General features: G+C 45.3%; 63 protein-coding genes across 63 annotated transcripts; 31 read left to right on the forward strand and 32 right to left on the reverse strand.

The window, feature by feature from the left end:
- Nucleotides 1–51,013: 51,013 nt before the first annotated feature.
- Nucleotides 51,014–52,216, forward strand: N7496_010375 (uncharacterized protein; the record flags this gene model as incomplete). Its single annotated transcript, XM_056703288.1, has 1 exon — nucleotides 51,014–52,216. The coding sequence occupies one exon, from the start codon at nucleotides 51,014–51,016 to the stop codon at nucleotides 52,214–52,216; it is 1,203 nt and encodes a 400-aa protein (XP_056552288.1).
- Nucleotides 52,217–53,636: 1,420 nt separating this feature from the next.
- Nucleotides 53,637–55,878, reverse strand: N7496_010376 (uncharacterized protein; the record flags this gene model as incomplete). Its single annotated transcript, XM_056703289.1, has 3 exons — nucleotides 53,637–55,213; nucleotides 55,268–55,673; nucleotides 55,729–55,878. The coding sequence occupies 3 exons, from the start codon at nucleotides 55,876–55,878 to the stop codon at nucleotides 53,637–53,639; spliced, it is 2,133 nt and encodes a 710-aa protein (XP_056552289.1).
- Nucleotides 55,879–97,752: 41,874 nt separating this feature from the next.
- N7496_010377 (uncharacterized protein) lies at nucleotides 97,753–98,078 on the reverse strand (the record flags this gene model as incomplete). The annotated part of the gene is made up of 3 exons (XM_056703290.1): nucleotides 97,753–97,770; nucleotides 97,821–98,009; nucleotides 98,067–98,078. 3 exons carry the CDS (start codon nucleotides 98,076–98,078, stop codon nucleotides 97,753–97,755), a joined length of 219 nt encoding a protein of 72 aa, XP_056552290.1.
- Nucleotides 98,079–101,447: 3,369 nt separating this feature from the next.
- On the reverse strand, nucleotides 101,448–102,603 carry rps1 (40S ribosomal protein eS1; the record flags this gene model as incomplete). Its single annotated transcript, XM_056703291.1, has 5 exons — nucleotides 101,448–101,591; nucleotides 101,683–102,184; nucleotides 102,275–102,300; nucleotides 102,368–102,452; nucleotides 102,590–102,603. The coding sequence occupies 5 exons, from the start codon at nucleotides 102,601–102,603 to the stop codon at nucleotides 101,448–101,450; spliced, it is 771 nt and encodes a 256-aa protein (XP_056552291.1).
- Nucleotides 102,604–103,601: 998 nt separating this feature from the next.
- On the forward strand, nucleotides 103,602–104,119 carry N7496_010379 (transcription elongation factor 1 family protein; the record flags this gene model as incomplete). The annotated part of the gene is made up of 3 exons (XM_056703292.1): nucleotides 103,602–103,667; nucleotides 103,746–103,884; nucleotides 103,947–104,119. The coding sequence occupies 3 exons, from the start codon at nucleotides 103,602–103,604 to the stop codon at nucleotides 104,117–104,119; spliced, it is 378 nt and encodes a 125-aa protein (XP_056552292.1).
- A 372-nt stretch (nucleotides 104,120–104,491) lies between these two features.
- On the reverse strand, nucleotides 104,492–105,397 carry N7496_010380 (uracil phosphoribosyltransferase; the record flags this gene model as incomplete). Its single annotated transcript, XM_056703293.1, has 4 exons — nucleotides 104,492–104,543; nucleotides 104,602–104,773; nucleotides 104,822–105,180; nucleotides 105,243–105,397. The coding sequence occupies 4 exons, from the start codon at nucleotides 105,395–105,397 to the stop codon at nucleotides 104,492–104,494; spliced, it is 738 nt and encodes a 245-aa protein (XP_056552293.1).
- A 681-nt stretch (nucleotides 105,398–106,078) lies between these two features.
- Nucleotides 106,079–108,679, forward strand: N7496_010381 (WAPL family protein; the record flags this gene model as incomplete). The annotated part of the gene is made up of 2 exons (XM_056703294.1): nucleotides 106,079–108,340; nucleotides 108,401–108,679. The coding sequence occupies 2 exons, from the start codon at nucleotides 106,079–106,081 to the stop codon at nucleotides 108,677–108,679; spliced, it is 2,541 nt and encodes an 846-aa protein (XP_056552294.1).
- Nucleotides 108,680–109,217: 538 nt separating this feature from the next.
- Nucleotides 109,218–110,006, forward strand: rhbA (Rheb family small GTPase rhbA; the record flags this gene model as incomplete). The annotated part of the gene is made up of 4 exons (XM_056703295.1): nucleotides 109,218–109,272; nucleotides 109,356–109,495; nucleotides 109,565–109,693; nucleotides 109,767–110,006. The coding sequence occupies 4 exons, from the start codon at nucleotides 109,218–109,220 to the stop codon at nucleotides 110,004–110,006; spliced, it is 564 nt and encodes a 187-aa protein (XP_056552295.1).
- Nucleotides 110,007–110,736: 730 nt separating this feature from the next.
- On the forward strand, nucleotides 110,737–112,602 carry N7496_010383 (serine--tRNA ligase SES1; the record flags this gene model as incomplete). Its single annotated transcript, XM_056703296.1, has 7 exons — nucleotides 110,737–110,869; nucleotides 110,930–111,000; nucleotides 111,099–111,260; nucleotides 111,330–111,751; nucleotides 111,819–111,909; nucleotides 111,966–112,334; nucleotides 112,426–112,602. The coding sequence occupies 7 exons, from the start codon at nucleotides 110,737–110,739 to the stop codon at nucleotides 112,600–112,602; spliced, it is 1,425 nt and encodes a 474-aa protein (XP_056552296.1).
- Nucleotides 112,603–113,598: 996 nt separating this feature from the next.
- N7496_010384 (D-3-phosphoglycerate dehydrogenase) lies at nucleotides 113,599–115,454 on the forward strand (the record flags this gene model as incomplete). Its single annotated transcript, XM_056703297.1, has 7 exons — nucleotides 113,599–113,894; nucleotides 113,963–114,270; nucleotides 114,378–114,967; nucleotides 115,054–115,096; nucleotides 115,157–115,215; nucleotides 115,285–115,366; nucleotides 115,426–115,454. 7 exons carry the CDS (start codon nucleotides 113,599–113,601, stop codon nucleotides 115,452–115,454), a joined length of 1,407 nt encoding a protein of 468 aa, XP_056552297.1.
- Nucleotides 115,455–116,203: 749 nt separating this feature from the next.
- N7496_010385 (Serine/threonine-protein kinase bur1) lies at nucleotides 116,204–118,198 on the reverse strand (the record flags this gene model as incomplete). The annotated part of the gene is made up of 7 exons (XM_056703298.1): nucleotides 116,204–116,912; nucleotides 116,982–117,176; nucleotides 117,230–117,456; nucleotides 117,589–117,767; nucleotides 117,800–117,896; nucleotides 117,953–118,034; nucleotides 118,089–118,198. 7 exons carry the CDS (start codon nucleotides 118,196–118,198, stop codon nucleotides 116,204–116,206), a joined length of 1,599 nt encoding a protein of 532 aa, XP_056552298.1.
- Nucleotides 118,199–118,912: 714 nt separating this feature from the next.
- N7496_010386 (uncharacterized protein) lies at nucleotides 118,913–119,141 on the forward strand (the record flags this gene model as incomplete). The annotated part of the gene is made up of 2 exons (XM_056703299.1): nucleotides 118,913–119,008; nucleotides 119,076–119,141. 2 exons carry the CDS (start codon nucleotides 118,913–118,915, stop codon nucleotides 119,139–119,141), a joined length of 162 nt encoding a protein of 53 aa, XP_056552299.1.
- Nucleotides 119,142–119,428: 287 nt separating this feature from the next.
- N7496_010387 (uncharacterized protein) lies at nucleotides 119,429–124,555 on the reverse strand (the record flags this gene model as incomplete). The annotated part of the gene is made up of 21 exons (XM_056703300.1): nucleotides 119,429–119,715; nucleotides 119,776–119,924; nucleotides 119,984–120,134; nucleotides 120,194–120,239; nucleotides 120,312–120,435; nucleotides 120,490–120,722; nucleotides 120,789–120,923; nucleotides 120,974–121,056; nucleotides 121,112–121,444; nucleotides 121,505–121,658; nucleotides 121,724–122,036; nucleotides 122,089–122,196; nucleotides 122,259–122,404; nucleotides 122,461–122,810; nucleotides 122,866–122,997; nucleotides 123,063–123,129; nucleotides 123,185–123,319; nucleotides 123,381–123,722; nucleotides 123,781–124,311; nucleotides 124,370–124,409; nucleotides 124,461–124,555. 21 exons carry the CDS (start codon nucleotides 124,553–124,555, stop codon nucleotides 119,429–119,431), a joined length of 3,954 nt encoding a protein of 1,317 aa, XP_056552300.1.
- A 1,366-nt stretch (nucleotides 124,556–125,921) lies between these two features.
- Nucleotides 125,922–127,512, forward strand: nap1 (histone chaperone NAP1; the record flags this gene model as incomplete). The annotated part of the gene is made up of 5 exons (XM_056703301.1): nucleotides 125,922–125,968; nucleotides 126,060–126,139; nucleotides 126,223–126,936; nucleotides 127,051–127,394; nucleotides 127,462–127,512. 5 exons carry the CDS (start codon nucleotides 125,922–125,924, stop codon nucleotides 127,510–127,512), a joined length of 1,236 nt encoding a protein of 411 aa, XP_056552301.1.
- A 1,156-nt stretch (nucleotides 127,513–128,668) lies between these two features.
- N7496_010389 (type V myosin) lies at nucleotides 128,669–133,807 on the forward strand (the record flags this gene model as incomplete). Its single annotated transcript, XM_056703302.1, has 7 exons — nucleotides 128,669–128,803; nucleotides 128,902–129,034; nucleotides 129,096–129,285; nucleotides 129,364–133,219; nucleotides 133,272–133,345; nucleotides 133,407–133,621; nucleotides 133,704–133,807. 7 exons carry the CDS (start codon nucleotides 128,669–128,671, stop codon nucleotides 133,805–133,807), a joined length of 4,707 nt encoding a protein of 1,568 aa, XP_056552302.1.
- Nucleotides 133,808–134,161: 354 nt separating this feature from the next.
- Nucleotides 134,162–135,133, forward strand: N7496_010390 (non-canonical purine NTP pyrophosphatase; the record flags this gene model as incomplete). The annotated part of the gene is made up of 6 exons (XM_056703303.1): nucleotides 134,162–134,332; nucleotides 134,422–134,495; nucleotides 134,569–134,713; nucleotides 134,773–134,809; nucleotides 134,891–134,952; nucleotides 135,065–135,133. The coding sequence occupies 6 exons, from the start codon at nucleotides 134,162–134,164 to the stop codon at nucleotides 135,131–135,133; spliced, it is 558 nt and encodes a 185-aa protein (XP_056552303.1).
- Nucleotides 135,134–135,272: 139 nt separating this feature from the next.
- N7496_010391 (nucleoside triphosphates FAP7) lies at nucleotides 135,273–136,042 on the reverse strand (the record flags this gene model as incomplete). Its single annotated transcript, XM_056703304.1, has 3 exons — nucleotides 135,273–135,474; nucleotides 135,540–135,688; nucleotides 135,860–136,042. 3 exons carry the CDS (start codon nucleotides 136,040–136,042, stop codon nucleotides 135,273–135,275), a joined length of 534 nt encoding a protein of 177 aa, XP_056552304.1.
- A 294-nt stretch (nucleotides 136,043–136,336) lies between these two features.
- N7496_010392 (C78 family peptidase) lies at nucleotides 136,337–138,018 on the reverse strand (the record flags this gene model as incomplete). Its single annotated transcript, XM_056703305.1, has 6 exons — nucleotides 136,337–136,370; nucleotides 136,425–136,629; nucleotides 136,686–136,843; nucleotides 136,894–136,925; nucleotides 136,982–137,449; nucleotides 137,506–138,018. 6 exons carry the CDS (start codon nucleotides 138,016–138,018, stop codon nucleotides 136,337–136,339), a joined length of 1,410 nt encoding a protein of 469 aa, XP_056552305.1.
- A 1,886-nt stretch (nucleotides 138,019–139,904) lies between these two features.
- Nucleotides 139,905–141,809, forward strand: N7496_010393 (aspartate kinase; the record flags this gene model as incomplete). The annotated part of the gene is made up of 4 exons (XM_056703306.1): nucleotides 139,905–140,026; nucleotides 140,120–140,200; nucleotides 140,310–141,559; nucleotides 141,687–141,809. The coding sequence occupies 4 exons, from the start codon at nucleotides 139,905–139,907 to the stop codon at nucleotides 141,782–141,784; spliced, it is 1,551 nt and encodes a 516-aa protein (XP_056552306.1). The 3' UTR covers nucleotides 141,785–141,809.
- A 2,085-nt stretch (nucleotides 141,810–143,894) lies between these two features.
- On the forward strand, nucleotides 143,895–146,027 carry N7496_010394 (forkhead box transcription factor; the record flags this gene model as incomplete). The annotated part of the gene is made up of 1 exon (XM_056703307.1): nucleotides 143,895–146,027. One exon carries the CDS (start codon nucleotides 143,895–143,897, stop codon nucleotides 146,025–146,027), a length of 2,133 nt encoding a protein of 710 aa, XP_056552307.1.
- A 999-nt stretch (nucleotides 146,028–147,026) lies between these two features.
- N7496_010395 (BUD31 family protein) lies at nucleotides 147,027–147,688 on the reverse strand (the record flags this gene model as incomplete). Its single annotated transcript, XM_056703308.1, has 3 exons — nucleotides 147,027–147,170; nucleotides 147,270–147,400; nucleotides 147,517–147,688. The coding sequence occupies 3 exons, from the start codon at nucleotides 147,686–147,688 to the stop codon at nucleotides 147,027–147,029; spliced, it is 447 nt and encodes a 148-aa protein (XP_056552308.1).
- A 350-nt stretch (nucleotides 147,689–148,038) lies between these two features.
- On the forward strand, nucleotides 148,039–148,431 carry N7496_010396 (Tim10/DDP family zinc finger protein; the record flags this gene model as incomplete). Its single annotated transcript, XM_056703309.1, has 2 exons — nucleotides 148,039–148,138; nucleotides 148,262–148,431. 2 exons carry the CDS (start codon nucleotides 148,039–148,041, stop codon nucleotides 148,429–148,431), a joined length of 270 nt encoding a protein of 89 aa, XP_056552309.1.
- A 784-nt stretch (nucleotides 148,432–149,215) lies between these two features.
- On the reverse strand, nucleotides 149,216–150,227 carry N7496_010397 (60S ribosomal protein uL23; the record flags this gene model as incomplete). The annotated part of the gene is made up of 4 exons (XM_056703310.1): nucleotides 149,216–149,303; nucleotides 149,399–149,685; nucleotides 149,816–149,868; nucleotides 150,206–150,227. The coding sequence occupies 4 exons, from the start codon at nucleotides 150,225–150,227 to the stop codon at nucleotides 149,216–149,218; spliced, it is 450 nt and encodes a 149-aa protein (XP_056552310.1).
- A 357-nt stretch (nucleotides 150,228–150,584) lies between these two features.
- Nucleotides 150,585–151,430, forward strand: N7496_010398 (25S rRNA (adenine2142-N1)-methyltransferase; the record flags this gene model as incomplete). The annotated part of the gene is made up of 1 exon (XM_056703311.1): nucleotides 150,585–151,430. One exon carries the CDS (start codon nucleotides 150,585–150,587, stop codon nucleotides 151,428–151,430), a length of 846 nt encoding a protein of 281 aa, XP_056552311.1.
- A 104-nt stretch (nucleotides 151,431–151,534) lies between these two features.
- On the reverse strand, nucleotides 151,535–153,699 carry N7496_010399 (putative transporter; the record flags this gene model as incomplete). Its single annotated transcript, XM_056703312.1, has 6 exons — nucleotides 151,535–151,907; nucleotides 151,962–152,128; nucleotides 152,189–152,286; nucleotides 152,341–152,469; nucleotides 152,536–153,479; nucleotides 153,548–153,699. The coding sequence occupies 6 exons, from the start codon at nucleotides 153,697–153,699 to the stop codon at nucleotides 151,535–151,537; spliced, it is 1,863 nt and encodes a 620-aa protein (XP_056552312.1).
- Nucleotides 153,700–154,919: 1,220 nt separating this feature from the next.
- N7496_010400 (translation termination factor eRF1) lies at nucleotides 154,920–156,524 on the forward strand (the record flags this gene model as incomplete). Its single annotated transcript, XM_056703313.1, has 4 exons — nucleotides 154,920–155,049; nucleotides 155,130–155,179; nucleotides 155,270–155,641; nucleotides 155,763–156,524. The coding sequence occupies 4 exons, from the start codon at nucleotides 154,920–154,922 to the stop codon at nucleotides 156,522–156,524; spliced, it is 1,314 nt and encodes a 437-aa protein (XP_056552313.1).
- Nucleotides 156,525–157,412: 888 nt separating this feature from the next.
- N7496_010401 (prephenate dehydratase PHA2) lies at nucleotides 157,413–158,441 on the reverse strand (the record flags this gene model as incomplete). Its single annotated transcript, XM_056703314.1, has 1 exon — nucleotides 157,413–158,441. The coding sequence occupies one exon, from the start codon at nucleotides 158,439–158,441 to the stop codon at nucleotides 157,413–157,415; it is 1,029 nt and encodes a 342-aa protein (XP_056552314.1).
- A 263-nt stretch (nucleotides 158,442–158,704) lies between these two features.
- On the forward strand, nucleotides 158,705–159,854 carry N7496_010402 (uncharacterized protein; the record flags this gene model as incomplete). Its single annotated transcript, XM_056703315.1, has 2 exons — nucleotides 158,705–159,407; nucleotides 159,478–159,854. 2 exons carry the CDS (start codon nucleotides 158,705–158,707, stop codon nucleotides 159,852–159,854), a joined length of 1,080 nt encoding a protein of 359 aa, XP_056552315.1.
- A 761-nt stretch (nucleotides 159,855–160,615) lies between these two features.
- On the forward strand, nucleotides 160,616–161,953 carry N7496_010403 (uncharacterized protein; the record flags this gene model as incomplete). The annotated part of the gene is made up of 4 exons (XM_056703316.1): nucleotides 160,616–160,650; nucleotides 160,715–160,994; nucleotides 161,418–161,460; nucleotides 161,538–161,953. 4 exons carry the CDS (start codon nucleotides 160,616–160,618, stop codon nucleotides 161,951–161,953), a joined length of 774 nt encoding a protein of 257 aa, XP_056552316.1.
- Nucleotides 161,954–162,368: 415 nt separating this feature from the next.
- On the forward strand, nucleotides 162,369–164,017 carry cbf5 (pseudouridine synthase CBF5; the record flags this gene model as incomplete). The annotated part of the gene is made up of 4 exons (XM_056703317.1): nucleotides 162,369–162,477; nucleotides 162,555–162,711; nucleotides 162,792–163,423; nucleotides 163,479–164,017. 4 exons carry the CDS (start codon nucleotides 162,369–162,371, stop codon nucleotides 164,015–164,017), a joined length of 1,437 nt encoding a protein of 478 aa, XP_056552317.1.
- Nucleotides 164,018–164,904: 887 nt separating this feature from the next.
- On the reverse strand, nucleotides 164,905–165,264 carry N7496_010405 (ankyrin; the record flags this gene model as incomplete). The annotated part of the gene is made up of 1 exon (XM_056703318.1): nucleotides 164,905–165,264. One exon carries the CDS (start codon nucleotides 165,262–165,264, stop codon nucleotides 164,905–164,907), a length of 360 nt encoding a protein of 119 aa, XP_056552318.1.
- On the reverse strand, nucleotides 165,265–167,810 carry N7496_010406 (ankyrin; the record flags this gene model as incomplete). Its single annotated transcript, XM_056703319.1, has 4 exons — nucleotides 165,265–167,195; nucleotides 167,254–167,382; nucleotides 167,434–167,568; nucleotides 167,693–167,810. The coding sequence occupies 4 exons, from the start codon at nucleotides 167,808–167,810 to the stop codon at nucleotides 165,265–165,267; spliced, it is 2,313 nt and encodes a 770-aa protein (XP_056552319.1).
- A 723-nt stretch (nucleotides 167,811–168,533) lies between these two features.
- On the forward strand, nucleotides 168,534–169,049 carry N7496_010407 (uncharacterized protein; the record flags this gene model as incomplete). The annotated part of the gene is made up of 1 exon (XM_056703320.1): nucleotides 168,534–169,049. The coding sequence occupies one exon, from the start codon at nucleotides 168,534–168,536 to the stop codon at nucleotides 169,047–169,049; it is 516 nt and encodes a 171-aa protein (XP_056552320.1).
- A 1,354-nt stretch (nucleotides 169,050–170,403) lies between these two features.
- On the reverse strand, nucleotides 170,404–170,983 carry N7496_010408 (uncharacterized protein; the record flags this gene model as incomplete). Its single annotated transcript, XM_056703321.1, has 2 exons — nucleotides 170,404–170,679; nucleotides 170,729–170,983. Coding segments are annotated over 2 exons (531 nt in total), but the record flags the coding sequence as incomplete, so codon positions are not given.
- A 1,094-nt stretch (nucleotides 170,984–172,077) lies between these two features.
- Nucleotides 172,078–173,484, forward strand: N7496_010409 (uncharacterized protein; the record flags this gene model as incomplete). Its single annotated transcript, XM_056703322.1, has 1 exon — nucleotides 172,078–173,484. One exon carries the CDS (start codon nucleotides 172,078–172,080, stop codon nucleotides 173,482–173,484), a length of 1,407 nt encoding a protein of 468 aa, XP_056552322.1.
- Nucleotides 173,485–175,090: 1,606 nt separating this feature from the next.
- On the reverse strand, nucleotides 175,091–176,414 carry N7496_010410 (FAD-dependent oxidoreductase; the record flags this gene model as incomplete). The annotated part of the gene is made up of 3 exons (XM_056703323.1): nucleotides 175,091–175,328; nucleotides 175,414–175,832; nucleotides 175,908–176,414. 3 exons carry the CDS (start codon nucleotides 176,412–176,414, stop codon nucleotides 175,091–175,093), a joined length of 1,164 nt encoding a protein of 387 aa, XP_056552323.1.
- Nucleotides 176,415–176,693: 279 nt separating this feature from the next.
- Nucleotides 176,694–178,744, forward strand: N7496_010411 (Zn(II)2Cys6 transcription factor; the record flags this gene model as incomplete). Its single annotated transcript, XM_056703324.1, has 4 exons — nucleotides 176,694–176,765; nucleotides 176,832–177,249; nucleotides 177,312–178,009; nucleotides 178,073–178,744. The coding sequence occupies 4 exons, from the start codon at nucleotides 176,694–176,696 to the stop codon at nucleotides 178,742–178,744; spliced, it is 1,860 nt and encodes a 619-aa protein (XP_056552324.1).
- Nucleotides 178,745–179,564: 820 nt separating this feature from the next.
- Nucleotides 179,565–180,719, forward strand: N7496_010412 (PAF acetylhydrolase family protein; the record flags this gene model as incomplete). Its single annotated transcript, XM_056703325.1, has 1 exon — nucleotides 179,565–180,719. The coding sequence occupies one exon, from the start codon at nucleotides 179,565–179,567 to the stop codon at nucleotides 180,717–180,719; it is 1,155 nt and encodes a 384-aa protein (XP_056552325.1).
- A 467-nt stretch (nucleotides 180,720–181,186) lies between these two features.
- On the reverse strand, nucleotides 181,187–181,771 carry N7496_010413 (uncharacterized protein; the record flags this gene model as incomplete). Its single annotated transcript, XM_056703326.1, has 1 exon — nucleotides 181,187–181,771. One exon carries the CDS (start codon nucleotides 181,769–181,771, stop codon nucleotides 181,187–181,189), a length of 585 nt encoding a protein of 194 aa, XP_056552326.1.
- Nucleotides 181,772–183,312: 1,541 nt separating this feature from the next.
- On the forward strand, nucleotides 183,313–184,705 carry N7496_010414 (FYV10 family protein; the record flags this gene model as incomplete). Its single annotated transcript, XM_056703327.1, has 4 exons — nucleotides 183,313–183,366; nucleotides 183,425–183,964; nucleotides 184,028–184,222; nucleotides 184,274–184,705. 4 exons carry the CDS (start codon nucleotides 183,313–183,315, stop codon nucleotides 184,703–184,705), a joined length of 1,221 nt encoding a protein of 406 aa, XP_056552327.1.
- A 135-nt stretch (nucleotides 184,706–184,840) lies between these two features.
- N7496_010415 (25S rRNA (uracil2634-N3)-methyltransferase) lies at nucleotides 184,841–186,299 on the reverse strand (the record flags this gene model as incomplete). The annotated part of the gene is made up of 2 exons (XM_056703328.1): nucleotides 184,841–185,802; nucleotides 186,068–186,299. 2 exons carry the CDS (start codon nucleotides 186,297–186,299, stop codon nucleotides 184,841–184,843), a joined length of 1,194 nt encoding a protein of 397 aa, XP_056552328.1.
- Nucleotides 186,300–187,084: 785 nt separating this feature from the next.
- On the reverse strand, nucleotides 187,085–188,450 carry gmtA (GDP-mannose transporter; the record flags this gene model as incomplete). The annotated part of the gene is made up of 5 exons (XM_056703329.1): nucleotides 187,085–187,527; nucleotides 187,589–187,960; nucleotides 188,047–188,134; nucleotides 188,200–188,382; nucleotides 188,418–188,450. The coding sequence occupies 5 exons, from the start codon at nucleotides 188,448–188,450 to the stop codon at nucleotides 187,085–187,087; spliced, it is 1,119 nt and encodes a 372-aa protein (XP_056552329.1).
- Nucleotides 188,451–189,685: 1,235 nt separating this feature from the next.
- On the reverse strand, nucleotides 189,686–190,739 carry N7496_010417 (ankyrin repeat domain-containing protein; the record flags this gene model as incomplete). Its single annotated transcript, XM_056703330.1, has 3 exons — nucleotides 189,686–189,835; nucleotides 189,984–190,682; nucleotides 190,731–190,739. 3 exons carry the CDS (start codon nucleotides 190,737–190,739, stop codon nucleotides 189,686–189,688), a joined length of 858 nt encoding a protein of 285 aa, XP_056552330.1.
- A 409-nt stretch (nucleotides 190,740–191,148) lies between these two features.
- N7496_010418 (uncharacterized protein) lies at nucleotides 191,149–192,054 on the reverse strand (the record flags this gene model as incomplete). Its single annotated transcript, XM_056703331.1, has 1 exon — nucleotides 191,149–192,054. The coding sequence occupies one exon, from the start codon at nucleotides 192,052–192,054 to the stop codon at nucleotides 191,149–191,151; it is 906 nt and encodes a 301-aa protein (XP_056552331.1).
- A 956-nt stretch (nucleotides 192,055–193,010) lies between these two features.
- N7496_010419 (thioredoxin domain-containing protein) lies at nucleotides 193,011–193,700 on the forward strand (the record flags this gene model as incomplete). Its single annotated transcript, XM_056703332.1, has 1 exon — nucleotides 193,011–193,700. The coding sequence occupies one exon, from the start codon at nucleotides 193,011–193,013 to the stop codon at nucleotides 193,698–193,700; it is 690 nt and encodes a 229-aa protein (XP_056552332.1).
- Nucleotides 193,701–194,501: 801 nt separating this feature from the next.
- On the reverse strand, nucleotides 194,502–196,227 carry N7496_010420 (SMI1/KNR4 family protein; the record flags this gene model as incomplete). Its single annotated transcript, XM_056703333.1, has 2 exons — nucleotides 194,502–196,086; nucleotides 196,217–196,227. The coding sequence occupies 2 exons, from the start codon at nucleotides 196,225–196,227 to the stop codon at nucleotides 194,502–194,504; spliced, it is 1,596 nt and encodes a 531-aa protein (XP_056552333.1).
- Nucleotides 196,228–199,572: 3,345 nt separating this feature from the next.
- On the reverse strand, nucleotides 199,573–201,117 carry N7496_010421 (uncharacterized protein; the record flags this gene model as incomplete). The annotated part of the gene is made up of 1 exon (XM_056703334.1): nucleotides 199,573–201,117. One exon carries the CDS (start codon nucleotides 201,115–201,117, stop codon nucleotides 199,573–199,575), a length of 1,545 nt encoding a protein of 514 aa, XP_056552334.1.
- Nucleotides 201,118–201,878: 761 nt separating this feature from the next.
- N7496_010422 (SCF ubiquitin ligase complex subunit HRT1) lies at nucleotides 201,879–202,471 on the forward strand (the record flags this gene model as incomplete). Its single annotated transcript, XM_056703335.1, has 4 exons — nucleotides 201,879–201,986; nucleotides 202,065–202,143; nucleotides 202,215–202,285; nucleotides 202,373–202,471. The coding sequence occupies 4 exons, from the start codon at nucleotides 201,879–201,881 to the stop codon at nucleotides 202,469–202,471; spliced, it is 357 nt and encodes a 118-aa protein (XP_056552335.1).
- A 367-nt stretch (nucleotides 202,472–202,838) lies between these two features.
- N7496_010423 (signal peptidase complex subunit 1) lies at nucleotides 202,839–203,364 on the reverse strand (the record flags this gene model as incomplete). The annotated part of the gene is made up of 3 exons (XM_056703336.1): nucleotides 202,839–203,039; nucleotides 203,143–203,202; nucleotides 203,317–203,364. The coding sequence occupies 3 exons, from the start codon at nucleotides 203,362–203,364 to the stop codon at nucleotides 202,839–202,841; spliced, it is 309 nt and encodes a 102-aa protein (XP_056552336.1).
- An 836-nt stretch (nucleotides 203,365–204,200) lies between these two features.
- N7496_010424 (homoserine kinase) lies at nucleotides 204,201–205,562 on the reverse strand (the record flags this gene model as incomplete). Its single annotated transcript, XM_056703337.1, has 3 exons — nucleotides 204,201–204,545; nucleotides 204,654–204,952; nucleotides 205,139–205,562. The coding sequence occupies 3 exons, from the start codon at nucleotides 205,560–205,562 to the stop codon at nucleotides 204,201–204,203; spliced, it is 1,068 nt and encodes a 355-aa protein (XP_056552337.1).
- Nucleotides 205,563–207,641: 2,079 nt separating this feature from the next.
- N7496_010425 (magnesium transporter CorA family protein) lies at nucleotides 207,642–209,660 on the forward strand (the record flags this gene model as incomplete). The annotated part of the gene is made up of 1 exon (XM_056703338.1): nucleotides 207,642–209,660. The coding sequence occupies one exon, from the start codon at nucleotides 207,642–207,644 to the stop codon at nucleotides 209,658–209,660; it is 2,019 nt and encodes a 672-aa protein (XP_056552338.1).
- Nucleotides 209,661–210,243: 583 nt separating this feature from the next.
- Nucleotides 210,244–212,196, forward strand: N7496_010426 (MID1 family protein; the record flags this gene model as incomplete). Its single annotated transcript, XM_056703339.1, has 2 exons — nucleotides 210,244–211,465; nucleotides 211,529–212,196. The coding sequence occupies 2 exons, from the start codon at nucleotides 210,244–210,246 to the stop codon at nucleotides 212,194–212,196; spliced, it is 1,890 nt and encodes a 629-aa protein (XP_056552339.1).
- Nucleotides 212,197–212,442: 246 nt separating this feature from the next.
- N7496_010427 (CAZyme family GH35) lies at nucleotides 212,443–213,657 on the reverse strand (the record flags this gene model as incomplete). Its single annotated transcript, XM_056703340.1, has 4 exons — nucleotides 212,443–212,517; nucleotides 212,579–212,920; nucleotides 213,004–213,534; nucleotides 213,616–213,657. 4 exons carry the CDS (start codon nucleotides 213,655–213,657, stop codon nucleotides 212,443–212,445), a joined length of 990 nt encoding a protein of 329 aa, XP_056552340.1.
- An 889-nt stretch (nucleotides 213,658–214,546) lies between these two features.
- Nucleotides 214,547–215,191, forward strand: N7496_010428 (peroxiredoxin-like family protein; the record flags this gene model as incomplete). Its single annotated transcript, XM_056703341.1, has 1 exon — nucleotides 214,547–215,191. One exon carries the CDS (start codon nucleotides 214,547–214,549, stop codon nucleotides 215,189–215,191), a length of 645 nt encoding a protein of 214 aa, XP_056552341.1.
- Nucleotides 215,192–215,628: 437 nt separating this feature from the next.
- On the forward strand, nucleotides 215,629–217,311 carry N7496_010429 (uncharacterized protein; the record flags this gene model as incomplete). Its single annotated transcript, XM_056703342.1, has 4 exons — nucleotides 215,629–216,052; nucleotides 216,119–216,378; nucleotides 216,428–216,543; nucleotides 216,612–217,311. The coding sequence occupies 4 exons, from the start codon at nucleotides 215,629–215,631 to the stop codon at nucleotides 217,309–217,311; spliced, it is 1,500 nt and encodes a 499-aa protein (XP_056552342.1).
- A 3,964-nt stretch (nucleotides 217,312–221,275) lies between these two features.
- On the reverse strand, nucleotides 221,276–223,411 carry N7496_010430 (putative Melibiase subfamily; the record flags this gene model as incomplete). The annotated part of the gene is made up of 1 exon (XM_056703343.1): nucleotides 221,276–223,411. One exon carries the CDS (start codon nucleotides 223,409–223,411, stop codon nucleotides 221,276–221,278), a length of 2,136 nt encoding a protein of 711 aa, XP_056552343.1.
- A 964-nt stretch (nucleotides 223,412–224,375) lies between these two features.
- On the reverse strand, nucleotides 224,376–225,414 carry N7496_010431 (uncharacterized protein; the record flags this gene model as incomplete). The annotated part of the gene is made up of 3 exons (XM_056703344.1): nucleotides 224,376–224,506; nucleotides 224,778–224,939; nucleotides 225,219–225,414. The coding sequence occupies 3 exons, from the start codon at nucleotides 225,412–225,414 to the stop codon at nucleotides 224,376–224,378; spliced, it is 489 nt and encodes a 162-aa protein (XP_056552344.1).
- N7496_010432 (uncharacterized protein) lies at nucleotides 225,413–226,543 on the forward strand (the record flags this gene model as incomplete). The annotated part of the gene is made up of 1 exon (XM_056703345.1): nucleotides 225,413–226,543. The coding sequence occupies one exon, from the start codon at nucleotides 225,413–225,415 to the stop codon at nucleotides 226,541–226,543; it is 1,131 nt and encodes a 376-aa protein (XP_056552345.1).
- Nucleotides 226,544–227,724: 1,181 nt separating this feature from the next.
- Nucleotides 227,725–228,822, forward strand: N7496_010433 (lytic polysaccharide monooxygenase auxiliary activity family 9 protein; the record flags this gene model as incomplete). The annotated part of the gene is made up of 1 exon (XM_056703346.1): nucleotides 227,725–228,822. The coding sequence occupies one exon, from the start codon at nucleotides 227,725–227,727 to the stop codon at nucleotides 228,820–228,822; it is 1,098 nt and encodes a 365-aa protein (XP_056552346.1).
- A 563-nt stretch (nucleotides 228,823–229,385) lies between these two features.
- Nucleotides 229,386–230,147, reverse strand: N7496_010434 (uncharacterized protein; the record flags this gene model as incomplete). The annotated part of the gene is made up of 1 exon (XM_056703347.1): nucleotides 229,386–230,147. The coding sequence occupies one exon, from the start codon at nucleotides 230,145–230,147 to the stop codon at nucleotides 229,386–229,388; it is 762 nt and encodes a 253-aa protein (XP_056552347.1).
- Nucleotides 230,148–231,002: 855 nt separating this feature from the next.
- N7496_010435 (splicing factor ESS-2 family protein) lies at nucleotides 231,003–232,461 on the reverse strand (the record flags this gene model as incomplete). Its single annotated transcript, XM_056703348.1, has 2 exons — nucleotides 231,003–232,022; nucleotides 232,072–232,461. 2 exons carry the CDS (start codon nucleotides 232,459–232,461, stop codon nucleotides 231,003–231,005), a joined length of 1,410 nt encoding a protein of 469 aa, XP_056552348.1.
- Nucleotides 232,462–234,165: 1,704 nt separating this feature from the next.
- Nucleotides 234,166–236,568, reverse strand: N7496_010436 (uncharacterized protein; the record flags this gene model as incomplete). Its single annotated transcript, XM_056703349.1, has 2 exons — nucleotides 234,166–236,030; nucleotides 236,124–236,568. 2 exons carry the CDS (start codon nucleotides 236,566–236,568, stop codon nucleotides 234,166–234,168), a joined length of 2,310 nt encoding a protein of 769 aa, XP_056552349.1.
- Nucleotides 236,569–243,200: 6,632 nt separating this feature from the next.
- On the reverse strand, nucleotides 243,201–243,573 carry N7496_010437 (uncharacterized protein; the record flags this gene model as incomplete). The annotated part of the gene is made up of 2 exons (XM_056703350.1): nucleotides 243,201–243,295; nucleotides 243,354–243,573. 2 exons carry the CDS (start codon nucleotides 243,571–243,573, stop codon nucleotides 243,201–243,203), a joined length of 315 nt encoding a protein of 104 aa, XP_056552350.1.
- Nucleotides 243,574–243,793: the final 220 nt, after the last annotated feature.

A 243,793-nucleotide genomic window follows, 5' to 3' on the forward strand; every position in this document is an offset into this window, starting at 1 on the left:
ATTAATGTTTAACGATCTTATATTAAATTGTATACTCGTACTAAATTGCCTACCTAGGTAGGAGACTATCTAATACTCTAATACTCTATCCTTTCTTATATAATCTTTTACTATATTCCTAAGATATAAATACTACTATGTTTCCTAGCTAAATTCAATCAAGTTTGATATCCCTTTTAATCTTCTCTTCTAATCGGTGTCTCTCTTCCGTAATCGTGGTTCTTCTACTAGAGCGCACGACCTTTAGACTCATAGTTCTTGAGTAACGCGACCGTGGTGCTTTCGCTAGTACGCACTATTAAGAACCACGACTTTATGGCCACCGCCTAAAGTCCGATAGTATCCTTATAGGGATATACCTAACGCTAGTAACCATAATTTCGAGATATATTACTATATAAATCCTAAAGTAAGACCTAGGGGATAGTAACCTAACCCAGAGGTCTAAGAGCGATTTAAAAAGCGATACGATAAATCTAGAGGATTTAAGATAGCCTATTAGTATATATTAGACTAAGCTTCCTATTATCTTACTCCCTAATCCCTTTAATATTACTAGGGAGAAGATAGAGCGCTTCTCTAAGTAACTCCTTTATCTATCTCCTAGTGATAAGGGATATATTACTTAGATAATTAGAAAATAGGCCTTTTTCGATAGTATTTCGGAGATAATTCGTAAGGCCTAGGATAATCTTAATTTAGATATAAATAATAATATCTTTATTAATAGAGATAAGTTAGAGGAGTAGATAATAATTAATTTCTCTCTATTCCTAGAGTTAATCTAGAGTTATCTTTTATTCTTCCTTTACTTAGTAAGGCTAAGTAGTTTTATTATAGTTTCGCTAGTAGTTTATTACGTTCCCTAGTAATAGCTTTATTACTATAAATACTGATGGTATCATCGACACCAGCGCAAGGAAGCAGGAAAAGGAGATCTAAATGGATTCTATCTAGACATAATGATAAAGATGGATCTAGAGAAGAAGAAGGAAAGGAAAAAGAGAAAGACCTAAATAGGTCTATAAGATAAAGAAGCGCTAGTCCTAGAAAGAACCATTAAACCTATAGAGCAATCTATATAGGTATAAACGGGAGGACGTATAACCAAACGACCGAGTAGTCGAGGCTAATAGGGTCGAGTTATTATATCCCCCGCAGGACTAAGCTAAATAAAAATGTTAAAATCAATCTCGTATAAGCTAATTATAAATGTAATCTTGCTAATAATAATATAAAGTAAAATAGGGCAAGAAACCACACCTTTTGATATATAATAATAGTAGGAAATAAGACAGCAAGGTTGTCAAAAACATTAATTTAGTTAGATATATTAACTTTAAAATCGTAATTTAACTAGATTATAAAATCTATAAATATACTTAAAAAAAATTAGTCTTTAGTAATAATTAAATAACAATAATATAAGTATAAAGAGTATATAAAAATATATCTTTCTATATATATTAATAGTGCAACGTATTTAAATAAGGTTATAAAATTCATTAATCTTGTTAGAAGGAAATATACCATAATTTTAATTTAATATAAAATACACTTCTAGTAGAAATTAACTCGGAGGTCTTCTTATTATTAATAATCTTTCTCGGTTAGCTTAGAAAACCTCTCGCGGCTTATATTTCGTTAAAATATCTATAGGATTATCTTTACTAGTAATATTAATTAATATAATTTAGTTTCGTTTAACTAGGTCGCGCTTAGTTCTCTAAATTATTAATTAATAGCGTTCGCGAGGTTTATAGATCTCTTCTATAATTAGTAATTTAATAAGTTTTAGTAAATAGCGTATTAGTAAACGTTAGTAACCTTTATTAGATTTATAAGGTTCGAAGTATATAATTATATCGCCGTTAATATAGATAGAACGGGATACACTAGAATTAACTATCTATTTACTAGTAGACCTCGTAACGGTAGAAAGAGAAGTAGGAATAGGTAATCTTTAGTTAATACTATAGGTATATAGGATAGAAGGTTCTACTCTATCACTATTAAAATCGTGGTTATCCCCTATAGGGGGTAGATTAGTAAACTACTCGTTAGTTTTAACTATTACGGTCGTAAAGTAATCTTTTGCTGAATCAAAATCAGAATTAAGAGGTTTGATTAACAAAGTTGTATAACTAGTAGGGTAGTAATAAGAAGTATCTTAGATTATAATAGATAATACTCCTTCTTATAGTTTCGGTATATAAGTAATTACTAGTTATAGTCCTCGTCCTATAATAGTTATATAGGACTTAATTATAGTTAAAGAACTAATAGGAATCTAATTTAAAGATAAGGAAGGAGTAGAAGATAGTATACTTTATAAATTATAATTTAGAATAGGTAATACTTCCGGTAGTTATAAAGAACTATCTTTACGAATACGATTATCGTAATTCTAATCTACTAGCTTAGGACGTTTAAGGTTATCCCTATTTCTCTAAGGGAAAGTATATTAAAGACCTTTGACGGGTTTCTAATTAGGAGGACGTATTTCGTAGCTTAGGTAGTTATAATCCTTTACACTATAACTAGGTTTTCCACAAAAAGTATAGTAATCCTAAGGGGTAGTTTAATTTAGACCGTTTCTCTAATTAGTAATCTACTTATCGATAATACCTAGAGGACCTCTTAGTAGTCTATTCTTTAATAGCTAGAAATCTAAGTTATTATTATTACTACTAGTATTATTTCTACTATTATTAGTACCCTTAGGGTCTTTTAAAATTAACGTAGTAGTATAAAGTATTTAGGCCGTCTCTAATTCGGTAGTAAGATTGTTATAAAGTTTATAGAACTTACTAATATCGAAGTCTTTATTAGTAGCGTACTTCTTATCGAATAAAGAGTATCTAGAAGTAACTATTATAGGATTATCCTCTCAAATCTTATATAAGAGGACCTAGCGAAGGAGAAGGGGATTAATTTCGATCCTTTTAGATATTTTAGTAATTATATCCCTAAACGTATTAACGAATTCTATACCCGAAGTATATTACGAATAATAAAGGGTCTACTAAGTAATATAATCTTTATTTATTATATTATAACTAGTAACGTTAAGGACGTACTTAAGATTTTTAATATACTTATTAGTAAATTTAACCTAGTAGTTACGAGAGTTTATTATATAGTTAACCTCTTTAGAAACTAATTAGTATAACTAAATTTAAATATCACGAGAGGTCTTTACTTATTAGTCTACCTCTATTAAATTAATTAGGGGGCGAGGGATATTTTAGTTAATGAACCGCTATAAATCCTTCTAGCGAAGAACCCGGTATATATCGTCTAACTAGGAATCGAAATCGGTGGTATCCTTAAGGGGATTAAGTAGATTAAGTTAGTACTCTTTAGGTATATCGGTCGTTTAGTAGATTATACCCTAAGTAGAAGAACTAGAAACATAGTTACTATAGTCGACCTAAGCAGTAATCGACTTAGCGAAAACAGGATCTTAGCGTCGCGCTATCTTCCTAGTAAAAGGATACTAGTGGAAGATCTCTAAAAGTAGGTAAGATACTAATAGAAAATCTCTAAAGGTAGGAAGGAAGGTAGGCCTAGAAGGACCGCTACCAAAGTACTAAAGGTAGAATACCCTGGTCAAAAAGAAGAAGAAATCGAACGGGCTCGATAACTTGATGGTATCATCGACACCAGCGCAAGGAAGCAGGAAAAGGAGATCTAAATAGATTCTATCTAGACATAATGATGAAGATAGATCTAGAGAAGAAGAAGGAAAGGGAAAAGAGAAAGACCTAAATAGGTCTACAAGACAAAGAAGCGCTAGTCCTGGAAAGAACCATCAAACCTACAGAGCAATCTATACAGGTATAAACGGGAGGACGCATGACCAAACGACCGAGTAGTCGAGGTCAATAGGGTCGAGTCATCAAATACTAATATTTAATACTTATATCTTATTTCTAGTAGAACCTAGCTTTATAGCTATCTTTATAATTTCTTATTATAAGGAGATCTTCTTATTTTAGTCTATAGTTTAAGGGATTTTCGTTAGTCTCTTCTAGTATTAAATTTAGAGCGTTTCCCCTTTTATCGCTTCCTATAAGATTATATTACTTCTATAGCGTTCTCTATATCTTTATAAGGTACCTATTAGTTATATTTAGAGGGCTATCCTTTTTATTTTATAAGGAAGTAGGTTTTATTAGAGATCTTCTATTTATCGCGGACTTCCTTTATCTTATATTCCTTACTATCCTTAAGCTATAGTAATAGTATTAATTTAATAGTAGTAATATAGGTCTTCTACTATAGTTTAAGAAGGGATATATAGAAGATATTATAGATTTAGCTATATTATTTAGGTAAACTTAGGTAGTAAGCTTACTAATTAATCGTCTTAATAACCTAGAGGGGCCTAATAAAGCGCGGGGTTAACTTCTTACTTCCTTTTAATCTTAAGTTCTTTATTAAGAGGCTTATGAGTAATCCTCTCTTTAGTATTAAGGATTTATAGCTCTTATTATAGTATTTCGCTATAGTTTCGATTATATTTCGCTAGTAGGTTTTTAGCTTTATATAGAGTTTCTTAAGTTTCTCTACTTATATAGATATTATAGGTATCTCTCTTTCTAAAGGATTATCCTTAAGCTATTAACGGAAGTCTAGGGAGTATCCTAATAGTACTTAAAAAGGTAATATATCTATTATAGCGTTAACTACGTTATTATATATAAATTCGGCTAATTTAAGTAGTTTTAGCTAGGTAATCTATTCTTCGCTAATAAAGTACTATAAGTAATACTTAAGTATTTATTTAGTTAATACGCTCTATTTAGCTATTAGTTTATAGATAAAACGCTATTAAAAGCCTTAAGCGTATTTAGATAATATAATATAGCTTTAACTAGGATTTACTTATAAATATAGATCCCTAATCGGAGATAATCCTCTTAGGTAGTCTAAAACGTAGTTCTATCTCGCTATATATTATTTTAGTAAGTTCTACTATAGTAACTATAGTAGAAACGGGAAGGAATAGCGACTACTTTATAAACCTATTAATAATAATAAGTATTATATCTATAGGGTTATCGTTAAATATAGTCTCTAGGAGACTAGTAATAAAATCTATTAATATTTCTATAAAGGGCCTAGAAGGGATAGGAAGGGATTAGAGTTTTTTATAGGGCTTATATCTATATATTACGGCTCCTTAATATATCTAGTAGTCTATTACGTATTTAGCGATATCTTAGTTAAGATTTAGCTAATAGTACTTCCTTTTTAGTAGTTCTAATATATAAGTATAGCTAAAGTAGCCTATAAGAGGATTATTATAATAAACACTTAAAAGCTTAAGACGTAAGCTACTCCCTATAGGAATATATACCCTAGTCTTAAAGCGGACTAATCTATTAGATCCTATACTTTAGTCCTTATAGCTAAGACTAGATTACTAAATAGCGATCTTTCGGCGCTAAGTCTCTAGGTCTTTATCCTAAAGTTACTTAAGGAGTTTCTTTAGGTCTTTACTTATCTTAGTAATATAAGCTATCTCGGAAGCGTAAGTAGATTTAATTTACGCGTAAAGGACTAGTTATATACGATCTAGCTTCTTCTAATTAGCTATACTAACTAATTTATCTAGACCTTTATTCTTAACGAAGTAGGTAATACCTAAGATAAGGTCTCTTATAGTTAGCGACTAGACTATAGTAGTATATTAATTAATTACCTACGATTCGTCTACTATTTATTAGTATAATAGTATAATTAGGTTAATCTTAGAGGCTTTAGATAGCTAGCGCCTAGAGGATCTATTCGCTAGATTAGTCTTACTAGAGTAATATTTAATAATCAAGTTAAAGGATATAAGGACTAAGTATTACTATACCTGATGACTCGACCCTATTGACCTCGACTACTCGGTCGTTTGGTCATGCGTCCTCCCGTTTACACCTGCATAGATTGCTCTGCAGGTTTGATGGTTCTTTCCAGGACCAGCGCTTCTTTGTCTTGTAGACCTATTTAGGTCTTTCTCTTTTCCCTTTCCTTCTTCTTCTCTAGATCCATCTTTATTATTATGTCTAGATAGAGACAATCGATTCAGATCTCCTTTTCCTGCTTCCTTACGCTGGTATCGATGACACCATCAGGTTATCGAGCCCGTTCGATTTCTTCTTCTTTTTGACCAGGGTATTCTACCTTTGGTACTTTGGTAGCGGTCCTTCCAGGCCTACCTTCCTTCCTACCTTTAGAGATTTTCCATTAGTATCTTGCCTACTTTTAGAGATCTTCCACTAGTATCCTTTTACCAGGAAGATGGCGCGACGCTAAGATCCTATTTTCGCTAAGTCGATTGCTGCTTAGGTCGACTACAGCAACTATGTTTCTAGTTCTTCTACTTAGGGTATAATCTACCAAACGACCGATGCACCTAAAGAGTACCAACTCAATCCACTTGATCCCCTTGAGGATACCACCGATTTCGATTCCTGGTTAGACGATGTGTACCGGGTTCTTCGCCAGAAGGGTTTGTGGCGGTTTATTAACTAAAACATCCCTCGCCCCCTAATCGATTTAATAGAGGCAGACCAATAGGTAAAGACCTCTCGTGATATTCAAATTTGGTTATACTAATCAGTTTCTAAAGAGGTTAACCGTATAATAAACTCTCGTAACTACTAGGTTAAATTTGCTGATAAGTACATTGAAAATCTTAAGCACGTCCTTAACGTTACTAGTTACAATATAATAAACAAAGATTGTATCACTTAGTGGACCCTTCGTTGTTCGTAATACGCTTCGGGTATAGAATTCGTTAATATGTTTAGGGATATAATCACTAAAGTGTCTAAAAGGGTCGAAATCAATCCCCTTCTCCTTCGCTAGGTCCTCTTGTATACGATTCGAGAGGATAATCCTATAATAGTTACTTCTAGACACTCTTTATTCGATGAGAAGTACGCCACTAGTAAAGACTTCGATATTAGTGAGTTCTATAAGCTTTATAACGATCTTACTACCGAATTAGAAACGGTTTAAACACTTTATACTACTATAACAATCTTAAACGACTATAATAGCAGAAACAACACTAGTAGTAATAATAACAACTCGGATCTCTAGCCATTAAAGAATAGACCACCAAGAGGTCCTCTAGGCACTATTAATAAGTGGATTACTAATTAGAGAAACGGTCTAAATCAAACTACCCCTCAGGGTTGCTATACTTTTTGTAGAAAACCTAGTTATAGTACAAAGGATTATAACTACCTAAGCTACGAAACACGTCCTCCTAATTAGAAACCCGTTAAAGGTCTTTAGTACACTTTCCCTTAGAGAAACAGGGATAATCTTAAAGGTCCTAAGCCAGCAGATTAGAATTACGACAATCGTATTTATAAAGATAGTTCTTCACAACCACCGGAAGTACCACCCATTCCAAATCATAATTTACAAAGTGCACCACCTTCTACTCCTTCCTCATCTTTAAATTAGATTCCCATTAGTTCTTTAACTACAATTAAGTCCTATACAACTATTACAGGACGAGGACCATAACCAGTAATTACTTATACACCGAAACCACAAGAAGGAGTATCATCCACTATAATCCACGATACTTCTTATTACTACCCTACTAGTTATACAACTTTGTTAATCAAACCTCTTAATTCTGATTTTGATTCAGCAAAAGATTACTTTACGACCGTAATAGTTAAAACTAACGAGTGGTTTACTAATCTACCCCCTACGGGGGATAACCACGATTTTGACAGTGATAGAGTAGAACCTTCTGTCCTATACACCTATAGTATTAACTAAAGATTACCTGTTCCTACTTCTCTTTCTACCGTTACGAGGTCTACTAGTGAATAGATAGTTAATTCTAGTGTATCCCGTTCTATCTATATTAACGGCGATGTAATTATGCACTTCGAACCTTATAAATCTAATAAAGGTTACTAACGTTTACTAATACGCTATTTACCAAAACTTATTAAACCACTAATTGCAGAAGAGATCTATAAACCTCGCGAACGCCGTCAATTAACAATTCAGAGAACGAAGCGCGACCTAGTTAAACGAAACTAAATTGTATTGATCAACATTGCCAGCAAAGATAATCCTGCAGACATTTTGACGAAATCTAAGCCACGAGAGGTTTTCTAAACCGACCGAGAGAGATTGTTAATGATAAGAAGACCTCCGAGTTGATTACTACCAGAAGTGTATTTCATGTCAAATTGAGATTGTGGTGCATTTCCTTCCAACAAGATTGATGATTTTCATGACCTTATTTGAATGCGTTCCACCATTGATACACATGGAAAGATGTGTTTTTCTACGCTCTTTACACTCATATTGTTGTCATTTGATTGTTACCAAAGACTGATTTTTCATGAGCATATTTATGGATTTTACAATCTCGCTGAATTGCGATTTTGAAGTTGACATGTCTAACTAAATTGATGTTTTTGACAACCTTCCTGTATTGTTTCCTACTATTGTTACATGTCAAACGATGTGGTTTCTTGCCCTGTTTTACTTCATATTGTTGTTACCAAGATTGCATTTAGAATTAGCTTGTACGAGATTGATTTTGACATTTTTCATTGGCTTGGTCCTGCGGGGGATGTGATGACTCGACCCTAATGACCTCGACTACTCGGTCGTTTAGTCATGCGTCCTCCCGTTTACACCTGCATGGATTGCTCTGTAGGTTTGATGGTTCTTTCTAGGACCAGCGCTTCTTTGTTTTGTAGACCTATTTAGGTCTTTCTCTTTTCCCTTTCCTTCTCCTTCTCTAGATCCATCTTCATCATTATGTCTAGATAGAGATAATCGATTCAGATCTCCCTTTCCTGCTTCCTTGCGCTGGTGTCGATGACACTATCAGGTTATCGAGCCCGTTCGCTTTTTAGGGTAGTTTACCCTTGATAGGTTTTCACTAGGGTAGTAGCTAATTACTGGCCTACCCTTGGTACTTTGGTAGTATTGCCCTTCTAGGCCTACCTTCGGTTTTACTAATCGGGAAGATGGCGAAACGCCAAGATCCCATTTTTGCCAAATCTGTTGCTGCACAGGTTGATTATAGTAACTATGTTTCTACTTCTTCTGCTTAGGGTACTATCTACCAAACGACCGATGCACCCAAAGAGTACCAACTCAATCCACTTGATCCCCTTGAGGATACCACCGATTTCGATTCCTGGTTAGACGATGTGTACCGGGTTCTTCGCCAGAAGGGTTTGTGGCGGTTCATTGACCAAAACATCCCTCGCCCTCCGATCGATTCAACAGAGGCAGACCAATGGGTAAAGACCTCTCGTGACATTCAAATTTGGTTGTACCAATCAGTTTCCAAAGAGGTCAACCGCATGATAAACTCTCGCAACTACCAGGTTGAATTTGCTGATGAGTACATTGAAAATCTCAAGCACGTCCTCAACGTTACTGGTTACAATACAATGAACAAAGATTGTATCACTTGGTGGACCCTTCGTCGTTCACAATACACTTCGGGTGTAGAATTCGTCAATGCGTTTAGGGACACAATCACCAAAGTGTCCAAAAGGGTCGAAATCAATCCCCTTCTCCTTCGCCAGATCCTCTTGTATGAGATTCGAGAGGATAATCCTACAATGGTTGCTTCCAGACACTCTTCATTCGATGAGAAGTACGCCACCAACAAAGACTTTGATATCAGCGAGTTCTACAAGCTTTGTAACGACCTTGCTACCGAATTGGAAACGGTTCAAACCCTTCATGCTACTGCGACAATCTCAAACGACCACAAAGGGACCAATAACAGTAGTAATAACAATGGCGATTTCTGGCCCTTGAAGAACAGACCACCAAATGGTCCTCCAGGAACAGCCACTAAGTGGATAGCTGATTGGCGAGAAGGTCCAAACCAAACCACCCCCTAGGGCTGTTGCACGTTTTGTGGTAAACCCGGTCATGGTGCAAAAGATTGTTACTACTTGTGTTGCGAGAAACGTCCTCCTACTTGGAGACCTATTAGGGGTCTTTGGTGTGCTTTGCTTCCCTATGGAGAAATAGAGATAACCTAAAAGGACCGAAACCAGCGAATTGGAACTTTGACAATCGCATTCGCAAAGATGGTTCTGTATAACCACAGGAAGTACTACCTATTCTAAATCACAACTTGCGAAGTGCTCCCCCTTCTACTCCTTCTTCATCTTCAAATCAGATTCCCATTAGTTCTTCAACTATAATTGAGTCCTATGTAACTGTTACAGGACGAGGACCTCAACCGGTGATTAGCCGAGCACTAATTCAACAGGATTTGTCTTCTACTGCTGTTCAAGAAGTCGCTGATTACTACCCTGCTGGTTATGTAACTTTGTCAATCGAACCTCTTGATTCTGATTTTGATTTAGCAAAAGATTACTTTGCGACCCTAATGGTTGAAACTGACGAGTGGTTTACCAATCCACCCCCTACGGGGGATGATCACGATTTTGACAGTGATAGAGTAGAACCTTCTGTCCTGTACACCCATGGTGTTGACCAAAGATTGCCTGTTCCTACTTCTCTTTCCACCGTTACGAGGTCTACTGGTGGATGGATAGTTGATTCTGGTGTATCCCGTTCCATCTGTGTTGACGGCGATGTAATTGTCCATTTTGAACCTTACAAATCCAATGAAGGTTACCAATGTCAAACCTCCGAGGGAAGAACTTTGACTGCTAAAGGCAGAGCAATTGCAAGGATTATATTGGTTTTTCCTGACCACACAGAAGAATTGGACGTTCGATGCGAATACGTTCCAGAAGGCCCTTTTAATTTGTTGTCAACCACAAGAACCTACTACGACAATGCGATGGGCTGGAAGGATTGGCTGAATTTGATTATTGACCTCGACTACTCGGTCGTTTGGTCATGCGTCCTCCCGTTTACACCTGCATGGATTGCTCTGCAGGTTTGATGGTTCTTTCCAGGACCAGCGCTTCTTTGTTTTGTAGACCTATTTAGGTCTTTCTCTTTTCCCTTTCCTTCTCCTTCTCTAGATCCATCTTCATCATCATGTCTAGATAGAGACAATCGATTCAGATCTCCCTTTCCTGCTTCCTTGCGCTGGTGTCGATGACACCATCAGATATTAATTACCAACTAGTAGTATATTAGGTAGTTTTCTACCTAGGAGATTAAATTTAGTAACGATCTTTTTAATATAGGCTAATTAGTTTAGCTAGGTCTTTTACTATTATCGGTTTTTAATAATTCGAATACCGATAAATTATATAAGTTTACTATAGTCCTTTATCTTAAAGCGTTATAAGAGAAGTTACTTTATCTAGTAAGCGTATAAGCTCTTACTTCGGTAGTAGATAGCTAAGAAGTTATTAATAAATACTATAATAACTATACGATTATCGGTATAAACCGTAGGATCTTTAGAATAAGATTTAAAGCCTAGTAAGAGAAGTATCTCTTTTACGTCGTCTTCCTATCGTTTACTAGCGATTCGAAGACTATATACTATCTTATATAGGTAAAGGATCTTAGTCTTTTATCCTAAACCTAGTAAGTACTAATAGTATACTTCTTCTTTAAGGTCGCTATTCAGGAAAGTATTAATAGTATCTATCTAAAAGGTCTCTAGATTAAAGTACGTAATAATAGCTATAAGCGTATAAAAGATCCTAGTAGTAAATATATTAGTATATAAGTCTTCTAATTCGTCTAGTATCTATATATCTCTGTATATATATAGATACGCTTTAAAGTATATAAGATATCCTAATTCGTTAGATTTATAGGTCAAGACCTATTTTATTAGTATAAGCTAGTAGCGTAGGTAATCTAATTAGTTAGGATCTTTATAATTCGATTAGTATATATATTTAACGAGATCTTTATTAATAGGTTCGAATATATATATATATCTAGAAGCTTATTAAATTCGATTCGTATAGCTTATCGGAATTAGTTTTTAAAAGGATAACTAGCTAATTAGTAGTAGCTAGGTAGTACTAGTAGAATCATTAATATTAAGATCTTTAGTTACTAGATCTAATTAGATAAGAAAGCTTAAAGATAGGTTATAAGGGATAAGTAAGGGCGTTTTCTCTTACTTTTATTATTACTAGAGTCGGAATCTAACTATAGTCGTTTAGTTAGTATATTAAGAGGTTTATAACTAGAAGGATCGAAGTTTATATTATTAATTAAGATAAAAGGGACTATATCCTCTAGTTCTAATTAGCTAGAACTTATTAATTCGTCTAATTTCGGTTTAAGTCGTAATATAATTAGTTAATCTCCGAGGATTTCGTCTATTAGTATACGTATAGTATAGTCGATATTAGTAGTATTACTACTACTTCTATCCCTAAGATCTTACTATATCGGTTAGTTAAGGTTAAATAGGATATCTATATCTTCGAGGATTTAATTAATCTCTTCGTTATTAAGAGTATTAATCTACTAAGATAGATTAGTTTCCTAATAGATTTAGATATATTAATTAGGTAGTGAAGGATTATAGGATTCTTCCTTATTAAATTAGATATCTTATATATAAATTATATACTATTTAATAGGTATTTAGATATACTAGATATTATAGGCTTTATAATCTACTAGATAGCTAATAGTAGTATATAGTACTAACTTAGCTAATCTAGGTAGCTTAGTAATACGTATATAAGCTTTATATCTAAAGATTCGAATATATAAGAGATCTAGCTTCGCCTATAGCTAATATAGTACGTTTTCGCTAAGCTAGATAGTAAGTACTTCGTGTAGAGATTACTAGTTTAGTATATAGTAAGGTAGGTAGTTTTATATATAGATAATAGTTCTAGCTACTTTATACTAGAGATAGCTTAGTAGGTTTAAATCGATAATTATCTATCTAGCTATCTTTAAAATTAATATACTATATCGCTTAGTATAGCCGTTTTAGTTAGTCGATTAGTAACCGAATTATCCTATCGAATTAGGTAGATACCTAACTTTATATTAAGCTTATAGATAGATATTCTATCCTTCTCTTCTAATAGGTAATCCTTACTATTTAGATAGATATCTACCCTAGTAGCTTTTTCTATAGAGATTAGGTTAATATAGAATCTAAGATAATAGGTAACTTATTTTAAAGGGAAAGTAGTTCTATTAAGAGATTCTAATAGTTTAATAGATAGTTCGCTATAACTAAGGATAGTAATCTCGGTATTACCTACTATAATAGAGGATATAATAGGTCTATAGTTAAATAGTAGATCCCTATTATTCGTGATATAAATTAATACTCTGGTATTATAGTACTAGGTATCGTTCTTAGTAGGAATCCTAATTATACTTATCGTAATACTATCTTCCTCTCGAAATAGAGTCTCGATCTATTATTTTAGTATATAGATAGAGAAAGCGTCTCTAGTAGTTAAATTAGCTAAATTAGTCGAATTAGGTAAATTAGTTAGTTAGTAGTATCGAATTATATACTAATAGGCCGTCTTAAATCCTCTAGATTTATTATATCGCTTTTTAAATCGCTCTTAGACCTCTAGGTTAGGTTACTACTCCCTAGGTCTTACCTTAGGATTTATATAGTAATATATCTCGAAATCGTGGTTATTAGCGTTAGGTATATCCCTATAAGGATACTTCCTTCTTCTAGTTAATTATATAGGTCCTTCTTTGTCTAATTCGTTAGGTTAACGTCCTTAGTAGATCGTGTAGGCGATAAGTCGTCTTCTACTACTACTAGTTATAGTAGACGATTAGTATTAATCGATAAATTAATTAATTAGTTCGGTTAGGGTAAGTCTCTTTAGACCCTATAGGATTATATTATACTAGAAGGTATAGAATCCTTAGTTCCTAGGTTAAATTATCTCTAGGAAATTATATACTAGAGATAGATAGTCTTAGAAGTAGGTAATTACTACTTTCTCGCTTTCCGATTAACTAATTAGCTACTTTTAACCCTATATAGGTAGTTAAGATAATTTAGTTAGTGGAGCTTATCGTTTTAGCTTATCTTAATCGCGTAGGATTTAATAATTCTTCGATTAGTCGGATAGGATAAAGATAGTACGTAGTTTTACTATAGCTTCGTATACTAATAGGCTATTAACGATTTAACGTCTTTCTAGTGTGAGAGAAGATCGAATATCTTACTTAAGAGATTTAATAGATCGAAGATAGCGAAGGTAGTCCGATCTTAACGATTCGTATTTACTTAGTAGTATCTTATAGATAGCTAATTAGTTAGATATAAGATCGATTAGCCTAATTAGCTATATAGGATTAGGAAGATTAGATATATAGGTATTAGTAGGTCTTCTAATTATATCTAAGATCTATAGTTTAATTAGTTCCTAGGGTAGGTAGGGTAGACAGAGTAGCTTAGTCAGGATCGGCGTATTTCTATAGATCGTGTACGATTATATAGTCTTTAACTATAGTAATCTAGGGAACCTAGTATATATAAGATTTTAATAGGTAGTTAAGCTAGGTAGCTTATAGAGTAGTTAAATCTATCGCTTCTATATAAGAAGTAAAGCGAAAGTAAGAGTAAAGTAAGAGAAGATTAAATTAAATTAGTTAAATAGTTAGAGTAGAGGTATTAGGCTTATAATTATCGGACTTTAGGTACTAACTATAAAGTTATAGCTATATATATAAGATAATAGTATATATAAGGGTAAATACTTAACGTAGTGTCTAAATATATAGTTATAAGTCTATCGGTTATACGTACTAGTAGAAGTACCACGATTATAGAAGAGTACTACTAATCTAGAAGAGAGATTATAAGGGATAATAAACTTAATTTAATTTAGTTAGGAAATATAGTAGTATTTATATCTTAGAAATATAGTAAAAGATTATATAAGAAAGTAAAGAGTATTAGAGTATTAGATAGTCTCCTACCTAGGTAGGTAATTTAATACGAGTATATAATTTAATATAAGATCGTTAAAGATTAATCTAATAGGTTTCACGTAGGAAAATAATAATATGGTTTAGTCATCGGAAGGAAAAGGGCTTAGTAAGTAGTTATATAACTAGTTAACGTAATTCCCGGTTATACCGTATATCCGGTTATGCCGTACACTTTCCTCTAGTAGAACACTTTAAATCGATTATCTCAACCAGCACCGATTAATTTAACTAGATATAGCGATTTTTATATATATTAATCTCATAGCTAATCTCCCTATACCTACTACACCTAGATAGTGCCCTCTTTACTAGTATAATTAGCTAACTAGGTAATTCGACCTCTATATACGAATCTACCCTATTATCTTCCTCTAGCTAGTCTAGCTACTTAGCTAGCTATATAGCCTCTTTAATAGTTAAACCCTCTATATAGGGTATCCTCTTAGTTAACCGATTACGCTTTTTAATTATCCTCTTATTCGCTATACATAGATTCGTATTATCCTCTACTAGTAAAGTACCGCTATATAGCGCTAGCTAGAACCCCTTAATTATCTAGTCTAGGATCTCTTTTAATAGGCTCGGAGGGCTATTTAACCGCCGTTTTAGTAGATCTTTTAATATAGAAGCTTACTTAATATCTAAGTAGCGGTTCTAGGCGTTTATAGTGTGAATTAGCTAGATCTACTACTTAGACGGCTACTTAGTGGTGTTAGTGTTCGTAGAGAGATATTAAGCTTATTAAGTACTCTCTCGGTATCTAATAGTACTAGACTACTAGCTACGAAGCTATTCTTGATAGTAGGATTAGCTAATTAGAAGGCTTCTTACCGTGCGTATTAGTAATCTACTAAGAAATCGTGCTTATCGATATAGTTATATCCTCTACGCGTAAGATCGCTAACGAAGCGACCGTACGCGCGCTTAACCACTACAAAACACCTAATATCTAGTGATTATAGTAGATACGATAAATACGTAGGCATATAAAGAGGTATAATATCGTTTTCTATATAGATTTAGTCGAATTAGGGTATAAGATAGCTACTATAGCTATCAAGAATTAATAGTCGAAATCGCCTATATATACGCGAATTCGTATATAGGATAAAGTACTTTTATAACTAGCGTAGACTAATCTTATCAGTGGTCTAGCTATTCTTTAAGACCTCGATTCGCTAGTCTTTCGGTAGGTTTTCGTTAAACTATCCTATAATAGCCACTTTACCTTTAAAGACTATATATAGCGGTAGTAAATAGCTATCTACGCAGATTACTTCGATCGTAGTAACCTATTCGCGATTTCCTAGTTATAGAAGAGATCTCCGACCGTAGTATTCGGCCCTTATAACTACTTTCTACGAAGATATAAGGCCTATTATAAAGCCTATCTTATTAAAATTATCGATATCCTCTAGTTATATACCGTTCTCGTTAATCACGCTTTGTACGGTCGCGAACTACTACCGAATTAATTTCGGGTCTTCGTTTAGGGCTCTTTAGTAATCGTATCTTCGCGAGAAGCGTATACGAAGCTTAGGGCGGCGGTTAATAAAGGTAGATAGCTAATTCTTACTAACGGTAGTTAGTAGCTAGTTACTACGCGTAGCTAGTAGGATATTAGCTATTTCTCCTATAGTTACTAGTCTAGGCGCTGCTCCACGTGAATCTATAGAGATTATCTATTTAATAAGCGAATCCTCTTCTAATTAGGTTAGTTTATAGCCTAATAGACGAGAATCAACGCGAGATAATTAGCCGTGTACGCGGTTATGTAGGGTAGTAAGCGGAATTTCGTATAGCTTCGCTACTACGCGTAGAGATTTGATTCGGCCATTTTGAAGATCACTAAGGGCTAATAAGATCTTGCCCTCTTGATTAGCTAATTTCTGCCTAGATTTAGGGCGTATTAGTGTTATGGTAGGTAGTTGAATTAGGTAGATAGGTAGGGGGACGCGATTTTGAAAAGGGTATTCGGAACGGGCGGGTGTTCGGGATAGGCGGGAATTACGTTAATTAGGTAACTTAGATCTATAATATTACTTATTATTAGCTAATTAAAATTTATATAGATAGTAACTAGGGTTTTCTACGCTTTATTAAGTAGATTAAGGTAAAGAATACTTTTATTATAATTTTATCACCTATAATATATAAATAAAATAGTATAGCTAAATCCTTAGGGTTATATTATAATTTAGGGTGTAAGGACTTTAATAATTTTAGTATCTAAAGTACCTATCTTTCTCTAGCTAGAAGCTATAATAGTAATAGTTTACGTTTTAAATTAAATTCGATAATCTAGATAAACTAAATTACTAATAGAAAAGTAGAATAATATACTAGATCTTTATAAGGCTAGTCTAATTAACTTAGATTTCCTATAAGTATAGTACTCTAAAGCCTATATATATATACTTAAAGAATAAAGGGTGTAAGATAAAAAGATAGTATCTTATATATAGATTAGTTATCTTATAGGATATAAGAATAATAATAGCTATATTTATAGAATCTATAATCCTTTAAAGAAATAGATTGTTCTCCGCTATAATATTATATTTTAGGAGGAACTATTACTAATATACTATATACTAAAACTTATTAAATTACTAATTATAGAAAAGATCTATAAACCTCGTAAATATTATTAATAAATAATTTAGAGAACTAAGAAAGACTAATTATATTTAAATATACCTAATAAAGTTATTCTAGAAATAATAATACTAGAGATTATAGTATATAAGGAAGTTTTACTAAATATACTAATTATTACTAAAGAACTAAATCTAATTTAATAAAATTAGTTAATAGTAATACTAAACCTAGCTAAATTACTATAACTAATAGTACTAAAATAAGTAAAATTAAAAGCTTTATTACTTTAGAAAACTATACATCTAATTATATTACTAAGGGTAAGGTTATAACCTAATTCTCTATTTTAAGATTTATAATCTTCTTAATCTTCTTTCTCTAAAAATTAAAATATATTAGATATCTCTTTTATACCCGAATATCTACCTTTATAAAGGATTCTACTAGTTTAGCGACCTTAATTAGTACTAATTTAACTATATACGCTTTAAGGATTATTACTAAATACGCTAGCGAAAAGATTATTTAGAAGTATAGTAGATTTACTAGACCTAGATATACTAATTCCTAGTATTAAGGATTTTTCCCGATCGTTATTAGTTATACTAAGTAAACTACCTAAAATACTAATTTAAATACTATATATACTAGATACTTTTCTAAGAAGTTCTTCTATACTAATCTATTATTCTTTTATTTAAGAAGAATCTTTAATAGATCTAATTATAATTATATAATCTTCTTCTTAATAAGTAGTATAACGTTTAATTTCTTCTACGAATCTAGTTAAGTAGACTATATCTCTAAACCTTATTTAATCTATCTAATCCTTAGAACTAACTTAATTTACTTAGTAATAATCTTAACTAAGATAGTTTAGTAAGAGAAAGAAAACTAGTTAATTTAGGTCTTAGTATAGTAAGATATCCTATAAAAGGTCTAATAGTCCTAGATCCTTTAATAATTATAATTAAGAATAGTATTATTAGTAAAGGGATAATATATAGTATAACTAAGAGTATTTATATAGATATAGTTAAGATCCCTAATATTTATATAGAAGTAATAAGATCCGATTTTATAGACTACTAGTTATAAGCTAAAAAGGTCTAATTAGAAAAGATTACTACTTCTAAAATAATAGTTCTTATTCCTTATCTTCTAAAAGATATATCTATCCTACTTAGGTAAATAAGTATATAATATAAAATCTAATAATAATAGTTATATTTTAGAATTTCGTATAAGATAGGTAGTATATAGTAATCGCTAAGTACCTAGAATTCATTTTTAACTAGATAAGAGATTTATACTTATTATTTCTAATATAGTAGCTAAATTATTTCTTATATTAGCTACTATTTAACGTTAGATTATTAAGTAATAGGATATAATAGGTATATATCTTAATATAGTACTTAATAATAAGATTATCTTTATAAAATAATCTACTAGTTATAAATACTATAGTCTTAATAGTATTAAGAGAGTTATATTATTATAATAAGCTTTATATAGACTTCGCTAGTATCGGACTTTAGGCGGTGACCATAAAGTCGTGGTTATACACACAAGACGATAGTGTGCATAAGGATTAGTAAATACTTAATATAGTGTCTGAATACACGGTTATGAGTCTATCGGTCGTGCGTACTTCTAAGGAAGAAGAAGAAGAAGTACCACGATTATGGAAGAGTACCACCGATCAAGAAGAGAGATCATAAAGGATGATAAACTTAATTCAATTTAGTTAGGAAATATAGTAGTATTTATATCTTAGAAATATGGTAAAAGATCATATAAGAAAGGATAGAGAATTAGAGTGTTAGATAGTCTTCTGCCTAGATAGGTAATTTAATACGAGATCGTTAAGGATTAATCTAATAGATCTTATAAAGAAGATCTAGATATAGAGAGGGGTTATATAAGTAGGTCCTTCGTTATATGACCCTATAATATCTATATGTTAATATACCGCCTTAGTTCTCGATGTGAGAGCGGAATAAGAGCAAAGTAAGGACTAAATAAGAGAAAAGAGAAATAGAATAACTAGATAGGAGGTAGTATCTCTATACCTAGTTATCTAATAAAATCGTTATACTTCTGCCTAGGTAGGCGCTTAGTAAGACCGTCTGTAGGTATATCGGTAGTTTTTACCTATTAGATAGATAGGCGTTTTGCCTATACTTCTTGACGAATCTATAGGCGGTTAATATCTACGTGACGAAGTTTAGTCTGAAAGACTGATTTCTCGCGATTTAATAGGTCGATAGTCTATTTATTATCGTAATTTAATACTTCTAGTTAGTTAGTATCGAATTCGATAAATAAGAAGAGACGTTTAATCTAGTATAGCTACTTAGCTACGTATAAGATAGCTAGTAATTTAGCTTCTATAGTTAACGTAGTAATCGTCTTCTACTTACGAGATTTCTACTCGATTAGACTACTAAATAATAAGAAGATAAAACCTTCTAATAACTTCCTATTAAGATTATCGGTAAAGCTTATATCGGACGAAGTAGTGAAGATCTAGTAATCTAATTAGCTATTACTAAAATAGATAGCTAGGTCTTTTATCCTATATAGGTAGGAAATTAGGTAGTTAATAGTAGCTAGGTACTTCTTATTATAGCGTATAAGAGATTTAGCTAGTAGCTAATTAGCGAAAGTAGTATCTAGTCTAGTCTATATAGTAGGGAAAAGGGTTAAACTATATTTCTATTAGTATAGTTTAACGGTTAATTAGTCGATTTAACTAGAAACGATAGGGTTAAGACGTTAATTACTAACTAGTAGTATATTAGGCGGTTTCCTACCTAGGAGATTAAATTTAGTAGCGATCTTTTTAATATAGGCTAATTAGTTTAGCTAGGTCTTTCGTCGCTATCGGTTACGTATAATTCGAATACCGATAAATTATATAAGTTCGCTATAGTCCTTTATCTTAAAGCGCTATAAGAGAAGTTACTTTATCTAGTGAGCGTATAATCTCTTACTTCGATAGTAGGCGACTAGGAAATCGTTAATAAACACTATAATAACTATACGATTATTAGTATAAAGCGTAGGATCTTTAGGATAAGATTTAAAGCCTAGTAAGAGAAGTATCTCTTTTACGTCGTCTTCCTATCTTTTACTAGCGATTCTAAGACTATATACTACCTTATATAGGTATAGGACTATTAACTTTCGTACTAGCCCTAGTAAGTATCGGTAGTATACTTCCTCTTTAAGATTACTATTTAGGAAAGCGTTAACGGTATCTATCTAAAAGGTCTCGAGGTTAAAATACGTGATAATTACTATAAGCGTACGAAAAGTCCTAGTAGCGAGCGTACTAGTGCGTAGATCTTCTAATTCGTCTAGTATCTATATATCTCTATATACGTATAGATACGCTTTAAAGTGTGTGAGGTATCCTAATTCGTTAGATTTATAGGTAAAGACCTATCTTATTAGTATAAGCTAGTAGCGTAAGTAATCTAATTAGTTAAGATCTTTATAATTCGATTAGTGTGTGTATTTAACGAGATCTTTATTAATAGGTTCGAATATATATATATCTAGAAGCTTATTAAATTCGATTCGTATAGCTTATCGGAATTAGCTTTTAAAAGGATAACTAGCTAATTAGTGATAGCTAGGTAGCAGCGGAGGAATTAATAAGATCGTAATCTTTAGTTATTAGTGTTAATTAGATAAGAAAGCTTAGAGATAGGTTATAAGGAATAAGTAAGGGCGTTTTCTCTCACTTTCGTCGTCGGTTAAATCGGAATCTAATCGTGGGCGTTTAGTTAGTATATTAAGAGGTTTATATCTAGAAGGGTCGAAGTTTGTATTATTAATTAAGACGAAAGGGACTATATCCTCTAGTTCTGATTCGCTAGATCTTATCGATTCGTCCGATTTCGGTTTAAGCGGCGGTGTGATTAGTTGATCTCCGAGGATTTCGTCTAGATTAATAGGTTATATAGGTATAGTATAATCGATATTAATAGTAGGACTACTACTACTTCTATCCCCGAGATCTTGCTATACCGGTTAGTTAAGGTTAAATAGGATATCTATATCCTTAAGGATTTAATTAATCTCTTTATCGTTAAGAGTATTAATCTGTTAAGATAGATTAGTTTCCTTATAGATTTAGATACGTTAATTAGGTAGCGAAGGATTATAGGATTCTTCCTCGTTAAATTAGACGTCTCGTGCGCGAATTATACGTCGTTTAGTAGGTATCTAGATACGCTAGATATTATAGGTTTTATAACCTACTAGATAGCTAATAGTAGTACGTGGTGCTAGCTTAGCTAGTCTAGGTAGCTTAGTAATATATATATAAGTTTTATATCTAAAGATTCGAATATATAAGAGATCTAGCTTTACTAGTAGCTAATATGGTACGTTTTTACCGAGATAGGTAGTAAGCGCTTCGTGTAGAGATTACTAGTTTAGTATACGGTAAGGTAGGCGGTTTTGAATATAGACGGTAGTTCTAGCTGCTTTATACTAGAGATAGCTTAGTAGGTTTGAATCGATAATTATCTGCCTAGCTATCTTTAAAATTAATACGCTATAACGCTTAGCGTAGCCGTTTTAGTTAGGTTAGTAGGGCGGTATAGTTTCTAGGTTAATACTACGTGATTATACTTCTTAATCGAAGAATTTAGATAGAGATCTCTCGTTATCTAAATAGATAGTAAGCACGCGTAGGTTAAATTAGTTATTAATAAAATCGATCTATTCGTAGAGAGATTATATTAAATCTGCCTTAGTAGATAGATCTTCCGCTAGTTAGTATTTAGTGATAGGATCTATAGAGTAAGATAGGTAGATTATTCTGCCTAAGGATAGTTCGAAGTATATAAGATCCTAATATAGAGATTCGAAAGGGCGAGTATACTATATAGGTCGTCGAGAGATTTATCGATACGAATTAGCTAGTTTATATATCTCGTAGTGGTTAATAGGTAAAGATATATCTTTAATAGTGATACCTAATAAGTACTCTAGTAGATAAGATAGGATGTGAAGGGGCTGAAGTAAGACTTGATTCAATCTGACTAGGCCAACATGCTGTTTACAAAAAGCTTAAGGAGAAGAAGTTTATCCCGTGCGTTCCCCACGTCAACATGCCAAGGTCTCGTGATACACGTGACCTATATCGGGCACTGGCCCGTGACAATACCCCCCTCCTAGTCTTAGTCTCGTTAGGGGCACGACGATATGGGCTTCGGTGCCGATTTGCTGACGAATCACGTCCGAAACAGTGCCGTGCTGCTCCTCAAAGGTATCTAGGGCGCTGCAATCCCGCACTGAATCTAGTGTTTCCCACGTCTGCTCTGCCCATCCTCTCCACTTCACTAGTACTTCGTCACGATATCCTCGCCTAATCTTCCTCCGTCGGACAGCTAAGATCTGCTCAACCTCGTATTCCTCCTCTCCAGCAACCAGTAATGGCGGTGGCTGTAGATCGTCCACTAGCTGAGATGGGAATGGATCCGTCGCTGCCGGACGAACTAACTCAATATGGAACACTGGGTGTATACCAGTGGGCACATCTAGTCGGACTGTGAACGGTGACGGAACGTCTACTACTCGGTATCGAGCGTGCAGCCAATCTAACTTCTTTGACGGTCGTTGAGTGCGTACATTCCGAAGGTTTAACCAGACCCAGTCATCCTTCTTATAGACAGGCGCGGCCTGTCGGCGCCGGTTCGCTTGTTCTTCTTGAAGGGCCTGTGCAGAAGCCATGGCGGCCTGGGCCCAATCGGTGGCTTCCCGAAGGCGATTCACGAACGTTTCGCCTGCCTTTCGTGGTGGTGTTAGGGCGTCTTCTAGTTGCCCTGCTTCATCGATACCAATCGGGTCGACGTGATAGCCGTGGGTGAAGAAGAATGGCGAGATTCCGGTTGAAGCAGCGTCACGATTATTAATTGCCACAGCAACTATTGGCAGTAGATCCTTCCAGTTATCCTGTGCGTACGTCGTGAACACACGTAGAATTCGTTCGATCTCCTGATTAGCACGCTCTGTTGCGCCGTCGGTCTGGGGGTGAAAAGCGGTGGATAATCGGCGTTGAATCGATAGCCTTTCGCATACCCTTTCCCAGAAAGAACTCACAAATTGGGGGCCACGGTCGCTCACAATCGTTAGTGGCACCCCATGATGCATATAGAAGTGTGTGAGGAACACCTCCGCTACATCTTCTGCCGTCGTATTCTTCATTCCGATCAGAACCACGCTCTTCGTCAACCGGTCAGTTATAACCATACAATTCGTCGCTCCTGTAGGGCCGGAGGGTGGCAGCCCGGTGATAAAGTCCACTGATATCTCGGCCCAGATTCGCTGTGGAATCGGTAGTGGCTTTAATAGTCCATGCTTCGTGTCTCGCCATACTGAGCTCCGTCCGCAGATTGTGCAATTACGCAGAAAGCGTCGTACATCCTTTGCTGCTCCTGGCCAGAAGAACCGTCGAGACAGTATCGAATAGGTAGCGTCTCGCCCAGGATGCGCCGTGACGTGTGAATCGTGGACCTTCTGTATAATCCCCGTGCGTAAGACCTCATTATCGGGAATCCAGATCCGTTGTCTAAAATGGAGCACCCCCCGATCGTCTAAATGGCACTCCGATAGGCTTGTCTTGATGTTTGTCTCGGTAGCGATTCGGCGCTCCCCTGTTAGCAAAGCGTGGGAGATTCGTTGGTAGATCGAGTCGGACGCCCTCGCCCTTTTCCATTCTGCCTGAAGCTCTTCTTCTTCGAAGAGGGGTATATCCTTCTCGAAATCGACCTCCTCGCTAGGTCGATCTTCGGCTGGTTGAGGGTCTAGTCGTCCCGTTTTGATCTTGACCCTTTTGAGTAGGACTCGGAAGCGGTTCGATAGCCTTTCGTCAGTGATACTCTTAGGCATATCTTGACTCCGTCGTGATAGTGCATCCGGCCTCACCGCAAGCTTGCCAGGGCGATAACGGAGGTCAAAGTTAAACTCTGTTAAGAGATCTGCCCATCGCATCTGCCGTTCGTTAAGATGTTGTGCTTTTCCGAAGTATCGAAGGTTCTTATGGTCCGTCACGATAGTGAATCGAGGCACCATTTTCAGCTCGGGTCTCCATTCGCGTAGAGCACGTATAATCGCTAAAAGCTCCTTATCGTGGATCTCGTAGTTTGATTCTGCTGGAGATAGCTTCTGAGATAGATAGGCGCATGGCCATAGCTGCCCGTCCGGTCCATATTGCGATAGAACCGCGCCAGTTGCCCAGCCGGAGGCATCAGTTTCCACGACTGTTTGGCGATCCTCTTCGAAATGTGCCAAGATTGGTGCGTTTATGAATAGCTCTTTTAGTTCCGCGAAGGCCTGTTGGCAATCGTCGTTCCATTTGAATATAGCGTCTTTCTTCATTAGCCGTGTTAACGGTGCCGAAAGGTCGGCGAATCCTGGTATAAATGGCCGGTAGAAGTTCGCAAACCCAATAAAGCTTCGCACATCCCGTATAGACTTCGGTCTCTCCCATGCTCTGATAGCTTCCACCTTCTTTGGGTCAACGTGAATCCCCTTTCCAGCTTCGACGACGAAGCCAAGGTATTTCACTGAGTCCTGTTCGAACTCCGACTTCGCAATGTCACATTGTAGCCCAGCATCCATTAGCTTCTGTAGCACATCGCCGACTTTTCGGCGGTGATCCGCTAGCGTTCCGTTGGTGTAAATTATTATGTCGTCGACGTATGCTGACACAAAGTCGTCAAGGTACTCTCGTAGCGTCTGATTGATATACCTCTGGAACGTTGCTGGTGCGCCGGTTAACCCAAAGGGCGTCACGTTCCACTCGTAGAGCCCGTATCGCGTCCGAAATGCCGTCTTCCATTCTTCTCCAGGGTGAATACGAATCTTATGGAAGGCCGCGATAATGTCAAGCTTCGTGAACCAGCGGGCTTGGCCTATATTCCGCAATGTCTCTCGAATTAGTGGTAGAGGGTAGCGATCTTTCACTGTTCGCTCATTCAACCCTCGGTAATCAACACAGAAGCGTACGCCTCCACCTGGCTTTCTGACTAGCAAGATCGGTGCCGCCGCGGGCGATTGGCTCACACGTATAAAGTTCTTCCCGAGTAGGTCTGTTAACGTTTTCCGTAGGTAAAGGAGTTCTTCCTTGTTCATGCCATAAAGAGGACCATAAGGTGGTGGCTCTTCGACGCCGTTTCGGTCGCGTTTCAAAGGGATCTTGTGATCGACCCCAGGCCGGTGTGGTGGTAGCTGATCAGCAAGTTGTTGGCTAAAAACCGCTATCCACCGCCAGTAGTGTTTTGGTAGCTTGTCCTTTGGGTCGATATGCTTCTTAGGACGAAGTGCTCTCTCGATGTCGTCTAGCGAAACCCTACCGATTCGCAGGCGATTCATATCCGATACGCTCTGTATGAGTTGCCGGATAGATAGTGCCTCGGCTTGGGCAACACGTAGTGCCCTCACCCCAATAGGCCCAATAGTGCGATCTGTGCGATTCCAGCACCTCGTCCGCTCCCCAGACCTTGTGAAAATATCTAGGTATCCTCTTCTTGCTGAATATCGCCCGTTCACGTCGTGTAACCATGGGTCTCCTAGTATCATACTATCACTTTGTGGTCCGATAATATAGGCGAACACACGGCCTTGTTGATGGCCGTGGATATCAAGGTCGAAGTGGGTGGCGTGGGTGATTCGGTACTGATTCGGTATAACTCCGTCGAGGATTCGTGGCTGTATCTTGATGCGCGGGAGGTCGAATAACTGGACTAAGGACTCATTTACTGTTGCATAACAGCGGCAACCGCTATCGACGAGAGCTTGTGTAAATTGGATTCCATTCACTCTAGCATCGACTATGAACGGTAATGTCTCACGTTCCAGTAGCTTTTCGACCCCCTTTTGCTCCTGCTCGCGGCTCAGAACAGGAGCTATTCTTTTCCCGATCCATCCTCAGTAGTCACATCTTCGTCGTCAGAGGCTGTTGTGACTGAATCTTGGTCGCTCACAGGCTTCGATTTCTTCACTTTGACCGTACGCTCCTTTCCCTTCTTGCTCGAAGCGGACGCAATCCGTGCACTACTAGGCCGTTGTGCTGGTAGTAGTGTGCACGTCCCGATAAAGTGGCCGACCTTTCCACATCGTAGGCACTTCCTATCGGCCCGCCGCTGCTCTAGTACGTCCTGGCTAACCCATTGAGCCTGCTTCGGCACTCCAGTCCTGGATCGGTGGTGTTTCGTGTAGGTTTCGGTTCGGTTTACCGACACAGTAGGCGTCGAATCCATTTCGTCGTCATTCTGTCCAGGCGTATGCGACTTGCGTGCTCGTTCCGTTCTTGTGATGTCAAGGGCATCCATATCGGAGCTAATCTCGTGAAGCCGAGAAATCAGGTCCGAAAAGGTAGCGGGGATACCCCGATTCATTAACGAATTCGTCATTGTCTTATTGAGTGCGCTAAGAAGAATCTGTCGCTTAGCCTCATTAGGCCAATCAAGAGCGTCTGCATCAGCGAATTCCTTTTCTAGCCGTGGCAGGAACCTAGAAAAGCTCATGTCTTCCGGTTGCCGAATCTGGTGGAGTCGCCTGGCTGCGCGTGCTTTGACATTCGGGTCTCCGTAGATATTCTCGAGGTAGTCGAGCAAGGCCTGTGGTTCGCCAGTGTCTCGGCGGAGTTTCACAAAGGTTCCGGTGTTCTTCCATGCAAGCTTCTCTAGTCTAGAGAAGACATATATGAATTGGTCCTGGGGAGAACCAATAGCTTCGCCGTCTACGCTAAGCTTGTTCTCAATCGAAATTCGCCAGGTTGGCCAATCGCTCGTGCTTCCCCCGAATAACTTTGGGTCTGGGAGACGGGGCTTCGGTCGGTGAATGATCTCTGTTCGTGGGGAGATCGGCACCGATTCGGTAGCCGATCGCGCTGGTGTCGCCTGTCCTTCTTTCGTCGCGGTTGTCGTTGTGGCCAGTGAGACTTGGCGCTCTAGCATTGCTTCCAGGCGACGCATCCGTTCTTCTTGAGCAGCTTCCTGTTGGTAGTGCCGCTCCCGTTCTTCGTTCTGCATAGCCTGGGTCTGTGCTATCTGTTGCAGTAGCGTTTGCGCCCACCCAGGAGGGCTCGTCGATTCCTGGTGCTGCATAGCTGCCAGGGGTTGTGTAGCGTGCCGGTAATGCTTCGGTCGCTTTTCGTCTACCTTCCGCTTCCAATGTGCCAATGATCTAATATGCCTAGGAATTGAGGTCTTCTAGGACTTTCCAATACGTCTCGAGCGCTAAGAGTTTATGCGCGAGGATTCCGTTCTAATAGGTGTTCGTCGCTGAATCGCTGGGGATTCAGGGGTATTTCCAATGAGTGCCTAGGTCGTTTTCCTAGGACTTTCCAATGACCAATGATACTTCTAGGTGTAGAAGGAAGCTTTTTGTATGTGAAGGGGCTGAAGTAAGACTTGATTCAATCTGACTAGGCCAACATGCTGTTTACAAAAAGCTTAAGGAGAAGAAGTTTATCCCGTGCGTTCCCCACGTCAACATGCCAAGGTCTCGTGATACACGTGACCTATATCGGGCACTGGCCCGTGACATAGGACGTCCTTACTAACGTGTCCTAGTCGTCTATACTATAGGTCGATTATCCTATCTAGCTACTTCTTAGTATATAAAGAAGATAGGGTAACCTTGCTAAATTACTTAGTAATAGGTATAACTTAATCGTGTAAGATAGAAGTAAGAGATAAGTAAGAGGTAGATAAAATATAAGCGTGGTTAGTAGTAGATCGGTTAGTAGTTGAATTATCCTATTGAATTAGGTAGATACCTAATTTCGCGTTAAGCTTATAGATAGGCGTTCCGTCCTTCTCTTCTAGTAGGTAATCCTTACTATTTAGATAGATTCCTACGCTAGTAGCTCTTTCTATAGAGATTAGGTTAATATAGAATCTAGGATAATAGGTAACTTATTTTAAAGGGAAAGTAGTTCTATCAAGAGATTCTGATAGTTTAACGGATAGTTCACTATAACTAAGGATAGTAGTTTCGGTATTTCTAACTATAATAGAGGATATAACGGGCCTATAGTTTAATAGTAGGTCCCTATTATTCGTGACATAAATTAATACTCTAGTATTATAGTACTAGGTATTATTCTTCTTAGTAGGAATCCGGATAGTACTTATTATAATACTATCTTCCTCTCGAAATAGAGTCTCGATCTATTATTTTAGTATATAGGTAGAGAAAGCGTCTTTAGTAGTTAAATTAGCTAAATTAGCCGAATTAGTCGAATTAGTCGAATTAGTTAAATTAGTCGAATTAGTTAAATTAGTCGAATTAGTTAAATTAGTTAAATCAGTTAAATTAGTTAAATTAGTTAAATTAGTTAGTTAGTAACGTCGAATTATATATTAGTAGGCTATCTTAAATCCTCTAGATTTATCGTATTACTTTTTAAATCGCTCTTAGACCTCTAGGTTAGGTTATTACCCCCTAGGTCTTACCTTAGGATTTATATAGTAATATATCTTAAAATCGTGGTTACTAGAGTTAGGTATATCCCTATAAGGATACTTCCTTCTTCTAGTTAATTATATAGGTCCTTCTTCGTCTAATTTATTAGGTTAACGTCCTTAGTAAGTTATATAGGCGATAGGTTATCTTCTATTACTACTAATTAGTATAATAGATAGTTAGTACTAGTCGACGAATTAATTAACTAGTTTAGTTAGGGTAGGTTTCTTTAGACCCTATAGGATCGTATTATACTAGAAGGTATAGAATCCTTAGTCGCTAGGTTAAATTATCTCTAGGAAATCGTATACTAAAGATAGATAGTCTTAGAAGTAGGTAATTACTACTTTCTTACCTTCTAATTAGCTAATTAGCTACTTCTAACCCTATATAGGTAGTTAAGATAATTTAGTTAGTAGAGCTTATCGTTTTAGCTTATCCTAATCGCGTAGGATTTAATAATTCTTCGATTAGTCGGATAGGGCGAAGGTAGTATATAGTTTTACTATAGCCTCGTATACTAATAGGCTATTAACGATTTAACGTCCTTCTAGTATAAGTAAGGATCGGATACCTTGCTTAAGAGATTCGATAAATCGAAGATATCGAAGGTAGTCTAATCTTAACGATTCGTATTTACTTAGTAATATCTTATAAATAGCTAATTAGTTAGACGTAAGATCGATTAGCCTAATTAGCTATTTAGGAAGATTAGATATATATATATATTAGTAGGGTTTCTAATTATATTAGATATCTATAGTTTAATTAGTTCCTAAGGCGGGGTAGACAGAGTAGCTTAGTCCGGATTAGCGTATTTCTATAGATCGTATACGATTATATAGTCTTTAACTATAGTAATCTAGGGAACCTAGTGTTACGCGTAGCCGACCAGTCACTGTCAGTTAGAATGTTCACGGGTTATACTTGCCTAATTCTAACTACGGATTCCAAGAGTGTCTCGCAACCGTACCGTTGCTATGCAAAGCCTTACGTCGGGTTCGGGTCCTATTGAGTATCTTGTAGAACGTGCTAGAAGTGCGCGCTAAGTAAGTTAATCACTAAGTGTTACCACTGAGTGAATCCCCTACTTGTAGGTTAGGTTGTCTTAAAGGTGAACTGTGAAGTGCTAAGTACTAAAGGTAGTAACTAAGTAACAATGTATGATTGATCGCGAAGAACTAAATATATAATAGTAAAAGAGTGTCCTTATATACCTGGTCCCTCGTGACCTCTTATTGGGGGGTTAGGACTATTAGGAGTAGTCCTAGTTATATCGTGGATAGTTTTTGATAATATCACGGATAAGTTACGTTATATCGTGGATATAACGTTCCTTGTTGTTATCACGTGATCCTATAGTCTTCCGTAACGTGATAACTATCTTTCGTTATGAGTTACCGACTCGTTGGTATGCTTCTCGTGCTGACTAATCTAAGTTGATTAGGTGTTAGTGTTCCTTCCTCCCGTATTAGCGTGTTGCGCTTAAGGACTTCGTAACATTATCCCCTCCTTCCGTATATCTTTGTCCTTAAAGATCTTTTAAGTAGCGCTTCCCCTATATCCGTGAGTTCTCTCTTTCCTATTTATTTTTTCTATCTAACTTCCCCCTTTAACTATATCGTCTAAGGCTTCGATCACGAAAGTAAAACTTTGGTAGAAGATAGAGGACGAAGGATATCGTTCGGTTATTCCTTATACTCGTTATGCCCGTCTTCATAAGTCCTACATTCGGTCTATCTCGACCGACTGTTGTAGCGAGTACGTTCGAACTACTAGCGGTGCTAAGTGCGTGATACTAGAGCTAACTTTCTCTAATACCGAATGGCGGCGCCTTATCTAGGCCCAGAATTCCCTGGAAGAAGAGGAGGAGATTATTTTAGCGAAATTGTTGCGGTTACGAAAGCAGAAACGTTTATTAAAATAGCGTGCTAGCGACTTTATTACTCGTGACTATAGCGAAGTTACTAAATTAGAAGAGTTAGAGCGTCGCGATAAGGAGGAGCTCGAGTGTCTAGAGCGTGAACGCCTCGAGTCCGAGCGAAAAGAGCGTAAGGCAGAGAGTGTCCGTACCGCGACCGGTACTTCTCGATCCGCTATAGCCGAAGGCTAAGTTCTTGCGACGACGTTAGAGGATCCTACTCTAACTTAGTTATTAAATAACCCGTCTTTCTCCTAGGTCGACCTAGACGCTTCCTTGCTATTAGGTTCCCCTACGAGGGCCTATTCTCCTGCTAGTGAAACCGTCGAACTAGCTAGTAGTAGCCTATTAAATTCTCGATAGGTTCCTATATATTTTCCGAGGTATCGTACCCTTTCTACTTTATAAGATAGTGAGGTTTCCCGCTAATTTTGTTAGTATCTAAGATTTATTTAACCTCGTATTCGTTTTCCGTTTCTTCTTCTATTTCTACGTTAGTAGCGATTTCGGCGTTCTTAGGTGCCTTTTCTAATAATAAGACATAAAATGTTGTATAGATACGTCGTATACTGTTAGGTAATTTTAGACGATAATTAAGTGGTCCTATTTTTTCTTCGATTTTAAATAGTCCTAATTTAAGGTGGTCGAGTTTCGCGCTAGGTCGCCTAGTGCGAATATTACGTCGTAAAAGGTAAACTTTCTCCCCCCTTTAAAAATCTAGCGCCTCCTAGCGCGATTAGTCGTAGTAGAATTTTATGCGTATATTCAGAAACTCGATGTCTCGTGAAAGTTGAAGGTGAAGTTACTTTAACCCGTTCGCTAGTAGTCTTAATGACTCTACGAGTGGTTATTTCCCTATTAGTTCTCCGATGATGGTGGGATTAAACCCGTAATTCGCGAAGAATGGTGTTTCTTTTATTGCCGAATGTATCGTATTATTATATATAAATTGTGCTATTAGTAGTAATCCTGTCTAATTATTTTGTTAGAAGTTCACGTAGTGTCGAAGATATTACTCTAAGGTCTAGTTAACCCTTTCTGTTTATCCGTTAGTCTACGGGTAGTACGCGGTGGAGAGTCTATGCTTAATACCGAGTTGATCCGCTAATAATTACTATATGTTAGATATGAATAACTTATCCCTATCCGAGGTGATTTTGCTCGGTGTTCTATAATAGATAAATACTTATCGAAGTAGTATTTACGCTATTTACTACGCGTCGATGCTTTCCGTTGTCGGGATTATGTATATATATTTAGTTAGTCGGTCGACGACTACTATGATTATATCGTTTCCTTCCGAGATAGGCAATTTCGTGATAAAGTCTATCGTGATCTATTCCTATGGTCGCTTTGGTACTTCTGCTAGTTCCATTTCCCTGTATAGTGCGTGTCGTGATGCCTTGTTTCGTTGATATGAATCGTATTGTTAAATATATTTTTTAACTTTTCTGTGTAGCGCTAGGATATAATAATTTTGTGTAATCTTCTCGATGGTCTTCTTAATTCCGTGGTGTCCCTATATTGTTTCGTCGTGATATAATTTGATGATTTCGTTTTGAAGGTTCCTAGGAACGTACACTAGACTATAGATATAGACTAAGCCGTCCCTAGTTAGTGCGGTGCTATTACCTAGGATCTTCTATATAGATTCGTTATTAGTGGTTGCTTCTCGAATCCTTTCGATCTATTCGTCGTTTTGTAATTCGCTAGTTACTGCGAGTGTTTAATAGTTATAAACGATGTTTCCTTCTTGATCCGTGGTTAGGATCGCGGGTACTACCTCCTTAGTTCTAAGTTCGTAGTCCGGTCGTCGACTTAGCGCGTCTGCTACTACGTTCTTAGTTCCTTTATAGTGTATAATCTTAAAATCGTATTCGGCTAGTGTTTCTGCGTATCTAGCTTATCGTCGAGTGAGTTTCTTCGTTGTGGTGAAGTATATTAAGTTATAGTGGTCCGTCCTGACCGTTATAGTATGCTTTGCTCCTTCTAAGTATACCCTCTATGTTTAGAATGCTAATACTATAGCTAGTAGTTCCTTATCGTGGATATCGTAGTTGAGCTCTGCTGGGATTATCTTATGAGACTAGAAAGCGATAGGTCTGAGCTTGCCGTCCTTCCCTGGTTATATGAGCTATGCTCCGAGCGCGAAGTCTGATGCGTCGGTTTCGATAACGATCGGTGAGTCGTAGTTAAACGTTATAACGATTGCCTGTCCGGCCGGTTTATTGTATATTTCTTTAAGTGCGGTGAACGATCTTTTCGCTTCGTCGTCCTATTTAAACGGTATTCCCTTCTTAGTGAATCGGTAGAGTCCGGCCGCGTATTTCGAGTATTACGGTATTAACTTTCGGTAGTAGTTAGCGAGTCTAAGAAAGCTTTATACGTCTTTAACGTATATTAGTGTTAGCTATTCGAGGATGCTCTTGACCTTATCTTTCTCTATTCCTAACCTGTCGGGACTAATAGTGTATCCGAGAAAGCTAGTGTTCTAGACGTGGAATTCATATTTCTTGAGCTTGAGTGTGACCTTTGCCTCTCTTAACCGCTATAGTACCTTTTTATTGTGTTAAATGTGCTCTTCCTCGGTTTTTGAGAATACGAGGATATCATCGAGGTACGCGATAACGAACTTATCGAGGTATCCGTTTAAAACGTGAAAGATAAATCGTTAAAACGATGCCGGTGCGTTGGTGAGTCCGAACGGTATAACCTTATATTCAAAGTATCCGAATTTAGTCCTAAATACCGTTTTCTATTCGTCCCCTTCCTTGATCCTAAGTCGGTTATAGGCGTTAGTGATATCGTATTTACTAAAGTATTTTACTCCTTAAATAATGTCTTAGATTTCGTTGATTAACGGTAATAGGTACCGGTCCTTAATAGTGATATCGTTAAGTTGTTGGTAGTTAACGTATGTTCTAAGTTCTCCTCCCTTCTTGGGTACGAATAGGATTAGGTATCCTACTAACGATTTCGAGTGTTAAATATTCCCCTTTTTGAGGTTATCCTTAATATATTCCTTTAGTGTCGCTAACTCTTTCTACGATAGTGGGTAAATCGGCATGAACTTTAGTTCCTAACCGTCCTTAACCTTGATTTTATGGTCGAATGAACTATACTCTAGTAGCTTACCGTCCGGTAGTAGCGTAAATATATCCTAGAATCCTATATATTCCTCGGGAATCTTATGCTCTTCCTCTGGTGATCCTGTTATATAGAGGGTCGTCGCGTCGTCCTAGACGAGAATATATTCACTTAGTTCCTCGTCTATTATATCCGGTCGTTGTTCCGCGGTAGCGATGTCTCTGATATCGCTCGTCTATTTATTAGGCTTACCTCCTAGCCGAAAACTCCCCTTAAGTTTTCCTTCGTAGGGGTCCTTATAAGTACCTACTTCCCCCGAGCTAGGTCTCTTTAGCGTTACTCGCTCGATTCTTCCGGTCTATACCTTACTAGTCTATCGACATAAGTAGCTATCGAAGACGATACTTTCTGTCCGCTAATTAATAGTTAGATTATACTTCCTTAACTATAGTACTCCGAGTACCACGTTATATTCTCCGAGTAGTATTATATCGAAGTTAATAACTTTAAAATAGTCACTAATAACTACTAGTAGCGTGCCACTTTCGTGCGTGATCCCTAGTCCTAGGCTCTCTCCGTTAAGTCTAATAATAGGTGTAGATCGCGGCTTCTCCACGCCTTAGATCTTATATTATTACTTATATCGTGTGCTTATAAAGTTCCCTACCGCCCCTAAATCGATTATTACTCTAGTTAGTCGAAACGCGATGTTAGTAGTAATTTTTAAATATAAGCCCTACGCCGTGGCTATAAGGTATTATTCGTTGTTTATCCTCCGGTTTCTGTACTAGAGTCCCGCGTATTCCGGTTTCTAATTAGGTTTCTTTTCCTATCGTAGCGGTTTTGGTTCTAGGCTCCTTTCGACTTTTCCTACTACGTATATTATATATCTATCGTCGTAGTATACTAAGATAGTCCTTAGACTATGCTCCGGATATCGTACGTACCCTTTATATATATAATACTACTTATCGTATAGATATTATTCGGTAGTTAGTCGTCCGTTAATAATATCCCGGACCTTATCGAGTACTTTAATAAGTATAGCTAGTGATTTAACCGGTAGATTACTATCCGTAATAATCTCTCGGATCTATCGCTCTACTTCCTATTACCTATTTTTATAGGGTTCCTTTTAAGGCTATTTAGTAGTATCCGTTCCTAGGAGCGTAGGTAGAGTCTCTAGGACCTCCGGGGTTCCTAGCGTCTCGATTAGTGTCTTTAGGATCCCTATACCCTACTCCTAGGAATCGTCGGATAGTTCCTAGGAGTTAGTGGTGTTCTAGGGACCGTACTAGGTCTACCCTTAACTCTTAATATTTTCCTAATCAATCTCGGGAAATTCCGTTACGTGCTCTGCGCTATTTAGGCCGCGGTATTCGTTATTACTTTCGAAGGTGTCCGTGGTTTTTCCCTTCGATTGTTGTCGTAGCTCATCGATTTACTCTGGACTTAAAGTTATCTATTTGGCTAATAGTTCGTCGACTTCGTCTTAGATTAGTTATTTAACCTTAGGTTCTTTCCTAACTAGTAGCTTCTTAGTAGCCTACTTAGTGACCTGGTCCTTCAGGTGCTTATACTTATCTAGAGTAGCCTTGGTAATGGCTTCCTTTAGGCGCTCCGCTCCGTCGTGAGTAGCCCTAAGTTATTAGGGTCGTACCTCGTCTTAAGTTACCCGTAGCTATTATGGTTTTGCGTGGTTGCGTCCGTTACGCTTACGCGCCTATAGCTTTGCGTTATTACGCCGGTTATAGTACTTACGCGCCCGATGTCCTGCTTTTCTATATTTAAAGCATAAGTTATTGTCTTTTCGTCGTTTTTCTTCTTCGGCTAGAAGTCTCGCTACGTCGAGCTCTATTAGCCGTGGTCCGTAGGGATCGCTATCCCTGCTAGGTCTGTTTAGTCGTTTATCGTAGCGGTGGTGTGATAGCCGGCTAGTGCCTCGGCGCTATCCTTCAATTTCTCTTTTTTCTATTTATCGATCGTATAGACGGTTATTAATTCGTACTGCTGTGTCGATAAGTTTTTCTATAGTGTCGGGTCGGTCGATTCGTGTAAGTTTATCCTTAATGTGTGGCTTAAGTCTATGGTCGTAGTACGGGATTAAAGCGTAGTCTTCCTACTACAGTATTACTATAAGTTATATGAATTCGGCCGTGTAGGTCGATGCTAAACCGGTCTGTCGAATGCGCTTTAGTTTTCGTTTAGCTGTCTTTTTCGTATCGATGTCACCGAAAGTCCGTTCTAGGTATTATCTGAACGTGGTGTAGCTAGTGAAGATAGCTTAGGTAGTAGTAGACTATTCGGTATTGACCTTTTCGTAGTACTCTCGGATATAAGATTTAAGCTAATCCTATACCTACCCTCTAAGGTAGGCTAACACGAAGATAACTTTACTTCCTTCGGTAATAAGGCGTCCCTTGTTAACGTCGATATAGATGTCTATCTAAGTAAGGAACCCTCGTAGCTTACTTCGGGTACCGTTAAAGGTCTTAGCCTTTAGAAGTTTTAGCGCTCCGATAGTAGTTACTAGTGTAGAAGCGACGACCTGGGTATAGAGTTGCTCTATGTGGTTCTTCACGCTTACTGTATATTCGTTATAGTTGCCTCCTAGGTGTTACGGACCTCAAGAGGCGCGGGGGCCGCAGTTATTTGAGGACAACGGAGGGCCAATCATCCCACGGACGCTAAGGATTAGCGTTGTCACGTGCGTTTCGGTATACTTGGGCGAGCCCCGGCAGGGCCCCAAGGCAGACACTCTGGGCGGAAGCCAGAAACGGCCTACGGCTAACCGTCACAACCAATACCCGCTTACTCCATGAGACGGTTAGCGCGACGCAGGAAACGGCCACCATTTTACCAACACCCAGATTACACCACAAGTGCAAGGACCCGGTAAAACCACACGTGACGCCAAGGATATACTCCCAGCGTGACTCCAAGGAGTAGGCGATGGGGTATACGGTGACTCCAGATCTACTCCCAGGGAGTAGGTCGGGAGTAGGAAGGGCTAGATATATAAGGACACTCATTTCGCATCATGTATTTAGTTCTTCGCGATCAATCATTCAAGTTACTAGGACAGCACCTTTCCTACATTGTTACTCGGTTACTACCTTTAGTACTTTGCACTTCACAGTTCACCTTCAAGACAACCCAACCTACAAGTAGGGGATTCACTCAGTGGTAACACTTAGTGATTGACTTACTTGGCGCGCACTTCTGGCACGTTCTGCAAGATACTCAACAGGATCCATCCCGCAGTAAGGCCTCGCGAGGCAACGGTACGATTGAGAGATACTCTTGGAATCCGCAGTTGGAATTAGGCAAGCATAACCCGTGAACATTCTAACTCACAGTGACCGGTCGGCAACGCGTAACACATTGATCGCCCTGTCTTTGAACCGTGAAGCAAAGTCATCATGGCAGGCAACGACAGCATCCCACGAGGAAAGACTCCTCGCCCTCCAGCGGCGCGAGAGGACGACTGGGAGGACGAGCAGGAGAGAAAGATCCAGGCACTTCAGGAAACCATCAAAAGACTTGAAAGCAACCTGAACACCCTGGGAGGCAACTACAATGAACATGCAGCAAGCGTGAAGGACCACATGGAGCAACTCCATGCACAGGTCGTCGCTTCTGCACCAGCGACTGCTATCGGAGCACCGAAGCTTCCAAAGGCTGAGACCTTTGACGGTACACGAAGCAAGCTACGAGGGTTCCTTACTCAGATGGACATCCATATCGACGTCAACAAGGGACGCCTCATTACCGAAGGAAGTAAAGTCATCTTCGTGTCAGCCTACCTCAGAGGACAGGCGTGGGATTGGCTTGAACCCTACATCAGGGAGTACTACGAAAAAGTCAACACCGAATGGTCTACCACCACTCAAGCTATCTTCACTAGCTACACCACGTTCAGACAACACCTGGAACGAACTTTCGGTGACATTGACGCCAAGAAAACAGCTGAGCGAAAGCTGAAGCGCATCCGACAGACCGGATCAGCATCAACCTACACGGCCGAATTCATGCAACTTGCAGCGATATTGCAATGGGAAGACTACGCTTTGATCCCGTACTACGACCACGGACTCAAGCCGCACATCAAAGATGAACTCGCACGAATCGACCGACCCGATACCATGGAAAAACTCATCGACACAGCGGTACGGATTGACAACCGTCTGTATGACCGACAAATGGAGAAAAGAGAAATTGAAGGATGGCGCCGAGGCACTGGCCGGCCATCACACCATCGCTACGACAAACGACCAAACAGACCTAGTAGGGACAGCGATCCCTATGGACCACGACCAATGGAGCTCGACGCAGCGAGGCTCCCAACCGAAGAAGAAAAACGACGAAAAGATAACAACTTATGCTTTGAATGTGGAAAAGCAGGACATCGGGCGCGTGAGTGCCACAATCGGCGCAACAACGCAAAGCCATGGGCGCGTGAGCGTAACGGACGCAACAACGCAAAACCACAACAGCTACGGGCAACTCAAGACGAGGTACGACCCCAACAACTCAGGGCCACTCACGACGGAGCGGAGCGCCTGAAGGAAGCCATTACCAAGGCTACTCCAGATGAGTATGAGCACCTGAAGGACCAGGTCACCAAGTGGGCTACCGAGAAGCCACTGGTTAGGAAAGGACCCAAGGTCAAACAACCAATCCAAGACGAAGTCGACAAACTATTGGCCAAATGGACAACTTTGAGTCCAGAGCAAATCGATGAGCTACGGCAACGATCGAAGGGAAAAACCACGGACACCTTCGAAAGCAACGACGAATACCGCGGCCTGAACAGCGCAGAGCACGCGACGGAGTTTCCCGAGATTGATTGGGAAAATATTGAGAGTCAAGGGTGGACCCAGTACGGTCCCTGGAACACCACCGACTCCCAGGAACTATCCGACGATTCCCAGGAGTGGGGCGTAGGGATCCTGAAGACACCAATCGAGACACCAGGAACCCCGGAGATCCCAGAAACTCCACCCCAGCTCCCAGAAACGGATACTACTGTACAGCCTCAGAAGAAACCCCAGAAGGCGGAAGTGATTGCAGACATCAACCGCATACAGAATGAACTCCACGGCTTATTCAGGAATCATGAGGGAGACATCGGCAACAAGATCGACCGAACACTCGAACTCACCAACCAACTATACGAACTACACAAACTGAAACCTGAAATTGAGGATGGGTTTTGCCCATGTTGGCAGACTCAGTGTTCGTGCCAAGGATACGCTCGACACCCGGATCACCGACTGAGATCTACGACCGGATGTTACGACAATGACTGCATGACACACTATCAAGGAAAGATCGACAGAAGCCTGGAACCCAAGCCGCTACGATGGGAAAAGAAACCTAATTGGAGCCCAGAATACGCGGGACTCTGGCACGGAGACCGGAGGATAAACAACGAACAACACCTTGCAGCAACTGCGTGGGGAGCACATGTGAAAGTTACTGCCAACATCATGCTTCGACCAACTAGAGTGATGATCGATTCAGGAGCTGCAGGAAACTTCATGAGCCCATTGTACAAACAGAAGTACAAGATCCAAGGCGTGGAGAAGCCACGGCCAACACCAATCATCGGTCTAAACGGAGAAAGCCTAGGACCAGGGATCACGCACGAAAGCGGACCACTGCCAATGGTCATTGGAGACCACTTCGAGATCATCAACTTCGACGTCACACACCTCGGAGAATATGATGTGGTGCTTGGAGTACCTTGGTTGAGGAAACATAACCCAGCCATCGACTGGCGAGTAGGAAATATCGTCTTCGACAGATGCTCGTGTCGACAGACTACGCAGGTGTGGACCGGGAGAAATGAACCCATGACGCTGAAGAGACCTAGCTCGGGGGAAGCAGGAACTCATGAGAACCCTCACGAAGGAGAACTTAAGGGGAGTTTTCGGCCAGGAGGCAGGCCCAACAAACGAACAAGCGACATCAGAGACATCGCCACCACGGAACAACGACCAGACATGACAGACGAGGAACTAAGTGAATATGTTCTCGTCCAAGACGACGCAACGACCCTCTGTGCAACAGGATCACCAGAGGAAGAGCACAAGATTCCTGAGGAATACATGGAATTCCAGGATGTGTTTACGCCACCACCAGACGGTGAGCTACCAGAGCATGGTCCGTTTGACCATGAGATCAAGATCAAGGACGGCCAAGAACCAAAGTTCATGCCGATTTACCCACTGTCGCAGAAGGAGTCAGCGACACTGAAGGAATATATTGAGGACAACCTCAAGAAGGGGAACATTCAACACTCGAAATCGTCAGCAGGATACCCAATCCTGTTTGTACCCAAGAAGGGAGGAGAACTCAGAATGTGCGTTGACTACCGACAACTCAACGACATTACCCTCAAGGACCGGCATCCACTACCGTTAATCAACGAAATCCAAGACATCATTCAGGGAGCGAAATACTTCAGCAAATACGACATTACCAACGCCTACAACCGACTTAGGATCAAGGAAGGGGACGAATGGAAAACGGCATTCAGGACCAAATTCGGACACTTCGAATACAAGGTCATGCCATTCGGACTCACCAACGCACCAGCATCGTTTCAACGATTCATCTTTCACGTTTTGAACGGATACCTCGACAAGTTCGTCATCGCGTACCTTGATGACATCCTCGTATTCTCGAAAACCGAGGAAGAACACATCCAGCACAACAAGATGGTGCTACAACGGTTAAGGGAGGCAAAGGTCACGCTCAAGCTCAAGAAATGTGAATTCCACGTCCGGAACACCAGTTTTCTCGGATACACCATTAGTCCCGACGGATTAGGGATGGAAGAAGACAAGGTCAGAAGCATCCTCGAATGGCCAACACCAACGTGCGTCAAAGACGTACAGAGCTTTCTTGGACTTGCCAACTACTATCGGAAATTGATACCGCAGTACTCGAAGTATGCGGCCGGACTCTACCGATTCACCAAAAAGGGAATACCGTTCAAATGGGACGACGAGGCGGAAAAGTCGTTCACCGCACTCAAAGGAATGTACAACAAACCAGCCGGACAGGCAATTGTTGCGACATTCAACTACGACTCACCGATCATCATCGAAACCGACGCATCAGACTTCGCGCTCGGAGCACAACTCATGCAACCAGGAAAGGACGGCAAGCTCAGACCTGTCGCTTTCTGGTCCCGCAAGATGATCCCAGCAGAGCTCAACTACGATGTCCACGACAAGGAACTACTGGCTATAGTGTCGGCATTCCAAACATGGAGGGCATACTTGGAAGGAGCAAAACATACTGTGACGGTCAGGACGGACCACCACAACTTGACATACTTCACCACAACAAAGAAACTCACTCGACGACAAGCCAGATACGCAGAAACACTGGCCGAATACGATTTCAAGATCGTACACTGCAAGGGGACTGAGAACGCAGTAGCGGACGCGCTAAGTCGACGACCGGACTACGAACTTGGAACCAAGGAGGCAGTACCCGCGATCCTAACCACGGATCAGGAAGGAAACATCGTTTACAACCATCAAACACTCGCAGCAACCAGCGAATTGCAAAACGACGAATGGATCGACAGGATTCGAGAAGCAACCACCAATGACGAATCCATACAGAAGATCCTAGGCAACAGCACTGCACTAACCAGGGACGGCTTAGTCTACATCCACAGTCTAGTGTACGTTCCTGGGAACCTTCAAAACGAAATCATCAAATTGCACCACGACGAAACAACACAAGGACACCACGGAATTGAGAAGACCATCGAGAAAATTACACGAAATTATTACATCCCAGCGTTACACAGAAAAGTCAAAAAGTACATTCAACAATGCGATTCATGTCAACGGAACAAATCATCGCGACACGCACCATACGGAGAACTGAAATTGGCGGAAACACCGAAACAACCATGGGAATGGATTACCATGGACTTCATCACGAAGCTACCCATTTCGGAGGGTAACGACATGATTATGGTAGTCGTCGACCGACTAACCAAATATGCATACATGATACCGACAACGGAAACCATCGATGCACGACAGATGGCCAACCTACTACTCAGATATGTATTCACCAATCATGGAACACCGAGCAAGATTACCTCGGATAGGGACAAGCTGTTCACATCCAACATGTGGCAGTCACTGGCGGATCAACTTGGCATCGAGCATAGACTCTCTACCGCGTACCATCCGCAAACCAATGGACAAACGGAACGGGTCAACCAGACCTTAGAACAATACCTTCGACACTACGTGAACTTCCAGCAAGACGACTGGGCAGGATTACTACCAATGGCGCAGTTCGCATACAACAATGCAATGCATGCAACCACGAAAGAAACGCCTTTCTTCGCAAATTATGGGCTTAATCCCACTATTATCGGAGAACCAATCGGAAAACAACCACTCGCGGAGTCATCTCGACTATTGGCGACTGGCTTGAAACAGCTTCATCTACAACTGTCAAGGGACATCGAGTTTCTCAACATGCGCATGAAATTCTACTACGACCAATCGCGCCAGGAGGCGCCGGACTTTCAAAGGGGGAGAAAGTTTACCTCTTGCGACGCAACATTCGCACCAGACGACCCAGCGCGAAACTCGACCACCTCAAATTGGGACCATTTGAAATCGCGGAAAAAATAGGACCGCTCAATTATCGTCTAAAGCTACCTAACGGCATGCGACGCATCCATGCAACCTTTCATGTCTCATTATTGGAAAAAGCACCCAAAAACGCCGAAATCGCTACCAATGTGGAAGTAGAAGAAGAAACAGAAAACGAATATGAGGTCGAACAAATCCTGAACATGAACAAGGTCAGCGGAAAGCCTCACTACCTGGTGAAATGGAAAGGATACGATACAACGGAGAACACTTGGGAACCTATCGAGAACCTGATGGGCTGCCACCGGCTGGTTCGGCAGTTCCACCAACGCCACCCACGGAGAGGCCCAGGTCGCCCCAGAAAGACGGCGACATCGGATTCATCTCCAGCATCTGGGTCAGAGTAGGATTCTCTGACGTGGCGGCAAGAGCGCGAGCATCCTCGGCATCGGCGAGACGATCCAGCTCCGCAAGATCCTCAGCACTGAGAGGATCCTCAGCATCCAACTGCTCCATTATCTCGGCATCGTGACTCAACATCCGATCATTACGAGTTCGCAAGAATTGTCGTTGCTTGCGGAGACGAATAATTTTCATCATTATTTCCATCTGTTGTTGCTCGGCTTGAGCGAGCTCATCATCAACTTTCTTCTGTTCACGAAGCACCTTCTGCCATTCGGACTCGCTGTGGAACTTCTTCGCACATTTGCGACCGCGACGGGTGCATTCGGCACAATTACGGTGCTTCGAGTCCATCACACAATCAACACCACGGGAAAGACAATGTTCGCAAGGCGACTCGGAAACGGACCCGTTGGTCAGAATGGACTGGTATTGGATGAGCCTATTTTGTTTGCGAGTCTTGTTATCAACAGGCATGTTGCAAGGGGGACATGGCCGATGGGGAAATCAGAAAAAGAAGAAAAACATGCACTTACCTGAGGGGGAGAGGCCAACGTTTAAATCCTTTGAGGACAAAGGACAAGGAAGGAGGGGATGATGTTACGGACCTCAAGAGGCGCGGGGGCCGCAGTTATTTGAGGACAACGGAGGGCCAATCATCCCACGGACGCTAAGGATTAGCGTTGTCACGTGCGTTTCGGTATACTTGGGCGAGCCCCGGCAGGGCCCCAAGGCAGACACTCTGGGCGGAAGCCAGAAACGGCCTACGGCTAACCGTCACAACCAATACCCGCTTACTCCATGAGACGGTTAGCGCGACGCAGGAAACGGCCACCATTTTACCAACACCCAGATTACACCACAAGTGCAAGGACCCGGTAAAACCACACGTGACGCCAAGGATATACTCCCAGCGTGACTCCAAGGAGTAGGCGATGGGGTATACGGTGACTCCAGATCTACTCCCAGGGAGTAGGTCGGGAGTAGGAAGGGCTAGATATATAAGGACACTCATTTCGCATCATGTATTTAGTTCTTCGCGATCAATCATTCAAGTTACTAGGACAGCACCTTTCCTACATTGTTACTCGGTTACTACCTTTAGTACTTTGCACTTCACAGTTCACCTTCAAGACAACCCAACCTACAAGTAGGGGATTCACTCAGTGGTAACACTTAGTGATTGACTTACTTGGCGCGCACTTCTGGCACGTTCTGCAAGATACTCAACAGGATCCATCCCGCAGTAAGGCCTCGCGAGGCAACGGTACGATTGAGAGATACTCTTGGAATCCGCAGTTGGAATTAGGCAAGCATAACCCGTGAACATTCTAACTCACAGTGACCGGTCGGCAACGCGTAACACTAGGGTATTTAGGTTGCTTTTAAGTCTCTTGATGGTTTCCTGAAGTGCCTGGATTTTCCTTTCCTGCTCGTCTTCCCAGTCGTCCTCTCGTGCCGCTAGAGGACGAGGGGTCTTTCCTCGTGGAATGCTATCGTTGCCTGCTATGATAACTTTGCTTTACGGTTCAAAGATAGGGCGATTAATATATTACGCGTAGCCGACTAGTCACTGTTAGTTAGAATATTCACGGATTATACTTACCTAATTCTAACTACGGATTCTAAGAGTATCTCATAACCGTACCGTTACTATATAAAGCCTTACGTCGGGTTCGGGTCCTATTAAGTATCTTGTAGAACGTACTAGAAGTGCGCGCTAAGTAAGTTAATCACTAAGTGTTACTACTAAATAAATCCCCTACTTGTAGGTTGGGTTATCTTAAAGGTGAACTGTGAAGTGCTAAGTACTAAAGGTAGTAACTAAGTAATAATGTATGATTAATCGCGAAGAACTAAATATATAATAGTAAAAGAGTGTCCTTATATACCTGGTCCCTCGTGACCTCTTGTTAGGGGGTTGGGACTATTGCGAGTAGTCCTGGTTATATCGTGGATAGTTTTTGATAATATCAAGGATAAGTTACGTTATATCGTGGATATAACGTTCCTTGTTGTTATCACGTGATCATATGGTCTTCCGTAACGTGACAACCATCTTTCGTTATGAGTTGCCGACTCGTTGGTATGCTTCTCGTGCTGACTGATCTAAGTTGATTGGGTGTTAGTGTTCCTTCCCCCCGCATTAGCGTGTTGCGCTTGAGGACTTCGTAATACCTAGTATACGTAAGATTTTAATAGGTAGTTAAGCTAGGTAGCTTATAGAGTAGTTAAATCTATTACTTCTATATAGGAAGTAAAGCGAAAGTAAGAGTAAAGTAAGAGAAGATTAAATTAAATTAGTTAAATAGTTAGAGTAGAGGCGTCGGGCTTATAACTATCGGACTTTAGGCGGTAACTATAAAGTCGTGATTATATATATAAGACGATAGTATATATAAGAATTAGTAAATACTTAACGTAGTGTCTAAATATACGGTTATAAGTCTATCGGTCGTGTATACTTCTTATAAAGAAGGAGAAGTACCACGATTATAGAAGAGTACTACCGATCTAGAAGAGAGATCATAAAGGATAATAAACTTAATTTAATTTAGTTAGGAAATATAGTAGTATTTATATCTTAGAAATATAGTAAAAGATTATATAAGAAAGTAAAGAGTATTAGAGTGTTAGATAGTCTCCTACCTAGGTAGGTAATTTAGTGTGAGTATATAATTTAATATAAGATCGTTAAGGATTAATCTAATAGATCTTATAGAGAAGATCTAGACGTAGAGAGGGGTTATATAAGTAGGTCCTTCGTTATATGACCCTATAACGTCTATATATTGATAGTTATCTTAAAGATAAGATATCGTTATTACTTCTTTAACTATAGCGAAATACTATATATTAAGTACTATTATTAAGGATAGTCTTTTACTAGTAAAGTTAGTAAGTAAATTAATCCTAATATCTCTTTACTATTATATTATAATTTAGATAATAACATAATTCCCTCCCGTCCCGAATACCCGCCCGTTCTGAATACCCTTTTTAAAATCGCGTCCCCTTACCTATCTACCTAATTTAACTACCTACTATAATACTAATACGCCCTAAATCTAGGTAGAAATTAGCTAATTAAGAGGGTAAGATCTTATTAGCCCTTAGTAATCTTTAAAATAGCTAAATTAAATCTCTACGCGTAGTAGCGAAGCTATATAAAATTCCGCTTACTACCCTATACGACTACGTATATAGCTAATTATCTCGCGTTAATTCTCGTCTATTAGGCTATAAACTAACCTAATTAGAAGAGGATTCGCTTATTAAATAGATAATCTCTATAGATTTACGTAGAGTAGCGCCTAGACTAGTAACTATAGGAGAAATAGCTAATATCCTATTAGCTATACGTAGTAACTAGCTACTAACTACCGTTAGTAAGAATTAGCTATCTACCTTTATTAACCGCCGCCTTAAGCTTCGTATACGCTTCTCGCGAAGATACGATTACTAAAGAGCCCTAAACGAAGACCCGAAATTAATTCGGTAGTAGTTCGCGACCGTATAAAGCGTGATTAACGAGAACGGTATATAACTAGAGGATATCTATAACTTTAATAAGATAGGCTTTATAATAGGCCTTATATCGTCGTAGAAAGTAGTTATAAGGGCTAAATACTACGGTCGGAGATCTCTTCTATAACTAGGAAATCACGAATAGGTTACTACGATCGAAGTAATCTACTTAGATAGCTATTCGCTACCGCTATATATTATCTTTAAAGGTAAAGTAGCTATTAAAGAATAGTTTAACGAAAACCTACTAAAAGACTAGCGAATCGAGGTCTTAAAGAATAGCTAGACTACCGATAAGATTAGTTTACGCTAGTTATAAAAGCACTTTATCCTATATACGAATTCGTGTATACGTAGGCGATTTCGACTATTAATTCTTAATAGCTATAGTAGCTATCTTATACCTCTTTATATACTTACGTATTTATCGTATCTACTATAACCACTAGATATTAGGTATTTTATAGTGGTTAAGTACGCGTATAGTCGCTTCGTTAGTGATCTTACGCGTAGAGGATATAACTATATCGATAAGCACGATTTCTTAGTAGATTACTAATACGTACGGCTAGAAGCCTTCTAATTAGCTAATCCTACTATTAAGAATAGCTTCGTAGCTAGTAGTTTAGTACTATTAGATACCGAGAGAGTACTTAATAAGCTTAATATCTCTCTATGAATACCGATACTACTAAGTAGCCGTCTAAGTAGTAGATCTAGCGAATTTATACTATAAACGCCTAGAACCGCTACTTAGCTATTTAAGTAAGCTTCTATATTAAAAGATCTACTAAAGCGGCGGTTAAATAGCCCTCTAAGCCTATCGAAAGTGATCTTAGACTAGATAATTAAGGGGTTCTAGCTAGCGCTATATAGCGGTGCTTTACTAGTAGAGGATAATACGAATCTACGTATAGCGAGTAAGAAGATAGTTAAAAAGCGTAATCGGTTAACTAGGAGGATACCCTACGTAGAGGGTTTAACTATTAAAGAGGCTATATAGCTAGCTAAGTAGCTAAACTAGCTAGAGGAAGATAATAGGGTAGATTCGTATATAGAGGTCGAATTACCTAGTTAGCTTACTAGGCTAGTAGCTAGGGCTCCGCCTAGGTATAGTAGGTATAGGGAGATTAGTTATAGGATTAATATATATAAAAATCGCTATATCTAGTTAAATTAATAGGAGTTAGTTAAGATAATCGATTTTAAAGTAGTATAATAAGGTAAGGTATTCGGAACGGGCGGGAATTACGTTAATATTAAAACTATTACTAATAGTAAACTAAGTAATAAAGTATTATAGATTAGTATAAGATATTATTTAGTATATAATCTAGTTAAACGAAACTAAATTATATTAATTAATATTATTAGTAAAGATAATCCTATAGATATTTTAATAAAATCTAAGCTATAAGAGATTTTCTAAGCTAACTAAGAGAGATTATTAATAATAAGAAGATCTCTAAGTTAATTTCTACTAGAAGTATATTTTATATTAAATTAAGATTATAGTATATTTCCTTTTAATAAGATTAATAATTTTTATAACCTTATTTAAATACGTTCTACTATTAATATACATAAAAAGATATAGTTTTCTATACTCTTTATACTTATATTATTATTATTTAATTATTACTAAAGACTAATTTTTTATAAGTATATTTATAGATTTTATAATCTCGCTAAATTACGATTTTAAAGTTAATATATCTAACTAAATTAATATTTTTAATAATCTTCCTATCTTATTTCCTACTATTATTATATATTAAAAGATATAGTTTCTTATACTATTTTACTTTATATTATTATTACTAAGATTATATTTATAATTAGCTTATACGAGATTAATTTTAATATTTTTTATTAGCTTAGTCCTACGGGGGATATAATAACTCGACCCTATTAATCTCGACTACTTAGTCGCTTAGTTATACGTCCTCCCGTTTATACCTATATAGATTACTCTATAGGTTTAATAGTTCTTTCTAGGACCGACGCTATTCTTTATCTTATAGACCTATTTAGGTCTTTCTCTTCTTCCTTTTCCTTCTTCTTCTCTAGATCTATCTTTATTATAGTCTAGATAGAGATATTAATTTAGATTCCCCTCCTTTTCGCTTCCTCTAAGTAGGTATCGATAATACTATTAGGTTATAAAGGAGCTCGAGATTCCTACTACTATTAACGACTATAATCACTATATAGGTAGTATAGATATTATAAATTAGTACCGAGCTACCTATAAGACTCATTAACGAAGCGAGCGTAATTAGTTACCTCTTCTATTCTTCTTTATTAACGCTACGATTATTAATACGTGGCGTCTTTAATATCTCTATAAGAAGTAATAAGGTAGTAGGTTACCTACCTACCTAGGTTTCCGCCGGAAGCTCTATCAAGAGCTCTTTACCTTTAGTCTACCACTAAGACTAATACCAAAATAGCAAAACCACTAACAAAACCACCAGCAAAACCACCAGCGAATTCACTTCAATAAGCAGATAGCTTATATCTAGTGTCAATATAAGAGATAAAAGGGCAAAAGGGGCGAACGTACTAACCGAACAAGATCTGGTTACCTAGATTATGGTAATATGGCTCTATGTTTAAAAGGGCCCTATTGGGACGAATTCCACACAGTACCTAATTAGGTTATATTAATACACTAAATTCTGATTACCGGTATGTTACCGTAGTTAGCTACAGTGGCCGTTCAAAAGTATTTGGAACACAGTACTTCCCACCTCTACCGCTTTCATACACCGCCTACCAACAGTAGCTACATGTGTCCTCGTAAAAGCGGTCGAATCGAGTAAATTCGCTTGAATTTTTGGCTATTTCGTTAATATACCTAAGCCATTACCTCGTCGCGTAGAGGAGATCTTTACATACAGAAGATGGCATACTAGTTATTGAGATATTGAATGAACTAGGCGATTTAACCGGCAGAATAATAAGTGGGGCATGTAGCGTGTTCCAAATACTTTTGAACGCTGACTGTAATTATAACGCGTTAATACAACACACTAGTAAACCGCGCTAATTGTGCCTCCCGGGACGGTGAAGGGGACAGTCCTGGCCCCACCTCAGCTGAGCTTCGGTTTCCCGACGTCTTGTCTTTTAGCTTTGTTAGTTGTTACCTCGCGGCTGGCTGAAAACGGGGTTTAAAGGAGCGAGAGATACGGCATGATTTATCTCGATTATTTGGCTGGTTCACCAGCCTACCAGGCTACTAGGGCATATTCCTTTCCACGCAATATTATCTCCGGTCTAAGGTCAGTCTACCCTACCAGGCCGGGTAAGTATAATCACGGAGCCCAGGTCAGACTTCACGAGGAAACAACGCGTGCGGAAGTGTTTGACCAGTTCAAAGTCGACCAGGGGACGCCCACTTCCTTCAAGCGAGTCAAAGTGGTAAGAGCTAGCAGTTGTCGGACATTATCCGCTATATTGGAGATGTATTTATTTTCCAAAAGGAGTAGGTGTACGGCTGGGCTCGCTGAGATCTTACCAAATATTCTGCGGTGATGAGATTACCTGTCTTTTATTCGGCAATTTGTACAGGATATTACCATTAAAATAGCTGTCCTTGAGCCACAATTGACACACCGAAGGCTTTCGTATTCTCAACTTCAGGAACCAGACAGCAAAAGACGAAGAAATGGCTCAGGAAGACAAAAGAGCAAAGTTTGCAGGGGAGGCGTTTTGCCACTCGACGGGCGGCTAGCCAATATTGGTAATTGCACACAGGGAATGAGCAAAGCATTCGGTCCATGATAAGCCCAAATTTCTGGGAAATGACTTGGGACTATGCCAAGTCTAACCACACAAATTGATTATGGCTCAACTTTTGTAGTTCAATGGAAAATGGCAGTACTCTGTTGCACCAACCACGATAGCCATACAGGCAATTCTAAAGGGAATTCGGGGGCTTCGCAATCCGACATGGACGGGACGTTTCGATCTCCTAGCGTCTTTGCGCTAGTCACTGTAAGGTTGGAGGAATCGGTGTACAGAGTATAAATAGACCGTTCCGCTATACACATTTCGGTGGGTTTTAATCTCCGACTTAGGGTATCTTACAAGCTTAATTTAAATGAGGGGCCTGCTAGCTAACCAGACGCGTTAGGGCACCCCGCGCTCAGTGTGGCCCAAAAGCTTCCGACTGATTTTGGGCCACGCCGAGGTGGAACCAGGTGTTGTCACTGTCCCGTTTCAAGTATTTAAGCTCGCCAATTCTATCTCCAAAAGAGCGTTTCCTGTTTTAGGTCCGGGATATTCTCAGTAAGCCGGACTAATGTGATCCGCCAGTCATGCTTCCCGCCCATTCGATTACCACGTCTTTTCATTCTTGTTCTCTTATAAAACCCCCTTGTGTTTGGAGTGCTCAAAGCTGGTATGCTGCAATCACCTTTGAGCTCGAAGTATGATCAATCCAATCAGCAACAAAGCCAAATCAGTGAGCGTTCCTCAGGAGACGGATGATGACTCTGCTTTCTGGTGGAAGAAAACCAGCCCTATCCTTGAGAACCTCATGCAATGGGCAGGTTACGATCGCAGCCTACAGTCCAAGTATATGCAATTTTATGGACAGTGCATCACACCTCTTCTTGGAAGAAGGCTGGGTGACCCAAGGGTCTCAAGGGAATGGAGCAGCTTCATGACAGATGACACGACCCCGCTTGAATTTAGCTGTAGCTGGATTTCAACGCAAAAAAAGCCAATTGTACGGTTCTCGATGGAGCCAATTGGCAAGCTCGCAGGCACTTCAGATGATCCTTTCAATCTTCAAATCCTGAGCCAGTCTATAGAAGTGTTAAGGCCATGGCTCAGTCAGCTTGATCTACAATGGTTTGATAGGCTATTAAACGAACTGGTTGTGCGACCTGAGCACATCAAGGAGCGTGCAAATGCGTTGGTGGATCATTCATCACAAATATTTTTCGCCTTTGACCTTCGTGAACAAGGACTAGCGTTGAAAGCCTACTTTCTTCCCGGTTTGAAGTCCGCGGAAACGAACTTATCGAGATGGGCATTGATTCGAAGAGCGGTGACAAATCTGGCTGGCTCTCCCTCCATGAATGATTCCATTACAACTTTTGCGAGGTACATGGAAACGAGAAGCAAAAGACTGCAGCTTGAAGCAGAAATCATCGGTATAGACTGCGTCTCACCCAGTGTATCGAGGATCAAGATATATATTCGCTCTCAAATGACAGCTTTCAAGGATGTCGAAGACATCTTAACACTGGGTGGAAGCCTTTCCTACTTCAAAACTGAACGCTCTCGTGTGCTCCTTGAACAGCTATGGCAGGACCTTTTCAACCCGAAATCGAAACTCCCCCAAAGTTCTCTAGAGAAAACAGAACATCGAACTGGAGGCATATTGTATTACTTTGAGTTTCATAACGGATCCGATCAACCAGTTCCAAAGGTCTACCTACCAGTTCGGCATTATGCACAGAACGATCTTCAGATTGCGAAGGGGCTTGAAGAATATCTGAAATCGACCATGAGCAACTTCCGCTCAGGCAGTTATGTTTCTCTTATTAAAAAAATCTTGTCAGTTACTACCTTTCCTCCGCAGTACCTTGATGTATTCCTAACCCATTCCATATACACTCAGTAACCATAGGGCGCTGCAGGAAGGCCGTGGAATTCACACTTATATTTCCTTCATGCTCAAAGATGAGGCTATCACCGTCACCTCTTATCTGAATCCAGAGACATATCACCCCGCCCAATCCTTCAACGACATTGAATGTATAGCTTGTCATGATCACTAGGGGGTTTATTATCTCCATCTGGGAGATGCTTTGAAAATGGCAAGGCCTCACTGTATATTAAGACGTTGTCTGATAAATGGTTCAAAGTCCTTGACAAAAATGTCACCGCAGTGAATACTGCTCTGCCCAGTCTGATTAGGCCTTTCTTCTGTGTTTACTTTTTAGGCTTATAGTTATCGTATCAAATTGGCCGTTTCTGGGTAGCCAAAGTATCGCCGACTGTCGGACTTAAACGTTTATCCAGTTGATATGAAATGAGGTTAAAATGGGAGGGTCTCTCTTGCATTCACAGTGAGCATTTTCTGTTTATGTTAGACTGATTGTTCGAGCCCTCTATTGTGACCTAGGTCCGCCATGGCCCACTCTCCTGGCTGGGGTTTCTGGGATTTATGACAGTAGAGGAAAATAAACAGCGCCTCCGTACACATCTAAAAAAGACACTGGGGCACTTTTTGGGTTTATACCATGGCGTGAATATCGTACACTTCATTTGCGACCGTCTCCGTCAACGCGAGAACTAGTTTCTCCCCTTCCAACGGTCAAGTTGTCGCTGCCAACTATCGACCCAACATCTACCGCGGCCTGCAACACCACATCTACCACCTTCCTCACCACGGCTCAAACTCTTCTTTCAATTCATTTGACCGTTCAATTCTCAGCTGAGGATTCATATGCGGCTCATGTGGAGATCAACCGGATGGAGAGGTTGAACGCCTTTTTGAAGTGTAGGTCTTCTGCCTTTCCTCTACGAACCAAGCAAGACTGCATCACTAACACCATGAGGGTCAAATCAATCCGTGCAATCTTTCCAGAGTAGAGCGGGCCGAAAGACATTCACAGTCAGACTAGGCGACTCGCGGCCAGACATATTTTCCAGCGATGCAAATCTCGACCCCGCCCGCAGGGCAGTCAGTCTATCTGCGCCGTCACATCCTCCCAGTCGAGGACCGTATCAGCGCTGTTGAGAGCTGCGGAAGCCCGTCACCATCGCCATCCTCTTCATAAACAAGAAACATACTGTATGAAGATCGCATGTTATACCTTTATGCGTTCCCATATTCCCATTAACAAAGCCTCCGAGGCTTCCGTTGCTAGTCATATTGCCTCTATGTTAGAATATCTGATCTCTAAATCCACGAGCGGCTTACGACGCTCATTGAAACATCTTTAACAGAATATAACTTGCCAATTTATTCAGCCGCAACCTATTCAGTCTAGCTTCAATTTTCTTTTAGATACAGTGGAAAATGTATCTGTACATGCTCATTTCCCAGCAAGCATCACCAATTCACTTACTGCTCGACTCAATGTCTCTACTATGAATTCAAGCTGACTCTGCTCAGGATTTGTGAAGCAATGCCCTTCGAGATTCTCAAGTAGCACGACAACGAGCTCTTTCACTTTCGTCAGCCGACTCAAGTCTTTCTGTAGCGTATTCACCGCCATTGTATACTCTGAAAAGAGGGTTGCAGTGCTCAATCTCGTTTCTGACTCAGCAAGATTGACCAGTTGTGCACGAATGGTACTAATGTTGACTTTCGTGTTCACTCTCGCGATACTGTCGAGTAAGGCATTCACAAGCATTGCTAGCGCCGGCACATGCTCATCCTGAAGCCTGTTCTTTGCATCAAACAAATGGCGTGCTTTCGAGGGTGTGAGAACCTCGGGCTCATCTAGTATGGTGAATTTCCCATCCAATAACTGGAAGTTTGCCCGGTGCACGTTTTCCATCTCGGCTGCCTTTTGGCCCAAATCAACCGTCGCCATGTAAAGCTCATCTGCCAGTGAGGAGTTGAACTTTGGTCTCTCCAGGGTCCCTATTCGATAGCTCTCCAGTCTACTGCGGGTCGAAGGGTTCGTCAGATGGCCGACAGCTTTTAGGCTGTCAGTGATGTCTTGTCCACTGTACAATGCGATCACGGTATCTCCTCCTGGATGCCTCTGCATAAATTTGCTTGGGTCGTAAACACTTCCCATGGCCGAGAACCAATGCCCAGTCTCTTCTGAGTTATGCTTTATGAGCTGGGAAATGAAGATTTTGTTGGAAGTAGGCTCGGTTTTGGGATCATATTCATCCGGGTCATGACAGTGGCGTTCGAGACGTGCGTTCTCCAATTCTCGGTCAGCTTCTTGCCAAGGCTCGGTCTTTTGTTTGTGACCTAGACCATTGATAGTTGTACCTCGACCAATTTTAAACGAGACAGCAAGGAAGCCGAACGCCTTTCGCCGGTGAAATCCAAGAAGACCATCGTTGCCGTGGTATGAGTACGTAAATATCGTCCAAAAGTTCACTAATTCTGGATCAGCCGAAGCGGCAACGTACTCCGGGACAGAAACTTCCATAATAGCTTCAAGAAACTGGCGCCTGTGGATAGGATACGTCTCCCGGACAGTTTGCGCTTCTCTGCCGATACTAGTCTTATACTTCGAGCGTCCGATAAACTCATCCATCATGTGAAAGAAAGGATGCGCCGTACCTGCAGCCCCAACCACACCTGTCACCCAGGGAATTCCGAGATTCGCCATGGTGAGTGTCCACAAGATAGGATTGATATGGGAGTTGTGAGCTCTATTAGCGTGGAGCTTACCCAGAGTTTTGGTAAGCTGTTTTGAGAGAAGATGTAGACTTCGTATTGCATCTTTGAGGGAGGAATTATCACGAGCCAAGACTGATCTTTGGGCCTCAATGATATGATGGAGAATTGGTATGGTCTGCGCAGCCATTTCAATGGCTACCCCAATAAATACTCGCTCTTCTTTGGTGCCGATGGCTGGAATGAGTACATCCAAGTTCTCAAGGGTCACTCCAGAGCGCGATAAGCACGTTGATGTGAAATTGGCTACAAATCCATCAATGTAAGTGAGAGCCGGACCTGGTCGCCCAAGTCGCTTACACACAACAGTCCACGGGACCTCAAGTGATGGAGGCAGTATGTCGCTGTGATAGGCGTATTTTCTAGTAAGCGGCTCGCTTCCTTCCATTCGGACAAACACATGGGCTGTAATTCCGAGGATGCTGGCGGCCCGTTGAAGGTAAATTTCAGATAAAGCTTCGGCGGATGCGTCGAGCAATGGCATCTCAGTAACTCTTTTCCGGACAGACTGAGTTTGGACCAGGTGAGGTAGATCAGCAGCCAGTTGGTCCCATACGGCATGCGTGGGTGGAAGTGTCTTCATTGTCTCGAGAGGAAGAAACCCAGCCTGTTTGGATAGGAAGCCCGAATTTTCGTGTCCATTACGACGATTTGTCCGCTCTGCCTGTTCGATTATTATCTCACAGGGGGGTGAGATATTGGGTGTCTGAAAAATGTTATCACAGAAATTTTCAAGCTAGTCCAAGGAGGTTTACACGTACCTTCGCTGTCGCTAAGAATAAATAGAACAAGAAGGCAATGAGCAGAGCCAAGCACACGCCGTGAAGTGATGGAGATTCAAAGTGACAATTCTCAAAAAGGGTAATCAGATTGCAAATTGATCCACTGGATAATCCGGCAATGGAAAACATGGTTCAATAGTTGTTCAACGATATCTTGATGATCTTGGAAAGCTGACAATGGATCGCCTCGATACCCACAACTCAAACTTGGATAGCAAAAGAAAGCCTTGAATTCTGGGCATCGTAGTAGGTATATGGCTTATATTTATCACTAGTGCTGATGTCGGTCTTACGGGCTGACTAATGTGGATTACTTTACTAGGCGCTTTTAGATCACAATCCTCCACCCCACCGTTCAGCCCATATTTTGTACATGCCCTTATCAGCTAGCGCAGTTTCCACAATAAAAACTCTCCAATAAGAGTGGAATTGCCACAATTTTTTTTTCGTTTGAATTTCATCCCATTGAAATTAATTTCACACGTGAGTATGATCATAGAAGGTGAGGACAGGCTAGGCCTCGACATGGTCCGGTTCCGGTTCCTTAGGTCAGAACCTAGAGTCGGGACCAATAACCCTATAGGTTCGTCCTAGTTCGCACCTACAGGAACCTAGAGTGCATAATTTTGTAAAGAAATTTCCTATTTTGGCTGGATAAATTGCTGATTCATTCTTTTTTATTACCGTTATTTATACCTATTCTGGTTTCGGTATTGACTGGTCTTCGACTAAACCTCGCTAGTACATGAAATTATATGAATTAGTCTCGTATATTAGTTATTTCGGCTAGAAATATGACTTTACCTTTAGATTCCGTCTTATTTTAGTCTTTATGGGTAGGGAGATAGTATATTAAAGAGATCGTAGTGTAAGAGAGTAGAAATATATATTTTCCCTTATATAGCTCTGTAGAACTGCTTTAAATAATATAGACGCCTAGAATCTTAACTAAATAAGCTAAAAATACGCTTAAATGAATAGGATAGTACTTAGAAGTAATATTAGCTTTTTAAAATTTAAATCCGCCTTCTAATATAAGCTGTTTTTATCGTCTAAAGTAGTAAATCTACTCAGCCGTAGTAACTATCTACTAAAGTCTTTAGTTAGCCGATTTCTATAGAAATACTTTAATCCCCGGGGCTACTAGGTATAACACATCACGTGATTTCACTAATAAGTCAGCTAACTAGTTATCGCCATGACTTATATCATTAGAATACCTACGTCCTCTTAAGTGAACTAGCGAGTCTCCGTTAAGCGAACTAGCGAACCTCTATTAGGCGAACTAGCTAGTTATTACTAATCGAACTAGTTAGTTATTAATATCGTGAACTAGTGATATTTTATTTAATAAACTAGTTAATAGGTTAGCTAATTAATAGATTAGACTTAGAGGTATTAGAAGGTTAGATTAAGATTAGGGATTAGTTATTATTATAGATCGCGCTATATATTAGCGATATATATCGGCGGATCTATCCCTACTAGATCTACTATCTTACTTAGTATAAAAACTTAGCTTTCGCTTTATAGATTCTTCTTCTCTTCTCTTCTCTCTAGCTTTAAAATTCTAGTATTTTAGAACTTATTCTTCCTCTCTTCCCTTTTAGTAGATTAATCTATCTATATACTTATATAATTTTAAAGCTCTCTCTCTTTTCTTTATCTATAATAAGATTATACTCTCCTTAACTATATATATCTTACTATAGATTTTTCTCTTTTTAATTAATAACCCTAAACTAAATTAATAAACTAAACTGATACTACTATAGCTTAATCTATAAATAAATCCGTAAACGAATCTATAAAGGATCTCTCTAAGAGAATATATTAATATATAAGCTTTTTACTAGAACTTACTAATCTATAAACTAACGATAACTATAATAAGATACTCTATTTTATTCCTTAACCTAATTAGTCTAAAGAATTTCTTTATTAAGATTATATAACCCTATAATAGTTTATATAACGTAATTCCCGGTCGAGTCGGTCACCCGGTCGAGCCGGTCACCCTCTCCAAAATCGCGTCCTCCTACTAACCTACCTAATTCAACCACCTACCATGCCACCAATTCGGGCTGAATCTTCGCAGAAATCTGCGAATCAAGAGGGCAAGATCCTACTGGCCCTTTCCGATTTAAAAAATGGCCGTGTTAAATCTATTCGCGCTGCGGCTATCCTATACGAAGTCCCTAGGTCAACACTTACTGACCGCGCCAGAGGAGTGGTTTGCCGCGTCGATTCTCGCGCAAATGGCCATAAATTGACCCAATTAGAAGAGGATTCGCTTACTGAATGGATACTCTCTATGGATACGCGTGGAGCAGCCCCTAGACCGGCTACTGTGGGAGAAATGGCTAATATCCTACTGGCCGCGCGCGGTAGCTACCCTTTACCTACCGTGGGTAAGAATTGGCCCTCATCGTTCATTCATCGCCGCCCAGAGCTTCAATCTCGCTTCTCGAGACGCTACGACTACCAGCGCGCATTAAACGAAGACCCGAAGACCCTCCGAGCTTGGTTCGCGACCGTACAAAGCGTTATTGACGAGAACGGTATACAATCAGAGGATATCTACAACTTTAATGAGACAGGCTTTGCAATGGGCCTTATATCTTCGCAGAAAGTAGTCACAAGGGCTGAATACTACGGTCGGAGATCTCTTCTACAACTAGGAAATCGCGAATGGGTTACTGCGATCGAAGCAATCTGCGCAGACGGCTATTCACTACCGCCATGTATAGTCTTCAAAGGCAAAGTGGCTATTGCAGGATGGTTTAACGAAAACCTACCGAAAGACTGGCGAATCGAGGTCTCAAAGAATGGCTGGACTACCGATGAGATTGGCCTACGCTGGTTACAAAAGCACTTTATCCCACACACGAATTCGCGCGTACGAGGTCGGTTTCGGCTATTAATTCTTGACGGTCATGGTAGCCACCTTACGCCCCAATTCGATCGGATCTGCAAAGAAAACGATATTATACCTCTTTGTATGCCTGCGCATTCATCGCATCTACTACAACCACTAGATGTTGGGTGTTTTGCAGTGGTTAAGCGCGCGTACGGTCGCTTCGTTAGCGATCTTGCGCGTAGAGGATATAACCATATCGACAAGCACGATTTCTTAGTGGATTACCAGCGCGCGCGGCTCGAAGCGTTCCAATCAACCAATCCCACTATCAAAAACAGCTTCGCAGCTAGTGGTCTAGTACCATTAGACCCCGAGAGAGTGCTTAACAAGCTTAATATCTCTCTACGTACTCCGTCACCACCTAGCAGCCGGCCAAACAGCAGATCTAGCGAATTCACACCCCAAACGCCTAGAACCGCCGCTCAGCTATTCAAGCAAGCTTCTATGTTAAAAGATCTACTAAAACGGCGGTCAAATAGCCCTCCGAGCCCATCAAAAGAGATCTTAGACCAGATGATCAAGGGATTCCAGCTAGCGCTACACAGCGGTGCTTTACTAGCAGAGGATAATGCGAATCTACGTATAGCGAGTGAGAAGATGATCAAAAAGCGCAATCGGTCAACTAGGAGGATACCCTGCGCAGAGGGTTTAACCATTGAGGAGGCTATACAGCTAGCTGAGCAGCTAAACCAGCCAGAGGAAGATAATGAGGTAGATTCGCATGCAGAGATTGAATTGCCTAGTCAGCCAATTATGCCAGCAAAGAGGGCACCACCTAGGTGTAGTGGGTGCAGGGAGATTGGCCATAGGATTAATGTATGTAAAAATCGCTATATCTAGTTAAATTAATCGGTGTTGGTTGAGATAATCGATTTTGAATTGCTCTTCTATGGGAAAGTGACTGGCTCGACCGGGTGACCGACTCGACCGGGAATTACGTTAGTTCTTATAATAAGAACCTAAGATAACCTTTTATCTTTAATAAAATCTCTAGTATATCTTCTAGTCTTATATTTTAGAGACTAAAAGTAATAGTTAGGAGATCTATAAAACCCTAAATAGGAAGATAGAGGATCTCTAGTAATATTTAATCTATATAGAAAATCTAAATAATACTATAATAAAGACTATAAACTTAATAGTTCTTAATTATTAGAATAACCTTAATAATATAGAGAAGGAACGCTAGATCTAGTAATACTAGACCTTATAAGTTAAGGCTCTTACTATTTCCTAAGTTAATATAATAAATTATTAGAATTATAAAGATACTATAGAAACTATCTTAGATAAATAAGATCCTTAAACTATTAAGATTCCTAATCCTTTTTTATTAACTAATAATAAGGACCCTAACTTTAAAGCCTAGAGTATAGCTATATACTATAAGATATATATCTTAGTAGAATAGATACTAACTAAAGATTACTAGATTATATACTTTACTTCTTAATATAGTAATAAGGTAGAAAGATACTTAATCTTTTATATATACTATAGTTTACTTAATCCTTACTTAAGTATTATAGATATATTTAAGTATATAAAGTAAGTATTTAGAGATCTTAATAGAGCTATAAAAGTAACTAAGGAATTTAATAAGCTTACTATAAAGTCTAGATAGTCCTTCTATAAGTTCTTATCTAAGTTTATTTATCTTTATATAGAATCTAAAATAATAATATTAGATACTATTCTAAAATAGAATTTATAGCGTTAACTAACGAAGCTCCTATAAACTTATATAGATTTTAATATACTTTATAACTTAAGTATTAATTTTAATATATTTATCTTAAGTAATTATCTAATTACTAAATACTATAATAAGAATAATAATAAGACTAGTAATACTTCTAATTCTAGTAATAAAAGTAAGAGAGATACTAAGAAGGATAAAAGGATTACTATAAAAAGCTTTATAATTACTAAGGAATTGTCGGACTCTAGGCGGTGACCATAAAGTCGTGATTATACACACAAGACGATAGTGTGCATAAGGATTGGTAAATACTCAATGTGGTATCTGAATACACGGTTATGAGTCTATCGGTCGTGCGTACTAGCAGAAGTACCACGATTGTGGAAGAGTACCACCGATCTAGAAGAGAGATCAAAAGGGATGATAAACTTTGTTCGATTTAACTAGGTAACATAGCAGTATTTATATCACAAGAAACATAGCAAAAGATCACATGATAAATCAACAGAATCAGAGTGTTGAGAGTCTCTTGCTTAGGTAGGCAATCATATGCGAGATCGTTGAGGATCAATCTGTTAGATCTTTATAGAAGAAGATCTATATGTAGAGAGGGGTTATATGAGTGGGTCCTTCGTCATGTGACCCCACAACATCCACATGTTGACAGGAATTATATAGAATCTCTATCCTAAGATTAGATACTAATATATATACTTAGTATATAAAAGAAGAATAATATTTTATCTATAACTAGTTTAGCTATATTTCTACTAAGTATCCTAGTAAGGAATAGACTATAATAATAGCTAAACTTAATACTCCTAAAGATCCTAAATCTCTTAAGGGAAAAGCCTAAGTCTAGAGTAAGTCTCTATCCTAGGCTTAAGTATTAAAAAGTCTAAGAATAAACTAGATCTATAGAAGTTACTAAGAAATTATAAATAATTTACTTTTCCTATAACTTTAGTTTTAAATAGTAGATTAATATTAATATTAGCCTTACTAGATACTAGAGTAAGTATAATATAATCTTAGGAAAAGCCTAGTTTATCTATTATTAGGTTTTATTAAACTACTTAATAAGGAAAATAATTTAGCCCAAGCTAGTAATCCTTACTAAGGAAGTTATAGGCTAATTAATATTATTAAGATCCTATAAAATCCTAGTAAGGCCCTAAGATATTAAATCTACTTACTAGGCTAATACTAATATTTAAGACTAAAAGATAAATAAGGAAATTTAGAGAAAACCCTATTAGGAGATAATAATAAATCTACTTAGATTATTCTAAGAGGAAAAGATTAAGAACTATCCTCTCTAGAAGAAATAGAAGTCTAAGAAAATCCTCTTATTCCTAAATAAGAGATAAGTATTTATTAGAAGGATTAGGTTTAAATACTATATATATATTAAAGGAACTACTATTTTCTATACTACCCTATATAAAATTAATACTATTATTTATTAATATTATAATATTATATAGTTATATAACTACTTACTAAGCCCTTTTCCTCCTAATAAACTATATCACTATTCTCCTATATAAAATCTATTAGATTAATCTTTAATAATCTTATATTAAATTATATACTTATATTAAATTACCTACCTAGATAGGAGACTATTTAATACTTTACTTTCTTACTATTTTATATAATCTTTTACCGTATTTCCTAAGATATAAATACTACCCTATTTCCTAGCTAAATTAAATTAAGTCTATTATCCCTTTTAATCTCTCTTCTAGATTAGTAGTACTCTTCTATAATTATAGTACTTCTCCTTCTTAGAAGTAATAGATTTAACTACTTAATAAGCTACCTAGCTTAACTATCTATTAAAATCTTATATATACTAGGTTCCTTAGATTACTATAGTTAAAGACTATATAATCGTATATAATCTATAGAAATATACCGATCTGGACTAAGCTACTCTATCTATCCTACCCTAGGAACTAATTAAACTATAGCTATCTAATACTATTAGAAAGCCTACTAATATATATATATCTAATCTTTCTAAGTAACTAATTAGACTCGCTAATCTTATATCCGACTAATTAGCTATCTATAAGATACTACTAAGTAAATATAAATTATTAAGATTAGACTACCTTCGATATCTTCGATTAATTAAATCTCTTAAATAGGGTATTCGATCTTCTTGTATACTAGAAGAACGTTAAATTATTAATAGCCTATTAGTATACGAAGTTATAGTAAAACTATATATTATCTTTATCCTATCTAACTAATTAAAGAATTATTAAATCCTACACGATTAGGATAAGCTAAAATAATAAGCTCTACTAACTAAATTATTATAACTACCTATATAAGGTTAAAAGTAGCTAATTAGCTAATCAGAAGGTAAGAAAGTAGTAATTATCTACTTCTAAGACTATCTTTCTCTAGTATATAATTTCCTAGAGATAATTTATCGGACTCTAGGCGGTGACCATAAAGTCGTGGTTATATACATAAGACGATAGTATATATAAGGATTAGTAAATACTTAATATAGTGTCTGAATACACGGTTATAAGTCTATCGGTCGTGCGTACTTCTATAAAGGAGAAGTACCACGATTATGGAAGAGTACCACTGATCTAGAAGAGAGATTATAAAGGATAATAAACTTGATTTAATTTAGTTAGGAAATATAGTAGTATTTATATCTTGGAAACATGGTAAAAGATTATATAAGAAAGCAGAGAGTATTAGAGTGTTAGATAGTCTCCTGCCTAAGTAGGTAATTCGGTGTGAGTATATAATTTAATGTAAGATCGTTAAGGATTAATTCGATAGATCTTATAGAGAAGAAGATCTAGATATAGAGAGGGGTTATATAAGTAGGTCCTTCGTTATATGACCCTATAATATCTATATATTAATATACCCCCTTAGTTCTCGATATAGGAGCGGAATAAGAGTAAAGTAAGAACTAAATAAGAGAAAAGAGAAAGATAAGGACTAGATAGGAGGTGGTATCTCTATGCCTAGTTATCTAATAAAATCGTTATACTTCTACCTAGGTAGGCGTTTAGTAAGACTATCTACGGGTATATCAGTGGTTTTAACCTATTAGATAGATAGGCGCTTTACCTATACCTCTTAACGAATCTATAGGCGGTTAATATCTACGTGACGAAGTTTAGTCTAAAATACTAATTTCTCGCGATTTAATAGGTTAATAGTTTACTTATTATCGTAATTTAATACTTCTTGCTATTTAGTGTTAAATTCGATAAATTCGAATAGGCGTTTAACCTAGTATAGCTACTTAGCTACGTATAAGATAGCTAGTAATTTAGCTTCTATAGTAGATATAGTGATCGTCTTTTGTCTACGAGATTTCTACTCGATTAGACTACCGAATAAGGAGAAGATAAAATCTTCTAATAACTTTCTATTAGGATTATTAGCGAAACTCGTATCTAACGAAGTAGTAAAGATCTAGTAATCTATTTAGCTACTACTAAAATAGATAGCTAGGTCTTTCGTCCCGTATAGGTAGGAAATTAGGTAGTTAATAGTAGCTAGGTACTTCTTATCGTAGCGTATAAGAGATTTAGCTAGTAGCTAATTAGCGAAAGCGATATCTAGTCTAGTCTATATAGTAGGGAAAAGGGTTAAACTATACTTCTACTAGTATAGTTTAATAGTTAACTAGTTAATTTAACTAGTAATCGGATTAAGATATTAATTACTAACTAGTAGTGTATTAGGTAGTTTCCTACCTAGGAGATTAAATTTAGTAGCGATCTTTTTAATATAGGCTAATTAGTTTAGCTAGGTCTTTCGTCGCTATCGGTCGCGTATAATTCGAATACCGATAAATTAGGTAAGTTTACTATAGTCCTTTATCTTAAAGCGTTATAAGAGAAGTTACTTTATCTAGTAAGCGTATAATCTCTTACTTCGATAGTAGGCGGCTAGGAAATCGTTAATAAATACTATAATAACTATATAATTATTAATATAAAGCGTAGGGTCTTTAGGATAGCTTTTAAAGCCTAGTGAGAGAAGTATCTCTTTTATATCGTCTTCCTATCTCTTACTAGCGATTCGAAGACCGTATACTACCTTATATAGGTATAGGACTATTAACTTTCGTCCTAGTCTTAATAGGTATCGGTAGTATACTTCCTCTTTAAGATCACTATTTAGGAAAGCGTTAACGGTATCTATCTAAAAGGTCTTAAGGTTAAAATACGTGATAATTACTATAAGCGTACGAAAGGTCCTAGTAGCGAGTATACTAGTACGTAGGTCTTCTAATTCGTCTAGTGTCTATATATCTCCGCGTACGTATAGACGTACTTTAAAGTGTATAAGGTATCCTAATTCGTTAGATTTATAGGTAAAGATCTATCTTATTAGTATAAACTAGTAGCGTAGATAATCTAATTAGTTAAGATCTGTCGGACTCTAGGCGGTGACCATAAAGTCGTGGTTATACACATAAGACGATAGTGTGCATAAGGGTAAATACTCAACGTAGTGTCTGAATACACGGTTATGAGTCTATCGGTCGTGCGCACTTCTATGAAGGAGAAGTACCACGATTGTGGAAGAGTACCACTGATCTAGAAGAGAGATCACAAAGGATGATAAACTTGATTCAATTTAACTAGGTAACATAGCAGTATTTATATCACAAGAAACATAGCAAAAGATCACATGATAAATCAACAGAATCAGAGTGTTGAGAGTCTCTTGCTTAGGTAGGCAATCATATGCGAGATCGTTGAGGATCAATCTGTTAGATCTTTATAGAAGAAGATCTATATGTAGAGAGGGGTTATATGAGTAGGTCCTTCGTCATGTGACCCTACAACATCCACATGTTGACACACCCCCTCAGTTCTCGATGTGAGAGCGGAATGAGAGCAAAGTGAGAACTGAATAAGAGGAAAGAGAAAGATATGGACTAGATAGGAGGTGGTATCTCCATGCCTAGTTGTCTGATGAAATCGTCATGCTTCTGCCTAGGTAGGCGTTTGGTAAGACCGTCTGCGGGCATGTCGGTGGTTTTGACCCATTGGACAGATAGGCGTTTTGCCTGCACCTCTTGACGAATCCATAGGCGGTTGATATCCACGTGACGAAGTTTAGTCTGAAAGACTGATTTTTCGCGATTCAATAGGTCAACGGTTTGCTTGTTATCGCAATTCAACACTTCTGGTTGGTCGGTATTGAATTCGATGAATGAGAAGAGACGTTTAACCCAGTATAGCTGTTTAGCTGCATGTGACATAGCTAGTAATTCAGCTTCTGTGGTTGACGTGGTAATCGTCTTCTGCTTGCGAGATTTCCACTCGATTGGACCACCAAATAATGAGAAGATGAAACCTTCTGATGACTTCCTATCAAGATTATCGGCAAAGCTTGCATCGGACGAAGCAGTGAAGATCTGGCTATCTGATTGGCTGCCACCAAAGCAGATCGCTAGGTCTTTCGTGCTATATAGGTAGGAAATCAGATGGTCTACTGCAGCTAGGTGCTTCTCATCACAGCGTGTGAGCGATTTAGCTAGCAGCTGATTGGCGAAAGCGGTGTCCGGTCGTGTCCAAACAGCGGGGAAAAGGGTTGAACCACACTTCTGCTGGTATAGTTTGATAGTTGATGGGTTGATTTGACCAGTGATCGGATCAAGACGTTGATTGCTGACTAGTGGTGTATTAGGCGGTTTTCTGCCTAGGAGGTTGAATTTAGTAGCAATCTTTTCAATATAGGCTGATTGGTTTAGCCAGGTCTTTCGTCGCTGTCGGTCGCGTATAACTCGAATACCGATGAATTGGGTAAGTTCGCCACAGTCCTTCATCTCGAAGCGTTGTGAGAGAAGTTGCTTTATCTGGTGAGCGTGCAAGCTCTCACTCTTGTGGTATGCAGCCAGGAAATCGTCCACAAATACCATAATAACCATGCGATTATCAGTGTAAAGCGCAGGGTCTTCAGGACAGGATTTAAAGCCTAGTGAGAGAAGTATCTCTTTCACGTCGTCTTCCCATCTCTTACCAGCGATTCGAAGACCATATACTGCCTTATGTAGGCGAAGGACCTTAGTCTTTCGTCCTAAACCTGGTGGGTACTGGCAGTACACTTCTTCTTTAAGATCGCTATTTAGGAAAGCGTTGACTGCATCCATCTGAAAGGTCTCTAGGTCAAAATGCGTGATGATCGCTATGAGCGTGCGAAAGGTCCTAGCAGCAAGCGTGCTAGTGCGTGGATCCTGGTCGTCAGGTTTCTGTGTATCTCCGCGTACGCATAGACGCGCTTTGAAGCGTGTGAGGTATCCTGATTCGTCAGATTTATAGGCAAAGACCCATCTCATTGGTATGAGCTGGTGGCGTGGGCAATCTGATTGGTTAAGATCTTTGCAATTCGATTGGTGTGTGTATCTGACGAGATCTTTGTTGATAGGTTCGAACGCGTGCATATCCAGAAGCTTATTGAATTCGATTCGCATAGCTTGTCGGAATTGGCTTTCAAAAGGATGGCTGGTCAATTGGTGGTAACCAGATGGTGGTGGTGGAATCGTTGATATCAAGACCTTTGGTTGATGAGATTGGTCTGTTGAGAAAGCTTGGAAATAGGTTATGAGGGATAAGTGAGGGCGTTTTCTCTCACTTTCGTCGTCGGTTGAATCGGAATCTGATCGTGGGCGTTTAGTTGGTATATTGAGAGGTTCATATCCAGAAGGGTCGAAGTTTGTATTGTCAATTAAGACGAAAGGGACTATATCCTCTGGTTCTGATTGGCTAGAACTCATCGATTCGTCTGATTTCGGTTCAAGCGGCGGTGTGATTGGTTGATCTCCGAGGATTTCGTCTGTTGGTATGGGTGTGGCATGATCGATATTGATAGTAGGACTACTACTACTTCCACCCCCGAGATCTTGCTGCACCGGTTGGTTGAGGTTGAATGGGATATCTATATTTTCGAGGATTTGATTGATCTCCTCCTCGTCAAGGGTATCAATCTGTTGAGATAGATTGGTTTCCTCATAGATTTGAATGCGTTGGTTGGGTAGCGAAGGATTGTAGGATTCTTCCTCGTTGAATTGGACGTCTCGTGCACGAATTACACGTCGTTTGGTAGGTATCCAGATGCGCCAGACGTTATAGGTTTCATATCCCACTAGATAGCCAATAGCAGCACGTGGTGCTAGCTTAGCTAGTCTAGGTAGCTTAGTAATGCGTACATAAGCTTTACATCCAAAGATTCGAATATGTGAGAGATCTGGCTTTGCCTGTAGCCAATGTGGTGCGTTTTCACCGAGGTAGGTAGCAAGCGCTTCGTGTGGGGATTGCCAATCTAGTGTGCGGTGAGGTAGGCGGTTTTGAATATAGACGGCAGTTCTAGCTGCTTCATGCCAGAGATAGCTTGGTAGGTTTGAATCGATAATCATCTGCCTAGCCATCTTTGAAATCAATGCGCCATAACGCTCAGCGTAGCCGTTTTGGTCAGGTTGGTAGGGCGGTGTGGTTTCTAGATAGATACCACGTGATTGTGCTTCTTGATCGAAGAATTCAGATAGAGATCTCTCGTCATCTGAATGGATAGTGAGGACGCGTAGGTTGAATTGGTGTTGTACGAAATCGATCTGGTCGCAGAGAGATTGGGTCGAATCGGTCTTGGTAGATAGATCTTCTGCCAGTTGGTATTTAGTGATAGGGTCCACAGAGTGAGATAGGTAGGTCGTTCTGCCTAAGGATGGTTCGAAGTGTATAAGATCCCAATGCAGAGATTCGAAAGGGCGATTGTACTGCATAGGTCGTCGAGAGATTTGACGATGCGAATTAGCTAGTTTGCATGTCTCGCAGTGGTTGATAGGCGAAGATATATCTTTGATGGTGATGCCTGATGAGTGCTCTGGTAGATGCGATAGGACGTCCTTGCTGACGTGTCCTAGTCGTCTGTGCCATAGGTCGATTGTCCCGTCTAGCTGTTTCTTGGTGTGTGAAGAAGATAGGGCCATCTTGCTAAATTGCTCAGTAAGAGGTAGGTAAGAGGTAGGTGAAACTTGAGCGTGGTTAGCAGTGGTTGATCGGTTAGTGGTTGAATCGTCCCATCGAATTAGGTAGATGCCTGATTTCGCGTTGAGCTTGCAGATCGGCGTTCCGTCCTTCTCTTCTAGTAGGCAATCCTTGCCATTTAGATAGATGCCTGCGCTAGCAGCTCTTTCTGCAGAGATCAGGTTGATGTGGAATCCAGGACAATAGGCAACTTGTTTCAAAGGGAAAGTGGTTCCATCAAGAGATTCTGATGGTTTGACAGACAGTTCGCCATAACCAAGGATAGTGGTTTCGGTGTTTCCAACCATGACAGAGGACACAACGGGCCTATAGTTTGACAGTAGGTCCCTATTATTCGTGACATGAATTGATGCTCCGGTATCATAGCACCAGGTGTCGTTCTTCTTGGTAGGAATCCTGATTGTGCTCATCGCAACACCATCTTCCTCTCGAAAGAGAGTCTCAACCTGTTGTTTTGGTATATAGGTAGAGAAAGCGTCTCTAGTAGTCGAATTAGTCGAATTAGTCGAATTGGTCGAATTGGTCGAATTGGTCGAATTGGTCGAATTGGTCGAATTAGTCGAATTGGTTGAATTAGCCGGTTGGTAACGTCGAATTGCACGTTGATAGGCTATCTTGAATCCTCTAGATTCATCGCATCGCTTTTCAAATCGCTCTTGGACCTCTGGGTCAGGTTGCCACCCCCTAGGTCTTGCCTTAGGATTCACATAGCGACACGTCTCAAAATCGTGGTTACCAGAGTTAGGTATACCCCCACAGGGGCACTTCCTTCTTCTGGTTGATTGTGTAGGTCCTTCTTCGTCTGATTCGTCAGGTTGACGTCCTTGGTAGGTCGTATGTGCGATAGGTCGTCTTCTACCACTGCTGATTGGTGTGGTAGGTGGTCGGTATTGATCGACGAATTGATTAACCAGTTCGGTCAGGGTAGGTCTCTTTAGACCCTGTAGGATTGTATTGTACCAGAAGGTGTAGAAGCCCTGGTCACTAGGTTGGATAGTCTCTAGGAAATCGTATACTGGCGAGAGAGGATCTTGGAAGTAGGCAATTGCTGCTTTCTCGCCTTCCGATTGGCTAATTAGCCACTTTTGACCCCATGTAGGTAGTTGAGATAATTTGGTTGGTGGAGCTTGTCGTTTTAGCTCATCCCAATCGCGTAGGATTTGACGATTCTTCGATTGGTCGGATAGGGCAAAGGTAGCACGTAGTTTCACTATAGCTTCGTGTGCTGATAGGCCATTGACGATTTGACGTCCTTCTGGTGTGAGAGAGGATCGAATACCTTGCTTGAGAGATTCAATGGATCGTAGGTAGCGAAAGTAGTCTGATCTTGACGATTCGTATTCACTTAGTAGTATCTTATAGATAGCTAATTGGTCAGACGTAAGGTCGATGAGCCTGAGTGGCTGTTCAGGAAGATTAGATGTGTATGTGTTGGTAGGGTTTCTGATCACATCAGATATCTGTGGTTTAACTGGTTCCTGAGGCGGGGTAATCGGTGCGGATTGGTCCGGATCGGCATATTTCCACACATTATTAGCTAGTGCGTGGTCTTTAACCGCAGTGATCCATGGAACCCAGTGTGCGTGAGATTTTAGTGGGTAGTGAAGCCAGGTGGCTTGTTGCGTGGTTGAATCCATCGCTTCTGTGTGGGAAGTGAAGCGATAGTGAGAGTAAAGTAAAGGAAGATTGAATTGAATTGGTTAAGTGGTTAGAGCAGAGGCGTCGGGCTCATAACTGTCGGACTCTAGGCGGTGACCATAAAGTCGTGGTTATACACACAAGACGATAGTGTGCATAAGGGTAAATACTCAACGTAGTGTCTGAATACACGGTTATGAGTCTATCGGTCGTGCGCACTTCTATGAAGGAGAAGTACCACGATTGTGGAAGAGTACCACTGATCTAGAAGAGAGATCACAAAGGATGATAAACTTGATTCAATTTAACTAGGTAACATAGCAGTATTTATATCACAAGAAACATAGCAAAAGATCACATGATAAATCAACAGAATCAGAGTGTTGAGAGTCTCTTGCTTAGGTAGGCAATCATATGCGAGATCGTTGAGGATCAATCTGTTAGATCTTTATAGAAGAAGATCTATATGTAGAGAGGGGTTATATGAGTAGGTCCTTCGTCATGTGACCCCACAACATCCACATGTTGACAAGATCTTTATAATTCGATTAGTATATATATCTAACGAGATCTTTATTAATAGGTTCGAATACGTATATATCTAGAAGTTTATTAAATTCGATTCGTATAGCTTATCGGAATTAGTTTTCGAAAGGATAACTAGCTAATTAGTAGTAGCTAGGTAGTAGCGGAGGAATTAATAAGATCGTAATCTTTAGTTATTAGTATTGATTAGATAAGAAAGCTTAGAGATAGGTTATAAGGGATAAGTAAGGGCGTTTTCTCTTACTTTCGTCGTCGGTTAAGTCGGAATCTAATCGTAGGCGTTTAGTTAGTATATTAAGAGGTTTATATCTAGAAGGGTCGAAGTTTATATTATTAATTAAGACGAAAGGGACTATATCCTCTAGTTCTAATTCGCTAGATCTTATCGATTCGTCTAATTTCGGTTTAAGTAGCGGTATAATTAGTTAATCTCCGAGGATTTCGTCTATTAGTATAGGTATAGTATAATCGAAATTTATAGTAGTAGTACTACTACTACTTCTATCCCCGAGATCTTACTATACTAGTTAGTTAAGGTTAAATAGGATATCTATATCCTTAAGGATTTAATTAATCTCTTCGTCGTTAAGAGTATTAATCTATTAAGATAGATTAGTTTCCTTATAGATTTAGATACGTTAATTAGGTAGCGAAGGATTATAGGATTCTTCCTCGTTAAATTAGACGTCTCGTGTACGAATTACACGTCGTTAAGTAGATATCTAGATACGCTAGATATTATAGGTTTTATAACCTACTAGATAGCTAATAGTAGTACGTGGTACTAGCTTAGCTAGTCTAGGTAGCTTAGTAATACGTATATAAGCTTTATATCTAAAGATTCGAAGATTTAAGAGGTCTAGCTTTATCTATAGCTAATATAGTACGTTTTCACCGAGGTAGGTAGTAAGCGCTTCGTGTAGGGATTACTAATCTAGTATACGGTAAGGTAGGCGGTTTTAAATATAGATAGTAGTTCTAGCTACTTTATACTAGAGATAGCTTAGTAGGTTTAAATCAATAATTATCTACCTAGCTATCTTTAAAATTAATACGCTATAACGCTTAGTATAGCCGTTTTAGTTAGGTTAGTAGGGCGGTATAGTTTCTAGGTTAATACTACGTGATTATGCTTCTTAGTCGAAGAATTTAGATAGAGATCTTTCGTTATCTAAATAGATAGTAAGTATACGTAGGTTAAATTAGTGTTATACGAAATCGATCTAGTCGTAGAGAGATTATATTAAATCTACCTTAGTAGATAGATCTTCTGCTAGTTAGTATTTAGTGACGGGATCTATAGAGTAAGATAGGTAGGTCGTTTTAACTAGAGATAGTTCGAAGTATATAAGATCCTAATATAGAGATTCGAAAGGGCGATTATACTGTATAGGTCGTCGAGAGATTTAACGATATAAATTCGCTAGTTTATATATTTTATAGTGGTTAATAGGCGAAGATATATCTTTAATAGTAATACCTAATAAGTACTCTAGTAGACGAGATAGGATATCCTTACTAACGTGTTCTAGTCATCTATACTATAGATCGATTATCCTATCTAGCTACTTCTTAGTATATAAAGATAGGGTAACCTTACTAAATTAGTTAGTAAGAGGGGTAATATAATCGTATAAGACAGAAGTAAGAGATAGATAAGAGGTAGATAAAACGTGAGCGTGGTTAGTAGTAGGTCGGTTAGTGGTTAAATCGTCCTATCGAATTAGGTAGATACCTAATTTCGCGTTAAGCTTATAGATAAGTCTTCCGTCCTTCTCTTCTAGTAGGTAATCCTTACTATTTAGATAGATACCTACGCTAGTAGCTCTTTCTATAGAGATTAGGTTAATATAGAATCTAGGATAATAGGTAACTTATTTTAAAGGGAAAGTAGTTCTATCAAGAGATTCTAATAGTTTAATAGATAGTTCGCTATAACTAAGGATAGTAGTTTCGGTGTTTCTAACTATAATAGAGGATATAATAGGCCTATAGTTTAATAGTAGATCCCTATTATTCGTGATATAAATTAATACTCCGGTATTATAGTACTAGGTATCGTTCTTCTTAGTAGGAATCCGGATAGTGCTTATTATAATACTATCTTCCTCTCGAAAGAGAGTCTCGACCTATTATTTTAGTATATAGGTAGAGAAAGCGTCTCTAGTAGTCGAATTAGTCGAATTAGTCGAATTAGTCGAATTAGTCGAATTAGTCGAATTAGTCGGTTAGTAACGTCGAATTACACGTTAATAGGCTACCTTAAATCCTCTAGATTTATTATATCGCTTTTTAAATCGCTCTTAGACCTCTAGGTTAGGTTACTACCCCCTAGGTCTTACCTTAGGATTTATATAGCGATACGTCTCAAAATCGTGGTTACTAGAGTTAGGTATACCCCTATAAGGGTACTTCCTTCTTCTAGTTAATTATATAGGTCCTTCTTCGTCTGATTTATTAGGTTAACGTCCTTAGTAGGTTGTGTAGGCGATAGGTCGTCTTCTACTACTACTAATTAGTATAGTAGATAGTCGGTACTAGTCGATAAATTAATTAACTAGTTCGGTTAGGGTAGGTTTCTTTAGACCCTATAGGATCGTATTATACTAGAAGGTATAGAATCCTTAGTCGCTAGGTTAAATTATCTCTAGGAAATCGTATACTATAGATAGATAATCTTAGAAGTAGATAATTACTACTTTCTTGCCTTCTAATTAGCTAATTAGCTACTTCTAACCCTATATAGGTAGTTAAGATAATTTAGTTAGTGGAGCTTATCGTTTTAGCTTATCCTAATCGCGTAGGATTTAACGATTCTTCGATTAGTTAGATAGGGTAAAGGTAGTACGTAGTTTTACTATAGCTTCGTGTGCTAATAGTCTATTAACGATTTAACGTCCTTCTAGTATAAGCGAGGATCGGATACCTTACTTAAGAGATTCGATAGATCGAAGGTATTATAGGTAGTCTAATCTTAACGATTCGTATTCACTTAGTAGTATCTTATAGATAGCTAATTAGTTAGACGTAAGGTCGATAAGCCTAAGTAGCTATTTAGGAAGATTAGATATATATATATTAGTAGGGTTTCTAATCACATTAGATATCTATAGTTTAATTAGTTCCTAAGGCGGGGTAGACGGAGTAGCTTAGTCCGGATCGGCGTATTTCTATAGATCGTGTACGATTACGTAGTCTTTAACCGTAGTAATCTAGGGAACCTAGTGTGCGTGAGATTTTAGTGGGTAGTTAAGCTAGGTAGCTTATAGAGTAGTTAAATCTATCGCTTCTATATAGGAAGTAAAGCGAGAGTAAGAGTAAAGTAAGAGAAGATTAAATTAAATTAGTTAAATAGTTAGAGCAGAGGCGTCGGGCTTATAACTATCGGACTCTAGGCGGTAACTATAAAGTCGTGGTTATACACATAAGACGATAGTATATATAAGGATTAGTAAATACTTAATATAGTGTCTGAATACACGGTTATAAGTCTATCGGTCGTGCGTACTTCTATAAAGGAGAAGTACCACGATTATAGAAGAGTACCACTGATCTAGAAGAGAGATCATAAAGGATGATAAACTTAATTTAATTTAGTTAGGAAATATAGTAGTATTTATATCTTGGAAACATGGTAAAAGATCATATAAGAAAGCAGAGAGTATTAGAGTATTATATAGTCTCCTGCCTAAGTAGGTAATTCGGTACGAGTATGTAATTTAATGTAAGATCGTTGAGGATCAATTCGATAGATCTTATAGAGAAGAAGATCTAGATATAGAGAGGGGTTATATGAGTGGGTCCTTCGTTATATGACCCCATAACATCTATATTCTGACATAATTTAACCTAGTAACTAAGGTTTCTATATCTTTTAGTATAATATAATCCTATAAGGTCTAAAGAGATCTATCCTAACTAAACTAGTTAATTAATTCGTTAACTAATACTAACTACTTAGTATACTAATTAATAGTAGTAGAAGACGATCTATTATCTATATAATCTACTAAGGACGTTAACGTAATAAATTAGATAAAGAAAGACTTATATAATTAACTAGAAGAAGAAAGTATCCTTATAGAGATATACCTAACTCTAGTAACCACGATTTTAAGATATATTACTATATAAATCCTAAGATAAGACCTAAGGGATAATAACCTAATCTAGAGGTCTAAGAGTAATTTAATAAATAATATAATAAGTCTAGAGGATTTAAGATAGCCTATTAATATATAATTTAATATTACTAACTAACTAATTTAATTAATTCGATTAATTCGACTAATTTAGCTAATTTAACTACTAGAGATACTTTCTCTATCTATATACTAAAATAATAGATTAGGACTCTTTTTCGAGAGGAAGATAGTATTATAATAAGTACTATTAGGATCTCTACTATTAAACTATAGGCCTATTATATCCTCTATTATAGTTAGAAATACCAAAACTACTATCCTTAGTTATAGCGAACTATCTATTAAATTATTAGAATTACTTAATAGAACTACTTTCTCTTTAAAATAAGTTACTTATTATCCTAGATTCTATATTAACTTAATCTCTATAGAAAAAGCTACTAGTATAGATATCTATCTAAATAGTAAGGATTATTTACTATAAGAGAAGGATAGAATATCTATCTATAAGCTTAATATAAAATTAGGTATCTACTTAATTTAATAGGATAATTTAACTACTAACTAATCTATTACTAACTACGCTTATATTTTACCTATCTCTTACTTATCTCTTATTTCTATCTTATATAATTATATTACTCCTCTTACTAAGTAATTTAGTAATACTATCCTATCTTTATATACTAAGAAGTATCTAGATAGGATAATTAACCTATAGTATAGATAACTAGGATACGTTAGGAAGGATATCCTATCTTATCTACTAGAGTACTTATTAGGTATTACTATTAAAAATAAATCTTTACTAATTAACTACTACGAGATATATAAACTAGCTAATTTATATTATTAAACCTTACGATTACCTATATAATATAATCGCCCTTTCGAATATCTATATTAGGATCTTATATACTTCGAACTATCTTTAGGTAAAACGATCTATCTATCTTACTCTATAGATCCTATTACTAAATACTAATTAGCGGAAGATCTATCTACTAAGACTGATTTACTATAATCTCTCTATAACTAGATCGATTTTATATAACACTAATTTAATCTACGCGTTATTACTATTTATTTAGATAATAAGAAGTCTCTATCTAAATTCTTTAACTAAGTATAATCACGTAGTATCTATCTAGAAACTATACTACCCTACTAACCTAACTAAAATAGCTACGCTAAGAGATATAGTACGTTAATCCCTAAGATAGCTAGGTAGATAATTATTAATTTAAACCTACTAAGCTATCTTTAGTATAAAGTAGCTAGAATTACTATTTATATTTAAAACCGCCTACCTTACCGTATACTAAACTAGTAATCTCTATATAAAGCGCTTACTATCTACCTTAGTGAAAACGTACTATATTAGCTATAAGTAAAGCTAGACCTCTTATATATATAAATCTTTAGATAATATAATTCATAAGCGAGCTATATATATAAGTCAGTCGTATACCCTATCTAAAATCACGTCTTTCTACTAATCTACCTAATTTAACTACCTACTATACTACTAATTCGCTCTAAATCTCGGTAGAAATCGGCTAATTAAGACGGTAAGATCCTATTAGCCCTTTCTAATATTAAAAATAGCCGTATTAAATCTATATATATAGTAGCGAAGCTATACGAAATACCCTATATACTATTAGCTAACTATATAAATAGTATATAGATACGCGTTAATAAACGCCTAAATAGCTATAAGTTAACCTAATTAGAAGAGGATTCACTAGTTTAATAGATTCTCTCTATAGATATATATAGAGTAGCGCCTAGGCCTACTACTATTAGAGATATAGCTAATATCCTTCTTACTATATACAGAAATAACCCTTTATCTATAGTAGGTAAGAATTAGCTATCTAACTTTATTAAATAACGCGATAAGCTTCGTATACGCTTCTCGAGATAGGATAACTACTAGCGTATACTAAATAAAGACCTAAAATCGCTACGAGAGTAGTTCGCGACTATATAAAGGATAATTAACGAGAACGGTATATAACTAGAGGATATCTATAACTTTAATAAGATAGGCTTTATAATAGGCTTTATATCTTCATAGAAAGTAGTTATAAGGGCTAAATATTATACTTAGAGATCTCTTCTATAACTAGGAAATCGCGAATAGGTTACTACGATTAAAGTAATCTACGTAAATAGCTATTCGCTATTACTTGTTACGGACCTCAAGAGGCGCGGGGGCCGCAGTTATTTGAGGATAACGGAGGGCCAATCATCCCACGGACGCTAAGGATTAGCGTTGTCACGTGCGTTTCGGTATACTTGGGCGAGCCCCGGCAGGGCCCTAAGGCAGACACTCTGGGCGGGAGCCAGAAACGGCCTGCATCTAACCATCGCAAACAATACCCGCTTACTTTATCTGACGGTTAGCGCGACGTAGGAAACGGCCACCACACACGTGACCAAAGTGGTAGGAGGGTAGATGGGTATACGGATAGAACATGCTAAGGATCATCTACCACTATACCATCTACCATCGTATCGCATATACCATCGAGGAGGACTGGATATATAAGAACACTCATTTCAGTATTATGTATTTAGTTCTTCGCGATCAATCATTCAAGTTACTAGGATAGTACCTTTTATACATTGTTACTTGGTTACTACCTTTAGTACTTTGCACTTCACAGTTCACCTTTAAGACAACTTAACCTATAAGTAGGGGATTCACTCAGTAGCAATACTTAGTGATTGACTTACTTAGCGCGCACTTCTGGCACGTTCTGTAAGATACTTAATAGGACCCGAACCCGACGTAAGGCTTTGTATAGTAACGGTACGGTTGCGAGATACTCTTGGAATCCGCAGTTGGAATTGGGCAAGTATAACCCGTGAACGTTCTAACTCACAGTGACTAGTCGGCTACGCGTAACACATTGATCGCCCTGTCTTTGAACCGTGAAGCAAAGTTATTATGGTAGGTAACGATAGCATCCCACGAGGAAAGACTCCTCGCCCTCCAGCGGCGCGAGAGGACGACTGGGAGGACGAGCAGGAGAGAAAGATCTAGGCACTTCAGGAAACTATCAAAAGACTTGAAAGCAACCTGAACACCCTGGGAGGCAACTACAATGAACATGTAGCAAGCGTGAAGGACTATATGGAGTAACTCTATGCACAGGTCGTCGCTTCTGCACTAGCGACTGCTATCGGAGCACCGAAGCTTCTAAAGGCTGAGACCTTTGACGGTACACGAAGTAAGCTACGAGGGTTCCTTACTTAGATGGATATCTATATCGACGTCAACAAGGGACGCCTTATTACCGAAGGAAGTAAAGTCATCTTCGTGTTAGCCTACCTTAGAGGATAGGCGTGGGATTGGCTTGAACCCTATATTAGGGAGTACTACGAAAAAGTCAACACCGAATGGTCTACCACTACTTAAGCTATCTTCACTAGCTACACCACGTTCAGACAACACCTGGAACGAACTTTCGGTGATATTGACGCTAAGAAAACAGCTGAGCGAAAGCTGAAGCGCATCCGACAGACCGGATTAGCATTAACCTACACGGCCGAATTTATGCAACTTGCAGCGATATTGCAATGGGAAGACTACGCTTTGATTCCGTACTACGACCACGGACTTAAGCCGCATATTAAAGATGAACTTGCACGAATCGACCGACCCGATACCATGGAAAAACTCATCGACACAGCGGTACGGATTGATAACTGTCTGTATGACCGACAAATGGAGAAAAGAGAAATTGAAGGATGGCGCCGAGGCACTGGCCGGCTATCATACCATCGCTACGATAAACGACTAAACAGACCTAGCAGGGACAGCGATCCCTATGGACCACGACTAATGGAGCTCGACGTAGCGAGGCTCCCAACCGAAGAAGAAAAACGACGAAAAGATAACAACTTATGCTTTGAATATAGAAAAGCAGGATATCGGGCGCGTGAGTGCCACAATCGGCGCAACAACGCAAGGCTATGGGCGCGTGAGCGTAACGGACGCAATAACGTAAAGCCACAATAGCTACGGGCAACTTAAGACGAGGTACGACCCTAATAACTTAGGGCTACTTACGACGGAGCGGAGCGCCTGAAGGAAGCTATTACTAAGGCTACTCCAGATGAGTATGAGCACCTGAAGGACTAGGTCACTAAGTGGGCTACCGAGAAGCCACTGGTTAGGAAAGAACCCAAGGTCAAATAACTAATCTAAGACGAAGTCGACGAACTATTGGCCAAGTGGACAACTTTGAGTCTAGAGCAAATTGACGAGCTACGGCAACGATCGAAGGGAAAAACCACGGACACCTTCGAAAGTAACGACGAATACCGCGGCCTGAATAGCGCAGAGCACGCGACGGAATTTCCCGAGATTGATTGGGAAAATATTGAGAGTTAAGGGTGGACCTAGTACGGTCCCTGGAACACCACCGACTCCTAGGAACTATCCGACGATTCCTAGGAATGGGGCGTAGGGATCCTGAAGACACTAATCGAGATACTAGGAACCCCGGAGATCCTAGAAACTCTACCCTAGCTCCCAGAAACGGATACTACTGTACAGCCTTAGAAGAAACCCTAGAAGGCGGAAGTGATTGCAGATATTAACCGTATATAGAATGAACTCCACGGCTTATTTAGGAATCATGAGGGAGACATCGGTAATAAGATCGACCGAACGCTTGAACTCACCGACTAACTGTACGAACTATATAAACTGAAGCCTGAAATCGAGGATGGGTTTTGCCTATGCTGGCAGACTTAGTGTTCGTGCTAAGGATACGCTCGATACCCGGATCACCGACTAAGATCGACGACCGGATGTTATGACAATGACTGCATGATATACTACTAAGGAAAGATCGATAGAAGCCTGGAACCTAAGCCGCTACGATGGGAAAAGAAACCTAATTGGAGCCTAGAATACGCGGGACTCTGGCACGGAGACCGGAGGATAAACAACGAATAATACCTTGTAGTAACTGCGTGGGGAGTATATGTGAAAGTTACTGCTAACATCATGCTTCGACTAACTAGAGTGATGATCGATTCAGGAGCTACAGGAAACTTCATGAGCCTATTGTATAAACAGAAGTATAAGATCTAAGGCGTGGAGAAGCCACGGCTAACACTAATCATCGGTCTAAACGGAGAAAGCCTAGGACTAGGGATCACGCACGAAAGCGGATCACTGCTAATGGTCATTAGAGACCACTTCGAGATTATTAACTTCGACGTTATATACCTCGGAGAATATGATGTGGTGCTTGGAGTACCTTGGTTGAGGAAACATAACCCAGCTATCGACTGGCGAGTAGGAAATATCGTCTTCGACAGATGCTCGTGTCGACAGACTACGTAGGTGTGGACCGGGAGAAATGAACCCATGACGCTGAAGAGACCTAGCTCGGGGGAAGTAGGTACTTATGAGAACCCTCACGAAGGAGAACTTAAGGGGAGTTTTCGGCTAGGAGGTAGGCCTAATAAACGAACAAGCGACATCAGAGATATCGCCACCACGGAACAACGACTAGACATGATAGATGAGGAACTAAGTGAATATGTTCTCGTCCAAGACGACGTAACGACCCTCTGTGTAATAGGATTACTAGAGGAAGAGCACAAGATTCCTGAGGAATACACGGAATTCTAGGATGTGTTTACGCCACCACTAGACGGTGAGCTACCAGAGTATGGTCCGTTTGACTATGAGATTAAGATTAAGGACGGCTAAGAACCAAAGTTTATGCCGATTTACCTACTGTCGTAGAAGGAGTTAGCGATACTGAAGGAATATATTGAGGATAACCTTAAGAAGGGGAATATTTAATACTCGAAATCGTTAGTAGGATACCTAATCCTGTTTGTACCTAAGAAGGGAGGAGAACTTAGAATGTGCGTTGACTACCGATAACTTAACGATATTACCCTTAAGGACCGGTATCTATTACCGTTAATCAACGAAATCTAAGATATCATTTAGGGAGCGAAATACTTTAGTAAATACGATATTACTAACGCCTATAACCGACTTAGGATTAAGGGAGGGGACGAATGGAAAACGGTATTCAGGACTAAATTCGGACACTTCGAGTACAAGGTTATGCTATTCGGACTCACTAACGTACCGGTATCGTTTTAACGATTTATCTTTCACGTTTTAAACGGATACCTCGACAAGTTCGTCATCGCGTACCTCGATGATATCCTCGTATTCTCGAAAACTGAGGAAGAACACATCTAGCATAATAAGATGGTGCTATAACGGTTAAGGGAGGTAAAGGTCACGCTTAAGCTCAAAAAATGTGAATTCCACGTCTAGAACACTAGTTTTCTCGGGTACACTATTAGTCCCGACGGATTAGGGATAGAAGAAGATAAGGTCAGAAGCATCCTCGAATGGCCGATACTAACGTGCGTTAAAGACGTACAGAGCTTTCTTGGACTTGCTAACTACTATCGGAAATTGATACCGTAGTACTCGAAGTATGCGGCCGGACTCTACCGATTCACTAAAAAGGGAATACCGTTTAAATGGGACGACGAGGCGGAAAAGTCGTTCACCGCACTCAAAGGAATGTATAATAAACTAGCCGGATAGGTAATTGTTGCGACATTTAACTACGACTCACCGATCATCATCGAAACCGACGCATCAGACTTCGCGCTCGGAGCGTAACTCATGCAACCAGGAAAGGACGGCAAGCTTAGACCTATCGCTTTCTGGTCTCGTAAGATGATCCTAGTAGAGCTTAACTACGATGTCCACGACAAGGAACTACTGGCTATAGTGTTAGCATTCTAAATATGGAGGGCATACTTGGAAGGAGTAAAACATACTGTGACGGTCAGGACGGACCACCACAACTTGACATACTTCACCACAATAAAGAAACTCACTCGACGACAAGCTAGATACGCGGAAACACTGGCCGAATACGATTTCAAGATCGTACACTGTAAGGGGACTGAGAACGCGGTAGCGGACGCGCTAAGTCGACGACCGGACTACGAACTCGGAACTAAGGAGGCAGTACCCGCGATCCTAACCACGGATCAGGAAGGAAACATCGTTTATAACTATCAAACACTCGTAGCGACTAGCGAATTACAGAACGACGAATGGATCGAAAAGATTCGAGAAGTAACCACTAATGACGAATCTATGTAGAAGATCCTAGGCAACAGCACTGCACTAACTAGGAACGGCTTAGTCTATATCCACAGTCTAGTGTACGTTCCTGGGAACCTTTAAAACGAAATCATTAAATTGCATCACGACGAGATAACACAAGGACACCACGGAATTGAGAAAACCATCGAGAAAATTACACGAAATTATTATATCCTAGCACTACACAGAAAAGTCAAGAAATACATCTAACAATGCGATTCATGTCAACGGAATAAATCATCGCGACACGCACTATACGGAGAACTGAAATTGGCGGAAACACCGAAACAACCATGGGAATGGATTACTATGGACTTCATCACGAAGCTACCCATTTCGGAGGGTAACGACATGATTATGGTAGTCGTCGACCGACTAACCAAATATGCATACATGATACCGACAACGGAAACCATCGATGCACGACAGATGGCCAACCTACTACTCAGATATGTATTCACTAATCATGGAACACCGAGTAAGATTACCTCGGACAGGGATAAGCTGTTCACATCCAACATGTGGTAGTCACTAGCGGATCAACTTGGCATCGAGCATAGACTCTCTACCGCGTACTATCCGCAAACTAATGGACAAACGGAACGGGTCAACCAGACCTTAGAACAATACCTTCGACACTACGTGAACTTCTAGCAAGACGACTAGGTAGGATTACTACCAATGGCGCAGTTCGCATATAACAATGTAATGTATGCAACCACGAAAGAAACGCCTTTCTTCGTAAATTATGGGCTTAATCCCACTATTATCGGAGAACTAATCGGAAAACAACCACTCGCGGAGTCATCTCGACTATTAGCGACTGGTTTGAAATAGCTTCACCTATAACTGTCAAGGGACATCGAGTTTCTTAATATGCGCATGAAATTCTACTACGACTAATCGCGCTAGGAGGCGCCGGACTTTTAAAGGGGGGAGAAAGTTTACCTTTTGCGACGTAACATTCGCACCAGACGACCTAGCGCGAAACTCGACCACCTCAAATTGGGACTATTTGAAATTGTAGAAAAAATAGGACCGCTCAATTATCGTCTAAAGCTACCTAACGGTATGCGACGTATCTATGCAACCTTTCATGTCTTATTATTGGAAAAAGCACCCAAAAACGCCGAAATCGCTACTAATGTGGAAGTAGAAGAAGAAACAGAAAACGAATATGAGGTCGAACAAATCCTGAACATGAACAAGGTCAGCGGAAAACCTTACTACCTGGTGAAATGGAAAGGATACGATACCTCGGAAAACACTTGGGAACCTATCGAGAACCTGATGGGCTGCCACCGGCTGGTTCGGCAGTTCCACCAACGCCACCCACGGAGAGGCCTAGGTCGCCCCAGAAAGACGGCGACATCGGATTCATCTCTAGTATCTGGGTCAGAGTAGGATTCTCTGACGTGGCGGCAAGAGCGCGAGTATCCTCGGCATCGGCGAGACGATCTAGCTCCGTAAGATCCTTAGCACTGAGAGGATCCTCAGTATCCAACTGCTCTATTATCTCGGCATCGTGACTTAATATCCGATCATTACGAGTCCGTAAGAATTGTCGTTGCTTGCGGAGACGAATAATTTTCATTATTATTTCCATCTGTTGTTGCTCGGCTTGAGCGAGCTCATCATCAACTTTCTTCTGTTCACGAAGCACCTTCTGCCATTCGGACTCGCTGTGGAACTTCTTCGCACATTTGCGACCGCGACGGGTGCATTCGGCACAATTACGGTGCTTCGAGTCTATCACACAATCAACACCACGGGAAAGGCAATGTTCGTAAGGCGACTCGGAAACGGACCCGTTGGTCAGAATGGACTGGTATTGGATGAGCCTATTTTGTTTGCGAGTTTTGTTATCAACAGGCATGTTGCAAGGGGGATATGGCCGATGGGGAAATCAGAAAAAGAAGAAAAATATGCACTTACCTGAGGGGGAGAGGCCAACGTTTAAATCCTTTAGGGACAAAGGACAAGGAAGGAGGGGATGATGTTACGGACCTTAAGAGGCGCGGGGGCCGCAGTTATTTGAGGACAACGGAGGGCTAATCATCCCACGGACGCTAAGGATTAGCGTTGTCACGTGCGTTTCGGTATACTTAGGCGAGCCCCGGCAGGGCCCTAAGGCAGACACTCTGGGCGGGAGCCAGAAACGGCCTGCATCTAACCATCGCAAACAATACCCGCTTACTTCATCTGACGGTTAGCGCGACGCAGGAAACGGCCACCACACACGTGACCAAAGTGGTAGGAGGGTAGATGGGTATACGGATAGAACATGCCAAGGATTATCTACTACTATACCATCTACCATCGTATCGCATATACCATCGAGGAGGACTGGATATATAAGAACACTCATTTCAGCATCATGTATTTAGTTCTTCGCGATCAATCATTCAAGTTACTAGGACAGCACCTTTTATACATTGTTACTTAGTTACTACCTTTAGTACTTTGCACTTCACAGTTCACCTTTAAGACAACTCAACCTACAAGTAGGGGATTCACTCAGTAGCAATACTTAGTGATTGACTTACTTAGCGCGCACTTCTGGCACGTTCTGCAAGATACTCAACAGGACCCGAACCCGACGTAAGGCTTTGCATAGCAACGGTACGGTTGCGAGATACTCTTGGAATCCGCAGTTGGAATTGGGCAAGTATAACCCGTGAACGTTCTAACTCACAGTGACCAGTCGGCTACGCGTAACATTACTATATATTATCTTTAAAGATAAAGTAGCTATTAAAGGATAGTTTAACGAAAATCTACCGAAAGACTAGCGAATCGAGGTCTTAAAGAATAGCTAGACTACTAATAAGATTAGTCTACGCTAGTTATAAAAGTACTTTATCCTATATACGAATATATATATATATATATATATATATATATATATAGGCGATTTTAACTATTAATTCTTAATAGCTATAATAGCTATTTTATACCCTAATTCGACCGAATCTATATAGAAAATAATATTATACTACTTTATATATCTATATATTTATCGTATCTACTATAGCTACTAGATATTAGGTATTTTATAGTAATTAAGTGTATATATAGTTAGTTCGTTAGCGATCTTACGCGTAGAGGATATAACTATATCGATAAGTACGATTTCTTAGTAAATTACTAGTATACGCGGCTAGAAGCCTTCTAATTAACTAATCCTACTATTAAAAATAGCTTTATAGCTAGTAGTCTAGTACTATTAGATACCGAGAGAGTACTTAATAAGCTTAATATCTCTCTACGAATACTAATACTACTAAGTAGCTATCTAAGTAGTAGATCTAGCTAATTTATACTAAAAATACCTAGAACCGTTACTTAGCTATTTAAATAAGCTTCTCTATTAAAGAATCTACTAGATTAATAGTTATATAGCCCTCTAAGCCTAATTAAAACCGTAGTAGATTAGATTATTAAGGGTAGCTATCTATCCTTATATAGCGCTATATTACTCGTAGAGGATAATACGAATTTATATATAGTAAATAAGAAGATAATTAAAAAGCGTAATTAGTTAACTAGAAGGATACCCTATATAAAGGTTTTAACTATTAAAGAGGCTATATAGCTAGCTAAATAGCTAAACTAGCTAGAGGAAGATAATAAGGTAGATTCGTATATAAAGGTTAAATTACCTAGTTAGCTAATTATACTAGTAAAAGGGGGCTCTATATACCTATAGTATATATAGATAAGTTAGCTATAGGATTACTTTATATAAAAATTAAATTATCTAGTTAAATTAATAGGTTTTAGTTAAGATAATCGATTTTAGAATTTTCTAATAGGGGATGGTATATAGCTTACTTATGAATTACGTTATAAAGCTTATATATATATGTCAACATGTGGATGTTGTGGGGTCACATGACGAAGGACCCACTCATATAACCCCTCTCTCATCTAGATCTTCTCTATAAGATCTATCGAATTGATCCTCAACGATCTTGCATTGAATTGCATACTCGCATTGAATTGCCTATCTAGGCAGGAGACTATCTAACACTCCAATACTCTATCCTTTCTTATGTGATCTTTTACCATGTTACTAAGATATAAATACTGCTATGTTTCCTAGCTAAATTGAATCAAGTTTATCATCCTTTGTGATCTCTCTTCTAGATCAGTGGTACTCTTCCACAATCGTGGTACTTCTCCTTCATAGAAGTGCGCACGACCGATAGACTCATAACCGTGTATTCAGACACTACGTTGAGTATTTACCCTTATGCACACTATCGTCTTGTGTGTATAACCACGACTTTATGGTCACCGCCTAGAGTCCGACAGTTATGAGCCCGACGCCTCTGCTCTAAACATTTAACCAATTCAATTCAATCTTCTTTTACTTTACTCTCACATCGCTTCACTTCCCACACAGAAGCGATGGATTCAACCACGCAACAAGCCACCTGGCTTCACTACCCACTAAAATCTCACGCACACTGGGTTCCATGGATCACTGCGGTCAAAGACCACGCACTAGCTAATAATGTGTGGAAATATGCCGATCCGGACCAATCCGCACCGATTACCCCGCCTCAGGAACCAGTTAAACCACAGATATCTGATGTGATCAGAAACCCTACCAACACATACACATCTAATCTTCCTGAACAGCCACTCAGGCTCATCGACCTTACGTCTGACCAATTAGCTATCTATAAGATACTACTAAGTGAATACGAATCGTCAAGATCAGACTACTTTCGCTACCTACGATCCATTGAATCTCTCAAGCAAGGTATTCGATCCTCTCTCACACCAGAAGGACGTCAAATCGTCAATGGCCTATCAGCACACGAAGCTATAGTGAAACTACGTGCTACCTTTGCCCTATCCGACCAATCGAAGAATCGTCAAATCCTACGCGATTGGGATGAGCTAAAACGACAAGCTCCACCAACCAAACTGTCTCAACTACCTACATGGGGTCAGAAGTGGATAATCAACCAATCAGAAGGCGAGAAAGCACGAATTGCCTACTTCCAAGAACCTCTCTCGCCAGTATACGATTTCCTAGAGACTATCCAACCTAGTGACCAGGGCTTCTACACCTTCTGGTACAATACAATCCTACAGGGTCTAAAGAGACCTACCCTGACCGAACTGGTTAATCAATTCGTCGATCAATACCGACCACCTACCACACCAATCAGCAGTGGTAGAAGACGACCTATCGCACATACGACCTACCAAGGACGTCAACCTGACGAATCAGACGAAGAAGGACCTACACAATCAACCAGAAGAAGGAAGTGCCCCTGTGGGGGTATACCTAACTCTGGTAACCACGATTTTGAGACGTGTCGCTATGTGAATCCTAAGGCAAGACCTAGGGGGTGGCAACCTGACCCAGAGGTCCAAGAGCGATTTGAAAAGCGATGCGATGAATCTAGAGGATTCAAGATAGCCTATCAACGTGCAATTCGACGTTACCAACCGGCTAATTCAACCAATTCGACTAATTCGACCAATTCGACCAATTCGACCAATTCGACCAATTCGACCAATTCGACTAATTCGACTAATTCGACTACTAGAGACGCTTTCTCTACCTATATACCAAAACAACAGGTTGAGACTCTCTTTCGAGAGGAAGATGGTGTTGCGATGAGCACAATCAGGATTCCTACCAAGAAGAACGACACCTGGTGCTATGATACCGGAGCATCAATTCATGTCACGAATAATAGGGACCTACTGTCAAACTATAGGCCCGTTGTGTCCTCTGTCATGGTTGGAAACACCGAAACCACTATCCTTGGTTATGGCGAACTGTCTGTCAAACCATCAGAATCTCTTGATGGAACCACTTTCCCTTTGAAACAAGTTGCCTATTGTCCTGGATTCCACATCAACCTGATCTCTGCAGAAAGAGCTGCTAGCGCAGGCATCTATCTAAATGGCAAGGATTGCCTACTAGAAGAGAAGGACGGAACGCCGATCTGCAAGCTCAACGCGAAATCAGGCATCTACCTAATTCGATGGGACGATTCAACCACTAACCGATCAACCACTGCTAACCACGCTCAAGTTTCACCTACCTCTTACCTACCTCTTACTGAGCAATTTAGCAAGATGGCCCTATCTTCTTCACACACCAAGAAACAGCTAGACGGGACAATCGACCTATGGCACAGACGACTAGGACACGTCAGCAAGGACGTCCTATCGCATCTACCAGAGCACTCATCAGGCATCACCATCAAAGATATATCTTCGCCTATCAACCACTGCGAGACATGCAAACTAGCTAATTCGCATCGTCAAATCTCTCGACGACCTATGCAGTACAATCGCCCTTTCGAATCTCTGCATTGGGATCTTATACACTTCGAACCATCCTTAGGCAGAACGACCTACCTATCTCACTCTGTGGACCCTATCACTAAATACCAACTGGCAGAAGATCTATCTACCAAGACCGATTCGACCCAATCTCTCTGCGACCAGATCGATTTCGTACAACACCAATTCAACCTACGCGTCCTCACTATCCATTCAGATGACGAGAGATCTCTATCTGAATTCTTCGATCAAGAAGCACAATCACGTGGTATCTATCTAGAAACCACACCGCCCTACCAACCTGACCAAAACGGCTACGCTGAGCGTTATGGCGCATTGATTTCAAAGATGGCTAGGCAGATGATTATCGATTCAAACCTACCAAGCTATCTCTGGCATGAAGCAGCTAGAACTGCCGTCTATATTCAAAACCGCCTACCTCACCGCACACTAGATTGGCAATCCCCACACGAAGCGCTTGCTACCTACCTCGGTGAAAACGCACCACATTGGCTACAGGCAAAGCCAGATCTCTCACATATTCGAATCTTTGGATGTAAAGCTTATGTACGCATTACTAAGCTACCTAGACTAGCTAAGCTAGCACCACGTGCTGCTATTGGCTATCTAGTGGGATATGAAACCTATAACGTCTGGCGCATCTGGATACCTACCAAACGACGTGTAATTCGTGCACGAGACGTCCAATTCAACGAGGAAGAATCCTACAATCCTTCGCTACCCAACCAACGCATTCAAATCTATGAGGAAACCAATCTATCTCAACAGATTGATACCCTTGACGAGGAGGAGATCAATCAAATCCTCGAAAATATAGATATCCCATTCAACCTCAACCAACCGGTGCAGCAAGATCTCGGGGGTGGAAGTAGTAGTAGTCCTACTATCAATATCGATCATGCCACACCCATACCAACAGACGAAATCCTCGGAGATCAACCAATCACACCGCCGCTTGAACCGAAATCAGACGAATCGATGAGTTCTAGCCAATCAGAACCAGAGGATATAGTCCCTTTCGTCTTAATTGACAACACAAACTTCGACCCTTCTGGATATGAACCTCTTCATATACCAACTAAACGCCCACGTTCTGACTCTGACACCGATAACGAAAGTGAGAGAAAACGCCCTCACGTATCCCTCACAACCTATATCCAAGCTTTCTCATCCAATCAACATCAACAACCAAAGATTGCGATCTCATCAATTCCTCCGCCACCACCTAGCTACCACCAATTAGCTAGTCATCCTTTCGAAAGCCAATTCCGACAAGCTATGCGAATCGAATTCAATAAGCTTCTGGACATGCATGCATTCGAACCTATCAACAAAGACCTCATCAGCTTTACACACCAATCGAATTGCAAAGGTCTAAACCAATCGGATTGCCCACGCCACCAGCTCATACCAATGAGATGGGTCTTTGCCTATAAATCTGACGAATCAGGATACCTCACACGCTTCAAAGCGCGTCTATGCGTACGCGGAGATACACAGACACCAGACGAACTAGAAGACCCACGTACTAGTACGCTTGCTGCTAGGACCTTTCGCACGCTTATAGCAATCATCACGCATTTTGACCTAGAGACCTTTCAGATGGATGCCGTCAACGCTTTCCTAAACAGTGATCTCAAAGAGGAAGTGTACTGCCGATACCCACCAGGACTAGGACGAAAGTCAATGGTCCTACGCCTACATAAGGCAGTATATGGTCTTCGAATCGCTGGTAAGAGATGGGAAGACGACGTGAAAGAGATGCTTCTCTCACTAGGCTTCAAAAGCTGTCCTGAAGACCCTGCGCTTTACACTGATAATCGCATGGTTATTATGGTGTTTGTTGACGATTTCCTGGCCGCCTACCATCGAAGTGAGAGATTACACGCTCACCAGATAAAGCAACTTCTCTCACAGCGCTTTGAGATGAAGGACTATGGTGAACTTACCCAATTCATCGGTATTCGAATTATACGCGACCGACAGCGACGAAAGACCTGGCTAAACCAATCAGCCTACATTGAGAAGATCGCTGCTAAATTTAACCTCCTAGGCAGGAAACCGCCTAATACACCACTAGTCAGCAATCAACGTCTTGATCCGATCACTGGTCAAATCAACCAATCAACCGTTAAACTATACCAGCAGAAGTGTGGTTCGACCCTTTTCCCTGCTGTGTGGACTAGACCAGACACCGCTTTCGCCAATCAGCTACTAGCTAAATCTCTCACACGCTGTGATGAGAAGCACCTAGCTGCTATCGACCATCTGATTTCATACCTATATGGGACTAAAGATCTAGCTATCTGCTTTGGTGGCAGCCAATCAGATAGCCAGATCTTCACTGCTTCGTCCGATGCAAGCTTTGCCGACAATCTTGATAGGAAGTCATCAGAAGGTTTCATCTTCTTATTGTTTGGTGGTCCAATCGAGTGGAAATCTCGCAAGCAGAAGACGATTACCACATCAACCACAGAAGCTGAATTACTAGCTGTATCACATGCAGCTAAACAGCTATACTGGATTAAACGTCTCTTCTCATTCATTGAATTCGACACTAACCAACCAGAAGTGTTGAATTGCGACAACAAACAGACCGTCGACCTATTAAATCGCGAGAAATCAGTCTTTCAGACCAAACTTCGTCACGTGGATATCAACCGCCTATGGATTCGTCAAGAGGTACAGGCAAAGCGCCTATCTATCCAATGGGTCAAAACCACCGATATGCCCGCAGACGGTCTCACCAAGTGCCTACCTAGGCAGAAGCATACTGAATTCATCAGATAACTAGGTATGGAGATACCACCTCCTATCTAGTTATTCTGTTTCTCCTTTCTCTCATTCAGTTCTCACTTTGCTCTCATTCCGCTCTCACATCGAGAACTGAGGGGGTGTGTCAACATGTGGATGTTGTGGGGTCACATGACGAAGGACCCACTCATATAACCCCTCTCTCATCTAGATCTTCTCTATAAGATCTATCGAATTGATCCTCAACGATCTTGCATTGAATTGCATACTCGCATTGAATTGCCTATCTAGGCAGGAGACTATCTAACACTCTAATACTCTATCCTTTCTTATGTGATCTTTTACCATGTTACTAAGATATAAATACTGCTATGTTTCCTAGCTAAATTGAATCAAGTTTATCATCCTTTGTGATCTCTCTTCTAGATCAGTGGTACTCTTCCACAATCGTGGTACTTCTCCTTCATAGAAGTGCGCACGACCGATAGACTCATAACCGTGTATTCAGACACTACGTTGAGTATTTACCCTTATGCATACTATCGTCTTGTGTGTATAACCACGACTTTATGGTCACCGCCTAGAGTCCGACAATATATTACTAAGCTACCTAGATTAGCTAAGCTAGTACTATATACTGCTATTAGCTATCTAGTAGGTTATAAAGCCTATAATATCCAGTATATCTAGATACCTACTAAACGATAGGTAATTTATATACGTAATATCTAATTTAACGAGGAAGAATCCTATAATCCTTCGCTATCTAATTAATATATCTAATTAATCTCTTTATTATTAAGAGTATTAATCTATTAAGATAGATTAGTTTCCTTATAGATTTAGATACGTTAATTAGGTAGCGAAGGATTATAGTATTCTTTCTTATTAAATTAGATATCTTATATACGAATTATATATTATTTAGTAGGTATCTATATATACTAGATATTATAGGCTTTATAATCTACTAGATAACTAATAGTAATATATAATACTAGCTTAGCTAATCTAGGTAGCTTAGTAATATATATATAAGCTTTATATCTAAAGATTCGGAGATTTAAGAGGTCTAGCTTTATCTATAGCTAATATAGTACTTTATTACTAAGATAGATTAATAGAGCTTCGTACGGAGTTTACTAGTTTAGGATATAGTAAGGTAGGTAGTTTTATATATAGATAGTAGTTCTAGCTACTTTATAGTAAAGATAGCTTAGTAGATTTAAATTAATAATTATCTACCTAGCTATCTTTAAGATTAATATACTATAACGCTTAGCGTAGCTATTTTAGTTAGATTAGTAAGATAGTATAATCTCTAGATAGATACTATATATTTATACTTCTTAATCGAAGAATTTAGATAGAGATTTTTCGTTATCTAAATAGATAGTAAATATATATAGATTAAATTAGTTATTAATAAAATTAATCTAGTCGTAGAGAGATTATATTAAATCTATCTTAGTAGATAGATCTTCCGCTAGTTAGTATTTAGTAATAGGATCTATAGAGTAAGATAGGTAGATTATTTTAGTAAGTAATAATTTAAAGTATATAAGATCCTAATATAGAGATTCGAAAGGATAATTATAAGGTTTAATAATATAAATTAGCTAGTTTATATATCTTATAGTAGTTAATAGACGAAGATATATTATTAATAGTAATACTTAATAAGTACTCTAGTAAATACGATAAGATATCCTTACTAACGTATCCTAGTTATCTATACTATAGATTAATTATCCTATCTAAGTACTTCTTAGTATATAAAGAAGATAGGGTAATCTTACTAAATTACTTAGTAAGAGGTATAACTTAATCGTGTAAGATAGAACTAAGAGATAAGTAAGAGATAGATAAAATATAAGCGTAATTAGTAGTAGTTAGTCGATTAATAACTAAATTATTCTATCGAATTAGGTAGATACCTAATTTTATATTAAGCTTATATATAGGTATTCTATCCTTTTCTTTTAGTAGGTAATCCTTACTATTTAGATAGATACCTATACTAATAGCTTATTCTATAGAGATTAGGTTAATATAGAATCTAGGATAATAGGTAACTTATTTTAAAGGAAAAGTAGTTTTATTAAGAGATTCTAATAGTTTAATAGATAGTTTACTATAACTAAGGATAGTAGTTTCGGTATTTCTAACTATAATAGAGGATATAATAGGCCTATAGTTTAATAGTAGGTCCCTATTATTTATAATATAAATTAATACTCCGGTATTATAGTACTAAGTATCGTTTTTCTTAGTAGGAATCCTAATTATACTTATCGTAATACTATCTTCCTCTCGAAAGAGAGTCTTAATCTATTATTTTAGTATATAGGTAGAGAAAGCGTCTCTAGTAGTTAAATTAGCTAAATTAGCTAGTTAGTAATATCGAATTATATATTAATAGGCTATCTTAAATCCTCTAGATTTATTATATCGCTTTTTAAATTAGTCTTAGATCTCTAGGTTAGGTTACTATCCCCTAGGTCTTACCTTAGGATTTATATAGCGATATATCTTAAAATCGTGGTTACTAGAGTTAGATATATCTCTATAAAGGTACTTTCTTCTTCTAGTTAATTATATAGGTCTTTCTTTATCTAATTCGTTAGGTTAATATCCTTAATAGATTATATAGGCGATAGATCGTTTTCTACTACTATTAGTAGTAGATAGTTAGTATTAATCGACGAATTAATTAACTAGTTTAGTTAGGGTAGATCTCTTTAGACCCTATAGGATCGTATTATACTAGAAGATATAGAATCCTTAGTTACTAGATTAAATTATCTCTAGGAAATCGTATACTAGAGATAGATAGTCTTAGAAGTAGGTAATTACTATTTTCTTATCTTCCGATTAGCTAATTAGCTACTTTTAACCCTATATAAGTAGCTATAATAATTTACTTAGTAGAGCTTATCATTTTAGCTTATCCTAATCGCGTAGGATTTAACGATTCTTTAATTAGTTAGATAGGGTAAAGATAGTACGTAGTTTTACTATAGCTTTATATACTAATAGGCTATTAACGATTTAACGTTCTTCTAGTATAAGAGAAGATCGAATATCTTACTTAAGAGATTCGATAGATAGAAGATAGTAAAGATAGTCTAATCTTAACGATTTATATTTACTTAGTAGTATCTTATAGATAGCTAATTAGTTAGATATAAGGTTAGTGAGTCTAATTAGTTACTTATAAGGAAGATTAGATATAAAAGTATTAGTAGGCTTTCTAATAGTATTAGATAGCTATAGTTTAATTAGTTCCTAGGGTAGGGTAGATAGAGTAGCTTAGTCTGGATTAGCGTATTTCTATAAATCGTATATAATTATATAGTCTTTAACTATAGTAATCTAGGGAACTTAGTATACGTAAGATTTTAATAGGTAGTTAAGCTAGGTAGCTTATAGAGTAGTTAAATCTATCGCTTCTATATAAGTAGTAAAGCGAGAGTGAGAATAAAGTAAGAGAAGATTAAATTAGTTAAATAGTGAGGCGTCGGGCTTATAACTATTAGACTTTAGGTAGTAACTATAAAGTTATAGTTATATATATAAGATAATAGTATATATAAGGATTAGTAAATACTTAATATAGTATCTAAATATATAGTTATAAGTCTATCGATCGTGTATACTTCTATAAAGAAGAAGTACTATAATTATAGAAGAGTACCACCGATCTAGAAGAGAGATTATAAGGTATAATAAACTTAATTTAATTTAGCTAAGAAATAGGGTAGTATTTATATCTTAGGAAACATAGTAAAAGATTATATAAAATAGTAAGAAAGTAGAGTGTTAAATAGTCTCCTGCCTAGGTAGGTAATTTAATACGAGTATATAATTAATATAAGATCGTTAAAGATCAATCCGATAGGTTTCACGTAGGAAAATAATGATATAGTTAGTTTATCGGAAGGAAAAGGGCTTAGTAAGTAGTCACATGACTATATAATATCATAATGTTAATAGTACCTTAGGCGCGTAGGGCCGAGCGTTCTACTAAGGTAGTAACCTTCTAGCGATTAACCGATATATCCCTAGGGGCGATACGTAATAGCCACGCTATATATAGATTATAGTTACGGTATATATAATAAGTTAGCTATATAGTAGCCTTTCGGTAGTGTATCCCCCTTACTTCGTGTTTATTTCCTATTTACACTAAAGATACTATATTTAAATTAATACTTAAGGAGTAGGGTTTCAGGACTCTTTAAGACACAGTCTTACCACGAATTTCACTAGGTACTTCTAACCTTACCTAATTAACAGGCTTTCTACCCTATAAGTAGTTATCTTTATAGTAATATAGTGATTTAATAGAATTTAATAGATTTAATAATTAATAATAGGGATTAATTATCTTAAGGGCGTAGTAGATTTCTAGCTTATAGTAATTACTAGAGATTAGTAATATTAAAGAGGAAGAAAGACTATATAGATAGATCCCCTATAACTAGGAGACTCAGAGACTATAGGGATTCTAGTAATTTTCCTTCCTTCGTTTAGCCTATTTCCTTTATCTAGTTTATTTAATTTATTTACTATATCTATACTATTTCCCTTCTTATATATAGGTAATAGGACTTAGTAGCCTAAGTAGCCTAATTTTTTAGGCCTATCTTTACCTAATATAGCTTAGCTAACTAGCTAGCTATATAGCCTAAATCCTTAGGCCTTAGGCTTTGGCGCGGAGCTTACTACCTAGTAGCTACTACCTCTTACTAATAGTTTAGTTAGTAGGTTCTACTACTATCTTTCTCCTATATCTACCGCTAGAAAGGTAAGATTATAAATCTCTATATAATACCTATATATAAAGGAAGTTAGGTCGGGTCTAAGAATATTAATTAATTAATAATATAGAAGAGTATGTAGAGGATATAGTACTATTTTTAGAACCTTTACCGGTAGTATAGGCTTTAATAGTTTAATTTTTATCTAAGTCATTATGAATGTTAAAGCTAAATAAGATAGGGATAGATAAAGATCGAGGCGATTGAAAGAGTGGTAAGAAGTCTAGGCACTTATTTAAAGACCAGTAGAAAAGCAAGACTGCGGGCACCCTTAGATCTAAGAGTCGAAGTTAGTAGATACTACGACTCCGTCTAGGGCCGAAAGTAAAGTACCCAAGACTACGGCTAGGAGTAGATTCCTTGTAGTACCAAGACTCTGACTAAGTATAACATACTCCTTTAAAGGTATAGAGCCCAATATTTATACTTCCTTTTCTGTAGGTACTATAAAGTACCGAGAGCTTCAGCCGGCTCATACGCGCCGTTTCGTGGATAGGGGTTATCAGTCTAATGCCCTTATACGAAACGAGGAGACGACTATACCTATAGGTGATGCCCAGAAAGCGGTGGCTAGATAAACTGCATAAGGAATGATTTGCCCCCGATGCTCAACAATCTCGAACACTAGCCCGTGAGTCTAACCCTATGGTATCTTCGCCGGTCCCTTCACTTTGCTTATTAGATCTAAGGTAATGTTTCAGAGTGTCTAGTGTAAAGAAATAGCCCCGTCGTAAACTAGATTGTCAGTAGATTGGAACTAACGGAGAACTAAAATGGAACTAAGATCGACGGATAGGACAGAGACGCTTAGTTCCCGGGAGGCGCCGAAGTATCGCCCGGGGGCAATGCTAAGTTTATTAACTAGATGATATCTCGCTTTGAGTAACCACTCAATGATGTTTTACGAGACGTATCCGCTAAGCAGTGAAGCTTTTGACTTGCTGGTACTAGTCTACATAAGCATTCTACTAACCAGACAAGACACGTAAGTTAGCTTAATATTAGCTTTCTCGAAGGCGCTAATTAGGGCTATTTACTATTTACGTGTATCATTCTATTCGCCACTAAAAGCACCACATAATAGGCGGCTAAAGACCCTGATCGTGTGATGACTCGACCCTATTAACCTCGACTACTCAGTCGTTTAGTCATACGTCCTCCCGTTTATACCTATATAGATTACTCTACAGGTTTAGTGGTTCTTTCTAGGACCGACGCTTTATTCTTTATCTTGTAGACCTATTTAGGTCTTTCTCTTCTTCCTTTTCCTTCTTCTTCTCTGGGTCTGTCTTTATCATCTTGTCTAGATAGAGACAATCGATTCAGATCTCCTTTTCCTGCTTCCTTACGCTGGTGTCGATGACACTATCATCGTGATTTCAAATACCTATAGTAGCGTATTCTGTAAGCTGGCTTCCGTTGATTCCGAGTCTCGGGGGAACGACTAAGAGCTACTAATATTATTACGCTACAAAAAAAAATCTTAGGGTCAAACAGAAAATTGAAATCCAAGAAGTTAAAGGGCTTAATGCGATACTGTTCGCTCTGAAATACTGAATCAGTACTACCTAGTAATACGCGTTGCATGAAAGAAATCAGAGGTAGTATACTGCTACGTAGGCGAGAATTAAATAAATTTTCTTTAACGAAGATCAAGAAAGTGTAATCCTTCGGGTCGGTGTAGAACGTTTATCCTAGCTCTTTAATCATCGCGTAACGTTCCTGCATAATACGGACATTTTGCAGCTATGCTCTACCTTTCTCGCTCGCGTCTATTCTTGTTGTCTTCCAAACCCACACCCCATCGTCAGATGTCTAACCAACCCGAATATAATCATTTGCTCTTTTATCGGGGGTAACTGATATCTAACTTAGGCCCTATACGTTTTCACTTGGCCCAACATGTTAGGCCAAGACGTCGCACTGTTGAAGATTAGAATACCGTTCCAACAAAAAATATTATTATTACTCACTAGATCACAGTGGTGCTTATTATCTTTTGGTTGCCATTCAGGATCGGAATTGGTTGGATACAGCGTGCTGTTAAATGGGTCCAATTCCAGGAAATCTATCTCTACTCTGCTAGATACCTGAAGCGTATAGATCCCGCCTTGTGAGGGCCATCCTTGGACTATCGCGCCAGGCCTAGTCCCATAATATAACTAGAACTGTGGATCTTGTGGAGAGCAATCTTGAGGGGTGATATATCGACTGTTCACTTCCTGAAGCATGGTGGGTGGATCCTGAGGTGTAAAATTCTTTGACTTAGTTTGATATGCCAGCCAGCCAATAATCAATGTGACGAGCTGTGAGATCATGGTCCACAATTTCAGCATTTCATAGTTCCAGGGACAGGTTGTTATTTATGTTTTCGAATCGACCAAGTTAAAGCGGACAATATCAGGGAACCGATTTCACGAATAGTGGGTAGGCCCTAGAGGGGGGGGGATCGTAGCGGGCTTTACCAGTATTCCGGATCCTTCGGCCCTGGGGGTCTGTGCAGGATATTTAACTGCAAAATAGGGGTTTTAGGGTGCGAGGATGGAAGAATTGAATAATAATAATGGGCCGGGCCGCAAAGTGTACAAGAGTCGGGTTGCAAAGGATCTCCCCGGGTCGTGGTGGTTCGGGTAAATTGGGCGTACCTAGCAGCCAGCTTCGGTCTAGGGGCACTCTCGACAAGACCAAAAGATACATTAACCATACCCGGCTGCTTTCGTATAGCCATGATCTGAGACCATACTTGTCCAATAATCAGATTGCCCACGGGAACAGTTAACGTGTCTTTGATACCATAGATCCCAAAAGGAAAACAGGCGATCGATGAGATGTCAGCTTCGTTTTTTAGGATTATATTCAAAAATAGCATGTCATCGGTGATACCATTGCTCTTTGTACCCATAGTCTTAACGTCCATAATCATGGAGAAGCCAGCGTCGTAACTTTAGGCGTCGTCGCGTAAAGTAGTTGTTGCCGACATAGTAAGTAGGCACTGAATCTGCTTTATTACCGGGATATTTTGTCCGTTCACGAACTCGCTGCTGCTAGATGCAAATCATGCTAAAACCCCTGTTATCCAATAAGTCCTTATCATCACCAGCAACCATGGTCTTGGAGACGATATTATCAAGGATTGTATTCTGGATATTAAAGAATCTCGTTTTTTGCACTAGGAACGATGTAGAGTTTTCCGCATACAAAAAGATCACAATCCCATCAGAGTGTTTACAATTTAAACTTCCATTAAAAACAAAGACTTCACCAGTTAACCATTACTTATGATACCTCTAGGCTAGATACCAGATGTCACGGTTAGCCAGTTGATCTATGTTCGGGAGAAATAGCACTTAGTTCACCGACGATAGCAGCCACAAGATTCGATGATAATATCATGTATCGTCCATACCCAGTCTTAACAAATTTGGAGGGCCGCGTTACAGTTCGCGAAGGCTAGATAACTAGATATAAACTACTGATTCCTAAAGTTCACCCTACATTGGAGAAGGTGATGGCTGTCAATAAATATGGCCTTAAAAGATAATCAGATTGGACAATGCTCTGATGTCTTACTAAAAATCCCCTCTGACAGAGGTCAGATCGCTCATAAAGCCACCGCTGCCATTCTCCATATAAATACTCTTAATCTCAGGTTAGTATGCATATGAAAAGCCTTGGTCCTTTAATTTCTTGGAGACTCACCTCCTGGGTCCTGTGGGAAAGTATATGGAATCCAATATTCTCAAGGGAAGTTCCCCGTGCCACTTGCTAATGGATGGCTCAGATATTTCGCGAGTAATGGCCTATTGAGTTAGCGTAGGAAGATTAGCATACTCTATTCTAGTGATAGAGATCGGGTAGTTGATTTGCATTACCACCATTTGAGTTATGTCCTCTATTAGATGACACAGAAACTTGCCAACAGTCATAGGAGATCCGACGCCCGCCTCGACATTGTCCTTTATCATATGACAACTTTGGAGACGACGCAGTATTAGGGGGCGGGAGTCCGTGAGTATGGCAGAGGGGGCGCAGATGTAGCAAGAGAGTAGAGACGAAAATTGCTGATAATGAGGGATTCAACGTACCTAAGGTGATATAACCTTATGTAGTGCCTACTAGGCGGCGGAGTAATCAACCGTTGTAGATACCGGGTATGGAGAGGTATCATGATAACTTCGCCAACAGGTAGCTATACTAAGTGGTAGATGAGTTTTGAGCAAGGGGGTCTGAAAGGGCGGGCAATTTCAATCAAAGAATCCAACCTAAGCGAGAATTAGAAGAGAAAGAAAGGTAGAAGGTTCGAATAGTAACATACGAGTGCAGTGCCAAGCTTTAAAGAGTGGAGTCCAATTACAGTCACTAATCCTGATTAGGTATACTACAACTTGAATCCGGCTCTATACCACTGTACATTCTCTAATACCAGACTACTACTTGTGTATACACGATAATAGTATGTATATTGTCTTCGCATAATCTAATTCTGCTAATTACATAACCTAGTTAGGGTTAGACCTATCTAGATTTCCGTAAATACGAAAAATCATTTGGTCGAGCCATATTTAAATGATAGAGTCTAGCAAACCAGTTTCAGCAATGCTTCTGGGCGAACTTATCAGTAGGTTGAACGATGAGATTTGTGCCAAAATCTATCGATTAGGATGGTGGTGCCACGTAATTATTCGATCCTTTTCACCGTTGATACTAGTAGTTATCATAGTCTAGTTACAGAAACTGGCACCGAAACATAGCACAGTCGTATTTCAACGTTAAAAGTAAGTAAGGGAAGAGGAAATGAACAGAGATCTCTGCATAGCAGGACTATGTATACCTGTTTATTGCCTGTAGAATTTAGCATTGAAGTTTATATCATTCGTAAACCGTCATGGGAGAAAGGCGTTACATCTTAAGTTCCAGGAATTATGAAAATTTGTAGACAGAGGTAGTGTAATTACTTGATTTTTTCTTCGAGGGTGTATTACCATCTGTACTGTAGCCAGCTTTTGTAGACAGAGTAAATTCTTACTGGAGTTGAGCATGCTCTAGGAAAGCTTTTACAGTCTGACGGCATTGATGGGATTGGGGATACATGAACACACTGAGTAATAGTACGCTTGCTAACCCCACACATATTAGCTCAAGCTAAGGCCTCTGATTCATGTCAGGCTAAACCACCTATAAATGAGCCGTGCGGCTGATGTGGGGAAAAAGGAAAGAAACAAGGAGACCAGCGAACTTAAAAGTAATCGAGGGCCTAAAGAGATTATCATTCTTGGGAGTTTAACCAGTGTCATCCTTGAAAAGGGGCACGGAATCGAAACCACACTTGGTTGTCGCTTAGAAAAGAAAGAGGTCGATGGTTTACTACGTGAGTTTCAATGTAGAATACACAAGAAGAAAAAGAGTCGAATCGTTGCAAACTAATTTGAATTTTTGGCTGTCCTGGTTTGACTGGTCACCTACCGGGACAACCGAACCCCCGTGCGGGTGATGCAAAATCTGTCATACATGTCATGAACTTTTTTTGTTTTCCTATGATCAGAAGACAACAATTGCCATGGTTGACCAGTATTTGACACCCCTTCAAGATCAAAACACCCTTAAACAGTCTCAAGGACCTGCTCCTTGAACTCCCGCTCAACCTTCTGGCCCTTGTCATCAGTAGCAGACTCGCCGTGGAGGGCAAGCAGAGCACCCAGGTCGAACTTGGGGGACTTGAGGAGCTTGACCTTGCGGATGTGGACCTGTAAAATATTTACATGATTAGAGATTGAAACAAACACAAGACATGCAATGCCCCAATGGGCATAACTGAGTCTGAGAAGAGCGACTTACGTTCTGGAGGGGGTAGATGCCCTGGGTGGACTTCTCGATCTCACGGCCAATAACCTCGGGGATGAGCTTGTGGGTGAGCTGCGACAGAGTGCAGCTGGCGGCCTCACGCTGAATGATCTCGGTCATCTTCTTGCGGATGGCGCGAATTTGAGACGAGCGGGCGTAGGTGGTCTTCTTGATCTGGTTGGGGCGTCTCTTGGTGAAGGCAATGGCGAACAGGCGGAGGAGGTAGTCGTCAGTGGTCTTCACGGTGATGTTGGCCTCGATCAAAGACTGCCACTTGCGGACCAGAGAGCGCAGCTTGTCGGTGGTGAAGTCCAGACCGTGGAAGTTGGTCAGGCAGTTCTTGCCCTGGATCTCGTCGACGCGGAGCTTGACCTTGCGGAAGGAGTGGTCCTCATCGTTCTGGAGGTCGGCGAGGGAGACCTCGAAGATACGGCCCTTCAGGGAGTCGTTGGCGTTCTTCAGACCGCTGGTGCGGTTGACGAGGGTCTTGCCGACACTTCAGGAGAAATATCCGTTAGTAAACCAGGTTCCATAGCGGAGCGAAGATCGACTCAGAAAGAGAGGGAGATAGCAGGGAGAATCATACTCGCGGGTCTGGAAGGTCGAGGGGGCCTGATGAGGGAGAAAAACGGTCAGCGGTGTCACTCGAATTGGAAATCGTTGATGGGACTGGACCAACCTTGACAGAGTACTCGTCCTTACGGGTGAAGGGGTCGACGGTTCTCTTCTTGATACCCTTCTTGCCCTTCGACAGGCGCTTGTTCCTGGAAGGCGAGAGACGGGTTAGCCCATTCGTTCGACGTTGATGATTAGACTGGGAGCGAAGGGAATTTGGATAATATGTCCAGATCCAAGGTGAAGAGAAACGGTGCCAATGAGCAATGGGGACGAATGCGCATACTTTCCAACAGCCATGTTTGCGAGTCGGGTCTATCTGAGTGTTGTAAAAAAGACAGACGAAGGGTATCGCACCACGGCGCTCGGAGGGTTTCGAGATTCACGCTGCACTAGTCGACGGGAGGGTTGGAAAACCAAAACCCACAGAAAACTCGGCTAAGCGAGCCAACGCGGGCCCTACTGCTGACATAACGGGTACCCACGTGATACACACTGGGCCCTCTCCAGCCCTGAGGTCCGACCCACCTGATTATATAATCCCGCTTACACTGCTGGCAATCTCGTCAGTCGCCTGCTTCGAATTAACTCTTCGGAAGGCCTTGCCATACAGTCCCTCGTCGTAGTACTTACTACTTACTACTGTACCGTAGTGTAGGTTAGTCGGTACAAAATTATTAATAGTATTGACTGCAGTAAATTACTCATAATCGCTAACGTTTCTTGTAGATCAACGTGGAAAATACTACCCAGAAATGGATGATTTATGGTTTGCCAATTGAAAAATCCCCATGTCAAATAATATCAATACCCAAGTCCTCCGCCATGAACTGGTCACCCATACATAGACCATGCCGATGACCCGATCTACATAGTCACGTTGTAGAATTCCACCAAGCAGAAATAGAACAAGAGAAGTTGACGTCTATCCAAGTCAATATAGATACTTGATCATAACAATGCTTCACATATGATCCTGAATATTACCATTTATTGAATGCTGCTATGAAGTATGTATTGCTGATGTTCATGGGGCTACACGGAAGACCCGTTCTTCCGCCTTCCCAATCTCCGCACGAGCCACCCCCTCACTGCAAGGCTCTCTCCGCGGACGAAACCATCCTTTTTGCGACTCTGACCATTTCAATTCCCCGCTCTCGAGTCGTCTCTCTATCCACGCCACGAGAATGGTACGTCTTGATATGTCTAGCCATGGCTTGTTTGCTATCTGCTGCTTGGACTATTAACCACACGAACTTCATTCCCCTTCTACTCAGGATCTCGCGAGTAGAACGCTAATGACCGATTTACCTCAACAGGGAAAGCGCAAGAAGTCAAGCAGAACGCCCCAAGGGCCCCGAAAGGTGCGAGACTCACTCCTGCATTTCAAATTCATCTCATTCCATTCCTGATGACCACGGAAGCTAAACCATTGACGATAGCGGGAACCTCTTGCAACTACCTTCGCTTGCCTCTTCTGCAACCACGAGAACTCGGTCATCGTCAAACTCGATAAGAAACTGGGTTTGGGTGACCTTTCTTGCAAGGTCTGCGGTCAGAAGTTCCAAACCGGAATCAACTGTGAGTCGCCTTGCTCATCATTATTGCGCGCACCTTCTCATCAATCCTGGTAATTCCATCAGATTTGTCTGCCGCCGTGGACGTGTACTCCGACTGGGTGGATGCTTGCGACGCCGTGGCCAAGGACACTGCCAACCAGTATGACGGAGCTGTGGGATCGGTAGGTAATAGCAAGTCGGATGCTCTGGCCAATGCCGGGCATGGAGATGCCTACGAGGACGACGATGACTATTGATTTGGTTACGGCGGGAAGGGGCGAACGGCGCATATTCATGGTATCAATTCGACGACCTTTTTTTTCTTTTCTTCCAGATCCAACTACGGTAGAATCCTTCAAAACAAAATGAATATTCGTTTACTACGTTGGGCTCTGTCGTTGCGTGTGCTCCAGGGTGTTCCCCCTCGTTGAAGATGCTGCTCTGTGAAACAAGCAAACTTAAGGTTGGGCCTCCCGAGTCCGTTTAGGGGGCAGTACACCGCATGATGGGTCGTACATACTTCTGACCTTCTTCCCATCCCTGAGCGGCCCTCGGAATATGCCTAACCGACAAGGGACCGGATTCTTTGCGCCTCTGCACTGACTTTTGCAAGGTGAAGTCAGTGAAGTCTAGAGGGTGTAATATCTGTCACCAAAGTCACCCAGGCCAGGGATGATATACCTATTGACCGGGTCAGTTATCGATTCAGCTACCATAAAAGATTGGAAGGGATTCATACTTCTTGTCATCAAGCCCCTGGTCAATGAATGAAGTGACTACGCGGAGTTTAGGGAATCTCTCCGCAAATTCGGCAACGCCCGAGGGGCTTGCGATCAAGTTCAGGAACAAGATCCGGTGCTCAGGAACTCCCCGTTCCTTCAATACCTCTACGGCCAATGTTGCCGAACCTCCTGTAAAGCAGTGTGAGTAAAGTCTTACGAAGGACGGGCTATACGTACCGGTTGCGAACATGGGATCCAGGAGAAGAACCCAGCGATCAGCAATATCGGCAGGAAGCTTGTCGTAGAAAAGCTTGGGCATGCAAGTCTCCTCATCGCGTTGAATCAGGATCTTTCCAATGCGGACAGATCGGCAACAGTCCCTCAGGCCTTGCTCCATAGCTTCTCCCGCTCTCATGATCGAGACACCGCAGATCTTTCCTTCGAATTTGACACCCAGATAAGCCCGGCCGACTGGAGTCGTGACGGACTGCTCAACCACGGGAAGGTGATTCAGTCCTTCTTCCACCAGAAGTCGAATAATTCGATTGGAATAGAAGATGAAGTCGGCACGTGCTGTCCGCTTGTCTCTGATCATGCTGTGGGTGCGTTAGCTAGTTAGCGATCCTGGTCACGTATCAAGCAGGAGAATTTCTCATACGTCAAGAGGGCAATCAGTTGAGGGGTCTGTGCAAGCACATGAACATTCTCGTAGGACACCTCCTTGGAAACCGTAGCAGTGGGTTTCTCGCCATCTGGACGGTAGATGGGACCGACTCCCTGGGCAGGAGACGGAACGGTTTCTTTGCTCGCCATTGGGGGGGAAGGGAGGAGAGATAAGAAAGTGAGTTGAAGGGTGATTTAAATGATGGGGTAAAGTAAAGAGGAGAACGATGTTAGTCAAGGAGGGGAACCTCGCCCATATGAGGAGCACGCGAGGAGGAAGGATGGGCGGAGGAAGCGGGGATGGACTTTTTCTCTTATCTCGTATCGTCCTGCAGAGGAGGGCTGGTCCTCCGCACTTGTCGGGAGCTTAGACCTTATCGTGCATCCAACCTCCTCTTTCCGTTGCATCATTCCCCGCTGAATAAGCCCTCGTAACCCCCTTCTGTCCTTTACTACATCTACCATCTCCAACACAATACCAAATCTCACGAACCCAGGCGCGATTGTTATATCCTTTGCGCGATTACCTACAGGCCATTCCCAAGCGACCATCTAACCGCGCCCGTGTTCCTGATTGGTTCGGGCCGTTCGCAGCTACTCGCCTACCCTCTGGGATGAGCTGACCTGCCGTTACCTGCCTGCCCTCGCTTGCGACTACATCCACTTCTCAGAATGACTTTCTCCTTAGCGCGAACTTATCCCGAGGGATCTCATTAAGGGATTCGACTTCGACCTTTTCCATTACAGTGAACGCCGTGCTCGCCGTCCCCGCGTCCCTTTCCTTCCTCGAATGAATCGCGAAACGTCCACAACCGCCTCTAGACCGCAAAGATGGAGCATACGCGCTCGCGAAGTCGGCGTCTTGTGACTTATGGCTCTTCCACCAGAAATCAACCTCGCACAATAACCGCCTCGGCAACTAAGGAGTCATTAGACCCCCCGGGTAAGATGCGCACATCGCATTCAACAACGAATCCAAAGTCTGCAAGCGAGCACCGGAACAAACAAGCAAGTCCTTCGGAGACGGTGCAATCGGCAGAGGTCTCGGGGGCGTTGCGCACAGCTGAAAATGATAGCATCTATGACCTTCCATCATCAGATGAAGAGGACCTGGACCTAGCTGCGCGGCGGAAGCGCCGGCGGTATGGTGTTGATACGAACGGGAGCGCCTCATATTCCCGCAATTCTCCCGCCGTGCAACCTCCGCTTGATTTCGAAGCAAAAGGTGGATCACAGGATAATTCGATCAAATTGAACCCCGCGATTTCCCCTCGCAAGGTTGATTCGCCTCGCGCAACACGACACGTGTCAGGCCGTGGAGGCGCCCGGTCACAGCAGAGTGACAAGATATCAACTAAAATATCGAGAAAGCCCGTCGGAACCCTGCCAATAAGTGCGTTTCAAAAGACTGAACCGACTTCTCTTCCCCCTCTCGACACGAGTGGACAATCGAGCCATTCTAAGGCCGAACAAGCCCCAGGTGGAGGCATACTATCTAGCCCGATAATGGAGCAGCCGGAATCCCCGAGCTTCCAAGCGCATGCAAGCACTCGCGGTGGAAACATGACACCCACACGAAGAAGGCTAATTGACTCACTGGGTACACGAGGACAATTGGCGGATGCGTCACCTAGCATTGCAGCTGTTAGCCAGCCACCCTCTCCTTTTACACCGCACAGCCCTAGCCGACCAAAGGCATTACCTCCACAAAGCACGCGCGTGGACAGTCAGGCTACAGATCGAAGCCAGGAATCTACTGTCGCAGTTTCACCGCATCTAACCGGCACTCGAGTCACATATGCCCGCCAACGTTCGTTTTTGGACGATCTTTGCCTGACAGATGACTTGCCTGGACAGAACATGGCAGGTGCTCTTGAGCAAGATGGCCTGTCAACGTCTCAAACCCGGAGATTTGATGACCTTCCCCGTGCTCGCCTCTTTGAAATTGAGGAGGTGAACAATGATGACGGATCTGTTAGAAGTATTCATGAGCTTCGTCGGGCTGGAGGGAATGCCCGTTACCGGGGTGCAGTTGAGTCCATCTTTGAGGACATTGAAGACCCCCACGTGTCAGTGTCTGGTCGATGCAATTCCTTCGTCCAGCTCTGTGACAAGTTGCTCGACTCAAAACAAGCACGTCAATTCGTCGAGTGCAACTTTGACAGAAGGCTGGTCGACTGCCTCTCTAAGAATATCGACACAGTCTCTGCTTCACTAGCTCTATGTGTGTTTGGATTAGCTTCATCAGGTCGATCTTTGCCCTATGTTTTTGCAGCTGCAGCCTGGTCAAAGTTAATTCACATACCGCCCTCTCTTTTTGGAAACCAGGATGACCTATGCGCGGTTGTCCGCGCTCGAGACAGCAACTTGTCCAAGGCTGCCCAAAGATCGGTGCAAAACATCGCACCCCGAATTCACGCAGCCTTGTTTTCCGATGCATCCGTACTGACACTCTCTCCGTGTATCTTGGCACTGCACTGTTTGAAGGTGACAATATCGGCATTCCAGGCCAAGGGGGAAATACCTGACAGTCTGCCTTCGCCTGTGTTGAGTCAACTTGTGAAAATTCTCTTGTCCGAAAGCTCACATCTTGAAGAGAAGCCGACGAATGATGCGGAGAGGTTACATGTATTGATATTAGGGTTATCAATTCTCGAGGTTCACATCACGTCCGGAGATCCCGCTCAAGAAGATCAGCGCGATGCCCTGGGTATTCTCTCTGGCATGCACAGCTTGCTTCGACTGGATAACGAAGCCAGTTCAATACGCCAGCAGGTCCAGACACTCTACCTTCGCGTGGTCTTGAACACAACCAATAGCAACCCAACGCTTTGTGACAAGTTTGCAACAGCAGCCATGATTGAAGAGCTAGCCACGATTGCGATAGCCAGATTTGGTGACCTGACCGAGGATACTCTTGCACAGGAGAACAACTCTCTCGATACCGTGATTCTAGCCCTGGGGGCTCTGATTAATCTGGTCGAACAGAGTGAGGCATCGCGCACGATGTTCCTCGATTCTGGTAGTGCTGCAGAATCCATTCTTGATCGGCTCTTACGCCTCTTCTTGGCTCATGTTGATTCGACATCTAAGGTATGACCTCGTTCGGTTCTCGTACCGACTCGACATGATAGCTAACCAACGCTCTTCCAGGCTCATTCGGTTTTGGAGGTACATCACAATGTCGCCGTGGGTTACTTGGCTGTTCTTCTCCAGGCGCTTTGCCTACACACAGGCGCCCGCATGCGAATCAAGGAGTCCCTTCATCCCAATGGATTAACAGTCATCATGTCGACTGTGAACGAGTTCTTGCAGTACCACCAAAAGATTGAACAAGAGCTACACTCTGCCCAAGCAAATAGGGAGGCCAGTGGGTTCTTGGTCCGGCTTCAAGACCTTATCAATGAGATTCAGCGCATTGATAACGAATGATCAGGGGGAATAATTAGAGGCTGGGCGATACTTTGGTCCGTCCGGTCTGGATCTGATGTACATAGATGGGTTGGTCATCGTTTTGGGGTTTACCAGGAATCGGGTGGGCGGCACGGAACATAATAGGCATTTTATGAATGATACCCTTGGGAGGTTGAATCAGCGATACTCTCACTCCTCTGGAATAATTTTCACGTATTTCTTTTGGTAGTCATGTAGGTCAGATGTGGAGATTACATCACAGGTTTCTTTCCTTTTAAGCCACTGTACTTGAATTTTCTTTTTCCTTGTATACTTCGGCTTAGAGATGGCGTGAGATATCTAATCAGCTGTTTGCAGCGTTTGCAGTTGGAGCTCCATGTTGCTTCATGGAACTTTGCCACCCGCGACCGCAGTGACCACACTCCTCCTTTCTCACCAAGCCCTCATTCTCCAATTCTACTTGACTAGCCATCTTCAATTGTTCCTTCTCATCCTACCCAATCCATTCCCCCACCCCCAGTCCTGGTGCAGCACACTCCGCTGCCCTTCCCTCAAGATGCCCGCTGCTCCTAAGCAGAGAAAGATCGCGATCGTCGGCAGCCGCTCCGTGGGTATGTAGTCTCCTCATCGTCCCGGAATCTGGATGCCCCATCTTCGTATCGCTGTCGTCTAACATGTCTCCCTTGACTATCAGGCAAGTCTTCGCTCACGGTTCGCTTTGTTGAACAACATTTCGTGGAAAGCTACTACCCCACAATCGAGAATACCTTCAGCCGGATTATCAAGCACAACGGCCAGGACTATGCAACCGAGATCGTAGATACCGCAGGACAGGTAGGCAACTCCTTTGACATGACCTGCATATGTAACTTTGCTGACCGCTTTCCTTTGCCCTTATTACAGGACGAGTATAGTATCTTGAATTCGAAACATTTCATCGGCATTCACGGCTATATCATTGTGTACTCAGTCACGTCACGCCAGTCCTTTGACATGGTGAGGGTTATTCGAGATAAGATCCTGAATCACCTGGTAATACCCCCTATGCCCCCTTGATGTGTGCTCACTCAACCTAGGTCTTTGCTAACCCTTTGCTTTCTATTAGGGCGCCGACCAAGTACCATTAGTTCTGGTGGGAAACAAGAGCGATCTGAAGGGGGATCAACGACAGGTGACTGTCGATGAGGGCCGACAACTGGCAGAAGAGTTCAGCTGTGGTTTCACCGAGGCCAGTGCTTTCCTCGACTTCAATGTCGCCAAAGCATTCGATCTAATCATCGGAGAGATCGAGAAGTCTCAAAACCCATCACAACCCGCTGGGAACAACAAATGCACGGTGATGTAATCCCGGCATTCCACACACTGATCATCATCTTTCAATTCGTGACAGTGGAAAAGCGGAGAGAGGAAGCTCTGATACACCTGCGGGTCTCGAAATGATCGCAATGAGATCCGACAATGCTGCCTCCTCCTAACCCAATTCGTCCTGGGATGATGAATTCCACCCAGCATATTCCTTGGGCTCTAGTCTGAGCTGTGACGGGCTTTGAATATTCCTTTGATGTTTTTCTCATTTGCTGTTTTCACTTCATCGGCGTGACTTGGATGCTTCGCTTGCAAAGTGGGATCAACCTAACAGACCACTTCCATCTCCCAATCACTACTGTTTTTCTGTCGGGGTGGTTTATTCAAGGTTGCTTTCTCTGTGTCTTTCTGGATTTTGTGGCATGTTCAGGCTTGGTTGCATGGATCATGGTTTTTTTTTAATTCTTCTGGTTTTTTGACTTTCTTTACGTACTTTTACGGGCGAGGGAATCTGGATTTTGGGTACTCAACGAGCATAGAATAATCAAATGGCCACGCAGGCTTTTACATGGAATTTCCATCCTTTCATACACTAGGATAAGACCTAGATCTTTTTATATGTTGGTAGTAGTCTTCTTAAGGGACCTGAAACGTTGGGCGACTGGATTAAGTAATGCCCCGCGGGCGCGCACTTTGGGATTTTACCCCTCCACAACTGAACGGCCTTTTGACTCACTCAAGTCCTCGATTCTCCCCCTCGCTCTGCAACCATGCTCGACCTCAATGACTTCATCGCCGAGCGCGGCGGTAACCCGAACAAGATCAAGGAAAGCCAGCGCAAGCGCTTCGCTCCCGAGGAAGCTGTCGATGAAGTGATCGCGTTGTACGAGGAGGCTCGGAGAGGTAGGTTTGCGCACGTTTATAACAGGGAGTCTGCCAGGTCGCTAACCTCGTTCTTTCCAGCTCGTTATGAGGTGACCCAGTTTGGCTCGCAGCTGAACCCGCTGCTCAAGCAAATTGGAATGAAGAAGAAGGTACTGTCCTCCTATCTGCGGCGTCGATCATTCCTCCTACCCTTTCGGGCGAAAGAGTCGGCCAAAAAGACAATTGCTCATACAGTCTGCTTCTACAGAACAAGGAGGATGCGAGCGAACTGATGGCGCAGAAGGAAGAATTGGAGAAGCAGAAGAAGGCCGCTGAAGAAGCTGCTGCCCAGAAGGAATTGGAGCGTGACCGCAAGATTCGCACTATCGGAAACTACGTTCACGACTCCGTGCCCGTTAGCAACAACGAGGTAAATGCTCATCAGGATGTCTACTGAATAGCGGATTTGTGCCCAGACTGACCCACAAATCTTCTATAGGATAACAACGAGGTTATCAAGACCTGGACCCCTACCGATGCTGTCATGGAACGCCCCAACTGCCTTTCTCACCACGAGGTTCTGACTCGCCTTGATGGATATGACCCGGAGCGTGGTGTCAAGATCGTCGGCCACCGAGGATACTGCTTGACTGGATATGGCTTGTTCCTTAACCTCGCCCTCGTGAACTACGGCCTGGAGTTCCTCTTCAACAAGGGATACACCCCCAACCAACCCCCTCAGTTCATGCTGAAGGACCTCATGGCCAAGACGGCCCAGCTTGAGCAATTCGACGAGGAGTTGTACAAGGTCACAGAGAGCGATGACAAGTCTACGGACAAGTACCTCATTGCTACTTCAGAGCAGCCCTTGTCCGCGCTGCACGACAGCGAGTGGCTGCAGGAGAAGGACCTCCCCATTAAGTAAGAGCTACTATTTTGCTTCTTTCCCTGGCCTGGTCTTGAGAACTGACGAGGGTGTTACATATAGGTATGCCGGATACAGCACATGCTACCGAAAGGAAGCTGGTGCCCACGGAAAGGATGCCTGGGGTATCTTCCGTGTTCACCAATTCGAGAAGGTTAGTTCACGATCCTTCGTCTCGTTATACCTCAGCTTCTAACACCCAGTAAATAGATCGAGCAGTTTGTCCTCACCAAGCCGGAGGATTCTTGGCAAGCCTTTGAGGACATGATGGCCACTTCCGAGGAGTTCTACCAGTCCCTGAAGCTCCCCTACCACGTCGTGGCTATCGTTTCCGGTGCCTTGAACAACGCCGCTTCCAAGAAGTACGACTTGGAGGCTTGGTTCCCATTCCAGCAGGAGTACAAGGAGCTCGTGTCGTGCTCCAACTGCCTTGACTACCAGTCTCGTGCCCTGGAGATCCGTTTCGGTGTCAAGAAGGCGACCGACTTGAAGAAGACCTACGTGCACGCCCTGAACGCTACCCTGTGTGCCACCGAGCGCACTCTGTGCTGTATTCTGGAGAACTACCAGAGAGAAGACGTAAGTGGCAGCAGCAAATATTACTCTCTTCCTTGTCTTCCCCTTAGCAAGATACCTATTTGAACATATTGATGCTAACCCGAGTTAATAGGGTATCGAGGTCCCCGAGGTTCTGCGCAAGTACATCCCCGGTGCGCCAGAGTTCCTTCCTTACGTCAAGGAGCTTCCCAAGAGCTCCACTTCGCAGCAAAAGGCCAAGAAGCAGTCCAACAAGCCCGCAGCCGGCGCTGAGGATGCTGTTAAGAAGATGCAGGACCTGAAGGTCTAAAGGGCGAAGGGATAGGCTGCAAAGAAATACATTTTTCCCCTCCCAAAAATTCATTACTCGAGCGTCAAATGATACCATGGAAATGAACATGTAAAAGCTCATGTATGTCTGCGCATTGATAGATATGGTACTGAATTATAGTAATTACGTGACAAATAGCATACCAGATGTAGGTACTTCTAGTTAGTACTACAGTATATGCATACTGCATATAGTGTATACTCGAAAGCACGGAGTATGGTCTTCACTCCGCTCCGCAATTAATCCGAATCGAACGTGTTGATCGCCATGCCCCACTACTATACATCTGTACTCTTAGTGCACAGAGTTGTACATACAGGACTATAGTAGTCTAGCGTATTCTGCACTCTTTTTCTTCGGCTTGCCGGTTAGAGTCGATGACATAATCACGTAGTTTGCTGCACAGTGCAAAGTTTACTTGGTATCGAAAATAATAAGCTCATTTTCTTACTCAATTGAATTACTTCAACGATTGTTTGTATCTTCACTAATACTCCAATCAAGTACTTCGAGTAGTATTACTCTGTATAGACTTTGTATAGCCTGGCGGCAAAAAGAAAAAGAAAAAGAAAAAGAAAAAAAAGATCCGCCCCGCGATTGCCCCTCCATCAATCACGACATCACGACATTCGTGACTCACGGGCGGGGACCGGACTGAAGAGCAGAAAAAAAAATTAACATAGAAAAAGAAATTGATCCAATTAATCAACGCAAACCCCGAATCGCCGAATTCTAACCGAACTTGCCCATTGGCCTAAAGGAATTGCTGCTTTTGTGACGGTCCGATTCCGGAGTCGACCCAACTTTGACGGGCTTAGCTAATTTGGTGGGCTGACTGGACGGTGATTCATAGCTCAATTATTATTCTTCGTCATCTCCATCTTTTTAACTTACCTTCTCTGTTAAACCCCCTCCATCCCTTCAATTCTCCAACAACCTCAGTTGATTCCTCCGCCTATCCTTCACACCTACGATATGACGTCGGCAAGAGATATTCGTCCTCGCGCTGACGACCTGGCTGCTCAGGCCCAGTACTTTTCGACCTCCCCCTCTGCCTCCTTCCACTCTCCCTCTAGCCACAGCTCTGCCCTGACGCGGACGGTCCCTCTGGTCAATGCGAAGCACTTGAAGCCCTTTGCCACCGAGGACATCAAGGTCTTGCTTCTGGAGAATGTCAACCAGGCTGGCCGTGATATTCTGAAGCAGCAGGGCTACCAAGTGGAATTCCTCAAGTCTTCTCTTCCCGAGGACCAGCTGATTGAGAAGATTCGGTAAGTCCTCATTGATACTACCCAGAAGTCTCAGGTCCAAAAGAAATTCCTACTCACCCTCTGCGCAGTGACGTTCATGTGATCGGTATCCGCTCCAAGACCAAGCTCTCTGCGCGAGTCCTCAAGGAGGCCAAGAACTTGATCGTCATCGGATGCTTCTGCATTGGTACCAACCAGGTCGACCTCCAGTATGCCGCCGAACACGGTATTGCCGTCTTCAACTCTCCTTTCAGCAACTCCCGCAGTGTCGCCGAGCTGGTCATTGGCGAGATCATTTGCCTTGCTCGCCAATTGGGTGACCGCTCCAACGAAATGCACAATGGAACCTGGAACAAGGTCAGCAACAAGTGCTGGGAGATTCGTGGAAAGACTCTGGGTATGTGGACTCTTTTGACATTCAGCTTGGGTGCCTCCGAATCCATGCTTTGAAAGAGATCCCGGTTATCATCCGCTCGTTCGAGACTGACGATTTCTTTTATACAGGTATTGTCGGATACGGTCACATTGGTGCTCAGCTGTCAGTATTGGCAGAGTCTATGGGCATGTCTGTCATCTTCTACGACGTTCTCAACCTCATGGCTCTGGGTACCGCCCGCCAGGTCAACACTTTGGAGGAACTCCTCGGCGAGGCCGATTTCATCACCTGCCACGTTCCCGAGCTTCCCGAGACCAAGGGCATGATCGGTCAGAAGCAGTTCGAGCAGATGAAGCCCGGCAGCTACTTGATCAACGCTAGCCGTGGTACCGTCGTTGATATCCCCGCCCTCATTGAGGCCATGCGTAGCGGCAAGGTTGCCGGTGCCGCTCTTGACGTGTACCCCAACGAGCCCGCTGGCAACGGTGACTACTTCAACAACGATCTGAACACCTGGGGTGCCGATCTGCGCTCGCTGAAGAACTTGATCCTGACCCCTCACATTGGAGGTTCCACCGAGGAGGCCCAGAGTGCCATTGGTGTCGAGGTTGCCACAGCTCTGACCCGTTACGTCAACGAGGGTTCCACCCTGGGTGCTGTCAACTTGCCCGAGGTTGCCCTCCGTTCTTTGACCATTGATGAGCCCAGCCACGCTCGGGTAAGTTTTGATTATCTGCAACCATGGAGCTCCGCTCGGTTGTTCGCCGAACTTGAGAGTACAAAGATATCTGACTTGTTATATAGGTTGTTTACATTCACAAGAACATCCCCGGTGTGTTGCGCAAGGGTAAGCTCATCCCCGTGCTCCTCGAGACCCCTCAAGCAAAAAACTGACATCTTTGTATAGTCAACGAAATCCTTGGTGACCACAACGTCGACAAGCAGATGACCGATAGCAGAGGCGACGTAAGTATCCATATCTCGCAGAAAGGAGAAGGTTTCAGGAGAAGTCAGCCGCTAACTAAATATCAACAGGTTGCCTATTTGATGGCTGATATTAGCGATGTCAACTCCACGCAAATCAAGGAACTGTACCAGAGCCTCGAGAGCCTTTCTTGTAAGATCCCCCTCCCGAGCCTACCTCCTCTGTTCCCTCATACTAACAACCGCCTACAGCTCGCATCATGACCCGCATTCTGTACTAGACAGCGCATCCCAAAACGCGCTATTGTAATCAACTTGACATGTTTGGAATCTAGGTGATTCAAATCTCACGATTTTAAGGCGAGGGACCCTTTCAACGAGGTCCCTCAAGGAATGTTCTTTGCAAATACCTTTTTGTTTCTTTCTTTCTTTTTTCCTATATATTTTGTTCCGGCGACGGTGTCGTTTTTTGAATTCATGCGACCAAAATTTACAAGTGGCTAGATCAAAAGTTTTGAAAGGAAAGTCTTGCATGCTTTTGGAATGCTTCATATATTACTTGATCCCATTTACAATGTTTACGACGTTTCTTTGGCGTAGCTTGTAGGGTGTGGTGCAAGATGTTCGAATTTCATTGGAGAGGATTCCATTTCTGAGGCACTACTAGTTTGTATGATATAGGGTCATGGACTGATCATTTTTGTTTATTGGAGGTTAGATAAAAGTCATAACATGAAACGGGGTTGATTTGTGTATTTCAGGATCGAGGCATACGAGGGCATGATACTATGCAGGCTAGTCATGAAGAATGCATTCATTCATTTTCCCTCGCTAGCCTTGGGGGTGTAAGGCCTCGTCTTGTTGCGGGCCCTAGTGGTTGTCACGAAAGACCGACTCCTCAATCGAGTCTATCGGAGATAAGGAGGAGGATAGGGAAGGGTGGTGAGGGTATGGGGGTGCGGAAGAATGGAGGTAGAGAGAGATAGAAGGAATAGGTAGACGAAACCAAAGGCTCAAAGTGTGAACATCTTCAGCCTCGGGCCGGGTCTCTATAGCCAGGACTGCGGCTTCTCCTCCGAGGAGGTTCCCGGCGATAGTCACGTTGATTTCCTCCGCGCCAATCTTGATTCGATCGAGAATTGTAATCGCCAGATTCTCGCCCACGATCCTGAGAATTACCCCCGTAGCTAGGGACGTACGAGTCATGATGGTGGTTGCTCTGAGGGATTCTACCACCGGGACGACCCTGGCCCTGATTGAACCGATCTCGGCGCTGGTCATCTCGTCCGTCTGACCGACCGCTCTGTGATCCCTCCCACGGCGGAGGAGCCGCAGAGGGCGGACGCGGAGGAAGCCCGCTCTCTCGTTGAGGCGGGAAGGGTCCACGCCGGTGGGGAACACCCTGGGGCCCGTTGGGTCGACCACCGCGGGCGGCTCCCGGAATCCGACTGTGATTGCTGTTGCGGGAGTCTGGCCGAGATCCGGGTCCGGTCCATCCTCCATTGGAGTTGGGATCGGTGGAGCCCATTGCTGGAGCTGGAGGCATCGGGGCGCGCTGGTCGCGGAATTTCTTTCGGTCCAGCTCGTGAGAATCCTGGTAGTGGGGGATCTCACCAGGCTTTGCGGGGAGGGGAGGTGTGGTGAAGTATGGGTGTTTCAACGCATCGATGGCATTGATTCGTTTGCGCCAGTCCAGCTTGAGAAGCTCCGTCAGGAGCGAGACGGCTACGGGGCTTTGGCTATTATGGAGTTAGTCTATATCCTCTTAAAGACACAGGGGCGTCGTTGCATGCTCGAGAACTACTTACTCCTTGAATACCTGTGAAAGGTTGCCAGGTTTATGACCAAAGCTCTTCACGCCGTCACATCCTGGAAGGGAGCTCCATCCAGGCATGTTCTCCTCGGTAGGCGTTCCCACCAAGGAGAAGATGAGCTGAGTTTGATTCAAATCACTGCTACCAGAGAGAATCGGCTTTCCCTTGAACATCTCACCAAAGACGCACCTGCAAGGATCAGTAGCTGTACAAAGAACGGAAGCAAAGCAAAATAAGCGTACCCAACTCCCCACATGTCAATCGCAGATGTATACCGACGAAGTTGCAGTAGCAACTCCGGTGGACGGTACCATCGCGTGACGACCAGGGCAGTGTATTCCCTTTTCGCGTCTCCGCCACCTTTTCCGGCTTGTGGAGGAGGCTCATCGAAGGGTCGTGCGAGACCAAAATCGGCAATCTGGAGGATGCCGCCATTGCTAATCAATAGATTGGCAGCTAGCACGAGGTGCTATATTAGCTGAGTTCCGAAATCGGTGACCTCCATTATCACACACCTTTCATGTCTCGGTGCAGAATTTGATTCTGTGCGTTCGATGTCAGTTCAATGGTCTTATAGTTGAGATCTTGAAGGAGTTCGTACCGCATGCAAGTATCGCAAGCCTTCTAGCAATTGGTACAAATAACACTTGATCTGAGGCTCAGTGAAGTGGACGGCGGGATTTTCCAAGAGACCTGATAGGTCATGTTCCATGTACGGGGTGACCATGTACATGCTGGGCTTCTTTCGTCCCTCGCCTGGAGCCGTGGTCAGAGACTTGACTTGACGGATAAAATACAGAGTATGATCTTACCCTTGCTCCGTTCAACTGCCATCTCCTTGAGTTGCAAGATATTGACATGTGAAAGAGCTTTTAAGAGTTTGATCTCACGGATCGCTGTAATGGGAAACTGTAAAACATAAGGATCAGTGACTGCCAGGAAGACAGGACAAGCGCATCACTTACCCCTTCCTTCTCATGGTGCATAAGAATCTTCTTCAGGGCCACAATCGAGTTATCCTTTTTTGACCTCGCTTTGTAGACCTCACTGCTCGCTGGTCAACAAATTTGTTGCTTGAAAGAATCTCTGCCGGAGACATACCCGAAAGTTCCCTCGCCAAGCTTGCCGATGAATTCAAAGTCCCGAATGTTTGAACAGCCAGGAAACCGAGGCTCGCCCTCGCTGTCCTTCTCGAGTGGAGCAATAGACATCTTGTCCCCGACGGCCGTGATACGACCAACAAGAACAGAGTTCGGAGTGATCGCAAGTCGTAATATGCGCCGATATCAGTAAAAAAAATATGCGTTCGGTGGCTCGAATCGTCAATCGTCTTTCTTGGAGTCGGCAAGCGTGGGCTAGTAGAGGGAATTCGTGAATGGCAGTCGTTTGAGTCGTAGAGTTTGTCTCGTAGGGAGGTGAAGGAGAGAGGTGCTTATAGAAATTTCACGAGGTCGAGTTCGTAGCAGACAGTGCTAAAATTCCGGAGGGAGAGAAAGAGGCAAGCACCAGGTCTTCACATCGCGGGAGGTGTGATGCGGCGTCGTTCAGGACGGGCTGTTCAAGGGCCTCGGTCAACAAGGCTGTTGCAGACGTAGGCAGCGGTGGCTGGGATAGGATCTCTGAGACAACGGTGAGTTATACGAGGGCCGTAAATTCCAAGGCACCCCAATCCGTAGAAAATGAAGTTGTCCAAGAGGCAACGAGCTCCAAAAAAAGTGCGCGACTCGAAGGGACCGGAAAACGGCCGCGTGCCGTCACTGATCACGTGATTGGATGAGTTGAACCTCCGCCGACGACCCGCTTCTCGTCTCTCTTCCCCAGCAATCTGCCCTCGTTCGTGTAGCAACCACTTGCACGACACACAGTGAGAGATCCCGAATCCCTTCAGATAATGACTCAATTAGACTGACCCAATTCGTTCAGTCATGGCAGGCAAGGCCCACCACCCGATTCACATCCACCCGGTCCGACCGCTCTACCGCTTCACGGCCACGGCCCTGGGCGCCAGCATGTGGTTCTTCGTATGACTCTCAATTCCGCTCGATCCTCAAATATACGGAAACACTAACCCTGAAACCCGGCATATAGCTCATGTACCGCGCCAAGAAGGACGGCCCTGCTCTCCTGGGCTGGAAGCACCCATGGGACCACTAGACGACGGACTGTGTGCCTAGAAACCATTCCGTCTTTCCACAATACCATGCGCAATTCTGTTGAAATCGGGCTCGATCCATTAGAGCGCTCTATCATGCTTTTATTTTCATCTGGGAGAGTCCTTGGTCTAGGTGGGGCTTGACCGGGGTCAGTTGAAATGTATTATACCATTTCCGTTCGGAGACAATGCGACACTGATAGAGTGCAAAAAGAGAACCGCTCTATCTATCTATATTCCACTTTTTCATTACAAGTACAGTTCCAATGCCATGTGACCGCCCCAGATATCACAGGCGCATCTGCTCCAATAGAACCTTGTACTGGCGGCGCTTTTTGCGGTAGTTGGGCTGCAGGCGAGCGCGGATGTGGCCAATGATGCGAGCCAGACGAGGGAAAGCAATCATCTCGGCCGTCAATGCAATCGCAAATGCCCCAAGTGCCAATGCCACAACCCAGCTGCGGAAGCCATCCGACATGAAGGTCAATTCCATCACGCTCGTAACCCACTCGGAGGGGCGGAAGAGCATGTAGCCCGCAATGCCAAGATCAATGATAATGGTACACAAGTAAGGAGCTTATCACGAAGACAGCCGTTAGTAATGTCCTTTGGAATAAGTATATGGGTAGTACTCACCATTTTGGGTCATTGGCTGCCGGAACGGCGGGCCAACGCTGAGGACAACGCTGGTCAGGATGTACTGGAAGCAGGAGAACAGGAACAGCGCCGTATTTTGCGAGTTCACAATGTTGCTTTTCTCTACGTCGAGCTGAGGAGGTAGATACCTGGATGGCATGGAGTCAGTAACCACGACACTTTAACATGGCTTAAATCGTCTACTTACCAAGGCTGCAATTGGACGGTTTTGAAAATAGCCAACTGGCCGAGGACAACCAGGATAATCTGTCCCAATAAGGGCGTAAGGACCTTTCGTGAGACAAGATCCGCCGTGGGCCGTTTGCGAGAAAGGGTAGGATATGGACCAGTCCAGCCCACTACATGACTGTCAGCTTGTGTGGAAATGAAAGCGGAATGAGATAGCTTGAGGACTTACTGAAAATGGCAATGGGCATGATGAGAGCCAAGTCGATGAATAAGAACTATGTGACGAGTCAGCAACCTTCTAGAGGAGACTGTACATCTAGTCCTGATAAGACTGGTCGTGGACTCACCTGGAAGTCGCCAAGATTGGACCCCGATGTATAGAGGAAGCTGACGGTGGAGAACTGAATGGCTGAATAAAGACTCATGAACTTGAAACAGCAGAAGCTGGTCACCAAGGCAGCTCGTCCCTCACTTTACATAACAGTCAGTCCGCTGGCCCCGAGGAATTGGATGCTTAAAACTTACCGGATCAATTTTGGAACGCAAGAAATGTCGAATTGCCGGCTGGTGAAAGGCGCAGCAACGGAGGCCTCAGCATCTGACAGAGAAATGCCAACATCTGCGGCTTTCAGAGCACCACAGTCATTCGCACCGTCTCCGCAGAAGCCACAACAGTAATCGATGGACTGAAGCTTCTCGACAAGTTCATGCTTTTCGTCTGGTGACATCCGGGCAAACACTTTACCAATGACCAGCATCTAGAATTTAGAGCATGGTGGTTAGACAGTCTTAATATAAGTCTGTGGAAAATTGGACCAACTTACCCTGTTGAGCACATCCTCGTTTTCGAAATCAATCATCCAGCGGAACACATCACCAGTGACCGCAATACAGTAATTACGCTCGTTCAAGGCAATTCCAGGAATGGATACATCAGTTTCTGAAGTGGTCTCTGTGGGCTAGGAGGAAATTAGTCGGTGGCTATCATAATCGAGGAGATATTTCATACCAGAAGCGTTCTCGGGTCGAGGGTGAGATCTGGATCGTCCACACTTTCCCAGCAAAGAGAAGTCTTGGTAACGAGGCCGGGTTCTTTAAAGTTTGTTAGTCCCAGACAGTTCATAAATCAGTCGATAATTGGGATTACCTTCAACAAAATGTGGGATGAAACACTGTTCGCTAGGCCCAATCATCTTGCATTCGCGAGCAACACTGACCGCAGTCAAAATGTTGTCGCCTGTGCACATGACATTGCGAATACCAGCCTGGTTGAGCTCAGAAATTACCTGGGTGGTAGTGCTCTTCAGCTTGTTCTCAAAGATGATGAAGCCAGCGAATTCCAAGTTGCTTTCAGCTTCGGTACGTGTCAACTTTTGTACCTTCATCCAGCTGAGCTTGCGCTCGTATCTGGTGGCACAGGCAATCACACGGTATCCCTTGTGAGTGTAGTAATTCAACAGCTCGTCATAATCGGAAGGAACTGCAGTAACGAGTAAGTGACTTCAATCCCGGTAATAGTAGAAGGATAGATGATACGTACGGGACTCGGGTATGCAGATGTCCTTGATACTTTCGGGTGCGCCTTTAACAAAGAAGTTTACGCCATTGTCTCCAAACTGTCTGACAACCACACTGGCACGGCGGAGGTGCGAAACGAATTCAAAGTTTCGAAGGACTCCGAGTTCGACGGGAATCTACAGTGGGAGAAAAGGATCAGCGACACATTATACCGAGGCTTCAGAGGGTATGCACAACTTACATTTGGCCCATTCGGTTGGCTATCGCCCCCATGAGTTACCGGGGGCTTCGCAACAGATGGAACGATGTTGTCGAATTTAGGGCTTGTCTGCTCAGAAGGGTGACCACCACCCTCCTCGTATGACCATCCAGTGAATTGGAACATCTTTACATCGAGAGGATCGCCAAGTAGTTCGCCATCCACAACTCGAAGAGAGTGACAAGTTGCCATGGTGTAGATAATCTTGCGCTGCTTTTCAAGATCGAAGGGGGAATTCGCATTTGGTGGAGGAGTTAAAATGCCGGAAGATGTTTCGGACAAAAGTTCGGAGAACCTAGACGATATTAGCCATTGCTGATAGAACACTTGCCGAAACAAGGACCAACCTATGGTTTTCGCCAACCGTTCGCGCACCGAGAACGTCTAGCCCATCCTCCGTGAGTGTGCCAGTCTTGTCGAAACAGACGACGTCGAGTTTTCCGCCAACATTGACCCTAAATCGCAAGCGTTTTAGTAAAGAGATACGTGGTTGGGACGTTTCCAGAATGCCACTCACTTTTGCGGGCTGATACAAAAAATTGACTGCTTCTTCAGACGCGAAAGGGCAAAATTCGTGCCAATGGTCAGAGTCGCAGGGAGCGCAGGTGGAACGACGATTGTAATCAAATCAAGAGCTCGGACAATAATCAGATGCCAGGCAAGCTGTCGTTTGTTAGTGACTGAATAGTGGCACTTCCTCTTTGAGATCGTAGACTTACACCAAGTCGGACGAAGTTGATGAAGGACGCAATGAAGCCAAGAAGAGCGACCACTCCCATTACGGCAATATAGCGAAAAGAATCTCGGTAGAATTTGAAGCCCGAAGGTTTCGGGAAAAGCATTGAGCGAACCAATGCACCCTTGGTCGTCAAGAACCCTGTTCTCACAACGACTGCTAACGCAACAGCTTCGTCATCATCCACATTCTGAGGTCGCCGAGCGCGAATGACCTTCGTTCCGCTGAAGAGGAAATGCTTGGCAACATTGGGATGAATGGAAGGTGCACTAAGATCGAGGTATTTGAGAGCCTCGTCGGTGAGGGGGATCTTGGACACAGGAACCGATTCGCCTATTTGTCTGTTAGAGATTCCTGTTGCGATAAGAGTGCGACAAAAGCTACCCACCAGTAAGCATGCTTTCGTTCACGATACAGTCGCCTGACAATAATATGCAATCGCATGGAACTTGGTTCAATGAAGGATCAGAGAACTCAAAGACATCTCCTGGAACCAGATCCTGGGAGGAAACAGATCTCCCTATGGTAGAGAAAGATAATTAGCATAACCCCGTTGTGCAACGATGTATATCAAGATTAACCTACAAAATCCGTTTCTTAGAACACGCACATCACAGTCGAACAGGGAAATCTCTCTCAGGCGGCGCATAGTCTATATAACAGGTCAGCTAGTAGAAGTTGATTTCCGGGCAGACATAAAAACATACCGATCTCGTCTCCAACACGGTGGTTCCAATGCTGAAAACAGAAATAAGGAAAATACAAACGGCGTAGTAGTAATACTCATCCATGGACCAGAGCAACAGACTGGCTACCTGGAACATGTAGAATGGATGAAAGGCCTGATTGAGGGTGGGGTTAGAAAATACGTTCGTGTCTATTATTCGACCCGACTTTACATACCTCATCGACCAATAGTTGGGGAACAGTCTTCTGCTGAATATCAATGACATTCTGGCCGAAGATCTGCTCCCTGCTATCCCGCTCATCGGCATCAAGACCCCCTCGCATGACCTTCGCATTGGTCCAAGATGGATCCTTCCAGCCACTGATCAGGGCAAACTTGTCTTCAAGTGGATGATAGCAGAAACGCATATGCCTGTAATCAAGGAACCGTAGATTTACCATCGTTGGGTCGGTGTCTTCATCGTAGACATGCCCCGGTGGGTCTACAAATACCGTTGACAATGGGCGCCCGTAAGACTGATTATCAATCTTGTGAATTGTGAACTGATTCCATTGGTCCTACTTGGAAGTTAGCAAAGCAATGTCATGGTAGGAGGAGTCGAGAGAAGTTTCTCACTTCGATTGCAATCCATTGACATTTTGCCAGTTGTGTTGCCTTTCCGATCAGTCTGACTCGCCAGCGGGGAAGCCATCGGAATAGCAGATAAGCGAGTCCGCCAGTGAGGATGCACAAGGTTAGATAAACGGCATAACCGGTTGGGCTCGTCGAAAACCCAGCAAAGACGGCTGTAAGATCCTCCGAAGCGATATACACTTTCTGATTCAGTCTACCGCCCGTCCTTCGGTCCCGACCATATGAGCTGGCCGATAGATACCGAGAGAGCAGAGGATGCTCGACCGAGTCTCGGGACAGTCTCTTGGAGACGAAAGAGCCTCGGTGGGACTCGAGATCTGCTCCATCCAGACCATCTGGCGATGCTACCTCCAGATCGCTGTCCACGTCCACCGCATCTTCATTGGACCATTCTGCAAAGACCTCTTCATCCTGGAAATAAGTAAAACTCACCGTGGATCCAGCTCGGGCACGGCGATGCGAGAATGAGACCACGCTTGAAGGGATACTTTCGGAGATAGGGCCGTCGAAGACCTGACGCAGCGATCGTCAATTGAGTGACTAAATTCTTGGAGATAGTAGAGTTACATACCTCGTTTCGGGCCATCTCGACGTCGGACACCACACTCACACTAGGAATACGATCAGCAATCGCGATTCATATCATATTGACCAGGGTCTACAACCTGCTCCTCAAGGAGTCCCGCCGGCGGCTTGGTCGAGGCATAGAGAGATCCATAGGACCTGTCCCCATCGGGGACTGCGGGGGACTGGCCATGGTGTTGAAATTCCAGTCACTGGGTTTCTGTTTTCCGGTATCTGGGTTCGGTGCGGAGTTGATCGCGTGTGGTAGGGTTTCGGCAATCAAGGTCCGGCCAAGTGACACCTACTGAGCTTCACGGATGGTTATTGGATGGTTCTGCCGTCAGTAAAGACATAACCACGCCACCCAGTAGCTCGAAAATTCCACATGCGACAGAGTTGAAGACCGTGGGGAAGCTCATCGGGACCAGCGAGGGGAGGCGATTTCCCCGACCTCTAGTGACACGCCCTTATCTCCATGTGACCCGATAAGCCAATGTCTGGCCTCAGGCGACCATCCGGAAGTCCTCCGGGCCTTGACATTTTTCATTTTACAACCAGTAGGAGAACCGCTAATTGACATTTGATGGATTTTTGCAGGGTAGATATATTCATGAACTACGTGGTTTGAAATATATATGTCGATACTACATATCTTCATTTTTAGTAAAGTCGGAGAATTTGCCTTGTTGAACCCTACCATGATACGCCGTCTAGATATATATACATCAACAGGGCAACCAGTTTCACCACCCAGATTTTTCTATAGAGTCTAACTACTGTAGGTTCCATACCAATAGGCTGTTCGAATATATGATTTCCAAACCGAGTCATTAATCAATGGACGTCTATAAACTCCCGTATCCACCAAGTTAATTGACCAGAGCCGAACCATGTTTCTAAATATAAAAAGATCAAAGATTGACGGGTCGATGGACCAGCGTGGGATGGTTCAGAGGCCGGAATGGCTGAGCCTCTGATCTGGACCGCCGTAACCTACGAATAGTGTATTGGGTACATACTGGTACTCCTGTATCCACTTTTGCATCGTGACCAGCAAACAAGGGACAAGGGGATTTGACTGGTAATTTTTATTTTTGCTTTTCATGTCCGTTTTGCCCCCCTTTTGCCCGAGTGATTTTATCTGGTCAAAGACGCCACCGAGAGGGGATTTGGATATAGACATAATAGGCCTCAGTATTTTGCTGGTCCACTCTGTATAGTTGAAACAGCAAAAATGGAGAATACATATGCAACATTATCAGTCATCCTATGACCGACCTATGATATAGTCGTCCCTATGGTGTATTATGTAGGACAGGCTAAGCAAGTTCGTCAGGACGTTCCAGAACTTTGTTGGGAGCGCGAGAGTTGCCCTCAACCAAGAAGCGCGTCCCGCCAAGGGCCCCTCCGGCCACCGGCGCTAAGGATTCCCACCTAATCCCACCATCTTCTCAGGTTGCCCCCTCTCAAAACGCCCGTATCAAATTCTTCCCCTCCCTTCCTTCTCCAACCTCTCCTCCTTCTACCTCCCCCCCCCTAACACAACCACTCCCGTCATCATGTCTGAGCCCATCAGGAATAAGAAGCCCGACTTCCCGGTTGCTCCGTAAGTATTTTCTCTATCCCTCTGGTGCCTGCTTATCGGCGAAGGAGGGAAGAAAAAAAACAACAACTAATCCAGCTCCCGAAAATTTCAGAACCCCGCAAAACACGCCGGCCAACAATGCTCCCATCTCATCTCACGCTCAGCAGCCTGGTGTGTCCAGCATCAAGGAAGGTAGGTAGCTGGGTTATTTTAAACAAAAAATTACCGGACCCCCCTCATTCTACGATCGCGTTCCTGACCGCTGTTTCGAACAGAACCCTTGGATACCGCGGCGGCCGCCTCTCTCTTTGCCCGGAACCCGGCTCTGATCAACATGATCCAGGGCAAGCTTGGTCAGCTAGTCGGCCGCTCATCCGGCTACATCGAGTCCCTTCCCCCGGTCGTCCGCCGCCGTGTGGCCGGTCTTAAGGGCATCCAGAAGGAGCACTCCAAGCTGGAGGCTCAACTCCAGGAGGAGATTCTGGAGCTCGAGAAGAAGTACTTTGGCAAATTCACCCCTCTGTACGAGCGCCGTGCCACCATCGTGAACGGTGGTGTCGAGCCTACCGAGGAAGAGGTCGAGGCCGGAAAGGAGGACGAGGAGGAAGATGAGGAGGAGACCAAGGAGGCCGAGGAGGAGACCAAGGAGGAGGGTGAGCCCACGAACGGTATCCCCGAGTTCTGGCTCTCTGCCATGAAGAACCAGATCTCGCTCGCCGAGATGATCACCGAGCGCGACGAGGAGGCCCTCAAGTCGCTCACCGACATTCGCATGGAGTACCTCGACCAACCTGGATTCCGCCTCATCTTCGAGTTCGCCGAGAACGAGTTCTTCACCAACAAGACCATCGCCAAGACCTACTACTACAAGGATGAGAGCGGCTACGGTGGCGACTTCATCTACGATCACGCCGAGGGCTCCAAGATTGACTGGAAGGATGATAAGGATCTGACTCTCCGCCTGGAGAGCAAGAAGCAGCGCAACAAGAGTAAGTTTTGAGATTCTTTTTGCGGGCAAACCCTTTCCCACCTTATACTACGTGCCCCTCCCCGCATGCTTTCGATGATCATGAGACTAATTCTTCTGCTCCGCCCTCCCACAGACACCAAGCAGACCCGCGTTGTCAAGATCAGTGTGCCCACCGAGTCCTTCTTCAACTTCTTCTCCCCGCCTCAACCACCCGTCGAGGATGATGATGACGAGTCCATTGCTAGCGACATCGAGGAGCGTCTGGAGCTGGACTACCAGCTGGGTGAGGATATCAAGGAGAAGCTGATTCCCCGTGCGATCGACTGGTTCACCGGCGAGGCTCTGCAGTTCGAGGAGCTGGGTGAGGAGATCGACCCCGATGACTTTGAAGATGAGGACGACGAGGATGAGGACGAGGACGATGATGAGGATGAGCGAGGATCTGACCGGGATGTGGATGATGACTCGGACGAAGAGGTAAGACGACGGCTTCCTTGGAGACCTAACCTTCCAACGTTACAAAGTTGCTGACTTTCTCCTTTAGGATGGTTCCTCCAAGCCCAAGAAGGAGGCCGCCGAGTGCAAGCAAAACTAGAACTTCCCCAGGATAAAAAAGTGGCTCGCCATCGAGCGGAGCAGCTCACTGACATGCTTCATGGAATTCCTTGTGATTGACGTTATTGCTATGTTTCCTTTTTCTCTCTGTCTCTCTCACTGATGCTCTTGTCCCCCCTTCTTTGCACTGCGTGAACTTGACCTGTCTACCTAATATTTCTCCAATCAATTGACATAATCAGTGTGTAATGACTTGATTTTGGCCAAGACAAGACTACAAGGGGAGGCAATAGGAATGGGTACTGATGGTTGCTTAAAATCCTAATTCCTGCTACAGAGTCAGACTGTATAGTCCTGTTGTCGTAGTCCATATACCTATACCCTACCTAACCCGTAATAGGGCCACCGATGATGTCGTTGTCGATGATGTCGTGCGTGGGTCCGGACCTGGAGGCTTCTTATAGATCCAAATCCGGGGTAAAGTTCCGGAACAATCTATACGAGGTTTCAAGGGGTTATCAGATCGATCTTTGATGCTTTATGAATCTTCGATTTGTCTGTGGACTTAGTTATTAGGCCATATCTTACTCTATCGAGTACAAAAGAGGTACCCCTAGTGTTGATTATTCGACATATATTATATAGACAGACCTGTTTAGCTAGGGCTGTATACCCAATATTTCACTGTGAGACAGTACTATATCCAAAACTATCATCTTCATTTATATAGGAACAACCCCTGCACAATTCTCTCATCAAATCATCGTCAATTCTACCGTGCAGGGAGCACAGAAGGGCGGTGACAGAACGTTGTGGGGGTGTGGCGCGGCACCCCCAAGTTAGTCCCGAAAGCTCCCTTCAGGGGCTGTCGCTCGCTAAATGGGCCAGCTGTTAGTTCACTCTACTCCGACGCGCTTTTCTTTCCCCCTCCCCAAACTCTGACCCCCCGTGCTTTCTAGAGACTCTCTTTTCTTTCTCTTTTCCTTTCTTTCGGATCATGAGTGGATGAGGGGTTGCCGTGAGACTCTCCGTCTTTCGACCGCTCATTTGTGAATTGATTTGCCCTTTTTTCCCTATCCCCCCCATTTGGATACCCGTGCCACCAACACCGACATTCTTCCGGAATATCCCTACGCCACATCGTCCTCCTCCCCTGTGCGATCAAATTGAGCCCGCTCACTTGATCAGATCTCGTCATGGCGCACATCTACGAGGTCGGGACACGGGCCTGGCAGCCCGACCCGACGGAGGGCTGGGTCGCATCCGAGGTGAAAGAGAAGCTGGTGGACGGAGATAAGGTTCAGCTGGTGTTTGAGTTGGAAAATGGCGAGGTGCGTGTTTCGGTCCCCGCAGCAGCGAGAACTGGAAGGAGTTCTGTCGACGAGTCTGGAGAAATGGGGAAAGGCTGACCAGGCGAGAGGGAAAACAGACCAAGACTGTCGAGACCACCCAGGCCGAGCTGCAGGTCGACAACAACTCGAAACTACCGCCCCTGATGAACCCGGCTATGTTGGAAGCGAGCGAGGACTTGACGAATCTGTCCCACCTGAACGAGCCTGCAGGTTGGTTTCAACTTGAGATATCATGTCTGCTCCCGTGGCTTCAACTGACAGCTCTATGCAGTCCTCCAGGCTATCAAGCTCCGCTATGCCCAGAAAGAAATCTACACCTACAGTGGTATCGTGCTGATTGCGACCAATCCCTTTGCCCGAGTCGACTCGCTCTATGTCCCGCAGATGGTCCAAGTCTATGCCGGGAAACAGCGCGCTTCTCAGGCACCTCACTTGTTCGCTATCGCCGAGGAAGCTTTTGCGTAAGAGTTACCCGTTCCGCATGATGGGTCTGTATACTCGAATATTGGTTACTGACATGATGTTTCTCCCGGGTATAGTGACATGCTCCGCGATGGCAAGAACCAAACGATCGTCGTCTCCGGTGAATCCGGTGCTGGTAAGACCGTGAGCGCCAAGTATATTATGCGTTACTTTGCGACTCGGGAGTCCTCCGACCAGCCCGGCAAATACAGCACGAGTCGCGCAGACGCCACCACCGAGACCGAAGAGCAGATTCTGGCAACCAACCCAGTGATGGAAGCCTTCGGTAACGCTAAGACAACCCGAAACGATAACTCCTCTCGGTTCGGAAAGTACATTGAGATCATGTTTGACGAGCGCACGAACATCATTGGCGCAAAGATCCGTACATACCTACTTGAGCGATCTAGACTTGTGTTCCAGCCGCTTAAGGAGCGGAACTACCATATCTTCTATCAGCTCGTGGCCGGTGCCACCGACGAGGAGAGGCAGGACCTGGGTCTGTTGCCCGTCGAGGAATTTGAATATCTCAACCAGGGTGGTACGCCAATCATCGACGGTGTGGACGACAAGGCCGAGTTTGATGCGACGAGGAAGTCTCTGGCCACCATCGGTGTGTCAACAGGACACCAGACTGAAATCTTCCGTATCCTTGCGGCTCTGCTGCACCTGGGTAATGTGAAGATCACGGCCACTCGTACAGACTCCTCTCTTTCACCATCGGAGCCATCCCTCGTGCGTGTCTGCGAGATGCTCGGGATTGATGCCAATGAGTTCGCCAAGTGGATCGTTAAGAAGCAGCTGATCACTCGTGGCGAGAAGATTACTTCCAACCTCACCCAGCAGCAGGCTGTCGTGGTTCGAGACTCGGTTGCCAAATTCATCTACTCTAGTCTGTTCGACTGGCTCGTGGACACGATCAACCGTGGGTTGGCCAAGGATGAGGTTATTGAGCGAGTCAAGACCTTCATCGGTGTCCTTGATATCTACGGTTTCGAGCACTTCGCCAAGAACTCCTTTGAGCAGTTCTGTATCAACTACGCGAACGAGAAGTTGCAGCAGGAGTTCAACCAGCACGTGTTCAAGCTCGAGCAGGAGGAATATGTGCGAGAGGAGATTGACTGGACATTCATTGATTTCTCCGACAACCAGCCCTGTATTGATCTGATCGAGGCCAAGCTTGGAGTCTTGGCTCTTCTGGACGAAGAATCCAGACTTCCTATGGGATCCGACGAGCAATTTGTTACGAAGCTCCACCACCACTTCGCTGCCGATAAGCAAAAGTTCTACAAGAAACCTCGCTTCGGCAAGTCCGCTTTCACCGTTTGCCACTATGCTGTTGATGTTACCTACGAGTCAGATGGCTTCATCGAGAAGAACCGAGACACCGTTCCTGATGAGCACATGGAGGTGCTGCGCAACTCCTCTAATAGCTTCATTAAGGAGATTTTGGACACTGCCGCCGCCGTTCGCGAGAAGGACTCGGCTGCGGTTTCATCTAAGGCTGTGGCTGCGGCGCCTGGACGTCGTATTGGTGTCGCTGTCAACCGCAAACCCACTCTGGGTGGAATCTTCAAGTCCTCGCTCATTGAGCTGATGAACACTATCAACTCTACCGATGTGCACTACATTCGTTGTATCAAGCCCAACGAAGCCAAGGAGGCTTGGAAGTTCGAGGGCCCCATGGTTCTCAGCCAGTTGCGAGCTTGTGGTGTTTTGGAGACTGTCCGAATTAGTACGGCCGGTTATCCCACTCGTTGGACATACGAAGAGTTTGCCATTCGTTACTACATGCTCTGCCATTCTTCGCAGTGGACGTCTGAGATCCGAGACATGTGTCATGCTATCTTGCGCAAGGCCCTCGGTGATGCGAACCACCAGAAGCAGGACAAGTACCAGCTTGGTCTGACTAAGATCTTCTTCCGGGCTGGTATGCTTGCCTTTTTGGAGAACCTGCGAACTTCGCGCTTGAACGAGTGTGCCATTATGATCCAGAAGAACCTGCGTTGCAAGTACTACCGACGCCGCTATCTGGAGGCTCGTGAGTCCATCCTCACCACTCAGGCCTTCATTCGAGGATTCCTGGCTCGCCAGCGCGCTCAGGAGATCCGCCGAAACAAGGCTGCAACCACCATTCAGCGGGTCTGGCGTGGTTCCAAGGAGAGGAAGAGCTACACGTCCATTCGGAACAATGTCATTTTGTTCCAGTCTGTGATGAAGGGTTTCCTCTGCCGTCGGAACATCATGGACTCTATCAATGGCAACGCAGCCAAGGTCATTCAGCGTGCATTCCGTTCGTGGCGTCAATTGCGTGCCTGGCGACAATACCGTCAAAAGGTTATCACTGTCCAGAACTTGTGGAGAGGAAAGCAGGCTCGCAAGGCTTACAAGACTCTGCGCGAAGAGGCCCGCGATCTGAAGCAAATCTCTTACAAGCTGGAGAACAAGGTCGTGGAGCTTACCCAGATCTTGCAGACACTGAAGCTCGAGAACAAGTCCTTGGCTTCGCAATTGGACAACTACGAAACCCAACTGAAATCATGGCGTGCCCGGCATAACGCGCTTGAGGCACGTGCAAAGGAGCTGCAGGCAGAGGCCAACCAGGCCGGTATTACTGCGGCTCGATTGGAAGCAGTTGAGGAAGAGTTGAGCAAGATGACCCAGACCCAGGCCGAGAACCAGGCTACCATTAAGCGTATGCAAGAAGAGGAGCGGGTCACCCGCGAGACGATCCGCGTGACGAGCGATGAATTGGAGCGTCTCAAGATTGCGAACGCTGAGGCCGAGGCCGAGAAAGCCGTTCTCCGTCAACGGGTTGCGGAGCTCGAGGAAGAGCTCGAAATCGCTAAGCGATCGGTGCCTGTCAACGGTGTCAATGGCGACCTGCAGAATGGCGCTGCCGCACCTACACCCGCGAACGGTTTGATTAACCTTGTTTCGTCCAAGAAGCCCAAGCCCCAACGGCGCAGTGCTGGTGCAGAGAGGGTTGGGACGGATCGCTTCAGTGGTGCATTCAACCCGCGCCCAGTCTCTATGGCTATCCCCGGGCCTGCCATCGCTCGGTCAACTGCCGCCATCTCTCCGGGTCTGGACTCGGTGGAGGCCGAACTCGAGAATTTGTTGGCTGCAGAGGATGATCTGAATGATGAGGTTACGATGGGTCTGATCCGCAACTTGAAGATTCCCCTGCCCAGCTCGACTCCTCCTCCTACCGAGAAGGAGGTTCTCTTCCCTGCGTACTTGATCAACCTGGTTACTTCGGAGATGTGGAACAATGGATTTGTCAAGGAGTCGGAGCGTTTCTTGGCCAACGTGATGCAGTCCATCCAGCAGGAGGTTATGCAGCACGATGGCGAGGATGCGATCAACCCCGGTGCCTTCTGGCTTTCCAACGTCCACGAGATGCTATCGTTTGTCTTCCTGGCTGAGGATTGGTACGAGGCGCAGAAGACGGACAACTACGAATATGACCGTCTGCTGGAGATTGTGAAGCACGACTTGGAGAGCTTGGAGTTCAACATCTACCACACATGGATGAAGGTGTTGAAGAAGAAGCTGTACAAGATGATTGTTCCCGCGATTATCGAGTCCCAGTCTCTGCCTGGTTTCGTGACCAGCGAAACCAACCGCTTCCTCGGCAAGCTGCTGCCCTCGAACAACAACCCGGCTTACAGCATGGATAACCTGCTGAGCCTTCTGAATGGAGTCTACCGGGCTATGAAGGCGTTCTACATTGAGGACACCATCATCACGCAGACCGTCACCGAGCTTCTGAAGCTGGTGGGTGTCACTGCATTCAACGATCTTCTTATGCGGCGAAACTTCTTGTCGTGGAAGCGTGGTCTCCAGATCAACTACAACATTACCCGGATTGAGGAGTGGTGCAAGAGCCATGATATGCCCGAGGGAACGCTGCAGTTGGAGCACCTGATGGTACGTACCGTTGACGTTTGTGAAATAGGGATATACGCTGACATGTGAATAGCAAGCGACCAAGCTGCTTCAGCTGAAGAAGGCCACCTTGAACGATATCGAGATTATTCAAGATATCTGCTGGATGTAAGTGATGTTCTAGTTACTCATACAATATGGCTGTCCATATACTGACCTTTCTTCCCAGGCTCTCCCCCAACCAAATCCAGAAGCTCTTGAACCAGTACCTGGTTGCCGACTACGAACAGCCCATCAATGGCGAGATCATGAAGGCCGTTGCTTCTCGGGTTACCGAGAAGAGCGACGTGCTCCTCCTGACTCCCGTGGATATGGAGGACAGTGGTCCCTACGAGATTGCCGAGCCCCGTGTGATCACCGCTTTGGAGACCTATACCCCATCTTGTAAGTGACGATATGAGATTCGCATGCTATTACGCGCTCTTTCCCTTTCTACTTCCGCATTTGCTAACTACAACTCTTACAGGGCTCCAAACGCCACGATTGAAGCGGCTGGCTGAGATTGTATCTGCGCAAGCGATTGCACAGCAGGATAAGCTTGGGATAGATAACGGGGTGTTGGAGGAGTAGTTTGTTGTGTGTATATTAGACATGTTTCTCCTTTGAAATGTTCTGTGAGCTACGGATTACGATCAGTGTGACATCTTTTCACCCCACGACCTTGATTTGATACAGTGAAGCAATTTCTTGTCTAGAAATTAAATGAAAGAGTCTTTGTCCGATGTATTGATGTTTTATTTATAATCTAGTAAATTATAGTCTGCATGCTCTGTAGTTAATCTACCCACTTCGACTCGGCAGGTTAAGCGGTGTCGCGGGGGAGATCGTTTAGTGCTGGTTTATCGGTGGAGCATCCAGCGAAAGTCTTCTACACCACTACATCCAACCACTTCACCCCGCCAACCCACACCCCAATCCGCCATCATGACCTTAACAAAGATCAACTTCATCACAGGAAACAAGAACAAGCTCACCGAGGTGCGCGCCATCCTCGGCAGCGTCATCGAGGTCGACAATCAGGCCGTAGACGTCCCCGAGATCCAAGGCACCATCGAAGAGATCGCTAAGGAAAAGGCACGCCGTGCTGCTGAAGCGGTAAGTCAATCTAATATGACCTAATAATTGAATAATCATGCCAGTGAGGCATTATGAAAAAAGATATTTGGCTAATACAAGGTGCTTAGATCAATGGCCCCGCGCTGACAGAGGATACTGCGCTTGAATTCAACGCTCTTAAGGGTCTTCCGGGGCCATACATGTAAGTATATCTTCTAGCATGGCGAGAAAAGCAACTCCTGGTGGTGACGACGTATTGACTGATGGTGGTTTAGCAAATCGTTCATGGAATCTCTGGGCCATGAGGGTCTGAACAAGATGCTTGATGGTTTCGATGATCGCAGTGCGGAGGCAGTGTGCACTTTTGCGTTTTGTCGGGGTCCTGGCGAGGAGCCTCTTATTTTCCAGGGTCGGACTGCGGTATGTTTTCTGTTGTATTGGGTTGATATGAGGGGTTTGGATCTAATGGGATGCTACAGGGTACTATTGTGCGGCCTCGCGGCCCAACGAACTTTGGTGCGTATCTACCAAGTCTAGAAGAACAGAAGGAGCAGCAAGGTTACGCTCAATTCATGTTATACTAACGTATTTGTCCAGGCTGGGATCCTATCTTCGAGTACGACGGCCAAACATACGCAGAGATGGACAAGGAAGAAAAGGTAAGCGCTTTTAAGCACTCTATGATTATACCAGTACCAGCACCGGCACCGGCATGCAGAAATATTCCAAGAAATCAAGTCACTAACGCCCCTTGGCCCCGTCTCGTTCCAGAACCGGATTTCCCACCGGTACAAGGCGCTGGTCAAGTTCCAGCAGTGGTTGGCAGAAGGCCGGCAGTAAGGGGCGCCGGGTATGGGTATATATATAGAGCGAGCCCTCGCCCTAGTCGCCTCGGACAACGGATAGAAACGAGAGACCCCCTCGCAGACACAGAAATAAAGAGAACGATTTTCGAAAAATCGCATGTTTCCACCATGTTTCACTCGGCGTCCTCAGCATGTTGCTTCTTCCAGTTCTCGAGCCACTCTGCGATCCGGGCGCAGTTGCTGTCAACGTCGCCGTCCTTTTCGCTGTTGAGTTCTACGACGATCTCTTCGTCGAAGGCTTCGCGGGCTTCTTCGGATAGGACGCCGAAGATCTCGGCGTCAAGGTTTTCTTGTAGCTTTTCTTCGTGGTAGCCTCTGGAACGGCGCATTTGGTGTTAGAATTGTATATAGATTGATTGAAGGTGTAAAGAACGACTTACCTTGAGCTCAACCGGTCGTACAGAATAGATGTCTCTGGGCATCGAATAACCACGACCAGATCAATCCAGGATTTGGGGAAGAGGTCGCAAGCATGCCAATCAATCAGGTATCCTCCTTGAAGCACTTCATCTTCAATAGCATCGAGTAGCTAGACGAAGAGGACTAATTAGCATAAGACGCGACAATGCGACAGCGATAGCGATAGTAACACCCCGCCCCCCCCCCACCAAGAAAAAAAAAGATGAGGGGGAAAAGAAAGAACACAGCGCATCGCAGCAACTCCTTCATAGCTATAAAGAAAGCATAACGAGCGACATACCTTATCCTCGTCAACAACCCAACTCTTCCGCTCCTCGTCAAACTCTTCGAAGCAATCGCGCTCCTTGGCGATCTGATTGACGGACAAGTGCTTGAGTCCGGTGTCTTGGGCGAGTTGTTCGCAGTGTACGGTCTTGCCGACGCCGGGGGTGCCGGTGATAATCACGTTTGGGGAGGAGCGCATGCTGTGTAAGGTATTTGGCCTGTTATAAAAGGGCAATTTGAAAAAAAAGGAAATTGTTGTTGGCGGGGTGGTTGATTGTGAGAGAGTGCTTGTTCCCCGGATGAAATTATCTCGGATTAATGTTGGTTCCGCTTATCTCTTATCGGGTGATATACTTTACTCTATATACTATGATCTTGGATGTGCGAGTATGTTTTCAAGAAATGGGGAATGCTTGAGTAATGATGCAATTTTAATTATATCATGCTCAGGTATTATGTATTTCATAAAGATACTCTGGAATACGCTATGCTATCACGTCGAGGTCGTATCGGGCGAGCCGGTTAATCTGCGCAAAGTCAGTAAATCATTCAGAGATCCTTAGTTGATCTGATCTACTCACTTGAGAAGCTCAAATAGCTTATACTTCTGCAAATACTTGGTTCCCCTCCGATACGCCTTGAGTAGACGAACCGGGTTGTCACACTTCGCGGATGTGCCAATCAGACGCTGCATCGCCGGTGATGTCTTGAACATGGGATCAAACACAAGTAGATTTGCGGTGCTATCGTCGCGGATCTCGAATCCCACGATAGTCATTGAGTGGCCTACTCCGATTAGACATGGGTCATAAAAGACACTTCGGCGAGGAGATCGAATGTACCTTGATGTTGGAAATAGATAGGCGGGAGGTCGGTCTGGAAGACTTTCTTTGTCTCGTCGTCTAGAGAGCATACGGATCGGAAGTAGCTCGCTACCTCCATGTAGAGTTTATCATGTGCCGGAGTTCCTTCGCTCGCAGCCAGACTGCTAGCATCGCAGCTGTATCATGTTAGTTTCATAGGTTTCAAGCTGACCATTGCAGCACTTACGGAATTCCAAGACTTTGGAACAGAGCTTGTGCCTGTGATACATTAGTATTAGCAGACGAAAATCCATCATGGGCCTATCATAACTGACTTCGGGTGTTCCAATAAATTTCCGTGTCCCTTTGATACCGCCCGTCTCGGTTCGACCCGTGCTGTTGAATCCCATATCCCAAGCCTGTTCGATCAAATCCTGGATATCCAGAATCGAGGGTACACTATGTGGGAAATACGTGTGTCCCAGACTTTGCGTCTTCGTAATATACGACACAAGCATCTGAATATTTCGATACCCACAGAATCCACCTTCACGGGAGAGTTTGCAAATGTGACGAACCTTGGGGTTGCAAAGGAAAGCCCGTTGGACGGTCTTGTCTTGTTCGCATAGCTTCGCAATAACCGGGATGAGTTTGTCAGTCTCGTTCTCTACTGTTGTCTGCCTGGCTAGTTTCCCGTCGGTGGTGAGATGTGTCTGCTTTGAGGTTCGGCCACCCTTTTCCAGCATGTGCTTCAGCCATGAGGGCATCTTCTTTTCATGGGCATGGGGCCCCAGTTCCGCACGCTAGTCGGGGAGTTAGCACATATCCTGGATTACTGGTAAATGGCAGTGTAGCATACCCCAAGTCGCATTGCGCCATCCGTTCCACGAGCCCGAGGTGGGCTCTTTGCTCGAGTTAGTTTGGTACTATTATTCATGCGTGCCCAGTCACGATCTTGGCCTCGTTTGCCGCCTGAAAGAGCACCTTGAAAATCAAGCTTGTCTTCCCGATCAAGTGGCGAGTCGTATTCATCATCGAGGCCTGTGGAGTCTGCATTGAAATGGGGCGAGTCCACCCCGCTGTCGTCGAAAGCAATACCCTCCGCGACATGGAGATCCAGGTGCGTTGACAGCTCGGCTGCAGTCACAGTCTCACCACACCCATGTGGACAGTCAACATATTTCTCCGTTGAGTCGTCATCTGTCGGCAGCGGTGACGGAGATCGCGTGTCCTTTAGCCCATACAGATCGGGCGTGAAAGTCTGCGGGGCCCCATTCTCTGGGTGACAGTGATCAATGTGCATCTCCAGGAAACTGGCATCCGCATCTGAGAAGGGGCAGAATGGACATGTTAGGAGATTGGAGCTGTCCATGATTTCTGAGTTGCGCTTTTATCGTGGGAGGCAGTTTTGCTGGAATGGTTGTCAGGCGCGGGATCAGCTGAAGACAAGAACACTAGAGCCACGTCGGGAACTTGCAGGGCGATGGATATGCCAAGAAATCGCAGCTGATTACCTCAACAAGAAGCCTGGAGTAATCCTGATCAATGTATCTGGAGGAGTGGCTATATTTAAATCTCCAGATTTTTGATGGGCGGTGCCTGAAATGCGGTAGTTGTGGATGAGACCCACTTGGAACAAAATATGGCCCTGTCGCTGAGTCGTCCGCCCCGTCATAGTATGAGTCAATCAAGTACACGGGCATAGCCACCGGATATCGTTTGTATACACCATTTAATGGGGATTACCTCGCGTGTTTTTATCTTGGGCTTTCCTCTTTATAGGCTTTAGATCTTCATCCCGGTCGCACTGCGTACGTGTAGTACGTGATCCAGGTGGAAATATATATCGGGCCAACTCTGCATGATCCAACAACATTCAGTGGAACTGGGGTGAGTCTTATTAAGCGGGATAATTTCCTATTACCGTACAATTTGAGATACTGTAGGATCTACCTCCAGCCTGCAACTCAAAGAAACCCCAGGGTCATCATGTTTATGGCAAGGTTTGCCCTTCCAAATCTAGCAGGCCATTGAGCTTCAACGGGCTACTGCCAGGCCTGCAAAGACTGAAAGTGTGAAAAAGGCAGATATTATATGATCTTGCAATTCTTGATATTTCCTGGCTGTTCTGGATAAAAGTTGATACGCCTCTGCCGTGAGCCTAAGCCACCAGACGTTGGTTGCGGTTGGGCGTATTAGACAATCACTCCTACAGTTAATATACTAATATGCCGATCCCTAGTACTCTAGCAATAGCTACTACATATTGGCTACTACATATTAAGATTGTGACAGTACACAGGCCTCATTGTTTGATCTAGTTTCTATGACTACTTAGATGATGCTGTCTTTATTTATATAGAGTATTAAAATATATTTATTATAATCGCGATCACCAACTAAAACCTAATGAAGTGAAGATAGTTTATTGTAGGTAGCTCGATGGATGATATCCATCGCTATGCTAGCAAGTATGGCCGTGTTGACTGTGAGCACTGACCACACCAATCCTCGGCGACTCTTCGGCTTTTTGAAGATTCCAAGAATTTACGAGAATATTATTGAAAGTCTTTAATACTTCTTTAGTATGATAGATGTGTTGAATTTTCAATAATATTGAATCATTGATTTTTGATACTAATATTGTTTGATGGATATAATAATTGTACATGGATAAGGTTGTTTGCAGACAAGGCACGCCAAGAAAAGCTAAATTTACTACAGTTGGAATACATTTTTGGCATTTCCGGGTGGCGATCAACAGGAAAAGAGATTTGCCCCGATCCGAGGCTTAGTCATGAACAAAACCCCTGATTATGATTCAAGAACATAGGTTGATTTATGGAGAGTGTATGAGAAATCTAAATAACCTGTAAAGTGACAACATATCTACTTACAGTAGTAGTGTAATAGCATAGCCTTGAAATAACAGTGCGTCATTTTATCCCAGGTGTTATCGCGGGGCAGGCGATGGCGTGATTGTAATTGGTGATTATCATTGGTCCTGACCCTTGGGCGGTCATTCATTGGCGGGGTTCCTCCGACATCGCGTGCCTGGACTCGCCGGCAGAATCGGAGACGAAAAAAAAAAGTCAATGGAAAGTCCGTTGAGTCACCGCAAAAGAAAAAAAAAAACGAGCAACGCCGCAGCCGGCCCACTCCTCCGCTTTCGCTTTCCCCTCCCCCAATTCTCTCTTTACATGTTGTGATTTTCCATCTATCTTCGTTCTTGGTCCTCGGTTCTTGGAAATTCTGGCCATGACTTCCTTCGAAGCAGACCGTCCGGCCTTTGGTGCCATGCATAGCAATTGGGTCGTACAAAAGTTTGGCGGCACCAGTGTTGGCAAGTTTGCTTTAAACATTATCGAGCAGGTGGTCCAGTACGTTTACCCCTCCACCCGCCCCCGTTCGACGATCGGTTCAATTGATCCAAAAATCACAAGACGCTGACCATCGACTACAATATGTTACAGACCTAGCCTCGCTGACAACAGAGTTGCTGTTGTATGCTCAGCAAGAAGCAGTTCTACAAAGGCAGAGGGCACTACCAACCGGTGAGTCATTTGAATACTCGACAACACCTGCCACAAGCTCTCTCGACTTCGAAAGTTGTGCAATACGAATGACAAACTCCGATCACGTCCTAACTCCATGCGAATATAGGTTACTGCGGGCAGCCCGGGATGCAGAGAACTCCCACTCCCAACAATATAAGACCTTCGTCGAGGCCGTACGGCTGGAGCATGTCGAAGTGGCCCAAGAACAGATCCAATCAGTGGAGCTAAGGGACCAAGTGGTTGCCGATATTAGTGAAGAATGCGAACGAGTGCTAAAGGTCCTCGAGGCCGCCCAGACCCTCGGGGAGATCAGTGCTCGTTGCGTGGACAAGGTGATGAGCGCCGGTGAGAAGCTTAGCTGCCGCCTCATGGCCGCGTTCTTGCAAGATCGTGGAGTTGACTCACAATACATTGATCTCGCCGACGTGATCGATTTCCCCATCGGCGCCCACGGACTCGATCAGGACTTTTACAACTCCCTGGCAGCGGCTCTGGGCAAGCTGGTCGCAGGTTGCGGGCACCGAGTGCCTGTGATCACAGGTTACTTCGGTACCATCCCCGGTGGTCTGCTGGATCAGGTCGGCCGTGGTTATACCGATCTCTGTGCTGCCCTCGTCGCCGTTGGAACTCATGCCAAGGAACTCCAGGTCTGGAAGGAAGTCGACGGTATCTTTACGGCTGATCCACGCAAGGTCCCCACGGCCCGACTCCTTCCTGCTATCACCCCCGCCGAAGCGGCCGAATTGACCTTTTATGGATCCGAGGTGATTCACCCTTTCACCATGGAGCAGGTGATTCGCGCCAAGATCCCTATCCGCATCAAGAACGTGATGAACCCCAAGAACCGCGGCACCGTTATTTTCCCCGATTCCACCGCCGAGTTGGAGCGCACCACACCCGGCCACGACCCCCGCCTCTTCCGCACGCGGAGCCCGAGCTTCATGCAAAAGCCGAAGCGGCCGACTGCCGTGACCATCAAACACAAGATCCTGGTGATCAACGTACACTCGAACAAGCGGTCATTGTCCCACGGCTTCTTTGCGGGCATTTTCTCCGTGCTGGACAAGTGGCGTCTGTCCATTGATCTGATCTCGACCAGTGAGGTCCACGTGTCGATGGCCCTTCACTCGGAGATGCCTTTGCTCAATGGCAATGGCCGGGATGACTACCAGGTCATCGATGATGACCTGAAGGGAGCGCTGAATGACTTGGCCAAGTACGGAACGGTAGACATCATTCCTGAAATGGCCATTCTCAGCTTGGTCGGCAAGCAGATGAAGAATATGATCGGTGTTGCCGGGCGTATGTTCACTACCCTGGGGGAGAACAATGTGAACATTGAGATGATTTCACAAGGTAAGACATTCGTTGCCGATCCCAACTTCCCAACCCCTCCACTCCTCCCCCCTTCCCATGTACAAGTACGAATCATTCGACAAAAGGAAAGAAAAGCTAACTGACGGGTTTTCTTCCTCTCCTTCAGGTGCCAGTGAAATCAACATCTCCTGCGTCATTGAAGAGCGTGATGCCGACCGCGCTCTTAACATCATCCATACTAGCATGTTCACCTTCTTGGATTAGAGGTCCTAGGAGTCGTTGAGCAACCCACATTGTCGTTTGAGATATCCCTTGGGCCTGTTTTCTTTTCCCCTATGTTTCCCAGTTTTGCTTTTCCCAGCTTTTGATGGAATGCTTTCGTGATAGAGAAAAGTTGGTGTGCATTTATCCCGGGTGCTCTTCATCGAGGGACTCGGGGGCGCTTAAGCATTTATGTCCTGTCGTTGATTTTCTTTTTCTGCATGGGCCTGGCGTTTTCTCATTTCTATATGCCATGTCCGACCCCTTTGAGTTTCCTTTAATTAGAGTATAGATCGAGAGATGCGTTCCCTTCATGATTGAGGGATGAAGTTTGAGAGGGGCATCTACACCGTACGTTGTACATGAATTCACATGATCCTCCAAAAGAAGAAAGCAAGGGCAATTTCTTGCCAGTTTGAATATATTCACTACTATAACCTAGACTATCGTGTGCTACAGTATACTGCAGTCTAGTTATAAAATAGTTACACTTGCATGTGGGATGTGATTTAAGATATCATCATCGCTGCAGGCACGGAGCTTACGCACATGCGGATCACCCGATTTACCCCTCGAGCGATCTCCAGTAGGTCCGTGTATTATTGGACCAGTAATTGGCTTCTTCCTCGCAGAGCCATATAGACTTCACGGCCAAGCCAAGCCTCAACAGCCAGGGCGTTGACGGGGCCCAGTCCCATAGGTTGGCTAGAGCAAGGGATGGATCCGACGCAACCGCTGTCTCAGAGTTACATGCGCATTCCAGTGGACGGGGTCCCAATGGAGTGGCCGGGATTGAGAGCCTGTTAAGAATAGAAGCCGGAATATGACGGGTGGAGGATGGATTATGGGTGGGAGTATGGGATGGTTGGGCTGGGGAATACTCTATGGGTGGATTATGGGGAGAGAGGGAGGGTGAGTCTAGACTTTTGAGTGGGAGGAACTAGGAAGTGTATGTAGGGTGTAGTGTAGCAGGGGATATAAAGTACAGACTATTGGCAGTTATATCGAATAGACCCATCGTATCGGAGCTCATAATGAATACTATATGACTACAGTAGTTGTATAGTACCTCTGTAGTCTGTAGGATCTCTTGTCCAGCTCTGATCACAGTGGAGCCCTTTTTTTCTGCAGGGCCAGCAGAGGGAGCCACATAACTCCAGACACCCAAGGGCCACTCACTAGCTTCCCGTTTAGCTCTCGATCGGCGCCTTGTGAAATGCCTGCGAGCAAGGAGCCCCAATCCCTTCGTACGCCCTCCGAACACTCGTATTGTCACATGGTTACCGTACTGAAGATCCACTTGTCCATACTACGACGCGTGACGCGACCGCGTCCATACCATACCTGACGGATCGTCCAACTGGGCAGTACAGTATTCTCTCGACACCCTCACCTTCTACTATCTCTCCTCCTCCTCCACCACCCCCCACCTCGAAAAGGTCCCGATCCCACTTACACTTGGTCTTCCCTTGCACGCTACTTGGTCGAAGGAAAGGGCCTGTTCAAGGGAGACAAAAGGACGCGACTTCCAGGATCTCTTCTCCCTCTTTCAAACCCCCCTCCCGCTGCTGCCTTTCCCCGACCAACTCTCCATCTCATCATCATCATCTCTCTCATCACCACTTCTTTTCTCCAACCTAACTCGCTCCTCGACACTTCGTCTTCCCCCTTAATCATCCTGATCACTATTATCGCCAGTTGACAGATCATCGGAGGTTTCTACCCTTCTTCACAGCAGAACCCTCTCGTGGTGATTCCCACTTCGCGAGACTCCATCATCCGCTGATTCGCCTTCCAAGATTGGACGTGTCGATTGTTAGCGCCTGGTGGCCCAACGCTTGCAATCACAACTAGTCTCACTGCATGACAGCCTGAGGCTACCTGACTTGACCTTTCTCTCTTGTAGCCTACCATTGGTTCAACTCGAATTCTCTTGCACTCCTCCCTCGTCTCGCCTTTTTCCCGTTGGGCGAGACTGCCCGTCGGCTGTGTTGTCCCCCGCTGTCAGTGTTGTCACTGTTGCTGTCGCGCCCTCCACACTGTTTATCGACGCGTCATATGGTCCCTCTTGGTGACTGGTGACGTCCTAGCCTCGTTCCCGACTATCTAGACTATGGGATCGACGCGTCCTGCGCTCGGCGCGCACAATTATCCCTCGGCATTGGTTCCTTCAGCCCAAGCCTCGATCAAATCACAGCCCCATCTTCACCCCTCACCGCTACCACTCCAGCCTATTACTGAGAACCCATTGCTTCCACTTGCTGGCACGCACAGGCCATCACCGACCAAAGGATTGTCCACCCAGGGCTCACATCCCGGGCGAAAACTCGGTTTCGTTCCTATCACCGCCCCAAACCCTCCCATGTTTACCACCGACTCCCCTACCAAGAAGCCGCCCTTCCCTATCTACACCCAGTCCTCCATGCCGATGCCACCGCAGTCGGCTCTCTTCACCACCTTTTCTAGCGTCAACCCGGAGGCCCCCAAGGAGAACTACCCACTCGAGGACTCGGCTAATGGCAGCTTTGCCGATTTCCCGGAACCGTCTTATGAATCCAAGGTCCCCATGAAGCGCACCCTCATGGAAGCCGCTCCACTGAAGGAGCGCCCTGTCAAGAAGCAAAAGTGCGAAGACGCGCCTATTCAACAACTACCCGAGCCACACCAAATGCCGACGATCGAGGATGACGGCACCAAGCCGCCATACAGTTACGCGACTCTGATCGGCATGTCCATCTTGCGCGCACCCAACCGACGATTGACACTGGCTCAGATCTACAAGTGGATTTCAGACACGTTCTCGTACTACAAGAACAGCGACACGGGCTGGCAGAACAGTATTCGACACAACCTCAGTCTCAACAAAGCCTTCATCAAGCAAGAGCGGCCCAAGGATGACCCTGGCAAGGGTAACTATTGGGCTATCGAGCCTGGTATGGAGGCACAATTCCTCAAGGACAAGCAAGTGCGACGCGCCACTATGTCGAGTCTTCCACTCCCTGCCGTTCCGCAGAGAGAAATCGTTCCACAACCGCAAACCGCGACCACCACAACCTGGATGGTGCCACCTCCGCCTACGCGACAGCCTCCCCCACCCAAGGTCCCGGCTCGAAATGAAGATCTATCCTCGGACGCGACTCTTCCAGCATCTGACCCGGCATTGCAAGATGACGATGAAGTTCCCCATCCCGTGGTGCAACGCGCCGCGCCGGTTCGCTCTTCGCCACTGCAGACCATCCGATCCTCTCCTCCTATTGCCCCTCCTCGATTCTCTCGCCCAGGCACTCCTCCTACCCCAACTCACCAGGCCGGCCCTACTCCAGCTCAGCGCCCACGGAAGCGCAAGTCCATTTCGATGAATGACAGTGGTTACTTCTCGTCTTTGGAGTCTTCCGCTCTGCGGCCTAACAAGGCGAGTCACATCCTGACCTCTGATCTGGACATTGAGCCCCCACGCATCAAGCGCGGCCGTGCCGAGGAAGAGATTGCGCGCATTCGCAGCTCTTCCCACGATATCAGTCCTGGCCAGCCTGCTTCCCGGAAGGATAGCCGAACTTTGGTTGGCTCTTCCCCTCTTAGAGGCGAGTATGTGAGCATGCTTCCGCCACCCTTGACACCTATTATCAAGTTCAAGAAGCCAGCCAAGCCTCCGCCATCGGTGTCACCTAATACCAACCTCCGCAACCACCGTCGCAAGATTCAACAAATGGTCAACTCGCCTATCAAGCACTTGGGTATCGCTGATGATGAACTGCCGTGGAGTCCTGCCTTCAATCTCCATGAGGAGACCTTGACCCCGGCCGATCACTTCCACACTACCTTTGATGTCTTTGCCGATGCAAGCGCAGACGCGTGCATCTCATCCGCTGCATTCGGTTCTCCCGAGAAGCGCTCGGTGAAGCGCGCACGCATTGATTCTGGAAGCCATGCACTCCTCGACATTAGCAGCTCGTCTATCAACACTCGACTGAGCATGCCGTCACTCACCCGCTCTAAGTCGTCCATCTTCCCCGAGTCTCCGTCTAAGGTGGCGGACGGAGCTCGTCTTGGTGATACCAGCCAGGATGACTTTTTCTCTTTCCACCTCTTTGATGAAACCAGTGACAGCCCCACCGAGGTAGACGGTGTTGATCTGTTGCAAGGATTCCAGAAGATTGGTGGTTCCAACAAAGATGACTTTTTGAAGCCCAAGTCGCTTCATTCGCGGCCTCATTTGAGCAACCGCAGCAACTCTACCATGTTCTAAAGACCCTATTGTTTTTATGTTCTCTCGCCGTCATTGTCTGATTTCTCCCACCTTTTTTTTTTTTTTTTTCTCGCTCTCGGGCAGGAACTGAAGCCCGGTTTGATTCCCCCTCATGTCGTCTGTGTTTTGATTTGACAAAATTGGTGTTTGAGCTGTTTATGATGTTTAATACGTCCCTGTCCTGGTTGGGATAACCCTTGTGTCTATGCACTGACATTATTGTGACCCTCCTACTATACTGTCATGCTTTGTGGGCTTACCTGTTTCTGTCATTCCCTCTTTGTTTGCGTTCTGGGTTGAAGGAGTTTTGAGATGGACCTCAGGACGACCGCCAGGCTTCGATAGCCTGTGGTTGGTTTTTCCTTTTCTGGGAGTTTCTTGAAGGCTGTGCCGAGACGCGCCAGTTCTGACTTGTCCTGTTTTTGTTTTTTTGTTTATTCCACTGTGCCCCGAGATGGGCCTGACTACGACATTAATGACGACGCCAAGATGTACATGAGCAAGCGATGTTTCATGATTCGGGATATTGGGGTTGGGATTTATTCTTTGTTTGTTTCATCGGCTGTTACTCGTTTTACATGCTATCAAGGAGCTACTAGGGCTGGACTGGATACATCGGAGGCGCTATTGATTAGTTTAGCAATTTGAAATTTATTACTTGTCTGAATACTTTTTCTTGTAGAGCATCCTCGTTCCTACAGAGTTTGATTCTATTGCACTGAGTAGTTTCTCTGGGCTTACTTGGAAGGTTTGATCTCTGATGTTCAAGGGTATCTGATTGACCGAGTCGATGCAACTGAACCGAAACGCATAATAAACAGAAAATGTCAAATATCATCGACAAGTAAAAATGAACACACAAGAAAGAAAACGACATGCAAGACCCATAAACGCCTCCCAAACCAAACCATTTTCAACCAGTGCCCGCAACCATATCAAGCTCCATGCAGATCACCAACCCTCGAAGTAGTCTCGAGTCGAATCGATTATTCGCGCTTCTTAATCGCTGCTCGCACAACCATGGCAACCACAGCTAACGCACTGAATTGTCTGTTCTTCTTTCAGCTGGGCCTTTGGTACGCGGCAGATACAGGTGGAGTTGAAGTTTGTTTCTTTGGTTTGGACGCAGCGGAGACAGCAGAGCTAGATTGAGGAGGGGGAGTTAGTTAGATGGAACTTATGATATGAAAGACGAGAGGAGAGAAAAAGAAGAGAAGAGAGAAGTTCCAGGGTTGTGCTTACCTTCTCGTAACCCTGTTTCTTCCACTTGGCGATTAGGTTTGCGTCGGCGTAGTTGTTCTTCAATAGCCAGTCGTAGAGTTGCTTTGAGATAGCTTCTTTTTCGTAGTAGAGGTCGTAAATGTATCGTGAGCCTGTAACCACAACAAAAAAAAGGTTAGCATCCATATCAACATCAAACTTGAACCAAGGATAGATAGAACGATAGTCTCGTCCCTTCGCGCTTGCGCAGGAAACCAGGAAGACGTACGCTGGTGGCTAATCTGGAAAATCGGCCAAAGAACCTCGTGCTTCTTCTTTCCCTCGTGAGACGCATTCTCAGCATCCTTCATCTTATTACTGAATTCCAGCAGGGTATCTTCTATGTCATCGAAGCCCGCTGGTGGGGGTTTGCGATTGCGGGCAGTGCGGATGGGAGGCATAGTGGCGAGTGTGTGAGTTGCGAGAACGTAGACAAGAGCGAAGCCAAATAGATAGATCAAAAGCAGAAAAAAGAGAGAATAGAGCAGGTCTATTCCAAAACGAAAGTAACGTGCTTAAGGTAAGCTGTAAGCTGTTTCCCCGGATGAAAGATAGAAGAGGTGGAATCTTTGGGCGCAAGCGTCATTTTTGTGCCGGTTCTGACCGCCTTCGATTTTGCGGTGCGCAGGGCAACTTTCCGAGATCGAAAGAGCTGGACTATCAATCCCTCGAATTTATTATCTTTGACCACCTCCCGCTATACCTATTCCTTTCTCTATTTTCATTTCGCATTCCACATCCACCCGCTACAATGGACCCCTCCCTCGATCTCTCCAAGCTCACCGATGCCGACAAGGCTGACCTCCAGCAGCAACTGGCCAACGAGCAGCAGAAGGCTACCATCCAGCAGAGTAAGTGGACGAACTACACCCGGATAGCATGGATACATACCCCCGTTCTAAAGAGAATGACGCCGCTGCTTCGTTATATCAAGCCGGGAGAGGAATCGCTTGCTAATTACACCCTCGTTACAGCCGTCCACTCCCTCAACGAGACCTGCTTCAAGAAGTGCATGGCCGGCAAGACCTTTACATCCGGAACCCTGGACCGAAGCGAGGAGTCCTGCGCTGCGAACTGTGTTGATCGGTGGATGGATTCGCAGATGTTGATTCTGCAGAAGTTGGGGAGTATGCGTGGCCAGTAAATGTCTTCCTTCATATCTCCTATTTTCAAGGATATGAGCTGGGCATGAGCTGGGCATGATTGTGTCCTGTCTGGACTATACCAGTGTAGTCTGGATCTGGGGCTTTGTTAAAATAATACGACTCGCATTTCGGAAAGATATGACTTTGCATTGCGGACAGCAGAACAGTTGGTGGGAGGATTTGGACTTGTGATATGGTTCAACAATTGTTTCTAGACTGTGGTTGCACATGGCTGTTTGGGTGGGTTTATAGAAGTTGATATCTCTTCTCTGGTGTTGGGGTGGGAATGTATGAGTCGCTTGTATACTAGAATCAAAGTGAATGAATCCTTTGTGTATAACTTTTGTTCTTTGACATTGTCCATTGTCTTGTGCTTGGAGACTTCGGGATTGAATTTAGATGGAATCAAGTTCAGATAAGATCACTCGACATGTCTGATCTATTATGCTTATAGTCGGGCTAGACATGGTAACTCTCCAATCGAAAAGGCACTCCACCATATACGTGACCTTCAGACGATACAGATAGCACCAAGTATTTGCAACGTCATTCCTACTTCAATGCCTACACAGGAAACAGCAGTTCACTGCTACCAATCTCATACTCAAACTCGTAAACAAAAGGAACAAGTGTTTAAATCGTGTCAAGAAAATGTTTCTTTTTTTGTATCATTCAGCCCTCGTTGCTGCACATAACAGCCAAGGAACTGGCTGGTATTGAGAATCACCACGGTGGAAAACAAAGTTCGCCTAAACCCAAAGAAATCAATTTCCTATTCCCCTTTTAGACGATGGCCAGCTTGGTGGCGGCAATGTCCAGAGCATCGACGTCGGGCGTGAGACGGGCGAAAGCCTTCTTGGAGCCGTCGGGGCTGTAGAAAATGAGTTAGCAACAAAATTCTCGTAGATCAGATCAAGACAAATATCGCATATCATGTCCTATTCGCTGTGTAGAGGGAAACCATACCGGACGAGGGTGTTGACCTTGACGGTGTCAACGTCGTACAGCTTCTTAAGAGCCTGCTTGATCTGGCGCTTGTTGGCCTTGACATCGACGATGAAGACGAGGGTGTTGTTCTCCTCGATCTTCTTCATGGCGCTCTCGGTGTTGAGGGGGTACAGGATGATGTTGTGAGCATCCATGCGGGGGTCACGGGGGACCGAGACACGGGGGTACTTGGGGGACCGCGAGAGCTGCAGGGTCTTGGGGCGGTGGAAGGTGGTCGAGGTGCGGACCTTGCGGGCCTTGTGGAGCTAGAGATTCGCAAAAAGATCATGTTAGTGATGTCTCGTGGAGAAGTGTATGTCGAAAATTTGATCACAGCCATATCACAACATCGGAAATGGACTGATATGATCAGATCGAGGAAGTGTGAGAACGTACGGAAGAGCCCTTAACGACTGCCTTGGCGGCAGCGTTAGCCCGGGAGGCATTGCCTGTAGAAGAAGAAAAAAAACCCGGTCAGTTTCTCGGTATGTCTTGAAATATCGAAATTGTGATCAAGTTTGTGAAAATTGTAAATCGGTGCAGTCGAGAAAATGGGTCCGGAGTGTTCAGAAACAAATGCCAAAGTTGTCGAGTATAGTCGATATATCATTGTCTTCCGCAATTCCCATAAATAATTCCCACCTCTTATTGCGCAGTGTCGTCCACGAGGTGGGTTTTTTTTGAAAGCACAAGATTTGTCCATCTCTTTCTCCGGAACACAAATTCTCGATCGCACAGAATTCACAGGGTGGTCGAATGCAAGTAGGCGAGGTCATTCGAACGTACCTTGCTTGGTGGTAGGGGCCATGGCTGTCGTCCGCTGTCGTGGTGATTGTCGTCGCAGTGTCGAAGTTCGAACAATTTGGAGTGGCTTCGCTAAGCGAAAACCCTACCACTGTGTGGGTCAGGTGATCTCGGGCGGTGGCCAGGCTTAGTCATTCGCAGTGCTGAGTCAGCGGGGCTCCACCGCTGCCGATCGGCCGCTTTTTTTCTTGAAAGTCGGTTTGTTTCGCGATGGAGAATATGAAGAACTTCGATACTCCAATCATTACTGGTATGGGGGAAATTATTCTCTGACCCGCAACTATAGATTCAACCATTCTTCTCCATAATGCCTCTTGAACTTCATCCTTAATCATCTCTTGCAACACTACTCCCCATTCAAATGGCTCCCAAAAGTCGATCTAAAAGGCCAAGCCTACTCTCCAAAGGCCGACCACCAACCGTCAAACCCAAACAGGCTGCATTGTCCGCCAAAGCAACCCGCAATCTCATCCGATCTCACCATCAACTCCTCAAAGCCAGAGCTCAAGCTGAAAAGGCCGGCGATGCAGCCAAAGTGAGCAGCATCGATGCTCAAATCCAAGCCAATGGCGGACTCGACAGCTATCAAATCGCCAGCAAGCTCGGTCAATCCATGGACCGAGGCGGTGATTCCAGCAAACTCCTCATCGACTGGATCAAGCCTCAGCTGGATCAATGGAAACCGGATTTACCTAAATTGCGCGTTCTCGAGGTTGGTGCATTGAGCACGAAAAATGCTTGTTCGAGGACGCCGTCGTTGGATGTTAGTCGGATCGATCTGAATTCTCAGGAACCGGGTATTCTCCAGCAGGATTTTATGGAGCGGCCGTTGCCAGCTTCGGATGCAGAGCGCTTTAATATTATCAGTCTATCATTGGTTCTGAATTACGTGCCGGATGCGACTGGCCGGGGCGATATGCTTAAGCGCTGCGTCGAATTCTTGACGACTCAATGTTCCATCTCTTTTGTCCCGACCCTCTTTTTCGTCTTGCCTGTGGCATGCGTGGATAACTCACGCTACGTGACGGAGGACAGACTACTCGACATTCTATCCAGTCTGGGATTCCATCTGGTACAAACCAAGCGGAGTAACAAGTTGATTTATCAACTATGGAATTATACGGGGGAATCATCACCTCGAAGTTTCAAAAAGGAGATGCTCAACCCGGGTGCTAAACGCAATAATTTCGCCATCATTCTGCGATGATTATCATTCTCGCAATACAATCATAAACACACCGCATCACGCCATGCATATACAAAAGGTACAAATCAATGCCGTCGAACATTCATGAACCGAGTCAAATTCGGTTAATCTTCTGAAATCATCTCGCGAGGCAGGAATGCCCAGACGGTTCCCACTGCTGCCAGGATGGTCGACGTGATGAGCAGGAACCAATCGAGGATGCGCTCGCGTCGGCTGATCTCATTCCCGAAGATCTTCAGGTAGAATGCGAGGGGGAAGATGATGCAAATGGTGAAGCAGAGGAATGAACCGAGGAAGGCCATAATGCGGTCAAACGAGGGGAAGACCACGGCCAAAACTACGATCAGAGCCACGGTGAAAACACGCACGGCTACTCGGATTAGCTTCTGGATTGTCTCTGCGCGCTGGCGGTCACCAGTTACGGGTCCGATTCCCACACCACAGAGGACTTCAAAGGTGGCTACCAAAGGACGGGCGCTGGATTTTCGGTTAGCCATGGAGACTTGAGATCAAGACGAGTGTCAAACTCACTTTAGAGGCACTTTGGTCAGGGGGATAATCGCGATGAAGACGATGATACAAACGGAAAAGGCTTGTGGATACAGATCCACCGTGAGGATGTTGGCCGTGATTTCATCACGAACGATATCTCCAAACATAAGCCAGCCGATAATAGCCATAGAACAATCAAGAGAGAACTACACATTCCCATTTTGTCAGCGTTAGAATTCCTCGGTAAGATAATGTTATTTTCGTACCGTGAAAATATACGTCGCCCAAAGACTCTTCCCATACTTCTTTGGGTGTCTCATGTCGCGGTAAATGTTAGGAAAGACGCCGTGTCCACCCCAAGGGGCTATATTCTCGAATTAGCTTACTGTCATCAGACACAAGGTAAAGAACCTCTTACACATGATGAGACCAAAACTCAATGGAACGGTGGCCCAGTTATCCGGAAAGAGGTATGTGTTCGCAGGCTGTCGCAGCGAGCCCGGACTATCGGGTTTAATCAAGCCATCGACGCAGATAAGAATCACGACTATTCATCGTTAGCCTATGTTTCACCACTCGTGTTGCATATCTGTCACAATGTGATGAAACTTACTAGATGTGCAGGATATAATGCCCAGGATGCTAGTCACGCTGAGGAACCGCAGGGGCAAAAAGTTCAACGGGACCAACACCAGACCGCAGACAATCTTCCACTGTAGAATGCTTAGGCCAGGGACCAGTGCGTATAAGCTGTCTGCAAACAACACCACTAGAGCGACACATGCACCGAGCAGCTCCAAGCAGAACAGAATACTCGTCACAAGACGAGCATGCTGTCCGAAGCTGATATAGGCGAGATCTGCATACGTAACCAAAGTCTTATCCACATCCAAGCACTTGGCCAAAATCTTGGCCGTATAAGAGGTAATCACAGCCGAGTAGATCAAGAAGGACAGTCCTATTACCCAGCCCGAATGCTTCAACGCCAACGGCAGACTCAGCAGTCCAATACCGATCAACACATTGACCGAGTTGAAGACCGTTTGAGGCACGGTGGACTGCCCGATGATGATATCCTCGTGTGTACCGTCCTCATGCTCGACATGCTTGAGGATCAACGGCTCCCGGTCAGGATCCCCGGTGCCATCTCCAATTACCTGGTGCTGCTCGCGGTGGAACTGGATCGCATTGCGGCGGGTCGACTCGCTAACCCGCGAGGAAATAGTTCCGTACGAAGTCGCAAAACTCCTCTCAAATGACGACGACAGCAGAGCCGCAGTCGGAACACTCTTCCTAGAACGCCCTGGCGCACTCAAGTCCTCTTGCTCCGAGTCTTCACCCCCCGAGTCCTCGGACAGTAGAGGCCGCTCGATGTCGCTCCGGGAACCATACTCCAGACCCGTCGCAATGGCAAGTTCGTCGTCTGACTCTGCGAAAACAAAAGACGAGCGACGAGGAATAACTTCGGGGAAATAGGCAGCTCTTTGCCACGAGCGAGCGAAGTTATCGATACTGTTCGGCCCGCCGACTTGGCGGATGCGCGAGAATGAGGAGGATCTAGCACGGACGTTAGCAAACATTCACGACGGTATCAATTCACCCAGAGAAGGGGGTTTCAGACATACCTTTCTCTACCTAAATGCTCCGCCTCACCGAGAGGGTTCCCATGGCCGAGGTGTCCAGGGTCGTACGAGTTTGACGCGGCGGCCGTCGGGATCCTCAACGAGCCAAAGGGAGAGGGCTCTCCACGAGGATCGGTTGAATTTCCAGGCGCCATTCTCCGGCAGTATCCTGGATGTTTCTTGAAGGAGGTCCCAGTAGTTGCAACGGGAGAGTCGCCAGTCAATCGCGGCACGTGGACTCCGAAGCGAAGATTCAACGACGTTTGCTTGGCTCAGGGACGGAAATCGTAGCCGAATGGGTCTGGTCCGTCTCGGCGTGAACCTGTGGATTGTGATTTCCAAAGAACACAGAATGAGTTTAATCGGCACAGGCGCCCTTTTGACTAGAAATCGGACGAAAATGGGAAAGATAAGAAGGAAAGGAAAGCAACGGAGGAGACTAGAGAAGGAAGCTCCAAGCTCCGGTTAGTGTCTGGTAGTGTGGGGTGATAGCGTCCCAGCGCTGATAAGCGCTTTTTTGACCTCGCGCCACAGTTTCGAGTATGTAATGGCGTTAGGAGTTGAGGGGAGAAATAATTTATTTTTCATTTGGAGATGCATAGGGATACATGACTATGCAGGACTATGAGTGTTAGCTAGCTACATGGGGTACTAGTAGTATTCTGCGTGTGTTCCTAGTACTTGGGTGATATCGGTCGGTCTATTAGGTAACTTTGGAAGAATTTGACGGAAAAAAGAGGGGGCAATAGTAGTGGACCCTTCTGGATGGAATAGGAGAATAGATTGTGAATGACTGAAATTGTATACAATATACAATATAAGAATAGAAAAAAGAAACGGTAGTTATGCAGGTGCATTAAGAGTGTGTGTAGAGTATTAGAGTACTCTGTACTGTACACCATATCACACAGCTTAGGTACATTGATTAGGTACATCCAGGTACTGTACTCAGGGCGATCCTCAAGACTAAACCCATTCGGTCAGTTTAGTCAGTTTAGTTACTTTTTAGTTAACCAGTTAACCAGTTGAACCAGTGAAAAGCGTGAAACCACCGGAACCGCCAACTGACCAACTAAAACGTGGACGCGGCTTACCTCAGCCCACCCAGAGCCCCTCGAAACCCCACGCCCAGCGAAAAGGAATTTTGCAACGACGTCAAAGGTGTGTCCTCTCCACTACAATATACTTGTGAGTTCTCTGTGTAGTTCATACTTATCCTTGACTTCCTTACTAACTTGCCACTTTTCTTAATTCCAGGTATTAGGACTCTTGCCTTTGTTACCTCGGGTCTCTCCAATTTTGACCCCGGTTAGGCGTCGATAGGCAAGGCCTCGGATACTCTCTCCTCGCCCCGATCACCTTCGCCTCGCCCATCATGAGTTCCCAACAGCAGGGACAGGGCGGTGAAGCCGAGAAGAACATTGAGATCTGGAAGGTCAAGAAGCTGATCAAGCGTCTTGAATCTGCCCGCGGAAATGGTACCTCCATGATTTCGCTCATTATCCGTACGTCTCTCTAGTCAATGCCTGTCATTTGGGCCTTCCGATGGAAAAAGACCATTTCCCCCGCTAACTCTCATATACAGCCCCCAAGGATCAGATTTCTCGCGCCGCAAAGATGTTGGCTGAAGAATACGTATGCCTTTCCCCCTCCTCCTCTATTCCCCGTTCCCCGATCTCCCCCGCCACTTCCCCGAAAATTTTCGGAAATTAAACGCTCGAATAGGGTACTGCCTCCAACATCAAGTCTCGTGTGAACCGTCTGTCCGTCCTTTCGGCCATTACCTCCACTCAGCAGCGTCTCAAGTTGTACAACAAGGTCCCTCCCAATGGCCTGGTCGTCTACTGTGGTGAAATTATCACCGCGGAAGGAAAGGAGCGCAAGATTAACATTGATTTTGAGCCCTTCAAGCCTATCAACACTTCGCTCTACCTCTGTGACAACAAGTTCCACACCGAGGCCCTGAGCGAGCTGCTTGAGTCGGACCAGAAGTTCGGTTTCATCATCATGGATGGTAACGGTGCGCTCTTCGGTACCCTCAGTGGTAACACTCGTGAGATTCTGCAGCGTCTGTCCGTCGATCTTCCCAAGAAGCACGTAAGTTTATCCCAGGCATCCCCTTTTTTTTCCTCTGCAGGGTCCCAGTTTCCAGGCGTTATACTTTTACGCTTCTTCGCCTCTTCAAAATCGCTTACGTTTTGCCTGTTCTCACTTATAGGGTCGTGGTGGTCAATCCGCGCTGCGTTTCGCCCGTCTTCGTGAGGAAAAGCGTCACAACTACGTTCGTAAGATCGCCGAGTTGGCTGTTCAGAACTACATCACCAACGACAAGGTCAACGTCGCCGGTCTCGTCCTGGCTGGTTCCGCCGACTTCAAGAACGACCTGAACCAATCCGACATGTTCGATCAGCGTCTGCAGTCCAAGGTCATCAAGGTTGTCGATGTGTCCTACGGTGGCGAGAACGGTTTCAACCAGGCCATCGAGTTGGCAGCTGAGACCCTGAGCAGCGTCAAGTTCATCCAGGAGAAGAAGCTGATCGGCAAGTACTTCGAGGAGATCTCCCAGGATACCGGCAAGATTTGCTACGGTGTCGAGGATACCCTCAAGGCTCTGGAGCTCGGTGCCGCCGAGACTCTGATCGTCTTCGAGAACCTGGACGTCACCCGCTGGGTTCTGAAGGATTCCGCTGGTTCGGAGGTCATCCTGAACACCACCAAGGCCCAGGAGGGTAACCGTGAGATGTTCCAGGACAAGGAGACTGGCGGTGAGATGGAAGTCATCGAGTCGTCCTCCTTCCTGGAGTGGCTGGCGGAGGCCTACAAGGACTTTGGTGCGGAGCTGGAGTTCGTGTCGGACCGGTCCAGTGAGGGTAACCAGTTCGTCAAGGGCTTCGGTGGTATCGGAGCCATTCTCCGTTATAAGGTCAACTTTGAGCAGCTCGCGGATTATAGCGACGACGACGAGTTCTACGACGATTGACGGTTCGGCCACCTCGCAGAGAGCGAGGATGAACGGCCAGAAGCTCCCGAGGCGAGTCTTCTGACGGCTCGCCCCGTGGATCAAGCAAGCGACTCCGAGACTGGAACCCAAGAATCCGTAAAGGATACCATCAACCACCCCGTTCCAAGCCCCGTGAAGTTGCTCAGAGGTGAGTAATTCTCCTTCTATCATCTATCAACGCTGTCATTTTCTAACTCGCTCTCCCCCCACAGGGTCATCCAAGCTCCGTGACATGCTCACTGAGGTTACCTCAGTGTCTGAGACGAACATGTGGTGTAAATTGCAATTTGAAAGGTTGGATGCGATTCTCTGCAACATTCACTCGCCCCTTGCCTCCTGTCTGTACCGCGCATAAGCGCAGATTGAGAGGGAAAAGGTCAATTGCGCGGGTGATTGTTTACTTGCTTCGGTCCATTTGTCGCCGTCGTTCTGGGTCGACCTCAAGGTTGATCCGGGTCCTCGTTCTTTTAGTTTGTCGCATTCGTTATTTCTAAAAAAGACTAAATCCAATACACTTGATTGCTCTTAATTACGTTCCTGGATTGAAATGATGTGGCTTGGTTTGGCTCAGCATACTTCATTCTGCTTTTTGTAGCTGGAGTAGTTTAAGGGTTTGCTCTGTTACTGTATAGCAAATAATTAAGGACCGTATGGTCATTTCATATTGTGAGAACCGAAATTTCTTGCGAGGTCTTTCGCCCACTCAAGTGGCCCCGAAAAGTGTATTTGTTTTATCAAAATGTAAAGATCTCAGATCCATGCACGCTTTTTACCCTCTGATCTCCTTTTATCATCACATCATGCCAAAAATATACAACCGAAATCATACCGACTGGTCACAGCTACACAGATAGCAATGCTGCACACTCAGAGCTGGTCCTTCCAAGAACCCCAGTCCCTACAAAACTCCGTAGCGTGACGCAAATCATCCAAGGCTTTGAGAACAGCCTCCTTATTCTCGTCCGAGGGTGTTCGCCCACACTCGACGAAGAAGATATATTGCCAAGCACGCTTCAAGCTCGGTCTCGTATTGATACTCGTGAGGTTCAACCCATGAGCCTTGAAAATAAGCAACGCATTCGCCAAAGCACCCGGCGAGGAGTGATCAATCGCAAAGGAGATCAAAGTTTTCCGCGTCGTTGCTTCAGTCGATGTAGAAGGTTGCTCGAACTCAAGTTGAGCAGGACGCTCGACACGAGTATTCCTGAAGATCAAGAAGCGGGTCGTATTATCGGCACGATCCTCGATATTCTCTTTCAATATATCGACGCCGTGGTGCTCGGCTGCGAATTTGCTGGCGATGGCTGCGGCGTGCTCGCCCATCTCTTTCGAAACGATCTCCGCGGCTTTGGAGGTTGACGAGACATCTTGTCTCTCGATGCCCTTGAAGTGTTGCGATAACAAATTATCACATTGGCCCCAGGCCTGTGGGTGTGTGTATAGCTTTGTGATGGAGCCGTCGTAGCCTGCCCAGCCGGATGGGTACGTGCCCTTGCGCACAAGCAGACAATGGTGCACGGTCAGGTAGTACTCTCCACAGACCTCGACGTCCGTGTAAAGGGCGTTACGATCCGCAAGTAAATCCAATGTCTGCACAACGGAGCCATTGGTCGAGTTTTCGAACGGGATCACCGCGTAGTCGGCGACTTGCTGCTGCACAGCCGTGAAGGCATCCGCGAAGGAGACGTGAGGAAGTAACTCAGCGTCCGTGTTATCGAAGGACTCGGCCGCGGCCTGTAAGAACAAAAAGCAACTGTTAGAGACGAACTCAATTCGGCCAATAATGTGGGGTAATGAGAATGAGCTTGGCGGGGGAATTTGGAGTTGACTCTGTACCTGATGCGAGAACGAGGCCGGCGGGCCTAGGAAGGCCACTTTCAAGCGATTGGCGGGCATTTTGTGAAGGAATGCTGGACGAGCTTGACAGGAGAGACCACGTCTGGCGCAAACAACGCGGGCAATTGAGTCTACTACAGGTCTCCAGCAACGCATTGCGATCTGCGCCGAGCGGTGAGGGTATGCTCGTGCGGGTTTGTTAACAAACAAGGCAAACTCGAGGGTTTATCGAAGGTTTATCGGAGATGCCCATCTGAGCTTCCATATCTCCCCGCGCTGAGAGTTGACAGCATTTCTGGCTGTTTGCTCTGCATTTCCTGCTGATGACGACGTGTCTAGCTCGGCCATTGCTCTTCGTGCGAGGAGGGGGAGCTACGGCGCGGTACACAGCCCGCGCTTACTCTTCCCTCTCGGAGCGTCTACAGCAGGAGCTAACTACGCGCAAAATCCCCTTGTTCTACGACTACTTGCACCCACAGCCCTCGCACCTACTCAATCTTTCATTATGTGATCTCCTCCCGAAGACCGTGTCTACTCCCGTAGACCCAAGGATGACTCTCCCTTCAATAACGAACCCAGCTCCACTCCCACTCGCCCACCACTTAATCTACTTCCCGCCACAAGTAACCTTGTCGCAATTGCTCCCAGATGGCACAGACGTCCTTCATACACCGGGAGATCCCTTCCATCGAAGGCTGTGGGCTGGTGGAAATCTGCGATTTCCGGCTGCGAGCCCATTGCTCGACGGCCAGCGAGCCGTGTGCATCGAATCGATCCGCAATGTATCCGTAAAGGGCCGCGAGGGCGACGAAAAAGTGATTGTGAGAATTGAGCGGCGCATAGGCACAGTACCCGAAGGCGAAGACGAGGCCCAAACGAGGAGCCGCATATGGACTGAAGACGAGGCACTCGCGGGCGAGGCGTCGGTGATTGAGAACCGAGACCTTATATTCATGCGGACTAAGAGCGCGGCGGAGATCAAGGCGGACCAGGCGCTATTTGGGGAGCCTGGTCGGATAGTGAAAGGTGTGTATATTCTCCTTCTATACTAAACAGCCTATATTATGGATAAACTAACTCTTTTTCTTCTATACAGCCCCCTCCGGCGCAACACTTCGACACTCAATAACACCTAACAAATCCCTTCTCTTCCGTTTCTCGGCGCTAACGTTCAACGCACACTCCATCCACCTCGATAAAAATTATACCCAGAACGAAGAAGGGTATCGCAATCTTCTAGTCCACGGGCCGTTGACATTGACACTACTTTTGAGTGTGTTGGAGCGCCATTTCCAAGATTCAAGTCTACGGGTTGAACATATTGAATATAAGAATCTTGCGCCGCTGTTTGTCGATGAGAGTTTAACCGTTTGTGGGAAACTTAGGAAGGGCGGAGAATGGGATGTTTGGATTGAAGGGCCGAGGGGTGGGCTTGCTGTGAGGGGGACTGTGAGGACTTGTGGTGTATGGTAGATGTAAAATAGGTTGTGATGATACCCTGATGATACACTCTTTCATAATTTTTTAATTTTTTATCTATCTATGGACTGGTTTGCGGTATGCTCATTGCATCATATGATTAGGTCTGAAGGTGGTCCAGGTCTATCTTCAATAGAGTGGTTACAATATCATTAAGTTCTTATAGCACCTTATAACACTATGGCTTTGTATTTTGAGTTTAATTTTCCATTAATTGAACATGATACTATGTATGAGGCTATGAATACATTGCTAGTCACCACTTTGTATATTTATTGCTTCGTTATGTATCTTAACAGTCCATTCCATCCGAAAGCAGGATCCAAAATATAGTGCGATCTATATATACTTGTAGCTTCGACATGACTGAAAACCCCTGTAGCTCTAGACAGAAACAATGATTGATCTTGATGAGGTTCTCGAGTTATCTCTCATTCATTTCAAGATTGTTTTGTCAATGTTTTGTCTGCTGCCTAGTACAGTTCCATCTAGAGCTCGGACGTGTCTCCGTTTCCGCGAGCCGCAAAGAGCCGCGCCAAGAATTCCCGGGTATCGGAGAAACTCACCGCCGTAGCGGGTTTGCACACGTTTTTATTTCTTCCCACTTCCACGTCGCTTTTCCTTTCCTTCTTCTTACACCTCTCAATTCCCGTCTTCAAAGCTCATAGCCTTCGGGTTTAATGACATGAGCTCTTGAACGGTCTTCTAACCCACCATCTAGCTCTTTCTCATCTCTCTGATCCCCATCGGCAGAGATGGATGTTTTCTGGCGGGCACCTCCCGTGTCCAGGTACGCTCGTCGTTCTCGCCCCCAAAGGCAGGTCCCGGGGCGAAAACTAACGTGTCTCTCCCAGGACACTCACGGCAGCGACCCTGATTGAGTCACTCCTGTTCTGGGGCAGGCTCATCACTGGAAAATACATTTTCTTCGTCCCGAGCAAAATCTTCTTCCAACTGCCTCCACAGGTCTGGCGATTGGCAACTTGCTTCTTCCTGACTGGAAGGGATTTGGAGTTCGTCTTCGATCTGTACAATCTATGGCGCTACAGCAGTGCCCTGGAGAGTCAGTCGGGTCGCTTCTCCAAGCCTGGTGACTTTTTCATCTACATCCTGTTCGTAAGCACCGTCATTCTGGTAAGTGACTTGCTTGCCCCCATGGCCAGCTACTGTAGAGTCATTGCTTTTTGTTTTCTGTCTTGCGTTCATTGCCCTGTGTCACCTCGCATTATCTGCCCGCCCAGCCACATTCTAGCTGAAGCGGTTCCTGGAAGCGAGGAAGATTACCCCTGCATCCCGTGCAGTACCTCATTCGCAAAAAATCCAATGGTACTGCATGCGGTGTGGGATTGGTGGGACTACCTATGAGATAACTGTCGTGATTCCATTCGCGAACGGTGGTTAAGGTGCCCTACATTCTACATATCATCCATCATCTTGTTACCTATATCTATCGTTCCCAAATATCATTTTGATTCTTTTCCATCCACTATCCACTCCGACTCTGCTTCCCAATGGTAGCCCACTCTATTATTGCCCAACGTGCTAACCTTTTTGAAGCTTACCGCAGGATTCTATATGGGCTATGGCTCTTTCCTCCCTGGTAAGCCCTTCCCCCCTTGATGCCCCCTTATTGAGGGCATTCTGTATAGGCGCCAGATGCTAAACTCCCGTAATTAGCCCTGATCATGGCCCTGGTCTGGACCTTTGCCCAGGATAAGCGAGGCACTCGTGTGAGATTCTTCGTCATTGACATCCCGGTGATTTACTTGCCCGCCGCAATGTTGTGCATCACCATGGTTCGTGGCGGTTGGCCTTCAATGCTGTTGGAATGCACTGGTATTCTCGGTGCCCATCTCTACGACTTCCTCACCCGCCTCTACCCGACCTTTGGAGGTGGCCGAAACTTCATCTTCACTCCTCTCTTCGTGCAGCGTTTCTTCTGGAAGCACACCCCGAATGCTGGTTATCGTGGATATGGCACGGCGTATCATGCACCCCAACCATCCGCGTCGTCTGCCCCCCAGAGTCGAACCTCTGGTACGGACGCCGGCGAGACTTGGGGTAGCTGGGGATCTGGACGCAGACTGGGATAAATGCATTCGCTCCATGCAGTCAAGAAGGACTTGAGCAAGCATAGACAGTTTAGTCTTTTATTTCTCTTCTCGTGTCCTCTCTAGGGTCTTTCCTTGGGGAATGACATCCTTAAGGACGGGTTCTCCCCATGATCCCACCAATTTTGTATAAATTAGCATCACCTCGTACCGACTCTTCCTTAGCACATAGCGGTATAGAATCTCATTATCATTCAAGTCCATCCTCTCCATGTAAAATTGTGCGAATGCCATGGAATTCTGCATTCAACCAATGGAACTATAGAAAAGTCTTGCCAGCCACAGTCACGTGATATCAAGCGGGCGCTAACCCGATCGGGCACTGGAGCTGCCGCACTCGCAAAATTTCGTTCCGTCGAACAAATTTTTGGACCTCAACAGCATACTAACCACCAGGATGGCCGCCGTCAACAACATGGAGGTGGACTACACCATTAAGCCTGAGGCGGTTAACCCGACTCTGTCGAGCGAGGACTGGCCTCTTTTGCTCAAGAACTACGAGAAGCGTACGTGTGAAACTTTTTTCGAGGGAGTGAAAAATCCGGCGTTGAACATGGCTAACTGATCTTGAACCCTTTTACAGTGCTCGTTCGCACCGGTCACTTCACTCCTATCCCTGCCGGTGCTTCTCCTCTGAAGCGTGACCTCAAGTCCTACATCAGCTCCGGTGTCATCAACCTGGACAAGCCCTCCAACCCGTCTTCCCACGAGGTTGTCGCGTGGATGAAGCGCATCCTCAGGTAAATCCTTCCTTACACCCTGCCGGTCTCCACCAAAAGTCCACTAGGTCAATCGATACTGACATACTTCCTCATGATAGATCCGAGAAGACTGGTCACAGTGGTACTCTCGATCCCAAGGTCACTGGCTGCTTGATTGTCTGCATTGACCGTGCCACCCGTCTGGTCAAGTCTCAGCAGGGTGCCGGTAAGGAGTACGTTTGCGTGATCCGTCTGCACGACAAGATCCCCGGTGGCGAGGCTCAGTTCCGCCGCGCCCTCGAGACCCTCACTGGTGCTCTCTTCCAGCGTCCTCCCTTGATCTCTGCCGTCAAGCGTCAGCTCCGTATCCGTACCATCCACGAGAGCAAGCTGTACGAGTTCGACAATGAGCGCCACCTCGGTGTCTTCTGGGTCAGCTGTGAGGCTGGTACCTATATCCGTACCCTCTGTGTTCACCTGGGTCTGCTCCTTGGTGTCGGTGCTCACATGCAGGAGCTCCGCCGTGTCCGCAGTGGTGCTATGAACGAGGAGAGCGGCATGGTTACCCTCCACGACGTTCTGGACGCTCAGTGGATGTACGACAACCAGCGTGACGAAACTTACCTCCGCCGTGTCATCAAGCCCCTGGAGAGTCTGCTCACCACCTACAAGCGTATTGTCGTCAAGGACAGCGCTGTCAACGCCGTCTGCTACGGTGCCAAGCTGATGATTCCTGGTCTGCTCCGTTTCGGTAGGTTTATGCTTTCCTTTCTTAACATGAGATCTAAAACTAATTGTATCTACAGAGTCTGGCATTGAGGTCAACGAGGAGGTCGTCCTCATGACCACCAAGGGTGAGGCTATCGCCATTGGTATCGCTCAGATGTCCACTGTCGAGCTCACCACCTGCGACCACGGTGTCGTCGCCAAGGTCAAGCGCTGCATCATGGAGCGTGACCTGTACCCCCGCCGCTGGGGTCTGGGCCCCATCGCCCTGGAGAAGAAGAAGCTCAAGTCCGCCGGCAAGCTCGACAAGTACGGCCGCGCCAACGAGGCCACCCCCGCCAAGTGGAAGTCCGAGTACAAGGACTACAACGCCCCTCTTGACGGCACCGAGGAGCAGCCCGCTGCCGCCGCTGCCCCCGCCGAGTCCCCTGCCGAGGAGGCTGAGTCCCCCAACACCGAGGCCGAGGCCGATGCCGACGATGACAAGAAGAAGCGCAAGCGCCACGATGGCGAGACCGCCGAGGAGAAGGCCGAGCGCAAGCGCAAGAAGAAGGAGAAGAAGGAAAAGAAGGAGCGCCGAAAGTCCAAGCAGGCTGAGGACAGCGATGATAGCGAGTAGATGTCCCCAGGAAGAGAAGACCAACCCAACCTTGCCTGGTCTAGTTCCTGTATCATATTTTCTGCTTTTACTTTCTTTTCTGGAGTCTTGGGTCAAAAGGGAATCTGTCGGTTTGAAGATTTATAGTTGCTCGAATCTTATTTTCGAATTATAAGTTTTGTTCTTGTAATACCTGGGTTCTGTGATTTTACTAGATGTAGTGAGTTTTGACCGTTTCTAGGTTGGCGCCGACTCTCATATGTTGTTCTACTTGATCTCATTCTTGGAATAACGCCATAATCTCAGTTATCGCCTGTTCAAACCGATGTAATTCCCGGTGAGCATTTATCTTTTTCTTCTTGAGTTGCTTCATTTCTCTCGCAAGATCATCTTATTATACGGCATTTCAACAGAGACCTGGTTGTCAACAGGTTTAGTCATGCCTGAAGAAGCCAATAATAGAGAATCTGAATCCCTTTTAACGCGAATCTCAGTTTATCAAGTCCTGCATTGATCCAAATCGTGTGAAGAGGAAGGCCATTCTATATCGTTGGTAAAAAAAAGAGCATATATTTAGTAATGATAGATCCTCTACCTCCTCACGAATAGCTTGAAGGTGGCAGTCACTAGCCAGACGATTACTACAATTTCAGTTTACCAGTCTTCTCCCATTTCCGGTCTTTAATAAACCTTGGCATAGGGCAGTAGGAGCCCTAGAGAGTTATAGAATATATAATGTGCCCAAGGTACTCGCCTCAGAGCCTCTATGGTCTTGCTGTATATCACTGGTCGAGAACCTACGCTCCAGATTGGGCATTACTGCGAGTTTTCATCTTCTACATGACGAGATTCATCACAAGCACAACATGAATTTCCATCCTCCATAGCTTCTACTTATCTTCCCCACGTCAAGCCAATTCAACCGAGTCCTTGAATGATTTCAAGAGTCTAGCCGTGGCATAATGACCATGTTCCTCTGCAAGCTCAACAGCTTTATGATACTCGTCTTCATGTTCACCCACGACCAGTGCTCCTTCGTCGAGAAGCATTAACTCGGCTATATAATCATGCTTCTGTTCAAAGATTGCAAGTGTTAGAGCACGGGCTACCGTCTTTGGACTCCAGTTGAACTGTACTGAAGACGCCCAATCATAAATATACTTGAAGATAAAGTCATCAGCCTTCCAAGCTGCTATTTCAAGCACAGACTTGAGGCCACAATGCTGTGGGTCCGGCACGCCAGTAATATCCCATCGATGATGGGACATTCAAGGCACTCCTTTCAGGGCAACATTTGCTTCTCGAAGTAAGTCCAGACCGATCCTTGAGGCGTTCAGCACCGCGGCTGAAACAGCCGTCGGGGCACTTCCCGTGAACCCTGCAAGCAATGTCGGTAGAAGGTCAACATTGTCTTTGACAGCTTCTGTGAGAGCATCATCTGTCACTTGAGCGCCACGCTCAAGGAGAGCCAGCACAAAGCCGACGTTGTTAACTTGAAGGGCAGCCAACAGAGGTGTTTCCTCGACAAGCGTTGGTTTCTTCCGTTGCTGATGAGCATTGTTATGGAGCAGGAACCATGCCAGACCATCATCTTGGGCCGAAATAGCCGCTGCTAGGAGCTTGGGACCAGAGTGGTCCACAAGTTCCGAAAGAAACCCATTGTTCTGCAAAAAGATAGCAGTTTGCAAATTGCAGATTCTGCTGACTCCGAGTCCTATCCATCTTGCGCCAACAGATATCAGATTGTTGATTATTGCCTCGTCCCCAACTTCGACGGCTGCTGCAAGAATAGAACCTGGCTCCATATCGAAGACATCGTTCAATCGAGCATTTGAGCTGATCAACAGATTAACGATATCCACGAGCCTTTTCTGAACAGCAATCATAAGTGCCGAAGGGCACGGTTGAGTTTCACGTGGCTCTCTGTCGATCTTGAAACCGTGATTGATCAATAATTGACACAGAGCGAGGTTATTTTTTGGAACGGCGCGCTCAAGTAGCGTATTTTCACCCTCGTCAGCAGCCCGGTTGTCAGCACCCGAGCTGAGTAAAAGTTCACAGATATCAATGAAGCCCTTTCCAGCTGCTATGGCCAGTGGGGAGATGTAGGGCGGCCGAAGAAGCGACGGATCTTTGCGAACAGACACATGAAGCAAAAGTCGTACGATTTCAATATTCCCGATATTGGTTGCATAGCCCAATAAAGTAGTCTGGTGTTCAGATAACCAACTTGGGAAGTAGGAACGCAGCAGTCCGTTCAAATCAGCCCCTTTGGCGAGGAAACGCTCAACGATGGACACGTTATTCCTCATCACGGCTAGTTTGAGTGTGTTTGTGTAGTCTCTTTCCCTTGCCACATCTTGGTCGAAATAGATGTCTATGATGTTTTCAATGAGCCTGAAATCCTTAATGTCGTCAGGCCTAAAAGCAGTAGCTGAACGAACGCATTCCTGTGTCACTGTTGCCCCATGAGCCAGTAGTATACGAATCGAAGTCTCATTCTCTGTGATAATGGCATAGTATAGGGCATTTTTGCCATCATTGTTGACAGAGAAATTCACATCGGCATTGTGAGACGTGAAAAGTTTGATAGCATGAGCACTTTCATCAGTTGCCGCGATATATTGCAAAGGGGTACAGAAGGTTTCTTCCGACTCTACTATCAGGTTCTCGATCAACCCGTTAGGATTCATGCCAGAACGGAGCATGTTTTGGACAATGTCGAAATTGTGCTGTCGTACTGCTGCAGCAAACAATTTCTCGGTGATGGACTCGGCAGTTGGCTCGCGAGCGGAAAGAAGAATCTTGAGATGCTCCAAATCATCCCAGCCAGTATCGCTGAGGATTTTCAAGACCAGTTTGTCGTTTCGTTCTATTGCCTCATAGAAACCTTCAGAGTTCCGCGAAGTCAAATTGTTTGAAATGAGGTAGAGCACTACACTCAGACACTCCTGACTACCTGCTCTTGAAGTACTCAGAGCTGTTGACAAGATATCATGTTGACCAGGCTCTTTCTCTGGCATGAGGATACTCAGAGCGGCTGATGTACGGGAAGAGCTGTGCATATTTAAGCGGTGCTGAAGTTTGGTCCATGGTATGAGGGTGCTTAAGTGCTGCATTAACTCGAAATTCATGCCTCTAGCAACTGCCTTGCCGTTGCGTGATGAGTTTAAGGCGAGTTCGGAAGAAGGGGAGTTATCTGCGAGTATGAAGAAAATTTTAGCCAAGCGCATGAAACTTTCAATAATTTATCTTACCATCATCTTCTGAAGGTTGGAACAGACGCGTGAATCGGATCCACGGTAGAAAATTACTATAGAAAATCCGTATACCGGCTGATGTGGGCGTAGCCACAACATGGCCTTCGGGGGTACTTGGAGAAGGGCCTGTAATTTATTCAGCTTCACGTTCAGATGGCGTGCAAACATGAAGCTTACCACGTCGTGAATACTCGGTCAGAAAGCCATTTCTATAGCTGGACCTGGCGATCTTTGTAGGATGGATCTGGAGTCCATTGACGAAGACCTCGCTGTCTTTGTCATCTTCTCGCTTCCTTTTGTCGATTCTCTTGGCTATCCATTGGTCGTTTCTCGGCTGGTCATTTTTTCTCAATCACCATTCTTTGAATCTCTTCGAGTACTCAGCCCCGCTATATCGTCGTAAGCGGAGAAGTCAACCCCGTGTCTAAAGCTTAACTTTTATTCCACGAGTATTTTGTTGCCATGAGCCTCATCACTTCAGCACGAGTCTTGTTCTCGTGAATGTACAACCTTTCGATCTCGCTCTTGTAGAGGTCCCATCCTGGGTTGACCATCGTGACTGTCAGAAGGTCTGGTGATGAAGAGGACTGGGCAACAAATCCCATGGGCGGTACTGGTAATGCCTTTTATAGAAAACCTTCGAATCATCATGTTTTCTTTTTCTGATGGCTGTCTGCCTCGTCTCGGCTTTGGATGGTGCGCCACCCCGCATCCACACCAGGGTCGATTGTTGATTGATTTGTGGGTCACTAGTCATTTCGAGCAATCTATGATTGGTCACTTGCCATATTCTTTAGTCCACATGCTGTTCTTTCATTGGATCCTTTCCAAGTTCTGGTACAGCTGTATCATCCCTATTGGCTTGCTCTCAAGTTCTCCTGGAAATCAAGATCCATCACAGCTATTGTACTTTGTGAAATGGAAGGGCGCTACTCCGTGGCCGAATTCAGCAGCTCGGCAGGAGGCTTGACCTTGGGTTCAGTTAGTCCAAGCACCTTAATGGCGCCCTAAAATTGAAGACTCTGATTTGTCCACTTTCAAATCCTACCGACTCCGTCATGATCGTTCCCACGCCCCTTGAATGGCCCAAAGCCTATGATACTTGGAGGGCCTTGGATATATTCAAGGGTTCTTGACTATTTAAATGATCTCGTCTCCCAAGTTAGACCTACTATCCAGCTCAAGAACTGAAAGTCCTCTGATCACAGCCAATTGTTACTCTATTAATCAGTCCCATTGCCTCTGAAAACCTACTATTTTGCTTATCTCCTTCGATCATGGCTTGGTCGATGATCGACATGAGCTGGCAGGGTGATCAAGTCAACTATGATGAATACCACATGGTGGACTTTTCTCAAGCCCAGACTCAAGAAAGACCCATGTCATCGAACAGTGATTGGAAGTGGACTGGGGATGCAAGAACAGCATCACCAACGACTTGGAATGCTGTTTCGACTCCCCAGGCTATGCCAACTGCCGGTGAAAATTGTGACTGGAATACGCTATCTTCAACAAACGCCGTCAATGCGATTTGGACTGGCGTCGAGAACCCTACTCCAAACTCTGGTCTTGATTATTTCCCCAGGAACACAGCAGCCTTATTCTCGCACACTGATCGCATCTCACCTGGGGCTCAGTCTATGGTCTTCCCAGGTCAAGCAAGCCGCGAGGAAATCAAGTGCAATCCAGAAGTCGACCACCGGGTCCTCATAACTCGGCCTCATGCTCGTCTTCCAAATAGAATCAAGAAGAACAGAAGAATCCAGCCGTACGTCATTTCTGAATTCCTTTGATATTTTCTACGACGGCGCAATTTATATTATCAGTATACATGACAGTGTTGACTTACTATGTTTGTTTACAGACCTCAGGAACGCCCACCAGCTCAACCTTTTCGGTGCAAATGGGATGGTTGTCTTTATTCCGGCTCGTTTAAACACGAATCTTCATTGATTCGTCATCTCAAAAACGTCCACTTTTCTCCCGGTGCTTACCCTTGCCCCATTGAAGACTGTGATAAGGTACCATGCAATCGTGCGGACAACCTCATGCAGCACATGAGAAATGCCCATGGTTAGAGGATAGTGAACGCAAAAACAGAGACTACAGTGGTACTTTTATGGATTCTCCAGAGACAGTTCTTGATGGCTTATTATGTCCATTCTTTTGTTTATTAAATTGTCAACGCATGCTCATTTGAACCTACCAACTTGCCTAGCAGACCATGAAAGAAATATACTATGCTTGTGGGCTCGTGCCCTACATCTCCTACGGTGATAAATATCAATGCCTCAATCTACTCTCTAGGCAAATAAACGGACTTCTTTCCAGATGGTAGCTCTAGGAATTTAGAAATAACCAATAAAGAACTTTATAGAACATCCATGCCCAAAGTATTATCTTTTTTTTTTACTATTTCGTCAAGCTGTTAAGCGTTACCTAATTCCAAACCCTTGTTATTCCTCGTGACTAAAAATCCTCCAGCTTGTCTGTAACGTTGGAGGTCAAGAGTGGTCACCCACTGGGGATACACATACCCTGTGTCGGGATCCTATGGCATCATTAAACATTGGCCGAAGAATCTACCTGACAAAAGCTCTATGAGGAAGGCGTACCATTCAAAAAATTACACATTAAATAGAAATTTCTTGTCGCGTCAATAATCAACTTAAGTGAAACCACACCTAGTGAGTCGAGCGTCAACAACAGGGCAAGATGTGGAGGACTAAAGGTCCTGGTTGGGTGCGGCGATGGCAGCGGCTCGCTGTCCGAAGTTACGGATGGAAAGGACGCCGTTTCTGGCGCCAGAGGCTGTCATTTTCGGCGCCATTTTTCGCAGCTCTCTATATCCTAATTTTAATATTGGAATTTGTGACCTACTAGATTGGGTAGTTTTACTATCACGCAATTTCTCCCATCATCAAGTTTCAGATTCTACTATACAGTCATGCACATCACTATACAACCCCCAAGGAGACATTCTATAGCCAAATAGCGTGATAAAAGTGGGACATTGGAAAAGAAAGCGGGTGTATCTGAGGGAAGGGGGGTGGGTCGTCTATTTTCGAAATTTCTATATTGATGCCCAATTTGTTTCGAGCCTACTTCCTTGCGTAAATGCTCAACACATCGGTTCCTTTCCCGCTCTCATACGACCTCTCGGGCTTGATATACCATTTCCTCTCGGAAGACCCCATTTTCACCTTTCACCTGTTGATCCGACGTGGGAGGATACAAAATTTCATCACCGCCCTCAGCTAACAAATTCCAGTGAACGCCCTTCAATGGCCATGAAGGGCCCGTAAGACTGGAGTCTTTGAAAAGGGGGAACTCCAAACAAACCAGAAGACCATCCGGAATCAACAGCTCAGCAATCTGCGAAGCCCACTGAGCACGCATTGTTGGATGAAGAGCACAAAGGAACTGTAGAGGGAATTAGTTTTATACCGAGGCCTAGACATTCCAGACTTACAGTGTCGTCATAAATAACGTCGAACTTCTCCCCTTTCGTAGAGGAAGATTGGAAGAAATCGCCCTGAATGAAAGATACTGAGCCTCTTTCATACTTATTTGACTTGGTAGACCCGGAACCGTACGCTTGTGGAGATTGTAGTTCTTTGCGTGCGTACACCTCTGCGATAGACACCCCCTTCGAAGAAATTTCGAGTCCAACAACATCGAAACCATATAGAGAAAACATGAATATATCATAGCCCTTTCCGCATCCCTATAAATATGTAAGTCTCATAGGTCTATGTGTATATGTAGAATAAGCAGAAACTTATAGGTACGAGAACCCTTTTCCGTCAGCTGCTATCTGAAATTGGACTCAAAATGCCTCCTCTCTCTCTGCTTAATAAAATCAATTAAGGCGAGCGAAGGATTTCCTCTATCCCACATGTCACTTTTATTAGTCTCCCAGGGGTTTGTCTAAGCGTCATTGTGGCTCTTAATTGCACTGGAAGCTGTGAGAATCTTTGTATCCGCCTTGCTATTATAAGATATCAATACCTCTTTTCAAAGTGCTTGATCACGCGAGTTTGACCCTCGGGGATCTGAAGTCGTTCTGGAGTCTTCGAGATCCTTGTGTTCAATTGCTGGTTAGAAGAAAGAGGTCAATAAGAAATAGTAAAGAAGAAACTTTGAAAAATTGGCCGATTCAAGAGGGCTCCCAAGAAGTGGGGCAACCCTCTCGATATGAACGCCTTATAGATTTCCTCTTTAGGTAATAAACCCGCCACTCTTGCTGGAGCCTTCTAGAGTGATGCTCGGCTACTCAATCTTTCATGGTTCATGACGGTCAGGATAATGATGACAGAATATATATGCCAACATTCTTCATAAAGAGGATTAATCCAAGACAAACTTGGAAGCCGAATTTGATTTCGATAGCCAAGCATAGAATTGTCGGTTTCTGTACGAAACATCTCTTATGGATCTTCATGTTAAGTGCAACAATATTACTCAATCGAGAAATGCTGGTCCATAATTTTAGTCTAGTAGAATATAAACGCTCCTATACATTAGGGAATATATATAATAAGAGACGAAACCACTCGTACAGGAAAGTCGTAGCATTAGACCTAAGAGGTTTGAAGACTAAGTTCTGGAGTAGCTACCATGTACTCCCAGCGAAGCCTTAGGCCGCAACTGCCTGGGGAATGGGGATGAGTCATCCTAATAGTCTCAGGCTGAGTCAGAATCTCCGAGGTCCCGGGCAGTGACTCGGATCTAGTATATAATTCCCTTCAAACAAAAAAAACATGCCTAGAAAGCCTACAAAAGCAACAAATCTTTGTTTACAATTCTCACCTAGCTCTGATGTCGATCCTTCGATTACCCAATGAGTTGCTTCTTCATATCACCACATTTCTATCACAGGATTGCGACATCGCCTCTCTTCTGCGGGCAAACCGCCGGCTGAAAGATCTCCTCGAGGAACCTCTCTTCCAGAACAATTTATCTACGAATAATGGCTCTGCACTACCCCTATGCGCCAAATATGGTCTCAGATCGGGCGTTCAAACCCTCCTGAGACTGGGAGCAAACGGAGATGAAACCGATCTCGACTGTCGCACCGCATGGAGCTACGCAGCTGAGAAGGGGGACTTCGAAACCTGGCAAATGCTTCTGGTCCATGAGAAGTCCCTTGGTCGCAAGTTAGATGTGAATTTCAAAGACTTCGACGAACGTACCCTACTCAGCTGGGCAGCGGAAGGCGGTCAACTCGAATTCGTTCAATACTTAGTCCAACTTGGGGCAACTGTCAATTCAAAGTGCATGGAGAAGCGGACACCTCTGAGCTATGCAGCCCAGTCAGGGCACTTCACGATGGTTCGGTGGCTGCTTGACCAAGGGGCCGAAACGTACGACTCGACCCGATTATCAGACAGAGATGGCCTCACACCTTTGCACTACGCAGCTTTCGAAGGACACGAAGACATAATGAGACTTCTCATATCGATTGGTGCAGATGTTGACAATATGGGACTCGATTGTATGGACATAGCAGCACAGACACCGTTGATGGAAGCAGCTCGAGGGGGGCAATATGCCGCGGCGAAAATGCTTCTCGAAATGGGCGCAAATGTGAATCAAGGGGACGGAAGAGGAATGAGCCCTTTGCAATATGCTGCGCGAGCAGGCGTTGGCGAGCCTCTGAGAGAGAGTGAATATCATCTCGCTAATTTCATATGCAACCAGCCAGGTCCCGGGTGGTATTTTGATGGACATGGATATCAAGCACCCCACAAGTCTGGCAAATCCGGAGACTATCTCGCCATTGTAAAGCTATTGGTCGCTCATGGTGCGGATCCCAACAAAGAACACGACGACCATTACGGGGAGTTCCAGGGAGGTCCCCTTTATTGCGCGGCATGGTCGGGTGCGACCGAGATCGTCCAGTTTTTGATTGATTTGGGAGCCGATGTGAATGAAAACGCTGTGATTCATGCTGCGGCGCGAAATGGCCACCTTGATGTGGTTGAAAAGTTACTTGTCAATGGCGCTGATGCCAATGCGATTTGGGCAGGGCATACACCCTTGGATCGCGCGAAGTTCGCTGCAAAAATGGTTGATCAAGGTAAAGATTATCACGAATATGGGGATATGTGGAATAGGAAAATGATGTCTCTTTTTGAAGCAAATATTCCGAACTATCATCGGGTGGTCGAAATGCTCATTGCCCACGGTGGTAAAGTCGGAAGAGAAGACTTCAGTCCGTGGTAGTAGCCACTACCTACACCCATGCTAAATCCATTCCAAAAATTTCCTTTAGAATTCCTAAATGAAGCCTGCATGTATATACCCATTTGTGATGTTTACCTAAATTTGATGTAGAAATCCACAGAATAAATGTACATTCCCAAAACGTAGACAGTAGCAGTGCCGCACCCACACTGTTTCCCGTTGTGGGTGCACCCACCACAAAGATATTCGTATTTCAACTAGATAATCCTATTTTTTGATTTCCTACCTAACACCACTATCAAAAAATAACTGAATTCATTGAATACGATATAGTAGCTAGCTTAAGAAGGCTAATTTAGCCCGTTTAGTACGTGAATTCACCGTTCCTAGGGATAGCCTATCTAATCGACTCAAGGAGAAGACAGGCCCTAGTAGTGCTAAACGTGGTGTAGGATATAATCTATTGTCAACGGCAATCAGCCCAATTCGTCCCCTGTGCGTGCCCCCCGCACCGCGCCCGCGAGGCCATGACCCGTAAATAGTCGTTATTAAACTCTTGAACAAAACGCAAAGAGTTCTCCTTCCTCTGGGTCCTATGCTAGTGCCTACCTTGTAACAGTCGCTACTCTCATAGCAATCCCTACCCACCGTAGAGAAAATACGGAATTAGGAGGTTTGAATTTTCAGGAAGGCAAGGTCATCAATATCTCTTTTGCTTTAAATTATCCCTATTGAAGCAGTTGATTCGAATACATTGTTTACAATGAACATATCTTTCTTACTGAGACATTTACTGTCACTTATGGTTGAATAATAACGCATACTGAACATCTGAGTGTTCGTTAGTATGTTCATTCCTTAATTTATTGCGTGGCCCTAGGCTACATGTAGCCTCTAGCTAGTAAGGTCTTAGCGGTAGTCATCTTTTAGAGCGACCCGCCAGAAATCATGAAAATGCCTCATATGCCATTCAGGTTTAGTGCAATCCAGAGAAAACATAGACAACCGTCCTCTTCAGTAACTTGTCGAGCGGTAACTGCGTGGTACGTAGTTAAAAACTGTTTTAGAGCTTATAATAGCTTTTCCATTGTTAATATATGGTCTTCAAGTACATGATCGATCTATAACGTGTGTAACAATATATCATAGACAAGCAATTTTCATGGGTGATTGTCAGAAATAATTGTCGATGTTGGCCTGCCGTACAGTCGATTTCGAAAACAGATTACCCCTGGAACACACTGACTTTGTTTTTCGGCCCGTACCCGAGTATACACTAGTCTGTACCAGGAAAGGCTGTAAATAATCGTTTCCTAAGAATAGACTCATTAAAAAACTAGAACGACGGAATAACGTAAAATACTATATATTACATGTATTACCTATACACGGCGACCTGCGTGTCCCTCCATACTGTTTTTGGCTGGTTTGGGGAGCTGAGCAAGTGTTCTTTGTAGTAATTGTCGTATATTTTGTTGAAGTCATCCAGAAGACATTTTACCATTGGCTCATAATCTGCAGAATTGGTCTTAATCTTTTGTGGACGTCTCTATGGCTACCTGTATAAGGAAAGAACTATTTGGCTGGTTTAATGCCTTGGTGACACTGTAGCGTCCTAAAAAAAGGATCTCTTTTCAGAATTGACTTACGCCTCTCCACCATCAGCCCCCATTGCAGCCAACATCTCTTCCGCGCCTGCAGCTAAGAACATATGATGGGTCATCCAGTGACCTTTCTGAATTGTTTTCACCGCACGCGGCCGCATCGCCTCCTCGTATGCTAATGTTGCCGACTCCAGGTCATTGATGCCATGAGAAATGATGTGCTTCGCCAGATCGACGCTATCATGCATGGCATTGTTGACTCCATCTCCAGTTGGTACTCTATAGAAAAAGAAATAAAAGTCAGCGGGAAAGTCTTTCCCGTGGCGATCTGAGAAGAAAAAGAAACAGTTCGGTATGCACTTACGTCAAATGTACAGCATCGCCAACAAGTGTTACTCCCGAAACATGATTCCAGGACGGGATCGCATCTTCGGCCATGGTGTATAATGGCCATGAGCGAAACTTGCCATCGCATGACCGCACGAAGTCTGTCAGGTCACAATCCCAGCCTGCGAAATATTCTTGCAGCACGGTATTCCATAGGGCCGATGCACTCGCGAGGATGGAAGCTTCAGGTACAGTTTTCTCAGAAAGCCTTAGACCCACAGAAACGTGGTACGACCCATCACCGAGGCAATATAGGAATATTTGCCGCTCTGTGCCAAAGGCCAGATAATTTCCCCTCCCTGCCTTTAAGGCAGCCAACGGGTAGATTGGGTTCTCGGGCTTGATATAAGAAGAAAAGAAATGGATACCAGAATACTGCGGCTCGGAGGGCATAACCTATGACAATGGGATTATGAGCCAGGAATCTATTATCTCCACTGAAGCCATATCGAAATTGGAGACTTTACTCACTGTCGCTCGAATCTTAGACCAGGCGCCATCTGCACCAACCACCAGACGAAAACCAGATCTAGATGGCTGATTCTCGAAATGAGTCGTGACAGATCCATTGTCAACTCTCTCAATGCGTTGTATCTTGTGATCCCAAAGAATCCTAGACGCCGGAACTGAGCTTAGAAGTAGGCCTCGCAGATCCTTTCGATCTATCTCTGGCTCTTCTGTGTCTCCCTCGCGGGAGTAAGAAACATGGACCTTCCCTTGAGAATCGACTATTGTGAGTGGAACACCAAAGCGGGCAAGGGACTGGAATCTTGGAAATAAGCCGGCTTCAACGAGAGCGGCCTGGCCAGTGGTAGGGTGAAGATCGAGGGTACCACTGCTCTGATGTTCATTCGCCCACGTGGCAGAGACATCTCGTTCAAAGACAATATACGGTATTTCAGCAACCTCCAAGAGCCGTGCGAGAGTAAGACCTGCCGGGCCAGCGCCGACGATGGCGATGGGTGCTTGTGACTGCATTATGTTATGAGAGAAACTCGAAAACAAAGAACGAAAATTTTGATGCAGATGCAGACAAGAGGACGAGAGATGACATACTTATAGATTTATTCCACGTCAGTTAAATGCTGGAACTTTTCATGTCGGATGTTAGAACACATCGGAAGTTACTCTAAGATGTTGCGTTTCGGAGTTTAAGTCAATAGCTCGGAGATTCACTTTACTTATCCGCGAACTTCCGTAACCTCCGACTTTCCTAACGCCCGGGATTCTTTACCTTCAGTTACGTCCGACATCGAAATGACTACAAGCCAGGGCGATGAGAATACTGCCCTCTCCGAATATGCTTGCGACTCATGCAGATCAAGCAAGGTAAGCTCCGCGTTTTCACTTACTTCCGCGATCGAGAGATGGAAACAAACTAAACTACCTCGGCAGATTACTTGCTCTCGTGAACGGAATAGTTGCGAACGCTGCACGAAGAAAGGAATTTCTTGTATCTACTCGCGAGTAGGAATCATTCGTCGTGCTAGAAAACGCAAGCATGAGACACAGCAAGCTAGCGGCGCAATCACAACTCCTCGGCCCGCGCCTGGGTCTGATGATGGCTCGGCTTCCAAGATCCTGCGAAGCGACGGTCGCCCACAATCATATCTTGCCTCTGATATTGAAATGACCGAAGAATACTTAGGCAGTTCTAAAAGCCCGGATCTGCGAGGTCCATTCAACGCGCTGCTGATGCTGAACGAAGCCAGTACAGCCACGACTGTTAACGAGCCAACTGTGCTGGACAGTGCGAGGTCTGGAAAGACAACACGACTTTCATTCAAGAAGCACTCTATAGAATGGTCGAAAAGTATGGAGTTCACGAAAACCGTCCACTGCGCATATGGTTCCAGCTGCTAATGATGCCATTAGTTTTTGAGAACGCGTTGCGAGATAAAGAACCTTTGCTCAGTCCGGCACCTCCTGAAGTGGTACGCTCTCTGAAAGCGTCTCGCCCAGATGATATTCAAGAAAAAGCCTGGTTAGTGATGTACTACTGCATTATATTGAAAGTCACCGACGCTGTACATCTCAAAAGCCAGCTACGACAAGAGCTCTGGGCCTCACTCGGAAATATTAGCGTCCTGATGAAACCGAGCGACGCGAACGTCCAGGCTATTCTCATGGCTATTGGTCTCATACCGGACTTGATAGACCCCTCATTATGCTGGATGCTCTCTACAAGTGCCTGCAGGATGTTACAAGCCCTGGGTGTTACCCACGGAAGGATCGACGCTCAGGCTCGGGAACAGCGGCGGCTGAGGTTCTGGCAGCTTAATCTTGTTGACAAAGCGCTTGCTGTCATATTCGGTCGATCTCCAATTTTCCCTCAGAGGATGGGAATTGAGGTTGGTCTTCCGACATTGGAGCAGATCCGACCATCTACGCAGCACCGGACGTCAGATGGCAGTAAAGGGTATTTTGCATCGCACCTCATGTATCAGAAATTTCTGCTCTCAAAGGTCATGGGAGATATCTGGCAGTGCCTCTACGGTGGAATAGAGAGTCAAGATCTCGAAATAGAGTCGGTCATTGCTAATCTCGAATCTTGGTATGAACAGGCACACAAGGTATGTCTCAATCCTGCAGGGTTTGTGTTCAAATGCAATTAATGACACTTTAACCCGTTGCAGACTCTTGAAGCTGCAGCGATATCCGAAAAGCCATTTTGCAATGCACAAAATGCCAAGTCGATAGACATCGGTCTTCGTAGCCAGGATTTCCATTACCTTTATCTGCAGATCCTTCTGTTTCGAAAATCCCCACCCCGGCGCTTCCAGTGCATCACTAGCTCTAAGGAATTGCTCAGCCTACTTCTTCATCTATCCCCAGAGTCAGACGAGCCATATCACCCTTTTCTCTGGCAATTTCTTTACTCTCCATTCACTGCATTTTTGTTCTTATTTCGTGACATCTTACTCAACCCCGGCCGTGAATCTAGGGACAATCAAGAAGCTCTGGCTGCTATGGAGAATCTTCCGGAGTTCCTGGAAAAGATAGCCTCGCAGAATCCCCTTGCCACAAGGCTGAGGGAAGTTTCAAGAGTGCTCATTGGCCATGCGGAGTCTGTGTTGACTCAAAGTGGACAATCCCGGGCTGGATCAGATGGTCCAGTGACAGAATCGACTTTCACATCGAGTGAGACAGCGAATTCGTTCGACATGGATCTATTGTGCAACCAAACCGCAGATGCGGCAAGAAATCCTTTCTGTGACTTAAAAACAGATGATATATTCGAATCACTCACTAAAGATTTTGAGGGAAATGGACTGTTTGACTGGATGACTTGGCTGGGTGAGACGTGATGAGATCATGCGGATACAATGGAGACCGGAAGTCCCGGCAAAGATGCGCTTTCCCAAAGATAGCTCTATGCAGAATCACGGCCCTGGTTTTCTTTCGTGGACGCTAACATGCCGACTGGGCTAAAATTGAGAGTTCAGGCCTGCGGGAAAGTGGTCATCGAACCGGCTGTCAACTTAAGCCATACGCCGCCAGCTACCAAAAGCAGACTCATTCCGCAAAGCTCATATAACATCCGTTTAATGTAAATTCGACCCATGAGACAGATTGAGTGCGCTGGACAAGGGCCCTATGAGAGCAACAGAAAGGCAGGACAGCGAGCTTGGATTGAGCTAGATCGCCAGGGGCAACGACCCCGCCTTCAGAGGCCCCTGCCTAGAACATTCTGTACAGGTTTACAGTATTTTACAGACGCTTTGAACCTAATACACCACAAGACAAAATACTCTCAAGCAGCGACCGTTTCAGCGTAACCAAATACGGATCAGCGTATACTCGGGTACGGGCCGAGAAACACAGTCAGTATGTCCAAGGGGTAATCTGATTTCGAAATCCACTGTAAGGCCCCCCATCAAGGTCAAGAGCCTCTTGTCGGGCAAAGTACATCCAATTCACCAAATCATCGACCAGGGGGTGTCTTGGAGTTCCACAACGGAACTAATCAGGTATTCAAATGTTAACTACATAGGAGATGGGTCATTAGCCAGTGCCTTGACCTAGCCAAATATAAATACAGGACTGTTTGCCGCTGGATCCCACTGATAATTCCATCTCGTAACATCTATGTCTTTTTCTTATCCTGCTCGCCAAAAAGCTGCTAAGATGATTCTAGCCATCCTATACTCCGTGAACCTTTTTCTCATCGGGCTCGGGAAAACGGCAATTATTCCTCTTCCTTCAAGCACAGGACCATGCGACGTCACGCTTCAAGCAAGTGAACTAGTCGACCTATCTCGAACCGATCCCTTTGACCCAAAAGGAGGGAAACGTTCTATCATGGTCACCACATTTACACCCGTTAATTGCGGGAGTGTACTTTCTACATATTACATTCCAAATGCAACAGCCAAGTATGAAGATGAGACTTTCCAGTCTTTTGGAATACCTCCAGGAACGTTTGAGTCCTTTCGTATCCAGACTCAGACACAGCAGCAGTCAGCGTCTTCCAGTCTTCACGGAGATCATCCAGTTGTGCTTTTCACACCAGCTCTAGGATTCTCAAGATTGATGTACACATCGCTGCTTCAGGATATTTCCAGTAACGGATTTGCCGTTATCTCCGTGGACCATCCGTACGATGCTGACATTGTGGAATATCCCGATGGTCACACGGTCATCGGAATACTCGGAAACATCAGCACAGATGCAGAGTTTGTTTCAGCAATGAACGTTCGTGTTCAAGATATGATATTTTTACTTGATCAAATTCACGACGGAAAAGTGGTCAGAGACATATTCCCTTTGTCACTGGAAAATTCACATCTACTCTCTCTTGATCGAGTAACTATCTTTGGCCATTCCCTCGGCGGAGCAACGGCAGCACAGGCAATACTGGTTGACGATCGATTTGCTGGGGGTATCAATCTAGATGGTTCACTGTGGGGATCGGTCGTGGATAAAGGACTATCAAGTCCGTTCCTGCTTTTCGGTAACGCAAACCACACCCAGGCAACAGACTCCAGTTGGGCAACTTTTTGGTCCAATTTACGAGGATGGAAACGTGAGCTACAACTCGCACAGTCTCAACACTATACCTTTTCCGACCTTCCAGTGCTTGTCGATGCTCTGAGTATCTCGGATGAGGCTAGACAAATTATCGAGGCCGGTTATATTGGGACAATAGGCGCGTTGCGGGCTAAGGACGTTGTTGCCTCGTATATCATTGCCACACTGCAGTACTTTGTTTATGGGCGCGAGTCAGACTTACTGAGTGGCCCTTCTGTAGCGTATCCTGATGTAACCTTTGTGTCTTCCTGACTAGACAAATGACGTTTCAGATGATATCTGGCATTTTGAACCAGATATGTATGTCCGTATCTAAGAGCTATTGAAATCACAGTATCGTTGAGAAATTTGCTATACTTGTTAGAACTTGATAATATTGAGGCAGATCACTGCTTATAGTGGGCGGCGGTCATGTTTCATTAGAGGATCTGCTTAGATCTGCTTGATGAGAGAAGTGAGTTGCCCCTAAAGATAGATGTTATAATTCATTGGTTGCTACAATGTCAGTTCTTTCTCCCCCTAGGACTTTGGATCATCGCAGAAGTATAATGTTTGAATATACCATGCCAAATGTATGCTAAACCAAAGCTATAGTCGTTCACTTTATCTATTACACCTGTTTGACTTGGTAGCCCTTCATGCACGGTATCTGGTATTATGTATATTGATAAGTCTGTAATAAAATACAATTCGTATAAGATTGACATATGCGTATCATATCATTCTAGCTCATGGGTATCCGTCCGTGTCTGTCTACTTTTAGGCGTATCGCCCGCAAGCTCAACAGCGCTTCCACCCTTTCCAGCTGGTAGTTCATACTTCTGACCATCAATCCCTAGTTCCGGTAGCTCTGGGTATGTATTTTTCCTTCCACCATCTTCTTGTGCGACTGCTCTTCGCTTTCGCTTGTAACGATATAGAATGAAAGCTGAGAGTGCTAAGAGAAGCACGCCTAGTGCAACTCCAACCCCAATTCCCGCCGATGCACCCACAGACAAGCCCGTAGATTTTGCTTGTGATGAGGTATTTGTTGCGTTCGAGATATTTTCACTAGAGCTCGACGTCGGGTTTACCGAAGTAGTACTTGATGTGGAGGTGCCAGAGATCCTAGAGTCGGTCTGAGTTTGGGAGACGACGACTGTGCTGGATGATGGTCTTAATTCGGTATAGGCCAATTCAGCCGTGGTGGTCGTGGCCAGTTCAGTCGTCCCGGAAGTCCTGAATGTTGTCGCGACGGAGGTGGATATTTTTTCGGCAGATTCAGTCGTTGAGGAAAGGCTGAGTATTGACACGGACTCTGACATATTTGTCAAGGCAGAGGCATAGGCCGGAAAGTGTGACAGGGAGGTGGAAGATATACATAGGATGGAGAAATAGGGGCTGGAAAATAAAACAATAGACTACTGATATGTAGAGTAGGGCGTCGAGGAAGCTGAGCCTAGTCAAAGGGCTTAATCCATACTAGTTGATGCAGGGCTATCCTCAACAGCGTTAGGAGTATGTGATATGCGTTGTCATTGGATGACTGGAGTAGTATGAAACCAAGTGTAGACAGGGGTGGGTGTCTCGGGCTCTAGTTGTCATGGAATCATGGATTATGATGGACGCCAGAGGACGTTCAGAAAGGTGGGCCAGAAGTTATGATCTGTGATTCAACTTTGTTGACATAGAACCTGCGGCGGTGGACAAGGAGGCATAATTATTCGGCTTTTTAGAGTGAAAGAGGATATGTTCAAAGCTAATTAAGTCGTGCATGCCTCTAAGTACAGCTAGTTGTTGGGGGCCAAAAGTCGGGTCTTCTACAGAGCGAGGTCATCTCGGCTAGTGAGGCTAGGTCCGGAGTCGCAATTTGGTCTCGTTACGAACGTCACAAAAAAGTAACATAGAAAAAGACAGGAAGCGGTAAAGACTGATGCTGAAAAGGGTTCTAGTAAGCTAAAGAGAGACGTCACTTGAAAGCCCTCAGAGGAAGTATACATCTATCTGAAGTCTTTGAAATACTCGATCATCATAGCAGAGAAGTGAACCAGGAAGGACGCTTTCAGTTTAGGCAAACTAGTTAGATGGTACATAGCAGCAAGAGATAGGCAAGAAAGATATACAACGACATAAAAAAGGAACGTCAGCTACAGGGTTCGAACCTGTGCCCCCGAAGGGACTTGATGCCTAAACATGAAGGGGTTTCCCCCAGCCCTGACTTTAGAGTCGGGAGGTTCAAGTCAAGCGCCTTAGACCACTCGGCCAAACTGACATGTCAACGTAATTTGCGCTAAAGCGATTTCCGATCCCGAGGGTTGGGTGACGTATTGGGTAAATGTATACTCAGTGCAGAGTGTGCAAGTAGGAGGGCGGTGTTTTGAGTGTGGAGGATCCGAAATTTATGATAAGAGACTGATAAAGAAGTATAGGTTTGTGGACAGTCGAGTGCTCATGCTAGTAGAACATGTCAACTGTAACATACAACTAGGAATGAGTACTTTGACTTGACGACTGGATGTGTGTCATTAGGGCGATGAAGAGGCTATTCTCGAAGATGGTAGGGTTTCATTTGAAGTATACATTTACTATACTGCTAAAGATTCAAGATACAGTGCAGAGAAACATTTAGAATTCAGCAAGTATACCCAGACTTCTCACCGCCCACGGAATCCTCCGTATCGATAACGATATTGATAACGAAGTCGAGATCTCGTGACCAGACCCATCCGTTCTCTCCGCATTTCCCCTCCGGCACATCACCAGACCTTCTCCCAACTCCGACTTCCTGGCTGAGAAGAAGACGAGAGAGAAAGCCAGAAAGCATCCCTCCGTCGAAGAGCGAAACATATCATATCCAACCGCCACCATGGCTGCCGAGCTGACCTCTATAAAGCTCAACCCGGAAAGCCATCTGATCTTGGTACGATCGCGCAGCTCCGCAGTAAAGACGTCACCAGCTGATTGCCCGCTTTGTACAGGACCAACCACTCCTCCGCCTCCCCCATGAACTGGCTCGACGAAACTTCAAGACCGTCCAACGAGTAGTCGAGCGAGAGAAAGAATATGTTCTGCCCGCACTCAAAGAGGCGGCAAACGCCTCCTTATCCAATACTCACACGCCGGATCAGACACTCGCAGCACTAGATGCTATGATAGCTCGCATGCAAGGACTGAAGCGGAAGATGCAGAGCCTCCAAGAGGAAGAGAAGAAGATTCAGACGCAATCGAGGAAACGTATTCAGCATCTGGAGGCGCTGTACCAGATTCCGAGTCTGGCGGATGTCAAGTATGATCAATGGTCACGCGTGCGTCTGGATCGATTGCTGGTGGACCATATGTTGCGGTCGGGATACTCTGAGAGTGCGAAGCAGCTAGCTCAGGAGCGGGACATAGAAGACTTGGTTGATCTGGATGTCTTTACACAGTGCCAGCGGGTCGTGGAGAGCTTGCACCGGGGAGAGACTAAAGAAGCGCTGCAGTGGTGTGGTGAGAACAAAGCTGCTCTTAAGAAGAGCCAGGTATGCGACAATGTTCCATGTTTGGTTAATCTGGATCCAAAGCCATTCTAACAAGTCTTACAGCACAATCTTGAATTCGAGCTTCGGCTACAGCAGTACATCGAAATGGTCCGGACACAGGACCCATCAAAGAAAATCGACGCCATCAACCATGCCAGGAAGTATCTAGTCTCAAACCAAGACCCAGACAGCAAGGAAATCCAACGGGCAGCAGGAATGCTGGTCTTTGCTCAAGATACCCGGGCAGAACCATACAAGGTACGCAGTGTCCAACTACCAACTCAGTCTACCTAGACTAACAAGAGACAGACATTCTTCTCGCATGAACGGTGGAAGTTCCTCTCAGACCTCTTCATCCAAACACACCATGAACTCTTATCCCTCCCGTCGCAGCCATTATTACACATAGCCCTCTCTGCGGGCCTATCTGCGCTCAAGACGCCACTGTGTCACTCCGCCTACACTTCCTCCAGCTCCAACTCCCAGTCTACCACGACTTCCGTCTGCCCCATCTGCTCTACTGAACTGAACGAGTTGGCGCGCAAGATGCCGTATGCGCACCACTCGAAGAGTTACGTGGAAGGTGATCCGATCGTGCTGCCTAATGGTCGTGTCTACGGTAAGGCGCGACTATTGGATATCAGCAAGAATGTCGGATCCGTCGAGTCGGGTAAAGTCAAGGATCCCACGACGGGCGAAGTCTTTGACGAGAGCGAGATGAAGAAGGTGTACATCATGTAACAGGGTTGGAGGGTAAATCAACCTCATCCTATGAAGCGAAATACCACCATATCTCGTCTCGGCCAGAATCTCGTCTGGAATGACCTGGAATACAAACCAAATGTCTTCTTAATTCTATATCCTTAGCAACTCAAACTACTCACTATCACTATCCCCCTCTCTGGCCCTCTTCTTCTTCTTCCCCCGCGGCTCCTCCCGCTTAACCTCAAAAACATACATCCTAGCCAACCTATCCTCCCCACGCCATCCACCTCTCCCACCATCCTTCCCTTCAACTTCACCCAGCGTTCGCGCATGCGAATACCCCTCGTACTCAGCCCAGGGGAACTTGAAGCTCGTAACAACCTGTAGTCCCGCATGGCGGGCCAAATCCTTGATGTTCCACAGGGTATACGGCTCACCCTCGAATAACGAAACGAGGATTTGACCGGGACCGGTGCGAGTGGCTTTGCCTGAGGTTTGGGCGTCGTTATCGCCGTCTTCGTTGCCCTCCTCTTCGGAATCAGAGTCTTCGTCGGAATCTTCTTCCCACTCCTCGTCGTCTTCATCCACAGGTGCCGGCGCTGTAGAAAGAAGGGGTACACAAGCCTTGAAGAAGGCTACCAGTAGTTCCTGGTTTGCGCGTACTTGTCGATTGACATCCGTAGAGAGACCGCCTACATGTGGGAAGTTGAAAGAAATCACGTCCCATGGTCCGCTAGGTGGTGATGCAGCGGGAGTAGACTGCCCTTGCGCTTGAGCTTGCTGGTGGAGCTTCCAGGCCGGAATTTTGGGTTCTTTGCGAGGGAAGCCCGTGCGAATTTCTTTGCCGCCACCTGCTGGAGAGCCGAGCTTACGGGCGTCGACGGAGAAGAGAACCTTTGGAGTTGGTTTTTGCGTTGATGATGTGGTTTGAGCACTGGGTTCAGAGGCCTTGTCTTCTTCTGCATTCTCGGATTTAGACTGGGCCTTTGGTTTTGAAGAGATTAGGATCTCTTGGATATGTTGCTCGGCTTGTGGGTATTTGCCGAAGAGAGTCTCTTTCGAGTCATAGCATGTTGCGCATAGTTTGCGGCATTTGTATTGTTTTGCCAGAGAACGGGCAAAGGAGAAGTCACCTGGGGAGATATTAGCTTGCTTGTACAGAAGAAATATTAAGATATCTGAAGAGATGCGGGAAATATGGATGAGCGAAATATAAGCCTGGATGGATCGTTCCTGTCCGTGTCTTGTATCTTGCCCCCACCCCAATTCCAGATACCAAGGCCTGGGTATATCACAGAACCCAAAAATCCATGAAGACAAGCCAGGGATAATAACGATTTGCAATACAAATTGAATATACTCCATCTCAAAAGAACGCAGAATACAAAAAGCACTTACCCTCTCCAACCAACAAAATGCGATCCCCTCTCAAAAACGGCACAATAGGCCTCTGATTCGCCTGAAGCGACTGCTTCTTCTGACTGCCCTCTTTACCAGCTCCACCACCAGCAGAATCAGGCTTGGAAGCCCTATTCTTAGCCTGCGATGCTGGAGCAGGGCCAGGCTTGGCTGGACCGCTGGGGCGATTGGAGCGTGGCGCGGGGCCGCTCTTTTGCTTTTTGCGAGGCATGGCTGGAATTATTAAGGAGTTTATCGATAGATTTTCGAATTGAGAATGGAATTGATGTATTCAATAGCCCGTGGAAGTGGCGAGTCGTGGCGTGTAGCTTGTGAGTATACTCCGGAGAATAATAAGTCGAGGTGAAAAACGGGGCTGGCTTCGGGCGATCAAAGTTCCGGGCTTTTCTTGGGTCCTCCGGCACTCCAGCACTATTACACTTCAACATACTACTGCTATTTGATTGAAAGTTAAAGCTGAAATTTTACATTTGTAAGTATTGAAGGGAAAGACACGTTCTATTTCAACATGGCATAGCTATATACAGGAACAAAAAGCAGACCGGGCTATGCCCGCAAGAAACACACCGGAAAATTACTAAAACTATAGCCCAAAGGCCGGGCTCTTCTGTCAGCCTCCTCTTTTATTCTCCTCTTGTCGAAAGGGAAGAGAGGCATACTGAAGACAGAAGAGAAAAGGGTCGAATCGAAGAAGAAAGAAAAGAAAATCCACCAACACCGAAAGCATAGTATCGACCCTTCAACCCACGAAAGCATGGGCATCGGCAGCTGCAATGAAACGTGAATCATACACATGCAAGAAAGTAAAGTTCCCCCACTGTATTTTTAGGGAAGCGGTGATGCACGGGGTCCCAGGTCACCCTTAGTACTCAAAGGATGACCTGCTGGACAAGGACGAGAACAAGAACAACAAGGAAAGGTCATTTCATCTCTTTTCTCTGCTTTTGGCGCAGCTCCTGTCATTGAACTATTCAACTCGATGATAGCCCAGCTGGCTCAAGAGCGCAGCGAGTCACGCATGCTCTGACTGCTGGCACTGACCAGAGGGTTGGAAGTAGGGAGAATGCCGGTCTTGGGCTTGGCGTTCTGCTTGATCTTGGCAACGGCATAGACAATACCGGACACGAAGCCGACGACAATGGCAGAGACACTGGGGAAGGTGACGGGGGCGTCGAAGAAGACCAGACCAGAGACGGCAATGGGGAGCTTGTTCAGAGCACCGACCATGGAGTAAGTGGTGGAGGAAGTGACACGCACGCACCAGGCGGAGGTGTAGGAGATGAAGACGGAGGAGACACCGGTGATGATCATGGCGAAGAAGATGCCGTTGCGGTTAGCCTCGGGGAAGTTACGGGCCAGGTTGGCAGCGGACCAGTCCTCGACGAGCAGAGTGGCGACGATGAGAACGGGGATGGAGAGGAGGTTGTTGTAGAACATGGCTGTATTGAGAATTAGTATGGCAATTCATTGTGCATCGCAAAGACAGGGGGAAATACGTACTGTCAAAGTCCTTGAAGTTGGTCAACTTGATGCGCTTGCGCATGCCGAGCACGTAGGAAGAGGTGCAAAGGCAGTTGATCATCATCCAGACGTAACCAGCATTCAGAGTGGAAACCTTGCTGCTGGTATCGCCGCTGCTCTCAACGGCGTGCTTGATGTCGGCCCAGGCGGCGATGATGGAGCTGAGAACCATCAGACCGAAGGAGAAGAGGGTCATGTTGGTGACGGAGCCACCGAACCAGAGAACCTCACCATAGGCGATCAGGATGATGGTCAAGTTCTTGAAGATGGTATAGACAGGGATGGACAGGAACTGGAGAGCCTTGGAACCGGTGTAGATCATGCCGATCAGCAGGAGGGTAATGGGGAACCCTATCAGAGGAAAGAACAATGTTAGCTAAGATTCCTATTGTCACTCAAGATTGTAAAATTGACTGGAAGGGAGGGGAAGATCATACACTTCCTGGCCTCGTCGGTGCTGAAGTCCCGGTAGGTAATAAGACCCATAGACTTGCACGTTTGGATGGCAAAGATACAGACGATGGACTATTGCCGAATAATTAGCAAATTAGACAGGCCATTGCACCCCGATAGATATCAAGACCACATACCTGGATCATGAGCAGCAAAAAGTTCAAGTTAAAGTCCAATCCCGACAGAACATACTTGTTCATCACGGTCATCAGGATGGAAGAGCCGCAATACGCCAGAACCGGAAGGGCAGGGTTGTTCGATAGAGAGGAAGGCGGGGAACTAGCAGCACGAGTCAAAGGAGGAGGCGCCGCCTCGAATTCCTTGCTTCCCCCTGATCGAGCTTGTCCATCTCGACGGTGTAGTCGTCAGTCTTCTTGTCTTCGACCATGGTGGCGGAGTAGCCCCGAGCGGGTTAATTGGGGAAGTTGTTGGGAAAGAAGGGAGGAGGTCAAAGGCGACGCGGAGTAAAGCGAAAGAAAACGCCTGGGAATGAAGCGCAAAAATCCCAAAATGGTCGAGAGATGAAGCGGAGTTGAGACAGCGGAGCGTACACGACGCGCGAAGGAGAAAACACCCTCAAGGGGAGCAAATCTTTTGGCCGCAACCAGCCTGCTTACCTCAGCAGGGGGCTTAGGGGGCTGACTCAGCTAATTTCAACCTCAAATGTTGAATGCTCGGACCTATAAAAACTGTACTAGGACTCAATAAGTTAGTGAGAAAAAGACTTGGTTAAATTAGACACGTCAATTTTGAAAGATAAGCCTTCAAATGGGTTCTCTCATTAGCCAGCTTCACAAAACTCGGCTAAAATTGGAGCAGAGTCCACCAAACCCCTGTATGTACCAGCAAAGCACCAGTAGGGCAGGAACGCAGTATTTCTGCATCATCACTTCCGAGAAAAGTAAAAGAAAAGCGGATTATAATCATTTGAATCTTGTGCAAATTACTAATGATATTATTTGGATGGCGTTACACACTCAAAACTACGGTATTTGTATCATGTAGTCAATCATGATAACCCTTCCAGAACCTCAGCCTGTCGAGTCGCCCAATACTTCCTTTTTTCATACCAATCCCTGTCCACTGGAAGGGGATAGTCGTACTTGTCTGGATTTTGATAAACCCATTCCACCCACGCTGAGTAGACTGAGCTTTGGGGTAATCCACCTACCTCTGGCCCGTCCTCCCAGTACCAATACCGGTCTCGCTCTTCTTCGATTCGAAAATTCATCGATGTAGTGTTACATGGGCTTATCGAATTGGTCGTAAAAGGAGCTCGTTGAAGTCTACCGGTAGCTGGATCCCACAACCACCAAGATTCCTCGCACTTGAAAGGTGTGTCTGGGGTCCAAAAGTCGCCGATCAAACTCAACCATCTTTCTTCGACTGATTCGTTGTCTGGATTGAAAGACCTATTCCTCATGGTCTCCTCGAGAATTGCCACGAATTCAATCTCCTCGTCAATAATTTCATCGACTTCTGCATCCTCCATGGGCTCATGAGTCATGGCGGACACTCTCCGGCAGCAGACATGGGTCATATCAGCCAATTCAAATTCCCGCAAACGATATATCTCAAACAATGCTTTCTGTGAAACTATCTGTCCTTGGATCTCATTGAGCATTAAGAGACATTCCAATATCCATATATAGCACTTATCGTAGTATCCCCGTCGAGAAAGCAACTGAAGAATTGCAGAGCATCCATCAGGAGCACAAGGGCAACGGCAATTGTCATGAATCGAAGTGTCTGCGCCTTGGTGGAGAAGTTTGGCTATGACGGCAAGAATACTCGAGATTGATTTGAGCCGATAAGAATTAGGAGTGACAGCATCCTTGTGAGATATAGAAATATAAGAACGTCGTCCGTCGGTGTATGCTTTTTGCAATGCTGTTTCACCTTTGTTATTCCGGTGATTAACATTACACCCTCGGGCCAGGATGTTCGCGATTTGACCACTCCAATCCGGAAAGAAGGTCATCAAAGCAGTCTCGCCATTACTGTCGCTATGATCAATTTGTTGAAATCCCGCATCAAACAAATGATCTATCCACTCTGAGTTTGGAGCATGATGTAGTAAAGTCTTGCCATCCTCGAATAGCATGTTCTTGTCAACTCCCAGGTTAAGCATCTTACCAAGCTCGGACGACTCTGGATTACCCTGTCGTGCAGACATGAGATGATGCAGTTCACTTTGTATAAATCCGTCAGAGGCACGTGCGGTTGCACGAAGTAATGTGAGAGCTTCGGCTGCCACATCCCAGTGGTTCCAATTCAAAGCCCACTCTATAAAATCTAGATGCCCCCCCTTTAATGGGTTTGCTCCGGCCTCGAGAAGAATTCTCACCGACTCGGTACATCCATAAGCTGCAGCATAAGTTAGGGGGCTGTTGCCATCAATGTCGGGTTCATTGAAGCCGGTGCCACCAAAGTCAGAATGTGTCTCTAATAACAGCGAGAGCACATCTGATCGTAGGACAGCGAGGTGAAAGGCTGTTTGACCGAGAAAATTCTTTCCTTCAAGGCACTCCAAATGCTCCAAGAACTTCGAAATCTCAGCGTTAGAGCCACAAAGAACACTGTCCATCAGGGGAGTCTGGCCCCAAACCCCTGGACATAACTGTTAGACACAGTACGCTACGTTCAACGTGACATTAGCCAGACTTACCGTAAGCATTTTTGGAACATTCCTTAAGAAATCTGAGAAGGAAGGGCTCGCTTTCGCCGCCTCGACTTGCATGGATGCAGAAGCCAGCCAAACAACTAGAAGGATCTGTGTGGCTAGTGTCTAAAGAGCAGTCGTATCCTGATGCAAGCAGTTCCTTTACCAATGCTAAATGAATTCCGTCGACATTGAATCTCGCAACACGTGATAGAAGTCTATGTACTCCAGGCCGTTAGTAACTAGAGATGAACAGTGCAGATGTTGGGTGGCCTATCAACTTACGGTGTTTTGGCGTTTATTGACGCACCACAATTGCACAAGACCTTTATAAACTCAAGAACTAGGGTTGGGCTGCACATTGAACGCTTCAAAATTCTCTAGGTCTTTGTCAGTAGAAAGTACTTCCAAGGAGCAAACCTTATCAACATACCTCGAGCCATGTCGCTCCGTCAGGGAAGGTATCACACGGCGAGATGACCCCTCTCTGAAATAATTTGAAGAGCTTGTTGGATGCTTTTTGAATGTCAAGTTGTTCAATTTCACATTTGTACACCAACTGGAATCCGGGCGAAGTGTTCTTAACCAGCCGTTGAAAATGAAGGCTAGGGCTGATAGAGAAGCCACAATTTCCCCAAGAGAGATCTAGATCTGCCTGGAAAGCCCAGAGTAAGCCAAATCTGGCAAGCCCTATAAAATATGATGTTCGCCGTTGCTTCTGGTTGGAATAGTTGGTGAGAGTTTTTGAAGCCACACGTGGTGTGCTGGTTTCAGTTTCAGTTGACAGGCTTTGGGAGTCCCTCGTCGTGGAAACAGAGTCTATGCTCATCGTTTGCAAGGAAGATGCGTTTTCAAGTTGTTTCCACACCAATTTGGTGTTAACCATAGTATGTGTTGAAGTCACGGAATTCTGATAAAGCAAGAGCATCTGGATATATCCCGAAACCTTAGAGAAGATTCTCTCCAAGGTCTTTTCATCTTTCAAGCTGAGAATCGCCTTCCGAGTCTTTGTCAATTTTGAATCGCCTTGCTCAGGTGTCAACTTTGTCATGAGGTCATCAAGTGCAGTCATTTGCGAATAGCATTCATCAATCACCATCTGTAGGGCGGATGAAGCTTGTGGATTGAAGTGGCCAAAGTCGATATGGAATTGGATCCGACCCAATGCGTCGATGAAGAGAGGTAATTGGATTCCGATATCGCGTAGGGTTTCTGGAGCTTCGTCGACACAGCGAATATAGTGGTTCACTCGCTCGAAGACTTTGGTAGTAAAATCTACCAGTTGGACGACGGACGAGACAGCGCCTAGCACTGTCAAGGGATCCGCCATTTTGACAGCGTTGGTAGAGCAACGATGAATCTAGGAAAGCGAGAACATCGAGTGAAGAGAAGAAACTCCGAGATGGCGTCTAAAAAGTGCCCAATGCCTCAAGTCTAATGAGGCTGGGTGAAAGGCGGGGCTGAAACTGGGCGATACGCTGCATAATTAGGGGCTTGGACATCCAACAACCAATAGCGCTTGTCTTGCGCCAAATCAGATTGCACCACAGGGCCATGCATTGTGGCGGAGTGCCGCGAGGCAGATGAGAGACTTAAAGAGATAGACACGTCTACTGCCATTTCCTCCAGTCAGGTCATGTCCAAGAATCACTATGAAAGGCGACCTATTAGCACATGGATGCTTCATCGTGTTTGGTCCTGTATTTAGTCGTGAGGCTCATAACGGCGGATAGAAGCTTTTGGAAACCTACAAATTCTTGGAAACAACAGGGTTATTTGACTCTAATATAACCCAAGAGGTCTAGTAGGTCTCTGTTGTATATTTTTCAACCACTTTCACCCCGAAATTAGAAGACCGAGAGATGCCAGAGTAGTTTCTGAGAATGGAATACGATATTTACTCCGATGCTATGCCAAAACGCTCCCAATTCCAAATCGATTGAGTGTTTAATACCTTTAAAAACAAGAAAGACTCTATTCGCAAAGAATACTATATATGCACAATGATCAAACCTATTTACCCATATCTAGTAGATAGTACGTAAGAAGTAGCTCAACCCATAGGACCAAGAGCTACCGGGTGGAGCAACCCCCGTGCCCCTCTAAATTAATTTGCATCCTCCAACCTTCCTCCAACATCCCCCTCAATTCGAGCAACTCCAATTGAACAACCACAAAAACACTTAAATAAGTGTCAAACCCACTCAATTGACCATTGACCATCCGGAGAACCTACCATCCACCATCAATCACACACACACACTCCTACACACCCGTCCCGCAAAAATGCCCACCGACTCCGACGACGAAGCCCTCTTCGCAGCCCTCGAAAACGAAGAGGACCCCAGCTACCGCGACACCCGCATCCAACAACTAAACGCAGAATTCGCCTCTGGCAAGAACAACCGCAGCACGGATGCTCCCTCCTCCACCAGCACCGTTCCTCCCACTTCCACCTCTGCAACGTTGACGCACAACGACTCCTACCCAACCCTAACAACCGACCAATCAGTGCTCGACCACACAACATCCTCAACACGCAGTCTAATCCACTTCTACCACCCGGACTTCACGCGCTGCTCGATAATGGACCGCGCACTGTCCCAACTAGCACCGCACCACCACGAAGTGCGCTTCGCGCGGGTAGACGTGCGCAACACGCCGTTCCTCGTTGAGAAACTTGGTATCCGGGTGTTACCGTGTGTGATTGGGTTTAAGGATGGGGTTGGTGTGGAGAGGGTTGTTGGGTTTGAGGGGTTGGGGGAGAGGGGGTTTGATGCTACGGATAGTGGGTTTAGAGTTGGGGTTTTGGAGAAGAGAATGGTTGGGAAGGGGGTTTTTGTGGGTGTTAAGGTTGGGGAGGGTGGGGGGGGAGTGGTGAGGATGAGGATGAGGAGGATGAGGGGGGTAGGAGGAGGGGGAATGGGTTTGGGTTTGCGGGGAGGAAGGGAAAGAGTATTCGGAGTGGGAGGGTGAGGAGGGATGAGGAGGAGGATGATGATGATGATTGGGATTGAGGAGAAAAGAAGGAGAAGGTGGAATTGGGGGTATAAACGAGGATAGAGGAGTTGGCTCTTGTTAATGGATGCTTGTATATGTTGATATTAAGTATGACATACCTCTTGATGATATGATATACAGGAAAGAGGATCTATATACCAATCAAAAGAAACCAAAAGACTTACCATCATGAGCACTCTATGGATATACAACTACACAGGATACAAAACCAGAACCAAACACAGCCAGACCCTCGACCAAGGGAAATGAATTGGAGTCGGACCCTCGAAAAAACCACAGAGCACTAACACTGCATCATGATAGAATTACAGGCAAATATTCAATGAAGAAAAGCAGAGGCTAGAGACCATGAGCACAGCAGCCAGCTTGATGGCGAGTCCAAAAAAGAGCAACGCAAAACACTAAGAAAAAAACAAAGAAAATGAAAAAAAAAGCTCAAGCTTAACCCTCAGTCCCCCTAAAGTTACAACAAATGCCGCGAAACCACAGAGACCGGAGAGAAAAAACACGGATGGAAAAAAAAAAAAAGAAATAAAATAAAGTTCTATACACGAAGCAGAAACAGTGGCACGTAGATCCAAAAGTTCGTTTCATCGACGCCTGCGTTGCCCTTGGATTGGAAAGAGAAATGGTAAAGACCCAGCGAGAAAGGTAAAGGTGATAGAGGTAGGTAAAGACACGGCAAGAAAGGAAGAGGAATAAGGAAGAAAAATGTCCATTCAGCGTAAAGTACGAGCACGAGCTCAAACTCAAACTCTAAATAGCCACGTTCTTCATCTCTCCAAGAACCTCCGAGTCCATAACGCTCGAGGGCTCTGCAGTCCCGTCACTCTTTTCGCTCTTCTCGGTCTTCTCACTCTCGGCCACCTTCGTCTCGGTCGTCTTCTCGGGGAATCCCTCGTTCTCCTTGTTGGAGATCTGCGGCGTAGCAACCTCCATCAGATCTTCAGTCTGCTCGACCTCCTTGCCGTTCTCCCGGGGATCCTCCGAGATCGTTGGGCCGGCAGTGGTAACGGGACTCGAAGTTTCCTCCGTCACACGAGCAAGAGGGCTAGATACGCCGAATGGCGTCTTGGGGCTTTGCACAGGGCCCTTGGAGAACCGATGCGGGGAGCGGCCACGCTCCTCGGCCCGAGTTGGGCTGCCATATGGTGAATCCCGACTGCTGGATTTGCCATTGGCATTCGCACCCAGACCATTGGGACCACGTCGTCGCGGCGCCCGACGTCCGTACTTCTGATCCGTCCGCCAGCGCAAAATCTCCAAATATGGTGGCTCAACATTCTGCGACTTGAACTCCCTCAGCTTCATCTCGTTGGTCTCCTCGTTAACAAAGGTCTTGCCGCTGCATAGATCCTCCGCGAAGACGGCCAGGAACGCTGCCCACGACCGCGCAATCACGTATTTACAGTCGTAGTCGCGGCCAAAGATGATGACCTGGCCCCATTTGCCAGCAGGCCCAGGAGCCAGATCAATGGCGATGTGGTTGCCGCCCCAGTCACGGGCGACCGGAATCCAGCCGGGGTGGGCATATGCCTTTTGCACGGCGCCCGGTGGTTGCGAATCCTGGCGGTCGAGCAGATCATTGCGCCACGCGCCCGGGTTGCTTTGTTGCTGAGCAGCAGAGGACGAGCTTGCGGCAGAGCTAGATACCGGCGCAGAAAGGGGAGCATTGTGGCTCAGGAATTCGTCATTTACAGTCTTCCAGTTTCTCCGCTCTTGCACAATCTCTTCGCAGTCCAAAAGCATAGAGCTGAACAAGACACCCGTGGGCAGACCGGGCCGCTCCTGGCCGTCGTGAATCATCAACGACTCGCGCAACTCCAGGGGCAGAGTGGCATCCAGCTCGTGTTCCAATTCATTAATGTCGTTTTGTGTGCATCCTTCGCCGAGGTTATCCAACAGTTCCTCGTAGTTGTGCTCCAACCACCGCTCAATCTTTCGCCAGGAGTGAGCGACCGGGGGTGGAGGGGGCGCGCCGTCATGGAAGCTCTGCATCTGGATCTCTGCCGGACCATCAGGCCCCTCGTTGGAGCCGCGTTTTTGAGAGGCAAGCGATCGCATTCCCGGGGAATAGGGACGGTTTGGCGAGCCCACCTCGGTTGGAGAGCCGTTCCATTCGGTCGCTTGTGCGGATGCCAAGCCCTTGGTTGTCTCGTCGTCGTAAGGGCTGGTGAGGTCGGGGCGGGACTCGATAGCGCTGGTAGCAATGGAGGTGAGAGGTTCATGGCGGCTTTGGCTCAGGGGGACGTGTCGACCGGTGCGATAGGGAGAATCGTGAGAGGCATGACGGTCATAGGAGGTCATGGTATGCCAAAAGGAGCGCCATGCCGAACCGAAACTAGAAGGGCTAGGGGGTTAGCGGAGAACGGGAGGAGACTTGGAGAAGGAGCGGCAGCAGGATGAGTGCAAAAGGGGAGTGAAAGCGAAAATAAGAGGCTAGAAAGGACAGTAGAGAGAGGGGAACTTACGCGTTCGCCATGGTGTCAGGATGGGGAGGGGGGGGAGAGGTTTTTGGTCAGAAAGGACACAAGAGGGCGGTCATTTGGCGACCGAGTCTCCGACGGGGGGATCAGCGAGAGATATGGGTGGTGATCAAATGGGGGAAGATGAGTAGGGAAATGAGAAGGAGAAGTTCAAGGTACAAAGATAGGTTCAAGGGAGTAAGAGTCGAGTAGTGTAGTTGGAGAGAGGAGAGAGGGAGAGAGGGTTAGGTAAGGATGGCAGGAACGAAAAATATGATAGATGGTCCTTTCCCCGTGATTTGAGGATCCGCCGACCACCTTTTTGGACGGACCACTCTGGTTAAAGGGAATTTTATCAGGTACCTGAACTGAACCACTGGAAATCCCCGAACCGCTGAACCTTTTAACCTTGTGTACCAGTCAATGACTTTGGTGTGTGCTGATATCTTCTCAGTTCATCGCCCCTGGCCGCATCCAGGCCCATGACCTTCAGGCATGCAGATCATGATGTCGTCGCTACTGCCGAGCGCAGCATACCAGCCCTTTTTCTCACGTTTGCACTGGACTCTTTTCTTCTTTTTTTACGGAGTCTACATAATGATGAATGATAATCGCATTGTCAACCGACTCAAACTCTGACATACATACGCCTACGCCGACGTGCATCGAGTCTGCCTAAAGTGCTGACGGACATAGTTCAGCATGTGCAAGACGCCATCAGCAATTTACTACTCTGTACATTGTTGACACGACAAATACCCTTAAGCGGCCGAGCCAAGTTCTGTAACTTTTCCAGAACATTCATCTAGGAATGACGGTAGTATGATGGCCCTGTACTACAGTACTACCATGTCCTCCGTGTATCAGCCCTGAATCCTCAGCCACTTCTCTGCCGTGGCGTCTACCCTCCTGTCCCAAATTAAGCTTCATCAGGTCCGAGACAAGATCGACAACCAGAACGAGAACATCCCCAGAATCCATAGCCTCTCGGTAATTCTACACTAAAATCTCTTATCACGCCATAAGCAAAAAAAAAAGCAAACCTTTAACCTTCTCAGAAGATTATTATCCCTATTTGCCTATCATCATTCATGTCCCTGGACCAGGTTTTCCAACGAAACCAACTTTTCCCTGCAACAGGGGGATACTTTATCCTCAGGACCGAATCAGATGCCTCGGTGACCCAATCTAACCGCAGTATAAAATTAGCAGTTGGCCCAGACAAATCCGAGTGGAGCAGGGCCCGACGACCGGGGAGCAGAGTGGCGTCTCGACCCGATTATTAAGGGGGTGGGAAACGCCCACGTAACGCCCGCGTAGATGGTGAGGCAAATCCACGTATGAATGTCCACAATTGAGTACAGAGGACGGAGTAGAGAAGAGATTGAGCTGTAGTTTCTCAAGAAAGAAATTCAAGACTGAGTCAAGCAGAAAATAACTTCTATCTACCGGAGTATCATTGTAATTGTAAAGACCCTGATCCAAACTCGCCAAGTATACCACACGAACCCCGTTCTAGCCAAATTTCTAATTGAGATCAGCGCCGGAGACCAAACCATCAACCGTTCTCCCCTTTTAACTTCTCGGCGAGGGCCCCTCCGCAAGAAGTTCTCCCGGGCGCCGCCGTTGCTTCCATTAAAATTTAAACGGAGTGGCTCGGGGGGCGGTGATTCGGTGGTTTCAACTCTGGAAGACTAGAAGGTGGACCACTCCACCAAGCAAGCCATTTGGTGGTTAAGAAATTTGGGGGTTTACTGGATTGAGTTTTGATATAAGAATCAGTCAGGTATTTCAATTGAGTAGTATATTTAGTACTTTATACTGTTTATTATTCTACAAGAAGTATGAATTCTAGCGTAAATGGGCAGCTGAAGGTACTAGAAAGGGAGCACTTTTTTAACTAATTAAAGAGGCAGATCTGGACTGACGGGGTAATTCCGATAATGCATGGATGGAAAAGGTGTATACCAAGATATCATACTAATCAATTCATCCTTCCTGATGGTGGTACACACTTGGAAATATAAAGCTCAACGGCTCAATTTGCACTTGTCCAGTGGAGACATGTACTTGACTGGGTCAAGGGGAATATTTATCTCAGAGTCAAGGGTATCAAGCTGTCAGTCAACACTTCAAGTGTCCATATGGATGAGATATAGTATTGTAATCTCAAGCTGGTATCCTAATGTCATTTATTGTCTTTGAAGATCACGAAGACTTTGCCTATGTAGGTTCAATGATCCTGTTGTACAACCATTGTTAATATTGGAAGCCTTGTAAATGTTATTCCTTGGCCTTATCTACACCATTCAAAGAAGTTTCTCGACAATACCAAGATTCCCTACCACTACAACCAAGCACTACAAAGAAAATATCTACCAACCAGCAAGTTCAAACGAGTGGACGCGAATTTTATTCGCAACATACAAGATGCCAAAGTCAAAAAAAATCACAAAGCCATCCAGAACAGAGTCTGGCTGGCAAACGTAGGGGGAAATACACCAGAGTGCATAACGCTGACAAGATCAACCACCAAAGCAGTCAATCACCCCCAACGCCAGGCACTCAACACAAGATAGGCAGAGAAAAACACAAAAGAAAAAAAGAAACGCAAAGCGAGAGAATGACGATCTCGCTGAAATGAAGCAGCGAGCAGACCAATGAGTATGATTGCTGTCGCAATCACAATCGCAGCCACCAGTCAAGCAGAGAGACATTCAATGTCCTCGAGCCCAGCCAGTTAGGCACCAAAGTGCCGTGCAAATCCAGAATAAGCACAGTGCATTGCAGGATCCCGACTCCGACCGATGCAAACGAAGCGGCCCGGCTTCGTCAAACTAAACCCGAACCGAGCCCAAACCGAAGCCAGCCAAGCCGAAACCAAAGTTGATGAACTTCCACTGGAAACCCAAAACCCGAAACCAATGCATCATGAGAAACACCACCCGACCGAGTACCGTTGTCGTCATGTGGCAAGAAGAGGTCATAGACGTTGAAGCGAAGAGAAAAAAAAAGACAGGGGACATAGGAAAGGAAACATGATTGCCAAAGAATAGATGAAATGGACAGGAAAAGATCAAAGTATGAGCCGCCGAGGGTAACACGAGAAAACAGAGACATTCATGGACCCAGTCCATGAATGTTATGCAAACCGCCTGTGAAACCGATGCATGAAGCCGTTAAAAACCAAAGAAAAAGAAGAAGACATGGCAGATAGAAGACATCCAGACCCTCGATGAAAGCAAGAATGTGTTGAGAAAAGACAAGTTGTGCAGAAGAAAAGATCACGCCCATATCATCATCCTTAAAAATGCCCATTCATCAAAAACCAAAAAGAGAGGGAAAAAATGAAAAAATGAAAGCTAAGCAGCAAATGAACTCTGCATGCCACTAGATGGAAGGCCTGGCCCAGGAGCTTGAGCAGCGTCCAGCTTCAGGATTCGCCGCAAGTCATCCTCCATCTTCTTGGTATCGATCGGCCGGGAAGTTGCCGGAGATGGAGAATTAGTTGGCAGGGGAAAAGCTGCATGGGTGTACTGCGGCTGTGGAGAGATAAAGCCAGCCTGGTGCGGCATAGGAGCGGGAGCAGTGGCCGCATAATGATTATTCCCGTAGGGTGCAGGCGACGATTGGCCAGAAGAGTGACCATTGCTGTAGTAACCATTGCCATAGCCATTGGTATAGCCATTAACTCCGGGGACTTCGCGTCTCAGAGGCGAGTTTGTATTCCGGAAGGGCTGGGAGCCATTGGCATGGGTGTAAGGGTACGACGGACGACCAGCGTTGTTATGATGGTTGTTGTCAGTGTGCCCTGAATGTGGTGGACCGGAATACCCTTGAGCTGGAGGACCCGAGTACGTGCGCATCGGAGTGGCGTAGTGAGGGACGGTCGATTTGATGTTGGGCCGAAGAGGATTGGGAGCTCCGTAGTTGCCAGGCTGAGCCTGAGCTGGTGGAGATGTTGACGAAGGTGGCTCCTGAGGCCGAGGGTTCAGCAACATGTACTTCAGCTGCTCTGTCTTCAAACGGTTTTGATCTTCAGTACTAGCACCCAGAGCGGGACTAGGTGACTGAGACGGAGAACTAGAAGATCGCAACGCGTTCATGCGATCTTGATACGAAGGAGCAAACGAAGGACCGATTGGCGAAGCCCGGGCACGCTCAGTTTCGAGATCCATTGGGAACATTCCACCGGGTGTGTGGTTGGGATTTGAACGCAACACTTTGGAATCGGTCTGCGGCGAGCGCACACGAGCGGCGGCCTCGGGACTACCCATGGTATTGGAAGTACGAGCCTGCACAGCAGCTTTGAACAGGAAATCGAGAGGGGAAGGTTGCGCCGGCTGAGTCACGGCTGCAGTCTGCGGGCGAGCAGCACGAGGTTTGGACGGAGTAGTCTCAAGATCGGGTTCTATCTCCGCATTGTCGCTGTCGGTCTCTAGAGTCGGGGCAAGATCGGATTCGGGGAAAGACTTGGAAAAGAAGCTCGGGATGGGCAGTGCCGACGGGGCGGGTGACGCATGGAAGGTTGGGCCTGCATAGGCTGCCGAGCTATCCTTCGCTGGAGTCGCCACGCTGGGTTGCGAATTGGTGTGCCGGTGCCCGTTCTGACTTGGGGCAGGCGAAACTCCATTACCGTTGCGGGGCAGAGGTTTCTTGCCGGAGCGTGGAGGCTTCTTCTTGTTTTGGACGTTGACCGATGAATCGGTTGTGACGCCAGCCGGACTCATGTTGCGCGGGGGCGAAGATGGCGGGGTGCTCAACAAAGTGGAATTTTGTGTATGCGGGGTAGTCAGCTTCTTCGAGGGTCTTCGGTGATTGTTGTTGTTGTTGTTGTTGTTGTTGTTGGCGTTGTTGCTATTCCGAGTGCCCTTGGGAGTGGGAAGGTGAGGAGATTGGGTCGACATGACGGTGGGTTGTTTTGGCTTAAAAAATAGGCAGCCTGGATGGGAAGATATTCGGAGAAAGGAGAAGAAACAAAAGGGCACAAGCGCTGAGAGAAACACGGGTAACGGGAAAGTCAAAGGATGAAGCCCAGTCACTGCTCAGCAGCTGTCGACGGTATTAGAGAGATGATTCAACGCCGGAGCGCAAAGAACGAACAGGGAGTGCAACGGGTTGCAAAGAGAAGGACCGAGCACAGAAAGAGAAAAGGAGGTCTAGAGTGTTGAAGAGAAAGGCACGAGCAAATCGCACGAGAGAGACATGTCTAGCGGAAGTTGTAGGTGTAGAGGAGGAAGAGAGGAGAGTCATCGCCAAGTGACGCTGGAGTCAGGTCGCAGACGTAGCGGGGGATGACTAAGGATTTCCGCCACCCAGTGTTTTTGCTCAGACCGCCCTACTCACCGCCTGGCAATTAGGAGTAGGCTTAGCTACTGAGGAACAAACACAATCAAACAGTTCAACGGAGTGGGGGAGCTATCCAGAACCTTTGAGGCTCCGCCGTGTCCGTCATCTTCCTTGGTCATTTCCATATTACCATCATCCCTTTCACCTCCAAGGTTGTCCTCCCGCCACCACAATTTCCTAGGGTCTAATCGCTACACCTATTTCTGCCGCCACGAGAGGGTCCCCTACGTGATCCCCTCTCTCCAACCCTCGATTCATTCTCCCAATCTCCGCCTCCGACACCACCATAACCACAAGTCACACCCACACAACCACAGCTATGGCGGACGTTGAAATGAAAGAAGCCTCTGCCTCTTCATCCAAGGGCAAGGCCGTCGCAAAGGGCACCGACGGAGCCAGTGATAGGAAGAAGTTCGAAGTCAAGAAGGTAGATATATCCAGCAGTTGCTACCTTGGGAGCAACCCACCTTGAAAACGAGAACAGCTCAACTGAGACTCTATCTAGTGGAATGCAGTCGCCCTCTGGGCCTGGGATATCGTCGTTGACAACTGCGCCATCTGCCGAAACCACATTATGGACTTGTGTACGTCTCCACGGGGAGGTGTCTTCGCTGATGGGCCAGCATCAATGCTAACATTAACACTACAACCACAGGTATCGAATGCCAAGCAAACCAAGGCTCATCAACCAACGAGGAATGCACCGTCGCATGGGGTATCTGCAACGTCCGTATACCCATTCCAAACCGATAACCGGAACCCCGTTCTTGTCCTTGTCCATGACCGTGTTGACTAACATCCCTCTCTCTACAGCACGCATTCCACTTCCACTGCATCTCCCGATGGCTGAAGACCCGACAGGTATGCCCACTGGACAACCGAGACTGGGAGTTCCAGAAGTACGGACGGTAGACGGCGCTGGGCGTCGTCTTTCACGAGTGAATTTCCATGTTTTCCCTTTTACAATATTCTACGAGAACAATGCAATGCCTGGGCGTTGGCTTATGAGCCCTTTGAAAGCTTTCTTACAAATACACACACATTCGCAGATACCTAGCTCCATGGCGACGGCCACGAGAGTCAAAACAGGATCGGAAAGGCTGGAAATCACGTCTCAAACAAACGTTGGAAAAACCAATGATCCTTGTTATTCCCCGCCCTTGGAGTTGTAGATGTAGCTCTAGCATACACAATTTCCGAAAGATATCCACACTCAGCAGCGTTGTCTATACTCCCAGATCCCAAACAAAATTCCCAAATATTTTCTCTGTTCCCTGCCTCAAGCAACCTTAACACCATCAACAACAACCCTCGCACCCCCAACCTTCCCCGTCACACTCCCAAACCACTTCTCAGGATTCTGATTATAGAACGGCCACGGCGGAACAACAACCAGCGCCGTGAACAGTGTACCGCCCAGACCGGTCCATAGCGTGAGATGGATATCTTTGTAGATGTAGCCGACGAGGAAACTGATTGCCTGTTGGGTTTATGGGATTTGGTTAGTCTGGCGATTGCTTGCTTCGGTTTGGAAGAGTAGAGCTCGTAGCTTGTAGGTTGGACGTGGGGAGAGGAACGCTTACGCCGAAGATTATTAGCAGTACCGTGCTAAGTAGCTCAGCTAGCCGTTGACCGTGGAAGTCCTAGATGTTGTTAGCTATGTCGCGCTCTTCGTGTCTGGATTGCGGGATTGTATAGGCCAGCAGGGCAGGGATGATGGTGTAGTGTAGTATGGCGCGGTGGTGATGGTAACGTACAATCTGGCCTTCGAAGGCATCTTGCAACGGAGCGAGGATATTATCCATTATTACTGGTAGGTGAATGGACGACAGGATCCGAACTTTGGTCGCGGCTTGGGATCGGAGTTTCCTGGGGAGGCGCTTATCGTAATGTTGTCATCTGCCCACCGCCTCCGCCTGCGGGACGGAGAGCTACGTAGTGGACAGTATTCAAGAAGCACTATACTTCGAATGACGGACTTGGTCAATTTCGAGAGTACTTTACATTGTCAATGCTGAAAATACGGCTTGTTTATGTTTAATTGAGGACTTTTCCCAAAAAAAGGTGACGTGTTGCTCATGATTCATCTATATACTCCAAATGTCTATCTCTATAGAACCCGGTCCGCATATTCATACTTCAAAATAAGCGACCACTCGTAACAAAACGACCAGCATCCAAACGCTCGGTCTCCCACGAACCCCAGTCCCAAAAATGACTTTTCCAGGCTAATTGATCAACGATAAAAGAAACAAGCGAAAAAATGGATGATCTTCCCAGCCCACATGCAGATGCCATGCATGATGCGGGAGAAGCAGAAGCAGAAGCAGCGGTGAACAAAACTATCCATCTTGCATCCCGACACATGGCTCGAGAAGGGAGGTGGAGTGGGTGCGCTCGTGCCGGTCAGCTCATGGACACGCGCCATTCGAAGCTGCTTCGACTCACGCACCCTGCCCCCAGATCGATCCAAGGAGGACTGAGCCCTCGTGGCTCCCGGCTCCCGGCTCACCGTCGTTAGATGCATCTACACGAACGGCAGCGTGCAACGCGCGTCATATTTAAATCGCGAGCCCACTTACAGCGAAACGATCGACCGTATGACGCTGGGAAGAACAGGGAGCATCCCCTGGGAACAGCTCTATTTCGGAGAGACGGTGGCACCGTCCTGGGCAGGCTCGAGCAGCTTCCACTGGCAAGTGATGTTGTTAGTGGCAAAGTGGGCGATGATGCGGTCAGCAATCTCGGTGAAGCGATCCGTGGCCAAGGCCAGGATGGTAGGGCCAGCGCCGGACAGGCAGATACCCAGAAGACCGGGCTGGGTGGCCGGGCTCATTGATTGCAGGATTTCGGTCAGACCTGGGATGAGGGTCTTGCGGTATGGCTGGTGCACCTTGTCCTGCATGGCGAGGTAGATCATGTCCGGGTCTGGTGGAGAGCTACCCAGGGCAGCGGGTAGGAGGGCAGCGCGTTGGAGGTTGAAGACCTACAATTGAGAGTGTTAGATATCGTAGATTTTAGTAAAGACCAAGGCCGTCTTGGAGGGAAGGGATTGAGTCTTCTAAAAGGTATATTTCTCGATTCTCATACGTACCACGTCGGCCCGGGTGTAGGTTTGGGGAAGCACGTTGCGGGCATTGGCAGTCGGCACCACAAAGTCCGGGATAATTGCAATGGCCTTGATCTCCGGGGCCCAGTCGAACTTGCGGTAGTGACCAATTCCCAATGGGGGCTCTGGGGGCTTGACACCGGTATCGATACCTCCAGCGGGCGCGGGCAGGACCTCACTGAGAGGGATCTCTTTGCGCGCAACGTCCTCGGGCTTCAGCTCGTTCAGGTACGTGCCAACGAAGCCACCGAACAGGGATGCAGCAACGTTATCGGGGTGTCGCTCTGTAGGGAGGAATGCGTGAGTATACGATTATGCGGGGAGTTGTTGTGGACCAAGCAAGATCCAATTGTTCCTTTTACTCCCGCTATGAGTTCTCTTGCAGATACTAGTCTGAAGCAGAACCCTGCGCCGGGAAGTAAAAAGCCGTTGGTATGCTTGGTCCAAGTTCCAAGGAATATCTCACGTACCAATCATCAAACAGTAATCGAGCAGGCGGTCCTTGCTCAAACCCAGCTTACCGACCTCGTTCGCCAGCATTACACCGGCGACGACGGCCGTGCCCGACGATCCCAGACCCCGACCCAGCGGGATAGGGTTGACGATGTGCACGGAGGTCTCGACGGGGAAAGCGCGCTGGTCATGGCAGCGGAGGACATAGAGGGCGACACGGGTGATGAGGTTGACTTCGGGGTCGAGGCTAATCTTCTCAGTGGACTTGCTCTGGTCCTCGTAGGTGATAGCGCAGTTGAGCGGGAGTGTGGAGGAGCCCTTGGAGGGGTCGACGGTGACGTGGATGTCGAGATGGAGGGACAAGGCCAGGCCGATCACGTCGAAGCCGGGGCCGATGTTGGCGGAGGAGCAAGGGGTTCTGATCACGAAAGAGGAGGCCATGGTGGGCAGGAGGGAAATAAATTGCGAATCAGAAGCCTCCAAGGATTCAATGGCCCGGTACCTAGAGGAATTGGTGCAATTGAGGGGGAAAGGTGTTGTTGTTACTGTGCCTTTTGCGTCGGAGTTGCTACGAATTGTATGGAGGGGTTGTATGACTCGAATGCGGGTCTTGGCGAAAAAAAGAGCGTCCGACGTCGGGGAAAAGAGTGGAGCTGATCAACTGCGGACTCGTGGAGAGTCAATTGGCTCGATTGGTAAGGCTAGACTAGGGTGTTAGAGTGGTCAGTCGGAGAACTTCATAGGCTGAATTGGATTTAGTGGTGATCAGGTGTCGTGTGCTCTTTTTCTTTTTCCTCCACTTCTTGTGATGCTCCATCGCTGCCGGGCTGCTCTTTTAGTCTCCACTTGAGATAGCCGACACCTTCAAGGTGGGACTAAGAGGAGACTTATTCCGTGCATGCTGGACCTATGCTAGTCTCTCGATATGATTAGTGTCTTCTGTGATGGTTATATATGGGCCTTTGGTTTCAAGTAGTGTTACAACTAGTGATAGTCTCTTGGGGATGGAGTACATATCTAGGGAGAACAAAAGATAGGTGCCTAACTATGGAGTCATGTCTTCGCTACTGGCAGTTCGGTGGATTAGTCCTACTAAGTACGGACATACTCCGTAGAATAATTTAGAGAAGACTGATCATAGGCTACATGTTAAAGGCCTCAATTCACTGGTCATCCGATCAACGCCATAGTCTGCAGGGTACAAGAAAAAAAGCACTGATGGTCAGCGCTTAACCCTATCTCGAAAAGTACCAGGATATGCCGGTGAAGATTCGGCAACAAATGCCTCATGGCTAACGGGAGTGGTGACGAGGGACTGGCCCTAGGGCTCTAGGAGTCTAGGGGGTAAACGTGTGGCTGGAACAACCTATGGACGAAAGAGGGTAAAACTCTCGTTCTAGTCTTTTCTGGCCGGCGAACCCCGTCTGCAACCCGACCCGCCGAAAATTTTCACAATACGACGGCGGTACAGGAAGATTGAGTATATCTATGTCAATTATATATGAAATGTAGTAGAATATCAGAATAGATATCCTAGAAATATCTAAAGAGTTTCTCTTATTTAATTCTCGAGGTGGATCTATCCATACGATCCTCTCCGGTACAGAGTATATACACTATGGAGAACCTGAATGATTTACCGTCGCCGTGACTGGCCCGCGCCCGCAATCATCGCCCGCCGTCCATTTTAGCCCGTGCGTCTCTCGCCACAAACCTTTCGTCTCGGCGCCACTTTTTCCTCTTTCCTTCACCCACTTCCCCCTCTCGTCTGTCGAGACATATAACTACTACCGCTCTACTTGGGAAAAGCAGATTCCCTGTCAAATCTCTGCAGCCTTTATCAACCAACTCCAAACCCCCTCTACGAGGCCCTTGCAGGTTCATTTCCCGTCCGTGGAAGACTCTGCGAGTGACCCTCTGAAGTTCACCCTCTCTGATAAAGCTTGCGACTCAGCTCGCTCGCGTCCACTTTTGCTCGCTCGCTCCCCCAGTCGTCGCCCTGGAGCACTATCGCTCCCCTTCATTTGACTCATTCAAGTTGGCGGGACTTCGCTACACTCAGTACTCCTCTCTCCTCCACCCTCTTGCAGGCCCTAAGTTCCGGGTCTTCTGCGGAGGCGACACCAGACCCCCCTAACTTGGCCTAATCCCCCTTTTGAGCGTCGCAGCCAGACGTACGTCGGGAACGCCAGACCCTCGTGAAGGGTCTGGCTCATGGATGGAGGCCCGTTTCCCATAATACGGTCCTCTTGAATCAGAAAAGAACACCGGCTTACGTTCTGTGGCTGTTCGTGCTGCCGACAAAGCAATATCAAACTTAACAACTTCAAAACACCAAATCTCAAAGTCGATAACCGACATTTCCCATCTCAAAGGGAAATTCAAAATTAGCCCAACCTGGCGTGCTAAACTCGAAACTCGATCTACCCGATTCACCTCCTCTTCCCCTCCAATCCTCCCCAGAAAAGCAACATCCTTCAATCAAAACCACCAGAAAAGCAAAATAAACACACCGCAGCCATGTCCAGCAGCCACCGTTCCGAGAAGGACGTGTGCCTGACCCGGTACAGTACTCCTGTTCCCGAGCTGGATGACCACCGCTTCCATATGAACGCCGTGAATACCCCGCGCATCGAGGCCCCGCAAGAAGAGCCATTGAGCCGCCAGAACACCGCTGCTCAGCAAGGACCGAGAGGCGAATTGATGCCCGATCGTCCCGACCTGTTGCAGGTGCAAGATGCCCTGCGCGAAGGCGCTCCCGTCTTTCGAGACTTTGAACAAGCAGTGATCGACGACGATCGCTCGGAGCATGACGTAGCTGGAATGGGCCGACGCTTCTCGGTCGATCCCACGGCGAATTTCCACACGCCTCGCCGTATCAGCTGCGCCCAGCAGGAACTGGCAGGAGGGAATTTGTCCCGCAGTTCTTCTGTCTCGGCGCGTTCGTCTTCGCCGCCCAACTCAGTCGATGCTTTTGCGGACCCTCGTCGGCGCGAGCGTGCCAACACTTTGGAAAGCCATGCGCCCCCAGATCTGGAGGCTTTGCTGCAACGTACTGTTTCGGGAGGCACCCACGCGCGCCGTCCGACTTTCAGCAACGCCAGTGCCATCCGTCCCCCGCCCGGTGACATCTCCGTGTGTGCGCCGGAGGAGCCCGGTGTGCCAATTACCTATGACGAGCCCGGCCGTATCCCGGTCATCGACTATGAGGAACTGGAGGAGTTTGTGGCTCTGAACCAGCAAACCAATATTGCTACGGGCAACAACAATTGCCGCCGCAAGCATAGCCTGAGCTCGCAGAGCAAGAAGCCTCGCATCTTTTACGATCTGCGTCAGGGTGTGAAGAGTCCTGGTTTGGAGGAATTCAAGACGGCCGATTCGGCCGATTCGTCGGATACTTGCGAGGTGTGTGAAGAGGTGGATGAGAAGAGACCCAGCAATGTACTGGACGAGAAGGAGCTGGTTGAGACCCTGCCCAACATCAATGAGCCCATGCGATTTGGGTTCTTCTCGTCCGAGTCGCAGACCACCGTGCACGCGGCTGAATTGGGTGATTTGGTGCTCCCCGGTGACAGCTTCCGTGACCTGTTCCAGCTGGGCCCCGAGGGTGGTGTGTGGTGGTTGGATGTGGTCAATCCTACGGAGGCGGAGCTCGGTGCCATCTCGCGAGCGTTCTCGATCCACCCGCTGACCACGGAGGATATCCTGACACAGGAGGCGCGCGAGAAGGTGGAACTGTTCAAGCAGTACTACTTTGTCTGTTTCCGCACTTTCTATCAGATGGACAAGACTAGCGAGGAGTTCCTGGAACCGGTCAACTTTTACATGGTGGTGTTCCGGGATGGAGTGCTGACTTTCTCCTTCGAGGAGAACCCGCACGCCTCCAACGTGCGCAAGCGTATTGGTAAGCTGCGCGACTACGTCTCGCTCAGTAGCGACTGGATTTGTTATGCCATGATCGACGACATTGTCGATAGTTTCGGTCCCGTTATTCGGGATGTCGAGCTCGAGTCCGAGGCGATCGAAGACCATGTGTTCATCGCGCGCGTCGACGACTTTGAGTCCTTCCTGCCACGCATTGGCGGTCTCCGCAAGAAGGTTATGAGTCTCATGCGTCTGCTGGGTGGCAAGGCGGACGTTATTCGTGGTTTCTCCAAGCGATGCAACGAGCAGTACTCGGTTACGCCTCGCGGCGACATCGGACTGTATCTGGGTGACATTCAGGATCACGTGGTGACCATGATGTCCAACTTGGCTCATTTTGAGAAGATGCTCAGCCGCTCGCACACCAACTACCTGGCTCAGCTGAATGTGACCAACCTCGTGCTAGGCAACCATGTCAACAAGGTGCTGAGCAAGGTCACGTTGATCGCGACTATCCTAGTCCCGATGAACTTGATCTGTGGTCTTTTCGGTATGAACGTTAATGTGCCGGGTAAGAACGCCGACGGCCTGGGATGGTTCTTTGGTATTCTGGGCGTGATGGGAGCCATTGTGGTTTTCAGTATGTGCCTGGCGAGGTGGCAGAAGCTGGTCTAATGATGTTGTGGAAGGGGGGATTTTTTGGCTAGGAGAGAACTGATTTACGAGTTTACTTGGTTTCATTTTCCGTGACTTATTTTCTCTGGCTGTGCCGTGTGTTGATATCTTTTGTGATTCTCTGTGACGGCCAGCTCTGTGAGCGTGGTATTTACCTTCGAGTATATTTGGCATTATCGTATAGTTCTGCTTTGAATCTGTGAATACCTGAAAATATATATGATTGCATTAGAAGATTAAATTTGTACTTGCTCATAGCTAGTGTTCGATGGGTCTAAATCTAGACTGGCCTGTATACTTCACTAGCCACGCGTCGGTCCGTGGCGCCAAGGCATCAAGGCAACAATAATCCGATAAGGCCGTCCGCGATTAGCATCGGTTCCTCCCTCCAACACATTTCCACATGCAGCAGAGGACATTACACCTTTCAGGAAGAGGTTCGCAAGTTGGTGGGTCTTAAACTGCTTGCCCAGGAGCAATCGCCAACATTGGAAGCTACCCTATCTTACATGCGCCACCGACCTGAAGAACACATCTCCATGCGCAATCCCGCACCACAGGAACCCCCCCAAGTCAACTTTCCATGCGACAACAATACGCTGCCCTGCAGTACTTGCTGACTGCAACGGTCCTCGGCACACTTAATCCGCTCTTCACAGGCATCGTTCATGCCTCAACCAGCCATGCCGCGGACGTCTCCCACGAAACGGAGAGCAGCCTGATCGGCGGGCCGATCATCAGCGACGGGGCAGGTTTCCCCGTTGCGCTGGACTCGTTTAATGGGCTGGAGCTGCGAGATAATGTGGGCGAGGATGGGGAACCGGCCGAGCTGGACCTTGTGCGGAGGAATTATCCCAGTGATGCGAAGTCGCTGGGTAACAACCAGTTCCAGGATTCGACGTTGGAGGTTGGAGACATACAGTGGTTCTTCGTCACGAAGGAGGTGGTGAATGGGAAGCAGGCAACTACGATATCGACGTTACCCGCGAGTTTGAGTTCTCGGGGCGTGGAGGAGAATGACGATATCAAGCTTGAACTGCGCAAACGACAACAAGCTGAGCCCTTGGCTAAGCGTGACCAGACGACGGTCTATCTATCGCTGACGACGTGTCGCACGCCGACGTCTAATAGCAGTGACACGGTTCCCGGCTCATTCCCTCAATTAGAGATTTACTACTCGACGGACGAGTCGCTTGAAAAGCCCGGACCTGGCAAGGACGATAGCCTGCAGACAATGATCACCGCGGAGGGTGGTTACGCGACTGCTAATATCACGACCGACGGCGACATTTTCATCGGCGTCGTAGCACGCAACTCGACCACATTCTCTGGAGATTACCAATATCAAATTGCTGCATCTATCGATGCGCCCTTCCACAGCGTCCATAACGACTCATTCCTCTACTTCATCGATGCTGATGTTTCAGCCGCCTTGCTGGTCACTAATAACCTGACTCAGTCCGAGCCCAACTCGACAAATTACAAAGAATGGATGAAGCTGAGCCCGCCGTATACCATGTTCGCGCACAATATCAACAATACGGCGCTGGCAGGACTGGAGCGGTCATTTTGCGCGTTGGATCGGCTTTCAACGTTAGGTCGGATTAGCAATTCGACTGAGATGGGTATGACTTCTCGTGGATTGGGAAATAAGCCCAAGGAGCAGTTTTACATTACCGGGTTGAATCGGAGTTCGACGTACAATGGCATTCTTGCTATGGTTGGTAACTCGACTCAATCCGGGAATGGAATTATCGGCGGTGGTGGGTCTGTGTGGAAGGCGATGAATTTCTCCACGAAAGCAGGTACGCATTTTGAATAACCCGATGGCTACTCCACTATGATCTCTCTGCTAACAAGATTATCAGACGATAACTGCGCCGTACTCTTCAACCTAACCTTCTGCTCCGAAGTAGCTTACGCGGTCCCCGCAAACCCCAAACGCAAAAACGTCAGCGAACTCCGCACAATCTACGACACCTACGCCTCAGACTACTACAAAAGCTTCAACTACAGCCTCCAACAAGTCCAATGCTCCGCCGAACCCGAATCAATGTACTCCCTTGCCGTCGGCTGCGACGACTGCGCAGACGCCTACAAGCAATGGCTCTGCAGCGTCTCCATCCCCCGCTGCGAAGACTTCACCAAAGACGAATCCTACCTCCAAGTCCGCAACGCAGGCCAACCATTCATCAACGGCTCCTCTTTACCAGCTGAGAGCGTGTACCGACAAAGCGTCGTGACAAACTCGAGTCGCAATCCGCTTATCGATTCGCAGATCCAGCCCGGTCCGTATAAGGAGATTCTGCCTTGTCAGGATATTTGTTATACGCTTGTTAAGTCTTGTCCTTCGACGTTGGGCTTTGGGTGTCCCACGGGCCAGTGGTTGAATGCTAGTTATGGGTATCGGAATGGGGATGGCGATATTACTTGTAGTTATCTTGGGGCTGCGTATTATTTGAATGGTGGGGCTAGGGTTGTTGCTGGGTGGGGGGTTTGGGGGGTTGGTGTGCTTGTTTTGGGTTGGCTTTTGTAGATCTGGGCCCTGGTTGGGATATGTGTATATAGGGGGTTTAGATGCATTTTGAGCGTTGTTTTTTTGGATATGCATTTGGTTTTATTCTGTAAAGCCCCCACTATGGTTGTATGTACTGAGATCAGATGAGATAAAGTTTTTATCAAGTAAATGAATGGATATCTATCACAACGGAAAACTTGGCTTAGAGACTGTAATGTACCATGAAAGCCATCTTTAGTGAATTTCAAAGGTCCCAGATCTTTCTCATATTCCACCGTATAGTGCCCCGAAATCAGTCTCTTGACAATACTCGCGGAACGAAGTCATTTTCAGACCAAACTATAAAAGATGTCAACGATCACTCAGAATGATAATAAGATAACTAGCAGAATATAATTACCTTGTCTGGTCGCACAACGGTAGGGTCACTACCTTCGTAGCCAAATTCATGGGAAAATAGTACATTGTGAGCAAATTCGTGACCAAGACCTCCGGGGAGCAATTCACAGAATTTGTCGTAGGAAAGCTCTTCGTAGCTACCGGACTTGAAGCCTTGAGTTTCGCAAAAGATTCGAAGATAATCAGACCACGACACGTATTCCCCAACAGCAAACAAGTTGGTCTTAGGCTCAGACTCAGCAACTGCCTTGACGCAAGGACCGAAATCTTTACGAACGTGTCCGAACGGGATGCCCTTGTTGCCGGGGCCAATTCCTGCCATTCTCCAAGTTCCATCGGCTGCCTATGAAACAAGTCAATATCTCAAAATATGCTAGGGAGTGCGATTCAGAGAATCACCAGCTGTAACGAGTCATTTTTTCATACCCTTTTTGGTGTTGTAGGGAGTCCCCATGCCCAAGGGAGCTGGAAATAAATCGGCGCCTGAATCTGCGAGAATTTTCCAGCTAGCGCCGGGATGCTCTGTGCATAGATAGCGGCTTCTGCTTTGGAGTCCATGTGATAGAGCTCAGCGAACTTGCCGTTACTGGAATTCTTAGCATGAGCCATTGAGCTGAAGATATATCGGGAAAGGTTAGGAACAGTGGCCGCCGCATCGGCAATATTCTTTCCCTGCTTGAGCTCAACATCGTAGCAATATTCCACGAGCGTTTGGCCGAGCTTCTTCTTTTTGAGGCTTTCTGGATCCTTGAAGATTGTCCAGAAGTCGGTAACGCCGAAGATGATGTTGGCCCCCACGAAGGCTCGCTTCAAGGACTCCACATCGTCCAGATCACCCTTGACTATCTCAACCCCCTTCGTTTCCCATGACTTTGCACTATCAGAGGCAACGTTACGCGTCACACCGCGAATCTTCCAACCGGGACTCGAAAGGTAAGCGTCGGCAACAGAGCTTCCCTACAGCTTCGGTGTCAGTCAAGCTGGAAATTGAGCCTCGAATCAATGAAGCATATCCAAAGATCAACTTTCGAAACTCACTTGCACACCGGTAATGCCGAGAATAACGATAAGACGCGACATCGTGGAGCAAGGGGTTTTTTCCGAAGTACGAGAGTGATTATGAGCGAATCTGACGAAGGTGATGAAGATGAAGAAGAAGTGGATTTAACGAAAAGAATGATCCAAATTTTTTTGGTTTGGTGCAGTGGTCTTATGATCGGTGCGATGATAGATTCGAAATGTTCAATGGAGACCCCAAGCTCTCACCTAGTTAGCCTATCTTATATACTCTCGGCTCTCAGGTGTTTAAGGCTGAATAATGCGTGATTCGACATTTCTTCGCTGTGGTAATGCTATACGCTCGATTCATAATCAGTCTGTCCTTACCTGGTCACTTGATAAGATTCGAATGATCTAGATCAAATTATTCACGGAAATCCCTCGCGAATGTCGATACTGCATCACTTGTCTCTTGATCAATCGGAGGCGCTTAGCCCCTTTCCGCATGTGGAGTTAAAGAAACACCCACCCAATTTGGTAAGTCTGAACTCTAAAGTGCGCTAAGCTCTTAACCAAAGGGGGACCGACATCTGAATACGGTTAGGCTGAACCTACTCACTGGTTTCCTAATCGGGAACTTAGGCTCACATTACTTACATCCTAATCAACAACTATCCTATTATGAGCCAATTTACATCAGCCTTCTCTTTACCTGGCTTATCGGAATGGTATATCTGAGTCTTTGAAATTGCGCCAATTCGGACTTCGGCTTTCAAATTAATAATACAGGGTTGGCTTACCAGGTCCCGAGCATGGATGTGGGTGTAGCCAGTCGACAATATAAATATGAAGCCATTTCCCTTCTGATAGGATCAATTACTACACTCATCACATCACCAACTCTTTATCCAAGCATTCATTCCATTTAATCTCATCTTTTACCTTGGCAGACAGAGGTCTGACTATCAAGATGTCCCTCAACAAAGAACTTTCGACTGTCTACGAGCAGTTTCTTGAAACCGCCCCCAAGGAAGTGACCTCCGTCATTAACGACGCGGTTGATAATTTCAAAAGTGTCTATGACCCTGCTGGAGCAATCCAGCCGGGGAGCACCTTTCCGCAATTTCAGTTGACCGATGCGACTGGTAACAAAGTGTCACTGAGCGATCTTCTCGAGAAAGGCGCCATCCTGGTATCTTTCTACCGGGGTGAGTGGTGTCCGTTCTGCAACCTAGAACTGCGCGCGCTTCAAGCCCATTTGGACGAGTTTCACCAGAGAGGCGTTACCTTGGTTGCTGTGTCTCCGGAGCTACCTGACCAGTCTTTGTCCACGTCCGAGAAATTATCATTGAAATTCCCTGTGCTCTCCGACGTTGGCAATCAGCTGGCGAAGCAGCTCGGCCTGTTTTTCGCTCAGCCAGACTCTATGCGAACTGTTTTCGACAAGTTTGGTGTGGACTGGAAGCAGCGATACGGCAATGATGACCTGGGGGTTCCTGTACCTGCGACGATCCTTGTCGATCGAACGGGAATCGTTCGCAATACCTTTGTGAACCCTGAATACCGATACCGTTTGGAACCTGAGATTGCTCTCCAGTGGATTGACCAACTTTGATAGTTGCATTTGATGCGAATCCTCGTCATACTTGGCTTGCAACTTATTTTTGGCATGCAATTGTCTGCGACAGGGTGATTTATTAGGGTGGTTCTCGCTAGTTTGGTGTCGAGATCCTGGCAATCTGGCGGACCGTCGAGCCATGGCGCTTTGTCAACCACGAGAAGAAGAGTAAATGTCATGCTTTTTGTATTCATTTGTTGTTAGCCTCATGCCGTCTCGAATAAAAATAGTAGTTGACTTTTCGTATATTGCTCTGTAGAGAAGTTGCCTGGTAGCTAACGCGACCTCGAGCGTTCTCGTGTCGTGACTAATCCTGGCGGATATACAGTATCTCCTATCCCCGAGAAGCCTGCGACATCATTGACAGTCAGTCAGCACACGACTTTTGACAGCTCATTCGGACTGGCTGCGTGATCTTGTCACTGCAGGTGCATATGGATAACTTGGAGTGGAACGCCGGTGTCGCCGAGACACCGACACTGGATGCCCACACCACCACCCGTAGTCTGCAAGGACAACGAATGATGGCAAGAAAGCGGACAGGCTTCAAACCGTCGCCAGCTCAAGATCTCAAGTTTATAAATCTATCTCATCCAGATGACTTAAATCAACAGCATGAGGTACGAACGGAGATTCGTCGTCACGTCATGAAGGATATCGGCCAACGACGCAGGCGTCCACGACCTAAAGAAACCTCTTGGCGGGCCACTCAAACATCTTCTTCAGAATCAAGAGACTTTGAAATTTCTCAACCTCATGGAACAAATACAAGCACCATTTCGCCCAGATACAATCTGACCACGGTCGCTCAGTTCCCCATTGAGGCTGATACTCGCACCCTCGAACTTATGCACTTCCGTAAGCGTACCTAGCTTTCGTTGTGGTTCTGACTCGCCAGATTCACCAATACTAACTTCGAACTAGTCGTAACAGCTCCAGGCTACCAGCCACTCAAGTCCATTTGGATTGAGATAGCGCTATGCGACTCCGGGGCATTCCATGTGACTCTCGGCAACGCAGCTCATGCTTTGTATCAGATTAGTGGCGATGACAGAGTGAAATCTTCGGAGGCTTTGAGTCACTTTGGAGTTTCAACAAGGATATTAAGACACCGCCTTAATAACCACACGGAGAGTACCAGCAAAGGGGTCATCGCCAATATATTGGGGCATATCTGTCTCGCTGTATGTGCTACTTTCTCGAAACTGAGCTCCTGACTGACTCTTTTGGAAGATAAGAAGCGATAATTGGGATGGTTGGAGTATCCATATGAATGGCTTGGGTCTCATAGCGAACGCTCGTGGCGGATTCGCCGATCTCGGAGATCAGATGACCCTTCTAATACTGCTGTGAGTGCTCTGGAATTTGGCATTCCTTGGGAATCACTTCTTATTCATCCTGATTAATCTTCACAAAGGTACGACTTAGCTGGCTCTATGGCCTTTGACTCGAATCCGCGATTTGAGCTTCCACCACAACTCGTCGGTATATCCCATAGATATGCGAGACAACCCGCCCCCCGATTACAAGCCTTACTTATCCAGCCCATGTCCGCTGCATTCCTTCATGCTGGTCAAGCATTGATTATGGTCTCCTCAATTGCGGATGTCATCAACATGAATAGCCGCAGTGCATCATTTTGGAAGAAAGATCTCGATGCGATCCGGTTGATCGGCCCCTGCATTCACTTTTTACTTTCAATGCCAAGACCCCCCAGTGATTTCATGAATATATCTGACTCAGAAGATCTTGTCGTGAGAGAAGTGGTTCGGCTTACCTGTCTTTTGCTCATGTCGAAACTAAAGGAATCATTTGCGTTCCCCCCAAACGAGCAAGAATTACTACATGCTAGGCTTGCTGACTTTTTCACTAAGCATGTCGAGATACTTGGGAAAAAGTATATTGAGCTGAAAGTTTGGGCTCTTGTCACTCTTGCATTACTGCGATACCATGACGGCAAAGATGTCTATGTCCAGCAGATGAACAGGGAAATGCTTGCAATGAATAAAATGACACCATCTGAATTTATTGATATCGCAAGAGATATTATCTGGATCGATTTCTTGATGTCGCCATTTTCAGAAGATCTTGCGGCAGATATGAACCCCTTTGTTTGATCCGAAGGAACCTACTGAGCTAATTTCGGCATATCCGTCAATCGTTGGTGGAAGAACCAGAAATCTAAAGTTAGTTGCACGCCTCTATCTTCAAATTCTTCCTTTTCAATTTCTGCGGACTGCAGTCCAAGAGCCAAGCAAAGCAAAACACTCACCAAAAAAAGGGTCGATAAAATTGGAGCAAAAACTTTAGACGAAAGTAAAAGACAGGCTTAGAAACAAGCATAAAATTACAGAAAATTTTAATGCATACAACAGCAGGAATTGTCATGTGGTCACGTACCAACTTGACATCCAATTCATGGGTGGTATTTATGCACCTCATCCGCCTCATGCGAGTGTAGCTATCTCTCTTGATCAAGATTAGTGGACAAAATTAAATTACGAGACGATTTTCTGGCTTCCTGTTGAGTCTCAGTCCTCCTATTTCAAGGTCAATAGTAACACACTTACCATTAGACATGTATCAGGATGGGTTTCTTTTATCAGGTTTGTATAACGCGTGAATCCTACTAAGTTCGCTTCTAGCTTCACGCCGTATCCTATATGCTTTCTTTACTTTCTTCTATCTTAGCAATGGCTAGGCTGGTGGAAAAGATGGGATCTTAGTAGACGATAGGTTAAGAAAGCTGGGAGGAAGCTAGTAATGGTGGGAAGGTGAATGACATGATAAAATGATGTTCCTTAATTATATAGCTGGATTTAGCTGCCTCAGTGTCACAGACTCGGATATCTAAACCCAAATCCTACTTGACAGCGATAACGAGACCGTTAAGCTATATTATAACAAAACTTTGAAGGGGTTACAGCGTTGATTGCGAAGCGCGGGGGACCGCCGGTAAAGTCTTCGGTGGTCTCGCTCGACAACCTTGGAAAAAAACGAGGTTAAAGTAGACCCTGTCGTGTTACACACCTCCTTGCTGTGAGGTAGCCCAAGACTCAACACCACCCCCACCGGAGAAATGTCAGAATTGAGCCCTTTCCGCGGATGCCAGATTCTCACCAGACCTTGGAATGGTGTTCGTGAACGTAGTGACCGTCGTCCGCCATCGCCCCCACACCCAAATTCCGGCCTCCCCTGTTGCGGAAAATCCGGGGTCTGGGGTACTTTGTTTTTCTTTTTTTCCTTTTTTTTTTTTTTTTCCATTGAGTAACTGGCGGACATGGCTAGATCCTCACGCATGCAAGGAGAGCATTGCTTCATAATAAGGCCGTCGATCTCATTCCCTTAAAATTCATAATTTCTCGTCCTATCTCTCTTGTTTAAACCGTCGCTCTTAGTATCTGAATCATCAATCGTCGATCTACATCTCGTTCAGTGTGACGATGGAAACTGGAACGAAAGAGCTTCATTCTGTGGAGCACGATGAGAAGGTCGACTCCGACTTGGGCAAATCCAATGCGGACATTACCCTTGGGACGAGAGGTATCTGGGAGGCGACGCTCGCAGAAGCCCAGGCTGCCAATGCCCACGAGCACTCCCTGACCGTACGCCAAGCTCTCAAGTCGTACCCATGGGCAGTAATGTGGGCGTTGACCATCTCCATGTCCATCATCATGGAGGGCTACGACACCATCCTCATCGGATCGCTATACGCATATCCTAGCTATGCGCGCGAATTTGGCACTGTCGATGAAAGCACTGGTCTGTATCAAATCCCCGCGGCATGGCAGAGTGCCATGGGGAGTGGGCCACAAGCCGGTGCAATCATTGGCGCTCTAGTCAACGGCTTCGTGATTGCACGTTTTGGTTATCGACCGGCTTTTATCAGTGGCTTAACACTGATGGCTGCATTTGTTTTCGTCTCTTTCTTCGGCTTTTCGGTCAGGCTTCAGGCTGTGGGGCAGATTCTATGCGGGTAAGCAAAGCCATCCATTATCACTGGAATCGCGGTGTAGCTCACCGTAGTAAGGTAAATATCACGGTTAACTCGAACCTTTTCTAGTATCCCTTGGGGTATCTTTGCTACGATTGGTCCCGCGTACGCTTCGGAGGTCTGCCCCCTGCCCCTCAGAGTATACCTCACGGCATATACAAACATGTGCTTTGCAACTGGTCAATTCATCGGGGCTGGCGTTCTCCAGAGCTTTCTCAACCGCCAAGACAACTGGGCCTGGCGTGTTCCGTTTGCCCTGCAATGGGTGTGGATCCCTTTCCTGGCCGTCGCAGCTTTCTTCATGCCTGAGTCTCCGTGGTACCTCGTGCGACAGGGAAAGTACGCCGAGGCCGAAAGGAGTGTTCTCCGTTTGATGGCGGATCATGAAAAGCCCCAAGCGAGATCGTTGGTAGCGCTGATGATTCACACTAACGACCTCGAGCGCGACATCTCGGCTGGCACGTCGTACTTGGATTGCTTCAAATCTACGGACCTACGGCGAACGGAAATCGCTTGCGTCGCCTTCCTCGGCCAGATCACCTGCGGCGCCCAATTCGCCTACTCCGCTACATACTTCTTCCAACAAGCCGGTCTCAGCTCTGACGACTCTTACAAATTGAATCTCGGAGGTACTGGCATCGCTTTCCTCGGTACTATTGCATCGTGGTTCCTGATGAAGCGTTTCGGCCGGCGAACGCTTTATCTGACTGGCATGGGCGGCATGTGCCTCTGGTTGTTCATCATCGGCGGCCTAGCTATTGACACGACCAACCAATCTGTTAAATGGGTCCAGTCAGCGCTCTGCATTATCTGGCTGTTGATGTTCTCCCTTATGGTTGGACCAGTTGGCTGGGCCATCCCTGCCGAGATGTCGTCTACTCGTCTGCGATCAAAGACCATTGTGCTTGCCCGAAATACCTACTATCTCGGACAAATCGTCGCCAACGTCATCCAGCCCTACATGATGAACCCCGAGGCGTGGGATTGGAAAGGTGTGTTTTATACTACACTCAATGTCTCCCCCCAAATGAAACGAGTATGATCTCACTGATATCTGTAAAATCAGGAAAAACCGGTTTCTTCTGGCTCGGATTTGCGTTCCTCACCTTGTTCTGGGGTTTCTTCCGCCTGCCCGAAACCAAGGGCCGGAGCTACGAGGAACTCGATCTCATGTTTGATGCCAGAGTCGCCACCAGGAAGTTCAAGAACTACCACGTGGATGCATATGACAGCAACCGGGAGAATCTTGTGCAAGAAGTTTGAAAATGGTCGCATCCGGAAGATGTTTGCGGTGAATGCCAGCGACACGTCGAAACAGGTATCTTCAGTGGGAGAAACATAGGAAAAACGATCAATTACACGATCTTTAAGTAAAGAGTGTAACCCCTCGATGAATAAGATACTCGATGAATATGGGGCCAACCACCCGATTTTTCAGCAAACATTCTGATTATTCTCACCATAACAATGATAATTTTCGTATTACACGCGACCTCAAAATCCCTGTACTTAACAAGACGAAAGCATCTTCTCGCTTTATCGCGCCAAATCGACTCGATAGTATGGAATGTATGCTGATCAGCTTAGGCAATTGGGTGTAGACTCTCTGGAGAGGACGATACGATGGTAAGAAAGTACCATGAAAGGTCAAGGAATCCTCTGAACTGCAGCAAAAACCTTCCACTCCTCAAGGTAAAGCTGATTTTTTAACATTGCGGGGTTGTCTGTTCTTTGCTGCGTTGGATAACATATCGTTTCTCAATGCTAAAAAACTTCCCGTTTAAGGAAATCGCGGCTACGGATTACCAGTGAGTACAGACTTTGAACTCTCGTGAGATCAGGTTCAGTAGCGAGGACTGTCATTGAACTTCGTAAAAGTGATCAAGGGCAGGGAAGATTAATGAACTCGCCCTTTTATAGTTGGGGAAGACTAGTCGAGATGGGCTGGTGATACAGACAATACTTTGATTTCAAACGCTTTAGACTGAGGGCACACCAAGTCAAAAACTGAATACTTTCTATCTATATCATCTACCATAACTTCTGATTAGCGTCCATATCTATCTGAATCTCTGATAGAGCTACCTTCACGCCTCTGTGATGCGGAAGAGTCGTGCACACATGGTCTTTGGAAGCGTGACGTCCAAAACACCGTCATCGGAGCACCACTTAGTGTCCACAGAGCCACTACGAGGGAATAGAAGCGCCACCCTGCTTGATCTCCCCTTCAGGTCTAGAATGGGTATTCTAAAGCTCTCAGGGCCGCGGCGACGCCAGACTGCCAGGTACCTGGAGGAACCATCCTCCGAAACCATGCCGAGTGAAAGCCATTCGTCGTCCCATCCAGGAAGGCCCAAGGGCCAAAAGGCCTGAGCACGCGGGAGTTCATCACGATAGGATTTATACACCCGAATAGACTCGGCAATCAGCTCCAGCTGATGGTGGTTCAGTCCTGGTATGTTGCCGCTGAGGTACATCCTTCCGAGCATGCTGTTGACAAGCGTCAGGGCATTCAGTTCATCATCGTACTCCGGCTGGGGATACGACCAGCTGCCACTCTGCTCCGGAGTAACGGCAGTCGGGACGGCAGCGGAGATGGCGCAGTAGAGCGCCGGGTCTTGCTGGTCACTGGTAGACTGTAGCGAGTGTGTGGCCAGCATGGCATAATCCATGCGCTGGGCGCCGCTAGAACAGCTCTCGATGACCAGGCCAGGATAACGATCGTAAAGCTCGTTCACCCAGAGGATATACGCCCGGTTGTGACCGAGCTGGCCCATACCCGTACTGAATGCGTCTATGTCTGTTCCTTGGGTGACTTCAATGTTGTAGTCGAACTTGAAATAGCCCACGCCGTAGTCCACGACTAACTTCCGGATTACTTCGTGCATCCGTTGTCTAACCACAGAGTGGCGGTAATCTAAGTGATACCGACCCCTCTCTTCGACTCGGACTCCGCACTCGTGGAAGAAGCACTCGTCCGGCAATTCTCTGGCGAGTTTGTTCCGGACGCCGATGACCTCGGGCTCTACCCATACACCAGGCACGATTCCCTTGGCCCGGATGGCATCCAAGAGCGCCTTGAAGCCCGAAGGAAAACGCTTCTTAGATGGTTCCCACTCTCCAACGTCGTCCCACCAGTTTGAGTCGTCTGCATACCAGCCAGCATCGATGACAAAATATTCAACGCCCAATTTCGAGACTGGTTCTAGTAAGGCTAGGAGTTTTCCCTCCGTCGGGTCTCCCATGAGACAGTTCATGTAGTCATTGAAGATGACGTGGAGCTTCCTATTGTCCTCGTGGTCCCTACTGATCTTGCGTCGGTAGCTGGTAAGAGCCGCGAAGGCCGACTGGGTACTATCGAGAACGTGGCAGACAGAGACAGGCACAGACGTGAAGGATTCTCCGGGTGTAAGCTCTTCTCTCCAGCTGTGATTCCGCGCGGTAGGACCAGAAGCGGCGAGGTATATGCTGTCATGGTAGTCGCCAATCTCCCACCTCCATGAGCCGTTGGATTCAACTTGCCAGAGCCAGGTCTCCGGGGAGGTGGGATTCTTTCGCGACAAAAGTCCCATGGGGAGGAAGCTACCGGTGGAGAAGGATCCAGCGTTAGACAGAGAAAACTGAGCAAGCGTGCCGTGGTGACCTTCGTTCAACTCCATCACACCAGCGCCTCCGAGCCCGACACTGGCTAGAGTTCGGGTTGTCCACTGGGCCTCTCTAAACCATGAGTTGTTGGAAAAGAGAAGGTCGTAGTCCCGCTCCCATGACTCGGATCTAGCAGTCAAGCCGCCGATTACTGCAGAAGATATCTGAGACACGATCACATTCGAGCTGGATCGGTTGACAATTGTCGAAACCATCCGGATAACCGGCAAGCCGACGAAGGCCGACAGGCAGACGGTAACTTCGAGGTTCGTGATAGAGTCGCAAACTACCACTTCGAGTGTCTTTTGGCCAGCGACCTCAGTTTCCTGGTGCGACTGATACTGGAGTCGACGTGACGTCTTACTACCAATCAGGGACTTGGAGGACTTCACCGTTCCATTCCCCTCGCCGGCGATCCTGACCTCCACGAGGGGAAGATAGGGATCACTAGAGAGCCGAGAAAGTGGTTCGGTGGGGGTAGCTCCTTTCGGCAGAAGATCCTTGAGTCGAACGACACCATCGCCATCGACAATCAGATGGACTTGCACGGCATCCGTATGGAAGTGAATATCTCGCATGTTTGCCGGCATCAGCTTTCTGCAATCTGGCTTGAATCTTTGCTATGTTGGTGACGTATTGTAAAAAACCAAATCTTAAATGCAGGGATGGCCTTCATATTGTCCAGTCGGGCACAAGTGTTCGCCTTTTAGCTGGGGCAGCTCATGTGGAAACCCCGATGTGCGAGGCCTTCCCGGAGGGGCAAAAGGATATTGTCCGACTGAGCGCCACCGGGGAACTTCCTAAGTTGGACAGAGCAGGAAGCAACCTATGAGGAATCAGAATAAGGCGAGGATTATTGTCAACCCGATCGAATTCACTCGGGTTACCGGTGTTCTGCTAGCCATATCGACTCCATCCCTAGCATGATAGACGGCTGTTATCCAATCATCTTCGACCGGAGTTTAACCTAAACGTTTCTCCGGCATGGCGTTTCCACGTTGATCATAATCCCGGGCTGCCCCGGGCTAAACCTTGACAATTAGAGTGACCAGCGAGTGTGGAGAATTGTACGGGGAGGTTGTGGGGGTTGAGCGCGGGGTAGCGAAATGTGGGGTTAGCCATTGGCAAACTACGCGGAAATTGATCGTGGGGGCTTGACGGAATTTAGAAACATAGTGCTTGAGCGACACACAGATTCAGGAACTCGGAATTGAAGATTCGCTGACGACAATGGTCGGCTCACCATGGACGATGGGGGCGTAAGGAGGGACGAGGCCGAGGAGAGGGCTCCGGGTTATGAGACCATATCCACCTACTTAAGCTCGATAGGATTCATTTCCTGACACCCCTGGTCAAATTCCGGACCATTTCTACACGGATATGTCCTTCCGGAACAACCGAGCTGGAGGCTCGCACTTGCCAGCGCCATCCAGAGGCTGGCTGTTTGGAGAAGCTGAGTTCCAGGGGCGATATCAATCAATGCTGTCCGAATATCGAACCGTACGCAAGTATCGTGCTGATTTCCAGGTACTCATTGCGGATCTATACGGCTTCGACTTTACCCAACCCGACAATGCGACTGTTGCCGGCGACAACGGTGACTGGAGCTCGATGGATCAGTTCTTTGAAGTTCTCCTCGGCCAGATGATCAGTGATGACATGGTTGAGGGCGTCTGTTTCGACATGTGGAACGAGTGCGATGACTCTGAATTCATGAAAGCTGGTTTAGACCGCTGGCTAGATTACTGGGGCCGTGCAGTCCATACGATCCGGTACGTCGTTTTACACTCTTTCTCTCTTCCTGCTCCGGCTCTGGTAAATCCTTGACCTGCTTCATTCTTGATGAATTCGTTTATGGACTTGAATCACTAAATACCGGTATAACCCTGAACAGAAATAACTTCCCCAACGCCCATATTACTGGCCCGTCGTATGGTCACCTACCCGAATTTGCTGGTGATGTGTTGAATTTGTTTACCGAATGGGCTTCATCGTGGCAAACAACAGCGTGCCGGATGCGGCCTCGGTGCATTTCCTCTACGATGACAGTGACCTTGCAACCTCGATTAGCACTATGCAGGGCATTCTGAAGGACGCAGGCATTGACTACACCGTACCGTTCATGATCAATGAGTATGGCGCTCTTTACCAAGAAGCACCTGCGGGTATCTCGTGACAAATCTCCCAGCTCGAGCGCAATGAAGCCTGGGGTCTTACGTCAAGCTGTCCTGGCGAGGGCGAAATTCAGGACTATCTAGCCAACATGATTGGGAAGGCCGACGTCTACATAAACTATAACGCTACAGATGCGAACTACTGGCCCTGTCAGCTCTTCCCAGTGTACCGGTACTATGGAACCAATATGACTGGCTATCGCGTGCGAACCAGGGAGACTGCAGACATCAGGGGCGACGCGTTCGCGGTGGTCGACCCTGACCAGCGCATTGTGCGCATCCTTACCGGTACCCGTGCGGCGAGCGGGCCTTGGAGCATTGTCGTCAACAGCATGGAGGCTCTGGGCTTTGCCTCTGCTGGGGGAGATCGTAGATGAAGAATTCAGGTGGGAGATGATGACAGACATGCGAACAGTTCTGATGAATTCTATTAGACTCACAAAAGACCCACAAACAGTTCGCGACGCACTTGAAGAGCTTCACATACGGAGCTATATCCGACCATCAGTCTCCAACTTTGGACGAATAATCATCATACATTCCTTAATTGAGTGGAATTGGCAGATCCAACGCTTTTACAGCAACAAGCTGTCACAGTTGACTCCGAAAGCAGCACGGAAGCCTCCTGGCAGCATTTGCAGCGCATCATCCGCAGCACCTTATCCAGCCTCCATTCCACAGATCTTGGCATGGAGAAACAATGCCCGTGGCTGCCTCGACGTGCTGCACTGGGAAGCCCTCGGCATTTCGTCCAAGACAGGAGGCATAGAAAGCCCGCTATTCCTAGTCCTGCACCTGGCCCGCCTCATCTTGCTCACCCCCGTATCCCATCTTAGAACCCTTGCAGAATACCGCTGCAATCACGGTGCCAGTGGCACGTGTGAACCTCGGACCTTGCCGAATGAGGATGTGTCAGTGGTGCGTTACTGGTTCACCTACGACAAGTACAAATGTCGCTTGGCCGTGTTGCACGCCGGTGCCATTTATTGGCACATCCGACGTTATTCCTCTGACGCTATTCTCCAACCGTTCGCGCCGTTCCTAGCAACGTTAGTCCTATGGACGTACGCCACCTGCTCTTCTGCGAAAGCGTCTAGCCCCCAGATACCCCCGGCGGGCCTCGAGGGCGGCTCTGGCCCGAACCTGCATGCCGGGTCGGTCGCTGGTGACGGCAACGCCACGACGACGAGAAATCACCGTGGCTGGATCGGCGCTGATCCCATACCCGATGAAATGAATGAGCTTTCGTCAGGGTCGGATAGCGATACATCTGACTGTTCAAATTCTCCACCTCGGGCACCAAGCTTCATGCACCTTGATCGGCCTTTCGATGACGAGCTTGCGCAGCATTTTATTCGCTTGGCGGACACCATGCAAGCGTCCGTCGACAGAGTTGGGGACCTTTGTACAACCGTTCCAGCAGGTGTTCTTAAGGAGGGCAGTCGTCTCCTTCGGGAGAAATTCCGCAAATGGGACGTATCGAAGACCTATGCTACGACGCTGGAAGATCTCATGCTGCCTAACCCATTGAGCTAATTGTCGTACGGTGTACATATACGTAAATTGACTCAAGAGGCTTACCTATAATAGGATAGGGCCTGAATCATAGTCCCAATGGGCTGAAGAGACACTGTAGGTAGGAGTATTCCGAGTTAAAGTGGAGGTGGGGGATTTCATACTCAGGTCTGTCAAGCGGTAGCCCGATTGGCCAACAGGAGACTATCCGTACGTTACAAGGCCCATATTGTGTGCAATTTGGTTAGATTGGCTTGGCAGGGATGGGCAGAGGTGGGCAGGCATGTGCTGGCGTAGTTGGCAAATCCCGTTCGACATTTTAGCACGGTAATATAGACCGACTCGCATCCGGTCAAAGCAGCATGCCCCCACGACAGGCAGACACATCTACGTGTTGGTAACTCGGTACTTGTTGTGATGTCTCCTGCCAGTGAAGCCAAGTTCTGCCCAGGAAGAGGATGTGGAGTGAAATGGTTGTGTCGTGGTTGTTGTCCCCTCAACCCGTACAGTAAAGTAGAGTGACTCCTCCAGACCCCATTCGCAGTGAGAGGCTTTTTTTTTTAAAAAAGACTGTCGCGTCGATAAATTTCCTGAGTCATTATGGCTATGCTTGAGATCGTTCTACTGATTCATGATTCTTAAAACGAACTAATCTAGAAACCTTTAGTCGGGTAGTTTTCGGCAATGGCTTTAGCGTTGTTTTTAACCGACGACCCTGACGCTAAATCATGAACATCATTCTATGGTCCTCCCCCCAAGCACAAAATTTTCATTAGCTCTCTAACGCTACCAGTAATGCACAGGGTAAGTTGGATACTTATCAAGGGACCCAGTTAAATTAAGGAACTATCCTATCACTGGGAGCCAATCAACTCCACTTCTCTGCCTAGCTCCCCATTGCCAAGACACACGCCTTACAACTGATACCTTTACTGTTTCAATTATGAGCGCTTATGTCTAAGCGAGCATGATTATGGGTACATCGATTTCGGAAAATCCAGAGTTCATTCTGTATGATTAAGGCTGACAATAATAACCAAGTAATGTTTGCAGTGCACAAGGATATTAAATAGCAGCAAGCCGCACCCCAGACTTAAGAGCTATAAGCCCTACACTCGTTTTGCTTGTCGGATAGTCGTTCCTTTCTTTTATTTAGCATTCTTGTCAACGCTGGCGCTTGATAATATCCTTCCTTCTTGACAATGCGGTTCCAAGTTCACCTTGCAGTTGCCTTCTCCTTGTCCTCGATCCCAGGTACCTTGGGTCACTATTTTTTCCCGTACTTTATCCACAACGGCAATGTCACCGAGTACTACGAGTATGTACGTGAAGACACGCAGGGCTACATGCCCTGGAAAGGGAACTACAACAACGACGACTTCCGCTGCAACACGGGCTCTTTCCAGTACGCCAGTCAGACCGACGTCAACAAAGTGAAAGCAGGTGACCAGATCGGGTTCGGCACAGACTTTGGCGCTTTGATCGAACACCCCGGTCCTATGCAGGTGTATCTGTCAAAGGCTCCAGGAGATGTTCATGATTATGATGGCTCCGGTGACTGGTTCAAGATTTGGGAGCTCGGCCCGACATCTTTTGGCAATGATGGCATTCAATGGGGTGTGACTGGTAGGTCGGACTTTACCTTCACCCTGCCAAAGGAGACTCCTGCCGGTCAATATCTCGTTCGGATCGAACACATCGCGCTTCATGGGGCTGGGGAGTTTGGCGGTGCTGAATTTTATTTCAACTGCGCACAGATCGAGGTTGAGAGTGATAGCACGGAAACTCCGGGTCCAGTCGTCAAAATTCCCGGTGTTTATACTGGATATGAGCCTGGTATTTTGTTTTACATGTACCGCGACTATTGGAGGAACTATACCATGCCTGGTCCCAACGTCTGGCCACTCAGTATCGGTAGCTCCATTTACGCTGAGGGCGTCACTGGCACGCCCACGGGCACTTGGTCGGCCCCAGCTGTGACTCCTATGATTGGGTCTGCAACGGCCACATCTAGTAGCCAAGTCCAGTCTGGATACTCTACCCCGTTGGCTGCGTCGCAGAGGGCCCAATCTCCCTCTAGCAGTGTCTCCGCCATGCCTGTGGTGACATCTGAGGCTGCAGCCGAGACCACGCCTGCCCTGAGCTCCTCTACTCAGATCATCGATGGCAGTTGTGGGACAGTCACGATTACTACCACCACCACCGTTTCTGAAGATTCTCTTACCACGACGGCGAGTGGTTGCATTCCTGATAGGATCACGACTACAACCACAGTCACGGTCTTTCCAACTGGTAATTAATCACACTACTAGCATACAGAAAAGTGTTAGAGGTTTTAATCGAAACTCGAAATTCCAGTCAGGGGTATCTTGGGATGAACTCCGTGTTATATTGGATGAACTGTTGTTGGGGTCTGCCTTTTGGCTAATTCATCCATTGTATACCATATTTATTACTTTTCTTTGCAAGATGGTCACATCCATTCGCTATAGTTCGTGCCAATATTGCGTATTTACACCAACATTTGACAGTTATCTCTATCCTGAACAACCCCTTGATAGGTCGAAGCCACGGTGACCACTCCTCAAGGCCGGTGGACTTAATTTCGAAGTCAAAACACTCCATATCGTCACCTTCCAGAGGATTATAGTCACTATACCATAATATGGCCAGGTCCCTTAAAGTTTCAGTAGTCAACAGAATATCCTTTATGCTATACTCCCACAAAGGAACAGCTCTATAACAGTTCAAATCTGACATCCCAACAGCCCCTCAATATAACTTCTATATCTCAGGACCATTCCCCATAAAAAAGACCAAATATACAAATCTAAAGACATCATGGGTATAATCAACATCTACCTCACCACTCCAACTCCTTCCTCCCCCCACTACCACTACCACCATCACTCTCCCCCTCAACCCTCCGATCCCCCCACCTCTCCCTCCAAACATCCCTCTCCTCCCTCCACAAATCATTCACGCATGGGTCACACGAACTCCCGCAACAAGTCCCGAGTTCCGGTGGTGGAGGGGGATCGTTGTACGCACGGGATGCAGCACGGAGGAGTTGTTTTGTGCGGGTTCCACTTAGACGCTTTTTTTGGAGGGCTTTGAAAAGGGGGACATCTTTTGGGGTGTAGTATGCTTCTGGTTCTGGTTCTGGTTCTGGGGATTGTGATTGTGATTGTGGTGAGGGTTCTTTTGGTGAAGGTCGTTTGTTGGGGTTTGTGTTGGTAGATGGAGATGTGGATTTTGAGTCCTTGGAATTGGTGTCCTTGGAATTGGTGTCCTTGTTTAGATTCGTTTCTTGGGTTGTCGTTGAGCTCGTTTCATTTGATACTTCCGAACTGCCAGTCGAAACTGGGACTGGCTTTGAACCTTGGAGAAGCGAGCTGATAGGGGACCAGAGAGATGCTAGGAGCGAGGACGAAGATTGTGTCGGTGCCGAGTCCTCATGTTCTGATTTTGGGGTTGCCTCTGCATCTGGTCGTGCATTCTCATTCTCAGTTGTCGATGTTGGGTTTTCGGTGCCAGTGGCGACACTGTCATCTTGCAATCCCTTAGCTGGTGCCGCAGCCGGTGACGGTGCTTGTTCAGTGTCGGTGCTTGTGCCAACACTCATAGTGACTCAGTAATATCGGTCCAAGCGCTTGAGATGTATTTTCCAAAGACAAGGATAATCCGGAGTCGGATGGATTTCGGGTCTCTTGTCTTAGCCCGAGTAAATGACTGGTTTGTACCAGGGGCTGCTAGACTGAAATCAGCGCCTGAGCTCAGTATATCTGGTGTCGTACTCACCTAGTGTTAATTCTATACAAGTTCTGGATTTATTTCTGTATAGAAAGCGGCAGGCAAAGAAGTTGAATGAAATTCGGAAGTCCCGAGATCGGGCCGGATAGGGATTTGATGATGGGATTTTCGGGTGCGCCCGTTTCCTGCTTGTTCCGATTTCCCGATTTTAACTGGATGGTGGATATACATTTTGGCATCCAGAACCGCATGGATTTAGTTCCAAGTATGAGTCTTAATTATGTCTAAGCGTTTTTTTCAAACGTACAGGTTAATGTTAGGTGGCTACAATCATCAGTATTTTTGTAGCCTTGCTAATATCTGCCATCGGATACCTACGATTGATCCATAGGGATTAACTGATCTATATAACTCAGACAAATGCAGGAATCGCAGTCATAAAATAAACGGTCTCCTTCGACATGCATGTTAGAGCAATTCGGCAACGCAACACTACTAACTACGCTCGATTTCTAGGTATGTATGAGGGTACCCATCATATAGCCTTTAAGGTTGTAGGTGTCATTGATACAGCATTCAGGCTGTCCATCTTGGATATGCATTAGCAACCCGTCTATATATATATCTCTCTCTAGAAACAAAAACGCCCTAACCCATTGATATCATAAGTCATAATCCATTAAACCCGGCACCACCAACAGCCCTCCCAAACCAAATGCCAACCAGCCTACTTCTGCCGCGGCGTTGGCGTCCACATATTCCCCAATCCAGACTTCCCCGTAGATCCAGACGTTCCCCGCGGCGTACTCCCACCAACCTGCGACAACAATTTCTGCGCAGCAGGCGTCAACATCTTACCCTGACCACCAGGTCCTGCACCACCGGGTGTACCTCGCAGTCCAAAGTCCACGCGGGGACTACTCGCAAAGCGCGGTGTCGCGGTAACAGGTGTTTTCATTGTACGAGCAGCCTTTTCAGCGCGTTTGGAGCGCGAGACGCGATCTACCATGCGGTGGTGTAGTGCCTCACGCTTGCGAGTTTCGCGGAGTTGGAATGGATTAGGCGTTGTATCTGATGAGCGACCGAGGAGACGCCAATCTGCTTCGAGGGGGTCTGCGGGTGCGGGTTCGAGTTCGGGTTCGTCTTCGTCAACGAAGGCGTAGCCGTTGACGCGGGGAGTCTCGCCGCCTGGAACTGCGGAGGCTTCTGATTCACTGAAGCGCGGTCGACCGGCGATGGCGTCTTGGATTGCGGAGATTGAAGGGGAGTCTGGGACGGAGGATGTAGCGTCTGCAGCGGCGGCGGCGTCTACATCGAGCAGTCGTGTGTTTTGGTAGAGTGTTCGCTTTGGGGCTGCGCGTGAGGCTGCCTCTGCTTGTTGTTGCAGCGTCGCGTGGGTATCCTCGATCGAAGATGGGAGGAACATAAGGCCGTTGTCCGGGCGGGATTTCCATGCATCAGGTCGTGCAGGTCGTGCGTCAAGGTCTGTTTTAATGGCAACCTCGGAATCATCCCGCTTAACGAGACTAGTTTCGGGTTTGCCACCTTGTGCGGTAATGCGCTTGACTTCTTGCTGGTGATGGGCGATTTGACGAGCGGAGGGAATCTTATTATTATTCCAGAGGAAAGCGTATTTCTCCCGCTTCTTTGTGTTTTGCTTATCGAGGACCTTGTTGAAGGATTCGTTGTCTTCACTGGTGTACTTGCTGTGGAACGCCATCAGACCCATGTTCGAGACGTCGGGAATCTCCAGGCCCGGTCTCGTTGTGTCAGAGGTCGCAGTAGAGGCGACAGACATGGGGGTATCCTCCCCATCCGCGAGGAGTCTCATCGGAGCCACCTGCCGGGAAATGCATCGGCGTGCCCGCCACAGAACCCGGATCTATTTTCCGTCGCGCATTCGAGCCCGGTGTCGGGGTGCGCATAACATCTGCAAGCCGTTTTTTGGAGCTGGTAATCCATGCTTTATCCTTGGAGTCTAGCGCATCCAGATACTCTTGCTTGGCTTGGGTTTCCAGCAGACCGGGGAAGAAATCGCGGGCGATGATGTGTGAGAGAGCGTTGGTGTAGACATCTTCGTCGAGGACGGTTGCGGGGCGTTTGATTCGTTTTGGGGCTGGAGGGGGTGGCATCAGCTGGCCATCTGGCCGCTTGGTCAGGGCATTTGATGGTGGAGGTGATGCCATGGCTGGAGCATCGAGGGTTGGTGTTGAAAGCGAGTGGAAGTCGAGAAGTTGCCAAACGTTTAGATGAGGGAGCGAGCCGATAAGATAAGAGCTGGGGCGGAGGTCACGTGAAACACATCTATGAAATCAAGCCTTTACAGTTGAACCACACTTTATGAACTTATGGTCATATCTGGGGTTAGAAAGGAAGGAAGAGGAAGAATATTAAGATTTGAATGATCTTTTTAATCTATACGTACCTGAAAGACCCCCATATAATTATCATTCTATTTACATTTCAGCCATGAAGGAGTCGGTCGATAAACTCAGTTTGAACGCCGAAAATATGTTAACTCAAAAGATTTCATCCCACTCGTCACTTTCTTAGATGATGAAATAAAAAGCATCTGCATAGGCTAGGGCCTGACTATTCAATATCAATTTTCTTCTTTCTGCCTCCTCATCAGGCCACACAACATCCAAAGACACCACCTATAACGTTCCCGATAACCACCACTCACTCATAAACCTCCATTGCACACGTCCTCGACACTCAAAGATCTGTCCAAAAAAGGACATACGTAAGTGACGAGAAAGACACTAAAAATAAACTCTCCTCCCTTCCCGTGAAATAAGGTGGATGATATTTCCAGCCCTACGCCACCTACGACGGTCATATGACCATCACCACCTGCACTCCACTCTCCACTTTGCACTTCCCACTTCCATCTATACTAAACTTTATCCGGTATATGCCGGCTATACTAGAATAGTAAATACTAGTGAATACGCTGAACAAAGATACGAGATAAGATAGTCTTTAGCTGAGCAAGATCTAGATCTGGATCTGGATCTGGATCTAGACAATTTACTAAACCATCAGCCCTACGATATCCCTAGTCCAAAGGTCTGGACGATCTACAATAGTACCACACGGTAGTATAAATCAAAGCGCCATCACAGGCACAACATTGTAGCATGGTATCCGCCACACTACTACTCTATAAATACTCAAAGAGCTGTTAACTGCTAACATCAACAAAAGCGAAAGACAAGGGGCCAGACCAGGCCAGGCCAGGCATAACGAATGATCCCAACCAAAACCCAGAACCAGACCCAACAACCAGATTCAGGTATCGAACCAGGCATCCGACCAAATCCACCAGAGCCATATCATAGCATACCAAACCAAACCAGCAAAATAAAAGAAAAAGGAACGTCTGTTTTCCAAGTGCTTTTTTCCCCGGCTTTTTGTTTCCCCCTTCCAGACACCAGAACCAGAACCGATACCGATATCGCTGAGAAATGCATCAAACAAGATAAGACAAGACACGAGACAAAGAAATGAGGGAAACGATGGGTAGATGGAACGAACAGACCAAGAACAGAGCAAAGGCAAAAGCAAAGGATATGAGGACAACGAGAGCGCGTATGCGAACATGTGCTTGTAGAGACGAAAAACGGGTAAAAGAAAATGGCATAAACGACGGGATCAGTCAAACAATCAAGACGAGATGAGACGAGACAAGGAAATATAGCAGGGGGTCATGGACACATGGAGATCTATCACGGACAGAGTGTAAAAAGCGAAAACAAAACGAAACCGAAATTGAAGAACAAAATGGCAGAATATGCAACCACGAATTTTGTCTTCCAAGTAGCACCAAAATCAAAATCAAGAGGTAAAGAAAAGAGGATACGAGGAAAGTAAAAGCCTAGACGAAATCAATTCGCCGGCGTCGGGAAAAGAGAGTACGAAGTAGTCCGACTCTTCTTGCGATTGGGATTCCTCACCGGCACAGCCGGTAGAGGCGGCGTAACAGCCATAGCAACTGGGACAGACACACCCATGACATCACTCTCGTCGACTTCAGAGGTACTCTTCGACCGATCATGCAGCACGGGCGGAGCCGTCTCAGCACTCGCCAGGCTAGCACTGCTATCAGCGTGGGTGAGCATGTGCGCCTCGGCCAGACTCTTCGTCTGACGGTGCAGGGAGCTCGAGGCCGGACGGGCCAGGATCTCGGCAGCGCTGAGACGGTCTGTTGGCATGATTTCGCGAGAGCTGGAGAGGGAGTGGACTAGTTCTGGAACGGAGGCGGTTGAGACGGAGGAGCGGTGTTTGCGGACGATGCTCGCTGCGCGGGAGAGCATGAGGCTCTCCTGCGAGTTGCATTTGCTGATGGGCGAGAAGCTGGAGCGAGGGGAGGCGTTTTGGATCCCACTTGCGGCAAAGGGGAAGTGGCGGTCTGACGAGGCGTCGGCGTCGGCGTCTGCGCCGGAGAGGTAGTCCTCGTAGAGGATGTCTTGGGTTAGTTGCTTTGAGAGAATGGAGGAGGAGACGGGGTGAAAGTAGTCTGTTGGTCCGCGGATGAAGGCACGCTCGTACTCGGTGGATGGTGTTGCGGCGGAGTGCGGTTGGGTTGAGCGTGCGGAGGAAGAGTCCAGGTCTGGCGTGGCGAGGGTGGATGTGCTCAATGGGCTGGGTTGGAGGTGCCGGGTTGGTCTTTGTGGAGCGGAGAGACCCCAAGACTCGCCCGTGCAGGCGACGCCAACCTGAGGACGGGTTTCGTCGAGAGAGGTGCGTGTCCAGTCAAAGTTGGAGGTTGACTCCGCGGCATGCTCGTAGCAGTAGTCGATATCAGCATCCCAAGAGTCGTACATCTCGTCGTCGTAGGAGAATTGTTGAACGCCAGAGACCGAGGGAGGCGTGGTGTCCAGCTGTGCGGCCTCGGAGTCTTCCTTCGGCGGGGTAGTAGGCAGAGTCTGGGGCAGTGTTGGCGAGCCAAGAGCTTCCGAGAACTTGCGCGATAGCTCTTCGGCCACAAAGATGGAGAGCGGAGCCTTGGGAGCTATCGTGCGAGAGACCCGGTGAGGTTCGACAGTACCTGGACTCACGTGCGAGGTAGAACGGGAGTGCGCGGTGCCAATGCTGGCGTCCGGGCTATCCCATAGCCTAGTTCCCTCGTCTTCCTCCTCGGGGACCTCTTCAAGGCTGTAGTGGCTGCTCACGGAAGACGTGCGGGCGTTCATATCCTCAGCGAGATCTGACCTGAATTGAATCTGGGATGACGAGGACCGCTCCGAGTCGATATACTCGGGATACGTTGGCACAATGTTCAATCCCAGGATCTCATCAATGGCCCTAGGAGCCGGCTCGATACCCTCGTCGGTAGGCACCTCTGATACTGCCGGGGGAGGTGGTGTCGTCGGACAAGACCGGGGATACCTCGAGACAGGACGAGAGAAGTTCTCGTGAGTTCGAGATTCCCTGCGCATGTGGCCGCGAGTTGGGCTAGTCGATCCCGATGCTGCAGGCGAGCCGGGTGGGCTCTGGGGCGTGGGCTCATCAACCGTGGTGGCCGTTCCATAGGCAGCTAGGTCATCGGCGGAAAAGTTGCGGAAATGAATGTCATCAGCGCGAATACCCTTGAGGCCAGCCTCAGGGCGCTGCGAAGCGCGAATGACCGAAAACTCCGTGACGAGGTCATTCTCGCGCGTTTGATCTATAGATTGGAATTGGGAAGGACTGGTGTGGGTGAGATGGTGGAAATCGAATGGATCCGAGATGATGCTCTTTAATCGTTCGTCTGGAGTATATGGTTAATTGATCATTTCACAGCATTATATCGCGCACGAGAGCTAATTGCTCTCACGAAGCAATTCAAAAAATCCCCACTTACGGTGATCAACCTGTCGACCCCGATGACGGGGCATTCTCTCCAATTCGTCCTCCTCGTCCAGCGTGGCAACGATATTGATCTTACTCCCCTGACGGCGCAAGATACGGCTCCCACGCGCCAAAAGGGACCTCGACGAGCGGTCTGATTTATCAGATCGCATAGCCAGCGCCGAGGGCGCCCGCTCGTCCTGGGACGGAACGGAGCTATCAATGGAAGTCATAGACGAACCCGGGGAGCGGCGCGACGAGGTCGAGGTGGTAGTGTTGCTTCTAGAGCGGCCACTAAAGACGGACAAACGTTTAGGACTCTGGGCGAGAGCTGTAGATCGCGACCGAATATGAGAGGCATGCTCTGGAGGATCGTTGGAAGAGCGGGTAGATGGGGGATCACTGTGGCCAGACTGGTCGTCGTCCCAGTGGCCGGGGACACGCGAGAAGGTCGACATGTTTGTGTCCGAGGAGGTTTCAATTGTCTCGGGTTCGCTTTGGAGGGTCTTATCTGAATCACGGCAGATACGAGGGAGGGAATTCGGAGGAGACAATTGGGGGCTGTCTAGATCTGGACGTCCTTTTTTTCTGTTTTTGTAGACGGCGTATGGACTTAATTGGGGTCCCCCAATTTATGTGCGAACAGGCTGAAGCACCAATAATTGGTGTGGTTTCATGGTAGGTTGAGGCTGTTTTGAACCCGCTTTCGAGGCGCAACGGCGAGGGTTAGAGTGTTGTTTGAGGGATTGTTTGAGAGGTCGTCGAGAGAATTGACAAAAAGAGGGTCTTTTATGAAAAAAAGAAGGGAAGAGGTCGAGAAAGTAGAATGATCGTGGAGGTTTCGGGGGGAGAGGGGGAAGGGGAGGAGGAGGGGAGGATCCAAAAGATTGGGTCAGGGCGGGTGTTATAATAAGAACTCACGATAGAGCGATAGTCGTAGACTGGTCTCCGTTAGTAGAGTAGTACAGTATGGAGTCCCGGTGGAGGAGAACGGTATGAGTACCATCGAGATCTGACAACGTGCTAGAATTATTATTATTATTATTCAGGTAATCTATATGCTCCGTACGGAGTATAACTGCATCTGTATGGAACGGAGCCCCGGTGGACCCGACCGTTCAGGGGCGATGATTAGAGGGCTCGACCGTTATGGTGGATCTTAATTTATTATTTTAATTCTAGCTATGGATAATTGGGATATTGTGTATATATTCTATAGGATATACTTTTGACTATCACTACAACAGAAGTATATCCTTTCTCCTATAGCTATAGAGTATATACAATCTCATATCTCCTACGATTCTACGAATAGTCCCAACCAGATGGAACCGACCAAATGGCTTCGTGCGACTTCTTCCTCGGAACGTGTTTGACGGTGGAGCCCGCTTAGCCCTCTCGAGTAAGTATCGGCGTGAGAACTAAACAATCCGGTACCGTACAGTGACATTACACACTCTGGTCTAGATTTATTTTTGTTTTTTTTATGACGATCTTCTTTTCGGCTTCTATCGTTTTGGTTTTTTTTTTCTGTCTCTCTCGAGAAGTGGACTGGCACACGCAGTCTCCCGAAAATAAACCTGAATAATTGAATAATAATGATAAAAGAGTGAGATACAATTATACATCTTGTACTCCGTACTTGCTACATGCATGCTAGAAATACACTCGTGCCTGCATCTGCATTCTGTACGGCCCCGTCCACTTCTTCTGCCGAAAAAAAAAAGACGCGACGCCTTCCTCGGTCTATCCCCTAACATCCTCAATCTATTTTCCTTACTTCGTAACTACTTCTAATTCTCCTTGTGATGGAATGCGCATGGGAATTTTGGTCTTCTCCCCCCTCCCCTTCCCTTCGGCTTCATGCAGTTTCATTTAATTTCTCGAATCCTTCGAATAACAAAAAATCCCACCCTGCCGAGCAAAATGCCTACCCTAGCAGAACACTCCCCCCTAAATATCTCTCAAAATGCGCCATGCAGAGCTATCATTCGCTCGCTGACGTGCTGGTGTCTTTTCCCCGCGTCGCTAGCGTAGCCTCGGCCGGGGCGGGTTGTCAACGGTTTTTGTCTGGCAGAGAGGGATTGCTAGTTAATTACGGTAGACACTAGAGGGTTTAGCGACTTTGCTACTACTACTGCAGCTAGTAACTATGGAAATCAAACCGTCGCACTACTCTCCCCTGGGTCCCCTTCCCTTACCATACGGAGTAACTCGTTCCATGACGACCATCCTAATTAGGGACCGTCGGAGCACCTACCACCCACCTTTTTGGGACTAGATCGTCCACGAGTATAGGGCTTGGGTCTTGGGCAGCGCCGGCCACCCGATCGTAGGTGGCTAGGATGTCCATCGCGTCCCAGGGAGCTGGTGGTGGTGGGGTAAAAAAAGAAAATTAATCTGGTCAATCTGGTAATCTGGTAAATTTGACAATCTGGCAATCTGGCAAATCTACGGAGGAGAGGAGCGTTCGAGGGAGTAAATTAATCGTGGGCCTTTTAGCCCTGTTTGCACAAGCTGGATCGGTTATTATAAGGACATTGTAAGTTAGTATCTGTGCTTGTAGTAAATTGTAAGCGATATAGTGTCTACCCCGTACTCTCCATCGTTTTTGGTCTATGGACATGTGCTCCTCGGCAGTTCACCTGTCATTCCTCGTCGGTATATGCAACTGTATTTCTCCAGCCAGACACTCGCAACGACTTTTCCGACCAACTTTCTCGATGAAACTCTCTTCCAAAACGATCCTCCTCGATCACAGCCGATCGGAAAATCACACGCAGATCTCGGAGGGTGCCGTAGCCCTCATCGCCCATCCGGAAACACTCCCAGCAGGTCTAGTTTCTACAATTCGCACTCTCAATTTCGAGTTTCTCATGGCGTCCTCCGCCCTCCGCCCGTCTATACTCGTAACCCGAGGTTCTACCCTCCAAATCTAGGTTTACGGCCCATCGTAGGATTTTCGTAAACATCCTCTTCCCCCCGATTTTGCAGGGATAGGACTCGTATAGCCAACCGGCTGCTTCTCGTCCTACACCTGCGCCCTCTCGGAAGTTCGTAGATCCTAGACAAGCTGCAGGAGGAATTTCCGGAACTCACCGGTCGCGCAGGGGATATGGATATGGGGAACGTAAGTTTGCGCGAAAAAAAAAGATGGAGAAGCATGAGCATGAGCAGGAATGTATGTACGCGGACATGCGATGCTGTCTCAGATTCGGGATGCGGGGGATAGGCTTGGTTGTGATCCCGGTCGGGGGGTTGTTGGGTGTTAGCTGTTGGGTTATTTGTTGGTTTAACTTGGGTTTTTACTGTTGGTTAGTCCTCCCGTCTTTTTAGGGTGTTCCTTGGGTTTAGTTCTCGTTGGCTAGCTTTTTAGCAATTAGCTATTGGACTTACCAGGGGAACACGGGCTTCTTTTGGAAAGGAGGAGTTCGTTCTTCCCGTCTCGATAATGGCCCTGACACGGTCCGTATCCAACCAGATCGGACCAAGCTCATCCATACTTCATAGAGGATACAGGATAAGCATTGTACCAAGGTCGGTTCGTATTTTATCCCCATCTCTGTCGTATCATATCGTATATAATCGTCTTCTCGGATATCCCACGAGCCCTATGCCTACGGACTCCCACGGATTTCGTCATTGCCAGCGTGGGAGCAGCCCAGTGGGGTGTTAAGTTTGCAGCTAAAAGTGTTTCGAAACAAGGGAGAAGCCCGACGGAAAAAGTCAAGAACGGCGTCAGCGTCTCAAACGCGGCTGGGCGGAAACTTAAAAGGAGGTGGAAGACCGAGAGCTCCATCAATGCAGTACAGGAAGTAAAAATCGTACCTATCATCTTGCAGGAAATATCGAGTTCGTATACAGCTGTCTTGTAGAGTTTGACTTTCACAATGTCTCTAGGCATTCCCCGAGATACTATGAAATGAACATCATACTTACTCACGTTCTTCATCCTAAACAAGGACCTCCATATCAACGCCCAATTCTTATTTCAGCTATTTCAGCGCAAGCGGCCGCCGTCCGATGGCCCTCTCCACTGGGCGTCTCTCCAAGTGGACTCCTGACGATCCCCCTCGTCTAGAACTCTCCATGTCCCCCTCCCCATCCGGCCCTCCAGCCAGCCAAACACCCAATTCCGGCCATCCTTCAGGGCGGTGCATGAACGACCCGAATAGATCGGCGTCCAGTTGCCCTGATAGATTATTAGCATCCTGATACGACCGCCGATCGGTCGGGTTTGGGCCCTTGCGGGTGTGTTCTGGACTTTTTGGATTTCTGGTTCCAAGTTCGAACAGGAAATTTTTAGTGTTGTGCCAGGAGTTGACCGTTTGAGAAGTTAAATCGTGACAGATGGATAAGGGAGGTACAGGAGTTTGTGAGTTTCTTAGTTTGTTGTGTGTCAATTGCCGTACTCGGCAATCCATGGACAAGAAAGTATGTTTGTAAGTGCTGAGTTTGTCCAGGTCGCTTTGCGGTGTATCTCCGACCGAGTGATTCAATAATTCAGTAGTATTCAATCGCGTGTCGTCCATGACTCCATCCCAAAGACAGCCCCAATCCCAAATCGTGTCAAGGTCCGTTGGTCCCTGCGCCCGCACCATGAACCTCTTCCGGGTCAGCGTGTCCGAGAAGGATCACTTCAGTAATACAAAATTGGGGCGTGGCGCCTCTGTGACGCCGATGAGGACGATCGTGATCTGTACTGGACTCCATTCTAAAACAAAGTGACTACTGACTACTATTCTATCCCGTCTTTGACGAATTCAATATCCTTCGCCCGCAATAGGGGCCAAAGCAATGACCTGATCCCTGACCGAGGCCCCGTCCGACGCCTAGATAGGCCGTTAAAAGCCGTAGATAGCCTGGGGTCGATGACAGGTATCTCATGGGTGGGCAATATGATATGTTTTTTCGGGCATAGGTTCATCCCGTTTCATCCGATGAGAAACATCTTCTCCATACGGAGTCGCACATAATCCACTGTAGTGACGGAACAAGCCCACCAAGCTTCTAATTGCGAGTTCTGTTCTGTTCCTGCGTCATGCGTCAGCATTGACCCTCCCAACACGCCTCCGCCTCGATCCTCCGTCATCTGTCTGTCCTCCGTACTCAGTAAAGCACGGAGCATGTCGACGTTGGCATTCGAGGCTCGACCTACTCCGTGGAGTATGGAAAGTCAAGCAGGCCAGAGCTAATCAGTGTAGTCCGAGCCCCTCTGTCGTCAAAATCATTCCCAAACTCGTGCCCAAGCCGTCCCCACGGCCTATGGCCCGTGGTTGTTACAGAGTGCCGCAAGTGTGCTGTTGCTAGTTAGTTGGTCCAACTAGCACGGTTCCCGCCTCCCAAGTGCCGCGAGGTTGAACGAACTGGTTTGGTCGGGCGCAAGCTTTGCATCCCGTCTCTTGCCCCTTCCCCTTTCCCAGGGAGGCTCGGCTTTGGTACTGGTTTCCATTGTTGTTTTCCGGTTGTGGTTCTTGGGCGGCTGGCGATCGACATTTCGGGCTCCCGGCTGAAGGGAACGTGGCCTAGGCTTTGGTGAGACTTGAGGGACTGTCTGTGGTTGAATCTGGTTCGTTGATTCTACTGTACGTAAGTTGTAAGACGAAACGACTTGGAGAATATCTATTGGTGTTATTTGGGAGGTCCTGAGTAGAGAGTGCCTTTCTTCTCAGCATGCCTTACAAAGTACGCAGTACTCCGTACAAAGTATTCAATTGAATACGCAGTTAGTAAGGAATAGTTGACCCCCCATTAGGCATCTAGATAACTTGGTAGCCGACACTTAACGATCTGAGAGGTCCTGAAACCGCCCACAAACGGTCGCCTAACCCCCTGGTCTACCAGGCGATGCCCCTATTCCCGAACGCGTAATAAGTCGCCGTGGAGCCCCAGCTTCACTGACTACCTGCCAGTACGACTCCATATTCCATGATTTCTTTCCTACATTGAAGCCTTGTTGAATACTCACTCAGAGAAAGCCGACGGCAGGCAGGGATTACCCCGTAAAGACGGCACGGCACGTCAGGGATAACCGTTGTAAGCACTGTAACACGCCTTGCGGGGGTCAGCTTTGTTTTGCTTTACTTACTCCCCTTTTCTTTTTCTTGGGTTCGCCCCTCGGGGCGCAAATAGTCGCGAATCACTTACGCCATATATCCCACGCGATATACACTGAGAAATGTCTTGTTGAAAAGTGCTATATACAGTAACTTGCTCACGAGATCCAGCCGCGCTATGCGTGGGGGGAGGCGCTGGGCGTAGACGATTTCCCCACCGTCGTTGAACTAGTTGAAAATCCAGGTGTCAGGGGCGTTAAATTGTGAGAGCTTAGTTTCTTTGACTGCTCCATATTCAGGAGATCATTTTGATTAGCGATGTCCCGTGACTTGAAACGGCTTTCAATAGTGTGGTGGGCTGTGGAGTTTGTCATGCCATATATGGATTTAGGCTGACAACCGCGGCCCCTGAGTGTATCGGGTCACGGGTATGCAAGGATTTACACTAAAATGTCTACCTCGGATATTTGATGTAGGGTAGTGATGGAATGGTCATGAGGTGTGTGAAGCGTAGGGTAAGCTATAATGTTCAGGACTCGCAAGATTCTACTACTCGACATCTACAGTTCAACTGGCGTCAGGAGTTTTCTTTTATGCTCTAATACTTGGATTATATTTTGCTTTTATAACCGAATACTCGATCGGTGCTGTTTTCTTGTGCAGCACCTGTCGAGGGATGAATATGGGATGAACTGGTTACGATTTCACGACCAAGCTAACGAATATGAGAAACGTGCGATATAATGACGCTCGTTGGGACCCATCGGCTGTATGTAGATTTTGCCCTTTTACTTCTATTACTTCGTTTTCTCTCGGTTGACTTTCGCACTCGTTGTTCTGAATTGTCGGTATGATCAAAAAATCTCAGAGCTCAATAGAAGATGACAACACGAAAGACGGTAATTTCCAGCATACCACTGCAGAAACCAGTGGGCCAGGTATTCAAATAATTATCCCCATCAAGCCCGCAAAAAAGAAAGTCATATACGCCGCTCCCTAAGAGGAGAACATATTACGTGGCAAATATTCTGGCTTTAGATATTGACAACATTAACAGGCAAGATGCCATCAATATCGAAAGGACCAATAAGCTCTTCATCCTGCTGAGATTCTTTCACATCAACGTCATCTATGTCAATTCCATCAGCACAAAAGGACCCCCAAAAAGAACAGTCATCTCTGCTTACCATTTTTGCGGGCGATAAGGCCCAAATCGAGGTCGTTGTTAATCGAGGTTTCCGCGGAGCGCTTAGCAAGTCTCACGCTAATGGTACTGTCATCACCGTGAGCGGCGGCAGAGACACCAGTATCACCGATCAGGTCATTCTCGGGACGAGAGTAGAGGTTGAGGGGTGTGGCTTGGACGGCGGCCGCGGCCAGAAGGGCAAGTATGATGCTTCGGTGCATGATGATGACGGGCGAGAATGGTCGAGACTTCAATGATGTCAGCCTTCTAGTATTGCTTGATACTGATAGACAATATGTTTTATTTTGTCGATTTACTTACTAAAAATTTAGGCGAAAGTAAAAGCGCAATCAGGTGAATGAGACACAGGCATGCGGAAAACCACGCAGGTCTTGGACCTTAATTAACAACTGCCTACCAACAGGAACCAGACAATCCAGC

Source organism: Penicillium cataractarum, assembly GCF_028827025.1.
Source record: "Penicillium cataractarum strain IBT 29864 chromosome Unknown utg000008l, whole genome shotgun sequence".
Classification (NCBI taxonomy): domain Eukaryota; kingdom Fungi; phylum Ascomycota; class Eurotiomycetes; order Eurotiales; family Aspergillaceae; genus Penicillium; species Penicillium cataractarum.